This window comes from Blennius ocellaris, assembly GCF_963422515.1.
Source record: "Blennius ocellaris genome assembly, chromosome: 1".
Lineage (NCBI taxonomy): Eukaryota > Metazoa > Chordata > Actinopteri > Blenniiformes > Blenniidae > Blennius > Blennius ocellaris.
The window spans coordinates 28,238,462-28,526,819 of NC_137650.1; the positions used below are offsets into that span (position 1 = coordinate 28,238,462).

Below are 288,358 nucleotides of genomic sequence, written 5' to 3' on the forward strand. Positions count from 1 at the left end.
AAATCAATACTTTTTTCATTTAAAATGCACGTTTTTTGATGTAAGAATTAATGTGAAATAAGCCATAGTGGAAATTTAACAGATACAGTAGTCTCTTGGCTTTTCCAGGTTGAAACTAGACACCTCCTCAAGGTTCTCAAGACCTTAGCGTGAACCTAATATTTGCTACTGTGTGATCTTGGAGTGAGAGTTTGGCAACTTTGCTTTATTTGTGTTTCAAAACACAATTATTTGATGTGTTTTGTCCAGCCTGCTGATCACTGTGAGAAAAAGATTACATTTCACCCTCCTGATAGAAAAATTATTTAGCAGAAGAGGAGACTTGGCGAGAAGAGCGAGGGGGGTAGATCCCCCCCCATCCACTTGGTAAATCGCACCCTTTCTGTCGTACATATGGAGGTAGAAAATGGGCAATGAATCCAAATGACCCCAGAAATCTGACAGAAACCGAATAGTGAAGGCAAATAATAAAAAAAAGAGGGGGGGGGGGGGGGGGGGTTGAAGCCTTCAAGATGACATGTGACCTAGTTGGCTTCACCTGCCTTTGTTCAGGTTTGGTCTCCAAGCCAGCTGTGACACATCTGTCGCTGTCAACTGGAATCATGAAGAGCCAACGGATGAAGAGGAGGCTGTCTGCATGTATGCGTATGCAACTCCAGCCTGTCTGTGCAGGGTGAAGATGCCAACTCAAAGTGCCACATGTCTATGTGCAGCCCGGCCGCCTGGGAGCACGCTGACCATATGCACGATAATGGTGGCAGGCGAGCAGCGTTAACGGCGGGAGGAAAGGCCATTCAGCTCCCCCTCGCCGGACCTGGATTGGCTCCCGCAGACTAAACGGCACCTGGAGACAGTCAGCACGGCACACACATCATGTATGCAGGGAACTCTAATGAGAACGCATGGTCTTGCAGGAGCGCACCTTTCCTACACCGGGAAGTGTTCTCTTCAGGTGTCATTACGTTTAAGGTGACTTCTTGTGCAGTTTTGTTTTTTTTGTCTGTCTTCCAGATGGGGTGAAAATCATAGTACACATAACTCTCCCCATGGAGTGATTTCATATCAGACATGCAGGTCTATTTACAAGCTTGATGTGCTCAAAATAATAAATCCAAGAGCCCGAAAGTATATCCCCTCCCCAGCCCCTCCCGTTATTTAGTGTGAACTGAAACTACTGTATGACCAAGAGAATGGTGCCTTCGGGGACTTTCGGGACAAGGAAATACAATGCACGCTAAGAGCGTTACGTTCTTCGAATTCTCTTTAAATTGCTTTCGCACACTGAAAAATATTCATCAGTTCGGTGTCAGGAATTGTTTTTTGCTGCCCCGAGTCTACTTCCAATCACTGGCAGGATGTTGTACAGTAATACTATGTTTCTTATCTGTCATGACTCCTCAAGATACTGGTCGTGTAAATGAGCTTGGTCTCTTTCTCCAGTGAGACAAAAAAGCTTCTTGGTTTAATTGGAGCTCTATTTATGGGGAATAAAGCAACCGGCAGTCACTATGCCTTTATTCATCGCAGACAATGTATGTGGTTTTTTTTTTCCCCTTTTCGTCCACCAAGTGCTTAATTTCCCTTCCTCTGATCGTCAGTTCAAAATAATGTTTAAACTAAAACTGGGAGCCGACAAGCCGGCGGCAGAGCCAGATGACAGAATGGCTGACTTAAAATGTAATTTGAACACTGGCAGCGAGTAAAACTAGAGAGCACGTTTTCAGAAAACTGTGGAGCATTTCCTCCCATGTGTGGTTAAACTCATCAAAAATGTCACAAGTTTTTATTTATTGCAAAAGCACATTTGTTTCTTTTTTGTTCAGTAAAAATAAACAGTCAAAAGAAGAGTGGATTCTTCATGATTGGACCAAATTGGCTCAAATACTAACTATCTGCCATTTTTTTTCTGTGTGGGCATATGTTGAGAAATGACTTATCTTTGTTGCTCTAAACTTTTTGTTTGGAGTTTTTACATGTTCTCAATGAGGTTACCCTAAGTCGCTTGTAGATGTGACTGGGTGAACTATTTCTTCGTCTCCTGAACATCCCGTCAATTCAATACGTTCTGCCTTGAAGAGAAGCGACCACCTGAGAAAGATTGACTTGCAGCCAAAGACTACGTCTCCTTCAGTAACATGCATCTATACTGATGTTCCTTTTGCCATTTCAGTGGCTTCATTAGAACTAAATGCTCAAACTCTTCATGCCTTTTGAGACATTGTGTCACTATGCATCGCTGCATTCCCTTTATGTACTCGTTCTTTGTTCTTGGATGTTGTCAAAGTTGTTTTGTGCAGTAAAGCAGCCATATTATTGAAATCACAATTCAGCAGAGGTGACACCTTGTTCTCCTAAGGAGAAATCTGGAAGCTTGTAAAAACAGCGATAGAACAAACATTTTTCATTGAACATCACAATGCAGCAACTTTACGTTATCATGCTGTGTGACGTAAAGTGTGGAAGTATAAATACTGTTATTCAGTGCAAAGAAATTATTTCTGCCTTTTTTGAATTTCATGTTATTTACACATCAGTTGGACGCTCTCAGCAGCATGTCGTTAACCTCTCTGCACAACGATAAAGGTTCTGGTCGCATATCTTTGATACTGAATGTGAAACAATCAACAATCAACCCAGCATGCACTCTTTTATAATATGCAACATAATGTCGGTTTGTCAGAGCAAAATGTGCATGAGCCATAATGAAACACCCCACGGCCCTAAGTTGAATAAAGCGTTATCAAATATGAATATAATAATACTTTACAATGTGCACAGTGGGGCATCGTTAATGACAAACTATGTTAAAGAAGCACATTATCAAGAAATGTTTGATATGATTGATTCAGTCTATTGTGTATCTGGGTAAATCTGAATCCAACTACCATTATGACTTTGGAAAATTGCTCCAGAGAAGATTGTAGGCTTTGATGGTGAATCGATGAAACAAACTGCGGCAGCCAACTCCTGTATGCGAGCGCATTAAGATAGGGTCTCGGCTATCACTCTGCTGGAAAACGCCTATGGTAGTTTGATTCCTGAGATGTACTGTATGTTGCTGTGATTTCAAACGAGTGGGAGACCGGCTGTTCCCAGAGCTGAGCTTGAGCTGACTCAGGCACTCTCGCCCCTATGCCCCAAATCACACAGCAGTGTTATCTGCCAGAGGATACAATCAAGGAAACACATCAAAGTTGAGTCTCTGGAGCTGCTCTGCTCACATGCGTGCCCACAATATGGGCTCATGTATGAACACAAACGCATCCATGGGCTCAAGTCGCTAATTACACATGAATAGTCTGCATCATGACTCATAATGAAAGAGCAATTAGGGCTTTATCACTGGCTTTGAATCAAAAATAGCTCCGACTTTGATGCAGCAAAGCTGCGTTTCCAGCATCTGCAGGCCAGCCACGTGTTGGTTTGTCTGACCCTGCCGTCGGACCTCGGAGACGATGAGCCCACCTGGACATCAGTTTATTCTCCCTCTCCTCTTGGTCATCTATTTTAATTACTCATTTACACCATCAGCACCACGCTGATGGTGTAAATATGGTTCAATCATATGTGAGGCTTCTGTAATGCATTGGCAATATTCCAAACCAGTGTACGTTCTCCTGAAAGGTATGTGTAAATGGGTTTCTGCTACTTGTTTGATTCTGTTCTCTCCATCTATTTTTATTCCTTATTTCTTGCCAAATCTTCAGCAATGATGCTGTAGCGGGAATTGAGATGTGCATTTCAAATTTGCCTCGGCTCGTCTCTCCAAACTGGGAGTCCAGTTTGTCCCAGATCTTGTTGACATCAGGCTACAGGCGAGCTTGACATGTGCATACATATTGATGGAACCATTAAAGTCATTTATTCACCAGCTGATTTACATTGCAGAGCAGAGAGGTCCTAAATCAAAGAGATTTCAAAACATTTTACAAGATTTGCAAATTAGATGAGACAAGCTGTTTATTTCTCAAGCATGTCCTAGCTTTTTGCCCTAAACATCATTTTAATCTTAATTCTTTGATTAGGCAAGTACGATAGTGGCTGCCTATACACTAATGCAATTTGCGGAATGCCAGTGAGTAATGGTAAAAAAGAACAAATTTACTCAAAGAAAAAGCCAGTGACAATGTATGATTGCATGTGAGTGCATATATTAAGTGAACCCCAGGAACAAATCAGCATATTCATAAGCATGTAAACTCACTGACACACAAACAATATGCATCTCCCCCATATTAATCTCCTCCTTGGCTAGGACTCACTAAAACGTTATCTACTTGTCTCGTTGCTTTTGGCCTCGGGGGAGGAATGTGCATGTAGCACAGCCTGGCGGAGCACAGTAAGACAGAGTCAGGATTTGTATGCGACAAGAGGCACCTTTAGGAGGAGTGTGTCTGGTCTGTCTGACGCTCAGCGATTCTCAGCAGGTCGGGAGCAGAAGCTCGCTCAGTTGGCGGAAAAAACTTATGAGCTTTATTGATCACCAGCTCGTACGGAGGGAGGGTGGGTGTTTGCCGCTGAATAACGCGGGGCGTTTTAACGGCAACAGGTGAGGCAACTGAAGAATTTTTCAGGTTGGGAAAACAAATCGAAAACGGGAATCAGACAGAGCATCGTCATAAAAACCCCACGATGACAATAGCAGCAATGTCCTCCGGGCCATTGACGCCGTAGACGCAATCCTTGCAAATCCCTCAAAGACAGATTTTACCATCAGTAATGGTGGATGTTAGTGATCATTTCACTTCCACATCACTGGAAGAATGAAAAGAAAAAAAATCAGGCATGCTTCACTGCACACAGCATGTGAAGATCATACGATCTGCCGCTGGCTCACTGGGCATCAAAGGATTACTGCATGATTGTATTGTTCGGTCAATCTACCAATGACATTTCATAGAATCATGCCCTACTATATATATATATGTGTGTGTATGTATATGTATATATATATATATAGTAGGGCATGATTCTATGAAATATATTTTGCAAGTGCTATAAAATATATATAACAACTGTTCAAAATGTAGAATTATATCAGATTGTTAAAACTTGAATTATCAGTGTGTGAAACTGAAGGTGCAATAAGCTGTGGTGGAGGCTTTTACAAGGCGAGCTGTAGACTAAAAGCTGGGTGGAAAAAAAAGGGAAGGGAAAGAGAAAAAAACGGAGAAAAGGTCAAAAACTTTGGAGCCATTAGTTGAGAACTGCATTTCCCCCCCCCCCTCTCCTTATTTTTCTATCTTTTTTAGTAAAATGTCTGCAAACGCTATGACCTGGAAAACAGATGTATCTGATTGGGTGGACAGGGTTTGAAGTCATAGAGGTGACTGTGGCGGCTGTTCAGCCCGAGAAACTGTTCCAGAAAAGGCTCCGTCTTTTCTCTCCTCTCGCCAACAGTCTGTGTGAGTGTGCTCCAGGTGATTTGTACAGCCCGTGGCTGGCCGAGCTGCATGCTCATCAACTCTGTGACAAAGTTCAATAAGCCAGACTCCCCACACCATTTACCTGTCTACCAGAGCTTTACCAGGCAGCAATTACTGCTCAAGCTGTCCACTGCTGTTGGCGCTAAACTTACAGTTAAAAAAAATCCATTTAAAATGTGTCTTATCTCAGTACAGGTGCATGAGTGAGTACAGGAGTTAATTCTTGCTCTTTAATTTGAAGATACTCGGTTGTCTTATTTTATTCAGCCTGCTGCTGCAGGTTGGAGGAAGTAAACTGGAGCTAAATGGCTGTTTGAGTGGCCAGGCCACAGTTTCTGGCAGTTTACCACAGTGCTCATCCTGGCAGCAGTCAGTCCGACCCCTCAGTTATGCCCACATATTGAGAAGTGCCTGTTTTGCTAAGCTGTGGTGGAGTCATGTAAACACTGAAGTTTCTGGATGACAGGAGTGTTTTTCAGGAAATAAAATCCCTACGAGAAGTAGAAAATTTCAAACAAGCAATGCCTCCATTGAGGTATTGAGATAGTTTCAGGGCTATGGGGAAATAAAACTGTAAAGTAGGATGTCAAGCAACAAGGACAGGAAGATTTAAGAAAACAATGTCTATTTTTCAATGGCAGCATGTCTTTGTCAAGTGGATATTATACAGATATATTATATACTACAGTATATTGTATTTAAAACATGTCCTGGTCAGATGAAGTAAAAACTGTTTTTTTTTTCTGAAATCTTTTTTTTTTTTTTTTAATGATGGATGAGATTTGATTCTTCCCTTTTTGAAGTCCACATAAAATGCTCTATATTCCCTCACTGCCTTTTATCCACATAGTAGATGAATCATAATGTGAGATCAGGATTGTAAGTGATGGCCTGGTTGTCTGGTTGTGACCGTGTCATGTTGCCAGCTACCTGTACGCTCCTGACGGATGTGCTTGTGACAGCAGAGCTGGCCCCCCTCCCTGAAGCCGTCACTGTTCCTTGGCACTCTAATGAGACACTGTGCTGTTGGAGGATGAAGCTTCAGTGCTGTGGCGTCCCCCGAACCAGTGCCAAGATGACACGGGGGCTGCAGGCCAAACATCGGGCCGTGTCACCTCTTCCTACAGCCTCCGTGACCCCGAGGAAGGAAGGAAAGAAGGAAGGAAGGAAGGAAAGAAGGAAGGACGGACAGACAGATAGGATAGATGGATAGATGCTTTTTATAATTTTGAATTGATTAAATCTACACCCCCTCATTACATTACTGCCCTTTCTTCATTTTCTTCTGTTCCCGATCGCTTTGCAGCCAAACTTCGTGTCAATTTTATGTCAAGAATTTAGCTGCTTTGCATCAAAATCCACATATTTTGCATAACATCCAAGATACGCATCTTCAGCACGGTTTTTTCCTCATTTTCACCATTTTGTTCTGTTTGTAGATTTTATCTTCCTGAATGTAATTATTCTCAGCTGCGATTGTTGTGTTAGATGTATATAATTGAAACCCCTGTTGATGAATCGAAGCACATTTTAACACCTTTTGTTCTCTCCATTTCTCGTGTTAAAATATTTAACGCTGCGATAACACACCCATTAATCGTGCCTCTGTTAGTAAAGGCTGTAGCTTTACATCACAAGACATACATGTTTTCCTGCAAGTGTTTGAAACAGGTACAGTAGTTAGCCGGGTGCAACACCTTTTCTCTCATTAGGCTCACTAAACAGGATAATGATTCCCCTGAGGATCAGCCTCCAACCGCTCTGCATGCCCTGTCACTCCCCTGCACTGCCATCACCATGGTGATCAAAGCCAGATGTGCACACTGCTGTTGCCATCAACAAAAGCACATCTGTACAGAGTCTTTACAGTTGTCAGTCTGCTCGGTGCCGTGGCCCCGGGGGAATCAACGACATGCTGCAAGAACCCTGACGACTTGCCACAATTCTTCTCCTGGGCTGAAGGAATATAAAAGTCAAACTAATCTGTTGCAGTTTAATGTCTCTCTTTGGCTTCAGTGTGCATAGACGCAACATTTGGCCAGTTTTATTTCTGTCGATCACAGGTGAGACAGTCTTTTAGCAGTTGTCGGCTATGGGTGAAAACTAAAGTTTGATAAATAAATACAATCAATCGTTGTCACACCAACAGTCTCACGCCACGGTCATTTTGATCCGGTGAAAAAAGAGGTTTTTCTTACGCAGTATCTTTGAATCATTTATGCATCTCCTATACACGATCTATCCAACTGAAGAGCCAGATCTAATAAATTATTGATGCCCAACCTTTCTGATATTGTTTATTTTTGACCAACAACTCAGTAAGAAAAGATGTTTTACCTTTTTGACATATTGTAACAGCGTCTGCAGTCATCCTCAGAGCGTCATCTAACATGTGACGATGTGTCGGCCTTTATCAGACGACCCCCTTCCCCCGCCACGCGATGGTTTCTGCAGGATGGAATTCCAGGTGTACGAGAGGGTGTCTTCCCCCTCGTACAAGTTCATGGAGTTACTCCTAAATTGTTGGTTAAAAAGAAACAATATCAGAATGGTAAGAAGTAAAAACAACAAAATACACATAATTCAGCTCCAACCCTTTTCTCTCCGTCGTTACACACTGTCTCGAGGTCTTTGGTGGTCTGGTGCCGCTTCTGCTTACATGGTTTCATTCACCAGTCTTTAAACACAAAAGATGCATTCAGCTCTAAATCTATTCTATAAAGCCAGATTCCATGCAAGTCTCCCGGCACACTCTTTGTTTCTCTTTGAACGAGCATCTTTCTCTTTAAACTGACACACTGCCATTTTATCACCCACTGCTTACACTCTTCATGCAAACGCTTAAATTTAGTGGTTCCGTGACATAAATTCATGCGGCTCCTCACTCTCTCCATGCCGTCTCTCCCTGTTGTGGAGGTAATATCACTGCTGTTATAGTTCTTGTCAATGTAATGAACTTTCTGTCTTACTTTTCACTTCGGTCCAATGGCCTAAGCAATGAATCAATAACAAATCGACAACGTTTGGAACAGGAAGAGTATGCCAGACCTTTGCTTTTGGCACCACAAGGCACTCAGATTTATCTCACTGATGGTCTGAGCCACCTCACGTAACGTTGCATCGCGCACACACTCACCTACTAATCTGGTACACTCAGGTTTGCAAAAAAACAAAACAAAAAACAACACATACTGTAATGTTTTCTTAATATCTTCTATTTTCTTCCCACAACTTTGCCACAGATTGTTTTTACTTTATTTATTTTTAGCCACATTTCTCTCTCCCTCTAACACTCCATGTTTAATAACGTCCTCCACCAACAGGCCAACTCAAAGGTATTACATTTCATTCGGTGCTTGTGGGGTCTCAGCACTCCAGCCGAACTTGTTTCCTAACACCAACATGATTGTTTTCATCAGATCTTCCTCATATAAACCGCTTAATGCACACAAACTCAATTGGCGAATGATGACGTCATTCTTAGTTGATCACCCAGAAAAAGCATGCAAGCCAAAACCACAAGCCTTTACCATGACGCATTCAGATTTGTGTGTTTCATGTGTGATCTTAGTGCTTCAGGTTACAAGAAGCTTGAGGCAGTTGGTAAAAGTAAGAGTTCAATCAATACAAGACTCCCCAACGTACAAAGAGAGAGAGAGAGAGAGAGAGAGAGAGAGAGAGAGAAAATGCAAAACTCCACACAGAGTGAGTCTCAAGCCCAATTCACTAAGATCCCCAAAAAAGAGAAATAATATACATGCTCATGCAAAGTGGCTGCTCATCTGATATTCGCCCTGAAAATATTGGATGAGGAGCTGGAGTGCAAGCAATAAATAAAATCTGATAACACAGAGTTTGAATCGTTTGCTGATGACGTTATCGAACATATTGTAGAATTACAACGAAGCGCCTTCTGTATCTTGTTAAAGAAAAACATAATGGGGAAAAAAAAATGAACATCAGACGAAATTAAGAAAAGATGGAAAGATGTAATATAAAAAAACAATAGAGTCCTTTAATAAAACCCACTCTGCAGACAACAGTGTCTCTGTAAAAGGGTAATTACTGAACATTTTCAAGTATGTTAAATGTAAACATGATAATAAAGTAATTGCCAAAATGGAATCAATTGAATCCAATTACTTGAAGTAATTTTCTGTCTTTAAATTGAATTGTCCATGTTACATTAATGACATTTTGTTGTTTTGAACCGGTGGACATGCCCCCACACTGCAAATTCATTAAAGCAAACATGCTAATTGGATAGATAAATTCAATTAGAAAAATAAACAAACACCCCTGTGCAATACCAGGAACATATTTTGACACATCCACTCAAAGATGAAAAATATTGTGCAAGTCCCTGTTTTTTGCTGACAGATGAATCCCAACCAGTCAAAGTGTGGATTTCTGAAGGATTAGGCTCCAAGATGTCATCAGCAGATATTCATTATTGTTATACTAATCAATCAATCAATCAATCAATCAATCAATCTTTATTTCTATAGCACTTTTTATACATTAAGCAACACAAAGTGCTTCCACAAAAATTAAAAACAGTGCAAAGATAAAATAGATGAATAAAAAGCAGGTGAACACACGCACACATGCAGACACACACCATAAGTGAAGACATGCCTAGTGATATGGAGACATGGCAGGACACTGAGGACTAAGGTGAGGAAAGGGACATATTTGGGCCGTCCACACTGGGGGCGGCACAACTTCCGACCACAGGGGGCGCCACCCCACAGATCCCCCCCCAACCGGGCAGACAAGCCAATCCCACCGCATACGCGGGGGACCTGCCAGGTGCCCGGGCAGGGAAACCCATGGGACGGCTCCACCAGCGGCAAAACCGGCCACCACCAGTGTAGCGCCCCCTAGAGGAACCACTGGAGATAAAAAAGAAAATTAGATAATTATCTGAAATAAATAAATAAATAAATAAATAGAAGTAGATAAATACACTAAGGTGAATCCAGGCCTCTGAGATTGTTTGTCAAGGGGGAAAAGGCAAATATCAAACATCATGTCAATGAAAAGATGCACTTACATACGTAAGAATAGTGTATGTCAAATTGAACCCACATCAATGGTTGTTCTTCAGCTGATTTGAACCATTGCGCTGCCAGTGTCAGCTTGTTCAGTTTGCCTGGTGCATTCTCAGTCCATTGTCCTTTCCTGGAATAAAAAGCCACATGCACACCATGCAAAACGTAATTCCGGCAGCACTCTTTCATCACGCTGTGAAACATTTTGGTTTTCACGATTTTTCTTTTTTTTTTTACAAAGCAACAGCATCGAGGGCAGCATGTCGCCACACAGAAAGCAAACTAAACTCTGCGGTCTTATCAGAAGCAGCTTTACCTCGTTTCCCCCCCATAAGTTAAAGCTTCACTGTTGGATTTGACCACATCAACATGTGAGCTTCAGCCATCATGACACACTTGCACATTATTTTTTATATGAACATTCTTATATATTTATTTTCATGTACATTTATGTTCTTATGCCCTTTAATGTTGTGTCGTTAATGTCAATTAGCTCATTGTTTGGTGTAAAATCCTACTGAAATAATTATCTATTTCTTTTTGCTCATCTTTTAACAAATAAACCTAAATCTTCATTTGTTTCACCTACTGTCATGAAACTATCCAATCAGTTTGTGTATTTCTTTTTAAAGCTGTATACATGTAAAATTAAAAATTAAAAGTGACAACTTCAATTTGTTTTTCTTTTTTTTTTTATTATTATCATGCAGCAACATAATAACTCAAGGTATCAGGAGCAACTCTGTTGTATATTCCATTCCTGCCAGCTAAAATGTATAATTCAGACTATAGAGAAATCTACACGTAAAGATCAACAGCCGCCGACAAAAACAACAAAGTGAACCTTGCTAATTTGTTGAGACTACCGATGGATGAGCGTGCATATTGTTCAGACCGCAGGATACTATTCAACTGTTTGAAGAGGGAATAAATCAGCCCATTGGGACAAATAGCGAGGTATTCAATATCTGTTGTGATATTTTGCATGATTGCCAAAAAAGTGCCATTTGTTTGAAAAACAGCGAGGGATGAATTTTCTGTCTTTTATCGTTTTAACAACAAAAACATCAACAAACATCTCAGCGAGACAACACAACAAAGACAAAGAACTGAAAGAGGGCAAAAATTTACACCGGTGGAATGCAGTAGTGATCAAAGAAACGCAGACAGGAAACACAAAAACACCTGCAGTGACAGATGGTGGTAGCCCCGGTGAAGAAAAGAGAGGGCAACGTGGCGCTTCAAGAAATGCTGCGAGACGAGAATAAGTTGGGGAATAATAAGGAGAGTGAGAAGAATCCGTGGCTGATTTAAGTGCTCCGACGGCAAACACAGCTTTGTGCTGGTATGAATGTTTGGTGAAAGACAGTTGTGGTTTGATCAATAAACGGGAAGGAACAGTGAGAGCCCGACTTCTTCTCCCTGGGCGACAGTATTGGGGCGTTGGTGTACCACAATAACCGTCTCCTCCTGGATCAGAGCCCGACAACAAGGTGAGTGGGTTTGAGCTGTACAGTGATTAGTCAGGTTCTGCCACAAAGTGATGCTCTCTGGTGCAGCTTCACATTTCACAAGGAAAAAAAAAAAAAGAAAGAAAGAGAGAGGAGGAAAAAAAACCAAAACACACCAGCTCTTTGCTTGTGAGAGACTGAGAAAAGAAAGAGCGTGCTAAAGACACAATCTCAATCTACTTCAGTTTGTTAGAAGTGGCGAGCTCAAGGATTCTTGTATTAGTAAACAGAGCAATTATGGGACTTTTTTTTTTCCTTTCTTCTTCTTCTTCCCTTTACCCAAAGGTGCCGACAATGAAGCAGCTCTCAAAGAAAGAAAGAAAAGAATGAAGGTTATGAGCTGGGACCAGTTGGCAGACAAACAACAGAGGTCCCAGGGAAGGAAAAAAACAAAACAAAAAAACAACCAGCGTAGCACATAACAACTCTGAAATCATAAACTGTAGTTATTTTTGGATGCGTTCCCACTTGTCAAATTTGGTCCAGTGATGATGAACCTCGTTGTGAGAGCTCAGCCAGTGTGGTCCTTTTGTGGAGGTGTGAACACCGCTATTAAAACCCTGGTGTGCACCACAACAGGCAGCTACAGACTGTTTGAAAAGCAGACGTCCAAACAAAGAGTAGTGTGGCTCAATTAAATTATGAATGCTATGTGAACCAAAGACATCCAAACAAACCGAACAAAGGATGTGCCAGATGTCAGAACTGCCCATCTCCCGGCAGCAGGAGCTTTTCTGTCAGTGTGCGAAGGGCAGAAATTTCCACCGGTGTTTTAAATTCTTCATAAATTTTTAAGCCCGTTGGTGAGCTCTCTTCTAGTATAAACTATATTCTAGCATGCAACGCAGCGCAATGAATTCAGGACACGGGATTGTGGTGAAAGTAAGAACAACAATCCCACAAATAAACGCATCACATTATAATTATCCTGTCAATGATGTGTAGGTCTTCCTTCCATCCAGACCACGAGCCACGAGGCTGGGGATGGAAGCTTGGATCAAATTAATGACTGAACAAAAAAGTTACTGCATAGCTCTAACTTTAATCAGCATGCTTGCTTTTTATATTTTTACCTTGAAGTAAAGTCAGTAGTACGGTGATGTGAAGTAATTTCGATCGATATTTGCTTTTCATTCTATTCTATTCATTCATTTTGGGAAAATTGCTTCGAGGGTCATAACGTTTGTGACCTGCAAACAGTTACCTATGTATGCAGTATACTTCTTAAGGTAAGTCATGGTGACTGGGACTAAGAACGTAAATACTCTATGAATCAGAGGGATGTAACCAGCGGATCCCATAACATTAAGTACCAGCGCTTTAAAGGTTTTAGAGGTCGCCGTGTTTCAACATCCCTGAGTTAAACAAACACGTCGTCATCATGAGACCCGGCAACAAGCCAATCAACAGTGGAGGACTGAGAAGGAATGATTGGAGGTTGTCAAATTCACTGAAATCAACAGTATTTTTTCCTGTTTCCGACAACATCAACTTTGAGGACAAAAACTTTTCTTGATGTCAAAAATAAGACTGGAGCAGCTGTGCAGTGTCTCGTCTGTTAAACGTTATAATTATCACATCCCATGTTAAAGTGAGTGTTGATGGAGAGTGAACTGAGCGAGAAAGTTTTCTGATTTCTCAGAGATGGTCTGCACTTAGGGACTAACTCTACGAGCCTCTGTTACACGTCTCGTGTCTGAACGATCAGGCGCACTTTCATTACAGCGCTGTGGCTGAAGACTGCCAGTACAGACGCCGACAAGACACTGAAGCTGCTGTCAACAAGGTGCAAGATCATCGTTCTCCCCCCGTTGACAGCGACTGTAATCCGGGCACCAATTACTTTCCCTCCAAAAGGCAATTTGGCGAGGCAAATAAGAAGCACTAGGACATTTCCATAGCGGGTGAGGTGGATTGCTACATCGTCCTAAACCATCCAAGCCTCTTTCTGCAGCTGTGACTGACGCCATCAAGAGTAGATTACAAACTGATCCTGCCCTACAGCGTGAAAATAGAAAGCAGTCTTTGCAGAACGAAATTCCACAGTAGATGTATTCAGGCAGATATAAACACAGTTGAGTTCTGGCTTTTTTTGACTAATGGGGGAAAGAAAGAGTGACAACTCTGTCGACGTGACTTGTACCCACCCTACTCTACAAATCCACGACACATTTTCAACTTCATCTCTAAACAAAGAAGCCAAGATTGCAATCTGCTACACAATATGTTTTTCTCCACTTTATTGGGCCCACAGATAAATGCCATGGATGGAACACGGGCCTGTGAGTAATGAAAGCTCCCTTCAGCATAACAAGATCCTACCCTCCTTATGCTCGCCTTCTCCTCTTCATTTGTCGTGTCGAGCAGTTTAGCTGGTCATTTTCTTGATTTGCCATAAAACACGTGGGCTTGTACAGATGCCGGGATGAAATGTAATAATTTTCTGAAAAGTACTAATTAGGAATATTCAGTTCCTATTTGATACGCAAACAGTGGGCAATAGTTTAGACATGCCTGGACAGAGTTGGCATTTGGTGGACTTTAAATCTAAGATGTAAATAGGAAAAAGCAGACGATTCTAAAAGCTTCTACAGTGCGCCGTCCAACTTAACGTCACAGAGTACTGGCGTCAGTCCAGGCTGACTCGAGGTGAAGGTAGGGTACACGTCCACGCATATAGACGAGCCTCGACTTAAAACAAAGTCACCAAATGACCTTAACTGCATGTTAACATGGATTTAAGATAGAACCATACCCTACCAGCCTAACCCATAGCAGATTTTTTTTTTTGTTTGGATTAAAGTCTCATTTTACACTACTCTGCATTTATGCTGTGTTTGAGAACGGCTTAGATATTTAAGGTATATAAAGAAACACAATCCTAATAGCTTTGGTTTCTTGAGATCTTTTTCAAGTTTGATGAAGTTTCTATTTCAAGTGATTTATAAACACATTATATATTGTTCAATAACTATATTGAAAAACATTTAATGCCAGGCCAGTTCACCCCCCTTCTTTCCCCCCCTCCCGTGTTAATTACAACCGAGGACATCATAAACCATCACACAGACACACACAAATAAAACACACTTCTCCTCTATTTACTTACCAAGGTGATCAATATCGTTCCATCACATGTGATTGGCTGTACCAAAGAGTGTGTGTGTGGGGAGGCTCAGATAAAGGCTGCAGGAAGTTCCTGTTTAAACAACTGACAAAAGACATTAAAGATAAGAAAAACAAAGTGCGATGTGGACATGTAAGGAGGACTAAATGTGCCAAAATTTAATGAATAAATAAATATACCATTAAATAATTAATTACATGTTAAGTAAAATCAAATATATAAATGTCATTAAATGCATCATTAATCCATTAGAATAAAGCACTCCAACATATGTAATCATTTCACTATTTAATTATTTTAGGGTTCAGTGCTGCACTGCTTCATGAATTTATTCATCAGAAACCCTCCAATGTTGATTTAAAACAACTCTGCAAAGAAGAGTGGGCCAAAATATCTCTACAGAGATGTGGAAGACTCATTGGCAGTTATATATATATATATGCATTTGTGTATGATACTACATTGTACATTGAAGTAAAAAGCCCTTTATTCATACATAATTGACTAACTATGAATGTAATATGTATGTATTTAATAAAATTACACTGGCTATTACACTTTTAAAATTACAATTTGGGTTGTTGTTACATATCGGGCTCTAACAGGGCCCTATGGTTTCTTGATGATTATTTTCAATGTGGTCGGATGAATGTAACATCACAATGTTCCTTTCAGTCACACTGGAGGATTTTCTTTCCTTTTTACCTGACACACTCTGTAACTTGGAGGATTTTTTGACCATTCAGATCTTTTCTTGGCTGCCACAGTTTCCCTTTTTCTTTTACTGCCATTTCTCCTCGACTATCACAAAATGGACATTTCAAGCTGGAAGCACCTTGATATTCGCCTCACGTCTCCCTCTAGTTTGTAAGCATCAATTAACCAGTTTGGACTGTCAGTTACTGAGAGGAGTCCAGGGTTGTTAAGTGAACGTTTACGTGTATCGGCATTGGCCAACTTAACAAAGTCCTGAGTGTTGCACATTTGTATCCGGGTAAATATTTATCACTGTAATCATTTTGATAACTGCAACATTCATGCTTGTATTTCCTTGATTTCACTTCAAACATTAACAAAATGTGGAAAAGTCCAAACATATGTGTGAAACTGCATAAAACGACCCTGGCATCTTAAAAAAACAAAAAAAAACAAAAACAAACAAAAAAAAACTAATCCAGTGACATCCGCTTTTGGAGCAATAAGAACCTAAAACCCTTTGAAATCACAGTCATATTCACAGCACATTAAGTATTTTGTATCAACATCACAGCACATCCGGAGAATCACCACATTCAGCAACGGATAACACCCACACACATAATCTCCCACATCAAAATGAGAATTGTGAAACTGAAAAAAAGTAATTTGCAGCCGATAAGAGTGAGAGAAAAAAAACCCGGCAAATATCTCTTCTTTTAGAACATATGTTTAGGGGGGAAAAAAAAACAACAACAACACACAACAGCATTGAGGGGGTTGGTGACTGCTTTAACAGTCTACCCTAGGCCTATAAAGGACTTCAGTTTGATTTTCAACTGCTCTGTAAAAGTGCGCTGGAGTCAGCTAAAGCTAAATCAAGGCCACTGGGGGAGGTTGGTTAGCCACTGCTGATTGCATTGTCGGGAAGATGTTTCTCTTGTGCCGTTTCCCATTGCTGAACATATCCACCAGCACACCATCAGATATTGGGTCAGCAAAATTCTCCCTTCACCGCCTGAACACATCTCTGCACAGATTATCAGGGATTTGGTTTTCTAACATTTAATATCTTCCTGGAAAGCCAAATTTATGTTGGACACGTGTTCAACACAGCACCTTTCAACAGCTTGTTTATTCATAAAATTGGGTGACAAAAGCACACACATGCTCCTCATAAGCGCAGACTCAGGTGCGAGTTTTATTTGGAACCTTTAACAACCTGCATGCAAATTAAATATGGTGCCGTTTTATTAGCAGTACATGTGATTAGGTCGTCTTTTATGAACAAATGCATTCATGAATCATTTGAAAACTGAGCTTATTATGGAGGCAATTATGATCCGAGCAACTTCAATAAAAAAAAAGAATCTTCTTCAAGGACACTGCTCGCTGTAGTTATTCAGCGAAAGTACTGCCTTTTAAAAGGGGTCCAGAGTTAACTGTAGAAATACAAGAAATAAATTGTAGAACAGTGGAACATACTGTACAAAGGTCAGTCACAGGCTGAGAAGAACTACTGATGCACATCTAAGTGCAGACATGTTGTAACACTTAAAGTACTCTGCTGCAAATTATCCAGACCACAGTACCAAATACCAGCATGGTTATGGTAGTACAGTGGGTGACTGCAAAGTGCATTTATGCAGTGTGTATGCTGTCAAAATGTAGGCGTTGGTGCAGATTAATCCATCATCATGATTAATATTCAAACTTTCGACATGTTCCACCTATTTGCCGTTCAGAATTAATGTACATGTCCACAGGATCTGTCTATTTCCTGCTTCCCATTCATTGTCTATGTGAAACACACCGCAGTGCACGTTGGGTGCATCTTCAAGTTCATTTGCATACGTGTACTTTCGTAAAACGTCTAAACTCGCAGTGGAATTCTCGCCTGTTTTCAGAAACACTTTTTGCTGAAATGTTTTACTGATCAAAGAGAACATTTATGATCGAGCAGTTTGACCTCCTGCATCTCCTCTCGGACGATGTCAACACGCCGGGGCCACATTAATGTGAATAAACATTTGCTTTAATAAAGGTTTTTGTTTATTAACATTGACCTGGTGAAGGTGTTAAACATGGGAAACATGTATATATATGCGAAATTAATCTGAATTACAACATATAAAAAAAAGTGATGATATTCAATCGTGATTAATCGAAATTGATCCACAGGAACCCTGTGATTAATTTGACTTGGCACAATCTTCCCACCGACTTCAAGCGTGAACACAGGTTCAGTTGCGCTTCAAACATGTGGTCAAGCTGATTTAAAACCAAACAGTAGAAGGCTGCTTGAAACAACATTAATTGTCACTTTGAAGAATTGTTTGGGACAGCTCCATTTGTGTTCTTTTTTTTTTTAAAGCTTTTTTATTTTACTCTGCCACAGTGTTCTGGGACCTTTTGGAGCTGATTAGTCCTGCTTACCTGCATCATTCATGTTGTATACCTTCTTCTGCAAACCTTGTAATGAGGATGTGATCTGTTTCAGCAGAGTGAGTAATATTATCAACAATGAGAATAAAAACAAAATAAGGTGAACCCAGGCAGAAACAGAGACTCACTTCGTCTTTGTAATTTAAGACAGACAAAAATGAACTTTTTTTTGGCTTTATTTTATTGTAAATAGGACTATAAAACTGATGAGTACAAATAAAGAAATAACAAATGCATAATGTATGAGCGATTGCAGCAGGAATGCAGAAGAAAAACTGTATCAGCATGTTGTCAGTTTGTTTCTTTTCTCTTTTTTTCCCCTCTAAGACTTCATTTCTCAGAGAATCGTCGTTTTTGTGTAGATGTTCTCACTGGCTAATGACAGAGACAAAGAACAGATTGACACCACTGAAATCATATCAAATAGAATTACTGCTATGACATGTGTCATAATTACAGATATGTTCAGATATATAATTTTTATATGTGTTCTTTACAATCTTATAATTAGGCAAATTGAAGATATAAACCCACCCCCCTGCCCACCACAAATGAAAAAAAAGAGAAAACCATAAAAAAAATACAAAGAAATTACAAGTTGAAGAATTATGCATGAGGTTTATCTGACTCAAAACATGAATATGAATAGAATTAACTAAACACAGAAATACAGAGGACAATACAATAAAAAAAGATATACATTCAGCAGATTGAAAGGAAATGCTTAAACATTACATACCTTTTGAAAACTTGCACCAAATAAAGGTGCTGAACAACATTCTCGTTGCCGATTGGAAAATACATTGTGTTAGACATTATAAAAGATGGACAACCTTTTTGGCAGTGCACTTAACTGAATTTATGTTGATATTGTTGGTATTGTATCATTTAACACTAACGTGACACATCTGTATGTTTGAAGTATTGATTTTTAAAAATTTTTTTTATTTATACACTGTAAAATGACTGAATCGAACTCCTGCAGGACAGTTTGTTCAGCTTGTTTATTTCTCGCTGTACCATTGAGCATCACAGTCCAAACTGTGTTGGTATATTTTGTTATATTATATATTAAATATATTAGATTTGATTTAATAAAGCTTTAAATATGTATTTCTTATATATCTAAAATCATACATTGACTGTGTCTCCCAACAGTTGATGTTTGATCTTTTTAAAGAGAAATGTATGGGTTTTTTTTTAACCTCCTTTCAGCGTTGCCATGTTGGCATCTTCACTTCCACTGAAGATAGTTGGAAACTTGGATGTCTGCAGATTTCCTTCCATTATATTTCACACAAACTTTCTTGCATGTTGAATTCTTGGGTATGATCAAAGGCAAACACAAATTTTCCGTGCTAACGCTATCTAACCTGAATTTAATGAAAAAATGAGAAACTCTATACTTGGTGTTGTTGCTGTGCTTTTTGCTTTGCTGCTGGCTTGACTGACTTTGGCGACGCAAACGTTTGAAGCCGAAAAAGATCTGGTGACGGCAAATGAGAGCGATTGAGCCGCAAAGCCACAACGGATAAGTAAGTAAACAAAAGCTGCACCAAGGCTGTAAAGAACAGTTACCCTGTTTGGAGGTCCTGGTGGTGGAAAGTACTCCCTCTGTTCCAGGTGGGTAAAATGTGTAATTACCTTGGCTCAAACTGAAAAACAAAGCTTTGGAGAGTGACAAAGAGCTCTGTTCAGGGATGACTGTTGTATGGTTTTCACAAGTCACTGCCACAGAGGTGACGAAACAATGAAATCCTCTCTCTTAACATATTGAGTATATTTTTAGGTTACATTCAGAGGACATTAAAATCAATGTGTCAAAATATAGTGTGCGCTCAATAATAATGATAAAAGAATAATTTCAGAGATCAGAAAACAACCTCACAGAGCTCTTAACCTGGCGAGGAGAGCCTCGACGTCCGACTCTCCACTGGTGCCACAACTGCTGACCGCAGGAGTGGAGGAGGGGGGTCGAAGGGCCGGAGGCTCTTCAACCTCTATCTCTTTTTCAGTTGGTTTAAGTACCTCTCTGTCGACCAGCCTTTCTCTGTCCAGCCCATGGCCGTGACCTGGGATGTTCCTGTACCTGCGGCCCGCCTCTGAGCACGCGGGAGCCTTGGCCCTGGCTGTAGATGGATGGGCCTCATACTCGTTATGGGCCTCCTTGGCGGGGGGAGCTTTCACCGCCGCCGAGCTGGCGTTTATATTCTGCCGGGAGCGGGACCTTTGTAAAGGTGCCTTGTTGTTTTCTGCGAGTGGGAAAAAAAATGGGAGACAAAAACAGTGAGCATCGCCAAGACGAGGAGGGAGGACAGTGAGGAGGAGATGATTGACTGACTCACTAAATGAACGGCGGCACGGAGGTTAATCGGATTACATGTCAACTTACAAGCGGCACAAATAGGAGGACGAAAGAAAAGCAAGTTAGGGTAAAGAAAATGCAAAGCGCTCACAAGACAGGTGTCATCAAGCAATAATGTTTAAGATTTTAGTGTGCATATGCATGAAGTAATGTGGCTACTCCAACACCACGGCAGTGTACAGCATGCATACACACACTGATGAGGATACATTTCCTGCAGCCGTCTGCGGCATGGAGCCGGCTTGATATGATGAAATGGATATGGCTGATCAACCACAACAGAAACTCAATAAGATTGTATGTTGCCCTTTTCCAATCTCCAAGTCTCTTTTCTTACGTGCCCGCCCCCCCCCTGATCCCACTATCATCAGCAGCCGCTCTCCTTCCTCTGCTCTTCATCTCAGCGCTTTACCTCTACAGTGCTCCTCTTCATCTCTCCTATTCTTTAAAACACATTGCCAGACAGACAGAGGAACAGAGCGACGCCCAGATGCCAAGATCAGACCTACGTTCTGAATTATAATCCCTCTGAGTAGATCTTAGACTTCATCATCAGTATGTGGGTGCTGGAAGGAGAGGGTAAATCCATATTCATGTGACCTTGAGCGTGAGGCTGAGAGGAGTGGCGCCGGGAAAGACACCACTGCATTTAAAGTTTCCTGAGCCTGAAATGTCTGGCAAACAGGAGTCAAACACACCGGAGCAGAACAGAGCGACCCGCTCTGTCAGCCAATCGGTAATGAGTTTGGAGCGTGGCCAGTCAGTCATGACAGTGTGTTTTATGGGCTGAGCTGACGAATGACAAGGAACGTCCCTGAACACAACCTCTGACAAATAAATAAGGATAAAGGGGTGAAAGAGAGCAGACAAGAAGGAACTGACTGAAAAATTAAGCAAAGAAAGCCGACGATCACACACTTGCACGCACACGCGGGCACACAAAAGCTCGTTAGACAAACAAGAGGCAGTGGGAGGATTTTAAAGGGATGAAATGAGTGGAGTTTGCTGCCATAGCACAGCTGAAAATCCAAGTCTCCCCTCATTATCTAACCCTTTCTGTCTCCCTCTTCCTGTTGTAGCAGCCTCTGTTGTAACACATGACAATTATTTCCCACTGTCGATCCTTTCCCTCCACAATTTCCCTATCACATCCTGATTTCTCCGTCCTCCCCGTAAAAAACCCGCCATCTATCCCCATCAATTCTGCTGCTTTCTGCTCGGAGGTACCTCCTCGCAAACACACATTTACAAATGACAGTCGCAGATGTAGAGCTGATGTTGGAAAAATTATCCTTCCTCTTATCAACCATTTCCATTCTTGATGCCTTGTTTATATATCTGTGCAAATCTGAACTTCTGTCATCTTCAACAGGAGGGGGTCGTTGAATCTGGTATCGTCAGACATCAGATGTGACGAAAATCCAACATATGAATATCTGAATTCACATCTGCATCATAATTGACTGGAATTGATTAACATTTCAGTTATTTTCAGCCCTAATGCTCATTTATGGAAAAAACGTGTTAAAAATAAGTGCTATGCGCACATATAGATTTACACTTCAAAAAGAAATGGAAAAAACCCCACACTTGAATAACACCTCTTATCCAAAAGTAGGATTTTTTTCTCCCTAACAGGGCTCTCTGGCCTTTACTGGTGGACATGATCAAAGTGCTGGCAAGTTCAGTTTCTTCTCACTCGGCCCGCCTGTGACACAGAGCTGCCCCTTCCTTTGAAGCCTCGACGTTTCTCAACATTTGCCTTCAACTAAGTTCTAAAACACATTTGAGAGATGTAAAACATGCCTCATTTCACAGGTTGCACTCCTTTAACCAGTAGCTGACAAAGGTTGTACCAGAGAACGATTCAAGTAGGATTTAACTGCGGATGGTCGGCAATCTGAAGGCGAAGCTGCCGCCTTTAACTGAGCACATGCTGCGATGACCGGGGTGTGCGCTTATTCCTTCACTGACAATATGATCTAAGGTTTGTTTAAAAAAAAAAAAAAAAAAAAAATGTTTTTAAAGAAAATGTAATAAATAGATATCGAAGATTTATTCTGTACATTCCAGTTGAGCTTAAACTTGATATTTGGTTGCATTTCACCTTTTATTTCAATTACCCACTAAAACTGCCACATTATCAATAGTTGAATCACATCGATTTAGCAATGCACTCCTATAACACTGGAAGCTTTCAGGAAAAAAAAAAAAAATCAATGCACCCAGACATATCTTTTTCATTTCACACATTCTGGAAGCCGACTGTCCCTTTTCCTCACATTGCGACTCAGCGGCAGACAGCCCCGTCATAAATCCGGCCGCGTTATGGTCGTAAGCAGCCAAAAGAGTGACCAGCATCCAGCAGACACGACGAGCAGGACAAACGTCTCCACCTCAGAATCTCGAGCACTCAAATCAAGCTGACTCAAGAGACGCCAATTCTGGCAATTGGTCAGAGTTTACACGGCTCCCCGTGGAGCGACAAAAGAGGCTTCAGAAAACACTCGTCCACATATGGATGAGGGCTGTAAATGTACTCTGAAAAAAATTGGGGGACTTCCTTTTGAACAATCAGCCCTGGCCAGAAGGCCAATACTTGGGACGGTCTCCAAAACGGATGCATTTTTCTCTTAAATCTTGCCAACTGGGTATTGTTTACCTCGATTATAGGATCATTGCCATCCATCTAAATCGAGCTCTTTAAAACACTAAATGGGAGCATGTCCTTGTGAATAAAATAGCTTATTGCTGCAGTTATTGCCTTTCACAAAGAGCAGCTAGGAGAAAGTGGGGAGTTTTCTTGTTTTTCTAAAAAGTAAGTTGGTGATGATACATTTAACCGGCTTTAAAAGGTTTAGTAAGGACAATTCTTTCCACAATCGCTTTATCATCAGATAGTAGATTTTGAGAAAGCTTTTCTATTACTGGTAAGTATTTGCAAAATTTGTACCATATATACAATAGCATACAACCACCTTTTGATTTCAAACATACATTTCCTATTGGCACAGGGGGAACAAGTAATTAACAAAAAACAAAAAAATGCATGATGTAACATCATATACTGCAATATGGGGGGAAAAAATGGACTTGACATTTTGAATAGCTCTGTTCTAAAATTATGTGAGTGGTGGTTTTATAAATCAGGCATATCTGCAGTGAAAATACCCATGGGTGCATTGTGTATTGAACATCGGATAGCTTTTAATTTTAAAATATTACAGGAAGTCAGACACTATGTTGACCACTGTGATCATCTACCGTATTTTCTGCCCTATAAGGCGCACCGGGTTATAAGGCGCACCTACATTGATTGACATAATTTACAACTTCATTCATATATAAGGCGCACCGCCTTATGGAATAGACCAGTGGTCAGCAACATTTTTAGCTCAAAGCCATTAGGTTACATTTTCCACTGATTCTAACACCCAGAGAGGTGCACACGCTTTATTTTAATAGTCTACCTGAAGCCTATGCCAGGACGACACTACACACAAAACCTTCTTCACTACTGGTTGACAACTTACAACTACCGGTAATAATAATAATAATAATAAACTAAACTACATGAACTAAGCAACAAAAACACAACACAACACAATTATTACCGACACCACAAACCAAATATAACCCCCAATAATTGCATTTAAAACACCACAAACAGCTGCAATGAATTATGGGAGTTTCTATCGGCTGCACTGAGGAGCTCAGGTTGAATTTGTCGCTGCAAGGCATGATGTCCCATCATGCCTTGCAGCGACAAATTCATGTTTTGTGTTGTTGGAGGTTATTGTGGCTCGTTGTTGGGCTTGGTGTTGTGTTGATTGTGTTTATGCTGTGTTTTTGTTCCCCAGTTTAGGGAGTAATTATTTCATCTAGTTTATTTTGGTTTGTTAGAATGTTGGTGTGCAACCATGAGTGATTAAGGTGTTGTGCGGAGTGTCGTCCGCTCTGAAGTTAGAGTTGTCAAAATAAAAGCTTCTGGTTGTTCAGCTGTCAAATAGCAGTCTTGAGTAGAACAATCGTCCGTATATAAGGCGCAGCGGGCTATAAGGCGCACTGGCAGCTTTTGAGAAAATTTGAGGTATTTAGGTGCGCCTTATAGGGCGGAAAATACGGTAATTGATTTTTTATTCCGCACGGAATAGTCTTGTTAACCCAAACTTATACACTGTTTGAGCCTTTAAAATGTTTAAAATGGTGTAAACACAAAACTATTTTGAAACAAAAATGACATTTTTACTCTAAATGTGTCACATAAACAGGGCCCAATAGCTGATAAATCACATTTCTGTTCAAATACGCACTCGTGCAAAAGTGTTAAATAAAAGAAACTAATTTGAACAGAGTATTTTTTTCTATTTGTGTGTGAGCATGCACCATTTATTTTGATTAACATCACATGATCAATGATGTGAATTTCGAGCATGCACACAGAAAAATGCCAGTATTTAGGTGGAATATTGTGCAGCTCTTAAAACAGCTCATCTTCACACCTTGATGTGTTGGCAGCTCACCGTGAAACTTTCCAGGCTCAATATTAAAGAGTGCACAAGGCATTTCTTTATTCCATCTGCAAATACCCAGCAGAAAGGAGTTTAAATTATCTCGGGTAAGATCATTTGCCTCATTTATCTTTGCTGCTTCTCCTGCTCTCCTGGTGTTTGGAAAAAAGTTTAGCTGAAGCTTGCGAGTCTCTGCAGAGAGAGACGGAAGCTAAAGTCACGGATGCAGTCGTGCTTCCCTGTCTCTTTCTTTCTCTGACTGCAAAAAAAACAATACTGCCAAGACTTCGGAAACCATGAACTCATCTACATGGAGTGTTGTTAAGAGGTTGAAGGGAAACAGTCAACACAGGACAATGCCTGGAGACGGGCATTCTTATGTGTGTAAACCACTGAGCCCAGTGTGATTGTGGCAAACTAGTAGTCTATCACAGTCAACAGTCCGACGTGGTCCTTTACTCCGCTGGAAGCCAGACTGGAGAAGAGAAACAGTTGAAAAACAATCATAAGAGAGCTGGCAGACTGAGTTTGTTGTGCCTCTTCTTGCTCTTAGCTTTGCTGTAAAAAAAAAAAAAAAAAAGTTTCTTTAAACTGAGTCTCAAAGCTCACAGCCTTTTACCCAGCTACTGACACTGGCTGTGCTGCAGCGTGAGACAAGAAAAATCTCAAACAAAACAGACTAATCGCTGTTCTGAATGGTTTGGAAATATCATTGGGAATTTTCAAGATGGAACCGTGGTGGTTTATGTCTGATAGGATGGCATTTTCAGTAACGTCAAAAGCCCTGTCCAATAAAGAAATGCAGTATCCTCCCCGCAATATTTTTTTTTTTTTTCATCTGCAAATAGCTGCAGAGAGGAATTCACATTTTCCTCTTGTCAGATCATTTGGTCCATTTGCATTTGCCACTTCAAATACAGATGCAGATGAGCCTTTCCTCTCATCTCCCACTCCCTCCCCTTCTCTCCACTCTTATGAAGTTTGCTGCATTTGATCACTTTAAAAAGCGAGTCGTCAAGCAGACTCACAAAAATACAGACAGCGAAGTGACTTTTTCTCTCTCCAGAGTGACTGACACAACAAGTTGAAGTTAGCAAGATCAAACGCACGTTTCTACACCCGCCATAAATCAAAACACAGCTAGCTGGCTTGGCAGGGCACGGCATGTTCTGTCTAATGATGACTATTTCGCCCTGTTTTATCACATTTACAAGTGAAACATTTGGGGCCAGTTTCCAGATTGATGTTTGGGTCATATTCAAAAAACTCAATTGCATTCTTTGTGAAATACACTTGGTATAAAGACTTGGGTTTCAGTGGCTTCTGACCATAAGCTGTATAAAGAAGAACAGATGAAACAATTATATGTAATGCTTCATGGTTAGTTATTTTAGAGAATTGCACAAAGAAATGTTTGAACCATGTGTCACTGGTGTAAATTACAGAAGCATTATTTGTTTTTTGAAAACAGGTGCAGTTGTGTGGTGGTTAGCGTTGTAGCGGCCTGTCCAAGATGTGCCCTGCCCCCATGGTCCGCTGGGAAATCCGAGTTGAATAGAGTGAAATGGTTGGATGGAAAGAGATAGTGGGTGATGTGCTGTTAAAAGCTACGAATTCATACAAAAACAACAGGCTTGCGCAAAGGAAAGCCACAATCAGGAGCTGCATGGTGTCATAAATGTGTCATGACACCCCCCTACATGTCTTTTAAAAGGTAACAGCCAGCATACTGCTTGTTAGTGTGCCTGGGAGTATTAGACTGACTGTAATTAAAGATCATTACCTGGCAATACACCAGTCACCAAAGGTTTGTCCCTGGCTTGTTTGTAGTAAATAACTGTGTGTGTGCAGAGTGGTCCATCTCGCTTCTCTGTCACGTAGGGGAGACGGCAAAACAGCACGCAGGGTTTAAAAAAAGAAAAACGAAGAGAAGCAACGAGCAATACGCCGAGTTGAAAGAGCACAGCAGCAGAAGAAATGTAATGATGACTGAGAAGATGACAAGGTGCACAGAATAAATAGCCTCAAGATAGTGGCGTGATTTGGAACCAATGATTGTAATTTGGACCTGAAAACAGAGTTTTCAAGAGAAGAGAAAGAGAGAGAGAGGGGATGGACTGTTGGAAGAACACTATAACAAATCCTATGGGTAATGTGAAAAACAGCACCGGTATAGGAAACTGAGGCCTGTCCTTCTCTAATGCATATCAAAGTGTTTTCCTTTGTTGAGCTGTGATTTGCCTCCCTCCTTTTCTGTCTCTCCTCTCGCACATTTAACAACCCCTAATATCTTTGTTGAAATACAGACAGAGTACATCATAATCTTGGTGTAAAAGCAGCATCATTTGCAAGCTTTTTACAAGCATATGTCCCAGTCTGTTGATTATATGACTGAAAATGGCATTTGATTTTGTGTGTGTACGCGTAGCCAGCAGCTAGTTGAAAAGCTGCCGACTAGCACGGAAACAGTAAACGCAAAAATCCATTGTGACAACAAAAAGTTATTTATCAAGCAAAAAGGCGGCCGACGTTAACTATAGCTCCAGATTGTGAGAACGTGCCGTATCTCTCTGGTTTGTATGTTGGAAAGTTTCGGTTACAAAAATAAGAATTATTCAAACTGGGCTCCAGGAACTTGTGGTGGGATCTTTCACTATTTTATTTAATAATCATGTAATCTCTGGAATCTCAGAAAGTAATCTTCCGATTAGTTGAGAATAAAATAATAATTAGTTGCAGCCCGAGAGGCATGTATTACGTCCTACCAGTCCTGCCAAAAGCACACATTTTGATTAAGTTACAGTGATAATCAGTCCAAAAAGAGAAAGATGTTGGCCTTTCACAATCCTCAATTTGGTACAGTTCATTTGCAAAGACTCGAAGCAACTTTTGATATGTATTTCTACTCCAGTGATTTTTTTACTGGAAAACCAAATCCACAAGTTATAACAAATTTGAAACATGGGTGGAAAATAAAGGCTCCTCCTGGTATTTCAGGCTTGAAAATAACCTTACACTTTAATATGAACCAGAAGTAGTGATCAGTATGCGTGCTACATTTGTCGGTCACTCTCTATGACTACATGCTCATAAGTACACTTTAACTGGACATGGCAAGGACCTTCACACAAGCATAGGCCCACATGCATATTGACAAAAAATCATATAGACAACACCCCACCTACGATCTATAAGCACATATTAAAATGCAGTGGTACATGACAAAGTGAACTGGGAGTTGCTCCTAGTATTGGGGCATTTTGATGCCAGAAACCGATAAGAGGGATGTGAGGAATATGAAAAAGCTGAGCTGGATGTCCCTCAAGTCCTCTGCCCCTCAGTGAGAACCCCAGTCACTGTGAGGTTCAGCGGAGCATGACATTACGTTAACACGCCTTGGTGAGTCTAACAATGCCTCCAAAGTGAGCTTGGTTCCCTATCACTAGTACTGCTACTCTACACTCACTACTAGCTCGCAATGTATCGGATGGTCTAGTGAGAATACAGCGATAATCCAAAGCTTCTGCTTTAATGGACCCCACAAGCGATCTTTTCATTGTCAAACTTAAAGACACATGAGTAACATCGCCTCAAAAGCTTTTCCAAACAGTTTGACAGACTGCCGATTTAGATCAATATAAACAGTGTGCAGCAATTTGCTTATGGTATATCATGGCAAGACTATGATCTGAGGGAAAGTAAATTAATGCAATTGATTGTGTGAGTAATGCAGTCTTTATTACCTAGATCAAGCAACTTAAAGGTTTAAAATATAAAAACAAATCTTTACTGGAGGCCATGGTCAGCAATACAAAAAAGGCTTTGTTTTTTCCCCCACAATATAAAAGAATACATCTGCCTGCATTACAAAGAGGAGGTACACCTGGCAGATGGCTGCAGCAACCCGGGCCCTTCCTCCTGCTTTACGCTAATTATGTCTACATGCAGGGTAATGGACTGAGGATGTTTCCTCATACAGGGAAAGCATCATTTCCTGGGATCGTGTGTGTGTGTGTGTGTGTGTCTCTCCCACATATATCCCGAAAGCAAAGGAGATATCAGGCACAAGCAACCTGATGGACACATATCACTGCAGAGGGGTAAACACAAACACACAGACCCAATAAGCACAGGCTATTTCACTGATACAGGTGTGTAGATGGTGTACTTTACTGCATCAGCCATGAATTAAACATGTCTTGGTTTCAGGCTTTGCTACCTGTTGTTGTTTGTACGGTTACTGCTGGTAAATATCCCCCGCAGTCCTAGTCTAATGCATATGTATTTTCCCTCGGTGACTTCACACTAACTAAGGCTTTCTATCAGCCGCTTTCTCCAGCAGTGGACACCTGTCACACTGGGTGAGGAAAATATTGATCCTTCACACGCCTCCAGACATGAAGCTGAAACACACTTCCAAATGCATCCTCAGACACACCGACAGATAGGCGGAAGCACACAGCTCTGTTAGCTTGCAATCTGCAGGTGACATGGATTAATAACCTCAATAGCCAAGAGGAAGTTTATGTTGTAAAACGGATGCACAGCCAATGAACTAGTCCTTGTACGAAATGACTACAATGGATCATGAAAGCGAGTTGGGAATAAGTAAAGCACATGTACATTCACTACCAGCCATAGATTGTCTTTGACAGCTTCACTAGTACACCGCTTTAGATCAAAAAAATAAATAAAAAAACCCACAAACTTTTATCTGCTCTATTTATAGACTCATACGTTTCAGAAGATGTTCAGCTGCAACTCAAATTTCTTCAACGTCCAGGTAGGAGATAGCAAGCCAAGTAGCACCTCTGGTGTGTTGATCCTTTATTATTTTGGTTTTGGTGGCTGTGTGTTCCTCGGTTAAATGACACGGTTCACATTTTTACTCATTACACAAAAAAAAGCAGTTATTTTCGCAAAAGCGCCAGCACTCAGACGAAGATCAGTCACATTTTTATTGATAACCAATTCATTACCCACAAGGATATTTAGAGAGAGAGAGAGAGAGAGAGAGAGAGAGAGAGAGAGAGAGAAGAAACTTAATCCGCGTGACGTTATTGGTTCACGCAGAATACAGCATAGGACAGAATCACTTTCTGCCTTGACGTTAAATTACCAGTGATTAAATATTTCAGCCTCCAATAGAAGACTTCCATTCTCTGAGCCTTTTGTATTCCCACTGAGGTGTTTCTTTTTGCCATTGTTTCGGCTGCCAGCTGAAGGGTTATGTTTAACACTCAGGCCGATTCTGACAGCTCTCAATATGCAGGGCCAGTCCTGCAAAACAGACTTATGAATTCCAAACAGCCTGGAGTCATGCTCCATATTTCATTGAAGTTGAATATTTAAAAAGATCAACCCACTCAAAACCCTATAAAACCTATCGTTCTGGGGCCTTGTGTCCTAAAAATAAAATCGCATCTGCCATATCGCATTACAGAAAGCCACATCAGCCTCCATCTCTTAACCATTTCCCTCTCTGTTCCCCTCGCTCTCCCTCTGACAAAACCCATCTGGTAACCAGCCTGTCCCCATCAACACAGGTTTTCCTCTTTCAAACAACTGTACACTTCTTCCCGGCTCCTTTATCTCATTTACTTTTCTCTTCTCCCTTGTTGTCTGGAAATTGTCTGCAAAGTTTTTTTCTTTTTCTTTCTTGCTTGCTTGCTGCTGCAACTGTCACCTCTCAGCTGTCCTTCAACCTCATCCCTTTTGAGAAAAATCACAAAGACCACCAGCTGGAAAAATGGTTCTCAATTTTCTTCCTACTGAAGGATAAAGCTGGTTTTTTATTTCAAAAAGCGAGGACAATTTGTCAGAAATACAGCAAAATTAGTTAGGACAGACTACAATGTGTGTGACAGCACAGTCTCAGACATATCAAAGCAGTCTGGACTTATTTGAAAAAAAAAAAAAAAAAGGGAAACTCAAAATTGATTCATCAAAATGTGCAAAATGGCAAGCGCCGCTAAAGTGACAGTGTGAAAAGATGATTTATAGCAACTCTGTTTGGACTTTGTCTGCACAATGGTGAACCAAATAACCAAATTATCTATTCAATACTACAAATGTGCTCATTCAAATAAGAATAGCAGTCATTTACTCTTTTAAGCCAAATTTAAGTGGTAAAAAAGACTGACTTACCAAAACACCGATCCGTCTTCGGTGCCATACCAAAAGGTGCAAACAGCTGCGATGCAGACACTTGAAGACTCTAATGATATTCCCTATAACTGAGCTCATTTATTTATCTTTGTGGAGACGTCAGATTACTGAATTGATCATGTGACCAGTGATATTTTTGGTGTTGGAGGAATTGTTGTTACCTGATCGGAACAAAACAGACTAACACAGATATTCTTTTACAAAACCGATGTATTTGTTCACCGACACGAGTTTATCTTCTATATTGGCATCTGCACTTGCATAATAAACCAAAGAAGATGACAAAATACAGCAAACGTGATATACAACAGCAGACAATCTACACAAAGTCACTTCTGGAATGAAGAGACCTTTGGCATCAACAAACATTTTTGTGTTTTTAAATGACCAAAGTCTTTCCAATTAAATCACTCCCGTAGCTCACATAAATGCACAAGATCTGGTAATCACAATTACTTGATTACCCCCATTTTGTAGGATTTCATAGTCATTAGTTCAATTATTATTCTGAGGATTGTCCAAATAATGACTTCTGTATAAAAAGAGGTTAAATACAATATAACAATCTGCTGGACTCTGCCTAACAAAATAACATAAAAATGAAACTACGGAGAGCAAAATATTTTGTCAAAATTAAATACTGCATTTCCAAATGAAACCTAACAAATGTAATTAAAAAAACAACAACAAAAAACAAACAAACTTGAAAGATTGTGTGATACACTGATGTGGAATACAGATTATGATCATCGTCCCAACTCATTTAAATCCAGTGATATCATTGTATTGTTGGAATAGATAATGGCAGCATTTATAAGGAAACTAGCTTGTCCTAAAACAATACTAATGAACAAAAGCATAGTTAATTCACATTGAATTTTGCGATATGCAAATTCTTTGCTCCCACTTGATTTCAGAGATATTATTTGATGAATGCATATGACACGCACATACAAAAGCCTGAGGGCAGAAGTATGTGCGAACAGCCACCCACAAGTTGGCAGGGAAAAAATGTGATCAAATCAACTTCTATCACAATCAAAACGAAGGAGGAAGCAAAGGGTCATGACAACATGCTGCAAAGCGGAACGATGGTAATATTAAAAAGCAATATCATTAAAAGCTTTTTTATTTTCTTTTGCATTTAAAGCTGCTCTTTATTCAGCGGTTTGAGCCCAATATAAGACAAATAAATGGCGCTCATCTACAGTATGCATGATACATCAAAGGAAAATACCGTATAAGGTAACAATGCATCCATTAATCAAGTCCAAAATACAGAAATATGTGGCCAGTCCATCAAAAAACTGACACATGTTAACATTCGGGTCCTGTAATACATGCATAGGGAGAACATGCAAACTCCAAACATGAAGGCCAAGACAGATTCAATGAATGATAACAGTGCAAACCACTGTGGCACTTAACACAGAATAAAGATGTATAGATATGCAAATCAAACACTTTCTGCTGTTACGCCAAACTAAAAGGCTTCAATAGATATGCCTGAGCTCTTTGCTGAGAAATTCTAATGAATACATTGAAAGCAGAGGAATTATAATGCCCTGCCTTAACTGATGATTAAATATAGCAGCAGGCAGTGAGTTGACATTCCAACTTAAAATAAACCATCACAAACATATCAGACATGACATGGAGGCAATGTATTTAATCCCAATCTGGAGTACGGTAGAAAGGCTCTGCGTGCATACGGTACACCTGGGTGTGGCTTGGGCATCCTACTGAGAATTCATTTTGAAGAGCTACGTGTGCGCAAGCACGGGTCTGTCTATTTCTTTTCAGCTGCTTTATTCTGTGAGTCATCAGTGAAAAGAAAGCAAAATACACATGGCACCACCACAGCGCTTTGGAGTAATATTGCTATACTCTCCTGCAACCACTGGAGCTCACTGACATATCAATGCAATTAGAGTCATGGCTGTGTCCCAGTGAAGGTCAGCTAACACCACTCAGACTAACAGAGAGAAACAAAGAGACAGCAAGAGAGTGAGGGGCGCAGTCTGAGAGGAAACAAATTAAGTGACAGGACAGCATGGCTGAGTTTTGCTCAGCCTCTGTCCAGGGGCCTCTTCCTCAAACTCTCACACTGGCCGGGCAATTAAAAATACATGCATCAGTGGTCGACGCCACTTTCCGAAGAACATATAATCATACATTTGCACAAGCCACACACATGGAAATGGACAAATCCGCTCAGCACAGCGTGCAAAGAAATGCCTATTGTGTTTCATATTCCCTGCACATTTGGAACCGACGGCACAGCCAGGTTTGTTGCATTGTTGCATTCAATGAACCTCTAATCAATGAAGCAGACAAATGATGCAGTGAAAAAGGCGGCTATACATATCATGGCTCAGGGGAGCACGTTAACCCAATCACCTCAAAAGGAATGGATCTTCCCAAAGAAAGCTGTAGTTCATCACACACCCAAAGGCCCTCTGCAAGACAGACACCAGTAAGCACAAGGACAGTGGTGCTGATGAAATGGGACCATATTGATTTTAATCAATAGAGGGTCTGAAAGGAGATGCCTGCCCTCCCAAGACGACGGAACATGTTTTAATTGTGGAGCCGCATTTTGTAGTTGTTCGAAAATACTCAGGGGAATTGCTTTCAAACTGAGTGGGACCCATGGCACTGACCTCTATATATGTGTATGCCAGACAAGTGTCGGCAAGAAATGATTATTTTAGTTGACTTTCAAAGCATGTAAAAAAAAATAAAAAATCCAGTCACTGTTACAGCACATCTGCGTAATATCTGTGCATGTATTGATGGTTTAGCACAAAAGCATCCTTAGCAGATCTGGCCTGAGGGAAAAGTGTGGCGCTTTAGTGAAAGTGTGTCATCCATCTCATTCCTTCTGAAAGCTCCCAAGGGGACCATAGCAATCCATGTTCCCTTCAGACACATTCGATGTCTCACCAGTCCACAGGGGTTGCAGCAGTGTGGACAATACAATGGGTTAATATTGGAAATGGCCTGCAGAGGAACGCTGCCAAAAAGGTTGCAACTTGGTTGAAGCTTTGATTTTGAGAGAGAGAGAGAGAGACAGAGACAGAGACAGAGAGAGAGAGAGAGCGAGAGAGAGAGAGGGGCTTGAAAATTGAAAACTGGACAAATCCATACATTCAAGTGTCACAAAAGAAACTTGCTAGCTGACCTCGAGAAACATGTGAAGCAGATGTAGAGCAGGGTGTGTTAATCATGTGGGGTAATGTTCTGCTTCATACACGGTCATGCTTAAAATCAACATCTGGCATTTTCGTGGATAAATAAAAAAATCTTGAACGATATGAAAATTAACATGTGTGTGTGTCCTTGCGTATGCATACACAGACAAAGGAGGTGTCACGATTCACCAAGTGGAATCAATGCGCTGGGCTTAATGTCTAAGATACAGCTGCATCGATTCAAACTGGTTGAATCAGGGGCAAAGCTGGGAGGGAATCGCAGCCAAATCGATGCAGGTATTCCTGCATTAGAAAAGCCTGATGTGACGCCCCCCCCCCCCCCCGCGCTTTTTTTCAATGTAGATAATCGGGTTATGCTGTGTTTCCTCGTTCCGTATCTGCCAGTCTCATCATCTCAGTGAAAGTTCTGATCATTACTACCTCTTGCTCAAAGGCAAGAGGTTTAAAAAAACAAAGAAAAGAAACTCTGTGCTCCCTACATGTTAGTTATATTGACAGGGCATTTCATCGAGCACAGTCATAAAGAAAATGAACTTTAAACATTTATTCAACTCAACTCTGACACAATGCTTAACATTATATTAACTGTTTCAATAAAAAAAAAAAAAAACACTTGCAGCACTGGCATAATGATTCCCAGAACTGCTGTTGCTTTGCAATTGCAAAACAAAGCAAATACAAACAAATGGGTTTACTTTTCAATCAGGACTTTTTTTTGTTGTTGATGAAATTAACATGTATTATTAATAATGCATTGCTCAGGTTAACTGACAGGAAGAGTACAGTACATTAGTTCTTCTTGTTAATTGCAAATATCTTTAGATAAATAATCAGAATTTCAATTATATCTCAACTTTAAATGAATTTCAGAAGCCATTCTTATTGGATTTAACTTCCCAAAAAAGTATGACGCCATCAGTGCCTTTCTCTGTCCTGTCTGCCATGATATTTCTTCTGAGCCCACAGCTGCTGTCTGATCTGTGGATCCTGGCCTTATCAACCTGACCGGTGTTTGTGTGTTTGTTGTTCCTCTGTGCCGTGCTTTTCTTTTCTTTCCGTCCTCTCACCCCGGCCGGTCGAGGCAGACGGCGGCCCACCTCTGTGTCTGGTTCTTTCAGAGGTTTCTTCTTGTTTAAAGAGAGCTCTATTCTCCTCTGTATTGCTCATGTCATAGTTGGGTTTTCTTAATTTTTTAATTATAATCTCCTGAACTTATAGTATTTGTTTTGACTCCAATTGTGATTTTTTTTTTCCAAGATGTAAATCAAAGCAGTGCCAGAACATGAGATACACACCTGTTTTATAAAACTGCACAGTCGTGCTATTTATTCTGCACCGTTAGATATACAAAATAACACCTAGACGTGCGTTTGTTTTCTTTAATCAGCCAATGAAGAGAACAATGGCTCAGTGTGAAACATCAGAGCATACAGGAGCGCCTGCAGCACAATCCTAGTTGTAATTATCACAACACCAATCAGTAGATACAGGCGAGACAAACACAGGAACAAAGCAGAAAATCGAGGGGGAAACAAACAGTAAATAACTTCAGAAAGAAGACAAAGCTTCATGACAGCATGCAACACCCTCTGACTGGGAACAATCAGGGAAGCTTTGGTGCTGTTGTCAGTTGCGAGCATTGATCAGACAGAAGATATAAAACAGAGGGTGAGATCAGGGCTACCTAGGCCCGTGTGAGCGTGTCTCTTGACTGCTTTGGAAAGTTAGTTAAACAACAGTTATTTCCACCGAAAACTGGCTCATTACGATTTCATACTCAGGCCTGAGTATTCCCCACATAGTACACATCACACCCAAACAACACCTCCGCCGACAAACTCAAAACCACAACCTCCACATTTACTCAAAAACAAGGGCATATAGTCAAAATGAAAACGTACAAAAATGCACTTATTTTAGTCTGGTGAGAGGTGCACTTTACATAAGTAATGACACAAACAAAAACAACGCCTTCTGCAACGTAGGGGGCTACAGGACTGAGGCTGACGGCAGGTATTTATTGGTGAGACATCAGCCCAGGCTAAAAGCGAAGATTTTCTTGGTGAAAACGTTACATTACCAAGTGGAACAACAGACCGCAGCAGAAACAATTATGCAAAAATGCAATACTCCACTGAATACAATCCTGCTTTAAAATGGGGGGAGGGGGCATGTATTCCATAAATTCCACAACACGCAATAGGAGTCGGCAGAAAGAACATATAGTGGGTGAAAATGTGGCTCAATGCTTGATGCTCAACACCTTTCAAACAGAATTGTTACTTTTTATATATGCAGTTGATCGAAACTTACATCCACATTCACACATTTACATTCTGATCAGGGTATATACACGTGTATTTGTTGTGAACATTCGCTGCTAATCAACTACTTTAACTGCAATGTAGATAACTTGTTAATTGAGTTGAGAGGCTTTATCAAAGTCTTGATGAATGTCTGCTTCTATTTTTTCCCCAACCAGACGAGCCATTGATCGCAAACCTGCAAATATATACGGTATTTATTCTTTTTTGTCTGTAGGTTAATTGAAATGAACAAATCCATTCTCACCAGCAGACACCATTCATCACAGCGATCCAGAAAACTGATCTCCTGATGGCAAGATGTTTGCAATCAGTGCTGCCTCCCACACGATCAAATGCAGTAAACACAGGACAAGAGACCGAAATTCAAATGATACAGTTTTGGCATAAAGACGGTGACGGTACGGCAGGTAATGCGAAGTGGCACGATAAAGTATTGGCCGAGCTCGTCGTGACATGTGGCTTGCGACACATACATGACTGCAATTACAGTAGTGACTGCAGTAATGCTGGGCTGTGGCTCTGGGCATGCACAAATCAGATTTTGTTTGTACCGATTTCATATCTGCCAAAACATTTGGCGAGGAGGCCAAGCTTACATTGTTATTGGAATTGCTTGAGTCTGGACATAATCAGACATCTCTAAACCCAGAAGGAAGATAACGGGAGAAGAACCAGCTTACATATCCGGTAGAATCCTAGGGTGTTATCCTGTTGCAAAGCAAACCCACATTCTGGAGTGGTTTACAACAAAAAAGGCAAGTAATGGGATGATGACGATGGAACACAGTGGAGACTATTTGCTTTAGGCTAATGAATACCCCCAGTATAACCATAGATCTTTATCATGTTGGATTGCAAAAATATAGGTTTGATCTGCTATGATCAGTTCCAAATATAAAACAATTTGAACTTAAAATGAAAAAGATCCATTAACACAAAAAAGAAAAACTCAAAAGCACATGCAGTTTTGGAACTGACATACCATTTCATGTAAATCATATATTGATTTACATGGCAGCAACACATTTTAGTTGGAACATGATGTTCATCATCACTTAGCATCAACTATTCTTAATTGTCTGCAAGTAGCTGAGAAACTAGGAGACAAGTTATTGGAATTTTCTTAAGATAGGTCCATTCCTCCTTGCTTCATAACCGAAAAAGTTGAGACTGCAGTCTACAGTGCAAGCTCAGCAGCACAACTGTACACATTCACTGCATCAGTTCAGAGGCTTATAAACGGTGCATTGATAACAATTTGGATGTCCCTGCTCCTCTGTGATCCACGGGACACTGTGTCAATGGTTATTCAAAAATAATTTCCAGTGTTGACTCATTGGAGAAACAGAATAGTTTTCCATTTAGCCCTGACCATTTTAAACAATTTTTGGTCCGGAGTAGATGGCAGTGATTCTGGATTGCGTTCACATATGGCTTCTTCAAACAGCTCTAAATGGCATATGTGGATTACGTGATGAACTGTGTTGACAGACATTGATTTCTGGAAGTGTTCCCGAGCCCTTGCTTTGATATCCAGTAGAGAACAGCGCTATTGTTTTTAATTCAGCGCCGTCAGAGAGCCTTGAGATCATGAACGTTTTGAGATTATAAAAAAAAATGGACACTGTAGATATTGGGACCTTGAAAATATTGACTATTCTATATCGAGTAATATTTGTTTCAATTTGTCCACAATTTTTAGATGTAATTTTCCACAGATTTGTGACTGTAACTTACTTCAGAGATAGTGTCTCTATAAAATGATTTATTTCCTGAAACCCGCTGCCAATTATCTTAATCAGTTGTCAAAAGCTATGAAAGTTGTTGCTGAAAGTTTTTTTGTTCCACTCAAAATAAACGATTCTTTTTTCTCCACAAAATGGCAAAATATCTCTTGCTGTATCAACAAAGTGTTTCTTCTATGAAAAATAAAATAGTGTTATGGAGATTTGCTAAATACTCATTTCTGTTTATATTTGAATGTAACAGTGTTTGGGAAATGTCAATTTCAATAAAATTCTACTCTACAAATTCTCCACTACTCTGTACTCCTTTTATCCAAACAAGGGTCACGGGGGTTCTAGTCGACTCCAGCTGACAATGTGCAAAATGAAGGGTGGTTGATCCATCAGACTTAATGCTTGTTTGGGTCAATGCTTAACCAATGAGGGAATTGGGCTCACAATTGAACAGAGGGTATTCTCACTGTGAGGTGAGACAGAAAACCACAACATTGTTGTGCAAAAAAAACAAAAAACAAAATGCAATTTACTCACAAAAAAGCTTAGATGGCACAAGACATGGTCAACTGATGACATTTAAAAAAAAAAAAAATTGATTTGATGGCAGTAACACAAATATGACAAAGGGTGGTTAAGTAAGATAGTTTGGTTGATTATTCAGACCGATTTACATTGAACCATAGTATGTTTTAATTAAAGAGCAGTTATTTTGCCAAAAGAATAAAGTTCGCTGTGAAACAAAGCATGGCTATCCATTAGTCTGCACAAATCATTACTTGAATAACACACAGTACTTTAATCCCCCTGAGGTTCGGTGTACAAAAATGTGCACATATTTTTGCAGTCCTCTCTGCACACATACAGAGAGGAGAATTTCGAGCTCTGCTTTTTTAACATGGAGTCTTCACCAAGGACGGAATGTGAGCACGGGCTTAATCCCAAACCTAATTTCACAACTTGACCGAATGACAACAAAATGACGGGAGAATACAGTGATTTATAGAGCACCGATACCGTTACTAAACACTGAAATGTCTTTCCTCAATATTATTTTTGGAGGCTTTACAGGTATCATATCATCCATCTCTTACTCTGGGATTAACTGAAAGTATCTGCTTTTAAGTACTGGTTTGTAATGACCAAGGTTTGAGTGGAAGGCATGAGACTGGAACAGACCCAGTATAATCAGCACACACACCTTCCAGGGCTGGTCTGTGGCTACTTATTACATACTGCCAAGGGTGGGTGGAGGAGGGAAAAAAAAAGAGATAATCTTTGTGGAGCTCGTGTTTTTCACTCGGCACATACAGAGTCACTGCTGAGAGTAAAACACGTGGGATAAAGAGAAAGAAGAAAAGAAAGCCAAATAAAAAGGACATTTGGGGAAAATGTTAAATTATCTTAGTGGTAAGATAGGCGCAGCATAACTAATGCCATTTGATAGCAAAGTGCATGCAAATTCAGAGTTTTATTTTATACATCCGTGCAATACACTTCCTTCTGTATACATCAATTTGCTGCTCACCATAGCAACAGGAAAGAGACACCTGGCACCTAATATACAACTCTAGCTTATGAATCCTTTATATCGGACTACCTGGATCTCATTACGATCTGATTAGACGACTTGTTTCAAACAGCTGTACACGCGCCGTATTGCAATAGTAAAAGGGCCCCAAGACACAGACAAGCATACACAGACACGCATCATGCTAATGTCGAGTCCTCTGTGGCTCCTTTTTCAAAATGCTGCTGGCATTTTATACACGAGGACTGTGACGAATCCTGACAGCATCTCCCTTGTTACTGCTCCAACCCCCTCCTTCCTGCGCCCCTCTATCTGTCATGCAGGAGGTGTTTCAGGAGCACATGGGCAAAGTACCTTTAGAGCAGGGGCTTTAGTATTTGTATATACTGACAACAAGGAAGAGACAGATGACTTCATTGTGCTTCAACTGGACTTCAGACGAAAAGACATTAGGTGGCTGAATGGAGGCTAAAATTCTATTTATTTACTTACTCAATAATTCATTAGTTTTATTCTGAAGAAATGCAGAGGCGTTTTATGGACATTCATCATACACATAAAAGAGATGCATTATATGATATGGCAGAAAGAAGAGCAAAAAAGCACAATGTGGATGCAATGTCTTGTCCATTTTATTCACATTGTGCTTTCAGAAAGGAATTGGTTTCCATCATCCGTATGAATGTGGAAACCAGTGAGTGGGAGAGTCGAAGGAGAAGGGGGGGGGGATGTACACAGCCTGAAAAATCACCACAAGGAAAAAGAGAAAAGGGGAGTGGGATTTATTCTCACCTGTCAACAGCACTTAAGGTCATAAACACATACAAAGCTTCTGCTTCAGGGCCCTGGGACAATATTGGTCATGCTGTGTGTGTATGTGTGTGATGAATGATTCTTCACGTTTATGTAGTTTGTCATCAGGGTGTTGACCATGTCAGGACCTGGGTTGAGTCTAATCCTCCTTGAGAAATCACCAACATATGGCCACCACTTCTCTGCCTGTCACTGTAACACTGGTGCAAAGGAAACCGTTCCTGGTGACAGTACATGCCCCTCCCCTCGAACAGGAGTTAGAGGATGCCGACTAAAAACAACATCCTTGCATTTGGAAATCGGCATCAAAGCCCTCATTTAGAGCCGACAGCAGAGCAGCCTATAATCATATCATCTTTCAGGTAACATACAGCAAATTATACCACAATGAAGACATTGTGTGAACATTTCCTAATAAAGATCTCTTATTTCACCATTACAACATTTTGAATGGGGAGATGACACAAGCCTAACAGACTTAATGACTCAAAAGACAGAAAGGTAAAAATGAAGCCCCCTTTCAACTGTGGATCAAAGGAAACGGGGAAAATAACACGGCAAAATGACTTAATTTATCAGACCCATGAAAAGTTTCCGTGAAGGCTGAGTGTCCAAATTTAGCCTCTGTGAAATAAATGACAACACCAAAGTATGCTGAACAGTGTCAGTGTAAAAAAACGGCTCCAGACGGACGAAAAGTGATGACTTCACAAGACGTCTGTGCCTCATGGGGTCTCCTATTATTCCGAAGTAGTTTCAAGTGGACTCTACCCAAAAAGAGCCTCTAACATTTTACTACTGCAATGGTGCCTTCCTTTCACCATGTGGCCAATTAAGGGTAGCGGGGAAACATGAAATTTTCTGTCAAGGGAGTTATAACCGCGTGTGTGTGTGTGTGTGTGCGTGCGTGCGTGCATGTGTGTGTGAATTTTGACAATTACAAGCTTACCAGAGAAAATGAAACTGAAACCCCAGGTGTTTCATATCATTTGTCATCACAGTTGCAAGCAAAACATGCATTTGTGGTGTGTTTAATGAACAATATGCAAATAGTAAGCCAGTTTCCAGTTACTCTCCCTGATTGGAATGAAAGCTGCTGTTAAGCAGTAATAAATTGAGATTCTCAAAATTTACCTCAGAAGATAATCCCTTCTGCCCAGATGACTGGATTTAACACTAAAAAAGCTGCCTTTGAGACATAGAAAGATCAGTCAAAACACATAGTCACTGATGAAATATCTATTTATCTGCAATACCGCCATATCCAACTTGGGTTTGCCGGGAGCTGGAGTTGATCTGAGCAGATTATGGGTGAAGGCAAGATACATCCTGGACAAGTTGCCAGTCCGTCACAGAGTAAACACAGAGAGACAAACAAACACACACTCACATTCCCACCCACGGGCAATTTGAAGCCACCAATTACCATGAAAACCATGAAATATTCAATTCCAAGTATTTATTCACAAACATTATTGGTCAGTTTCTAAACCGAGACCTTCCCGTGTTGCTTCATAAAGACACATGAATATCAAGCTACAAATATTACTTCAGAAAAACAGTCAACATTTTTTTGACAATCGGTTGAACAATAAAAAAATAACAATAGGACCAAAAATATGAAAAGGCAAAAAAAAACAAAAACAAAGCTTGTAATGATTGATTTAATTAATTTGTTTGATTCTTGAATGTTTTCCCAAGACAAACACTGCTTTTCTTCCTCTTAAGAAAATAAAAAAACATTCAAGCTAATAGAACAAAGCAGTGTGAAAAATGTAGCACTGAAAAGGTTTTTTTTTTTTTTTTTTTTTAAAGTCATCAACCTGTCTCCTGATCACGTGATGATGGTTTTCCATGTCATGTACAATAATTGATAACTTTCATGTTCCACTGAACTGGCCTGTGTGCGGTTGCCTGTATGTCCAACTGATTAACTGAGTGAACAAACAGAAGGACGAAGACACTGCAAAGAAAAGAAGCGAGAGCAAGCGAGAGCAAGAGAGAGAGAGAGAGACAGAGAGAGAGAGAGAGAGAGAGAGAGAGAGAGAGAGAGAGAGAGAGAGAGAGAGAGCGATGCCTCAGATGTATATAGCCTGCCAGTTTGGCTCTGGCAGACAGTGACCTTGTTTGCATGATTAGTAGAACCACTGAGGCGTGATTGGCCCCGTTACATTATTCTCCCTCTCCTCTCTTCCTTCCTGTCATCTCTTATTTATCAATCTTACTCTCCTTCACTCCCCTTTCCCTCTTTTGGCCTTTGTTTGAAAGCTGTTTGACCAAGGGTTCCATTTATTTAACTACACACAAAAAGAGGTTTCTCATCTTTTAGAAAATGTGTTTCTATTACACCATAATCTGTTCAGGCGAGAAATCTTGATAGTATTTTGAACATCCGGGTCGTCATGACAGGAAAAGAAATGTTCCGACAGGCATAGCCATAGAACTTGTACAACTTGTCTTTCTCTGGGTGGTGAAATGAATAGTGTTTATGAAAACCATGAAAATGAACAAAGGTGACAGCAAGGTCGCAGAATAATAAAAAGGAAATCTGACACAAAGCTGGACAGTATGAAATTTTGTTAAAGTTACGGGGGGGACGACAACAAAATGGAAAAAGGAAGGTACAATGTTTCACATTTACATTTAAAAATAAATAAATAAATAAATAAAATTGAAGTCCTGGATATTGTAGGCCTGGATTTTAGAACATTTAGCAGGAACATTATTGGAAAATATTGGAAGAGTATACCATTTAGGAAGATGTATAATGTATCTATGCATCTACAAGAGGGATTTCGGGAGAAGAAGAAAAAAAAAATGCTTAATTTACTCAATCTTATCCTAAATCTTTATATACTTGTCTTCCCAACTTGAAAATAGTTATTCATGTTATATGAATTAATGATAATTAAATGTCCCTCTGGGACCTCAAAAACCTTAATTTTGACTACGTGAACTCGTCTGGAAATAAAAAAATGCTCAGTAAACGGTTGAAATGCAGCACAGCGTATTTTTCATTCATTCCCCGAAGCCTTCACCATCAAGTTAAGTGGAAGCGAGGTTATTGTTGTGATGAGCTGTGCGATCTTTCTTGAACCAAACGGGATCACAGCGTCTCCATGTAAATTTGATCAAATTGGCTAGCACCGGTAGCAGAAGTCATTTCAATCAGGTTCATTTTCAAATGAATGTGGCTGCGCGTTGGTCTCGATGAATGATTTATGGGGGATTGTTTCCTGGCACAGCATCTGCGCTACCTTTTTTTCTATTTCCAACTGGTACTGCCCAGTCATGCTGGTTTTGCAAAGAATTAGTCTACCCAGGCACTTGCAGGGAAGGGGAATATACTGTGGGCTGTAGCCCCAACTCGTGGCAGGTGGCTGCTTGCACATGAATGAAACATTGCCTGGCTGAACTAGTGAAAATGTTGCGTTCCAATGAGAAGCAAGGCCAATGCCTAATCATATATTTTCTTTTGTTTTGGAACAATATGCCACACTTACAAATTTCGTCTCTCTACAAATGCGTCATGTAATCACTTGCTTTAATAAAAAGCTGCAAACACTTTTCTTCTCAAGTTGAATGGAATTGGAAACATTATTGAAGTTTTTCAGCCAATGACCATAAGTGACTATTGTAGCGCTCAAGCGGAACCATTTCAGAGTAAAAGAACATGTATGCAATATAGCACAAGTACAAGCTGCCCAAGCAAGGGAACTTAGTGGAAAGTGTCTGCCTTAACTTCACTCAAATTCGCTAAATGGGAGTGTTAGTCCATACTGCATCGACACCTGAGGCATCAAGATAAAATTTTATGTGATTCTGTATGAAGACATCTTGTCTATGCACACTTTACCGCACGAAAATAGAAGTAGATCGAAAAAGGAAATTGTGAAAACCCAAAATTACTGTTGCATTTCCTCAAGGTAAGGGCTATTGGATATCGAGAAGGGGTGAACCTTTAGCAACTTCTTGTTACTGACTACCGATACGTGTACTCCTAACTATCCAGTAGCCCTTACTGTGAGGAAAAAATAATTAAAATTCAACAGTAAATGACCTAAAGCCGAATTAATTCTCTGTACTCAAATGATAAGTCCATGCATTGCCGCACACTACCTCCTCACAGTCTTTGCGCCAATGTGACGCACACCCCCAACAGAATGGCAGCCTACAGTTCGCATAAAGCCGAGCGTAGTGTCCATTTACACACTGCTCCATGCATACTGTAGACTGACCTTGCTGTGAGCTGCCACTCACCCAAGATCACTGTTAATGAGTGTATCCATCATACTGGAATCATATTTAGCATGTAGCATCACTGGTGTATGGCCCCTGAAACTCTTTAGCATGTTGCATCACTTGGAATTACGGGCTGAGTAGCTAAGCTAATGAGCAACATCAGACTAACTCTGGTGGGCTCAATGAAACTGGTGGTTCTCCCCTCTTGATATTTTGGCAGATCATAATTTACAGTCTGCCCTAGTAAGAGGCAGATTCTTTAATATTCATGAGAATGACAAAAGTAAGTCATACTTTTGTCACTCATTAATATTAAAGAATCTCCAAACTCCTGACAGGAGGCGATTTTACTGATGTGTGATTTCACATAATACTCACTGGGTTGTATTTTTCGGAGTACGAATACTCCATGCAGCATTGGACCCGAAACTGGTATCGGTGCATCCTGAGATAACATGGTTTTAGGTTTATTGTCGTTATGAAGGAAATATGGGTTTATAAAGGTGAAGGTGAACATTTCTACTGTTTAGCATCCACTACTCTATTATAGGCGGGAAAAAAATGTGCCTTGGCAATAGTTTCATCTTTTAATTATATTTGATTGATACTATTCTGAAAATGCAATAATATTGACAACAGTTTATTTTTTTAATTACTATGTTTGTTGTATCAGCAGACAGGTTGTCATTCTGATTATTATGACTTTGCTGTGATTGTGTTTTAGTCAAACTTTTATTTGTACATAGACTGGTGGCAAAGTTTTGCGACAAATGTATTTGATTGCTATTATTATTACTACTATCATTATACATATAGATCTTTGTTTTGTTTTTGTAAAGCGAAAATACGTCGTGAGATTGAAATGGAACAGCCGTGACCTTGAGTTCTAATGATTTGAGATGGGTTGACACCGACAGAGTCAGGTGAAGACGTTTGAATGACAGGGGCAAAATGGTGCTTGACGGCCCACCAGTTAGGGGGTGGTTTCAACTGTCATCACTGTCAACATGGGAACAGGAGTAGGATGGAGGGAAAACTGTGTGTGAGACAGAGTATGTGTAGGAAAGAAAGACGATATGGTGGAAGAGTCTTTTGACGGCAGCTGCAGGGAACAGGTTTCTGAACAGGTTCTGAGCCTATACTGTCACGTGTTAAATGTATTGTGCCATAACATCAGATGAGAGTGAAACAATTTAGGTGAACAATGCAGGATTGCAGATATATGGGTGTGAAGAAACAGCTATTTGTTCTATTGTGTATGTGTGTGCTTGTGAGTGTGTAGTGAACATTGCAGGGAGAGGCCCGTTTCCTATACTGCCTTGTTAGGCTTGGCTCAACTTGTTTCCTTTTGTCCTGATCCACAAGAGAGGTGGTTTGTACTTTATGTGGTGTCAAACAACTGAACAAAAACGAAACATACCAATTTTTTTTAAGATACTCAAAAGCTACAGTGAATAACCAGCCCAAAAATATGTCTTTATTCTTCTGTCGAGTAAAAAAACGTGACAAATTGTTCGGCACATTTTAGTTTAATTAATGTTTTCTATGGCTTCTTAATTGGATTAAAAAAAAACGAGATGATGTTCAACTTAAGAAAGATGAATAGATGAAATGGGTCAAAAGAACACTGCACACATTTATCTGAAGCAACCATATCCCTTTATGTTCTCTCAATCACATTGTTCTTAGCCACGGACTACATTCTACATTTTTTATTTCTTATTGTGTCATTGATTTCTGCAGTCCTTGACGACTTAGTCATCACAAAGTTTCTCTTCACAAGTGTCCAAACGTTAACCTGCGTAACACCTTTCAAATAGTACTTACTAATCACTGTGAATAGAGAAGAAGTCTTCATTTGACTATTTTTCTCCCCGCTGCCTTTGATGATTATCCATCACAGGATTTCATCAGGACGAGTATGATTAAACACAATTCAATTCTGCAGCATCAGACAGCATGCAGAGGCATAATGAGGCAATGTATGTTAAGTGATAATAGTGCAGTCCTCAAGTCCTTATCCTGATTTCTTGTGAGTCTCCACTGCAACTATACAAAAAGCCCCAAAACATAAAAAGACTAAAAAAAAAAAACAAAAACAAGTGCAATCAACAAAACTGACTCAAATATTATACATGTTACAATGCACTGTGCATTCATGTCAACACATTTGCACAATCACATAAGTCCTCCTCTGAAGAGCTGCAAGTGGCTGATGTCACAAAATGTATGGAGGGACAATGCAGAAGGAAATACGAGAAGTTACATACAACTGACGCCAACAGAGCTCGTATTCATATAAGGGCGGCTGTGGCTCGGTTGGTAGAGCAGTTATCTCCCAACTGGAATATTGCAGGTTTGACTCCATCTCCATTTAATACTTGCCTACGACATAACTACAAAGAACTGTACAGAATGTTCAACGGAGTCTGCTTTAGCTAAACCTAAACTTCGGAAACCAAGACAGACAAGAAATCTCTACTGTCATGTCTCTTTGGAGACCAGCTAGAGCACTTGGGTACTACCTGTTATCCCCCTTTCTTTTTTACTAGGTGAGGAAAGGATTGCTTCCACTGAGGCAAGATGTGCAAGTTGTCTGCACCCAACAGGCTGCTATTGCTCAGGGTATCTGCGGGCCTCCACACTTGTGGTGAGTATAATCTGATTTAGTCACGTATTGTCTCTCCTCTGTCCCTCTTCCCAGCATTGGTTGGTGGGTGCAAGGGGATGTGTGGATTCATATTTTTCGATATAACCTAAGAGTGTTGTGATTGTCATGTCTAGTGCACATCCGCACTTTATCCATCCCTGTCGTATGACCATATGTTGTTGCATTATCACATACATTGCTGTCACTGTGCAGCAATGCTGATCTCACTCTGGTGTCTTATTTTCAAGAAGATATGAAACTGTGGTCTCAGGAAGGGCAAAAAAAGGACCAGATACAGATGAATACACGTTGAGCAGAGCGAGCTGCGGGTCTGATAAATAAAATGTCATGATGAAACCATATCCCATGACGGAATCATTCATCACAGTCACTATTTCACTGATGTTCAATCAAAACCATATTTCCCCATATCGTCAAAAAAATGTTAGGTTATCCCAATTTCTGTCATAATATCATAATACTGTGTTGTCATGATGACTGAGAATTTACAACAATTTCTGAAAACAGTCTGATTTTATTTTAAAGACTAAAACTTTTGCACAGTACTGTATACAGTGTATAAACACACACACACACACACAACCCCACCTGCCATGGATAACTGTGTCCAGACAAGCAGGCATGTGCCAAATGTTTAATGAACATCGGCTGGCAGACGATCATGAGTAAACTCTGGCCCACAGCACTGTTTGATGATTAGCTACAACCCACAGGGATACGCACACACACACACACACCCACACCCACACACACGGTTTGAATCAATGGCTCTCTGAGAACAAGACCACGCATTCAGTGTAGACAGAGGTAATGACTGTGGTACCCAATCTCAATAGAAAATAAAATATATTTGTCCATTTATTTGTTTCTCTAATTTTCACTTAGTGACTAATCTTGTTTTGTCTTTTTCCCCCAAACTCATAACATTTGTTTATTTGTACCCTTTCATTACTGCTGTCTTTCATATCTCAGTGTTTCTCAGTGTTTCCATTTCTCCTGGCCATCACATTTTCTCATCTCTTTTCATATTTCTTTTCCTCCTACCTCTGAAGACTATTTCTGCCTTCCCACTCCATTGCCATTATTTTTTCTTGTGACAGACAGCTACTAGTCAACTGTGACAGCCAAACAAAGAGGCTTTATTTCCCAGCAAGGAAAAGTAATCTCTTTTGCAGTAAGAAATAAAAACAGGAAACGGGAACTTTCACATACAAATAGGGATGAGTTGCACACGTGTCCATTTTATAAGTCTTTCAAATGCCTCGATTTGTAATTTATATTCGCCCTAAGTCAACTTCACAGGCACTGTGAAATATCCCGATTCAGTATAACTAGAGTTTACACAGAAATAACAGCCCAACAATATAATAGCTGTTCTTTGAATGTCTATGTGCGAATGTTAGCCCTCAAACAGGCCAACAATGAATTACCAAGAACTTATCTCATTATTAACAATGTGATATTGTGATTGCAGGAGACAATCAAAACAAAAATCTACCTAATTGTTTTTTATACTGTTCTGAAGTTGTCGGGTGCTGTCACAAAGTCACAAAGCAAAAAAAACACCTAAAACCATGACTGACCTGGATAAACGTGAGGTAACATTCATAGCAATATTGTCAGGTTTTCTAAATGACCGTTTCTCCAACCTTTTCCCCTGGTGTCCAAGATCTAAAAAGGGCTCTCCAAACTCCATTCATTTTTGATACAAGTACATCCAATTCATGGTTGTAGAGGGCTGGAGTTAATCCCAGCTTACGAGGGACGAAGACGAATACCCTAGGCAGTGTATTACAGGGAAGATACAGAGAAATGTACATTGACACACTCAGATTTACATCAGTTGTTTTTGGCCTTGGCGAAGAAACTGGAGTACCCAGAGATAAGCTGCACATTGGGAAAACATGCAAACTCTTCACAGAAATCTCCCCATCTAAGCTGGCCTAAAACCAGGGACACTTTTTCTTTGAGGCAAGGTGCCAATGACAAAACCACAGTGTGGCCCTTTGCAATCCTTACAATTACCTATCAATGCGTAAATGCATTGGTGTGTTCTGTATGAGGTAGGATCATAACAGTCTCTGGTTAAAAGCGAATACTGTAAGTGGTAAGAGATTTGGCAGCCAATCCCCTTTCAGGCAGCCACCTTGTGCAGGCGAACGGCGTTCCAAGCGGCCTTGCCATGTTTTAGGGACGTCCCAATAAACAAATTCATGAAACACATCATCCAAGTGGAACTGGATGTTTTCCACTGCATGAAACCAAAAACCCTTCAGCTTGAGCCCCGTCTTGAGAAAGAAGAAATAGTCTAAGTGAGCCAACTCTGGTGTGTACAGGTTGATGGGAGCTTGTATTGTGTTGGTGTGCTGTCAGTGCTATATGAACAAGCACATTACACTCATCTGATATAAAACTAAGCCTTTTCATGCCATAAGCTCTGCTTGCAAAACTTTATCAAATAAAATACAGTTGCCAGGTCACTGTGGGGTCCAACTTCACAGGTAGAAACCCATAGTTTTCAAAGAACATGCCAAACATGCTCCTCGTCACAATGTTGATCTGTTTGACCTTTTTCTGCTAACGAAATGGTGGGTTTCACCACGACAAAGACTATTTTGATTATTGGGTCAGAGCCACTGACCCAACACCCCTCACTATTGTGGATACTTGACATACATGTGCCTGTTTACAGAGGCTCTTACAGTGAGCTCAAAATGTAAGAACATGAGTAACACAGGTCTCTCAATTGACTGCAAGGCAACACGACGGGTCTTTACATCAAAACATGATGGGTAATACAAGTTCGTGTATTTTAGGAAGGAGACGTTGAAGTAATCCTCTTAGGTTTTTTTATTTACACTTTGAAATGCTGACTAATCCCAACTCAGTACCAAATAAAAATTATCTAAAAGTACTGTAGATTGCTGGCTAATAGGCGATCCATAAACACTTGAGTGAATTCAATCTATCTCTCTCTCGCTGCTTGATCATGCGCTCGTCCATCCATCTTCTATACAAACTTTATCCAACTTAAGGTCGTTGGGAGCTGGAGCCAATCCTAGTTGACTGTGGGCCAAAGGCAGGGTACAATTGGGCGGGTCGCCAGTCCACCACAGGGATCCAAGAGAGACCAACAATTGTCGCACACAAAAAAAACCGATGCATGCAAATCAAGAACACACTAGCTTTACACAGAAGAGCGCCTAGCCTATAATCCACGACAGATCTCTGTGCAAGATTGATAACCACCACAAAAACCAGGAACAAAAATAAAACATAACAAAACAAATGCTTTCTTATCGACAGGATATACCTGTCTGGATTATACCAATGAAATCTGACCAAATCAAGTAAAATAAGTATTTCAAATAGATAAAAGTGGGGTCATTGTCTTTTCTTCATCTTATTCAACTGCATATAGCAACCACACAAAATCTATGAACCTTGCACACCAACACCAGCACTTTTTTTCCCTCCTAATTACAGACTGTGCTCTGAGGAGCACAGTCTGTAATCTGTCTTTTTTTCCTCCTCTCCTCACCTCTTGTTGTCCTTCTTACAATGACAATAAATTCAATTCAATTAAATAGTGTTTCAAAATCTCAAAAGGTCCTTAAAACATATAAATGCACTGGGGAACTTATTTATAATCACTCACAGTGGAAGAAATGTGCAAGCTGTTGTTGCATCAGCTTGTAAAGTATTAAAAATAAAAGCAAGATCTGTGTGAAAAACTAATGAATTGATAACCTGTGGAGTACCACAGTAATTCCCACAACTACAATTTTATTTCAATCTTTGCCTCCATGCATCAAAGTTAGTCATCTTTTGCAAAAAAAAAAACTCTGCTGTGTGAATGATTACATCCTTGTTTCAAGCATAAAATGCAACACCAAACGGCTCTGTGGCTGTGTTACATGTACAGATAGGTAAATGATGAAATTTGCTGCAAAATATCTTGAATACATGGTTGCTGCGTTTCTGTGGATTTATACTTGTGCTTGACTGTGACTTATTTATTTAAAACTGTGCAAAGCCTCTCTTTTACTTTAGCACAGAAATCGTGAACAGAAACTTGGTTTACAAATAGAGAAACAACGACTCAAAAGGGTTGCCAGCTGGGCAGAACAGAAAATGAAATAGCAAGATTTGGTGTGAATGAGCAGCAATTAGGGGTTAAGAGACTCTGCCTGTGTTAGGTAAGTAAACGGGAGCAGCAGGTTGCCCTGGGTTGTTCAACTTAAGCTCTTTATGCTTCTGATTAGAATCGTAATAGATTTATATTAAGCTGGGTTTTCATTACAAAAAAAATGAGGCAAGATTAAGATCAATGTATCACACTTCACAGAGCAGGAAAGGGTTCATTTGGTTTTGTTTAATGCTCCCATTACTGACCATAATTTTCTCCCCGCACTACATTTTCTTTCTCAACCTTAGCCTCAGCAGTAACTCCTCAGCATCACTTTTGTTTGAGCTAATCTCCCAACTCACACACTGAATGTGAAACATATCCACAAATACACGGGTGCAAATGTCAGCACAGTGTTTGTGCTTGAATGACAACTAAATGCTACAAAAAAAAAAAAAAAAAGGTACAGGTTCTGCACATCAGTCATCGTACTCCCTGAATATGAATCACTGATACAATATATCTATTGGGAAACTAGTCTGAGAACTAAGTGTCAAATCGTCACATATGTGAGAAAATTAAGTCTAATGAGTGATCCATCTTTGCGATAATTTCACTTTTCAGTGAAATTATCAAGTGTGACAAAGATGTCCCGTAAAAGTGAAAATAAAAGTACAGGTGCTGACAGCATACTTTATTTGTGATGCCAACTGTAATATATTATTAGCTATATTATACATTAGCTATTAATATATATTTAGGTATTAAGAAATATTCAAATAAAAACTGTGTTGCCATTGAACAATGACACAAGTTGGGACCGTAGCTACAGTCCTTAATGAGGAAAATCTTAAACATTCTTAAGTTGCTTGCCGCAATAATCACAATGCTCTTTAGTTCATTTGACCGTGATTAGTCTAATCACTGATTTGTAAATGAGCACAAAGATCTCTATGACAGTCAAAAAATGCTTTGACCTTGCAATATTTTTCTCTTAATAAAAATATGTGTTACATGTCTTTGCGACTTCACTGGGGATGAAGGTTGAAACCAGATGAGCATGTAATCCAAATATCTCACCACTATTTGTGTCTGTGGTATATCAAAAGGTTTTTTCTCCTTTCATTTATGATAGATGCCACCGAATTGGAATTTTGCTTTTTCTATGACACTTTCGTTCTTTGTTTTAATGAGTCCCCATGAGAGGTGACTGCCCACACGTGTCATTCAAAGCATACATATGTGAACGTAGAAGTATGCAGACAAAATGCAGAGTGATCATGCACGGCAACCACTCATAACATTAGACGTTATTGTTCAAGTTGATTGTATGGGTGCAGTCAGGTAGCAGTACACTATTTACAATCTTACAATATCAATTAGCTATTCAAACATCAATCCAATTATAAGACAGAACATAAGACAAGTAAAGCACATCTACTGATTGTTTAAATTAAAGTTGAAATAGGTGAGGCATGCTCTAAAAGTACAGCAGAATAAACCATTAACCTTTATAGGATTGGTAACTGATGACTGGTGATAAAAGTAACCAAGAAAACAACAACATCCCTTTCACTTAATCCGCTTCTGAAAAATAGCCTATAATGCGTGCCAAGGAGGAAGCATACAAAGCAGGTTGTTTACCATGTACCATTATTCTGATATTTCGAACATGTCATAAAATATTTAAGGAAATCAGCATCACCAAAACCTGTTTTTCAGGACCATTCAAGCAAATTATACTCTGTCTCATCCCTCTTCAAAGATGTTATTTTAAATACGTCTTGTGTAGGCAAACTAGTGCCATCTGTTGGCAAGGGAGGCGAAAGAGTATAGCTGACATGCTGCTCAGAATGACCAGCACACATGAACATTCATAGATAATGAGCAATTTAGCCACCAGATATATTTTTGTGATGGTGAAGGAAACACACTCCTCCGACTCAGAGACACAGGCATTAGAAGGACATGCAAACTCCACATACAAATGCCCCAATCCACATTCGAAGCTGGAAGTAGTTTTAGTTGTTGACGTACATCTCTAATACATTGTCAAAACCTTTCCGAAAAAACATTGTCACTACACTCAGACAATCACATATTTCCACCATTTATATATTGCCAAAGATAGCAGAGTTTGTTGACAATTTCAGTGTCACAAAAATGCCGGAAGATTCCCAAAGCAAGATCCTGTTTGTACACTCGGTCTTGTGAGATTTCGATTCGCACTGGAAAAAGATCAGTTTAACAACACTTAAGACTATTCTTGTGGCTTGAATAATCTCTCTTTCAGAAAGTTGCTTTTTTTTTTTTTTTTTTTCGCGATAAATGGGTCAAATGTTAATATTTTCGCTGGAGCTGCCACAACGTCATCTTCAATATGCCAGAAAGCCATTGAGCAGTTTTCAAAAGATGGTATGAGTTGGTGAAACAAAAACACAGTTTTTGATGGCTACAAATTCCAATTTGTTTTTATATACATCAACTTCGTTGTGATCTATTTTGGCAACTGCGGGTTGGGAATTCATGGAAATGAGCGGTAATGGTCTTGTTCTTGCGTATTGGCTTATTCTCTGTGGGAATTCTATTTTAAATGTTTAATTTATTCTGTTAGAGTAACTTTAAACTGTTCAATTTGAAAATATACTCAAACTATTTTAAGCCACTTGTATCAATATTGACAAATTATGAATCTGCTGTCTTTAACTATCAATTTTCTTTCAAACTCCATATGTCTGTAATCAAGTGAGAATAAAGTTATCTGGACATAAAGATTTGAAAAAGGTACAGGTCACAAAGTTTGACTATATCCATCTATCCAATAATCTCTTTCAATCCAATAATCCCCAGATGAGTGGCGGTATTGTACATCTTCAAAAAACTACAGTTGCTTTGAGATATGATTCTATATACAAGCTGTAGTTTCCCTTCAATCCGACGTACAGGAACACAAGATACCACAATCACTCACCCCACCCCCGTTTACCTGAAAATAGTATCTGTGAACTATAAGAAGAAAAGTTTCTTTTTCGTCTTCACAACACAACTGACAGCTATTCATGGTTCACATAATTTCATGGCTGAGGTCATTTGTTGCCGTTTTTCTTGCGCAAGCCTTGCTTTGATGGCAGAGACCAAATGACACCAGCCTCACCCTGCTGTCTTCCATCTGACAAAACAGTCTGACAAATTAGCTCTTGTCTTTTCAAATACATCCGTAACTAAGCAGCAAGAGTTCATTGTAAGCTAACTACAGGGTTTGAATTTTGAAAGGAGAAAAAAGTACTCTCTTTAAGAACTCTTTGTAAATTTGTAATTTTAGGTGTTTGTGTTGCTTTTTTTTTTTTAAAGTTGCTTGCAGCACCGAGATAATTTAATGAAAAGTGCATTAGGAATCAAATGGATAATTTATTATTCATTCTCAAAGAAGAACAACCCCAGGTTTCTCTTCCACCCTATTCCATAGCTGACAGCAGATAACAGCTCTGTTGAAGCTCATATCCCTTTTTTGAGCAGTAATGACTTTGAACACTTCTTTAACAAATTCTAACTAATAGGGATTAAAATTAAAAACAAACTCCTTGAAGCTATTACAGACCTATCAATCACATATTCAGACTTGTCTATAGAAAATCAAATCTCTGTTCTCCTGGAAGAGCTCTCAGTGTTGCCTTTGATACTGTTGATCATGCAATCTACTAGAGACAGGGACATATTGTCAAGGTTAAAGGTACAGCACGGCAGATTCTACTTCATTCATGTTGATGATGGCTCTTCAGCTCAGATTAAATTTAAGCATGAAGTTCCACTGGGTTCTGTCTTAGAACCTATACTTTTCACAGTATGAATGCTTCATGGTGGGAATATTATTAGGAAACTCTTTAGAATTAAAATTACTTCCCTCTCCTATGACATGGTTAGCGGTCGGGGGTCAAATGTCTGGGGGAATCACACAGAATTTTAAAAAATGCTTCAACATCTGTGTTAAACAGTGATTATATGAAGCAATTTAAATGGCCTTTACAAATGATGGAAGGAGTGGTGTGGTGGATTAAATGACCTTGTGATCCATTGGTTTCCATGGTGACCAATGTAGTTTTGGAGAAGGTATGTGCTCCACCCCAGTGCCTATTCTGTGACCTTGACCAGATCTTATTGATCAACTTGTCAAATTAGAAGCTTGTCCTGATGGCATAAAAGCTTGGATAAACCATAATTTTTTTTTAAATTTCTGAACGCAGATAAAATAAAAGTTATATTTGGCCCAAAACATGAGAGAAATTGGGGCAACTCTCACTCAGCTGGTAGAGTGGTAATTTCTTAATCGATGTTGAAGTGTCTTTATGCAAGACAGTGAACCCGAAACTGCTCTCAATGGACGGATGGATTGAGTGCCTCGAACGACAGCCGCCTCCATTGGTGTGTGAGTCCATATGTGAATAAGTGAATGTGATGAGCAGTGCTTTGGGGACTACTCGTTTGGAGGGAAAAACACTATATAAGCAAAATACATTGTAAACACTGGATGTAATACCATCTAGTATCACTGGATGGTGTTACTTTGACCTGCAGTACCACTGAAAGGAACCAGGGAGTTAATCTTGACCAGAGCTGTTCCTTCAATTCCCAAATTAAAGTCTGCAGGACTGTCTTTATTCACCTGTGTAGTATGTCTAAAATGCTGAAAAGCTAATCCATGCATTTGTTACTTCCAGAGTAGACTATTGTAAATCCCTATTACCAGGGTGTCCATATACATGCTTAAAAAGTCTTCAATTGATTCAAAATGCTGCAGTGTTCAACAGGGACTACCAGGCGAGATCAGATCACCCCACAATATTAGCTTCTCTTTATTGGCTTCCTGATAAATCTAGAATATGAGTTGACTTTTTTTTTTTTTTTTTTTAAACTTAAATAGCACTTAACCAGACTGTATCATATCTTAAAGAGCAGTTGGTGCCATATTACTCCAGCAGAACTATTAATTCTCAAGATGCTGGCTTACTGGAAGATACATTTACCAAAGGTAGAATGGCAGTACTTTCCGCTATCAGGCTCCTCTCATGTGGAAACAGCTCCAAGTTTCAGTTAGGGAGCCTAGCACAGTCTCAGCTTTTAAGGTTAGGCTTAAGACTACTTTAAAATGCTTACAGATAAGGCATCGCCTATGCTTGCTAATATTTGATGCAATACACAAAAGTGAATTGCATTGAAGTAAATCATGTGTAAACGCAAAGTCAAGGGGTTTGGGAATGATGAATAATTAAGGCTGGGACTTCCTACCAAATCCTCAAACAATGAACTCTGTTAAGTTACTTTGCATCACAGGCTGCACCTTCATGAGAGCAGAAGGGCGAGACTGACTTTATGTAATAGTCTGAGGTGTAGCTTAAGTCACCTGTGAAATCTGCTTATAAGTACATTGAAAACTCAAGGGTACTCAAGCAAACTCAGATGGTGTTGTACTTATGATAATTAATCATGCACAAATCCCTCTCAGTAAATGCAAGTTAGAAGTACTCGGTCGGAGTGTTTGGAAGAGGGAAGCTTGGCTTTGGTAAAAGAGCAAGGCAGACAGACGCCAAGAAGACAGAGTTGCCTCCTATAAATGTACATATGAAGCAAACGTATTACCGTTACACTCTGCTTGGTTCACCCACCACCACCATAGCTATATGGTATTCTCTCCGTCACAACCATGTTGGTCTTGGGTTTGGAGAGCTGGTGAACCAGTGAGCTTTGTACTGAGTGGTGGCGGAAGAGAGGAGAAAAGGCGTTGATTGATAAGCAAAGCTGCCTACCTGAGGCTCTACTCGACTCTGACAGGGACAAAACAGCAGTCTGCTGTGCCTGCCACTGACGTTTGTTATAAATCATTGGCAATTTCATCATTCAAGTGTGAGAGAGAGCAGGAAGAGTGACAAAAAATAGACACCTGTCTCTTAACATTGTTTATTTCATTTGTTTCTACCTTAAGCTCAGCATACTTGGTCCCTGTTCATTCTTCTTTTCACTTTCCATCTTGGCTCTGTATTCTTGCCCAAAAACACCTATCAGCGACGGAATACAGAACCACAAGGTCAGGACAGCTTTACTCAAAGGAATTGTGCTGTAACTCACCTTGAAGGGTCAGTTCACACAAATTACAAAAAGACATATTTTTTCCCTTTCTCCCTTGTGGCGTTGAGCCATGCACAGTTTCACTTCTATCTGATTCTGCTTGGATTTAGAGGTTTCTCTCTTAGTGTTGCTGCCGCTAGACTTATAACATGAATGAAATGTGAATATTGTTCGAATTGGAAGCACCGACATGTTGACACATGAGATGTAAGATTACAAAAAAGTGTATTTCTTCTGAATAAAACAAGGTAGAGGACTCATGTAATGTACTGATTTGTACTAATGCACTTGTATGCACTATATTGTTACACTCAACCAGAGGAGGAGGTTCACTGCTATGTTTTCATTGGCAACGTAAAATATGGAGTTTGATTAACATATTACAAACGCAGTACACCTTGCCTGATTGACTAGTGTCATGTGAAGAATTGCAGTTAAAATATGTAACGATGTCAGATTTTTAACAATAAGTTGACATAACTTTTGCTTTGTACATTGTGTAACAATTTCAATATAAATACATGAAGTCTGATTTAGGCCCTTGAAGCAATTCTTTATAAAGAAAAAGGGGGAAAAAAAGCGATAATTTATGAGATTAGTGTTGATAAGTTCAAATGCCTGTGACTAATAGGACAACATGTAATATATAGGTGGAGAATAAATGTCTTTACCAGAGCCGAGACAATCATCCAAAACAATTTGATTATATATTTGTGAGTACAAGCTTATTGCAGCACTCAATCCCGTGAAGACAATGGTGAATGGACGTTGATTACTGAGGGTATTTTTTTGCTTAAGAGGTCTGGACACGCTTTACATGAATGAACACACATGCGCACACGTTTTGATGACGACAATGCAAGATGCTTGAACACCATTGGGAACAATTTTGGGGTTCATTGTCTTGCACAAGGACACTCCAGCATATGGACAAGATGAGATGGGTGACTGAACTTCCAACACTTGGACTGGAACATGATCCGTTTGACAGAATGAGGTACTGTCACATGGTATGTTATATTGTGGGTTTCTCACACAAAACCTTCATGTTTTGCTTTTGTGTATCCGCTATATCAAGTTCTGCCCTGAGGACCATAGATGTGCTATAGTATGCAATGCTTATCATATTGGTATGAACAATATGCTCCAAGGATTAGATAGTGGGATAGTGTAGGTTTTAAACTATGCCTGAGGCTGGAGGGGAAAAAGAAGAGGAATTCGTCTGCAGGCAGATCACCTCGACTTTATTCCCTCTCCCGTCGCACTCCCCGGCTCCATACTCACACGCCTATCAACCACCTCTGAAATGCTGAAGAAAGCTGTAGCAGAGGTGAGTTGGTCTGTAGTCAGTGTTTGTTGATATTTATTTATCTCGATTTGGATCTTCAAAGCAAATAATTTAAGCAGACTAAAGTGGATGTCAACTTCTTTACCCCTTTCATCAAAGAACAAATTCTTCACGGTCTTGGGAACTGGGACAAAACAAAAGATAATGACTTACATCTGATAAAAAAAGATGACATAACTAAGATTTAAACCAGTCATCTACTGTGCCAGTGTGAACTGTCAATGTGTGAAGGTGAATTTGCACTTGAAACACTTAACGTTAAACCACAGGCTTTTCATTTTTGATTCCACTACACTGCCAAGAGAAGATCAGAGACTTTTCTCTTTCCCTGATCTATTTTGGTGCTCATCATTTCCCCCTCTCTAACACCTGAGACAGATAATTATCCATTAAAAAGAAGAAAAGTGCTACATTTTGTCATTCCTGTCCCAGGGAAATGCTTTTAAATATGCCACTGCAGAGTGACAAGCTGGAAGGCCAGTGATTATAGCAATTTAGAAAATGACATCAAGTCACCAAGGACTGTTTTAGCTCTTGCAGAGGCTTATATCTATGAAATAGAAAACAATCCTGTTTTAAGTTGAATTTCTTCAAAGTATTTCTACAAGCACTTAAACACATAGCTATATTTCACAAATGCTCCTGGACTACCCTTTGCATGTTTCATGAAACCAAGTGGGGGTCATCTTTTAGTCCTGCCTGTCTCACAACATACAGAGGCTTCACATAATCACTCACCTCCCTGATAAATCATGTCCTCTTCTGCCGTAGCCCAAACTCCTTCCATTGTCAGAGCTCAGGCTCAACTGGCTGCAAAGGCTGATGGATGATTTACAAGCAGTCAGTCTTCTCTTTCTATAACCTTCCAAGGTGGATAAGCCTTGTTCATTAACCCTCTCACATTTCTGGGCTCACGGAGGCGGCCCAGTGCGACACTTTGTCGGTGCAGTAATACAAGGACAATAAGGGCAGATGTTATCCGATAGCCACTTGAATTGTATTTCATTGTATATGTGTAGTACTGGCAAAGCAAATAAGGGTTTGAGTACCATCTTAAAGCCTCTCATTGTACTCATGTCAATATCAAAAAGCCAAAAACCAAAAGCTTACTCCATAAGACTTAATTCAAGAATTGAGCTGTCTTATTCACCATTCACAGACAAACAAATAAACAGATAAAAAATATCAAAGTCAAGTTATATTTGTGATATTTTTTAGAAAGATTAAACTGCAATGATGTAGCATTCCTGGTATTTTTATGATCAGTGTCGGATTAAAAATTTTTTATTCGTCTATAATTAAGAAAATGAATATTTCATTTTAAAATACATTTAGTTTTTTGTTCACAATATAACAATGTTTACAATCTTATATTAGAGCTTTGGTATATAGTTATACATATTCAATATGTGTTGCTTTGAATGTTTTGATAAAAAACCTCATTTCACACATCTTGTAATGTTTACCTTTTGTGTTCATTAAGATTTGATGCTTAGATGCTATATAAATAACACCCTTAAAAGGTATGTGAAAACAAAAAAGATGGCATTGTGGAACCAATTAATTATTGTTTTGGTGAATACATTTAATAACATATTTTAATATTCTTAATTATTCATTGCAACTCGGAGAACAAACAGTGTGTATAACTCACAGCAAAATCCAGTGTTATCTCACTAATTGTGATCTGATTAAGATCCAAAAGGGCTTTATATGGGCTGAAGAGCTGTGACTGCATCAAAATGGGAGCATAAACAAATCACTGAGGCACTACAATAAGTGTCGAGATAAAATAAAGCATCATGATTTTTGGAAAGAGAACTTTACACCTAAACCCTATTATTTACATACTCTGACTATGAGCTTCACAGAAGAAATCTGAATTATTCTGATTCAATTCAACAACCAATTTATAAATAATCTTAGATAAGTGCCAGCTTACTCTGGGCAAATAGCAGATAACTGAGCCAAAGAAAAATGTCTTTGGATTGTGGAAATATGTTTAAGAACTAAAGTAAACCCATGCAGGCATAGATACAACATGCAAAATCTACACAGAATGCTTTCCTTCACTAGTTTACATTTAAGACAAACCTCTTAAATGTAAACCGAGGGGTTTATAAAATATTTGCATATCGTTTATTCATTATGAATGTTTTGAAATTGCACATGACCATATTTGTCGTTTACTGCCCTCTCTCGCATTATTAGCCGGAGGAGCCCGTTCAGGGGATCCACAGGAGCTATTGCTAGTAATAAAAAGATTATTAACCACATATCACATGCTTACAAGTGTATTGCTGTGTCATACATTAATCATGCATCACATGTTTCAATATTGGGTATAAATTATAAACACGGAAGTAAATTTGACATTAAAAAGTGAGCAGAGAATATGATGCAACATTTAAGTAGGATACAGTCACGCATGCATGCTGACTGCATTTGTGTTTTTATTTTAGATTGCTGTAATGTTAAGACAAAAAATATAAACTGCAGAATTTCCAGAATTCTGAACGAGATATGCATGTGTGGGTTTGAGCGTATGGTAGTGGTATGTGGACGAGCAGAGAACTGTCTGAAATACATTTAGGCCGTTCCCATTCTCGTTGGTTGACGTTGCGATTACCATTCAAACAAGCCAGGCTAATTCCTTCTCTGTTTAGAAAAATAATCAGGTTTTCATCCTGAAAACTAATGTCTACTCGCCATGAATTTGAGGTTTTGTTTTCAATCAAAAACTTGCCTCACAACAAACCAATCAAGTGTCTAATCTATTATATTTAAGTACATTGTTCTATAAATACATTCATTATTCTTTATACTGTGCCATTAACATTTTCTGTTGGTACAGCTTTACAATTTGAATCAGTATTCCAACTTGGCCATACATTGATTGATTAGGGTGGTTAATAAGGCCTAGTTGTTTAAAACATTTTAGTACCACTGTGTGAAAAAATGCTTTTGTAATGCTTGGAGTCAGTCATTCCATTCAAACAGAACTAAAGAGTCAGGTGTTGTATGCTTAAAAAAACAAGAACAAAAAAACAAAAAAAACAGATTAAAAACAATGACCCTGCCAAGCAGTAAGTTGAGCGCAACAGAAAAAGAAAATCAATTCACCAACCAATTCAAACAATGAAATATGCAAGGCCAATCCACTCTGGGTTGCCGAACAATTGAATCCTTTTACTGCTATCAAAAATGTGATGTCAAACACCCTGCAGCAAATCTAAAAAAAAAAAAAGTCAGTTTCTTGCTGCAAAATATGTTATAATTGGTTTAAAGGAAATCCAAAGAGAAACAACTGGTTCTAACATGTTTGACTGACTGCTGAAGAAAAGTCCATACGTCGACCACTGAGGCAGATTCACAGTGAAGTAACTTGACATCTCAAAAAGAGAAATGCAGAAGATGGGGGGGAGCACAGCTATACAGCAACAAGAGAGCAGTGGTATGTCCTTTTTTAAAATAATCTTTTTGTCCATGCTCTTTGCCAGCCAGTCATTTCCTTTCCTTTACTCCTCTGCCCCATATCTGCTTTATTGTGATGCTAAACAGTTAGTTTTGACATTCAGAAGGGCCCTGCCAAAGGACAGGCCAGCGGATGCAGTACTGAAGAGAAGGCCTTAATGGGTTCAACTGGAATGGAAAGCATCTGCTAGTCTCCACATGCTGGAGGAGAGAGAAATGTCAAGTATGGTTATTATAGAAGAAGCAGCAGCTCGACGAATTTCACCTGAATGAAAAAAAAAAAAAAAAAAAAAAACTGTCTTGGACAATGCGTGTACAAGTTACATCTCCACACACTAATGCCTTTGCTGAGGTGGCGAAATTAACCCACTCAAAGGCAAAATAATGTTACACATCTCAACACGCTTTTATGGTACGTGTCAACCTGAAAGCTCCGTGGGCCAAATCTGGTTCAAAACATGTCTGTGCAAGAATATTGTTCGTTTTCACCGCCAAGAAACATCAAATTCCCCAACAACAAAAATGTTTAAAGAGATGAGAAATGTATTAAACATAATTCTTTAAATTATGTAGTAGTAATATATTTACCACATACATGCGCACAAGTGGAGAAAATTCTGTTTTGGTTCATAGTACACTTGAACATTTAGCAGCAAAGACCCCTGAGAATATTCACTATTCTAAAATGTTTTAAGATGCATAAATAAAGCATCACTCTGGAAAATAGCACCGACTTGCGATAACTGACCAACGTACTTCACGAGTCAGTGAGAATTGAAATGGAGTTTTATTGACAAGCTTAACACCAAGAAACACAAAATGTCTCTTCTTGGAATATAATTTTTAGTGGTTGTGCAACACATTTATGGTACTGTTTTGAGTTAAATTGAATCAGGAGAGCTTTTCTTCGAGCACAAATGATCAATGCAGGCACATTTCTAAAATCCCATTCTCAGTGTCCACGATGGATTAAACCCCTCTCAGCAGTTGACTATGAAAGCGGCCTTATACTTTTGAGCTCCTCTCTGCAATGCTCAAACATTCGAATGAGGAACCAGCATGGATTTCTTTTTTTTTTCTCTATTTTCCAAGGGGAGGGACTTTAAGGTAAAACTGTCATCTTCTGAACATAAGGGAAATCATATGCTTGTGGAGTACGCATATATCAGTAGAAAGTACCAGAGAGGGCATTTCTTCACAGGATCACTTGAGCTTGTTTGCTAATTTGGACCCCTGAGGATGCTAATCAAAGCTGGTGCCAGACTAATGAAGCACTTTAGCCCAGAGGCCAGAGACCAGAGACTCTTACATGGCCCTGTGCCTCAAGGCTGAGCATCTACCAGGGAGTGTGTGTGCGCGAGTGTGTGTGAACGTGCTTGCGCGAATGCATGTGGCTGTGTACAGTTAAATGTATGAATGTGTGAGTATGTGGACATAAAAGGGTGGTTAAGAGAGTAGATCAGCAAAGCCCAAATCCCACTCTCTGAGGGGAATTTGGCATCAAACAGATCTTGCTGCCTGCGGGCTGGCCTTCTCGCTCTGTCGGCATGGAAACTCTTGTCACTGCACTTTGAGCTTCTGGATCCGTGAAGAGACACATAGCAGGTAGAGTGGGAGCAGAAATGACTGCCAGACAGAACAACGGCGAAATGAGGCCGTTTGAAAGAATGTGATCATTTTATCACCACAGACTAAAGTGGTTCTGGGAATCATCTGCAACAGCAGGCGTGGTATCTCTTCCTTTTTCTGTGTATGATACACCAGAGGATATCTGGATATGGGACTGTTTACACATTGGCTATTGCGGGAAGGTGAGAAGAATTTTAGTATAATGTATCCTTTCTTATCACTCCTTCCAAAACTTTCCATCTTTCCCTCTTTGAGTTAAGACAGTTTAGTAGTGCACTTCCGCAGACGTGTGGCTGAATTTTCTCAGGCCCAAAGGGTGACCCATTATAAACAAATTGCAAAACTAGACATGTTGCATACTGAAAAAAAGAAATAAAGGAACTACACAAATGTTTGGCAAGATGGAGTTAAAATCCTGACCTCTGTTTGAAACTCTATTTTTACATCACTGCAGACATTGCTCAAACACCACTTTGTTTACAGGAAAGATATGAGGTGAAGATAGCACTAATTTCCCTCCCAAAACAACGTAAGTTCATACAATCATCTTCAAGCTCTTTCTCTCTGAGAGAAAACGTGATATGGCTGCTGGCATCGGTAAATGTGGGAGGACCAAGAGTGTGTGTGTGTGGCTCTAGCGATAAGGCTGCTGTAAAATTTAATTAGCACAAAGCCATGGTGAAAATGACTTAATTTCTAACTGTATTAATAACTAAAGCACTCTGTAAGAGCCCAGTCTCAATCCAAATAACGGGTTAGTGAGAGAAAACTGATTTCCAGAGGGAGAACACAACAAAGAAAGGCCAAAATGGATGAAAAGATTTGAAAAGGAAAAACCTACAGTCCTTCAAATCAATGTTTATTTAAAATAAATCTAATAGATCTCTGATACCTCATATCTCAAATGTCTGTGCCGAGATATTCTGTCTCTGTCCTTGTACGTCAGGTATATATCGAAACAGTCAGAAGGCAAGACAGCTCCTGCATGTGAAAAGAAAAGACGGAGGATCTCAAAAGCCGGGTGAATAGCAATCCTACATTAGCAGCTTCACCTGCTGTTTGGGGCCTGAGCTGGTGTGAATGGACTGATTAGGGTCCTTGGCTCGACATGCTGAACACCACTTTCTATTTCACGATTCACAGCCTTTATTACAGCCCGGCTTCCTCATAATCCAGCTAAACGTGGATATCTGAGGAGCCTGATCGGCTTAGGACTTGGCTAAAAATGTGGGATGTACAGCAGAGACATGAAGCAGAGTGCAGAGATGTTCTTTATCAACGGTTTTCTATATGGGAGAGAGTGGGAACAGCAAAGCTTGTGTGCATGCATGTGTGTCTACCCAGTTCTCATCCTTTACATTGACCTCTCTAGCCAGTCAAGAGGACATACAGCATAAAATTCCACTTTATCCTTTTCTCCTCTCAGTAGATCAGGCTTTGCAGAGCCTCAATGTGTAGATGTGAGTATACTGGAGGTGCTTCAAGTTTTTCTATTAACATACACTTACACAACTTTTATTACTTTCAACAGAAGTTGTGTGTGCATCACAATTCATCATGTTTTGTTGAGAAAATACCCCTTAATATTCAGGAGGCAACAGTCGTTTTCCTGAAGCCCAAGTGGGAGCTATTAAAGCCCCTTTTCATTACCGATGGCCTTGCCTTTAAGGCGACGCAAGAAGAAAACAGCAACATGATCACACAAAGTGTGATAGGCCACGAGGAAAACAAAACATAATGACGGTCTGTGTTATGCATGCAGGAAATTATGTCTTCGCAAATAAATGGCATTCGGGATGTCCCAAGATAGATCCCAGGTGCTACTCCTGTCATAAAAGGGATGAGGGATTGTGTCAAGTAGCTATGTGTATAATCACCAGACAGCTGAAAAAAATATGGCAAAACGAATCGTGAGGAGCAGATTGGAAGAAAAAAAAAAAAAAAAGAGTGTCCAACCAATCAGACTGTATTGTAATGGGAACTTTCCGTGTGCAGGAGCATGCAACATGGCATTCCTTGAAAGAGAGGATGCTTTGAAACTTGGAAAAAAAGGGGTGTAAAAACTCCCTTTTACCTCAATTACTATTCCACAAGTCTCACTGCACAGGCCATACCTAATTACACCAACCATTTTGTTAAGGTGCCCTCTTGCTCCATCTGTTCAATGCATTTGTGCTCAGCCTCCAACATGCACACACACACACACCAAGTGCAGCACTACAGACACAGACAAAGGCAGGTCAAGGTACATTCTCCGATCTGGATATACCTTCGTCTACAAGAATTGATAAACATCTAAACCACCAATCAAGTGAGGCAATAAGAAAGACCGTGACTCTAACTGGCCTGATGAACGAAGACACAGATACCAAAAGGTGTACACCTGTTCAAGCTATAGACAACTACTGCCCTGACCCCAAAATGGTCTTTAACCTTCTGTGTGTCTCATTAAAACAAGTCTTCAAGCTGACAATGTCATGTATGTATGCATGAGTATGCACCGTATGTGTGGGAGTAGAACAAGGAACAGTCTGTTCAGGAACAGAAGCTTCCTGGCTATAATCTGTCACTTTAATGAAAACCGCACAGGCCGTATGTGATGTGTGGATGATGTATGGTGACCAAATGCAGATAAATCAGCTACTTCTACAGTTACACTTTTGAAATAATGACGTGTTTCATCCATTGCAATAGATCTAAAGAAGACAAAGTCTATGCTCTTGTTTTTCTCTCGAGCTTTCTGAAATGATTTAATAAGCCTCTTTTTTTCTGCTTATGTCATGGCCGGGGAAAAGCAGTCAGGCAATGGAAGAGATAAAGTGGAGACAAAATAAAGTCAAAAAGTAAAGTGTAGACTTAGGAACTTTTGAGTGATGGGAAGCTTTCTCCCATAATTGACACTGATATGAGCAGACAGAAATGTGGAAGAGGAATGAAAAAGCACACATGCGATCTGCAGCATACAGTTAGCCTGCAGTGAAATCCTCATATCACAGTCTATAAGAGGACCAATCAAAAAGCAAGCATCTAACAGCAGATTCCACTGGAGTGCCCCAGCCTCAGGAAGCTACAGTGGCTCACTCTCTCAGCGAGTTGTTCATAAATGTCTCACATGTGAACAGTGGACACACAGATCACAATGTCGAATAAAAAAAAAAAAAACTTTTATGATTTTATTTTGTTAAAGTGTGTTCCACAGATTTAACAGATGCTTCAGGACTTCGGGTTGCATTTCAGATTAAGCCAATAAGTCATCTTTCACAAGCATCTGCTCCCATACCCAAAGTCACACGAAGTCTGCAAATAGAACTCCAGATTCAACATGTCTAAAGAAATATGCATTCATCAAACAAAAAAGTGTCATGATGATTACTTGACAAATGCATAGTGCAAACAATCCGCAGTAAATAGAGGCAGGTATTTAGGGGCAAAGACATTACAGCTTTCAAAGAAAAATAATGCAAATAACTCCTGTCTCCATTTGGTAAAAGGGGTTCACTGACTTTGTACCTTTACATCAATTTCAAGCTCCAGTAAAGAGCCATATCACACATGGCAATTGTTAGGTCGCGTGTCACTAAAAACATCTGAAATAATTGTTCCTAAAGACAAAGACATTTACTTTTTCATGGATCTCATTCCACACTATGCCTTCCACTGTCGATCAGTGCCAAACAAGGGCACTATTGCATGCGCATGCACTTGGTGCTTTCTCATTTCTGCCACAATGATAAAAGAGTGTTTTTTTTTTTTTGAAATCCTCTAAACATGTACTGCACATGCTGGCCTGGGAGTCTGCACAGTTGTGATGAGAGCTTGCAAAAAAAAAAAAAAAGTCTGAAATGACCAGGCGGTGCCTGGAGAGATGTTTTCAGAAGGACACAGTTAAAAAGCTGGAGCTGCTTTATAGATTCAATAAGTATCTTACACCTGTGTGGCTAACCACCATCGATCCATCATTCTGTGGAGCCCAATCCAATTTAGAGTGTTGAGGAGCCCCAGAGTCCCACAGCCTTATCCTAACCCAAGCCAGAGTCATCGCAAAGCCTGCTTACCTTCATCCCCCAAAGTCTGTGGGTGTGTCTGTGTTGCTGGGAGAGTGCAGACCAAGCTAAACACCATAGCTGCTGGCTCATGTTAAAGTGTGTTGAGCCAATTTAGGGGTAGGGTTTAGGGCAAGGGAAAAAAAAAGATGACAGACAAGTAAACCTGAGGGAAAAAAAGCAGGTTTACCAGGCCAGGAAGCAGCCCAGTATCAAAGTCAATCGGAAGAAACAAAACTGAAGAGAAGAATCTGGATGATTCCATTTGCAAGAAACACTGGAGGCACTTACTTACAATGCATCTTCAGCTCTGGTGTTGTATTCCATGGCAACTACTTTCATCATGTATACAAAATACATCAAACTACTACAACAGCCTTATCAACCTTGATAGGGAGTACTTCAGTGTCGGCATGCTGATTTGTTTGGCACAAACAACAGACGGGTTCACTTGAGACTCCCTTGTGACAAACACAAAATGACACCATGCATGTTCAGATTGACCATTCAAATCTCTTTCCTTCACTAATAATTACAGTATCTTCTGGCACAGATGTTACTGTTTAATTCTCTCCACTGCTCCACTGGAGTGCGCAACACCCCTGAGATCAATTATTAAAGGGTATTTAAAATGGTGGGAGAAAGAGGTGGTATGATGGTGTGAAAGTGAAAGCAGCTGTTTAAGTGCCCCTGCTGCCGACTAAACCTCATCACCTCCCAACTAAACAGAGAGCATCCTGTGGGTTTCACTCACTCCAGTGACTAAACCCAGGGCAATTAAGGCCCAGCTCTCTGTAGGAGTGAAGGAGGGATGGTGAAATGGGAAAGAAGGGGTGAGGCAAAAGCAATGGAGAGACTCCATACCAATAACAGCCAATTATGTATGGGAGGGCCATTGCATGGCCATGAGAGTATAGAGGAAGACAGCAGGGATATGGGATAGTAGGGAAATGAGGAGGAGTGTTATTTAGGAGGCAGATGGCAGAGAGGGGGAAATTAAGATGAATGGGCACTGAGAGGGCTGAGATGGTGCTGGGGCTGGGCAGAGAAAAGTAATTAGCTGTGTTTGCTCTGGGAGGCTGGCAGTGAGTATGATGCCTGCGGTGACAGGCTAAAGCCTTGAGCTTTATTAGTCAACACGCCATGTCTGAAGCTGCCAGCAGGGGGCAGCTGGGTCAGCAACCTCCCAGTATCTCCTTACCTGTACAACGCCCCATGGGGTGTTTTCACAACATGGACACTGAGCAGCAGCTCCTTTATAGTTTGTAATTTCCCCCCCCAACCCTAATCTCCAGTTAATACAACACAGCTCTGGCTTGTTCTGTCTTATAGTTACTGACTCAGTCTCACGCCCATTCTCTCTCACACACAGTCAAACCAGCATCTGAGTCCAATTTTTTTTTTTCTCCCCCACGTTATCCCTTAGTTTCACCCCTACCAACTGGCTCTATCTTTCTTCCTCACACCATTTCTCTCCATTTCTTATGTTACAGCCACATCTATCCGTCTCTTTCCTCCCACCCTATATATAACCCTCCCCCTCGTCCCTTTCCAATCTAATTTCAGATAAGCCACAGCAGAACAACAGAGCAAGGCCCTTTATCATTGCCATCAATGATGTGGGAGAATTGAGCGTGAATAATTTTATTCATGTGTGCTTGCACCCAGCCCACTAGGACTCCAATTACAAGTAATAAGAGGTAATAGGGTTACAGCATAATTTTTTAAGTGCTACCGTAATGACTGTAGAAAACCTGTGACAATGGGAACCTGTTGTTTATTTTAGCAACATCTAAAGGTGTTATATATGTTCACAACTAAAGATATTGCGTATATTTGTATAATTAGGATCTCATGTAATCAGTACACCCAGAGTCACATAGCTGGCCCCATTCACATTATAATATCCATATACTGTTCCTACACAATGCTGAAGAGCAGTGAACATCTGAAGTGCTCCAAGTGGTGTGTATCCAATTAGAGCCATAGCATCTATTCTGTATCATGTGTACGATCTTGGTGCATATACGTCACGGCTCTGTTAAATACATTCAATACAAAGGTCAGCTGTTAAAAATTCAAGAAAAAAAAAAAGGCAATTCTCTAGAAGATCCAAACAATGAGAAAGACCCCTCCTGAATGCAAACGCACAGGGTTGAGCTCAAAATTCTGCCGTTGTTGAGCAATTTAGGAGTCTTTTCAAACCGATTAACCAGAACAGCCCACACACTACTTTCCCTCATCCAGGCTTTTCTCAGAGTCCACAAAGAGCACTGCCTCAAAATGTTTCACTGGTGCTCCATCACACTTTGAGAAGTTCCACACATACAAGGTCACAAAAAGGTAAATTGGCAAGTGAAAAGGTCAAAAAAAAAAAAAAGAAAAGCAGGAAAACAAGGAAATTTGCAATACGAAACATGTAAAGAGATTTAAAGAATTCCAACAGCAGCTGAGAGACAAAGCTGAGCATGCTTGAGGTTTTAGCTGTAGGGGATGGTTCATATTTTTTGTTTTACCATAATTAACAGGCCTGAGGACCTGGCGGAAGGAGCTGGGGCTGATCTTCTGCTGCTGGGTATCTGTAGGGAGGGCAGTGAACAAATAATGCCGGCACATTGAGTACTTAAGAAGGATCAAAAAAGCTGAGGATAAGAAATCGACCACTGGAGAACAGCTGTGGAAGAAAGAGCATTACAAAGAAAGACTTTGTTAAAAGATCAGCTGCTAATTTCCCCCTAATATTGAATGAGGCAATCCTTTCAAATTAGGTACAAATCTCATGATAGAGTCGCCGCATATGCTTGTTTTCTCAATTTTTCAGTTTCTGGATTTAGACTCAAGACTGCCAGGAAAAAAAAAACAACAAATCCAAACATCAGACAGTTGTAGTAATGTTGTCAGGCTGAGGATTCTCTGGCATCGTGCTCCTAGCAAGCAAGTGTATAAACAACAACAAGCCAGTGTATTTTGCAAGTGACTGAGAAAGAGTGTAGAGAGCCAAAGCACTTCGTGATGCATCCAATTCACTGAACTTTTAAGAAACAAACTAAATACTTAAATTGTTTCACACCCTTCTTAAATATTTTTTTCCCCTTGTCTTATTTCTGCCCGTTTGGGCAGAAAATGTGACCACTATGTTCTGCCTTTTGTGTATAAAATAAAACCACAATGGAAGACTTACCTCTGGGTCTTGGCGCTCTCTTCCTCCGATCTCTGAAAGCAGCTCCTGACTGTAGGGCTTCCAGCAAACTATCCATCACACCCGTCTCATCATTCTCTGAAAAACCACAGGAAAGGAAGAAAAAAAAAAAGTAGATGTTACAAGGAAAAAGGGAAAGGTAAAGTATCCAAACCAAATGAATTCCCTTTTCTTTTGAAACTGGTGTGCCGTGGAAATTTGCAACATTTCGGAGGACATGCGAAACAACATTTCTCAATCGTGACATCCTGAGGAAATGTTGAAACTGGGATCCAAAAAAAAAAGAAAAAAAAAAAAAAAAAAAAAAAGAAAGAAACTGGGATCCATAAAATATAGTCATGCACATGCACAAGCCCAGAAGTATCTGAAGGTGCAGTCTGATGTTTGCAGTCCTATTTAGTTCTATAATGCTGTGTTCTATAATGCTGTGTTGGTAATGCTAATGTTTGGTGTTGATCTAGCTGGGATAACCTTGCTGTGCCACCTGAAGCAGAATGACAGACTTGACCAGAGACACCCAGTGAAAACAGCCGTGAAATAGCCAGCAGATACAATACGTAGGGATGTTCAGGGACAACGCATACCGTCAATAAAAAGTGTATACTCTACCCCTCATGTAAATGTGACTATGAGCGTAGGAGTTCCATTTTTCAACTTGCTTCTGAGTTGCCTTCAGTTTTTACGTTTTTGTCAGCTACCTTGAAAACGTTAACAGCTGTGTGCCACTTAACCCGGGTCATTTGGGACTTAAGCATTTCAATTTTGCAAATGCTGAAGGCAATTCACATGAAGCCTTATTCCACTGGCAGTAACATGTGATGCGATTGCTCATGTTGAAAAGCTACTTAAAAAAATAAAGTACAAAAGTTATCCACGAAGCATAAAAAACTTTCCATCCAAACTCTACCTTGTACATGCAACAAATGGTATGAAGGCAAAAGGCTTACGCAATTTAACAGTGTAGTGTATTTTAATATGTATAAGTTTGATATGTTTGAGCATAATATCCTAAAAAAATCTTGGTAAACTTGTTTGGCTTCAAATATGAGCCAAGATGCACACTCAGCCATGGCGTTACGGCTAATTCCCACCACTGATTTACTAAAGGTGAAGAGGACATTGCTCTGATTAAGGTTTTGTGCACCTTACACCTTTATTTTGTCTGAAAATTCCCTCTGGAGCAATAAGACGCCGAAAAACAAACAAAAAAAAAAAAACATTCACAAATGTCTATTACTCGCATTTGACCTGTGTGACACTACCCAGGACCTCTGCTTGACCAACCGTCTTCACTTCTTAAAACACACACAAGCTTTTTGTTGTGAAACATCACTTATTGGTTGCTGTCCAGCAAAGTCGGGGAATGGCTTGAGAGGAGGCACCGTTTTAAAGGACAGTGCACAGTGTATAGAACCAGAAGGTTGCCCTTGACGAGGGCAGACTGAGCCTGAGGAGCATCCCAAATGTAATTGTTTCTACAATCAAATGCACCAACTTTGAAGTTTATTGGCTAATCCAATCTAATAGAACAACTGTGCTATAAATCATTTCTAAATGGAGCATACAGTTTTTTATTGCAGTGTCAAATAAAGAGGTGTTGGCACAGCTCTCACTATGTGTGTGTGTTGGGGGCTATTGAGTATTTGTGAAAACAACAATTATAATAATGCTAATATCAGAGAAAAAGAAAGGAAAATCAGACTTTCCAGTGCTTACAGGTGCAAATTTTAGGCTAGGATTTTAACCTTTACAAACAATGACAAAGCATGGCATTCAAATGACAATACCGAGCTAATGGCATATCTTTTAAGCACAAATTCATCTTCTGAAAAGTGCAGCAGAGAAAAAGAAGTTTCCCTTATTGTTTAAACATTATAACAGTTTGGAAGATGTCAACAGTCACTAATATCTCAGATCAAACATTAAAAGAAAAAACCTAAAAAAAAAAAACAAACTACCTTTAAGACTTGGGGACTTGAATACTATGTCATTTTTGAAAGATTAATTATATATTTTACATTTTCATAGAGCAGGACATAATAGGTTATGCAGACAATCATGTTTAGTAAAACACTGTAGTCTTTTTTAATAACTATGTTTACATATTATTAATATAATTTATGCATTTAAATGTTCATTATTTTTTTCTTAATATGTGTTTAAAAAAAAAAAACTGACCGCACAACATTATTTTGGTCACATTTGAGCCTCGTATATTGACTCATTCTGACATCTTATGCTGACAGACTTAAAAGGTGTTTATTGAGCAGACTATTTTAGAACAAATACTTCATCTCAAAGTATATGAATTATGTGTGAATGTACAAAAAAACCCAAAACATGAATGCTTCTTATGACAGGTAACAAAATATTGATGAGGCTACATTTTATTAAGTAAACTTGCACAGTGGATTTTGATCCTATTCAACCTGTCCCCAAAAATACGGACACAATTGGCCCATGTCACGTGCCGGACTGGATGGCCAGAAAGTCTCTTATCAAACGTCAGAGATTTTGAGAAAAGAAATATTGTACAGAATCATCAGATGTACTCGGGGGCATTCGAACCAACATTTGATTCTCCTGTCATGCATTGACTACATTCCTGCTCTACATGCTTCTGATGTTACACACTCTCCATCGTAGCCGGTTATGCTAAAGTGACGCTCACACTAAAAACCTAGATATACCACACTCGCAGAGGAGGTATGCCGACTCACTTTCATGTCTGCCTGCTCCAACGTGTGCATGCGTTCATCTGCTTTTCATTTGCAACAGTTGCAATCCTCCTCCTGCCTGATACGTGCCTGGTTCTTCATCATCGCGCGAAGCAGACAGGCAGCAGAAAAACTCGGGAGCAAAACCAACGCTCCTCGACACCCAAATTTGTCTTCACTGCTATGGCAATTCATCACAGGCGCCAAGCTTCACACTCGCCACAACACACATAGGAGAGTAGCAAAAGCGCTCGGAAAAACAAGCAGAAAGGAGCAGATCAATCTATTGCAACCTGCAGTGTGTGGCTTCATGTGTAGTACTCCGTTTGACTCCAACCCACAAGAACATGAAACGTTTTGTGTGCCTCAGGAGAAGAGGGAAAAAAACGAAACCCAGTCAGATCTCCCGCCTCAGGAATATATGGGCGCAAAAACAGTCCAATTTTACACATCAATCAGAAGCAATTCAGAGAGACCCAGACAGAAAAATGCTTTATAGAATTTAGACAAGAGGTGCTTCCCAACACTGAAAAACTATAACACATTTATAAACTCACACCCACATGTTCGCAAACTTAGAGAGATCACAGACGTGTCACATAGACAGTAATGGCAGAGAAACACATGGCAGCAGAATATTAGTCAAGCTCGCAGCTGTGAAATGGGCTTGAAACAGTCATTCAGCGTGTGAAAGCTGGTGTTGAGGAGGATGTGGCAAGAGTATAAAGACTGGTGAGAAGGACGGGACAGCTGAGAGTGGTATCCAGGTCCAACCACGGCGCCACCGATTGCTGCTTTGATGTGCACAATGTGTGTGACGTTTTTGATTGTGCTGCATGTGGAATTTAGAGCCGTTATGACAGGTGTGCAATGTGCTCGCAGATATTTGCATTACCTCAGCAATGAGGACTTTCATGGAAGCCAGTCGAGACTTCACTTGATGTCTATTTAAAGAAGAGGGTCTACCTTGACCTTCACAACTTGTTTCGCGATGCAGATCCATTTCCCCACATTGACCGAGTGAAAGAATGCGTGTAGAAGCAAACAAGCTGTAATAAGATGCCATATTTAACAGCCTTCTCACTTTAGCTGGGAAGCCAAACAAGTATGAAAATGTATAGTTTGGAGTGCAAATGTAGATGTACTACAAGAGTAAAGGTCAGGTTAACGAGGAGACAAAAAAAAATGTGTTTACTCCACCACAAAACAAAAGAACAAACTCTTGGAGTAGAATCAAGGCTGCGATGAACCTCCACCTCTGGGGAAACACTATAGTTATCCTCCTGTCTGAAGTGAAACTTCAATCACCATCTCTTTAATCAGGGCCTGTTCACAGTGGCATTTCCCATTGTCTGGACAAGCAGCCTGTCTGTGTGGCGATGTCCACCCTCTATTCAGACCCAGACTAAATGTCTCCCACCACTTCACTCAACAGGATGTGGCACTTATCATCAGGACAATGACCCAGTAGTGGCAGTGTGTAGCAGAGGTGGACCAGAGCAAGGCAAGGAACCGGGTCAATTGGGTTGGGATGGAAAAGCTAAGGAGATTAAATGACATGCCTGAGTACAATGAATGCAGGCCCACCACTGTGTACCCATGAACTCTTAGAAGACAAATGGTGCAATAAAGTTGCTCAGCCCACTTTCTCTCCCTTGAATAGGTTCTGTTGGGCTTTACTGAGACTTTGAGCTGAAGAATTGAAGGCTTTCACTAAATGGTGATTAAGGATGTACAAAGTGTACCATATATCATAACCAGCTATACATTATTCTCGCAACTCACTGCTGAGCATCCTTTTAATGGTGTTACATGAGGAAAAGTAAGATTAAATAAAGCTTCCATGTGTTAACAGTGGTGTCTTGGCGACAGAAAAACACAATAAATAGACATAAAGAGAATGGTAGCTCATTAGGGTGGTTTCTCACCGGGGGGGCTCGGGACTCCCACTCGGGGTTCTGACTTGATCTAAGTAGGTTACAAAGTAAAAACAAGGGAAAAAAAAATATGTCTGATAATTGCTGTTAAAATTAAATTCAAGAGGGAAAAAGCACAAGCTTTGCCTGACTTTAATATTGAAAATCTCTCATTTGATTCAGACAAAAAAGCTCCACATGTGTATTTTTCTTTTTTAAAGCTTAAACAAAACTTTGGTTAGTGCAGAAATAATTTTACAAAACCTACTGTGAAGGTGATTTTAAGGATTTTAAGGATGGCTCTGTTCGGGGATTGTAGATAAATGGCACCAGTGCACTGCTTTGGTCATGTTCATGTGTGCCCTGTGTTTTGAGGTAGTTGAAAGAAGCAGCTGAGTTAATTGCAGTACGACTGCAGTGTTTTCGGAGAGTTTACTTCGACTGTGGGAGTTTACCAAAATGAAATTAGTACCATCATTCACACTTCTCATAAGTTTGTTCTTTGCAACTGACCATTTACAAATGAAACTAAATTAATGTGAATACATGCTCCATTTTTTCCACCAAATCAAATTTACCTGGAGCCACAAAAAATGTTGAATCTTTAAAATGAACAAAAAAAAACACAGATTCTAAAGTTTCATATATACAGTAGTTTTGAAACACACAGTACCCTGCATTTATGATGTTTTAACTACAATTTAACATGGTAAAAATTTCAATTACATTTTCAGCTGTTTCTGTACCTGATTTTAGAAGGTTCATCGTTATTTTCCTTCATTTTTGACATTTTATAATAGAACAGAATTACTTTATTAATTCTAAGGCAAAATTTATTTCAGCACAGCTCCTCACAAAATACATAGAAAGTTGAAAATCAAATAAGATGGGATCAAAATCAAATAAGTTATTTAAAAAATTTATATGTAAAGGGTGATGAATATAATTAACGGTGACTAATATAAGCACAGCATTGGCGAAAATAATTAAAACACAGCAAACACTAATTACAGGGAGGAGTTATAGACTCTTATGGCGACAGGACGGACAGACATGCTATTTAATTTAAAGATGTAACTTTTTTTCGACAGTTTTGTCAGGTTTTTTTCTTTTTTTTAATTCTCGTAATTTTAGCATTTTTTTCATATTTTGCCTTTTGTGAAAGCCTTTTTTTAATCCAACAGATAAAGTCATTTTAAGAATGACTCTGGTGTGTAAAGAAAATAAAAACAAGCTAAATTGTTTATTAAGTTATAATTTAGTGAAAGCTTCCGGGAGCAACTAGAAGGCGTCAAAGAGCCACATGCTGAGTCGCAGGTTGCAGACCTCCACACGAGACTGCAACCGCCAGCGACACATTTTGCGATATTTAGAGGAAATATGACCATTTGAGAAAGAAAACTTTAAGCCTGAATCACTTAAGGCAGTTTTTTTTAAATTTATGATCGAACAATGTTTGGAAGGATGGAAAGCAGTCAGCGTTGGCCCACAGCATGTCATAGTGGCGTGTAAAAATGACACGAAACTGACATATCAATGTATGATGTTATGCTGATGTCAGCAGCCATCTTTCAATTGCAGTCAGGTAAACAAGCATTCTGAATGTCCTTGGATAAACAAGTGGCAGGGGTCCATCTCTGCATGCTCCATGAATTTCAACTGACGATGACGTTAAGATAATCAGTGGCTCTCACGCACAGAACAACGTTTTCCTGCATAGAACTCTGGGTTCCTCGCAGGCAGTTCGCCAAAAACCGTGAAATAAATAAAAACAGTGTAGAATCAAATGCAAACCATGTGAGGAGTACTGTATAACTAATGCATGGTTCAGAACCTTGACCTTCACCTACGACATCAGTGCAAAAAATCTCATGAAAATGTACACATTTTCAGACAAACGCCTATTTCTCCACCAATTTTCTTTCACCACTCTTTTTTTCATGGTCCTCCGATGCATTTTGCATCTTTGCATGCGGGGTTGCATCTCTCGCCGTTCTTCTATTTGATGTCTTAATAGTTCATCGCTTGTAGCCATGTAGGGAATGTTAAATAAAACTCTGATGTGTAATTTGTCGCTTCACAAACATTCCTGCTCTCGGCCTACCCTGGGAGTTAATGCAACAGATTTGTCATACACAAGCCAGGCACAGCTCGAGGAGTAGGGGGAGAAGAAGAAAAAAAAACCCACACGTATTCAATCTGAATTTCAATGTCCATAGGGTTCTATGCAAATGCATGCAAGCTGATGCTTCTGTTCTCTGGAACTGCCAGAAACCACCAATGGCAAATCAGGGCTGCGTATGAGGGGGTGGGGGAGAGAGAAAATAGTGCAACCTCATGCTTTATGAACACTTTAAATGGCTGAAGCAAAAACCAAATACCTGCAGCAGGTAAAAAGCTCAAATTAATTTTGATCAATCTCTTCAGAACCACCCCACCCCTTTCCCCGTCTCATTGCTGTGCCCTTCAGCATAATGTGGATAAATCGTCTCTCTGGGGCTTTTTAGGGAATTGATGGATAATCAGATGATTACACAGAAAATCTCCATTGAGGACAATCCTCCCTGACAAACAAAGAGAAAGCTCTTTAGTTAATAAATAGGCTGAGAGACAGACGGAGGGAGAGAGAGCATGTGAGAGTGAGCGAGTAAATCCTGCCGTGAGTCGGGCGCACAAAATCTCTAACATATTCATTCCATTTGAACAATCTATATGTAGGGTGTGTGTGTGTGTGTGTGTGTGTGTGTGTGTGTGTGTGTGTGTGTGTGTGTGTGTGTGTGTGTGTGTGTGTGTGTGTGTGTGTGTGTGTGTGTGTGTGTGTGTGTGTGTGTGTGTGTGTGTGTGTGTGTGTGTGTGTGTGTGTGTTTTGCCAAAAACCTTACTTTTTAGAGATGTCACCAAGTTTGCCTTTGGCTTTATCTTAAATTGAGCATATCTAAATACATTTCCAGCTCCAGGCACATTTGTATAAGCCTTTCTGACAAAAATTTGGCCCAAGTTCATTCGCATGATTTTCTTATATTTGAACTACTTTTCAGAAAAGTTTGCAGAGAAACACTACCCAAACCACTGGGGGGGGGGGGGGGGGACCCAAGTTGTCAATCTGAATCATTTGCAAATTAAACAAGTTATTCAAATTCACATAAGGACACAAAGTGTTCTGTGCCAGTAAAGAATATTGAAGTCTGTTTTATTAGTTTACAATGCTGAAGCCAGTCAGATATGCTGCAATTATTCTCTCTGTCAGAAATGAACAGAAACGTAATCTAAATGAAGTGAAACAACTGACGTGAATTCGGTTCAAATAAAATTGTTAACCAACTATGGCCCCTCTTCAATGCAATAATCAGCAGCAGATACTAAACCTTTGTGATTACTTTAGTTCGTCATTGTTTTGGATGAAGGGGGTTTTCATCATTCTTTTACATTTTTTTTGGTCCCATTTAGTAAAAAACTAATTCTTTATTTGATTGTAGTCTGGATTTCTTCTGTCCAAGACACATAAGATACTTGACATCAAGCCTTTCTTGCTACAAGTTGAATTTATTTTCAGTATTTCTATTAATTGTTTTTGCAATGATTTAACCCAATACCCCCACAGGTTTTCCAAAAAGCAGCATTTGGATATAAAGATGCTGTAATTACTTAATTAAGGACCCCTTGACATGTGAACATATCGAACATTAAATCTTCCAACTGAGGGGAAATATGCTCTACCAACTGAAGCATAGCCAAATAATTAATTTATTGTTGTTGAGTTTCCTTGATGTAAACGCAATACAAACAATTCGCACCGGGCACAGCCTGCCCATGGAAGTTGCTGTTAATTTTAAAATGGAGACAACCCTTTGAGTGGGTGAGCCAGAACTGTCACATTTCAGGCAATTTATGGTAAATGGGGACAACTGAAAGCTATTCAAATCAGAGAAATATGAAAGGGGAGTGGTTTATAATGTGTTTTTGCCAAGAGTGGCCTTGGTTTGGCTAGATAACACCCCCAGAGTAGTACTTAGGTCTGGACAGACCATGCTGGTTGTGGTCTTGCACTCTAACATCTACAGAAGTGCCTGTGCGGCTGGCAAAGTCATGTTCGCTATAGATGCTGGTGCAATGCACGGACTGCCAAGCTTAATTGTTCTGCCAACCTTGGCTTTGGCATTGGAAGTGGGGCTGGAGGCAACACTGTTGGAAAAAAACAAAATAAAACAAAAACAAAAACAAAAAAAACAACTGGCTGTTGGAGGCAGATTCCCTGGCATAAGGTAGATTGTGCCTCCTTTAGAGCTGTGCAGTAAATAGAGATATTAACCAAGCTATGCCATCCTGGAGGAGGCAACATGTAGCAATATTTGGAAAAAGCAACACATTATATGTCAGTGTGGTGAAGGGGGTGGGGGCTTAAGGTCATGTTTCAGGTATTTGCAGTTTGAGCAATAGATCAATATAGTCAGGTGGATCTAAGATGCGTACATTTCTGCAAAATGTTTACATGAAAACACAAAGATGGAAAAACCTCTGACTTGTACATGGTCTGATGGTACTGACTGGTCTCAATCAAATGACACGGACACAAGTGTGGGTCTAAATGTGGCCTAAAACATCTCTTGATGAATTCAAATACCACATCATAGTCCCTGAAACTACATCAAATCTCAAGCAATAGCTATATATTGTGTACCTATTGAGACATATGCTCCAACCATGAAACTGCATCTTTAGCACCAACACTGCCACCAACAGCCATTTCCCTCACCTTGCTTGCATCTGGAACAGAAGCAGCTGTAGGCGTGTGAATTTTGACTGTCACCGACCGTCAACATGACAACGCTTGCCACCCCTCAATAATATTTAGTTCCACAATCTTTAGCAGCCACGGCAGCTTAAAAACATGCCTCCTATTCAACGAAAGGATTCTGGGACCTGTGTGCAGGAGCTTCTTTCATGCATTCAAGTTCATGAGTTCGCTGGGCCCTTTCTGCAAATGCAGACATCAACTCTCCCAAGGTTTTGAATTGAATTTTGGCCATGACACGTTGAATAGGTTAAAAAATAAGCCATTTGCTTTGAGTTGAGTGGTTTGAGTCAATGACCTACTGATAAGGTCAAGATCTTCACCTCAAACTAGATTGTTTGACACCGTGTAATGCATTTCTCTCCAATATACCTTGGAGAGTTAAAATGATTCACATTAACCTTAAATATGACAGTAGCTAGGGTAGACTATAAATATATTTTTTTCTCCAATAAATGAGTTGATTCAATAAAAAGTGTCCATTGAAGATGGTCGTAGAAGAAATCTATGAAGGTTTTTGCAAAACCTACTGCCTTTTATTTTGTGCCTGGGTTTCAGTCATGGTGTCCTCCTTGGCTTTTTTCCACAGAGCTGTACTTAGATTGGTGTGCAGTGAGTTAAACAGTCAGCAAGCGCCACTCGAGAACGTTCCACCGGACTTTGAAAGTCACTCAATGTGCTTTTCCTCCACAATTAACACCAATCTTTAGAGACCTCTTCATTTCTCAACTCCATGTCCAGAAACAGTGGCGTGCAGTGCCTTGCGAGCCCTGTCAAAAATGAGTTTTCTTTGTATTTAATAATTAAACAGTGATTCTGAAATCTGTGTCTGGAATTAATTAGTGACTCTCGCAACTATATCCAGAAGATGACTGGTTATATTTTGTGGAGGTCAAATCTCCTATGTCCTCTACAAACATCACAACTCCTTTCCTTTGCTGGGGCAAGCAGAGGAAAGCATTGCCAGCCTCTGATCGAAGCGGGACGCTGCTATTGGGTTAAAAATTTGAGTGACGGCATCATCAGCCAATCAAATTATTTTGATGGGTTATTGACAGAATGCCGAAGGGCAAGTAAAGCTTCTAGCACTAGCTTTGGTGTCATTGAAATGAGCTTGACTGATTGGCCCATGGGCAGGTGCGTGATGACGCACTGTTATTATTTGCTATTATGGAGTGATGGCGGCTAATTTAACAGCAAGATCGGATGATTCGACAGCAGACCTGCTTCAGGGGCTTTTTCAAGGCACCCGTTTGAAGAAGAAATGGAAATTGTGAGTAGAGCAGGACCGACACCAGAAATGGATGAGCTAACTCAGACCAACAAAGGCTTTGTGAGGCATTTTACAGCAGGAGAGATTTAATCTACAAGTGGTGGATGAGTGCTTGTTTTTGTTGTTTTTTTTTACTTTCTCTGGATTAGATTGGCGCTGCTGTTGGCATTTGGTGCCGTTTTTAGATTGTAAAGTGGTGTTTCCCATACAATCGTGCCCACAGACAGATAAGCGCGCATGCATGACAGTAGTGCGCTTGCTCACTTAAAAAGAAAGGAGGAATGGACAGCCTCTTTTTATTACTGTTTTCATTAGCTGGGTCAGTAAATGTTCGACAAACAATTCCTGCAAGGAGATCATTTAAAGCCTGGCAAAACTTACTTGAAAGAATCTGACTTAGTAAATTGAGCATCCATCCATTAAGTTCATCCATCCATCTATCTATCTTCCATATTGCGTAATCCCATTTGGGGTCGCAGGGTGCTGGAGAAAATTTCAGTTAACTATGGGCGAGGGTAGAATCATGTTTTATTTTTTTTACATTTTATTTTCAATATGATTTACTGTCTTAACATCCTGCTGTCTTCAACAATCAATTCAAATCAACACTGAAAGTTAAGCAGAGGTCTGAATTGATTTAGTTTATCCTGAAAAAACATTTAAAACATGTTTATGTTTTGTTATCCAAACAAAAATGACTTAAAACTTTAAGAAGTGCCGTATTGAGATTTTTCTTTTCTTTTTTTTTTTTAATTCACTGACTTAAATTCATTATATTTACAAATGTTTGTGTTTGCATGGCATGGTGGCATTTTGGATTAAGGTTTGACCTTTAATATGAAGACCTCGGTCAAACGTCTGGTGGCAGCAGGTCGAGCATCTCTTTGTAAAACTAGCCAAGTTCAAAACTGAGTCACATAGATGTTGACATGATAAACAGTTGAATGTCTGGGCTATACAAAAATCCCCATACAGCAATGTGACAAAATAACAATAACAAACACTACACCTCTTCCTTTGGTGTGTGGAAATATGATTAAAACTACAGAGCAAGGTCTTCCAATGAAGCTGCCAACAATAACTTTATGAAGTGTGGAAAAGTGTGACAGTTGAAAAAAATACTTTAAAAAGAACTTGCATAATATGCCCAGACCAAATACAACAGCAAAATGGGAATCTGGAAAGGTTCTCACATCACGGTGGCACAAAAGGAGAAAGACTTTGTGCACCATTGTGTAAATGTAAGAGACAACTTCTGTCATCCAACCGGAAGATCCACATTCAAAGTCAAGTATCTTAAGCTGACTTTGTGTCTTAAACCGAACACGTGAATTAATTTACTGAAATATGAAGATAAAACCTGCAGAGTTCCACACATCAATGATCTCACCTTGGTGGACTGTCCATAGAGTGAAGGAAAACAATGAATACTGTTACATACATACTGTATTAAAGTGTGGTACATGACTCATAATCTTTTCATATGTCAGGTACGTTTGACAGGTTAATGGAGAAGAAATAACACTAGCAAAGACCGTAATTTCGACCCAATTGCTTTAGCCTGAATGTGAATATTCACGGGAAATATAATGATTTACATTATGCTCCAGCAATGAACATGTGTATTTTATAGTTTCTTTCATAACTCCATCGATTAAAACAAGCACAAAAGGCTTTTCAGTGAAAGCGGGTTTATGTTATTTGAAAAACACGGTGAATTGCACATTTTGATAAACGAGTCATTGTCTTTGAATAATCTCTTATATGGTAAGACCAAACATTGATTAGTGCACACCTCTCTTTAAACAGTTTATCCATGCAAGTTAGCAAGCAAAGCAAATCTACCTGCATTGACTTCCAGCAACCTTCTTTTTTTCTGCTGTCTCTCCTGTTTTTCCCGCTCTGCCTTCTCCTTTGCTGCCCGTGCCTTCCTCTGTTTCTCCTCCAAGTCCCGCCGCCTGAAGTTCTCCTTCAATGCTTGCTGTGGGGGGAGAGAGAAAGAAAGAGAGGGGGAAAAAAAAAGTGACAAAAAGACAGAGAAAAAGAGAAGACATGACGGATTGCTAAGTGGGGTTAATTATAGTAGTGTGGAGCCTGTCAAAATCAAAGGCTGCTGTCAAACCCAACAGACATCATTATCAGGCACCATTAAACTCAGAAGATGTTTCTAAGGTGTGCGTTAAGGTCAGGAAGACAGCTTCAGCATCACCTGGTGGATAATGCGTGAACTTTGTCCTTTCATGGAATTGTCTGTGTAGTAGAGGGTGAGAGCTGTTCACATATAATGCTATGTGGGTGAAAAGATTGGCAGCTGAAATTATTAAATGCCAAATATTATTAAGAAGCTGGCCACATCTGGTACAAAAAAAAAAATCATGAATACATTTAAATGCTAAAAACAATATGGCATTTTTTTGGGAGGATAATAGAACTAGATTGATATATTACACTCGCAATCATATAACAAAGTGTTTAAAAACACTACGATTGCTGTACAATACTTACAGCCATGACTTGAACTTATGGCAATCTAAATCCACACAATAAATTCTGAAAAGCTCAGCTGTGGTGCGAAAGAAAGGATGTCTTATGTAATATTTATTTTTATATCATTCGGACATATAGTAACTGGCTTGAACATAAATGTTCACTTTTATGTTGTAAAAAGTAAACCATTCCCCATTTACTTTTATTGTTGATCTTTTAATCCCCCCCCATGCTTCTCCTAATTCTTTTATTTTCACCTGCTAAACAGTTGATATGAAGAAGAGCGACAGCAAAAACTGTAAACCAAGAATCAAACAACATAAAATAATATAATAATCGCATATCACTTCAGTAAATATTGATTTAAAAAAACCCTCAATAATAAAAGCCATTTCACAATACACTTCCATTAACAATAAAATAGACAAAGTAAAGGATGTTGAAAATGTGACATTTTACCAGAATAGCTCATTTAAAGGCAGGAGGTTTAACATTTGGCATGGGAGAAAGATTGCCATTGTACACCATCGAATCAATAATGACAATATCATCATTTTAAGAGGCCTGATAATTGATCGCCCCACACTGCAATAATGTAGGACTGCTAATGCAGCTTAGGTCTACTTTTCCAGGTTTAGCTTAAAAAATAAATGTTAGTGATGTTGGCTACCTGTGGAAAATGCTACTCAAGCTGCTTTTTTTTTATTGGCGTCACGTATAATTCCACCCTTTTGTATTAAACTGTCTCAATGTTTTGAGGAGTGTTGCTGATTTCAATGTCGGCTAAAATGGCAAAATACTTTACTTTAGTCGAGAAGTCTCCAGAGATAAGTCGTCAGGTGTGCTCCTGACGGGGCCAGCCAAAGATTATCGAGCTGGAGAGAAGAGGCTAGTGTGTGGGGACACGATGGCGCACCAGCCAGTGATACGACGCGGCAACCTGACGTCTATAAACTGCTTTAGAGCTGCATTCTATCATTCTACACCTCCATTCCTCCTGATGTTAAAGCATTTGATTCAGAAACATTCAGAAATAAAGTGAAAGGAGCAAAAATTCACTATGTAATGCCCAAATGTTGGAAAATAATCTCTAAGCTCATTCACACGTTTTGTTTTTTTTCCTCCCTTTCCACTCCGTGATCCCAGACTAAAACAAGACAGACTTGAAAAAACAACAATGGAGATACGAGGAGACGCAATGTTTTCTGTCTCTTTGGTCTGCATGCGAGGTTCAGGCTGGACTAGATGGAGCAACCTGGACCAAATAGATAAATACAGTCCGTCTTCTTGTTCTTGTATGAGCTCTGCCAGCACCAAATTTGTGAAATCAGTGACGTATCACGTTTTGGAGTGACGCAATGACGTGGCTCTCACTTGGCTCGGTTAACTGTGGAAAAAGAACCGATTCTTTGGCGGTACTCATTTAAGAATTGGCCCTGGCGCCGGCCCTGAACTATCTCTTGGTTCTACCTACCAAAGTCAGCCCAGGAACTGCCAAAGAGACTATACAACTCTACTTTTGTCAGGGACCAGCTTGGGGTTACTCCAGAAGAGGTGGAGGAAGTTGCAGGGTACAAGGATGTCTGGGCCTTTTCCCTCTCCATATTGTCAACCCCAATCTAATGTGGACCAAGTGGGAAATAAGATGGATGAAAAATATGGCCATTTTGGATATTGAGATGTAGTCCAACAGATGCAACGTTAATGTTGATCTGTATTTTCAAACAATCACTATGGGTGTGATAAAAAAAACCTAACAAACAAGGATGCAAAAGTAGTGGGTATTTATCAACATCAGTACTGGTTCTTAGGTCTTTGGCATGTCTATGTGTGAAGAATCTAATGTATTGAACTTTAAAAGTTGTCATGGCAATCATTTATTTTCGGTCTCTCGCTGATAGATCAGTCTTTAGGTGTAGTATCTATTGAACATCAGCCTGTAATGGATACAGGCACTACAATTCCTTTTGTGGAACTCCTATGATGATGTCAATAGCTGCAGCCAAGGGACAGGCTGCGTATGATTTAATAGAGTGCAAGCATGATTGTCATCCTGATCAATAGCCAGTCACTTAAAGTCAGCGTGTCTGGGCTTTCATCAAACACCCATCTCCTCCCCATCAACTCCTCTCCTCTTTCTTTATTCACACAGCCCAGCTTGAATGGCAGGTCAGTAGAAGAATGGAAAGGCCAAACCAACATGACACAATGTGGACAGAAACACACGGCGCAAGAACTGTCGGGTATGACGTACTACAGTGGCACACTAAAGAGGGGCGGTCACTTACTGAGGTCTAGTGGCAGCCTCTTATTATTCCAGTGTACAAGTGACCTTTCTTGAAAATGATATCGTCTACTACAAGTCTAAACAGTTCAGTGAGGTCCATTCAAAACCGGCAGGCACTTAAAACACAGAGCAATGGCAACTTGAATAAAGACTAGAAAATTGACAAACAGAGGTCTAACAATATACCGGACTCACATCGTGACAAGGGTTGATTGCTCTTTGTGCTCAAGTCCTATGTTTCTTAAAGCTAGCTGTGAACATGAGCTCTTAAATATAACTATGCAATCCCCTTGGCCTTTTTTTCCTGGGCTATTAATATATGTTCAACACATTATTTCCATTTGGTAATTCATAAATCAGATTTAGAAAAGTTTAGGCCCATGTGTTTCTCTTTTTAGAATGAATTAAAAAATAATCAACTTAATTGGTTATTCTAAATGGACAGTATTTACACAGGTTTACTGGCGGTCTGTCCTGGATGTACACTGCCTTTACACATAGTCAGCCATTATTGGCTCCAGCACTTTGCATCCCAAAATTGGGCAAAGCCATAAGCTGATGAGCAGATCCATGGGAGTTCCAGATCCATTAACAAGTCAACACTGTCAACTCAACTGCATTTCAAGAAGTATAGTAGTGGCAGCCTCATGTCAGAGTATCACTTTCCAGTAGAAAGGATGATTGATCAGGACTGAGAGAACGAGGAATTGTATACATCAAAATAAATAATGCTTTCCATCCACCTTTGGTACTCTTATCCTATTTAAGTACAGCAGGTAGGTTGGCCACCATTACGCACTATAGGCCTGTGATTGCAAGCAAACCAGTGATGTTCCAAATACTATGTGGCAGCAGGATGTCTTTCCTGTGCAATACAGTAGAATTGTTTTCTCACAGAGCGACGATCCTTCCAAGTGTTGTGCTTGGCCACATATGTCACAACACTGTGGAAATTTTTAGGAGTTAGAAGGAAGACAACACATTTGCTATTGGCAAAATGTGTTTGTGAAGATCCCTAGAGAAGGGAAACACGTGAAAGGTTTAACAAAACAAAGTGTGAGTGAAAGCCAAGGATTTAATCAGCCAATATCCTATTTGGAACTGCCACACTCTCGGCTACTTTGTAAGCATGTATTGTGGGGCTGCTAAATCAAATTAGTTTAACCACACAAACATGAAGGAAATGAAAAAATCAATAAATAAAAAAATAAAAGAAATGGCAGAATCACTATTTTTTTGTTCACAGTTATGAGTGAACAATTGATTGGTTTCCTTCGTGTTATAAGTGATCAGAAGTATGATTTACCATACTGGTTTGTCACGAGCTGGATTATTTGTAAATGATAACTATAAGTATTTACATTTAACAGACTAAATGTTTTAATGATTGTATTTTGATCATTGATCATTAAGTGCATTTAAATGATAGTGGACTGCAAAAGTGAATGAGTTTGAGGACAATAGCATCTAACATTGCTGATGAGTGTGGCTCAGTGGGCTTATGGGAATACCAGAGAAGAAAAGAGCATTGAAGAAAGCGAGAGGGTGAAGATGAATGCCAAACGACTGAGACTGAAGCTATTCAGAGAGTTCTTTTAAAAACTATTTTTAAATGAAACCAACTACTTCACAAAATTAACTTTAATTTGATGGAATGACTGTCGGTTGCTCATGGCAACCAATGATTCACAAACGGCTACGTTCTGAATGGCATCCAATCGAGTAAATTAGGGGAACAAACGAGGAGGAAGAGCAGAACAAGACTTCCCACACAAAATACATTTTCTGAAAGGAACAATTAAATGATTTCAGGTTGCACCATGATTGACGTTGAATATGGACTCCTTAAACTGGTACTCTTTCCTTTTTTTACGATCGAGCAGCTTTCCCATTAAAAAGTCAAATTTAATCAAAGTAAAAAGGACAACCTGCGATCACAGCGATCAAATGGTGTTCTTTCCACCCTAAACCCAGACCACTTTTAATAAACCCTAAGTCAAACTGACATTTCTTTAATGAAATATAACTTTGGATGCATGTATGAAAGGAAATTACCCTTAAACCTCGCAAATATGGGAAAGGATGGGATCAAGAAGATTTCAATTGAATTAATGTTTCAGTTGATGAGCAGCACAAAAAACAGAGTATAAAAACCAGTAGCAGTACAGTCAATCATTTTTAGGAACATGCAGGGGATTTTTATTGCCAACAATGATGGCAGGTGTGAAACAAAAAATTAAAACAGGGGGGCTATGACCACAGACTCAGAAATAGTGAGAAAATCTTGAAAGATGACACCTGTGTGATTACTTAGTCATTTGACAGCAAAACATTCAATTTTACAGAGAAAGAGAGACAGAGACAGAGACAGAGACAGAGACAGAGACAGAGAGAGACAGAGACAGAGACAGAGACAGAGACAGAGACAGAGACAGAGAGAGAGAGAGAGAGAGAGAGAGAGAGAGAGAGAGCGCTCTCTGAGGAAATTGCCCTCCACTCTCCTTCATCACTGCAGGTCTGCTTCGCCCTCCGCCTCTCCTGGATGTCCGCCATTAGACACGCTCAATTGGATTCCTGTCAGATGCGCGGCCTCGCCCTGGGTCTCCTTCCTACGGGTGACTGAACATGCTGTATGTGTGTGCACAAGTGTGTATGTTTGTCTGTGTGTACGTCTGGATGTGTGGGGGGAAAAAAAAAAAAAAAAATAGGAGCTTTTCCGATAACATAAAATCGCTGAGACCAGATGCCATGCACACACAAACAAACCTGCACACGCACACATATTATGCGAGTGAGCTACACACAGTTCAAGGCTCAGCTCGCCTTGGGCAGTGGTCTAGAGACAGTACACACCTATTAGCATGGGCCTTGGCACAGCAGGGTAAATGCTGACACAGATTTGACCGAGAGGTTACGATGCTGAGATTTACTGTATGCCTGCGTTCATTGACCTACCCTTGGCTTTTCCCAAGATATGTCTGCGTGATGTGACCATTTGAACGAATTGCTGAGAGTGTAAGCTGCTTACGCCTTGACCTATCACAGGGGAATAAATGGGGACCTTGGGAATTGGGACCATATAATGCAAGTCTTTATAACACTTGGCTTGTTCACCTTTCAGTGGCACAAGCATTAACTGTTATGTTTGGTTACAACATAGGAGGTATTACAAAACTTCAAACCTCAGCCATGAAGTTTCTATAAAAGCAACAGTTCATGTTATGTAAGGTGTCTTTTTTTTAATTTTTTTATACCCATAGCATGTTTCTTTCTTTGCATTGTATGGGATACATTAATGTATATACTCGAGTTTTGCAAGGTGCAATCGAGCTCTGCATCATGTCCAAACATACCAGTGTGAGTCGGGTTGTGGCTAGATCACAGTACAGAGAATGTTTGGGATCAATAACACAAAAACACCCAGACTAAAAACAATACACCTGGGAATTTTTTTTCTTCTTTCTCTCGGCTCTGTCTTTGAACCAGTAAACACTGCAAGTGTAGCTTCAGTGTCAGATGCCACATACAGTGGGCAGCAAATCAAGGTGTGTGGCAGCTCAGTTTTCAGATCAAAATTGTACTAAATAGAAAGGAGAAAAACACTCAATAAATAATGAACTGGTAATCCATTCAACTGTTTCACCCGGCTTAGAGCAAGGTATAATTATGTGGGCTTTTTTAGCCATTGAATCTCTCATGTGTTTTTATGCTTTAGAACTTCAACAATTGTAAAGGTCACAACCTGCATTCTCACAACCAGGAGTCAACAAGACGCACCTACTAATTGCAAACAATGTTTTTTTTATGTCTTGAAATCCAGTCCTCTTTTTGTTTGTTTTCTAAATAAATCTATGCATGCAATTGATATTTTTCAAATATGGCTTCCAGAAGGATCCTCCTTTTGCAATCACTTATAAGTCTGTGTGTGTGTGTGTGTGTGTGTGTGTGTGTGTGTGTGTGTGTGTGTGTGTGTGTGTGTGTGTGTGTGTGTGTGTGTGTGTGCGTGCGTGCGTGCGTGCGTGCGTGCGTGCGTGCGTGCGTGCGTGCGTGCGTGCGTGCGTGCGTGCGTGCGTGCGTGCGCGCACGCACACGTGTGTTTTACAGGGTCAGCAGGAAGATCACGACCATGATTAAGATCAGAAAAAATAAATAAAAAATGGTGACATTCCTTTCGTCAACAAATCACAAAAGCCACTTCAAAATCTCTCTTTAGTACTCAGTATTATAATCTCAAGACAGAATGAGAGGGGAAGCCCATCCTAATAAGAGTCTGACATTTAGGGACGGCCTTTTTTTTTTTCCATTGTTGAATTGTGTCACCATGTCACATTCTAAGGAACACTTTGCAGCATTGAGAAAAAAGCTTGTTGGTGTTCGTTCACCTGAAATCACAGAGAATTAGTTAGCCTACTACAAGAAAAAACTGGAATAAAAATATAAAATATACTTGGAGATCAAACTTTAGCTACACTAGAAAAAATATTGGACATTGATGCAATTTTGGAAATTTGTCTGGCAGTATGTTCAAAACAACCTATTTATCAAAATATACATGACCGGAAAAAATATATATGTAAAAAGGCCATCATAAATAGGTTTCGGCTTTAAGGTTTCATGAAAAAGTCATCACTTCAAAACACGAGAAATATAAGACGGCTACTCTTCACACAAAAAAAAGCACACAAATATAAAGACAGAGCTTTCCTGTAAAGAAGACCTAAAGCATAACTAATGACTATGAAGGGGGGGAACAAAGCAAAGAGGCATGAAATCCATTTGTGTGTGTGCGGTAAATGTTAAGTTGGGGGCAGGGCATGAACTTTAGTAGGCTAATTAGCTACTATTATCTGTTGCGCCCAGTGGCCTGTGCCACTAATCCTGCTGATTAAACACAGTGGGTCTCTGCAGCTCCGGAGCTCACAGTAGCAGCAGACTGATAAGGCCACGGAGCTCAGCGATGACATAAATATCTGGGTGAGACTGGACTACACAGACTTGGCTGTGCACTGCGATGCATTACGCCACTGGGCACCCAGAGAATAACTGTGGTTCTTCTCGAAGCCATCACAAAACACTACATTTTTTTTCTTCTTTCTAACATTTGTGACTAAATGCAGTCTTACTACAAATAAACTGTACAAATTAGTTGGACAAATTCAGTTTGGCATATCAATTCTTTGCTGCAACAAAGCTTATTGGCCATCAATCTTAATCCACTGGAAAATCGGAAAACCTGATGTGGCGATAGAGCACACCATCGCCGGGTTCTCCCACAGAGTCAGAAGTTCCCAAAACCATCATTCTTTTATTTAAATTAAAAAAAAAGAAAAAACCTCAAACTCTCCCATGCAGACTCTGCAGTCCTGAATATGTCTCTTCCGCCTGTCACACCAGTGTCAGGGTGGCTCCTCCTTTATGGGCAGAGAGGTGAGGCAGCACACCTGGGGCTTAATCACTTCCCTGCCACACCCGATCCTTTCCATTTTAAATGGTTTCTTGCAGGCAAGGAACATGCATTTGGGGGATGAGCAGTTGAGTATAGCATACAGACATTTGTAGTTTACTGTTGCAATCAATTCCGATTTGGAAATTAAGACACTTTGTTGCAAAGGATCAAAATGTCCTTACTTTGTGTCAGTTTTAGAAAATATGCAAACGGAACAAAATATTCCACTGAAGTATGAACTTGTGATGGATGAACATACACCAGAGATCAACTGAACGCATTCATCCGCCCGTACTTTATCAAAACGAGAGTACTGGGATGAACTAAGTGATCAAGTTCACATCTGCTATAACTATTCAGCTATCCCAGTTGTGCTTAAAGATGCAGTAAAAAAAAAAAAAAAACATCAAAACCGGGTTGTTTTTAGGAGATAAACTTCCTATAGCCTCATGAAACAACTGACTACTTAAGATACAACTATAAATGAGCATTTGTCAACATCACACTGCAAGTAATTGTAATCTAATCTGTCTTTGATTTAAAATTCCTATGAATTCAACAGAACAACTAAGAATGCTAATATGTAAACTAATATGCATTTACAGGAACACTTAATAATTTTTTGTGTGCGACTATAGAGGATTTTGTACTTACACTGAACATGGAACGGAAGTTGCTGAGGTCAGTGAACAGCTCATCCACTGAGGTCTTCTTGGGATCAACAGCGAAGTACTCCAGCAGGTTTTGATACGTCGTCTCCATATTGCTGTGCATGGTGACCAGTTTACCGCATTGCTCCCGGGAAACTTTACTGAAGCTGTGGAGGTTGTGGTCAAGGTGAACAAATCAAGAATTGCATTGATGAAATGCTGATGGAAGTACTTACTTCCCATTGAAGATGCGTATTCAACCCTTATGGGATAGGACCTGAAGGTGGAGGTCAGTCGGTGGCATTATGAGCTGCGACATTGTCATTGCTGGCAAAGTGTGCATGTGTCAGTCATGCCGAGTAAAGACAGAAAACATGAATAAAATAATTATCAAATTGAATATGTTATGCTCTGAAAACAAACCCTCTCATGCCGCAGGTAATGACATGTGCTCATCGGGAAATCCAGCAACCTGCTTATGTTGGGCTCCCGTAAACATGTATTTAGAATTCCCAGGCAATATTCCTTTGCGTCTCAAAAAGCTAAAGAAAATGATCAAGATGTGGCACTTGCTGCAGACTTTTATAGCTCACAATACAAAGAGCTAGAGGATACTGCAAAGTCTGCTTCAATCTGAATAACCTTGTAATGTTTTTTAGTTTGCCATAACAGTTTGTTTTGGTGCAAAGTACCACTCTGGTATAGCGGAGAGTCCTTCTGTGAGGACACAGGGACAAACGGGTAATAGGTGTGTCAACATGTACTGGAGAGGTGTGTGTTAGAATGAAGTGAAGGTTAAAGTGAAAGCACAACAACACGTCACCCCAACCACCAGGGCATACAGTACTGTGAAGACGTCTGCTGTCTGTCATCTCACACACACCCCCACCCCCACCCCCACCCCCACACACCAAAATACTGTAAGTTGTAAATATTAATTAACTTTGTTTTTGTAGTGCACGTCTACCCCATCTGCCCCTTCTGAACGTTGCACACTTTTTTGCTATTACAGCTCGCAATGCACAGTGGGACCAATTTCTTTTTCTTTTTTTTTTTTTATAATTTTAAAAGCAGTGCATAATTTCCCAGAAAATGATGCATCCTTCTAATCAGTCTCACTAATGACTGTTACACTGGTGGCAGATAAGAGGCAACAGTGTCTGCATGTGTGCAGCACCACACAAGTGTGTGGGCAGCCTCTCTTGGTTCCCATCATGCCCCTTCATTAGAGCTCAATTGATGGACCTATTTGAGGTTTGGCCTCAGTTGAATTTGGCTGTGGAGAAGACTACCTATTCACAGCTGGGTAAACGCTGTTCAATAGGCACTCCCCCCCCCCCCCCCCCCCCCCAAATTGATTTGTCAGTAATACTGTATCTTTCCAAGCCAGAAGCTCGTGTTGGAATACATGCAGAAAGTCTAAACAGGTGACGGAAATCAAGAGTAAAAGAAAAGAAAGACACCGCTGAGACCTGTGGTTGAGAAGCATCATGAAGTGTGAAATTTCCATCCTCATGTTGTTACCCCTCTGCTGGCTTTTCCTTTTCCAGGAAAAGGCAAGGGTTGCAATGCAGCTCATTCTCAAGTATCTCCCCCTTCCATATTTATATTTTATCCTCACCGTCTTCATTCTCGTCCCAGTCTTGTTTCACACTTAAGTGATGCAGGAAGCAGTATTTTTTTTCCCTCTCACTCTCTTTTATTTTTAAATGTCACCACTGTTGTATCTGAGGTTTAAGTTTGGTGTCCCTTTAGTAATGTTGCAAAATATACAAAAATATGTGTAAAGTACATCTTCTACAAATATGTTAAATAATTACTTCAAATGCAAACAAAGTTAACTGCAGTTATACCACTTAAAAATCAAAATTTTTTTTTGGGGGGGAAGAAATACATGTATTGTTTCTTATGAGCGTGCACTTTTTAAGCGACAATTGAGTAAGGAAAGATGGTTTTGACCGAAAAAACTCTGAAGACGACTGGTGACATATTTAAACTGTCTGCAATGTAAAAACCCTCTTTCCTTAACTTATCTGGTGCTTAAAAAGAAATATGACCATCATTCACTTGGGAGTTTGTCTATATTTTGAATCAACTCATGATTGTAATTGGGCACAAACTGAACTGCTATGGGGCAATTTTACAAAACAATAGAAAAGTGCATATTGTGTATTTGTCTCAGAGGACTGTTCCATGTGTTCTGCCGTAGATGACTGGGAGCATATTCATCATGCAGGATAATTCATGTACTTGAGTTCAAGCTAAATAATAAAATTATGCAAACACAGCTGACTAATACTGACAAGAAAACATGTATGGATATATTCAAAGTGGAATTAAGCTAAAGAATGAATATGGAAGTGGAGGGTAATATATATATATATATATATATATATATATATATATATATATATATATATTCTTGCTGTTTTAACAAAAAAGATATTAAATGCATGTGAGAAAACAATTTGACAGTAGACAGGAGGTAAGTACTACATTAAAATGAGCCGCATGAATGTTTACTTAACACCACATCTTAAAATGCCCAGAACTCATATCCAAGCTGTGTCCATCAATAGGATTCCAAATAAAAACTTCTATCTGCCATTTCAGCAAAAGTATCTCACAGAGCTGGAGGACCTTAAACTGTGGGATGAATGAAAGTACCAAAACCATAAACGCAGTATGGAGTGTGTACTTCACATATGGATTGCTTTGGGGTGGCTGCAACGGAGCACAAAAGCTGAGTGAAACATTTGTTATTGCAGAGTTGAAACCAGTGAGTGCGTGTATATCTGCCTGATATTTAGCTTTCTCTGGTACTCCACTCCGACAACCAGAACCTTTGTGTAGTCACCCATGGACGTAGTACTTCACCTCTTTTATCATTTTTACTTACAAAGAGCTTTAAACCTCATGTTTTTAATCAGCGCTTAGACATGCTGTGACTACAAGGAATTGGGGAAAAAAAAAAAAAAAAGCTGAACAACAAAAGACAGAGCTGTCAAATCCATTCTCGGTGAACCTCTATGTTGCACTCAAGTTCTCTGCTAACTACTCCTGCACAAGCCATCAGTGCCCCAGCCCCTGGGCTATTGATCAAAACTACATGAAGGAGGCAAGGTGCAGGGTGTATTATTGAACACACACTTACACACACACCTGGCCTGAGACATGCCTGTCAACCTGATCCTGTGGAACAACCTCACAAGACATTAAATAATTTACACGGCTGTCAAACAAATATAGACAGCTGTCGGCAACAAAGGGAGACGTCGCAAACCGGCGATCAGACAACATCAAGAAATTGGGTTTGTTTAGCTGCACCTTCGAGGTTTAGGTAATATAAAATGACAGTCTAATTAAACATAACAAATAACTTGTTTTTTGTCTTCAGGGATACACAACAATGACTGATACACTGACATTATAAGATAGTGACATGATGCCAGAGGTGTCTTTATTCTCGCCGATTTGGAAAACTTGTTCAGTTTTAAGTACACTTAAAAATAATTATTCCGCTCCAAAAATCAGCATTGGGCTCCACTCATCATTTATGAACAATAGAAACAATAGAAAGAAGCTCCGAGGTGACAAACAGGAGCTCCGCATATCCTTGATGTTTTGCTTTTTTTGGTGCATTTAGTTTCTTTATACGTGTGTAAAGGGTTAGCTCAGCCAAGGGAGGCAAAACTGGAATGAATAGCAAAGTGGCATTTACTTTTTGAATGTCAATAATTTTGTCACACATAGTAATAAGTAAAACGGAGGAGCTGATCCAATGATCAGAGCTTTAGAATTGAAACGAGAAAACGGTGTGCTTCAACTCTATTGTCAGCAAGAGATTTTGTATTCAAGCAAGACGTAGAACACTTGCTGCTCTCGGATGTTGATCAGCTTGAACGATAATCTCTGCTGTGCAGAGTTGAAATAATAAAAGCTAAAGAACCTCTCAGGTTATAGCACGTTTGATTTAATGATGAAAGATGTTTGGGTTTATTTGACCAAATTAAAATGAAAGGATTAGTCTTGTTCAGCGATGGATATTTAGTCTGTGTCGGGAGCGCCACAGTTATGAAAGTAAACATTTAACTTCTTTATGTAAACAGTTTTCTGTTTGACTCATTACAGTAAACCCACAGTAAAATGAACTGCGTCAGTGAGCAGAAGCATATATATGAAAAGGATATTGCCATTTTTTGGAGGAACATGTCGTTGGGGTCATCGGGGGAAGAGAAAGTCTCCAGGTCTCTCTCCAGCTGCAGCAGCTGCCTCTCCATCTGCCCGAGGCTCTTTTCCAGATTCTCTGCAGATACTGACAAACACACACGCATATATTCAGACAGGCACACGTTCATAAAAGTACACAGAAACACTTCCATGTGGCAAGGAAATGCGAAGAAAGCACGAGAGACAGGACAACTTGAGTACAGGGCCAATCAAATGCATTATTATTTTGAGGTTCTGTAAGGAGCTCAAAAAAAAAAAGACAGCATGCAAATAAATAAATAAATAAATAACGGGGGGAAATGGAAGAAAAGCAGTTCAATTGAAAAGCAGGCTTATTATGAGTTCACACTGTGCCAGAAACACCATAGGAATAAACAATGACTGAAAAAAAATACAAACAGCGACTGAAGAGCATGTTCAATAGATGGGCTTTTTATTATTCTGTTTACCCCGTGTCCATGTGTGCTGCAAACTATTAGATTCATATAAAAACGAAACACCCTTGCCGTCACATACATTGTGGTGAAAGCAAATGATTGCCGTTTGCTCACATGGCGTACATGGCTTCTCGGTGGTACAGACAGAGCATCAGAGACAAACAGTAAATGCAGCCTGGAGGTATGAAGATGGCTGCTGAAGTAAAAAAAAAAACAAGTCTTAATACGCCTCTCATCCATTGACTTTGGTCTTGTCAACAGGTGTACGGGTCATGCAGGTGAGAGAGCAGGGGAACGCGGAGCCTAACTTTCTGTTAAGTTGGTCATGGCTGACACTTTAAGCTAGTCTCTGAATACAGCAGATGGCTTAAATTACCCCGATTAGACCCTGCTTGACAAAAAGGCATAAGCTGCTTAATTTTAAGTAGTTTCAAATTTCCCTTGATCCTAATACACGCTTTAAGAAAAGAAAAAAAAATAAAGGGGGGGGAAAGAACTTCAATGCACTTAAGCTCCTCACTGAATTCCTATTCTAAACTTCACTTCCTGATGGCAACATACTGTTTTGTGCGTCTCATCTTTAACACACCGACATTCATGCAGGCATTTTAAAGATATGTTAAGAAGTTGATCAATTCTCCTTAATTTGAGAAGTTTAGAGGCATTTGCTCATTGAAGTCAAGGAGTTGAATGCACACACAAAATTCATCCGCTTGCAATGAGCTGGCTGAGAGGAAAAGGCAAGTGGTTCTTTTAATTCTGTTGTCAGTCATCATTCAGAAAGAAGGTTCGATATGCTTCTGCAACACCAAGACTTGACAAAAAAAAAAAACCCACTCAGGATACTACAAAACACGTCAAGTAATTATCATATGATCAGCTCTTTCTTTAAAGTCTGGATCATTTCATTCTGGATGTACTATTCCTACCTTCGTAGGCGATTTGTATATTTCATATTTCTCAATTTTCTTGTTGCTGTTCTCCTCCTCTGACTCTCCTCCTGATGCTAACGGCCAGTCTGGGGCACTAACAATGTCAATGCATGCCAGTCCCTTAAAAAACCCCATTACAGATTATGTTGTGACCAACGACGCTTCAATCAGAACAGTTTTCAAAAGGTGATCGCTTTGCACCGACTGGGAATAAGATAGATTTTTCTTTTAACTAAAAATAATTTTACTCGTGTGAAGAGTTTTTGGAGAAAAAAAAAAAAAAAGGATGCGAGATGTAGAAAAAGTAGTTTCTCAGAAGTTTTAGATTTTTTTTTTTCCAATGAAAGAAATTGGTAAGAAAAACATCGAAAGCATTTGGCTGCTGTGTTTAAAACTGAGGTCTCGCTGGGTTGATTTGGATCTGATGTTGATTTTGTGATTGAAAGAGTAAATTTGCATCGTCTGGCTTGACTTTGTGAGGCATCACAACAGGTTTGTATCAGACGATTGCCCTTTCCCATGTAAAAAGCCCAACTAAGGAAACTAAAAAAAACTGTGGAGCGAAACATGTAAGTGTAATGTAAAAAATACATATTGTCACAGAGACTAGTCTTTAGCTAAAATAGTTGTGCGAGTATGAGACAATTGAAAATGTATTAAGTACATTGACTCTACATGGTTGAGCTTTGGACTTTTTTTTGGTCAATGCTCATTAAATCGTTATAAAAATTTAAAGTGATAAGATATTGCAGAAAATTGTCTTGTTTTTTCAGCTTAAAAAAACAATCAGACCATTTAATACAAATGATTTCTGTAAAACTACCAGTTCACCTGTGGAACTTCAAAAGATAATTCTGGGAAAGAAAAAAAAAACAAAAAATGTATGTTGACCAAAGAGAGTAATTTATTCCCTCACTAAAAATCAGTACAAATATGCACCAACACTTAGATAAATCACTAAATTCTGCATCTATTGGATTTAATCAGCTTCTATTTCTTTAAAATTCCCTTGGTGAATTACCAAGCAACTGAAATCATCTGAATAAGGTGTGGGCAGCATTGAGACGAGGATGGAGGCCAGACTAGCAGTCTGTTAACAGAAACGATTAAAGCCAAGTAATGATGCACTGACTGAGAAAAGAGCAAAGGAGTGTAAGACAAAATCAAAAGAGAAAGAGACCTCCTCGTGTCTGAGTTTCACGAGCCAATCTGCAAGCTTTCTGTATTAAATGATAAGATGCACCTTCTTGTGGAGACTGAATAAAACTACAGCGGATGTAATATTCAATGAGCAAAGGTAATCTCCCCCTGCATATAAACACAGTGATCGCGAAATACGTCGGGCAGTCGGTCATTACCGATAAAAATGCCCTTGGTCCAGTTGCTATCCTCTTAAAACCAGTGTTATGTCCCAATTTTTAAGTAATTCAGAGTAATGAGTCTGGAAATCCATTCCACAGTTTGCAGCTCGCAAGGAGGATACGGATGTTTGCAAAGCCGTTGTACAGTGAGGCGCTCTGCCGCCAGACGTCACCGTTTTAAAAGGCCAGCTCACCGAGGAGAACGGTACTGACATCAAAACAATAAATAGCAGCTCCTCTGCGCTGTCGCAGGCGATTCACACCTCCGTGAAGCTGCATCCTACTCCACACTAAACACCCTGAAAATAGTCTCAATCATTTGTGCTGCGTTAGTGCTGGAAAAATTGGTGTTTGTGCTGCGTTGCTCCATCATTTCCCCAGGAATTAATGAAGTGATTCTGAGGTTTTAAAGATATAACAAGTTTATTATGAGATGATGATGTCGCACAGAAGCCCACATTGTCCAAATTGCACTAAAATAGTTTGTACGGTTTCCTTTTCTGACCTTACACTAACCTCAAGTTGCATTTTGAGAGAATACATGCATACATTCCTACAATTCATACTTTACTGTGGAGATGGGTTTATTACAGCCTCATATGAAAAAAAAAAATATTTTCATCAAACTTTACTTCTGTCAAATAAGAACTGCATGATTACTGGAGCAGTGTCCGGTAAAAAAAAAATTGTCATTTCGCGATCCCCGTAAACATAGACACAAAAACTTTAAAAAAAAAGTTGAATAATTGCTAAGTGCTACACTGGCAAGCAGAGTGGGCGATAAACATGACGGGGTGTTTCCAGATTTTCATTGTACTCTGTGGCCACACTGCTCTTGCTTCCTCACTGTTTGTGTGTTAAAGCACGAGTGATTTTTATGAGCAGTGGGGCCTGAACGCCTCTGTGGTCCAGAGGGGTTGCAGACAGATATAGGATGTTTTAGAAGAAGAATAATTGGAATATTTGTAGAGGTCAAATCCCCCATTGACACATGTTTTATTGCACTGCTAACCCGCTGTGCTATAAATGAGTTTGAATGGAACACACAGCCATGGGAACTCACAAGCAGCCCTGCAAACACACAGCTCCACAATAGATCATCCTTTGATGTATGGAAATTAAGAGACTGAAAGAGAATTCAGCTCTTCCTTCTGAGGTCAAAAGCGTGACAGACAAGTGTGACTAGACTGATGGTGTGAGAGACGGGGGATGGGGAGACCTTGATGAAATCCTGCTCTACATACTCAACATGCTGAGCACCTACAGCAGGAGATTCAATAAGAGCACGACAGCCGGTGAATCGCAGGCTGTAGTGTTCATTCTCTGTACTTTCAACCTGAGGTTCATCACTTGGAGCACGAGAAAACTACAAAACATAACTGAACCACATAGAATAACCTCAGTTGAGTAGTCATTAACTCATCGGGGCCGCACCACCTTGAAAGGACACTGATCATATCTTCCATTTTTGGAAAAATTACATTTGTATGTTACTGCCTTTACTATTTGAAGTTACAAAATGAACTGGCCAGACTGACAACAATAATCTGTCCCCATAACTGCTTGACAACAAGTACCACTCGCCAAGCCGGCCGGACTGCCTGAACCTAGTGTTGTCTATCAACACATATGTGTGATTACAGGAAGATAGAAACTAAATTGATGTAGAAATGTAAAGTGGCGGAAAGCAAAAGATCACACTGAAAGTCAGACAAGAAAGTCAAAACAGCAAGATAATGATAGCTAGGTGAGGAGATACAAGATGAATGGTGGAGAGGCAGCACAGAAAAAGTCCAAAATAGGATGCATGAATTTGAAACTGCAATAGGGTTTCTTTGAGAAACAGTGGGGGAAAGTGCACTGTGTTACACAGTCTAAAGATGGCAGCTATTACAGCAGCAGTGCAAATCATTACCGCTGCCTTTATCCTGTCTTGTTTTGCTCATTGAACCCTTTGGTTTGTACTTCTCAATGTCATGCAGTCTTCAAGTGTGTCTACGGGCTTTTTGAATGGCGGTCACCCTTAATGAACAAGCTACTTACTTGGTTTACAAAGAAAATACGACTTGTGTGGCTGGATGCCGAATACGTATACAGCACAGTAAATGTAGAGGTGTTGAAGTGATAGAAAAACAGGATGACTGAAAAGGTAACAAGCCATGTATTCTGAGTTATATTGGACTAATGCCTTCTCAGGAATACTTCAGTTTTTCTTGGTTTATAAAGGCGTCCAAACCTTTTAGTTGAGGTTTCAACTACTTTTAACGAGCACTGCATGACCTAAAATTTCAATCTTCGATATTATTCACCACGAATTCTGCCTCAAACAGCAATCAAAGACTCCTATCAACAATGACAGAGAAATATCAGTGGAATGCCAGTCTGGAGAACAAGGAGGTAATATAATTAATTCAATCTTGCTTCAATATTGCTTGCGTAGGAAACAGTGCAGTATTTGGACACATAGCGAAGAGCTTTGTCTCACATTAATATCTTGATTACGCGAAAAAAGGCAGACAATGTCTTCGACCATCGCTGGAACTAAATTTGAGATGAAAACTTGAGCCAACTCCGACAGATCCAATCTGTGGAGCATTGATTAGTCACACAAACTTTTATTTAAACTTTTGGATGCCCGAGTAAAAAAAAAAAAAAAGCTGATGTATGTAAATGAAGGATCGTAACATAGACCTTAACATTTGGCCCATCAATACTTAACCATCCACAAAACTTTTGACAGATTTGTCTATCAGTATTTATCCACTCACCAATTCCCCTGAAGGACACAATGTGCTTTTGATGATGTTTGATTGCATGTTTGTCATACCTTTACATGTCCCCTGCTTTAATCATCCTCCATCCTTTGACACTTTTTTTGTCCTTTCGCCCAGTTGGAACTTCCTTTTTTCCTCTCTCATACACAACCGCCACAAAAAGCCTGCCTTATAAATATGCACACCCGACTGCAAGTTATTACTCATTTTAAGCCACACTCTTTTTTCCCCCGTCACGTAATTAGATCACCTGAAGGTGATTGCACCAACTGAATACTTAAGTTGTTTTGGTTTTGAGTTCTTGAACATAATATTTGACCAAAATAGAGAGTTGGTTCATTATTACACACTATAGTTGCAAATATACTCAGCTTGAGGTCCTTGAAGTAAGCAGGTGGCCAAAGCTTTAAGAAAGATCCAAGGATTGTGCATTCAATTGATCCAACCCTTGTACTGTGTTTTGTCTAAGGGTTTGTGGACACGCAGTACAGTTGGACAAAATGAAACACTCAACAGGAGCATCGTTCTAGAGATTATGAAAGCACCATTTAAAAAAAAAAAGAAAAAGTGTCAGGAGTCGTCACAGCAACAAGAGCCCAAACAATAAAGTCACATATTTCATCTTCCCACGTTTTCTCCTCCTCACACTTTCTTTTATCCCCCCCCTGTTGAGAATGGCACAGTGGGTAAAATCATCTTCCGAGCAGGAGGAAACCTGACACGCACACAAAACACAACCAGCAAACATGGACAAAGACCGAGTTCTCTCACCACCCAGTCTGCCTCTGACCTTTACCATACTCCAGATGCACTGGACAAACTTCTCGCGCTGTAGGACCTTTTCCTGTGTGGCCTTTCTCGTGTTCATATCCGTAATACCCCCTGCCTAGAGTTTGTCTTGAACCAGCGCCTCGCTTGAAATGCATTCAAACACAGTGTTGCCCTTCATCTCCATTCCAGTCATGACCCAAAGAGTTTCCTTGAAAAGTAAATGTATAACTTGTAAATATGTTCCAGCATAAGATTAATGTTGGAATCAAACACCCGAGCAGATGAACTGAGCACAACATAGATCAAACGCTAAAAGGATAAAACACAATCGGTGGAACGGAATCAACAAGCATCCAAGCCCTGAATAATCCCCATGGAGTTATAGAAACAAAAAGGAATAAAGCCCAAGCTAAAACAAAGAAATCCAGTAAAAAGAACACTTGATTCTTTGTCAAGGTACATATGTTGTCAAGATAAGATGCTGCTTATGCATGGTGCTCTTCGTATTGCTCAAATACACTAAAAACAAGCAAATATGAAACACTAAATCAAACATCTATTCAGTTTCAAATAAATATAGCATATTTACTCAGTGGTGAATGAATCTTCTTTTCATGCTGGACCTGAGCACTGTGTCACCGCTGTGTTCAATATTACAACTTTCTCTCTTTCCTATTACTGGTTCAATTACTTTAGAGGAGCTGAGATAAAAGTATTGGTTTTTGTCTGGATGCTGTTAGATCTCAGTGGTTAAATATAACAGATTTTAAATTAGATAATGTTAAAATGTGATAAGGTTTTGCAATACCACGACTTTATGTGGTAGGACAACCCACGTATCAAATTATCTTTTCATTAGACTCTGCTTTAACCCCGTTTCAGACTGCTGTTGCCCATGGTGAGCTATTGTTTGTGTCAGGTGATGAAGCTTAATGGCCACCACTGAATACGAGACTGGAGCCTTCTTTCTACATTTCCAAATTATTATTCAGTTTTCAGATTTAATAATGTCCTCGGCTGCTGAAACAACACGTTGAACAGTGGATAACATAAAAGGCTTTGTCATATAATTCAAAGCTGTTTCACACGGTTTTTTACACAGATGCACAGAGGAAAGAAACAAAGTCACAGGGTTTGTTGTTTTCTGTGTTCTGTCGTTTGAAAAGAAACAGCTTTATTTGATTAGTAATTCTGTAGTTAAGACCAGTTGACAAAACCCTGCTGCTAAACATCATCGGGGTTGTTGATTCAATAGTGCGTGGATGAAACTGTGTGCATTGGGAGAGCTGAAGAATTCAAGTCAACACCAGCAGGAGACCAAAATAACAGCAATAATCTCACTGGGATGTGGAGTCAAAAAAAAAGTGGGAGGTGGGCAGTTAAAGAGTATCAAGTAGCTCCAGGAAACAATTCGAATTATTATCAACTGTCAGCGCAGAGGAAAACAGCAAAGAGTTTTGTTTTGCTTTAGGTTAAGATCAAGTATTTTTCACAAACTTTCACAAAGTTTTTGGCAACACAAATCAGCTTTTCACATTCAGCTAGTCTGAGACTCAGTTCACACATTCATTTGGTCTGGGTGGTGTTCACATTCACTTTTGAGTCCGGATCAAACCGCCTGGAAAACACATTTTGTTTTTCAAACTCCATTACAGTGCATTTCACACATCAACCGTATGAACAATTCTAAAATATAAACTGCCATAAATTGGCTGCGGTAACATAAAGAACCGTTATTAACCAGTGTAACAGTACAACAATTTTATGTGTAACCATTTTACCGTGGAACAGTATTCTTTGCAGTCAGTGTAATTTCAATCACCTTAAGTGTTCATTTGTTCAGTGTAACAGGATTATGTTTTTCATCTTTTGGTTTTTAGGAAATGCTTCATCTTCCGCTTTGCGTTTATGTGAGAGCCCAGTCAAAAAACCTGTCTATTATGCTTTTCTCCCCACCAATTTGGGGACCACTCCGTTAAGCGAACTGCAGTCCGGATCAAACAGTGGAACGTGAACACACCCTGAGTGCATTAGTGAGATTTGAACTAATGAGTCAAATAATACACGTTACCTCTGCTGGCTCGATCCACGTGCTCCAGCTCATCAACAAACTTGATCGCGTCTGGAAATTCTTCTTCACACACTTGTGCAAGGAAGTGAAGTAATGTTGTCTTCTGGTCTACAGATTTTGTGTCCTTTAGCTGGAACAAAACACAAACAAACCAATAAGGTTACACATGAAGACAACTAATAAATCATTATTAAGGCAATTATGTCAATTTACTTGAAGACAACAGGTAACATAACACTCTCCGAGCAACCAGAGTTCTCAATCACTCAGAAACTTGTGATGGACAGATGAGATGAAAAAACTAAATGAAAAGGCTAATCATATACTAAAAGCATAAACTAAGAGCCAGAGAAACAAACTCGCAGATGGGTTTATAAACAGCGAACTGCTGGCTGAGGTGTACCAACAGTACAGTTACACATAGGTAATTGAAAAATACGCCCCCCCATGATGCATTTTGTGATAGATCTGCTTTATAATCCCGAAAATTCCATAATAGGCCACTTTGCCGTTAATGGTCTTTTCAAGCACAGTACCAACAAGATCAATTCCAACAACAAAATAATTCACTGACTCATGATTTACTTACACAACAGAGATTTTAAATTGAGAAACTCTTGCCTGAAATGTTTGTCATTATCAACTCATATTTTCATATAAGTATTCATTTCTGAGCAACTGTCCAAAACGCACTTATATATAGACATGCTATTGGCCTTTCACAAGTTTTACACTGACTTTTTTCAATCATAGCTTTTAGTTTACAAGGATTCTGCTGTCCCTTTTGCCATGTTTTTAGGGCGTGTTGATTTCTCCAAGTTATTAATGAACCAATTGTTTTAGATTAAATGGTATTTTATGATCATTTCAATGTATGATGTTTTGTCTATACATCAAAACCTGTATGTTTTATTTACATTGTACAAATAGTTTTTGCCTACCTATAACATTTATACTACCAACTCACACTAAATAGAGCATTGAGCTGCTTGTATGTGCTCATAAACTCGGTACACCAATGTTTGAAATAATCAGGACGCAAGTTGTCAGATATCCTGATGCAAGTTCTCTGACTTGGATTGCAATGTTAATTCCATGCCGAGAGCTGCTGATTTCACCTGCAGCTGATATTAACATCACTCTGCAGTGCAGTGAAAGGTGTAAAAAGACAAGAAATACAGGTGTGGAGCCGTTAGACTTAGCCACTCTTGGGTCACATCCCAGTTTGACAAAATAGCATGAACAGTGTGGAGAAAATGCTTGTGCAAAGGTAGCACAGGATAAAATGTTGCTACCACAAATCCTAAAAGGCTGGTGGAGGCAACATTGTTGAATATCAAATTAAATTAAGTGTGGGTCAATCGCCATCCTAAATGTCTAATTAGTGAGTGCCCTTCTCCAGAAATCCGCTTCTCCTTTTCCTGATGGAATGATCTTGATTACATGGGTTAAAAAAAAATGACCTGATGTTTGTGTGTACAATAAGATGCTTGGAAACTACTTTTTTTTTTTTTTTTTTGCCAAGCAACCACCATCAATTGATTTGCTCCTGCCAAACCTCGTCTTTTGTCAGCAGCCAAAAGACTAGGTTTCAAAAGACTAGAAGTCAGTGCTTTTTTCCTTCAAAGAATAACCTGCACAGAAAGAGCTTGTATATTATTTCATATCCAATCATTCATCAGTATGGTCCATCATTGGGTCAGCACAGTGACACTGCTGTCTGCAGTGTAGAATTATACAATTGCTGTGCCTACAGTGGCTTTTTTTGCATTGTCTGGCCAACCTCCTACAATCCACATACTTGACTGGTAAATTAGAGCACATGCATTTCAGTAACTGTTTGATTTGCCACGATGGACTGACGCCCTGTCCAGCGAGTTCTGCGGAATTGGCCCAATGTTGGCTCCAATAACCATAAAACTTACATCGCTCCCTAAAGCATGCCGCAAACAGAGCAGATTGGGACAGATTTATTTTTTTTGTCTCAGACAAGAAATATGTCCTGATCTGTTCCGTTCATGATGTCAGCCAATAGGAATTGTTGGTCCTCATTTGGAGATTTCAGCATGTCAGGGTGATCCCAGACTAAAATGTATTGATGCTGTCCGTTTGCGATGATCCAGGACTACTCAGGGCAGATTCATAGTTCAATGACCAATGGGAGCAGCGCACAAAGTCAAATGACTGCTGGAGACTGACGAGAGCAAAATCACATTGGATACACACTGAAAAGAATCTGCAACAGTCCAAGATTCAGACTGTTTACCTTACTTATCAGAGAGGATGTAGGTATAGAAAACGTATAGGTCAATTACAGTTCTTGCAAAGGGATTTCAATTACATAGTCGTATAACTCGTAGTTTGGGCATGAAGTCTCTTACCTGAGGCACATAAGGATTCCACAACAGCACTGTAACAAGCCCTACGCTGACCCGCACAATTAACAGCAGACCAGTGTGTGATTTAATACGACGGTTTCCAGTAATAGCAACAGGAAGGCGATGTAACTCATGTGTGTATGCAAGTTCTCATCTATTCTTACAGACACAAATTCACCTTTCATGTTCTCTTTCTTCAGTCCCTCTGCCACCAGAACAGAGGGCAAACAACACTGGCCTCCAATTCAGCCTCTGTCATTTAAATAGACAGCGAGGGAAGAACAAAGTTGCACACTCCCATAACAAACATGAAGCATAAAAAGGGATTTGGACGCATTAATATGAGAAGCGGATCGAACCGTTCTCTGACCTATACCATCCAAGTCAGTGAGGACGCCCCAAGAATTGTCGGATGAAATAACAGAACCCCCCCCCCACACACACACACAATGCCAGAGGGAAACAACGAAATCCCACAGGTCAAGAATAGATTTCATGATTTCGCTGTGAAGAATAAGAGCCAAACCACCCATTTAATTGAACCTAACAGGAACTTGCAGGTGTGTTTACACGCCATTTAATGTGCTGCGGCTCAGAAGCAAATCTGTCATCTTACCTGCCAGCCTATGTTAGCGGTGCAATATCAGCTAATGAATGTTTATGTGCTCACTGCTTAATTGTGACTGTGTCCTCTGCCGGTGACAGAGCACAGACATTGCGGAGTTATGCAAGATTATTGGATGCATTGAAGTTGTGTCTCCATCTATGAAGACCTCTGACACAGATGGACACTGGAATGGTACAATATTAAATTACTGTCAAACAGTTAGAGGGATGCCACCATGAAGCCAAACATATGTATAAATTTAGTTTTCATTTTGCTTCTCTTAGAGAAGAGCTGAGAGGTATTGATTCATAGCAGATACGAATGCTGCAATAGACAAAGCGAAAATTACTTTTTTGGCCCTTTTGCTGACATCAGATTTTTCTCGACAACTTACATGTACGAGATGTTGTATAAACGAGTACCATTGTGATTCATGGAACTACTGTATTAATAGTAAGAATAATGCATAGGTTTTATATAGCGCTTTTCTGGACACTCAAAGGTGCTTTACATTGCATTATTCATTCACTCCATACTTGATGGTGGTAAACTACATATGTAGCCACAACTGCCCTGGGGTAGACTGATAGATGCGAGGCTGCCACATCGGCCCCTTCGACCACCACCAACCACTTACTCTCGCACTGCAGTCACCGAGGCCGTTTGGGTGACAGTGTTGACAATGCTACAGACGATTTCACGTCGCATACTCTCGTGGTGGATCATAATGCGCTGACCTCCTCCACTCGCTGCCTCTTGCTCACTCGCATATAACAATGTGACCATTTCTCTGATAAATTTCCATCATTTCTCTTTTACAGTCTAATTCCAAGATGTCTCTCAGTATCCCCGCCAAGCACCCCTCCTGCGGAGTCTGTTGCTGTGTATCTCTCTAGGTGATCTATTGGTAGACAGCAGTGTGCTCAGACCCGCTGGGTTTAATCATGTTTGTATTATCTCTCCTAATCAAACATTCTCATCTCTCTTTTCATATCTGTTTTCCCATTTCTTCGAAGACTTCAAGTGCTCACTCACAAAAGGCCCCTCTCTGAATTTAGATGGATGGTAATCAGAGCTGACAATGTAAACATTTTCCTTTTCCAGTTGGGCCAGGCGCAATTTTCCTGTGCCGTGGAGTGTGCCATGGAATTAAGTTGTCAAACTTGTGGGCAGACAGTAAGGTGATGTCTTCCTCTGAACATACATCCTGCCTGTGACATTGACTCGAACCTTTGTCAGACAGCTTATGAGAACTGGCACAAAGACAAAGACACATCGGAACGGTAGCATTGTCAGCTATGCTCGTGAGAAAGGGGGGGGGGGGAAACAGTGCTTTAATGGACTGTTAATTGATCATGTTATTTTAGGGCTGATACATCAAATCCATCATTTATGTCTCAATGCATGTTTCTCTCTCCACACACACACACACACACACACACACACACACACACACACACACACACACACACACACACACACACACACACACACACACACACACACACACACACACACACACACACACACACACACACACACACACACACACACACACACACACACACACACACACACACACACAGTTTATAGGCCCATAAGCATCCAAGTCTAACGGGGCAAAGAGGTGACATTGACAAATGGCTGCAGTGGCTGTTACTGTGGAAACTGCAGTGTTTGCCAACAGCTGTAATGTAACCAACTGAGGAGTATCCTCGTTTCACAATTACACTCGGTTTTTGCCATCACTATCACACGGGGAAACGTAGTGCTCCGTCTTCATGTCATCTAAAGTCTCCGGGCATGGTTATCTGTCTGTGCCCTTGAAGAGCAGGGAGTCCTGTAGGGTGGGTGAACTTTCACAAAGGATAGTGGTCAAAGCCTCACTTATCTATTCTGAGCAGGAGAATAAGCGTAACGTACTCCCAAGGTTTGGATGCTTTGATCAAAGTGAGCTGAGAAAGAAAAGCCTGGTCTTGCAGGGCTGAGAGTGTTCAATTAAATGAAAAATGTAAAAGAAGATGCGTCACTGCAGCAGTCACTTTGAATTAGTCTAGCAACAAAACTTGGCTGAGGCAACAAAAAAACAAAAAATATGCAGGTACGTACATCGGTATCAGAGAGCAATAATGCTGAAAGCACTATACACAGCAAAGTACATGCATCATTGCGCAAAACCATATAAATACAACTGTTGACATAGTTTTAAATAAGCTACAATGAAGGAAATATTCAAGTTGTGGAAATTATGTCATACTTGTTACACAGGTAACAGCTGAAAGTAACATTAGCATGCCTGAAAAGTGACATCACTGGGTATTGCTGATGAACCAAGATAATCCTCTATTGTGTTTTCACAGAATGAAACAAAACTTGGACGCAAACAGACTCCATCTAATGTCTTTGTTCTCATGCCCAGTAATTTAGCAAAAGCACAGCTTCGAAGAGCAGCAGGTCCCTGGCTGATTTCAGCAGTCTTAAGTTTATTATCTGCTACACTGTGAGACAGATTTCATGAACTTGGGTATGATGGCGAGTTTGACTGCACATGGTCTTTCTCTGGTGGTATTGACTCTTACGATGTACATGACCATGACCAAATATACCACCACTATTGCCCAGCATTGAACCAAGATGGCCTAAATCATACAGTATTAAGCTGCTATCAGTGCACCATATTGGTTTGACTGTCAACAGCTAAAGAAAAAGGGGGCTGTCTAATATTTTAGCTGCCGGTGTCATGTCAACTTCTGCAAAATATTACCAGGATTTTAGAAATGGGACAAACTGGTGTTGGATGGCGTTAGATGTTCCAAACACTTTGGATTGCAGGGAGGATGATGCACAATTGGAGGGGGAGGCATAGCAGGAGCACAAGAGCAACAGTGCAAAACCAATGAAGGAGATAAGTGATAAAAAAGCTGACCACACTGGAGATTGTATACAACACTATGTGACAAGAAAATATTTGAGTTCAGCAAAGTGCAATGTTGAGTACACACAGATGCCCTCATGTCTGTGTGAATCTGCCATTTGCAGTCGTTATTGCCATCGTTTTTTAATCTTTATTTTAGGAAGTACAATTCATGTCCCCACGACACGCCCGGAGTCATATCAGCTCAAGATTGAGGATTAAATATTAAAACAAGACAAACGGGTAAATCAAAAGCGGAACTGTATGATGAGCTCCAGTCGGGAGAAGAAATATTCTGTAACTTACCTTTGGCAATTGATATTATTGAACCTTTTACCATTTTCTTACTGGACTATGAACATTCCATTTGTCCATTATATTAAACCCCCAGAATGACAAATAAAAAAAATTATCCCGCTTATTATTATTTAGTGATATTGTGATGAAAAAGGTCCTCACAGAGAAATGTCACCAAATACAGCAGCATTGTTTTTGGGCCGTACTGTTCATCACTGACACACAGGGTAACATTTGACATGAGCAAGTTGTGACAATAGGCGTTTTGGGAACCAAGACTTCTCTTTTTGACACAGATCAGCCACCAAAGTGCATCAATAAGAGAGGCTTGACTGCAAAGTTGATGTCTCAGAAACAGAAGAAAAAAAAGTGTACGAAAAAATGCAGCTCTTGTGCAGTGTTTCTGGTCAGTCTATCAAAAATGGGCAGCTCAGGCTCACAAAACCAGGTGGTCCCATAAAAGCCCTACCTTCCCACTTACACACATATCTTCAGAAGCGTAGTGAGGTTCATTGTTTGAAGAGTAGGTGCTGTAGAAAAAGGGGAACCTACACAATACAGGCCAGGTGGTTTTAATGATATGGCTGAGTGGTGTTCGTTGTGGCAGCAGACAAAGCTGTGTAAAATCTATTGGAGAACTTCATCTCATGAGCTTTATTGAACCGTCATTACTCATGTTGAACCATTGGCACAGGAGAGATAAATGAATATACACACTTGATGTGAACAGTCAGTGCGGTCACTCAGCGCTTACCTTGCAAAGGGAACTGAGGTCGAAGCCATATGATTGGGCGTTTCGAGAGCCAGCATTCATGTAATTCCCCAGCAGCAGCACGAGCTCCAGCAAGCGGCCAAAGGCGCGGCTCTTCCTGACCTCATCGCACGCGGCGTTTACAGCCAGGATGTCTGGACGCAGGTTGTTTACCTGCTCATCAAACTGCAGCCGGAAGAGGATGTGGCTGAGGCGAGGACGCAGACGCTTCACACTGCTCATCTGTGTGAGACAGGAAACACGTTGGTATAGACTTGAAGAATAGGAAAATAGTAATTATTGAAAAGAGACAAAAGTAGCTGTGGAGGAAATCGAAGGAAATCATGTCAAAGGAAGAACACTCGGTCAGCAGAGAGAGTTGACACTTGAAATAACTAGTGTCGCACTTCTGCCACACTGTCAAATGCAAACAAACTAATTTAAAATATATTTATGCAACCAGCATGTTGGAAAGTGTTGCTAGGCAGTGATAATGGATGCTGGCAGTGATTCGATTTGGGGCCCAGGTCTGGTAAAGTTAATTGCGGAGTTAGTGTCCATATAGGGCAGGCAGCAGAGGGGGTGGAATATACAATAGGCTGCCTTGGATTACCACTCTCACACAATTAGAGAAAATTGGAAAATATTGCAATGGGCCCAGGACCTGGCTAACAACAGTGATTGTGTATGTGTGTGGGGTGGAGGGGGAGGGCAGGTTCCAATAGTCTTTCACACAACAGCTGGCTGTGCGGTTTGATGTCTTCCATCAAGGGTTTAATTATAGCTACTGTAATATTATCAAATGACTATTTCAGAATACGTGTTTGCATGTGTGCGTGTGTGTGCGTGTGCATGTGCACGTGTGTGTGTGTGTGTGTGTGTGTGTTGCAGAAAGCAAGAGAGAAAAGAACAGGAGAATTACATGGCAAAATTAAACAGTGAAGAGCACAATGTACTTGTGAAATCCGTGAATGTGATAATTTATGGGATCAAATACATAGAAGATAATGGGACAAAGAAGAATAAAAGCAAATTTATGAAACTGTAGAATAGACTGTACTGACCACATGAGGGATGAGTTCGGGCAGGAAAGGAAGTTAAGGGAAATGTGTGTTTTGCCAAGTCATAATTTGAAAAGGTGAACTGGGGTAAATTGACTTTACTTAGATAACTTATTTTACAGCTTGAGCAGTCTCCGCACACTTTACTTGTTTCTGACACACACCAAAGGAGACAGCTGCCATGCGAGGTGCTCGACTTCAAGTGGGAGCAATTTGGTGTTCAGTGTCTTGCCTGAGGACACTTCCGACATATGGACAAGATGAGATGTGGGAATCGTACCACCAACCTTGAGTTATAAAGACTATCCACTCTACCCACTGAGCTGCAGCTGCCCCACGGGTTGAGAGCGGACAAGTTCTGTTGATATATTGTAGGTTCCCCTCATGTTTTCAAAAAGGTCCGAGAATCAATACTGGATTTCAAAGTTTTAAAAGCCATCGTCTGGTGTAAAAACAAACTATTATGAGTAAATATTTTGACAGCTGGTAATAAATGTGTCCATGGAGTGTCAACAACAATTAGAATCCAAGCTGAAAAGCTTCAACTCAAAGATGCTCCACAGCTAAGGACTGTAAGTATATTTGAACCAGCAGGATGCACACACTGGTAATCAGTCGTAAGATTTCACAAATCCCCCCCCCCCCCCAAAAAAAAAATAAAAAATAAAAATATCCACTCCCACTGAGGTACAGCAGCTGTGACTGTGCAGCATGAATATATTAGGTTATTTTTGGAAGTAATAACATTAGAATATTTAGAAATTACAATCAATGCAACTTAATATAGAGGATGAAGAACTCTGAATTCCTTTTGACATATTCCCACATAGTATTTCATTTCGCTGCAGGAGAAACAAATAATAATCACAAGGGTATTTAATCCGAGGCACAGTAAAGATTCTTACAATGCATTCGCATCCATTTTCTAGAACAGGCATGACTTTTGCACACTGCAATCACATGAGGTGCAGATGAAGTAAACTGTGAGAATGTTGTGGATTGAAAATAGAAAGGATAAATTGCATGTGTTTGCACAATGGTAAATTAAAAATTCCCTTTGAACCCAAGCTTTTCTGGTAGGTGAAAGCACACAGGCCTCCTTGGGCCCACGCACGCACAGCAGTGAAACAATATTATATAAGCAGGCTGTTCTTTGCTCTATGTCTCCCTGATGAACGATATACAACAGCTGAACACGCTCTATTTTTTTTTTTTACCCCCTCCATCAACTACTTAGTCGGTTCATTTTCAGATGTCTTCATGAGTAAATACAAAACACCGGGCCAAAGAAGATTATTGTATATTGTCAGTAACATAGCTGCTCAGCAGAAACTCTGAATACATAAAAACAAAACTGCTGCACCCCTCATGCATAATTCTGTGCAACTCCGCCACCCCCCTTAAAAAGTCAAGTAAGAAATTGAAGCAGACACAATTAGGCAGCAGTGCTGCTCTTTAAAGTGCATAAATTAGCTCAGCAGTCCACAGGTGTCCCGTCTTTCGTCTTACGGCTTAAAAAGACTGAATTATAAAGAGCTGAGGATTATGGTAATCACATGAGAGTGCTCAATGTGTGTAATATGTGCTTGTCTTCTCGAGAAGAAAAAAAGGCCGGGATGGATTTCAAATAAATATAAGATCACTTTAAATTACAATAACAAACACTTTTATAAATCAACATATGAACATTTGTGTTTCTTTCAGGGTTTATAATTTTGGTCAAAAAGAGAACGATTACATTGTCCGGAATTTAACATCATTTCGAATTTTTTGGGTTTTTGTGATATGATGTGCAAAATGTGCAAACGTGTATTCTGAGAACAGCAGCCTGGTGGTGGAAAGCTGAGCGTTGTGCAGCCGTTTGTGATAATGTGTACTCACCACAACCCCAAACTGCTCTGGCTCCGATAAACTGGAGTACTCATTTTTGTACTTTGCCAGTGCATTCAGTTGCTCCTGCTCGGGGAGATGCTTTACAAGGTTCTAGTAGGAAAAAAAATAAAAAATAAGACAGGAGAGGGAGACCGTATACTAGACATGGTAACAAAGACATTTCATATCATTTACACTTGGTGATATGTGACATTCTTGTTGACGATTCTCTCTCTAGAATTCTACTCTATAGTGTTTGCTTTAGTTTATAAAGCAGTGTAAAGTTGTAGTCTCATGGTTACAAGCATAAAGAGGATTTTTGTGTGGTAGGATAACACAAATCTTGTTATATTACAAAATAAATGACTGTAAAGCTATTGAAGACTTATACATCCCATTGTGATCCAATATGAATGGTCTCTCAACAAATACAATAGCAAATCCCTCAAGACAGATACATTTATTTTATTTGAACATTAGTGTTATAGTGATCACTAAAGTACTACAAGGACATATGTTTGATTTATGATTTATTTTTTTCCATTGACTATTAAAATATTTCAAAATGTAGGTTTATGGCTTATGTTGGTTTTCATTTAAACAAATTAAATAAATAAAAAAAACGTAATAGTCATCAACGGTTAGTGCAATATCTTCTGACAATTTCAGCATTTAAATAGTTGTACACAGACTATTATAGTGAAGTTATCAGTAATGAATCCATCATGCAAGACACTACACACGTGTCCATCCACCAGCTAAATTCACAAACAACAGAAGCGATGGCAGCTCACAAGCCAAAAGGGACTCAGGCTCGTCCATTACAATACTCCAAGGAATGAACGGAATTAAAGGATGGACCGGTATGCAAAAAATAAATACATACAAGATGGAAAATATACTTTCAAGCAGCCACAGCACAATAGAAAAATCATGAAAAAAATCAAACAGCTGTACATCACCATGCTGCTATTTATTTATTGACAGAATTCTTCTGCTCACCAACTACTTCGACACCTTCTGTACTGAAGGCTTTACAGATGCCCGATGCTTCAGCCTCAGGCTAACGTGCCGTCTTAAAGCAGACGACTAATCAAGACAATAGACAAGAGTTGGGCCATGAACCGGACCAACTGAGTAGGAGAACGGCAGCAATAAAAATACACTTCCAGCCTCAAGGTGTAAAGTTGCACAAAGCAGTCAGCACTAGTTACCAATACTCTTTCCATGTTAAGTAGGCCTGGTGACAAGTAGAGTTTGTACTTAGCATGTTTATGAAATCAAGTAAAGCGAGATCTACCTGGATCATGGATTCAGTCAGTTGGTCCTCATCCACCTCCACTATCATGCGTCGAATTTCCTGATATGGCATCCGAAAGGAACCCAGAAAGATGGCTATATCAACGCAAAGAAAGGACACATCAGATGCTGTTGTAAATATAGGTATGATTCATTACTGGCCATTATTGTCATGGTTTCAGGCAATTGGTCATAAAAGTGAAAGGACACGGAAAAGAAACAAAAGATTAGATGAAGAATGATGTCAAACAAAAGCAAACAGCTTCAAGAACACTCAGAGGCCATGAAGTAAGAACTGAGGAGATATATTATCAAAGATGCGTCTGTGCAAAAGTCAGACATGAAACAGTTTTTTTATTTATTTTTTTGGGAGGGTGAGGGGAAGCGAATTTGAAAAATCATAGTGGCTAAGCAACCATGAAATCCTCATGCAAGTGATACAGCTAGGGACAAAATGGCAAATGCCTTGTCAAGATAAGTCATTAGTGTAGTCAGTGGAACCACACACACAAAAAAAAAAGTCAGTTAAAAGATATGTGACTGGGCTCAGGATTCGATGTTGCAGAACTTGAACGATTATTGGGAATATGTAAAGCTAAAAAAATTGGGGTGATACGAATGCATGCTCCGTATTTGAGAGCTTCAAATGTAAAGTCATTAAAGGACATCAAATCTACAGGATCCAAATTAAAACACAACATCGAAACATGAAAGGAAATATAATGTTCACTACTTCAAATTAAGAGAGAAACTACAAAATGAGTTGTTGGTAAGTCAGGTGTTCAATTATTTTAAGACACCAACAGTAAAGGTATGACTGACTAGCAGCAAGCACATTTTCTCGAGTGAAAACGCATTTGAAATGTGATATAAAGCTCCTTCATTGGCAAATGAGAACACTTAAGTACATTAAAACTCATTAGGTGGAATAAATTTGCACTGTCGCAGTGATGGCATCAATCAGGCAACAGAACTCTGGATACTCGCTCTTAACTTCAATCAAAGCTTTTAGACTCTTTACCTCCTATGGCAGAACATATAAACCGCCCACTCTCCTTTTACCTTTCCCTGGGCTAGGAGTTGTGCTGCATGATTTATCGCTGTTACAGGGCTGATTAGTCTCATTTCCTTTTAATACATGAAACAAAGGTCACAGCTTCCCTTGATATGAGCCAATGAGGTGCTAAGATCTGAGAGTGCTTAAGAGATCAGCTGGATCCTCATTAATGCTGGGTGCTTTTAAAATGGCCATTTAAAGACCAAGCATGCATGCATGAATGCAAGTGGGAGTGAAAAGGAGACGGACGGATCAGCGTTCTCCTTCCGTTTCTCTCTTTCCTTAACGGATCCTTAACATTATTAATTAACTCAGTGTGAAGACAGGAGTCATAGGTAGGAATGGCCAAATGCTGTCTTGCTTTAATTGCCACTGAAAGAAGCCACAGTGACGCCAATACGGTCTACTATGGTAAAAAGGCTGCCGACAGTGAATAAATAGCAAACATGAAGATATCAGGAAACATATGCTCATTACACTTGAGTAACACCGACATGAATATAGAGTTCATGGTCAGGGCATGTGCTGAAAATGAACAAATACTTACACAGATTCTGTGCAATCTTGGGATCGAGCACCTTGAGAGCCTTAATTTTCTTCTTTATGATTTTCTTATCCTCCAGATCCTCCTCTTCTTTTTTGGCTGATGAAGACAGAAATCCTCAATTATTGTCATCGCATAAACATCGCACAAATGCACGTGTCAGCAAGTCCCTGCTGACATTTGAACGTTGCACACGAATTCAGTCAGATTATGAGATTTAGATCGGTCTCCAGGTGACAGAGTAAGAAAGCAAAGTGTGAAAAGTGCTCGGAGATGTTGAGATTGTCCGGCTGCGTTGCATCCATGTATTAAACTGAGGCGCGACACAGGTTATACATATATTAGCAGTTTGAAAAGACTCCCAAATATTTCAGTTTTCCCTTTGGTTTGTAGTCTGTGTGTGTATTTACATATATTTCCCAAGTGAACAATGAGACAATGATGGGAGGCCATGCTATTGGAAAACCATTGGAAAAAAGATTAATGGGAAGCTCTGTGATCACAGCACTGAGTAAAATCATTGGAGAGCCATGACTCCACCATGAACACAAAGTTGCACATTTAGTAATTAGGTTACAGGTGATGGTAAATCTGATTTGGGTAACAGAGTCAGGTGGGTGGGATTTTGATAGAGCTATTGGTAGACGGCAGAGGCACCGAGAGCTCTGGATTAAAACATCAAAAGAATAAACCAATGGAAATACATAACACGCGCGCAGATACACGTGCCCTTTTGAGCCATGCTCACAAAGATGAGTTTCATGGTTGGTTTTAATTATTTAAGACACCAGATTAAGAGAACAAAATGTGCATCCCAGGAGTAAGCTGGGTAATTGTCTGGCGCTGTAATTATTGTGTATGTGGGGAGAGGAGAGGAGAGGAGAGGAGAGGAGAGGAGAGGAGAGGAGAGGAGAGGAGAGGAGAGGAGAGGAGAGGAGAGGAGAGGAGAGAGCACAGGGGTTAATCCACACGAAAGGTATTCTGCTGTTCCACATGGGCTTAGTCTTCTTTCAGGGATGCTGTATCTAATTAAAAAGTGAAGAGGTATGCTGGGAGCTCCCCGCATGAAAAGATAGGTAGCATGTTCACAAAACAAGCACACCTACAGCACAGCCCACCACACTGAAATACACTAACACGTGCACGCACACAGCTATCCGTGAACTTACGTGGCTCCTCTGTTGGTACACTCTCCTCACAGTCTTTCAACAAGTGAGGGAGGCAAAAATGTAAAGGACACATGTGGAGGACATTGGCAAGAGAGGAGAGAGAATACAAAGATCAAAATGCTTTTTCGTAGTACTGCACCCTGTCCACAATGGGGTGAAGCACATAGAGACAACATGTTATAGAAAAAAACTGGCACAGTATAAAACCTGACCAGACAATCCACCATCATTCTGGGGTACAACAGTTACATTAAAGGTTAGCAACCATGCCCCATAGTGAGGATGCCACTGGCTTCTCTGAGCTGACATTGTACAGTATATCTATACTTCAAGTGGATGCTTTTTTTTTTTTTTTTTTTATGTGATGGGGGGGGGGGGGGAGGGTTTCTGGCTACTATATTCCCCTGATATGATCCAGAGATACACACTGGATGTGAGTGGATGTGGTTCTCCATCTGTCTGCGTTTTCCCTGTGATAGACTTGTGATCTATCCAGAAAAAAAGGCAATCTATATATTCAAATTCTGCTTTAAGAAGAAATACATTTTAAAGGCTAAAGGTTTTAATTAATCTATATTGTTGAGAGCACAATCCAAACCAGTGACATGTGCAAGAGACATTTACTGCCATCGTAATAGCAAGTCCTCCGATATGCACGTTTAAAGCACAGTCTGTTATTATTCACAACTATGTTCAATGAATACCATAAAATAAAGTACATTTTAATAAAGCAATGTACATCACATTGCATGCATCATTGTGTTAAGTCAGTGACTTATTTTTCTGCCATTTTTATTTTATTTTTTAGATTCAAATAGGTTCTATTTGTCAAACCACACAATAGTTTTCCATGGCCTCAATACAACAATGCACTTGACAACACCTACTTTTACTATCTACATCTCCATGGGTGTAAGTACTAGACCCACTTCTGCTAATTAAACAACGTGGGTGCTGGACAAAAAAAAAAAAAAAAAGAAAGAAATTGACAACAACGCTTGTCTGAATTGCATTGTGCTGGGCGATACGCTGTGACATTTGTAAAATGGAGCCGTGAAAGTAATTGTCACAATGATAAGTGGCCGATTGTTTTGCATTTGTCATTGATGTTTTCTTTGTTTCACGTTTAAAGTTTCTGTAGATTTGTCCATGGATGACACTCGACAAATACATCAATATTCGATTTGATCATATGTAGTGATGAAAGAAACATTCATTTTGACCATCTTACAGATATTATGCTGTACATGATTTTAGCACTGCAAGGTTAAAGATCCATTTTTAAACTTAATTGCTTGAAACATGTGAATGATAAAGAAACACTATTCAAATAAGGGCAGAGAAAACATATTGATATAAATAAGCATAAAGTGCTATAAATGAGTATTATCCCCAAGAGCCATCGAAAGTATTCTAAATCCAGCTGTTTGTGTAAATACATTCAACACAGTATGATGCAACACATTCCGGTGAAGATAATCCTAAAGAATAAAGATTGTGTGCAGAAATGACTTTGCAAAAAAATAATAATAAAGGCATGTGAAGAAGTAGGGTATTTACACTTCAGGGAACATAAGCTTAAATGTGATGCTGTTGGGTATTTACATGCAATATAAGAAGGTAGGCTGAAAAAGCCTCCAGCTTACTGCATTAAGATGTTGTATTGATCTACCCATCATAACCTATAGCTCTTCAGAATCTCCTTTATTACAGCACACACTGACACTCCCTAAAATACAAGCTCATGCACAAAATAGCAAATGTAAATAAATAAAGTAGTACAGTATCCATCATGTTTCAGCATGGATATGAGCATACTTGGCTGAGTCCCGAATTCATGAATCATTCCGGCACAGGCCTGCGAGGACTAAGTCCATCACTCCAGTATAAGAGATAGTAGTCAGATAGAAATCACATTACACATACAGACACTAACATATACCCTCCCCCAGCTAAGTTGTGTTATCAGTTGAATCAGCTAATTAGATTGCCCTGTTCCAACATCGCCCCCTCATCCTCTGTGGTCAAAAGCATCTCTTCTTCAGGGAAGGCAGCTCATTATGCATCAGCCAATTAAAATTTCCCGCTAAGGGTCGGAGGTCAGTGGTTAATCAATCAGAGGGGGGTGGCGACAGTGGTCGTTATCAGATTGCGCCATCGTCTAGGAAGTGGAAAGATAAAGGTGCACTTGCTGGAGCAGCGCAGTAGGGGACTCCGTATCACATCACAAATCTAAGAAAAAGCAGGTTGGAAAAGGGTCAAAAGGGAAGGGGAAAAAAAAGTGGATGCAGTTCAGGTACAGTCCAACTGAAGCCGATATTCAAGGATCTAATGGCATAGTTTCCAACATTCATTTGTGTGAAAAGACGACGCACTGCTGGGATAAAAACTGTTTACAGATGGTACTGGGAGAGAAAGAAATCCGAGCGTGACATAAAAAGATGGAAGTTAAGAAATGAGCCACCGACTAAAAACCACGGTTAAGATCAGAAAACGCGAAAAAGGGGAACGCAGGACTGAATCACACAACAGGAGAGAGGAGCGCGTTACAGATAGACGCTGACAGTAGGAAAATGGTGCGAGTTGAAAGGTCCGCTCTGCTCTACAACAGCACACATGAGAGCAAAGAATCAACCCCCTAACGAAGCTAAAGCTTTTTTCATGGAGGTTGGTGATAAATGTCAACTTGATGTGGGGACTGTGGACAAAGTAGTAGGAAAGATAAGCAGATCAACGATAAAGGACAATCTCTGGATTGTTTTCTTTACTTCTCGTGTAACACTTTAGTGATGCTGTACTTCCATGACAGCAAAACGTACGCTTATTTGAGTGAAAACCCCACTGGTAACCCAAGAAGAAGAAAGTGGTCTTATATTCAGAGGATGAGCATATTAATATTAAGTTGCAGGGCCAGATGGGGATAGAAGCTTGGATTTTACAATATGGTTATCTACTCTTGTCATTCAAAATAATTTTAAAGACTGTATTTTGATCCGATATCTGCCACAGTTCAAAGGCACTTGACAAAAATATCACAGTGTGCAACAGCGGGCGCACACGCAGAGATCCCAAACACTAGCACTTCCCACAAGGCCGAATCAGTGAATTGTGCCGTCAAAGCACTAAAACGACTGGTGGATGAACTAAAACTACTGTGAAAGAGCATGACTGATGCCGGATATGACAGGCAGGACTAAGAGAAGAGCAAGTAACACCTCAAATCCCCTCCCACCCCTTCCACACCAACACAAAAATACCTTTCTCCTCCAAAGCGCACTCCACTCCCATTGCCACTTTATCTTATCAAGATGGACTCCCCATCAGAGAAAACCTTTTCTGGTTTACTACTTTGCCCACATAAAAAAGAAGAAGAAAAAGAAAAACGTTCAAAATGTTATACTAGAAAGAAGTAAACAGAAAAATGAACCGGAGACATACGTGTGCAATACTTTTACTCAATTTACAACTAATGTGTCTTACTTCCTCCGCTACTTGTCTCTGCTCTTGATGAGACTTAATTATTTAGAGCAAGATACAGTGACACCATCATCTACTCCACAAGGTAAACAAGCACACGGCGAAGAGAAAGTTGGGAGGGCCACAATCTCCACAGGCTAATTCAATTACTGTGCTGTTTCCAATAGCCAATCAAAGCAGCCATGCAGGTAACTTTTAAATCACTACAATCAAGGAGTGTCAGCGGCACGATAATTCACGGGGGCCTCGCCATGGAATAGGCAAACACTACACACCCATATATAATACACACTGTTGCCTGGAGCGAAATCCAGCGTGAGACATCTGATGCGCAGGAGGGGGGCTGTCTGTAGCAAGTGAACAAATCCACAATTCCGACACGTCTGTCAACTCCGCAGTCAACAGAGGGGAGAGGAACAGTCAAACCAGCTGCACAGTTTGACTGGTTGAATCACTGTATAGTTTGGATCCAGCTAAGTCCTGAACTTCAGTCAGACTGACAAAGCACAAGAGACATGAAAAAAGGTAACTTGCGCCATGCAAACCTGCTTTCACCTTTCGGTCTCTGCCTCACCAGCGCGCGCACACACACGCACACGCACACGCACGTGCACGACAGCTCGACTGGTGTGTTTGCACATGGACTGTCCTTTTTCCCCCTGTTAAAAGGTACCAGTGTGCGCGCACGTGGATGTGTGAGTACCACCGAGTGTGGGGCAGAGAGAGATCAGAGTAATGAAGTGAGGAGCCGTGTTGTGAGTGAGCTAATCAAAGTGAACCATGCACGGCCACCTCTCTCTGTGATCCAGACTAGATGACCCAAGGCCATAATTAGTCTGAGACTTTCATTCTGATAGCAGCAAATTAACAGACTTCATTAGGCTTTTTCTTGCTTCTCCACTTTTTTTTTTTCCCCTTCAACACCAAGATCACTAAAAGTGTTCCTGCACAAGTGTCAGGGTCGACAATGGCCGAGGCCATTTCTCCCCACAAAGCACGCAAATTGCACAGAGAACACATAAGGATAGACATTTAAAAATAAAGTAGCATATCTGGACTCAAGTGACTGATAATACATTAAAAAAAAAAAGTCCCTAATTGATTAGACGCTTCTGCTAATCAGCGTGTTGGCCTTTGGGGATCGAACCTATAGCTCCATTCTCTGTGGAGTAGTGCCCTCTAAAGGCCTCTCGAAGACCTACCGACAACCCGCATCTGCCTGTGTGTGTGTGTGTGTGTGTGTGTGTGTGTGTGTGTGTGTGTGTGTGTGTGTGTGTGTGTGTGTGTGTGTGTGTGTGTGTGTGTGTGTGTGTGTGTGTGTGTGTGTGTGTGTGTGTGTGTGTGTGTGTGTGTGTGTGTGTGTGTGTGTGTGTGTGTGTGTGTAAAACACATTTTTTTTTCTGTTGATTCCTTCATATCAGGTATGAAGCATTATTATCTCCATTTCATTTCACTGTGACAGCACCAATCTAATCTGAGCAGTTGTTAAGCCCACCCTAACATTTCCCAAGTCATTCAATGGATTGATGACAGCCTAAATCACTCACCTCTGAAGTCGTTTGTAGTTTTCCCTCTGCTGTTGCAAACATGTCTGCCCCCCCCCCCCCCCCCCCCCCCCCCCGAACCCCCACCACCATTCATACATAAACCTACATGTGCGGATGAAAAATTGCAGGGGAAAAAAAAAAAATGAAGTCGGGAAAGCAAATATGTTTTTAACGAGCGTGCCCATTACTTTGGCGATATGAGAACATAAAAACACAAATTGGGAGAAAATTGAAGAACTGATGCTTGAGAAGCTAATGCAGATACGGAGAGAGAAAAAAAACAAAAGAAAAAAAAACAATGGAGTGGGAAAGTTGAAAAAAATAGAAGTTAAACACAAAAAAGGAAAATGGAAGGTGAGCTCGTGAGGACAATGAGTCTGCATATGTGTGCGTTTGTGGAAGTCTCGTGACATTTTCAAGCTCCTCAGGACTTCGTCACTGTCTCAGGCAATTGGTGTCAATCCAGCATAAGTGCTGCACACAGGAACTAATGTTACTGGAACACATTTTGGACCCGAATATGTTTAAATTATAAGGGCTTGTGAAAATATATGTCAAAATTGCCTTTTTAGAATTAAAAAAGGCCATCATTCCACTGTGTGCACAATGTGATGAGATACCCCCCCTTTCAACAACAATGAAAGGAACCATTAATGATTATGTGTTTGATGAGATCTCATAATGGCACAAATTTTCTGCTGCCACACAAAAAGTCATTATAGAACTAATGGTCTTCTTGAAAATGTCAAAGCAAAGGCATACAGAGAGTGGGAGAAAAGGAGAGGAGAGGAGAATAAGCAAGTCGAAGGCACACAGCAGAGAAAAGTCCATTTGATGAGAACAGATATCAAGCAGTGGAGAGCAATACTAACTGCAAGGCAGCATGAGATGGACATCCTGCTGCTATCTTCAGATACTCTGAGTGGCTCAAAACAAACTATATTTAAAGCGTTTGAAGTCGGCTAATTCCATATCCTTCCATCATAAGACACGACTGGACTCCGCGCACCTCTGAAGGTAATGTTGTATTTTTCCTCAGCTGTGACTGTGATGAAGATGGCAATGAGTGAACTTAATTATCATGTGCGACACAACTGAAGCAAGAATAAGTTCAGAACATTGTAGGTCCTATGAATATGAAAAACTTTTTAAATCGTTTACTTTTCATTCCCCCCCCCCCCCCCTCTCAATTCTTTCTCCTGTACTTAGGGTTTTTCTTTTGTCCTCTCATCCCCACCTTCTCATGTCCTTGATCACTTCATAATTCCTCCGATGGTCTCCACCAACCTCCTCTGCTCCTTTAGTCTCATTGTAATTCAAAAGCCTATCAATGTCTCTGCACAGCAGACCACGAAAGCTATTCCTGTTCCAAGAAATCCACCCACCTTGCATTCAAGAGACCTATTAACCATCACTATGTGGATATGTTAAGTGGCTCCAATTTAGACGTAGTCTGAGTGGTGTTCTACAGAAGACTGACAGAGTAGAGGCATGGATTTGAACGATCATGACTGTTTAATGTGTCGCATCAGCCAATTTGACAAGTCCCGACCAGCCATCAGCTCTGACCGTGGTCTTTACCTCCATATGGGAGCCTTCCTTTTGACGTCGTGCTCTCCGAAACCACCCGTAGCAGCTTAACCCCTCCCACCCACACACCCACCATTTCAATCAAGTGCTACCCCAAATATTCTTGTGTGGACTGACACAACCCACATAAACACGCTGCCGTTCCAGGCCATTATATTCATATGGAAATGGGCTGTCTAATTATCTCTTACAGCACAGCAGCAGTGGGGAAAAGAGCTTGTCTTTCCTCAACTTTCTCTTTAACAGGCTCCATTGATCTGGAGAGCCTGACATCCGCAGAGAACACAGCCTTAATACCATGGCAAGTAACATAAAGGGGACACATGTGAAGCATCATGTCAAAGTGTTAAATGCTCTTGGTGTCACTTCAGACAAATCTATCATGAAACTTTTGGCGTTTATGAAGCTTTTTTTGCCAATATATATATACTACACCAAGCTACACGCTGTACTTCTGAAAGCTTTAATCATTGCTGTCTGAAACTTCTAGTGCTGATTAAACACAATCATTAAATTAAATCAAAAGGTATTAATAAACATAACTTTATTCAATTAATAATCTGTACAGTGTAACAAAACACCCACTGGGGAAATGAGAGGCATATCAACACTGATTAGTCCTCAGCTTAAGGCAAATTTGGGATTACATTGTTTGCATGGATCAACCTAATATAAGGTCGCCACATAAACACTACTTGGATTTATTTAACACCCGGTCTATTTATTGAAAGAGAACTATAGATGAGCCACTTCGCATAGCTTCTGTGCCATCCACCATGTGAACGCTGCACGTCATGATTGCTTGTATGTAAGACCGCAGCAGGTTTTCATCCAGGGAGCACACAGCCACAGCAGAGAGCTTATATAAGTGACATTTTTCTGTTTTTAGAAACACTATCGATGAGTCTGACTAATAACTAAATGGTCATACATTAATGATGCATGTCATCTTGTGACGCATGCTCAGTGAGTTACTCTATGAAGAAAGGTTTCGTTATTCTCTTCACATATTATTAATAATAGTATTTCCATAAAATACATGTGTAACAGTGTCTTTCTCTTTGGAGCAAAAATTCCATGAATAGAGTTATCATATCAAGGGTTCAGGAGTTTTCACTTGTTTCTGTGAAAATGTCCTCTTCCAAACATCACCTTCATCTTCACGTTTTCAAACATTGGTAAGAGTTGGTTAATGACGTTGAGCATTTAGACTTCAGGGAGATTTGGCGACTCCCCCCTCAAAAGACAAACTATAAACAAGGTACAAAAAGGTTGGGTTTTTTCCTTAGCTTTGAGAACGCAAATTAGAGGACAGCCTTTATATTTCATTATCTTTTGTCTCTGATCTCACCACGATGCAGCTTTGGAGGTAGATTATAGCACATACATATATACTGGGTAGAAATGGCAAACTGACTTTGTGATCTATGAGGATTTCATCTAATTGGATGTTATTTATTAACTGAAAAAAAATAAGTCCCGGGAAAGGGCAACACTCTTCGTGTTGTTGCTCATTTTCTGAGCACAATCGAAAAAAGAAAAGAAAAAAAAAATCGCTTGTTATGGCCTCACTTGATAAACAGACGAGTGAAAAAGGCTGGTGTGTTTCACATGTCAATTAGGATATCTCTACTAAAGCCATGAGTGCGGATGTGACAAAATATGTACATATGTTAGTATCTAAAGTGGAATGTGCAATCATCTCTACATGTAAAGGAAGTTATTTACATTATACGTAGGTAAAATCATTAAATTCATACATCAAACGCTTCAAAAGCAGATTTTAAAATGATGACATAAAGGAGATCAAGTAGACTACATACTGGACAAGCCTATTGACCAAGACAAATCACAGAACAAATAGAAAGGAATTACATTACTGCATCTTGTGTAAATTACGCAGACCGATTATTCACCCACAGTCCATTTGTCAGACATCTGCAATATTATTTCCTTATTGGACTGAAAATAAACTATAAACAAGAAAGGCTGAAGAAGAACAGCAGTATACACGTGGTTGGTAACTTCACTGGTGGCAGAGCTTGAGAAAAATTACAATAAAAACAGACAAGGCTCAAGTGGTATAGTCAAAAAAGGGACATGTCTTTTCTGCTATCCCCCCATTCCCACCTGCCAGTGTCTCTGAAATATTCTCTGATTTTCACCCTTTCTTCTCACCAACACCCACAGGAAAGCCCCGCCATACATGTTTTATCTCTATCTATTGACACTGATGGCCTCAAATCGCTTCTCCAGAGGCTATTTGTGAAATCACAGGAATTGCTGAAACTTCTGAGAGCTGTCAGCATTTTCTCTGGTCAGACACTCAGTACATTTGCTTGTTTGTTTCTCTCTTTTACTTCTTTCTCTTGCACTCGGGAGACGACTGGTTTAAGGGAGGGAGTGCCCGTTTTAGACTGGTGTGTCTTATCCATTATGCAAGTGATTACAAATTGACTAAAAAGAGGGGGGGAAGGATACAACAAACGTTCAATTTCATAATGCATATGTATTTCACTCATCCTGCTTTAGCAGTCTCAATGCACGTTCACACACTGGCGTAGCAGCAACCAGGGGAAACTAGCTTTCAGTTTTGCACAGGGAATCCTCCTATGTGCACTATATGACAGATACGGAATCACACTGCCAACATTTGAACTCAAAGACAACCTGCTCTACAAAGCTACAACCAGCTGCTGCAGTGCAGGACACAAGACTGAAAAGCTCTTTGTATGCGTACACACTGTGCTTCATTCTTTTATGCAATACATTAACTATAACTAACTGGTGGCTGCCTATTACTTTTACATTACAGGATCATGCAACCCAAAATGCAAACCAGTTACCCTATATGGTTCAAAGTTCAACAAAGATAAATGAAAGCCAAAGAGACTACTTCTAGAACACACGGAACAGTTTTGTCACAGATGAAGTTGGCCTTTTTTTAATGAATGAAAATCTGAATACTTTTGAATTGACCGACAAGATCATTAAAGACATTAAAGTGGAAATTCAATTATAAAATCAAAGGTAACATGCAATTGCTACGTAGAAAGGAGAGGGGGGGGGGAAAGACAACTAGCATTCCATTATAATGGAAAGCCTTTCATTTGTGGTAAATGTTCATGACAAACTTGTCTTCGGGATCATCCATAAGCAAAATGATTTACAGCACAAAGCGATAATATTTTACCACTACTACTTTCATTTGTCCAAGTACTGGAAATAAAAATTACATTTAGTATTAGTGGGTGAATGATCGTATTATGACTAACTTGAGTATTTGATATACAAATACATTTTGGGTTGTGAAAGAGGAAAATTGCTTTGTGTAAAATGTGTTTATACAAGAATCCACAAATGTAGGTTTCATAGAAAAAAGTGAAGGGGGGTAGTGTGTACTTATTCTATTTATTTTCAAACATTTGTTTTTTTGTCATGCCAATCTTTGAAATAAAGTCAACTATTCTTCAATTAAATTCTATTCAAATTGTGGCACTAATTGTCTATATATTTGAGAGAATCCTGCAGTGTTTTTTTTTTTTTTTGCATCTGTCAATAAAAGAGGTTGCATTTGGAAAAAATAAGGAAACGCAAGATGGATACATACTTTTGAAAGATATTTTTCCTTCTCAACTGTATGAACTAAAAACAAAATGAATTTTAGGAGAACCTCTGCTCATGGTGTCAGACATCAAATACATCTTCAGAAAAGGTTTGCTGTTACATGTTCCACTGAGTGCAATGATAGATCTACATTCGATCAAGATAAAGCCATGAATGTTCAGAAGTGACACTACTAAATATGTCAATTAATACAGTGGGAACTCAAAATGTTAAGAGAATGTATCAATTCATTACAGTTACAGACTGTGATATACCAGAAGCTTTGCATCAAAGGTCAAATTATATACTTGATATTAAGTGTTGGGCAATGACAACCCTCTTGAATGCTAAAATAAATCTCCAACTCTAAATCCTGGTTGATTTCCAAGCTCCTTTTATCATATCTGTGTGTGTTTGCGCGGTTTAGTGAGAAAACTGAAAACCGTAAAGTGTTGAAAGTCAAACGGGTTTAAATAAAAAGAAGACACACTGAATGAAAATATCATGGGGGTCAAACGTACTTAACAAAATCACTTGAGTGCAAATACCAAAGGGGGTTATGGGTCCTCAGCAGTTGAATAGGGAGGTAGTCATGCCTGTTTCATTTGCAGGAAGGAATTTCAGAGAATGTGACTGGGATCACCCCTGGATGAAGTTTGTGAACAGTAAGCTTTAGACAAGTACAGTCATTCAGTTACAACTCATAAAACAATAAATAAGAAAAAAGAAAAGACCAACCTTTTGTTTCTGATCCGGAGCAAGCAAAGTGTGCAGCCAAGCAGAATTTGAAAGAAAGGGACAAAGAGGAAGCAAGAGGAGATCATAAGAGAATGAGCAAACAAAAAAGCTGGTTAGATATGTTTGAAGTAAGCATTGTAATAGACATTGTATTGTTAGCTGAAAAATAAAACGATGCAGAAGCAGAAGAACTGATGCTATGAGTATATAGACCTTGTAAAGCAATAACTGAAAGCACACTGCTATGAATGCGGACCATTTGGAAAATATTTATAACATTACACTTGTCAAAAGATACAGAAGCATATCTCGTAATGACGGAGTCTTGCAGACTTCGTATAAATTAGTGCTACGAGTCACCGATGGCAGCCGCTTATAACTTCATAATGTCCGATATTATAGGTCAGAGTCTTGTTTTCCTATTTTAAAAGAAACATAATATTAGTGGCTGTTTGCTACCATTACAACCATTAACATGCAAATATTCTCCGCGACAGTTCATCACGACTGCGTTTCACCAACATTCACAAGAGTGAACGAATGTGAAAAGCTGGTATGTGCCGTGTTGTGTTTATGAACTTGAGACTTTAAACAAATAAAATCCTTCATCCCTTGAAAAGTATGCAAATAGTTTCGACAAAGTATTTAATCTTCTGTCCATGTTTCAGTCACACACAAAAAAAAAAAAACACTCCCATAAAACAAAGTGTGCACCGCGGCTCTGCGTGCAATCACAAAGGTTGACTGATTGCAGAGAAAACGCCATTTTTATCATCACGTTGCCGTTTATCACAACACGGGTCAGCAGTCAATTTGTTTCTATGAATGACAATCGCTGCACAGCTTATGCCATTTTCAGTTCTCTCGATTGAAGTTTCTCGATGAAGCCCTGAGAAAGTCTGCCTGCCCCGCCCACCCGCCCGCCCGCCGGCCCGCTCCCCCATGGCTCGCGCACTCAACAAATGAGAAACTAACCACAAAGGCAGCAATTACACCACTTAGATGTCAAGGGAGCAGATTAAAGCTGTGGGTTCAGAGACAGACACTATAGCATCATTAACTATGCTTAATACATAATCTGTGAATATTAATCGCAATGAGAGGAAACCTGACATATAAATCCACACTGCACTTTTGGTAGTTAACCTGAAAGCTATGCAAATGACTTGTGTAAAACGCAGCCATCCCTTTCATTTGGACACGGCATATCAATATGGCATAAAAAAAACGTGCAGAAACACGTGTGATTACAGTGTTTTCACTTCTCACCTTCACACACTAAAGAAGAAACCATGAAAATAAGGTTTTTGCTTTTCACACAACCTCAAACTGTGAATGGTTCACGTTTTAAAGACTTACACAGTTTGAATATGAATCCATTCACAAACGTAAGGGAATTTCTGGGAAGTAGATTACATCTTTGTTTTAAAGCCTGTGCGACATTAAAAGGAACCGGCATTTGTGGGATGAGCAGCAAAGAAGAATTTGGGGAATGAGCTCATGAAAATTGACGGCCACGGTAGTGTTTGAAATAACCACCCACAGCTACAACAGTCTGGTACCTCCACCCCCTGGTAGTCACCAGCATGCTCCCACCACTGCGGGATGTGACCACCTATTCTTAAACAGCAGGCTGATAAAAACCCGCTCCGTTCGAGCGAGTATTGTCATCTTGGAGCACAATTTGGTCCCAAACTATTGAAGTATTAGATTGTCACTGGTCGCTGCATTTCATCTCAATACCTCTCTGCTCTGAGATCGCTTACAATGATAACAAGCCTCATTTATCCATCAAGAGAGACGGTTCCCCACACCCTCACAAGACCTTGATCAAAAGATATTACTCTTCCAGTGCAGCAATCAGCAAGCTGTGGTGCGCATCTTCGCCACACTTTGACCCAACGATCAGCGTGCAGGAGCCAGAATTCGGGATTCGTCGTTGAATAAAACATCCTTCCACATGTTCGGGTGCCGATACGTGCGTTACCAACACCAGCGCGAACCAGCTTGGTGATGAAGTCATGGCACATTTCTGTTTGGTACTGCCAGAGAAGTTTTAGCAAATTTTCCATGAGCATGATAGCTCTCCTGTTCATCCCACCACTCCACGTCTCTCCTTTATATTTTGTGTTTAGTTTAAGAGTAGTGCGATTTTAGATTGTTAAAGAGACACATTCCTTCTGTTGCATTTCTGACTAATCAATTTGCAATGTTGACGTGTCCTAAAATGTCATATCTGCAATCTGACAGAACTGATGTCGAAACAAAAGGATAAATTCACAAAAGATAATTTGCAATTATAAAGGTGAGAAGGTTAAAGTGATCAAGATAAACAGACAGGAAAAACACCATAATGCCAAAGATAGAAATGAGGAGTTTCATAACTTGAATGATAATGAAATATTTGAAAAAATCTTTGGAAAAAGTAGTCAAAGAGTATATTGACAGTCAGCAATGACAGTTCACTACATGACGACAGGTTACATGGTCAAAACTTTGCTATTATAATTCTATCTGATCTCAGTTTTTGTGAAGAATGAGGGGGGAAAAAGCTCTTTACTACACAGTTACTTTCCCATTGAAACCTAGTAAATCTTTGGATGAGATTTAAACAGAATTCTGACTGTAACAAACTACAAATGTAGGAGTTCAGACTCAGGAGACCTGCACACTTTAAAGGTACTTTCTTGAAATGTCAAGGTTTTTGTTGGGGTGGGCTTGTGTTATTTTATAGGTCTACAGTTTTGTATCCTTGCAAAAGCCCTCTATGAAAACAGCGATAAGCTAATGGATCATACTCATGCACTACACTCTACCTGAAAAGAGGAAGGAGAAATGTAAAATAAAAATAAAAAGTCAGCCTTTGCACAGACATTCTATCAAGTCACACCAATTTCCGTTGGACAACCATATGCATATCTTTTGCAACTCGCTGGTGGATCACGGTGAAAACAAGTAACAGCAACCTATATTTAATAATATCAGGTACTGAAAAATATGTTAAACGCTCAATTAAATGAACAAGGGTTAATGGATCAATTGCTCATAAAAATGTTTATTACAAAAATATGCCAAATTTGCAAATATTTGCAAAATTATCAGACAATGCATTCAGTATCAGAGGACACCAACTTGGTTTAGATCCAATAGAAATGTTTTCGAGAACTTGTATGACATTATTTACATTTGTTTGATACCAACAGCAGACCCGGCCTCTAATACTAAATCCAACTGACGGTGTGCATGTCTTCAACACAATTAACCACTGAAATTGAGACCGAGATCCATAACATGCTTATTCTTTTATAAGAATTTGGATGAGAATTATGCAAATATGCAATCACACATTATCCTCAGAGTTACTGCATAGAGGCTTTGACAGTATTCTTCAAAGTGTGCTTTTTGAGTATCAGATTTTCCGGACTATTGAGTGCACCCGAATAGAAGCCACATCAGCAAAATAAAAAAATTAAAAAAAATAAAAAAAAATACATGTAAAGGCTGCGCTTGACTATAAGCCGCAGGTGTCCACATTGCAACAGGGCAGGAATTTCACTGAGGGACTACGGGGACTGCGCGTGTGCGTGTGCGTGTGCGTGTGCGTGTGCATGTGTGTGTGTGCATTGTCCACCTGCTGCGAAGACAGAGAGAGAAATACCCAATCACCAAGCATTTTATCCATGTTGATAAAAGTATTTTATCGGTTATTTGCCAATTGTGATTCTGAGGAGGAAGATTTCTCAGCCAGCAGAGCGGCTTAACGTGATGCACCTGAACGCATCACTCGCGGCTGTCAGCTGCTGGAGTTCCCTGCCACGGAAAGCAACACAATACAAGGTCCCGAAGAGCAGAAATATCACTTTTAGGGCAAATTTGAGAAAAGCAGAGACGCTCAAAACGGCATGCATCTAAATGCGAAAGTAGAATCTGGCAACATGAAGCCCGTTCGCCGGTACAAATCCATAAATTAGCCACGTCATTGAACAAGCAACGGCGTTCAAAGCGTGTGGAAAAAAAATAGCCGCTTATAGTCCGGAAATTACGTCAGTATGTTATCTTACACCTGCATGGAGCAGGTACAGATCATTTCTGTTTAGAGCTTAGCCAAAAAAACTCAATCTCGCCTCACGTCCGAAATGCAGCAGCACACACTCTTATGAAATCAATAAAAACTTGAAAAACATGTGCATCATCTTTGTTAAAATAAACTTGATAGTGATCCACAACTCTGTGTACATTTCTTACGTGTCTTGCCCAAAAAAAAATCATGCACCGCTCATCCATCATTTACTTTTAATGTCGGACTAAACCAGAGATACTGTGGTTGAGTCGTCCTGAAGCAAAAAACCCAAATTTTTAGTTGAATTGGAAATTAGAACTGAACAGAAAACTAAACAGATTCCAATAATGATATTAACTGATAAATAATTGACCTGATAGCTGGTGGTGCTAATAATTAGTCTATGCCTCCTAAAGACTGATCCTTCAGCAGTTATTACTTATTTAATGAGCCTTTAGAAGTCCATCTTTACTTGAATTCTAATGACCTCCAACCTGTAATTTTGAGATATTTTTAAAACAAACTTGCAAACAAAATGCTTAACATCCCAAAGAGATTTTTTTCTGATTTTGGGAGGCATGGGAGCTTTTGGAGACGCAAGTCTCCAAGGTATTACTAGTACATTTTAAATCCTTGTCCTACTGTAGAAGGCAGCTACATTTTTTTTTTTTTGTTTGTTTGGCGGCATGACATCTGCATTCACATTTTGCTGATAATTAGTAGAATCCATTCTTCCCCCTGTCCATGATTTTTTTTTTTCTTGCGCAACCAGCTGACACGTCGCCCCAGAGCAGAATGTCTCCACCCCCATGCTTTACGATTGGAAATGTGTCGGCTGCAGGGGGAGCATTTACTACTTCTCATTCCAAAAATCAACATGTATGCCGTTTGCTCAGGGCTATATAAACTTTAATAAACAACTTTAGAGTACTGGGCATCACTTTTCCAGTGTTTTCACAATGATAACAGATGGCGTAACATTGAGGAAGAAACTTTTTTTTGGAAAGCAGACTTTTTTTTTGAGTGCTCTTGTGCTCTTTTTACAAGCTGTTCATAAATCCCTTCATGCAAACTTCTACAAGTAGCGCGTCAGTATATTTAGTAATTCCCGTGTAGTATCATTCTCAAGATGGATGAGCTTTATTTTCATGAAAAGATAAGAGCAAATTAGAAAGACTAATGCAACAAATAGAGCATATTTCTAACAGGGATGCCTATAAGTAACGGCAAGTGACATGTATATTTGCTGCGAGTGAATCCGGGAACTGACCGACAAAGAGCAATATTTGGCTCATCCTGTGAAATTTTGCAAACTAAAACACCACATGCTAAATTAAAGTGTCCCTCCATTCATTTCTTGAAGCTCTGCAAGACAGACTTTATGACTATGTGCCAACATTTTTGTACTTAAAACTATGAGAATGGAATTTGAATATCACTTATGAATCATGCCCACTGTTTTCTCTCTTACGTTGAACATGTAGAAGTAAAAGTAGACCAGATTATTTCCAAAAAGAATATGTGACAAACTGTCACATGCTTTTTAATACTCATGTCTTGGCTGAGTGGTTGTTGTCATTATAGCTTTGCGCCAAAGCAAAAAATTTTAATATTTAACAGAAAAGTGTGACATGAAACAGCTGTTTATGTAAGACTTTACAACTCCCATTATCCATGTTTATGGGAAACTGGGCCCACAGAAGTAAGATTTAATCTTTGGGAAATAAACTAATATAACCTTTCCGCTCTACAATATGGGAAAACGATAAGAATCTCAGGAAGCCAGTAGAAAGAAATAGCAGTGCGTGCTTGGAGTTGTAATGGTGGAAGCTGACCAAGCCTTTGCTGATATAACAGAAAAGGAACCTTGGGGGAAAAAATGTGATGTTCGACAAGAAGTCAAAATAAGTGAGACACGTCTATGTGCGCATGTGGCCTTATGCTGAGATAGTTATTTAATGACAAGACCAAAAAATGTAATGGTAAAACACAGAAGATAGATTTTATGGAGACGCCAGCCACATGAAGCCTTGAATGCGAGACATTTTAATGTCAGCATCTGTTGCCTTGAGAAAGGGCTTTAAAAGGCTGTCTGAGCAGTCAGTGTGCCACTCTTCAACGAGCGAAAGTAGTGTGTTGATGGCTTGTGGAGAGACTCACTTTTATCCTCAGGAATCTGAAATTTCTGAGTAAGTCTTGAGAGAAAAATAATGTTTCAAACAGTTCCTTCCAATTTGCCTGAAATGGCTCATCTCAAAAGGTTACAATGGGGAAAAGTAATGGGTTGGGTGACATTCCATCCACCGAACACAGCTCCTCTTATTTCTCTTGCTTTGTCTCTGCTGCTTTCACAAAATAATAAAACTTCCCATCAACTTTTCAGACACTAGTCTATGGCTTTTTCATCTTACACAAGGCAAGCTGTCCACTTGTGTGCACCGACTCCTGCTGAACAGCAGCTGTGTTGTAAGAGAGCAGACAGCGGAGAAGACAAAGTAGAAAGAACAGCAGGGTTGGAGCTGGCTTCCCGTCTTTGCTTTCAATTCAAGAAACACTTAAAAGAAGCTCCACGAGGGATCTGGTTTAGGAAGTCGGTTTGAGTTTAAATGTGGCGTCTCAGTCTAATAAAGATCACTTAATATAAACTATAATTCTAAGAAATTCTTATGAGTAAGGGACTGAGATAGGAAAATGCATATGCTCAGATTAAATACTCACAAGTCAACAATGATTAGTTAAAGTCACCATTTAGACAACCAGGAGATGACAAATGATATTATTTATTTTCCTTTTGAATCGTATTGTTGACCATCTCTGTGCAAAATAATGAGGAATATATTGGATCAAATAATGGATTTGAAAAATAAAACTGACACCTGAATGAGATGTTTAAAAAAAAAAAAATTATACTGAAGTGAACCCCGATTCCACCCTATTTTATTTGGACTCAGAAAGCATATGCTTGAAATGACATCCTGTTTTAATCAGGGCTTCATGAAATTACCAGTATGGTTAGTGACAAAAACGAGGCAGATGCACACAGCGAGTGGCGGCAACAGACCTTCAGCACAAGTGACATTCACCTCTACACTAATTGGGCTGCTGTTGGCATGAATGACCATGCACAACACTCAACTACAGGGCCAGGCCCAGGCAGTTCTTAAATTATATTGTTTCAAACAAATGTGAGGCAGCTCAAATTGTCATATTTATCATAAAAACCAGGCAGATGTCCAGTGTGACTTTTAAAAGCCTGTTCTTGTTCAAAGTAATGAGCTTCAGATGAATAATGTTAATCGCTTTCATAGAGAACTTGTCAAAGCTCAAAGTTTCACAATGGCTCCTTTTTTTCCCTAAAGGTTTGTGGCAGTAGGAAACAACTTCGGATAAAGACCAACTTAGAACGACATGTTTAGTAGCACCATCTTTTTTTTTTTTTTTTTTTTTTTTTTTTATGTGATTGTTCCTTATAAAAGTGAAAAGCAATTTAAAATTGATCTGTGCTACCCTTTCCAGGCCCAGTTATTATAGGGTTATTTTTGCGGATTTAATAAAGGGAACTGATCTTGCAATGAGTTATTAAAATCTGAGAGATTTAGGAAGACCATCTCAATGAGGCAGGATTTGTACGGCCTGACAAATCATGAAAAAAAAAAAAATCACAATCTGTATGGATGCATTGTTGTGAATGCAGAAAACGTGGGTTGTGTTGGATTCCCACTAGGAACGCATGATGATGTCGCCACCACAATGGCATGAAACCTTGTCATGAAACACAGGTGATCGGAGTTCTTTTTTAGTTGTCTTGCTTCTGTGTGGCGATTTTTTTTTTTTTTTTTTTTTTTTAAGTTTTAGAGACTGAAAAATAGTCTGGATGCAGTGAATGCAATGAAAATAGACATTTTCATCACGTATTCTCTCGACCACACCAAAAAGTATAAAAGTTCCAATTTAAAGGTATCATTGCACTATTTTACCTGTCCAGCTTACTCAATATGGGAAATTGGGAACTAAAATATGTTCGACTCCCTGGTATCGATTGTGAAAAGGCAGAGATGCGTATTTTAGTACGGAAAAAATCTGCCCCTCATTATGGATTTGTAAGACTTTAAAGGAATTCTGCACTTTTGTTTGCTTGCAAATCGTCAACATGACTTATTGATTCGAGCTCAGAAAAGTTGTCTGAGCTTTGTTTTGAGTTCACATTTATAGCTTTAAGCATCGTATAACCGCAAGTTGTTTGCAAAACTGCTTTCATCAAGTTAATACAAGAATCCTTGAATCACTTATTCAGGTTTACTCATTTAGAAATGAAGACTATTTTATGTTCTGTAAAATGCACTTCCATTCTTCCTGAAACCAGAAATTGTCAATAATTACAGAACATTTCATGTCGTAAGTTAATGTCAAAACACTAAGAATATTAAAGAAAGAGTTTACCGTTCTGTCATTAGAAATGTCTCCCAAAAATAATTGTGGTTTACATGCAAGTTGCATGAGTTTTCTTATTTTGGTAATGGTGATTTAATGCCATTGTTAAGTACTGTATCAGCAGCGTAGATGAATTATATCGATAATAACAAATAGTAAATAGTAAATAGAAATATTTGCTTTAAATATTAAATGGCGCATCCCTAGTTAAAACCCAATTGAATGAGATCTTACGAACAATAAATCAACAGACATAATCAAGCACAATTTCTCCCGTTCATTATGCATTACTCTCAATCTTGTCCTCGCTCTAGTCGTGTATTTTTCAAGATAGTTCCAAAAGTTAGCAAAGATACAGCGAACCGTTCACAGCACACATCTAAACTCAGCAATATGTGCTCTTGTAGCAAGAATAAGAATTCTAAAAAAAAAAAAAAAAAACTACAGCAGGCGGTGCAAACATCACGAAAGAATAAGGAAGTTTCAAGAGATATAAATGAATATTTAATGAGAAAAAACTGAGTGAATACTGTTTCACAGTGTGTCCTGTTTAATGTTTAATGCTGATCCAGATGCTGCTGCTCTTAAGTGAGATGAAACATGATGCTACAAGGCTCTTGTAATAAGAAGACAAGTCCACTTCCACGTATGCACTGGAGTTAACTCTCCGACACTCCGACACAGCCCCAGCAGCATCTGGGTCCAACCGCACAACCTGCCAGTCGTGCTGCTCCAACAACATCCACTGAGACCGGAGGACAAGGGAGACAAGGCAGCTGAAGGATCGGATGCAAATCATGCGAAAGGTTTGATTGTAGTCAAACGTTTCATCCCATTGTCAGTGAATCTAAAATTAATTACCCATGAGCAGGAACAAACCAAGCAGCCAGTTCACTGCAGGGCAGCAGTGTTTGTGGGCCCAACCATTTGAACGGGAAAGTGTTTCATGATCGCTGTAAAATATAATTCGATGTGGAAATGTATGCAGGCTCTGGGTCATTGTGAGCGAAGTGGGCATCCTTCCTCTAACCTCCCTAGAGAACACCTGATTGGCTGTCAGTCCCCCCCCGTTTGCCATTTAGATCTGCCTCCATTATTCAACACCCTGACAATGGGCAACCAAGGTGCACTGGTGTATGTGGAGGTCCGGGGTGCCTTGAGAGGAGTTAGCATAGAGTTGTGACAGGTAGATAACACCTGAATGAATAATTCAATTTGGCATGAGCTAGCTGAGGTAGTGACAAGACAAGAAAGAAAACACGAGACATGTGAATAAATCATCAGCGAAGGGACTAATAGACCGCACACAGGGGATGACAAAAGTGATAACATCTCTTGCTGCCTACTGCTCAAGCTTTAATCACTCCAACAACCTTGTACATGCATATCCTGGATCTTACCAGCCATACTAATGTACGAGCATGCAACGGTAAGGTGTTTTATCAAGGAGAATTACCAGTCCACCACAAGTCCAATACAGCTGATGACAGATTGTACTAAAACCATTTAAGGCTAGAAAGACATGACACATACACATAGCCTAGTCTTATTTAAATTGGCCTAATTTAAATAAATGTGTTCATCAATTCTATAAATCTGTATAAATTAAGAGAATATGTGCTGGCTTTTGACGGTGCCAGAAGAATTTAGACAGTGGTTTTATTGTCTTGGCAGAGCTGAGCAACGCTGCCTTTGTGACCAAAATGGCTCAGTTATGAGCAGAGCTGAGGAAAATCTCAAAGTATCAAAGTATCAGTGCATTGACCGAGTGTTGAAACTCGAAAGAGGTAAAGGCATGTCAAAACACACAGGCAACAGATGACCATTATATGAACAGACAACATGTTATTATTATTATTATTATTAATAATGTCTGACCTGTTTTTTGTGATCCAAATGTTAGAGCAACTCTGTTGAGCAAATCTGGCTTTGCGTACTGGTCCTCATCAACCAGCACCCAGAAACAGCCCTCTGACATTTCCTGGGGACGAATCTGAAAACACATAATCAAAGGGTCCCACTGTTAAAATCATAAACCTTTTGTGAGCCGTTAATAATGAAGAGCACATGTGACACTTTTAAAAACGCAGTATTGTAACCAGGCACACACACAAAAAAAGCTTGGAAAATGAAGTCAAATTTAATCAAACAGAAAACATAGATAATGGGTTCATTTATATTCACATCTATTGAGATTTTTAGTCGGACCACACTCTGGCTGATCTGCTTTATCTTATAACTAAGGCCCCATTTATACAACAACAAATATGAATATACCCACAAAACTGCGTGAAATTGTTGAAAAACTTTATGATATGGGACCTTTAACACACACACACACACACACACACACACACACACACACACACACACACACACACACACACACACACACACACACACACACACACACACACACACACACACACACACACACACACACACACACACACACACACACACACACACACACACACACACACACACACACACACCTCAGAAATCCGAATATCATGCAAGATACAAATAGTTACTGTCCAATATTTCTGAAAATAAAGTGCGTGTAGTTAACGCTTATCAAATGTAGGTATTCTACAGAAGAACCAGAACGATGCCAAACCAACAGCAGACATGCAAAAGGCTGCTATCAAAGCAACCTTAGTAAAAAGCAAAAAGCAACCTTAGACTTGGTAACCTCTCAGCTGAGCAAACAGGCTGAACGTCTGCCAGCTGTGCTGCATTGAGGCAGTCATTTAGCATTTCATGTGATAAGAGGCCTCGCAATTGTAGAGTGGATAAATCAAGACACCTTCACGACCCACATCCATATTACATATAAGTATTTAGTATTGCAACGATAGTTTTTCCAAATTACTTTAAAACTTTTCATTCCAATTAAAACTTGTTTATGAATTGAATGACACTCATCATTGAAAAACTAAATTAACTCTTATTACTCAAAATTAGGACTCACTTTGCACTTCACAGAATTTCGTTTGCGTTGTTGAAAAGAAAAAAAAAAGCACTCGCTTTATCAAACCAGATACTGAACACGGGTATGGGTGCATCATTTCCTTAACATTCGTGAATATAAATCTTGCTGGAGAAAAAAATCTACAGTTGTAACTTGGAAACTGACAAAGGAAAAGAGTATCTCGCCATGATTTCTGCTTTTGTGGACAACTGTTTGAAGTTTGAGATCTTATTGCACAAGAACTTTCTCAACAGCTTTGTCCCAAACATAAGCATATGTGGGGGGTCTCCTGCAGCTGTCTGTCGTCCTCCTGTCCTACTAAAGAGTTCACTTGAAATTTCAAGCATCTGGTTTAGTTTGTCGAACACCTGCACTGATGAAAACCTGAAATTTAATTATTAATCGAACCACAAACTAACACCACTTGTGGTGTGAAGGTATATGGCTCTGCAGAGAAAAACATCTGCAGTTGCTGCTCTTCCGTTAGCATACCATCATCTGTTATTTTCAATTATTACTGTCTTGGCACAAAAGTAGAAAGTTGTTGTTTAATTCTCAGAGAAACAGCTGTACTGTGCAGGTGTTGCTAATGAACATCAGGAAGAAATTAGAAAGGAGAGAAACGTCAGAAACCTCCGGCCTAAATATAGAGTTTTCCGTTGCAAAGTTTCAGCGGAACTCAAAAGCATCTACAATATGTTAGTTGACGGTACTTAATATGACACTGAGCAGAAATCTACAACACTTAAACAACACTTAAATAACTTCTTAAAATTATTTCACATGACAAATCACATACTTGTCATTATTTCACCCTCATGTTACAAAACTGTGTCCTACCTTGGACCAGTTGAGGCGCTTAATGGAGGTTTCAGGCTTGAACTCCTTCTTCGGCCGGAGGCCATAAGGCAGTGTGTGCGGGGTGGGGGAACCAAGACCACCGAAAAACCCAGGAGGGGGCGGAGGGGGAGCACCGAATGGAGGAGGCAGCCCAGGTGGAGGAGGTGCAGCAGGGCAGCCAGGTAAGGGTGGTGGTGGAGGAGGAGGAGGAGGGGGAGGTGGAGGAGGAGCCGGCATTCCGGGTCCTGGACCAGGGCGCGAAGGTCCCGAAGGCATCGTGGAGCAAGATAATGCCGGTCCAGCCTGGTTGGCAGTCACACAACCAGAAACGGCTCCAAACTGAACACAAAGACAATAAAAACAAATGTACAAACTAAGCTCACCTCCAATGTCACATATTTAAAGAGGAAGCTAGATCAATAGAATATCTGTTGATCCATGCACCTAACTTCATTTTCAACATCTGCAACTACTACAAACCAAATTGAATTCCTTTCAATTCAATTCAACTTTATTTATATTGCAGCAAATACAATAGTTTTGATCACGTTAAACACTTCTTAAAGACGTCTTAAATCGTCCTCAACTTGTGGGAACCATCTTTCTTAATATATACATGGGCTTTAGCAGTCAAATTGTCAACTTCACTTGTCATTTATATGAACAAATAGCTCTTATGAGATTAATCTTTTAAAATGTTCCTCGTGTAATTTAAACATTCTTGTTTGTTTCATAAATAGACTGCACATGCTCGACTCCAGTCAATATGACTTTCTCCTTTCAGTAGCCCCCACACCAAGTGTGTAGCACACACAACATCACTTTACTAAGTACAACAAAGACACGTTTTTTCATTCATTCAGAAAAGGGCAAAAGCTTACAGACTGTCATGATTCTGTTCAGAATCTAAGAACAATGATTTGTTTGTTTTCTTCCCAAGCAAAAAAAATACAAACAAAAAAAACACAACTGGACCTACAAGCTTTGTAAATTGTATCATACAGCGTAAATGACTTATTGATCCATGCAGCAGTTTTAGATTAAAGACGCACACTAAAGGTCAGCCCTTGGCCCAACGGTGCCACCGCATCTACAGGGAACAAGGCCTTGGCTGAATTAAGAAGTGCGTGTGCAAGCATGCTCATGAGAGCGAGACTGACACAGGGCTGAATGGACAGAGAGACAAAGAGTGAGTACGTGTGTGCGTGCGCGCACTGGTTAAATGCACTACTGCGATTTCAACCAAGGTACTATTTGAGTATGCATTCTGTGTTTGCTCACTCAAATTGAAAAATTATCAGGAAAATAAAAAGGAAGTTCACTTCCCCCCGTCTGAGTGTGTAGTTATCTTGCAAGTGCCAGGGTGTGCGAGCAACTCCCTGATGTGTTGGAGGTGGGGGATTGAAGAAAGCCCCAGTAGTGAGGCTGAAGGGGTTGTCAGAATAAATTGCTTTTAGAACAATTTCCTCTTATGGGATAGAGATCTGAGAATTAGAAATGGCCAACATGGAGGACCGGTCAGTGTTCTCATTAGACTTAGTGTCAGCTAGCCAACAGAGCAGCCTCCATGTCAAACCAAACTGCAGGCTCCAGTGCATAAAACAGCCAGTTCCATCCCCGTCCAGCAGCCCCAAATAACAAGAACATCTCACAATGTGTTAAACCGCTGTTTTTTTTTTGTTGTTTTTTTTTTTACTAGATTCAAACGGTTGTTGAGTAATCAAACCAAGTGCTTCGCTTTATCCATCATGTCTTTAAAACATACAAAACTTGACATTGACAGCTGAAACATACCTGGGACCTGAAGGCCTGGAGCTCTGCTTGGAGTTCTGCTATCGTTTCATCGCATTTCACCAGTTGAGCTTGTGCCTCTTGTCTGCTCAGGAACTCCTCATCAAACTTAAAAACAGAAAACACCAATACGTTACTGTGATGTTGTGAAGGTGATGCCAGTCACGTTCGCTCACCAAACAAACATTTCACGACCACAGTCGTAACCGTGTTCGATTTATAAATTAAGACATCGTCAGACAATGCATCTGGCTGAACAGCCTCATAAAGCAGTTGGTAAATATTTAAATTTATAGGCAGTGATCCTATGGGTGCTCGGGAGCTGGAGCACCCACTGAAAAGGTCAGGCATCAATTGGGGGATAGCCCATCAAAATTTAAAAAATTAAATAAAATAAACAATCAATTAAAAAAAAACATATTTGAATCAATACTTTCGCCTCACACAGGAATCAAACCCAGGCCTCTCGGAGTGTCTGCCGACAATCCCACCACTATACTAAATGAGTTGCATACACGGTTTTTGATACAACACATTTTCTTTCTATTCAAGTCCAAGTCATCAGTGCCTATGAATCAAATATTGTGTTTTCAGTGTCCCTGTGGGTGGCTTTCTACTTGCCTATTTTTTCTAGTGTCTTCTAAACCAAATCTTCAGTCCTTCTCCCTTTTCAACTCAATTTTCCCCCGCACATCTCATTTGAAAAAGTTGGAGGCGCACAAAGCTGAGATTTCCTGCTTGAGAGGGGCAGCATAAGGGGGCGTCGTTGCGAAAATGACGTAATACGCGGACGTGTCACTCATAAAACAGTCATAACTGTTTGGTCCCCGACAGTTAATAAAACCTTTCACTAGTCAATGGATCCAGAGTTCCTAGCAGAATCTACAGCAGTTCAACTTATTGTTAATTATGTCTATTAATCATTTTAATAAAATGTCCTTGTCTATCAATAAATTGTCTTACCAACAGCAATTTGTGTTTTTCATTTGCAAGCTATGCGGCTATAAACTCTGCTGCGACACAGACTTTAGTTAAAGACAGAAAAGAAAACATGGGCATGCTTGATATCAAATGACGTTTCTGTCACAATGCAAGTGACTTGCAGCAGGTTACTAATTTCTCATCAGAGAAAAAAAACAACATTTAAACATGTTGTTAAATACAGAACCTCAAAATAAAAGAGACTTCTGAGCATTTTATTGCAATGAAAATGTCACGTGCAAACGGCAAAGCGTGAGGAATAGCTTCTGCTCAACACGCAGAAAAATTAAGGACATGAAAAAATATAGGTTACCTTGCATTCTCACCGTGTTCTGCTTGCTTGATTGTATTAAGGGACCTAAATATTTTAAGGTCAGTCTGATTGTTATTCCAAAGGAAATGTCACCTTATGTAATGCCGACGGTAAGAAGGTAGTTTTTCAGGTTATTTTCTATAAATTTACAGAATGTTTGTCATGTTTATGATCTTCTGTTATTTTAACATAACCCCAAGGAATTATCTGTGGACTGTTTATTTCACGATGCTCATATTTTATTAAAAAAAATGCTACTTTATCCAAAAACAATTGTATAAAGGCCAGCAAGCTACGGTTCTGTTTTGTCCCGATGGTATAGTGGATAAACACAATGAAGATCTTGGATTTTCTTTTTCTTTTTTTCTTTTTTTTAACTTGGGTAAATACTTACCTTCTGTGCCAGCTCTGAAGCCCTTTGTTCATATTCATCTGTTCGAGCTTTTTCCACACATATTTCTACAAAAACAAAGGGAGTCACTTTAATGACAGCCGACAGTGTAAATAACATATGGAAAAGGGTGACCCTTACCCAAGAGGTGGCTGAAGTCAATGTCGAGGCGCTTGCGGTAACTGAAGTCTGGGTCAGTGCCACTGCGGTGAAGCACAACTTGTGCAACACACTCCTCGATGATCTTAAAGTACTGAGGCCTGTGGGTCAAAATGAGTGGTGTATAAGAGTCAGGAGACAAGTAAAGAGAGACATGAGACAATATGTTGGCGCCAGCTCATCCTATAAGCAGTGCTTCAACACTTGGTAAACACAAACGAGATTTGCTTCACCCTGTTATGGTACAATTTACTTACAAGGAAAGAGCAAACTATGCACATTTCATTAAGATATTATCGGGGGAAATGAGAGCACTCTTAACAATACGACACTTTATTTAACAAATTATTTAAAATCAATGATTTACAATATTTAAATTGTTCTTTATTTAGTTTCAACATTTTTTTTTTTTTGCAAGTTTGATCTTCTTGTCCTATAAGGTGCATGCAAGGGTACAGATTCAATCTCAAATGTGACATGGTCTGAACTGTGTTGACTGTTAACTTAAGACAGTACCATTTACAAAATTAGAATCATATTAATGTTACACACGTTAAGGCTCTTCAGTTTCCAAAGAACTGCTAAATCTAAAAACAGCCATTTAACACCACTTACACCTTAATATAAGCACCGTTTTGATGATACTGAAGAGCGGGGAATAGACACCAACCAATTAGCAGCTGTTAAGTAACCGCAGTTAAATTGTTTCACATTGCTCCTTTGAATGCAGTAATCTCAAAATAACCGAGGGCAAGCCTCAATAAGCAAAAGGAAATATTAGAGTGCAACAATGGCTGACACGCAAGGCTGGGAGCCACAGTGCTATTGCAAGTTAAAGAGAAAGCGTCTGTTTGATCTGCTCATTATCTCACAACAATGCCACTGAGAGTCCTAATCCCTTCTAGACCAAATCATTAACGAATACTCTGATATGTACAAACAGTGATTAATCTGGGAAACCGGTTCCCACCTCTCCCTGAAATGATGCAGAGACTTGATCTGATATTGTGACTGTGATTTAAAAGATGGGCTGATAGAATTGGCAATAGTCACAATGAAGAAAAAAAAAAAAAGGGGGGGGGGGGCATTATCAGTCAATCTTATCATGCTCCTTTTGTTATTCCTCGACTTTCGCAACCAAGAAAGAAAAAGAGGCTAAATATCTTTGAGATCAAGAATTCAAAGACTCTGCCAACAACAGATCATTACAACAATCAGCTGCAAGAAGTGCAGCGCAATCAAAGAAAGACATTTTAGATATGATGCCACATGTGAAGTGATAAACGACTCTGCAATCATCAGATTTTGAATGCCTCTCACTGGGTTGCTGCAATTTACAACCAATTGGGGACAAAGAAATGTGGAAAAATAAAAGTTGCAGATTAGCTACGATTTCTACTCGTAATCCCAGTGTAATCTTACGTTATGCTTGTTGTGTCCAGCAAAATCTGAGCAGAAATGTTGCATGTATATTGAAAAACACTGCCTTAAAACTCACAAATCCTTCACGTTAACATTATTTTTGCACTATATATTACATACTACACTGCTCAAAAAAATATAGGGAACACTTATATAATCAAACTGTCCACTTAGGAAGGCACACTGATTGACAATCAGTTTCACATGCTGTTGTGCAAATGGTATAGACAATAGGTGGACAGTATAGGCAATTAGCAAGACACCCCCAATAAAGGAGTGGTTCTGCATGTGGTGACCACAGACCACTTCTCAGTTCCTATGCTTTCTGGCTGATGTTTTGGTCACTTTTGAATGCTGGAGGTGCTTTCACTCTCGTGGTACCATGAGACGGAGTCTACAACCCACACAAGAGGCTCAGGTAGTGCAGCTCGTCCAGGATGGCACATCAATGCGAGCCGTGGCAAGAAGGTTTGCTGTGTCTGTCAGTGTGGTGTCCAGAGCATGGAGGCGCTACCAGGAGACAGGCCAGTACACATCAGGAGATGTGGAGGAGGCCGCAGGAGGGCAACAACCCAGCAGCAGGACCGCTACCGCCACCTTTGTGCAAGGAGGAGCACTGCCAGAGCACTGCAAAATGACCTCTAGCAGGCCACAAATGTGCATGTGTCTGCTCAAACAGTCAGAAACAGACTCCATGAGGGGGGGTACGAGGGCCTGACGTCCACAGGTGGGGGTTGTGCTTACAGCCCAACACCGTGCAGGACGTTTGGCATTTGCCAGAGAACACCAAGATTGGCAAATTTGCCACTGGTGCTCTTCATAGATGCAAGCAGGTTCACACTGAACACATGTGACAGACGTGACAGAGTCTGGAGACACCGCGATGAACGTTCTGCTGCCTGCAACATCCTCCAGCATGACCGGTTTGGCAGTGGGTCAGTAATGATGTCGGGTGGCATTTCTCTGGGGGGGGGGGCCGCACAGCCCTCCATGTGCTTGCCAGCAGTTATTTTAGTGTACCCTTTATTTTTTTTGAGCAGTGTATATTTTTTTCCCATTGACTATACAAATCGACTACAGCAATCACTGAGTCAGTGAGAGGGCTGCTGTGGTTCAGCTCTTCGAGAGGATCATCTAATATTAAGGTCGGTGGTGTGACTGAACTTGTATATGTCATCGAGACTGCCCAACAGATAAAATGTACTGTATATGTAAAGTTTATTCAACATTAATCCATGTCTTTATAGAAGCTTTAGCCACACAGGCAAAGGCATTTCAAATGTCTTGAGATGCTGTACAAATCACGTCAAATACAGTAAATGTGATGAAGAAAAATATATTAAAAACAACATCCCTCATTATTTATTATGGCAGATCCCACGGCACAGCTGTGCTCATTAATCCAGCATTGATATTTTTTAATAAATATATTAAATTTAAATATATTTAAAAAATATACATTTAAAAAAGCAAAAGAAAAGTTTGGTTCGCTCAAACAGATTTTCTCCCTTCCTCTAACTTTGCAACTTTAGGCTTGCACGTCAATCAACATCCACACAAAACACGACTTCTGCTATGTATGTGTTAAGACAAAAACCAAGTGTCAATATGCACAGACATTTAGCTTCCCGTGTGGACTTCAAGCATTAGCGAGAAACAGATGCAAGGTGGTGCAGTGGAAGTACATCCAGCTTGCAAAGACAGCAGGCCAGGGAAAAGAGGGGATTACTTGCAGTGTGTGGATGTTGAAAATAAAAACGGATGCTTTTGGCAGACTGCACGGTGCAAAACAGGAGGACAAATAGGTCACTTTGGATAATGAGTGAAGTTGCTCATCTGAATGGCTGCCAATTCTCAAAGAAAAAACAGTGACCGTCTCCCAACATAAATAGCTGATCGAATTGCCAGCAAGTACAAACGTCACTCATAAGTCATCCATGAATACTCCTTATACATAAGTGATGGAAAAACGATGAAAAATGCATGCTTTGACAGATATTTTAAAATATCCCAATCAATATGTGGCAAGTTATCCCGTGGTTCACTTTGCTCAGCTTCTGCCCAAATGTGAAAATATGCCTGGCCAACCATAAAGTATTCAACGGGACAACTTTTTTCCTCCTCTCAATTTTATTTTATTATTGGAGTAGAAATTAGGTTGAAAACCTTCAAACAAAAACAGAAATGTACAACCATTACTTGTAAACAAACAACACGTCTCAAATGTTTTATCCTTTAAAATATTTCATCACCATGTACCTCTAATTTATCAATCATCAAATATTATTTCTCAGTTATCGTTTACATTGAAACATGTAACAACAAAGTGGCAAATGAAACCAAGCAGGCTGCTTCACTGCTGCTCAAAATTAATAGGCCTGCTGTCTATTTTACTCATCCAAGAAGCCAAACTATACATTTTCTGCTTCGAGCAACAAGACAAACATTTCTTATCAATATATTTCCGGTTCCTCCATACCAGTAGCTCATTCATGGTTTGACCCAAGCTGAACAGTAGTCTCTCCTCTGCTGTCTGAAGCCACAATGGAGAACAGAGTGACCCTGCTAAGAGACTGCAGGCAGGTGCTCTCAATCAGCTGGTGTTCCTTTGGGGTGAGGTCCTGTCCTCAACAGGAAGGCAACACACTGCTCTACTTGTCCTCCAGGTGTCATGGTTCCTTTGACATCAACTGATTTGACCTTTTACTCAACAATATAGTATATGTAAAGTACCGGCCCACATCTGTGAGTGACCATTTCTTACAGTAAAGCTATGTCAGAAACATGAAACTTATTTTGTAACTGAAACAAGGTTAAAATGTCATTAAAATCACTTTGTTAATCAACAGTTTCCGGAAACAATGGGGATGGCCAAAAGCCACAGTTTGCCTATCCCTGTTTTGACGTTATCCTCTTAAACCCGACAAGTGCAAAAGCATTCTACTGCCTATTCACTTCAATTTCTTTGAATTTGTGAAAACTGAACTCACATTGAAGTTATGACATTTAAAAAAAAAAAGGCTCCAGACATAATGTCAGTCAAACTGTTTGGCCATTACCTCGGCGAAATTAGGTTCACTATGAATTATTTTTATTTTACTTTATTTATTTCAAGAAAAAAAGTATCATTCAATAATTTATTTATAATAAATAGATGATCATCAGATTAATAATTTCAGCAATAGATGGCATTGTTAAAAAAACTATCCTCGTGACAAAGCAAACTGTGGCTTATCAGGTTTTGCTGTCAAAACATTAAAATAAAAGAGAGAAAAAATAATACCGAAGTGAACACAGACGATTGCAACATACAATGTGTGTGTCCAATGAATAATCTTATAGCATCACTAGTGTTTCCCAAGTTGATGGTAAAAATGATGGCGGGTTTAATAATACTAATAGTGGAGGCATTTAGTACTCGACGCATAAGCATTTCTAATACAGAAAATTAATCAGACCCAGTTCGAGGAGAGTGTCTGACAGGTGTTTTTTTGGGTGGGAGAGAAAACTGCAGGTGATGCATTTGGTATTCTTCAGATAAAAGCTCCATCTTTTGATCAAACTATGGTTTAAGTCAGAGCCAGCTGTGAGAGAACCAACATAAAATAAGCCTTTGAAAAGTACCATTAATAGCTGATGAGAAATGCTCTGGAGCTATAGTTGCTGGAGATAGCTGTGAGATGAAAGAGAACGCATTCTCTTTGTTAGCCGGTGTCGTTGAGAGGGTTTAAGGCAGAAGAAGTTACACCCCAGCGGAACATGAGCACCCCACCAGCGCTCACAGGTGGCCAACCTTTGCACCTTTGTACTTACTTACTGTTCGTGATTATTTCTCACACAAACTGTAAGTAACAGAAATATACAGTAAAACTCCCAACTAAACCAAAGTGTTAAGGTGCTAATCAATTATTAACTAAAATCGTATTATGTCAATATAGAAGGTTCAAATCATATACACACACACAAACATTAACTGCACATGTTGGAAGTAAATTTAAAAAAAAAATGGAAAATTAAAAATCTAATTAAATAGCAAACTGATCATTACAAGTGCAGCTTGCTTCATTACGGCCTCAATTACCAATGCTCCGTGTGCACGTGTTGACCTTACCTGATCAGGTAGTCATTGCGTATCAGCATGAGGTGCTGCAATATAGAGAGGAAATAGGGCTCGGCGCTGCTGTCCTTCACTGTGCTCTGCACAATACGGAACACATCCCCCGCATCGGTGCAGGAAGTCAAGGAGGGATCCATTAAAAGAAACATGCTCCCCCCCCCCCCCACAGAAAAGGAGAAAAAAAATGTACATGAAAGAACCATTTAGGATTTTCTTTAAATTTCCCATTGCAGAGCATCTCGTCAACAACAGTTGACCTTGAATTCACGCGCTCAACATTTCCAAACAATGTCAAACTCCAATACAAGAAAAACGTACACTGAATCAGACCTGACTTGCATATAACTTGGCAAAAGTGAAAAGGATATTCCAGCTCACACTTGATGTCTTCCAACCTATGAGAGAACTCCATCATATCTTCTTCTTTGTGCTCCTCGAACACCTTGAGCTGGATGTCGAGGGCCTCGTTTCTGACAGCCATCAGGTTCTACAGGCGAATCAAGGAAGAGACATAGAACTGCAGGCTGAATAGATGCATTGAGAGCCAAAACAAAGCAACATGAATTACGATGAGGGGCTTGAGAACCTTAACGATATGAGAAATTCTTTGACAGCTCCATACACAATATAACAGATAGCTTAAGTAAAGTTAAATAAGTAATATCAAGTTAACTGCACATATAAACAAAAGGCTCGAAACCAAGATTACTCATCGTTGTTTACAGGTGTCAGCATCAACTTGCACTTTTACTTATTCATTATCTTGGCAGTAAAAGCAACATTGTTTACAACACATAAACATGTTAGGCAGATCTATTAAAGCTAGTAGGAAGATTATTAGCCCAGACACTGGAAACTTTATTAGTTTCTGGCTGCCACACAGACAGAGGGCGTACAAACTCCACTTTGTTTCATAAATTATTTGCTGGAGCAAATCGAAAATATTTCACTGGAGTGGACAAGTCATTAAAATATTTACAACGCGAGTGTGAGTTTATATTGTGAATTTGTGAACGTGTGTGTGTGTGTGTGTGTGTGTGTGTGTGTGTGTGTGTGTGTGTGTGTGTGTGTGTGTGTGTGTGTGTGTGTGTCTGTGGTTGTGTTTTGCTTACCGGCAGTATCTCTTTCAGGCCGCAGCGCATAAATTCATTTCTAATGTGAAGCCTGAAGTCCAACTCATCAGGAGATGTAACCAGTGCGTTGATGAGCTGCATGCATGCCACCTGCGACATGAGAAGAACAGAGAATAAAGTCGGAGACAAGAGGGAGCAAGAGAACCAAAGAAGAAGATGACTGACTTCTTCCCAGAAGTTGATGAAACGCATGCTGGCATGCATTCCAAATGAGTTATGTCCCTTGGAAGCAGAGGACCATAACTAATGCATGTCTATTTTCTCCAGTCACCAGCTGGGGGGGGGGGGGGGGGGGGGGGGGCATTTTAATATTAATGCAACAACTGCAGACCCATACACACAAAACTAACTAACAGTCAATTTGAGGGCAAACTGGCGCATTTGGAAGCTGTTTTCACTCCCGCCTGAGTTTGGTTTACTACACAGGGACTGCTGGACCCTGTGACTCTTCGACTAGCTGGGCAAACACAAACAGAAAAATCAATTATTGATCAGAGGAGCACTCCATTCATGTGTGAAAAGAAGGCATGGGCTAAATATTCAGATGCCTTGAGAGTCATTGTGAAATCCAGCATATTCCTATTTTTACCACTTTCGCTCAGATTTTTTTAAAATGATAAATCTTCTCGTTTTAGAATTGAAATACAGGCAAGTGATGCGACAGTAAATCACATTGTCATAATTTGTTTCGGGGAAGTTGAAACCATTACTGCAAAGACCTCGACAGTTATTTAGGAGATTGCCTTACTGCAATGAGTAAAGAGAAAATAGCATACCTCTTACTAATGTAAACAAATAGTCCATATGGTCATGATTTTCTCAAACAATTAAGATCTGTTATAGGAATACTGTGCATCTACATTGTCAACTAAATAATGTACACGTATGTAATCTCATCATCTGCTATTGCTCCCGCTTTTTTTGCACCCCCCTTTTAAAAAAGAAAAAAAAATCAATTAGATAAACAAGTCTGACATCTTTTTGCTCATCCAAATTCCTTTTTACACTATTATCTAAATCTCCACCTGACTAAACTATTCAGTCTTCCTTCTCAGACATTGGCTTTGTAAAGAAGGATAGAGTGCCTGGAGCAACAAATTGCTACATTTAGGATAACGGTATTTACACTTTAAATATGCATGGGCTTAAAAAGGATTTGTGTTGTCTATTAGACACTGGGAAGTAATACTAAAGCATTCATAAAACTCAGCTAAGTAGAAAGAGACGCATTTGCACAGCCACAGATGACTTTGGTCTTTTTGAGACTCAGTAGTATGAAATTCAACCACCAAAATCGTCATCTCTTTTTTTTTGTTTTGTTTATGTGCAATTTTTTCCATGCAAGAATTTCGTCCCATCTCATTGATGATTGATTCCTTAGCTCTCACTTTCTCGAAGTGATTATATAGTTTTTCGTCCATTGAATGTATGTGAAACTGAGTGCTAATAATAATAATACTACAAGAGGGGAGCAACGATTGCATCTTTTAATTAGGTTGAGTGATGGTCACTGCATGACAATGACGCACAACAACAGAAACAAATGATTGTCCTGGTGAAAATGTCTGATTGTTGGTGCATGCGTGCGTGTAGGAGTGGAGAATTATCAATGTCCATCCCTGAGCTAGCAATTAAACACGCAGACAGCATATTTTAATAATGAAGAACATTATTGACGCAAACCAATGCTGGCCATGTTTAGAAAAGCTCATATACACCATCGCAATTGTCTGTATATAAGCAGGGAGCTGATCAATAAAACGATGAGAGGAATGACGTGTTAATGAAAGGCACTAACTCCAGTAAAAGTCAATGTGTTTGGGCAGCTGAACAATTTTTAATGTATAGAAGTTAAGATGATGAAGATTGGTGAGACATTGAGTTTGTTTTGAGAAGAATGTGATAAAATGCTGGTTATGATCGCTCAGTCGTTCCCAATCCGAGATCCAGGACCCCTTTGAGGGTGCTGTAATTATTTGGCTCCTTGCGGGTTGTCAAAATTGGATTTAACAAATGAAAGAAAAATATAATAAGACACTTTCCAGAATCAAGAGCATTTTCACACTTGTTAGTGTGGAGGCGCATTTTCTGCAAACCAGAAAGTAATGACAGACTGTACTGAGCTTGATCCACATTCACATCGACCTTTTCCACTCTGGTCTAAATGCCACACCAACTGGCAGAGCATTAAGTTCACGTGACGACAACCAGAACTTTTTTTAGTTACTACTAATATGTCTTTGATGCACTCTTGCTTCCTGCTTCCTGAATGAATTTATCAGACAAAATACCTATCACAAAATAGAGTCGTGGCTCCAGTTTGATGCTTAGTGGATGGTTGAACACTGCATCCACACAGCACCAGAGATAAGTGCATTTTTGTTCATTTGGGGGGGGGGGGGGGTTTGTATTTATTTATTTTTTTGCTACTTAGTTTAAGATTGAATGTAAAATTCAAAGTATTTGTGCACATACTACTTGCCGTGTTGTCTGGTCTGATGTACTGCCAGGTAAAGGTTTTTACACACAACATTAAATAATGGAAGTGAGTAACTACCACACTCACAGTGGTCATGGTCATTACCTGTATTTTCAAATAAGTCACGTTTGCACCATTTTGTAACCTATGTGTGTTCATTTTTGGTGAATTGGTGTATGTTGTGGTTTCATACTGTAATTTAGATTTGTACACGACTTGATTTCAAACTGAGTTGAACTGTATGGAAACTGGCCACATTAGTGATCAAGAGAGCAAGAATAAGAAATAAAACCCAGAGGTACAGCCATCTCACAAACTGTGGCATGAATACCTGCTGTATTTCTAGACCCACTGCAGGTTTTTTGGGAATGGTTAGGCATTTCTGGATATCTTAGACAATCTGGAGATCATATCTACAAGATGAATTGACTAAAAGAAAACTGGAGACTGATCTGAGCTCTTTGTGTGCCTGGTGATGAGCTTGTATTTCTGGCTTTGAGATATGAAGCTGAATGCGAGTGCACAGTGTGGGAATTCTACTTCATTCAGTCTCTCCCAGCTGTCTGCACATATCAGGCTGATGTCAACAGAAACAGTGCAGATGAATTAGGTGGCAGACTTTCACTTTCTGTCCTGTCTGTGCTCTAAGTGATCATTAAAGTAGATGTCTGTGCTTAATTGAAGCATCTGGTACTGACAGTCCATGTGTAGCTGATAGGATAGTGGCTTTTTTTTAATATATGCATAATTATGTTTCCCTTGAAAGTACTGATATTTCTATATTACTGCTAATCACGTAGCTGAAAGAAATAGATGTGTCATGTTATATTTGCTCGATAACAACACAATGCCTTTGCTATTTAGGGTATACTCTGTTCAGTTGTGTAGTAAAATCAACCCGGACATTACTCAAACTGAGTTCAAAACAAAGTGAAGTCCAAAGTTTTTGTCGAAATTGTTTCTGAAAAGATTATACGAAACATCAGTGATGATTTCCTTTTTAATGAAATATCAAACTTAAACACAAAAGACACATTCAAATCGTGGTTTTCTGTTCAATTCCTGTATGCTTGTCTGTGTAGTTTGCCATTGTTGAATACCACAAAAATAGCAATCCATAGCCCATTATCTGAAATACAATTCAATACAATAAATTGAAGGTTTCAAGATGGCTTTGATACGCAGGCATTCTCACATTTCCAGCCATTCTGTTCATATTTTTTTTGTAAAATCTGGGGGAAATAAGGTGTCATGACTGCAAGTGTAGTTAGCACTCACTTGTAACTGAACCGAGCGGTCTCGAAGTCCTTGCACAATAGGGCTGAACCTCTCAATGGCTCGCCATTCCCCTGCTGTGGTGATGGCTTCAAGGACCTTCTCTAGACTGAACGAGAACATGAAATGCGTGAGTGAAGGTAAAAAAAAACAAAAAAAACCTAAAGTAATACATTCATTTAAAAGGATTTTGACCATCAGGTATTTCCTTCCATATTTTACCCAAGGCTAAAGAAATGATAAAGGTATATGGCTGAAGAAATGCATCCGAGGCATATTTTTCCTTCATCCACTTCAATTTTAGCTGTCTGAGCACATTTCACAAAGCACAACACTGACATTTGAATGAAATAAACAAAACGGTTATCAACTGCTGGATAAAATGGACAACATACGTGTTTTCTTCGCCGACAATGCAGATGGCTGAGAGGAGCTTCACCACGTCAGTCATCATGGCAGACTGACAGGGATCAATGGCTCTTGCCAGTAAAGCAAGACTTTTTTCCTCGCCCAGGATCCGATCCAATCCATACTGCAGGTAGCAACAAAAGGTTATTTAGATAATCCCATTCTGGTCCATTTTCCAGAAGCATATCAAGTCACATTAAAAAAATAAATAAAAACATGACATTGGTTTCCTTGCAAATGAAACATTTGACATTCTATTGAAGTTAAAAAGGGGTCTCTTGTTCTTTTTGCAGAAAATAAAATGCTACTCAGATGTCTGGCATAGCATAATATGTAACAGAACTCCTTTACCAGTAAACTAGATAGAAATGTGACTTCTAAGAATGTAATTCATCACTTACTGGATGTAATCATCTACTTATCTCACATTGGATACTAAAAGTAGAAAAGTAATAATGTATAACGTAGTGTATTTATATCGATTGACATGAATGTCTGGACTTGAAACAGCATTAGATTACAATATAGGATTCTGTAGAGATCACTGTCAACATTTAAAGTCATTGCTGAAGAATTAGTGTTCATTTGTACTGAAAGAATTGAATCAAAAAAATCTAGTTTGTACGTTTTTCTTCAAGAATGGGGTTGGAGTTTATAAGATTTTTTTTTCTTCATCCAACTCCTGTTCTTCTTTTCATGGAATGTATTGTTTGTTTGTTTTTTGTTGGATTGTTGCTTTATTTTAGGTTGCATTACCTTGAAAAAAGAATAAATAAAATGAAATGAAAAAATGAAAAAAATGAAAAAAAAGTCATTGTTCGCTTTTGTTGGGGAAAAAAATTGTCAAGGCAATGATGGACTGTTTTTATTTTGAGAAAGAACTAGTGGTAGTTTTAATTTACATTTTGTGGTGCAGCAGTTTTGGAAATGTTGCAATTCGACCATCTATTCGCCAAAATTTAGCCCATTTCAAACACAGTCCTTGAAATTATCCTATCCAATGATAACCAATTGTTCCTAACTAATCAACTTTCACTTACTTTCACGTGATACATTACCCCTATAAAACAGGTGCCGAGATTTGGAGATTATTCGGGTAATTCACTTAATTATGTTACAGTATGTTCAGAACAAAGCTAAAAGTTAGTGATTCATGATTTCCAAGAAATTACAAAATATTAACTGTATCTCTTCTCTGGTAATTCAAAGAGTTAAAGACAATCTTTGGCTGATTTGTCTGTATGAAACCTATCAAACCACAAATGAAGTATTGCGTATGCATTTTGTTTTACTGGGTGAAGAAAAAGCAACATGCTCATTTTACTGGGGACGGTTTTTTTGATGCAGCTGAGTGGTTCAAGGAATAATTTCACAGTGTGGTAATTCTTAGTATTACATTATTATGCCGTTGGCGACAGACAATACAAAATATGCAAGTGTGTGACTTGACACAGGGAGGCAGAAGAAGAAAAGGCTGCAGTGACAGCTGGCAGAGAACACCTGTCTTCTTGGCATTGTGGGTACCTTCCGTCCCAAGATGCCTTTCTAGCCAGGGAAAGGTCTGGACTGACAGAGGAGCCTACGGGTAAATGCTGGCGTCTGGCGCCTGTTGAGACGCAGGATTACAAGAGACCTTACAGCACACTTTGTGCCAGAGGGGCTGTATATCCATCTCCGCAGGGTTTTAGCTCCATGTGGCGAGATCCCCCCCCCCCCCCCCTCCTTGCCTGTGTCTACTTGTGGACTAACAGGACATGAGGAGGAAAAGCTGAAGCATTATGAAACGAAGCTACTTCAACAGAACACATTTACAAGTGCTTAGGCCTGGGCGCAGAGTCAATATCATCGTCTACTCTGTTTTAATGGCATCATTTCATCACGGGACTCGATTCCTTTTTAAGTTATGTTAGGCCCTGTCCACAAGAGCCAAAACAATCTTTTTCTCCCTGGCATTCTCAAAAAAAACAACAAAAAAAAAAAAAAAACATTTTGTCCACATGTCATGAACATGAATCATGAATCGTTTTCCGCAATTATTATACTTTGTTGCATGTCCACAGCATTTCCGGGCGCCTGAAACGCCCCAGCATGTGGATTATCAGCCAAAAACGATGCGGTTAAGTGAAATGGCATTTTTATGTGAAAAGGCCCTTAGTCAAGAGAAAACAATGGGCAAAGTTCAACTAATGACTGCTCTTACGTTTGATGCTGGGCAACAGACAACGCAATGCCTCGATTAGTTTAAGACCAACACAGTTTCCATCTTCTTGTCGTCTTTGTGCCACATACATTTGTATGCAAATGTGCACCAATCAAATCAAGTTATTTGAAAAGCACTCTTAGTACAGTAATTTGCAGCACAAAGTGTTTAAAGGCTAAAAACAAAAAGAAAAATAATAAACAGTGAAACCCAACTTCCGTGGGATTGTTTGCCCTGAATTGAAGAATTTTCAGCTGCATCAGAAAAACAAATTTTGCATCGGATCAGCTTGAAGTGTCAAATCAATAGCTTTGCTCTGCCTTGTTATCTTTTGCTGCAGTGTACCAAACACACAACAATAACTGTTTTTTACAAAACTACATTGCATAAAAAACAACAACTGGTTTTTAAAGTAGACCACTGTTTGAGATGCTATTCCCACACACATTATTGTCTGATTTATGGTTAATAATCTGTGCTTGTAGTTCATCAGCACATAAAGAACAGCTAATGAAGCTGTATTTTTTGTAGTCTTTCTTCACTACAGCGCTTTTTATTTCCAGAGCCACCAGAAAATACTAATTACAGAGATGACACGTCTTGCGGGTCAGGAGTATTCAGGTTCTAGAAAAGTGTCATACGGTGTCAAACAACACTAGTAAAACTCAGATCAATTGGCTTTATAAAGTGAAAATAATATGATTCTGCTTCATTGCTCATATTAATAAAATCCCTGGGGCCTAATTAGATTGAAAAAATGAAGGGAAAAAACCACCACTTTGAAGGGTGCAAAGTACAAAACAAAGATAAAGCCTAAAGTCAATCAAGCTTTTTAAAAAAGAAACATTTTTAACACGAAATTTAATCAACATTTTGATTACCAATATGTCCACAGATAGATGACACAAGACTGCAGGACAAAGGTATTTCAGCCGAGGCACAGCTATGATGGTGTGGATTAAATTGAAAAAAGGTTTTCTATCTGCTCAAAATAGATAGACTTTATACTTAATTCCACATCAAATATCATCACGTTTTGTTTTTGTTTGTTGGTTTGTTTTTATGCCAAAGAGGGACCCCGACTGTCATCGTTGCAACAAGAAACAAACGCAGATGGGAGGCCATACAGGTCGCAGGGATGTCCAAACCACTCACAAGAAAATCTTTTGTGGTCATTCAAAAATTTTGAAGCAAAATACAAGGGTTTACTCACAAAAAGAAACACTTACCTTATTGTTCATGGAGGCCTTGAGACATTGAACAACTTTATGTTGATTCTTTTTATCAATCCTGTCTTGCCTGGGAACACAGGATAGTGAAATGATCCATTGCTCTCTACTATAAACCATTAAATCGATTCTATACTTAGTGTATGCGAGGAGTTTGAAAATACTCGCTTATAAATACATATTCAGATAAACGGCTCAGGGAGCAAATATTCATTTCGTTTTTAAAAGGCACAGAAACAACAGTTGACTGCACCGCCAATTATGAGTGCATTTCTATTGGCTATAATTAGAAAGAGTGTCGATTTGCCATCAGTTCATTGTAGAGAGCTGGGCATTCGTTTAGACTAGAATACACTCGAGTGTGTGTAAATAAACTTACTGTTTCTTGAGGAGCAGTCTCTCCAAAATGTCCAGCAGCAGTCCAAGACCCTCATGCCCAAAGCTCTGCACCCAACTGAAATAACAAACAGGAAATCAATAACACAACAGTGTTAGACTGACAACTGACAGCAATAATTTCACACTAATCAACCGCCATGGAAAGTTTGAAGACAGAAAAAACATGTAGAATTCAGGACTCTGTGCCGAAAAGAAACTCGGCAGCAGCAAACATTGGCTACCTGTAGGCATGCTTCATGCAACCAAAAGAAAAAGATGCTATTACAAGTAATCTTGGACTTTCGTCCATTAGTAATACTTAAAAAAAATGTATCAGAGATTAAATATTTGAATGATTTAACATTGTTATCATGTTGTACTTGCACAATTTTCAACAATAACTTGAGCGATAATGCTACATGTTATGAATCCACATCATAAAAAAGCATCCTTGATGCAATGACACAAGAAACTTCAGAAGAAAATCAAAGGAAATAATGGAGGAGAAATAAGTGTATTGCCCGAGGACAAATTTAATTCTCAGTCATGCTTGAAGCAAGTGACATTTTAGCTGAATCTCTCCAAAGGACGTTAGGAAAGTTCACACCTCACTGTCATGAAAAAAAAAAAGCTGCGGGTAGATCAAATTTTGCTGCTGCTCTCTATGTGAAAGTTGATTTTAGACATCGTATGGAGAAGGTGCCTTTGGTGGATCACAGGGAATGTGGCCTGTGATTAAAGAGTTATTACGAAAGCCCGGGACCAACGTGTAATATAGATTTATTTTCCTTTGAAAGGGCACAGTTCTTTCCATCGAGTCCTTTGAAACTGTGACGCCGAGTGGATCGAGAAAAAAAAAAAAATCAATTCCCTAAGCCACATCACACTCTTCAAAAGTGATTTATTTAAGGGAAAGTTGTTGTTACTACACTGGTCTACTTTGGCGCCAATTTGGTTAAGATTTTTTTTTTTCTTTGGACAAAAAGAATGTTAACTATGTTAAAACAGATCCAATTATAGTTTCACCTAAATAAGCTTCTGGAGGATAAAAACTTAATTCATGAAAATGTATGGTTGAAGAAGCACTTGCACACATTCATTCAAGAAGAGAGAAAGAAAACGATCGTTCACCAATATTTGAACAAATTCTAAATTAAATCATACGATTCAGTTTTTCTCTACATTGTAAAACTAAAACACTCAAGCCTTCTGATACAATTCTTATTTTACAATTCTTATCTACAACAGCTACAGTACAAAAGCTACTACTACAATCTTAACAAATTGCACATACTGATGCAAAATATTGTTAAATGTCAAACATAATAACAATAACAATAATAAGTGCTGCATGATGCATATAATTACCACCTCAACCTGACTGCATGGCTTAGATCTTAATGCTCACTATGATTTAAGCGTCTCAGCGCTGTGTTGAGTCCATTACTCTTAAGAAATCTGTTTAGAAAAAAAAATCCTTGTTTACTTTAAAATGTGTGTAATTTGGCGGGTCAGATTGGAGCCTCTTGTATGCTGGTTTTCGCCCACAGGCCTTATATTTGACACCCCTACAGTAAGTAAAAAATGTAAAGCAAGTGAAGAGAAATTGTGGCACTCTCACTCAAACTTTCATCTGACATATGGAAAAGAGAATGTGACTAACATACAGTCCAATCCTGGTAAAGGCTTTACTTAATGCATTGAAATTGTAAAGAGGATGTAATAAGTAAAGTTAATGAGTTAAGTTTTCTTAAGATTAAAGCCCTGTGTGGAGATATGTGCAGAAAATGGGGTATTTATCAAAATATACCAAAACTGTATGCAACAATAGTGAGTCAAACAACAGGAATAGTAACAAAAAAAAAGCAACAGTAAGACTTCTTGAAAAGTAGAATCAGAACAGAAAATCACTGAAGCAGTGATCCTTATTACAGAGAACCCACAAGCTCCAGATCCAAGGTTTCACTTACAACTTAACGACAGAAAGGAACCATTAAGCGGACACGCATTTCAGCAAGAATGTTTTGTTATTCAGATAAGAGTGGCAAATAACAAGCGTTACCTTGTGAGCTTGACTGAAAAGCCTTTAAGTCTGCAGACAACAGGCTGAGTGAGACTGTGAGTGACTGTACCTCTTCCTGACTGAGCCCGAATACTGCCTCCCAACATCCGCATTCGCTCTGCCACTCTAATCAACAAACTGCATGCCTTCCAGCATCAAATGTACAGAAACTCTCAAGGTGACAAGATAGAATGAGAAGCTGTTATCTGTATTTGAAAAGCAGTATAAATAGCGTTTGCCAGGTGTTTATCCGTTATATTTTTGTTGGTAGTAAAGCATAACAATAAAGTCCATTATTTATATCAAGAAAGAAACACTTAGAAACGCTAACAGATAATAGTCTTTATCTCATGTAGTTTGAATCACCGTTTGCTCACAAGAAAATTACTATTTTTGTCAAAATGAATGACTTGAAACATTTAGAGGAGTTTGTCTGCGAGCTCGAGACGAAGCTTAAACTACGCATTAAAATTAGGGGGGGAATAAGTTGATTAAATTACACTGATGGTGTCCAACAACGTGGAGTCGGTATTTCAGAGACAGCCGATCAACCAGGATTTTCACATGAAACCAAGTCGAGTCTTTCCAAAGACAACATTTTGCAGCGGTTTTTTGATGCAACATTAGACAGGGTTTCGTGGTTAGTTGAAAATGGCAAAGAGCCCCAGGAGCTAAAGTTTCCCCTCATTACTAAAAATGTATACCAATGACCAACATGCCAAGGGTCACTGGGCACTGGTCGAGTAAATTACCCACGTTACCGTAGTGCCAGTACATAGTGCAGCAAGGGCCTGTGAACCAATTACTCTTGTAGTGATATTATAATTTCTGAATTCAGCTGTTGTCTCTTACTGGCTTTCAGTTTTTGTAAAGATTTTTTTTTTTCCCTCCACTGTGCCTGTGATGCATTTGTTGCACTGTGTAAACACTCATTTATCGTCATAAGATCAATCTGCTGCTCTATGCATGTTGGTAGTTTATCTCAGCTGTTTTTTGCGCAGCTTCTCATCATTGTCATTTTTCTATCAATTTGGGGGGGGGGTTTTCCCCCCAAAAGTAGATGTTTCTGCTGAGTTCTGCAGCACTATTGCAAACTCCACTCAACCCGCCATGCATTTGAAAATCCTGGACATTAATAATGACTGATTGACAAACTGAGAAAATTAACCTGCACACACGTCCAACCACTGCAACCTCAGCTGAACTTATGAAGCGAAACAGTCACTGCCCTGAACCCAAAGGATTGACAGCGTCCGCTTTAACACTACAAATGCAACAACAACAAAAAAGACTGTGCATCATTAAGTTGAAATATGCAACTTAAACCTTTCTAATCATACAAACCAGTAATGAATGATGAATCTTCAATGCCTTTAAATCAGTTTTACAATTGACGAGACTGGCCTCCTCAAACATGCAAAACTGTGAGGAAGCGGTGGAGTTTTCCACACTTTCAGGATAAACGACTATGTCTGCGAGACAGGGTCAGGAAAATGAGGGACGCTGACAAAAACTGTAACAGGTTTGCTGATGAAGACAGGGAAGGCTGCTTCCAAGGTAGCCAAGAAATGAAGCCCACATATTTGAGAAAAGAAATCAATTTAGTCTGCACTCCTGACTGAGGCCATGGCCCAGGCCATTCTGGTTATAGAGTGGGAAGGTTGACGATCTTGACAAAAGCTTCATTGAAATGCATTGTTCAGTGGCAACAACATGCTAGTTTTTCATCATCAATAGGTGAAGCAGGGAGCAGAGAAAATAATCAGCCGATATATGCTACACTCGCAATTATAGCAGAGGAAACCAAACACGCCTACACCGTCAGGTTCTGTTTGGCAACCTTTCAAAGATGTTCGCCATGAAACATATGAGAGAAAAGTGGGAATAGTGGTGGCACGAGTCATGTTTCAAAGGCTTTTTGAAGATTTTAGCTTTTACGCATTGCGAAGATCTCAGAGGCCAGAAAGTGACAAAGCAATAGCTCTCTACAACGTCTGAAGAAAAGGCTTATCTTCAAGAGCAAGAACAATCAGGCTCACGCAATAATTCATCAAAGGTGTGCTCTGTTACATTCTTTTGAAGGTCAGAAGGGAGCTGGGGTAGGGCAAATAAAGCAAGGCATTCTTCATGCAATTCTATGTAATGTGTCAGTTGTGTTCAGAAGGACCACTTATTTTAAACGGCTCTTCTGCAGAACTAGAATTGGCATGTATAATGCACACAATGTAGAGAACAAAATCCTAACTGCAGTGTTGGTGCCAATACTGAATACTAGAATGACTGTTCTGGAAGACCTGGTTCAGAGGCATTCCAATAAAGTTTACTTGAACCACATATCAAACAGCCTATGTAGCCATCAAGGTTTGTCTGTATCAACTGTGCATAGTTCAGATGATTACAGAAGTGTGAATGACTTTTAGCCACCGGGAAAATTCTGAAAAATTTGAAATTCAGAAAGAGGTTAAGGCCAAAAGTTTAATCTTATCCTGTCAACAACACAATATTAATGTACTCTTCTACTCACTCTCGCTGCCACAGAAACCATTTACTTGACTGGAAACAAAAGCCCAGTGCTACTTTACCTCTTGCCAAATGACAATGCTGTATGACACCGCATGAGAGCGGGAAGGACAGAAAGTCTTGTCATGTTACTCACACAAAAACAAAATACTGATTTAAAACCTGGACAAAAGACAAAAGACGGAAGTTGAGCATTTTCCTGTAGGATTAATGAAGCTATTCAAGAGCCATCTTCTTTTGTGGTCTGGTTTTTGACGTGCCCGTGTTCTTGTTGTCACGTTTTCTTCTGTATTCTCTAAATCAGAGTGAGAAATTGTTACGGTGACAAAAATCTGAAAGATTCTAATTGAAGGACGCCGTTTGAATTTTGCCCAGAATCCTGCCGTCCTTGTCAAGGACGACGCATGTAGAGATAAAATATCTCCCAATTTCTGTAGTAGTTTTATACTTCTGCAGTTAAGTGGTTCCTATTTGACATGCTGTCTGTCTACACTCTAAAATGATTAAAGTATTTGATATTCTGTTTGCTAATCTAGCATGCTCTGGCAGCCCTTGGGTTTCATTAGTTCCTAACATCTGGCACCCCTCCCACATCCCAAATGAGAAAACTTCAATCACATTCTCTGCCTGAATGTCCTCAGTGATGAGAGCGGTGTTGTGCAAAAAATATCAGAAAGTTTTACCATTTTTGTCATTGCACAGGAACCGCAGCCCTGAGCTCAGTCTGAGGATTGGAGGTTAACATTGCTGGCGTCGTTTGGCATTCAGCCACATAAACATGTGACGCACAATAAACCTGGACAGATTCAAACCAATTCTGAGTTGCCATCAGTTTTCACAAAGGTCACAGATCCAAGCTGCACAGTTTCAAGACATTTTGCAGAATGTATCATTATTAACTATAGCCAAAAAAGGTTTGATTGGCTACACGGGATATTATTCTACCCTCACAATGACACCACAGACAAAATAATGGATAGAAATGCAGCTGTGGACTTAACCTTTATAGTGCATTTGTACCGCTTTGGAGGTCTCAACAAGCTTTACGTGGTGACTCATTCGCTTCTCGCACTCGTCGGTCATGCAAAGTGCAACTTGGGATTCAGCGTGTGGCTCAAGGACACTTCAACACTTCGACATACAGAAGGGGGTTCAATCTATTCTCCAACCCAGACCAGAGCCATCCTGAGTCACAGCAAATCCGCATAAGTCCGTCAGCGGCTGTCCACTTATCAATTTAGCCATGTTCCTCAAAAAAAAAAGAACCTCTGTCCTGCACAAACATGTCCTGTTGGAATCAGATAAACTAAAACTAATGTTCGCACGTACTGCAAAAAGAGGTCACCATGGACACACGCAAAAGAAGCAATACTGGAATGAAAGCTATAATTACCAAAAGACACCAAGAACAGTAAGGATGGGAGGGTTCAAAAATAAATAAATAAAAATATCCTTGAGAAACAAAAACAGTCATAAATCAAAGAGAAAAATGAGGAGTCTTCTCTGGCTAACTTCACAGCTAAGGTAGCTTGACTTCTAGTCTCAGGAGAACGACTCCAAGGTTCCCAGACAGCACGGCGTCGCACTCCGCCAAATCGACTATGAACCAGAAATAAAAAATTTGATCGTAATACGTTGCATTGGGCATAACAAGTTATCTGACTACAGGAAGGCTCTCATATCGAAACTGAAGTCATCAGTAATGACTTTAGTTTGACAAAAACTAAATAAGACCACAGCAAATCTTTCTCTCCAACCTTTTGAAATTGTAGTGCCAGTACAATCCTCAACATTAAACACCTGACACAGACTGAACCTTTTGAATCATTTTAACAGCATTTAACTTCAAATTTAAATGCTGTTAAAATCATTCTTGGTTGCTCAGTTTTAAATACCCACACTTTTGAGTGTCCTAATGGTCTTATACAATATACATACAACACCTTAGTGCTTAATAGTTTATCAGTTTTAAGAATGTTACAGCGCTTCTCACTTTATATTCTAATATTTGTCATATTTTTCATCATACACCTCGCTTTAATTCATAAATATCATTGACTTCACAACCCAGCTACGAGCTAAGACATGAGTTCAAATTTGACAAAAAAAAAACATTGTCAGTGAGTTGCTGCGTCTTCATCTCCGTTTAAAACGTCTCGAAAGTGCTTGAAGATGTTCCACTGAAATGTGTTAGGAATTCTTCCCACTTCCCTGTTGCGGTGGACAAAGAATAAATAAAAGCCAACATATTACAATTAGATGCATCCACACCGAAAAGTACAACCTGTTAATCAACACATTAATTTCATACAACAGTGTTTACAGTCAAAAGTAAAGTTATTATCTTGGTATGGGACTTTTAAAGCTGTATGTGGTGCTCATTGGTTGAAGGTGTATGAGAGAAAAGAAGAGAATCTACTTTTTTATTTCTATTTTTTTTTTACATGTTGGTATCAAGAAGAAGGATGTTCAACTTTGCATGGTTGTGTGGCTAAAATGATAAATGAATAAATATATTTTGAGCTTTAAAGCTGAAGGTCAGCTTTAATATAACATCAAAAAACAATTTCCACTTGTTTGTCAGATCCATTTATCAAATCCATTTAATACAATTACAAGTGGTAGCCTTGCTGCTCCTGTGGGGTAACAATGTGGCCTTTCTTGACAAAAAGAAGAAGAAAAAAAAATGAAGCGAGATCTATAGCAGCAGAGGTGCAAAGGCTTCAGGAGTAAGAAGCATGCATTATACGGTGAAGGTTCAGGGCTGCAAGAGGAACCCAACTTTGCAGCAAGTTTGCCAGTCATCTAAAAGCCAACAGCAAAAGAGTGGCAAAGATCAACATCCAAAAAAACAGTGGGAGACCAGACGCCGTACTATGGTGTCGTACTATTAAAAAGCATATGGTTACTGCCGAGGAAGATTCATGGACAGTGATCGCGAAATAGGTCCGATAAAAAAATGCCCTTGGTCCGGTAGATATCCCCTTAAAACTGGTCTAACGTCCAAATTTTTGCTCAGCTAACCCAGTCTCCAGTGTCAGAGGTGGAGAAACGGGGGTCTTGGACTCACAAATTTTTCATTTATCACTGAAAAAGCAAGGAATCACCCCCCAGGAATCACCCCCGCCGCCATTTTGAATGGTGACGTAACATCACATGGCTCAGCGATGATTTCAGATAAGTTGTTGACTGCTGAAGTATTTCGTGTTTCTTGTGAATTTTTTGTTCCACTTTCACATTATGTTCACGTTATATTTCACATCTGTTTTGGCAGTGTGTGACGTTAATAAACTTTATATTACCATAAACCTGTCTTATTCACCAAAGTTTTGCAAATAAACAATAACTTGGGGAGTAGTTAAATATTTTCATCAAACTTTACTTTGGTCCTGTAAAATGTGCTTTGGTCCAGTAAAAATTGCATGATTACCGAACCAGTGTCCAGTAAAAAAAAAAATTTTCCTGTCTTAATATTTGGAGAATAAAGAGAAATAACTACTAAAGAGAGTTGCCTACTGGGGAAACAACATCAATATTATATGTACCACAATTGGTGAAAACACAATTAAACATACTTATATTCTATATGACACAAGAAATAGTGAAACAAGTGAGATTGCAAATTTTGGAACATATTTAGAGTACCGGCCCTAATGCTAGACCAACAATTATATTCAGCCCCATCATCTTCATGGTAAACAATGAACGTTTTCATCTGTGACAAGCTATGAATGTCAACTTAAAAAGAAAAAAACTAAAACTAAAAAAATATGATGGTGCTATCATTTATGCAGTGCGTCATATTTAAGAAAACATAAGGAAACAACTGAATCTAATTCAACTGAATTGAGGAGAGCAAGTTCACGTCCACTGTCGTAATCTTATACTATACCTGACAGGATTGCTGGTGAGAGACACTCGCAGTGAGTCGAGGCAGGCAAACAGGCGTTCATCCATCACCCCTGACTTCAGCTCACTCAGGAATTCGAGGGGAGATATCTGATGGCTGCTCCTCAAGCTACCCTGGGAAGAAAGAAAGAAGAAATCTCAGAAATCTGCCAGACGCAAGTCAGTAGCATCGGCTTGTTGCTTATCCAGGAGAAATCTGTGGAAAGATCAGCTCGGGGGTGAATATAAGCAACGGCAGAGGTGGAGGTTTGGGAACCTGAAGACATTGTTTAATGCTGATGAAATGTGTTCAGGCTGGTGACATTTTATTTTGAAAAAGATAATTAACGCATTCAATGATACAGAAAATGTCTCAGATTACAAAATGGTTTCAATAAATCTGACCACATTCAAAAAATAGAAGATTTTTTTTAAATGTGCTTTTTTTCCCCCAAGTCTCACTGTTGATTTTTGAATTTATGAAATAGGGGAATCCTGGCAAAAAGAAATTAATCCATCCATGGTCAAGAGTGCCAATATATGACGCATCACCGGAACGAGAAGAAACTAGCTTTAGCTCTGGTAAATTTGGATACAAGTCACAAGCCTTTTGCAGTGAAACGTATACAGAGGTATATGCAATGTGTTCTCAAACACAATGCTAATCAATCAATAGCAGCTCAAGTGTATTGCAGTAGTGCTGGTATATCAATAATACATGACAGCATCTCTGTGTCAACAATTCGCTACAGTGGTACGAGTCTGTATGGCGTTACAGAAACGAGAAGGATGTAGAACATCCACCACAAAAGTGAAAAAATTAATATAGAGTGAGTGTGGCACTATTTTTAAGTATGTGATTAATGAAGAAGAGAAGAGTAATCCTATGCAACCTGGAAATATGGGCATTTACAGTTTTATAAAAGGCAAAGCTTCACTTTTTTTTTTTTTTTTTTTTAATAAATCATGCCCGTTTCTGTTAAACCTTTCCAAATTCCCATGACAAGGTGATAACATCAAACTCCATGAATAGGAGCAACCTTCAGAGGTATTTTTTTTGAAGATTCAAGCAATTGAATGGTTTTCGAAAACTCTGCGTTGTGCCCTCTTCAGTTTCCAAACCTCGGAATATTTCTCACCCAAGCCCCACCACACAAGCAAGTTAATAACATCTTCAGAAAAACACGACCTTCCCAAAAAAAAAAAAAAAAACATTCAAAATGACTTTACGTTTGGTCAGCCATACTGAATTTGAAATGAAGTCCATAGTGGATAAATTGGCCTTAATGACTAAATAAACAATCCATCTTCAGTTCAATTCAGAAGCTTCTACTAAACGAGTACCTCGTGTATATCCGTACATTTTTGTGGTTTCACAAAGCAGCAGCAAAAGACTTACAGTCAAGTAGTGTCGAACTTCTGAGAACAGCAGAGTACACCGAATGCAAGACGTATTCTTGATTTATCAAAGGTTTCGGAGCTTGTCCTGCATCGCTATCAAAAGGATCCAATACTCCCTCAAGGCTTGTACACTGTGGTCCGTCTCTCTTTTCTTTAACATATGTGAGACTCTGGAGTCCAGAGATATTTGTGTTTCTATAATCATATTCAGCTGTCATCCCAGATATAGAGATGATTTACCCATATAGGAGTCAAAGAGAAATATGTATGACAATGATAATCTGCAAATCTATAAAGTAGTTGATGTGGTGAGACAGTAATTACTGAAGATCTGACTTGTAATTTGATCATTCTCTTTGGAGTGAACTCCACCCTCTGACTTGGTTCCGGCTCGGCAAGACAAGTCATATCAAAGCAGCCTCTCCTTTCAGGGATGTAGGTCATCTCACAGCATCCGTTGCAGCACATTACCATGCCTGTTTCTCCGTATTTACACATTGGCCGTTGATTACAATCATTTCCTTTGATATTTCTCTTGCTCGTCACAGAGTGTGTGGAACAATGTAGGCGATTGCATGAATACTGGGTGGACAACGAACCATCAAGGGTACAGTAAGCATCGGCCTTCCTCCATTTTTGTCCTGTGGCTCAATCAGCGCCTGCACCCAAAAGCAATTTTGGTGAGAAGTGATGATGACTAGGGTCTGTTTACTCCTCAGGATCTCTTTAGCCTTCCACCACGGCATCGAAACAGTTTGCTGTTCATGGCCAGTCTGTGAACTTTCTCATCAAATAACTTTTAGTATCCGTTTATTCTCAGCAAGCACTGAAGGAGCCATGGACCCGTCAGTAACCTCTTTCAATTCAATTTGCGCCACATCACATGACATTGGACAGAATTTAAACAACAGCTCTGGCGAAGATCCAAATTCTGGATGTAACAGAAGACTTGTGTGACTCTCCGACATACTACTCTTTCATGCTTAAACTCACCGTCTTAATCAACTGAATGCTTAATTATTGTATTCAGTGCTTCTTTTGAAACAAAAAATAAGTCATCTTGAACATAGACATGATTCAGAGCGCACTACTAAAAGTGTAGACTAACCACAATTTCCCACACTGTGGTAACTTTATCAACAAATCAACACCAGGGTAAGAATTGTTATTTCAAGACAACTACCGCTACAAAACACAAAGGCCAGCCATTATTTTGTGTGACAACATGCAACAAAATTGTTTTCTTACAGGGCAATCTACCAAATTCACAAGGTAGAAACACAGTCGACAATGTCAGCAAAGGGACAGGCATCAATTTAGAATCCAGTATTAAAGGTTAATTGGGAAAGCAGAAATGCGGTTGAAAAGGATGGGCCAAGAAAATGCCATTTTAAATGGATTGTGTTATTCCTGACACGTTTTCTCCTTTTTTTGGTGAAGGAATGAAACAAGATTAAATAAAAGCAAAGACAACAAAATACTGAACAAGTTCAATCATTATAATAGCAAGTGAACATTGTATACACACAGACAATCAAACTTGAATATTACACATCTATTGACCATTATCTATTCTGTAATGCTGGACAAGTAAAAACAAATAATGTAACATGTTCTCACAACTTCCCAATGCATGAAGATGTATCTCACCAGTTAAAGAAAAATATATGTTCTTTATTAAAATGTCCACGATGTCCACAATGCAGGTAAACAAATGCATCACTATGGTAACTAGAGGCAGGTTGCATAAAGGGAACTTGGAGACATGTCTAGTTTCACAATATAATAAATACACAGTGCCTACGCCGTTTTTTTTCTTCTCCAAAGGATCCATGAAAAAAATATTAATTGATTCTGTTGTTCAGAAAACACAAATGTTTTCTTAAAATGCTCATTTGTATCCAATACTTGAATCTTAAATTTTTAGATATTGCTCCTAAAAGCCTTCTGTCCATGAACGACACTCCAAGCTGTACCGTATGGCCAAATCTGAAGGGGAAAATCATGAGATTTACATTTTGTTGATGAATTCATTAAATAGCTGTTGGTAAGTTGGTCATATGGCTGAATGATTCAATAAAAGCACTCAAATATTTAACGTGGAAATATCAGAAAAGTTTTGCAACATTTGGAAAATGAGCACCCAACACCCAACAAAACCAGTTTTCACTGGGAAAACGTTTGAGGTAAAAAGGAGCTTCAGATACTGTGGTAAAAACAGACTAGAATTTATATATTGCAATGAATCACCAAGGCGACCTTAGTACAACTGCAGCTCAACTTATTACTTCGCAGACCCAATCTCCGAGCGAGAACCGATAGAGATCGAGTTGAAAATTGCTCCTTGAAATTAATTGCGGATTAATTTTTTAAAGTGATGCAGTGAAGCGCTTCCTCCAGTTCATGTAGAAATGAATTTCCAAGTTTTGTGTGGAGAGCTCCGCTGGTCATATAGAAATGTATTATTTCTATGTTGGATGTATAGAGCGAGTCCATTGTTTGTGAAGCTCTCTGGAATAGTATGATGTGTGGGTTTCTCTGACAAGACGTAATATTTGTTGGCGATTTGGGACGCCAAAAAACCAGTATAGGAAAAAATAAACTATTGTTGATCCAATGAAAAGGATGCGTGTGTGAGAGAATGCAAGAGGTTTTAAAGTATTTCATACTAAGAATAACATTCATAATTGCTTGCTTTAATGGATTTCATTTATTTCTATATGAAGCCCTGTGAACTGCCTTGTGTCTGAACACATTTCTATAATTACATTCGCCATACCTTGTCTTCTTATAAAAAGAAGCTATCAAACTTTCTTTGTTTTTGTGCTAGTTTCAGATGGGCTGGTGCTCAAAAAAACAAAACAGAAGGAAAGTGATGTAACAAACCCGAAATTGTAGTGGTGGTGGTGTACTGTTTTTTTTTTTTAAAGGCTGAAAAGCCACCATAAGCGAGTTGTCACCAATATATGCAGAGTTCAATGTAAACTGCAAAAAATCATTACAGTTGACCTTCAAAAATGATATGCGAGCCAATTGTGAATGCAACAAACTTCTGTTTATATACTTGGCACTTGGGAATATAAATTGATGTACTGGCCCGACAAATACGACAAAAAACGTATTGCAGCAACAGAAGCTGGAACCAGTATGGCTGCATCAGGTCACATTAGTAAAACACAAACACAGAGTGGAGTTGTGGCTTATTGACTTCACTAAACATGTGAGCCAAAGCTCCAAGAGCTGACTATGACCAGAAGGCATTTTACATACGTTCACCTGAGATCTTGGATGTCAGTGTTAGACATCGCTGAAGTTCCAACATCACCATTGTAAAGAAACGCCAGAAGAAGGAAAAAAAAAATAAAAAAATAATAATAATAATAAATCACAAATGTCATTGTAGAAAAAATAAGAAAAACAGACTTGAACAGGGTCTGTGATAAGAATTTGATATCATTGAGGCTAAAACCTCAGAAAGAAGCCATATGAACAGACAAAAAATTGTATTCTCAAGATTCTGTCAGGGTGAAATAAACAAAAAACAACCACCTTAGAGGCACCCCCAAGAGCAGGGTTTCTCAGGTCTCTGTTGATGTAAAATAAACAGAAACAAAACACCTCAAGTCGACTGCTTTCGTTATTATTCAAACAAAGAGTCACAGGCTGAACTCATATTAATTATGAACATGCTGTAGGTTAAATATTTAATGGGAGTATCACCTGCAAATTGCAGCCCTCACTTCAACCTTCTTTGGGGGGGTAATAGAAACCAAAGTTTCCATTTCTTTGAAGATTTAATTGTTTTCCTTCAAACGCTGACAGTTTTATAACCCTCTATCCATCTGTCTGCTTTGGGTAGGAGGAAAAGAAAAGCTTCGGGCTCATTGCTGAACTTTGACGAAGGACCAATCAACCATGATAGCAAACTCTCAATCTAAGCAACCACCTTCCAGCATTAAAAAAAAAATTATATTACCGATCAATACCAATGTTACCCTTCTGTGTTCTGATCTACTATTATTCTAAGGCTGTGACACATTACTAGCTAGAAGCAAACGGTATAGCTGAAGATCTTTTTTTAAGCCACAAATCTTTAAAGAGTGAGCAAATCTAAAAGAAACAGGAGGAGACGAGACTCTGAACACAGCAGGTGTGGAGAGATCTTAACTGCCATGTATTGAAAATTGTTGAAACTTTTGTCATTAACGGACTACTCTATTCAATCTTTCCATCCTATGCATTTTTTTTACATGTCCCAGGTGCCCTGCAAGATCACCAGAAGGACCCAGACAGCAGAACTGAAAGTGTGAGTTTACATTTCAAACCTGTATGGAACCTTGAGTGTCTCTTTCTGAATACTGTGCAATCAAATCTCCTGTTTCATACAGGCAAGAACCCACATGATTCAATATGGATACGTAGGAGGAAAAGACCGCAAAACGTTGAGGCAAACATGTACACAGTTGAAAACTCACAGATTTTGAGGCAGTAAAAATATACTGGAGGACCATTTCTCTCTTTGTGTTCAGGTCCTTGTCCCTCAAAGGGGTCTTTTTGTCCTCGTTCAAGTTCATGTCCTCCTGAAAAGAAAATGAAAGAAATGGAATGAATATGCAATTTTTATTTCACCCTACAAAACAGACACCTCGGCAATGGCAATTGCTTTGCAGTTTCCCTTTCTTCTTTTGCACATTCATCAAGTTGTAGCAAAGTTAGTTTTGTTTGAAAGTTCAGTACCAATAGAGTTTGGAGTCGTGGTTTTTTTTTTTTTTTTCATACATGGTCATCTAAAAGATAAACATGATGACCTACTAAACATGGTCACAGCATTTTAGATCAACATTGGAGACGCAACAAGTAAACTGATTAAACAGAAAAGAAATAAAAACTCTGAGAAGATGCTGAGAAAAGAGTCAAAAGAATGAACTTCTGCTGTGAAAAATAAATTGCATATTGTGAAAAGTTATTACAGTTTAGCTTAAATCTGGTCATTACCATAAGGGTACTGGTTTGTATTGCTAATAGTAGGGATTTGAAGCTCGTCTTGTAGGTCACAATAACAACACTTGTATTAGAGAAAAAAAACACTTGCAGAAGAATTTTCATATTTTGTTCCTATTCAGCTTCTCCCTTTTACAGGTTTCAACACAGAAAGTAACTTGCTAGTTTTCTTCCTGCCATAATATTGAGGCAAACAAGTTGTGGGTGCGATTGTAAGCTGTGGAAGTTTGTCGACACCGTTGTTCCCGTCTGGCACAACATGATGATGTTCTAAATATGGGAAGTCGCAGTCAGTGGTGTTCCTGCAATCAGTACCAAAACATTGGCTGATTTTTTTTTTTTTTTTTTTTTTTTAAGAATTCCAAGAAGCCGCGACCTAAAATGCTCTGTAATAGCCCGACCCTCCACCTCATCTCAACACTGAAAAAGCTGAGAATTTTCACATCATGATCAGTTCATTAGAACTTAGTCAGACAAGGTTTTATCAAAAAAAAAAAAAAAAATCCTGTCCGGCCAATTGCCAGCAAGCTGTCAAAAGCAGAAAAAAATAATATGGAGGCCAATTATTTAGAATGAGGCAATTTATGTGCATTTTTATCTTAAAAGAATTAACTTTTCACTCAAGTACACTCGTATTAACATTGGTAAAGATGGTTATATCAATCATGTTTCAATCAGTCTCAGAACCCACTGCATATTAAGATGCTTATCTTTTTTTTATTCATTTGATGCATTTTTATTTTAAATATTCATTCAGACATGAAAAGATGTTCAGATTTTGGCAGATGCCTTTGTTAGATTGATTTCTTCTCATCCACATCATTACTACACAGCCACTCACGAGTTACCCTTCCATTAGATGTATGGCTTCACAAGTCACCCCTATTTACTTATGTAGAGTTTGATTCAACAGTAACAACAGAGGAACATACCATCATCTTTTCAAACAGAGCCAAGATCTCTTTTTCCTCAAAGTGATGAGTGGTAGAGAAGGATGAAGTGGACCAATCACTTGTGTTGTTTTTCGCTTGCGTTAAAGGCGGCCGCTCTTTTTTACTGCCTGGAATCCGGATACTGGCAAATCTGTCCAGCTGTGGAAGAAACAAAGAAAACAGCATGAATACAGGGGGAGACAACGTTGGACGCTGTCGAGCTGAGGTGAGATGAACAAAAGCAGTGTTAGACTCTAAGTATGGTTAAATGGTTACTAGTTGGGTAAACAACCAATGAGCCATTTACAGAGTTAGAAAACAATGGTTAGTGTACAAAGCTCAAACACAGAACATCAGGGGCCTGTACTACAAAGTGAGATTAACATATATATTTCTCAGTTACCTGGGCTGACAAACCCAGACATTTAAAATCCTGAGAAGCGGCACTACGAAGGTGGTTATCAACTCGGTAATGAAACCCAGGTTTTTCATCTTGATCAGTGAGCGCTCACATAAAAGGCGTGGCGTTTGCAGCATCTGACCAATGGCAAACATAGAAAAAAACTGGCAGAGCAACCAACTTAACCATGGAGGAGCAACAGTTCGAAAATATGAAGAAATCAAACATTTTGTCCAGGCCAAAAGCAACACTTGCTGCAGCAAAATCCAGGAAATTGCCAACTGTTATTGTGTAACTTAATATGATTTTTTTTTTTTTTTTTACAATATTAATTCATTGCACAATATAAACGGAAAGCACTCAGATACATCCATAGTAAAGATGAACCGAATTAAAGCTCAAGTGACAAGGCTTCATTTCTTCACACTGTCTCTGTTGTTCAGATGAAATCAACGGAATTTATTCTATTCCAAATTGTTTATCGTTTTTAACCCATGCAATGAAAATCTGTACTTTTTGTACAAGATGTCATTGGGTACATCAAAAGGAGTAAAAACTCTTTCTCTCCAAATAGTCCCTCTCTGCTTTTATACACGATCTATTATCCAGAACGTAACCTGCACCGGAGCAGGTTAGCCATTCAGCAAAAAGTCACTGTGGTGATTGATCCCAGGGAGAAGTAGACCTGCGTTGTAGAACAGAAAACCCTGGATTAACCCTGAAGTACCTCGAAAAGAGAAAATCCAGCTTTGTCGTACAGCCCTCTGGTTGACACGTGTTAAACAAAGTACAACCTCCAACTCGATTCAGAGTCAAAGATGTTTGTGAGTAAAGCAGTTTGTTCCCTGAGATAATGAATCACAATGAGACGATAATGGAGACACATTTAAACACCACTTCAAAAAGGAGATGTGATAGCTTCATGCAAAGTGACGGTAGACATTAGTCAGGCATTAAAAATAAGGCAGTTGTCCGATCTTACCACATCGTCTGTGATGTTTCGAAAAGGTAAATGCTATAAAAAAATAAAAAAATAAGTGAGGAACAGGAACACTCAAATCAGGACACATAAAAATACTGCAGCAAATACTCAAATATGTTTGACATATGTATGTTAACCACATTAAATATTTCCATTTTTCATTAAAGAACCCCTTCATTTCACTTTTTGGGAGTTATCAAGTCAATATATTGCCATGTGGAGCATGTCTAAGAAGCCTTTGTTATCACTTGTTTACATTATTCATAAAATACAAAAAGAGATGTTAAGGCTGTCTGAATTCAAACTGGATGAAAACTGGAGTGGACAGTCAAACACAGGAAAAATATAATGGATACCGAACCAAGAACACGCCAAAGTCTTGATACTTCCTGCCTGAAAAGCATTAGTGTGTTGTATAACAATAACAGAAACAGCCCAACAGACATTTCTGTTCATTTATCGGAAAGGATAAAAGGATTGTAGTAGCCAGGTTAGTGTTCACATTTCCATAAATACTTGAACTTTCCATTATGTAAAGGTACACTCAGTGCTTTGATCCAGGAGTAGTAATGGACCCAGTGTGTGCCAGCTGAATGATGTTAAAATGACTGCACATTTCCCCCAAGAGCATGTCCAACTACCAGTAAGTACAATGGGTAGGTGCCAAACTTCCCCTCTGAAAAAGCGCAATTCTATTGAGACACCCAGCAGTCCAGTTTACCTGGTTAATAAAGCCGCATGATTCACTCGCCGCCTGAAGGGGAGTTTTAGAAAAGCCATATCTACAAATTATATGTCACTGTTAATGTCCAGTAATTTGCACATACAAAAATATTTTAAATTCTAATTTATTTGATTTGAAGTTGGTTTAATGCAGTGCTTCTCAAGTGGTGGGGCGAGCCCCCCTGGGGGGGCGTGGTGGGGAGTCAGGGGGGGCGTGAGGCAGGCGCGACTTTCAGTATTAGTGTCTTTATTCATGCTTGAACGATAAAAAAAAAGGGCCTCCAGCTCATTTTATTAATTTATTTTGAGAATCAGGCGATTGTATGCAGAATGCTGGTGCCAACAACTCATACAGTGGTTTATACAGATAAATAAATAAATATTATCAGGTTCTCAATGGTAGTACAATTCAGGGGGGGGGGGGGGCTGAAAATGTTTTTGTCCTCTAGGGGGGGCATGACAGAAAATAATTGAGAACTGGTTTAATGTGATGATATTTTGGAAAGTGACATTTGTGAAACCCATAAATAAGCAAGGTTAGCTTTTCGTCAAGCATGAAAATACACTATGGGCAATTCTATTTGTCCGAAATGAATCCATCTCAAACGTGTCAATGAGCCACAAATCTGCTTCCTGAGAAACAAAATACATGTTGGCTCAAATTCAGACAGAATTTGGTGCAACCCAATTGTAATAAAATGACAAACTGTATGTAGCCATTCTGAGAAATGTCTTGCAACCACTGAGCTGCTTCCAACAAATGGCCCATCTGCCAGTGTTGCCCCATCGGACGACCTTGTGAAGTCTAAACATTTCAAAGGGAACATTATGGGACATTTTCAGCAAATGTCGCTGCTGTTCTTGATTTGTCCACTGGTGAACACACTGTTGGAGTTGTAACACAACACTGGAGGCTGAACAGAACAGGAGTGATGCAGCAGTGAAAGATAACCACTTCAATGTTTGAAAAACAGCATTAGCATCAAACACTCGCCCAGAACGTGAGATTGTAAACACACGCATGCATAAATCAAACAAAGACTGACATTTCATACAAAACTGAAGACACCCTAACACTTATTACAATTCAAAACTGAATTAATGCAAGAAGTCAACCTGGAGCTCTTCATTGTCAGGCGAGAATGCAAAACTCAAGGTGAAGAAAAATGAAACATTTTTTGAAAGATTTTCTAATTTGCTGACAGATATTATGAATAAAGTTATCAGTAAAGGACAAATCCAGACACGTCTTAAAATATTATGCAACAAAACCCTCAACCATCAACTTTCCAGGGCTGTGCTGAATATTTTTTGAATCCTGCTGTAATGACGGATGTATTTGTGAATCAGACCTGACAGTCTGACTTTCTCCATGCTTTCACAAACTTTGCATCATTATTCAATTCTTATACAATGATAATTTAATTTAGCAAAGTTCCACAGCACTTTTTTTTATTATTCATAGGCACATTTCTTTCTCTCAGTCAAATCAGCCAAACTCTTATAACTACCTTTACCCCAGACACAACGCATTGTAAAAAGTTCATCTCTTCAGTCAACACATTTTAACTTTGTGTTTGGGTAGAAATGTGTTCAACACTGATCGCAAATAATCAGTTGAACAGGATTACAACTCTTTTCATGTGAATAAATAGAATTTCTTTGTAGCTGGAAAAGGGAAAGAAGTAGATTTATTATCACAGGGAAATTGAATATGAACGATCCAGTCTTTTCATATTGTAGTACTACCTGTAGACGTAACAATGCATGTATTTATTTTGTGCTGTTCAGAACAAGATGTTCAGAGTGAAACTTAATTTCAATGGGATGCAACCAAATAATTACTAGTAGAATTGTACTTTTGTATTGACAAGAGGTACGACAGCGACTGGAATATAATTTCCACCAAAATACATTTTAAGAGTGCACTTTTTTTGGGGGGGGAGGATTTAATTCAGAAGTAGGGTAAGACATTAAAACGCTGCACATATTGTGTAATTTTTGATTAACCTTTATTATATTTTAACTCATACTTAAGAATGCCAGAACATGGCCCTTCTCTACTCAAACTATACGTGTCAAGAAAGTGACTAATACGTGGAGTTCATCCCAGGAAAATATTGGAATAACCTCAGAGACAAAACCTACAATGAAACCGAGAAGTTTAATTATATTGTTCTCCAATTTTCTCAAGACTCTTGCAATTCTCTTTATGCTGCTAATTATTCTCTGTGTCCCTGCTACAGACTGAGAGCTGGGGGCTGGTGTCACTTCATACATGACTGGTATAATTACTCTGAAGCGTCGCATTCATACCAATAAATCCAACAGAGCTCTGACATTCTGCTTCGTTTCAGCTGGGAAGTGCACGCTCCCCCGAGTCAATAATTCTGGCGGGACGCACGCAGAGATGAACCCTTTCTGCGTTCAGAAGAAATAATAACAAATACCCATCACAAATTACCAGAGTCTGGGGTGATGACACCTTTTTTTGCTATACACAAAGACAATGCACTGTGTTTAATGTGTGCATTGGCACTCCTACTCTGGCATTTACTGTTTAGTGTTTTAATCAGATATAATTGGCATAAGACAATTATCCAAGTAACTTATACCCATACTACAAGGGATGTAAATGTAGTAGTACTTGGAACAACAATGGACTAATCAAAATATGACTGTGCAATGAGTAGTTCACTGCCATAAACAAGTTCTCTTTCTGTGAGAGAAATGTATTGTTCACAATAACCTTACAAACAAGACAATGTCTTGAATAAACTGAAGAAAAAAAAATTAATGATGGGTCCGTTTTTAACTACTGACATCTTCCAACCAACTCCTAAAGAATGGAGTAAGCCAGCTTCTCAATGACACGGTGGTGGTTGGTTTGTAGTAGATGGAAACACATGGATTAGTGTTTGCTAAACCCTGGGCTAATTATAACCATTTGATTTCCTACATGCAAACCAATGTCAACAAACACTCAAGGTCATGGGTCAAAAAGAGCTTTGATTTTTCCCCCAAGATGACACATAAGATGAGTTGCATGCAGCTCTCGGCCTCTAAATTGCATTGCCCGTTTTATAGTCATGGAAAACACTTAAAAATGATCAAACTCAGCTCAAGGGTACCTGCATATATCTTATACGGAAGAATCTATTCTGCATTAAATAAAATAGTCGTGAGACAGTGTTTGACAAACAGCATGGGGTTCTGATTTTTGTTTTTTTCTGTGTGAGGCTCTGAATACATCATTTGGGAAATAAACAAACTTCTTGTGTGATTGTTTGAAGCCGTCGCCTGCTTTTGTACCATACAGACAAGTTTCTCAATCCACAGCCATACTCACAAATTTTGGTTTGCGGTCTCCTTCATCGTACACCGACGTGCTGTGCTGGAATGAGCCCTTCTTCTTTTGAGACTTACTATCACGTCCTGCAGTTGATTCAAACCGCTGATTATAACTATCCATGTTGACGTAAGGACTCCACACGACCTGACGAGACCTGGGACGTAAATGTGTGTGACGATGGCACACGCGCGCAGACACACACACCGTAGAACGACAAAGATCTAAACACGCTGTAAGGTCACCACCTGTGCATCTGAAATTAAAGCTAAAAACAAACAAATCCAGGCGACTGCCACTGTTCAACTGGTCCGTTCAACTCGCTAGCAAGGTGCTACACTATCATTCACTGGTGGCTTTACTTAGCCGCTAATCCAATTTATGGACTGTCACGTAACGCCCAGGGTTCCGCTCGCGGAAAAAAAAAAAAAAAGAAAGAAAACGGTTTAAAACTTGCCGATTTTCGCTGCTAACAAATTTTACCCGCTCGTTAAATAAAAGCTGTGGATCAGCAAAAGAGTTAGCCGCAGAAACTTCAGCTGGAGAAAAGTTTTTTCGAGAGACCCGCGCAATGACGACGTCATCTCCTCGTGTTCAATCCAGCCAATAGTATGCTTGGAACAACAGGCGTCTCTCCTCGTTGGCTGAATTGTTTCCATTCACCCTATGATTGGTCTAACTGAGCTGTCACTCAATTGTCCATCATTTTCGAATTGAAGCATGTTTATCCTCCTGAGTAAACAGTTTACATTGAGTGGAGTCTGGTGCGCAACTGTTCTGAAAAATCATATTGTAATTATTGAATCTTGCAAAAGAGTTTAGGATTAAATAGGTTTTACTACCTCCTACCCGTTTCAATCATGTTAAACTAGATATATGTGTTATATGTGTATTCCATGTATTTCTATGAGTATGTCTTAGTATGTCTATGAGTATGTATGTCGAGATAAATGTGTGTACATCGATAGATAGATAGATAGATAGATAGATAGAATTGTTTTGACATGTCTGGAATGGATTGATAATGAAGAAGAATTAAATTGGGATAAACTAAATGAACCAGGCACGGCCATAATCATGTTGCTTAATTGATTGTCAATCACAACCAAAAGTAGTTTGTTTAAAAATATAATGCTTTGTTACTTTTTAAATATGTTGAATTGTATTATCAATAACAGGTTATAAAATATATTTCCTGTATAAAATATCTGCTTTCATATCACATTTCTTTGAGAAAGTATAAGTCATAATGGTGGTGGTGGGGGGTGAGTCATTGTATGGACATACAGTATATAGGTTATATAATTAATTTATAGATATAGATGGGTTTAAAATTGTGAAAGTTTTAATGCAATAGTTCATGTAATATCCCATAAAAGTTGTAAACATACTCTAATGTGGGTTTCCCAGAGCATTTGAGTCAACCAAATTACCCACCATACTCACCATTACCAAAGATTACCCCTATAAAAAAAAATGTCTTATAAATAGTTTAACAATAAAATAGACTGCACTCACTTATATTGCAAATTTTCACAGCATTTAGCACTCTCTGAGATTTTTATACTCTGTCATATTCATATATTCAAACACAAATTGAGACAACTGCCAGGCGTGCTGCTCACGGACCACTGGGAGAAACTTTATGTTAAGTGTCTTAGTGTTTTCCCCAAGGACACCTGGACAAATAGTCAGACAGAGCCGGAGATTGAACCATTAACCCCAAGATGACAAGACAATCAGCTCCAGTGCCTGAGCGGCACTCACTACTCTAAAAGGCAAAAGTTAAACAATTAGTTTGGAATTATACACCCACTGTTTATCATGTGAAAGGGGAGAATATATGTTTTAAATAAAAAACAGCAGCCACTTGTATTACTTACTTTTTAGGTAAGTCATATGCCTTATATTTTTCTTTTCAATATCCTATCTTATCCGGATGAAACATCCGTTTGTTTGTTGAAGTCCAAAAATCCAAAAGGTTATCCAGAATGTAACACCTGTGTTAAAGCAAATGTTTATTCATTTAAAAGTAAGCTGAAGCTACTGTAAAATCCCAGGTACCTTGTCTGATGCAAACAGTGCAAAGTAATATGATGCAACTAAGAGAAACTTCCCTCATGTGCTCCACTCAAAACGTGATCTTTCACAACATGCAATATCACAAAGAGCTTCGATGAAAGTCAAACCACTATGAAACAATAGTGCTCCTGCTGAGAATAGAGTAAAAAAAAAAAATGTCTGTATGGATTATTGATGGTGGACCACACACCACTATAGCTTGTTATGGATGGATTTTCTTTATGTTTTCCATGGTGGCATTTGAGCAAACTTAACCTTGACTTTTGGAGACATGCATTAAGGGCATCTGGCTTGAAAACTAAAGTGTAGGTTGTTACGACTAGCTGTGGCCAATACTGTAAGTGAGCATAGCTGGATTTTATTGAAGATTGGATTTTCCTTTTAAACTGTGGCAAGATAAGGATTATTATTAAGATGTTATGTTCATTCTAATTTTATTTTACTTATGTTGAATGTAACAAGGTGAAAAGCCTGATCTTCTTCCTAAATTAGTCCACATAACAGTTGTCAAACCAGTATGGCGAGCAAGGAAGCATAGCCATCTCTGTCCCAAATCCACTCCCAGACCAACCAAGAGATATAATCTCTGATGCATGTGAGGTTGAGCAGGAAGCACCCTGAATCAGATGTCAACTGTCTATGTCTCAATATTCTGGAAATGACAACAAGCTCATGAGCACAGGTGAGGGTGTGGATGGGGGAGTGCGGCTTTGCATCTCTGCTCCGACTTAACATAACAGTCCAGCGCAATAACTGCAATACTGCTGCTGCCTGTCCAAACCTGTGACTGATCCCATGGTACTGCTTCGCATCACACATCATAACCACAAGCAGTTGTCAGGTTTTTTGTAACAGCCTTTGTGCCTCTTGACAACTGTGAGAACTGTACTAATCCACTGTGAATCCTTAGCACTGGAGTCACATGACAAGAAGACACGTGTGACCTACTAGACTTTTCAACTTTGAGAAACATTTCTAATTCAGCCTTTTATGACAGGTACACTTGAGGCAAAAAATCAAATCAAATCAAATCAAATGAAATGCACAAAGTATTTGGCAAACACACAAAAGGTGAGATGAGTCATCGAGCTTGTAAATTTGCTCAACTGTTATATATTTGGGCATCAACCTTTGACAGGTGGGATGATCCAGTCTTTCATTATTACTGTGTCAGCTTAAAAAAAGAACTCTTCCACCCAATTTTGATTTGTAGAGGCATATTTTGTATATTACTTGCCCCATACCAATATTAAATGCTTATTTTACAATTTCATACTTTTTTTTTTTATACCTTGAGTCAAATGTCACTTTTGCATGAAGCTTTGAGCTATGAAATTTAATTTGACTTTTGTTAAAATCCAACCTCTTGAAACGTTGTTATCTTGAAAGATCTTTTACTCTTCGATTCCCTGGAAGGCTATCTGCATGCCTGCCAGCAGTGTATTAACACTCTTCGTCTAGCCAAACACAAGCCTTGTGGCATTGTGCCTTGCTGATCCTCTGCGACAATGAAAGATTGAGCCTTCCAAATCGGTCAAAGGACTGCCGCAAGGATGTACAGTAAAAAAACAAACAAAGCACAAAACAATTCAAAGCCAAATAAATGATTACAGATTATGACATTGACCTCATCATACTACTGTAGAAGGTTCAAGAATGAATTGAATACTGTGTCATATCAGCATGAATATCTTGGAAATGTGTCAACAAATAAAAATACATTTCATAACAACGAAAGTGCTTCTTTGTGAATGACTTTTTTCCTAGATATGTTTAAACTATATGTCCATCAAAAAAGTGTTTTTTTTTGCTCAGGAGTTTGAATATATGCTTTTATTATCAGCTGTATACAAACAAAACACGGCATGTCAGTCCAGATTTTGGCAACACAACCCATTTCAACCTTAGATCAAAACTTTATGTATGGATTCATGTAGCAATATTTTCATTGGTATAGAACAGCTGTTCATATTCATATCAACCAATTTTTATCGCTTTATACATCTTTGGGTTGTACAGGGATAGGGCCAACTCTTGCTGACTTCAGGAAAGGTATGCTACACACGCACAAACGCGCACACACACACATATATATATATATATATATATATATGTGGAGAACATGCAAAACCTATAGAGAAATGCCCAAAGCCTGGAATGGATCAAGGAATATTTGGGTATTTACTTTCTGAGGTGAGAGGGCCATTGTTCAGTTCAATTCAATTCAATTCAATTCAATTCAATTCAATTCGATTCGATTCGATTCAATTCAATTCAATTCAATTCAATTCGATGGATTCGATTCAATTCGATTTGATTCAATTCAATTCAATTCAACACTTTTACAGAGAACACCCCAATTCCACATGAGCAAGTAAAGGTGATAGTGTAAAAGGAAACAAATCTCATTTCAATACAAGGAAACCTTTTGTTGATCTATTGAGAATGGAAAAGGTTTTTCATGTCAGCTGCCATAAGATAAGATAGAGTAAAACATACGTAGAAGAAATATCACAATATCTGTGGAGTACCATTTATTGAGAGGGCCGTTTCAATTTGATTTTTGACTGAAAACAAATATAAATCCTGATAAACCTATCAGGGGAGCAGGCTCAGTTGTGCTCTTTTTATGTGCGTAGACTGCCATCTTGTGGTTGTAGTAAAACACCATCACTTATTATTTGATACTGTTCAGGAACCCATTACATGTGTTAACTCTTTAAAAATACGATGTCGTTTTAATGAACCAATATTGAATCCATATTCCTACCAGACAAAGATGAATAAACATCCCAGTTGACACAGACGTCTCTGCAGCAGGAGCTCATGCATCATCAGTCATTAACAAACAGTCACTGAGCCCTCTGAGAACTTATCAATATCCCCAGGGAAAGCTGTTCACAGTGAGATCCATTAATTGTCTTTAAGAATAGAACAGTGTTGCCCATTATCACTTCACTGTAGCTGTGTGTTCAAGTATAAACATTTACTGTACAGTCTTTAATCAAATCTTTGACAGGAGTAGCAAGAAAAGAAAAAAAAGGAACTGCTCAATACACACTCGGTGTGTAACGCCAAAAAGCCATCGAGGACAAGGAGAATAGTCATTAATTACCCAAATACTTCAACAGTCTATCCAACTAAAAGGCTGCAAAGTGCAGAAATGAAAGCTTGTTAAGGTGTTGTTTTGTCACTTGGTCATCTCAAAGACAATCTGCAAGACAACACTTGACAGCACAAGAGATTATTTATTCTTTTTTTTTCTTGAAGCCATCATAGATTCCCTCTAAGAAAAGTTGTGGACTCTCTCTCATTTCTGATTTGCAAAAAAGAAAAAACAAACAAACAATAAAGAAACGAACCATGACGATGAAGGAAAATCCTGGGAAAACCCACCCACTCCAATGGTCATATGCTATTGAGCAGAAGCTTTCAAAAATAAAAATAAATTGGAAACGTCCTAGTTCTGCCGTGAATAATACACATCATTTTGTGATGGTTTTCTTTGATATTTACAAATCTGATTTTGACAAGCACAGAGAGACAAAGTTGCATCGTTAAATATGGGCCTAGAAACCTGGATTAGAAACTGCAGATTGACTTCTTTCAGCATCTCTGACTGATTTGTGACCTCAACCAAAGGCCAGAATTTGAACACAGTGAATTTGGCTGGACATACTTCTCAAACACACTTCTCAAATGTAGGTACATGCTGGATTTAAATTCCATTCACGCTGGACTTCTTCAACACGAAAATTGTATCATGACCAATATGGCACAAGAATGAAAATTGAACAACAATTTTTCTGAGCAGCTTCGTAGACACATCCTATGTGAGCTTAAACATAATGCATGATTAAAGCTAAGGGAAGGTCTTTGCAAGCAAGACGAAGGAAATGTTTAAAACTAATATTTGCTATGATTTCACATAATAGCAATGATTTCACACAATAGCAATGATTTCACACAATAGCAATCTTTCATCCTATGAATCCTATTTCATTTCATTTTATTTTATTGAGAGCCCCATTAGCTTCTGACTTATTGCAGGAGCTATTCTGCCTGGGGTCTCCTTCAATTTCATTACAAATTAATACATAAAAAGCAACATAAACACACATACACACACACACACACACACACAACAAACCAAACAGTGGAAGTTCAATGTGAAACAAAAAACATATCACATAATGATAGCAACATTATCATTTTGCTATCACCTACTGACAAGTTAAAATTAACAATCAGAGTTCATTATTGTGTAAACAGAAACACTTTCAACTTCTTTTGAAAACATATTTTGTTGTTCTCTGACAACAAAAATCCAGGTAAAGCATTCCAGGCAACCATGGCTCTGTAACAAACAGCTCGCTGCATTTGGTTAGTTTTACAACCGGGTAAAGCACACCTTGTGTCAATGGCCTGACGTGTTTCATAATTATGGTTATCTGAGAAAAATGACAATTTATTATATATGATTTGGGGTGTTTTTGTAATTACATTCCTCGTAAATGTTGTTAGGAAGTACTTTAATCTACATTTAACTGTTAACCACGCCAAACTTTCATGCATTGTCCTCACATTGGTTCTATATGGACAACCTAAAATAATTCTTGCCGCTTTATTTTGAGCTATATAACTATAACTCATTAAAGTTTAGCTGTACTTTCGCAAGAAGAATAACTTGTTGGATTTGAGGGTTTTAGCCATTTCGGCTCATTACAAAAGAAAACAAGAGAAGAAATATGCAAAAGGTTTATAGTATATCTCCTAGAAAGTCAGTTTCATATTAGACTCAACTTTACAGGTTTTTTTTGTAATTTATTAATTTTTTTATTTATCAATTTTATATATAAAATTATAATACACACACACACACACACACACACACACACACACACACACACACACACACACACACACACACTAGCTATACACTGACTAGTTGTTGTATATTCTGATTGAAAATAACAGCGATTCCTCTATTCTATTTTATTCCATTGTATTCTAGTGTTTTCTTGTCTGTTCTATTCCATCTTATTCTATTCTATTCGCAATACTCAATAATAGCTGTTTTGGCCCTCGCGACTTTCCGTACCGCACAACGCGTTTCGGCGGTGACGTGAAGTCAGAGGATCGTTCAGCACTTGCGTTAGCGAGCTTTGTTAGCGGAACAAACATGTGTCACAGACCCAGATAGTCGTCATTCAGGTGTCCCCCGTTCCAATGCATTAGTGTACTCATTTACACGTCTGCATTTTGGAGGAAAATGAGTGATCTGATAGATTCCCTGGTCAAAGAGGGCTGGTGAGTAGCACGGTGGCTAATGTCAGAGAGCTAGCTTTCACGCTGAGATGCTACATTGGTGCGAGCTAACGACACTAATCCACATTTTACATTCGATCGCACAATTGATCCCAAACGCCTTGTGGTAACATTGTTGTGCCCGCTAAAGCGAAACTGAAGCAACTGAACGGAGCAACTGCAGGCTGGACGACGCCAGCTTGCGAATACACATTTAGCATGCCATTATCATTACGCTGACGCTTGACAATCAACAGTCTAAACGAAACCTACAGGGTGACTATCTTACTTCAGACCTTCATCAATACAAACTCGGCAAAAAGAGATTATCAATGTGCAAGTTACAATACAATATTTGTGAAAGAACTCTGTAGCCTAACATACACATTGAGTGGACGAGATGATCCCACTTGGAGTCTTGACAGTCTCATTGTGAATAAGTTATGGCTATTTCAATAGTCAATCAGTACCTCATGAGCTTGATTGCAGAGCTCACAGGTGAAAACAATCTAGTTAACGATTGCCTGATGCTTAACGTGGCAAGAGTCATGTGACTTGTCATGATTTTAGGTTTTTGTCTGTTTAAATAGTCTGTATCTTTGTAAACACTTTTCTCGTAAGATTTTGTCCAATGTCTTGATTGAGTTTTTTTATTGAGGTTTTCTCATAAGAATCCAGAGGATTGTAAAGCCCCTCCAAACTCATTTTTAAGTTGTGCAGCAAAGCTGTTGAATCTATATCAAATCTAAAGACCACACTGTGGACTGGCCAGCAGCCCATCTCAGAGCAGAGACGCACACACACACACACACACACACACACACACACACACAGTTGGGGTAACTTAGGGTCACCAGTTCACCTCACCTGCAGAAGAACATGCAAATCACCAGTATTTGAACTCCGACTAGAACGCGAACCACTGCACGGCCTCGAAGTGCAAGCTGTTGAGACTATATATGTTTACCTGAGAGAGCTTAGTTTTTCCCCAACTTTCTTATCTTCTTTGCTTTTTTTCTTTCTTTCACCCTACAGGTACCTCAGCGATGAAGGTATAGCAGAACTCAAAGGATCAGTTGAGAACGTTGCACACAGTGACATTATTCGCATTGCACTTGACGTGAGTATCACATTTGCAGAGTTTCCATGGTGGTTGCTTTATAGATAATCGTCGGGATGGTTTACCGCACTGCATATTCTTGAATAGGCTTCATTTGCATCTGCTATCATGAGAAATGTATATTTAATGCACTCTTTGAGTTTTAGACGTGCGCGACCATGGCATTCTGATGAAACATAAAAATAGGCGCATGATTTTGATTCATGTTAGAGTTGTGTTGGTGCAATATCTTGAAAACCAGTGTGCTTTTTTGGCATTACGTGACAACATAACACAGACCGTGCAGTTGGCTTAAGGTAATGATAATCAAATGCTTTTGAAAATGGAGAGTGTAGAACTCTTTGGTAGGGGATTCTTCGAACTATTCCACAAAACAGGCATTGTTCTTAGCTGCCCGTACCTGACCAACACCAGAAGAGTCAGCAAAATGCACTAGTTGTTTAGAGCTTTTCATGTTTGACCTGGAGTACTGCTCAAAAGTCTTGTACCTTATGTGGACTTACCCAGGTTTGTTTGGTGTGGAGTCCTACAGTCATAATTTAGTCAACTTTGAGGATAGAACGGCCTTGTTTAAAGCCAAAAGAAGTTCTCGGCCCATGCGATTAGAGAGGAATGAAACTTGGTAATGCCCATTGTAATAGAGCTATGATTACAGCAATTTTATAAAACATTGAAATTACATTACGATAACATTAAAAATAACATCATATGAATCTATTTACTATCTTGAAATAAGACACCATCAATGTAAACTTCATTATCCCCGAGGGGCAATTTGTAGTACAGTCGACAGTGAGACTTGCGTAAATGAAAGCATATTTCACTACAATACAAGCACTGATGCTCCTATATCCAGCTCATGAGGAGACCAGTGGCAGCTGTTGTATTTGTATGGTGGTAAAAACTGAACTGATGATCTGATGGTAACAAGATAAACTCTGAAGACAGAGGCTGACTGGGGACAGTCAAGCTTGATCATGCTGTGTGTAAATATATATACAATCACACTTTTTTTCTTTCTTTTTTTTTTTTTTTTACCACATTATTAAGCGTTATGTTTTGGTGGAATAAATAATGGAGTTGTCCAATATTGTTACTTCCTGGCATGTTCAATACAGGTAAAGGGTTACTCATGGATGCTTTTTTCAAACGGTCTGTTTGATCCTATTTGTAGCCCAGGGTCAGTTAGTAGAGCGAGGTCGTCTTGAAATTGTAATGCTGCAGGTTTGAGCCCACATTTTCCCCAGTCCATATGTGGAAGTGTACTTGATCAACACACTGACTCTAAATTGTCCCCTATGGAAGGATTGAGTGCTTTACATGACAGCCGTCACCACTGTGTGTATGAGAAAGTGATGAACAATTTAAAGTTCTTTGGGGACTTCTGACAAAGTGGAAATGTGTTCTATAACTGAAATCCATTTGTTTTTGTGTGGTTTGTTTTATAAATGGACCAGTCTTCCTATTCTTAATGATTCTTTTATCAGTATTCTCTTTTCTTCTAATCAGGCAAGTTGGCTTTTATCAACATGCTTTTTTGTCATCTTTGACGGTCTTCTTTCGTCTTCCTCAAATGTCATCCAATGGTGGTGGATGACACCTCTTTTTATCAGCTGGTGACATTTCTGATGAAGACAAGCGAACACATTGAACTAAAGGCATAATGAACCGAGTTGAACATATTGATTTTTTTTTTTTTTCTCCCCAGAGTGATCTGAGGCCTCTTGGGAGAAAGTTTCTCCCATCTGATATCAATAGTGGAAGAACTGAAAAGGTGAGTCCTCCATAAGTTTTTTTTTTTTTTTTTTTTTTTTAATACCATTGCTTTATACTCAAGTTTAAAATCTGTGATAATGGTTATGGTTATGTATCTGGTACAAATACGTTTAAAATGCAATTCACAAGGGAACCACTAGATGGCCCTAACACGCTACCAAATATAGATGAAACTATCCCTTCTCAGAACCAGAGTAAACAAAATCTTCAACTATATTAAAGCATGTGATTTTATGTGCGTTTGCCTCCCATTGAGGCATACATATTTTTTCAGGAATATACGTTGCATTTATGCTTTATTTAGTGGACTTAAAGGACTTTACTGAGTATCCAGAATGACAGGTTGCAGTCACATGGTGTTCATACATCTTTTCAGAAACAAGAAGCAACTTTTCTTTGAGTGAACCGAAAACAAATACTGTTGCAATTAAGACGGATCAAAAAATTTGCGCTGACCTAATTTCAACAGAAAGTGTTTGTTACTGTGTATAAAAATATAATGTGCAGATTTAGTTTATACCGACTTTTACAGTACTCCCCCGCATGTTGCCGATTTGCCTTTCAAACAGTGTTTTTGCCTCCTTTGCCAGTTGGAGGGTCCATGTGTTCTCCAGGTGCAGAAGGTGAGAAACATCTCGGCTCCTAAAGATCATGAAGAGTCCCAGGGTGCGCCGCGAATGCTGCGCCTCCAAATGACAGATGGGCACACCACCTGTGTTGGATTGGAGTTTAAACATCTGTCTAAGATCAGGTACAAAACCAGTTTTCTTCAAGGAAAAGAAAAAGATGCAGTATTTTTCTTGGAAGTCAATTTGTCTTCTGAACAGCTGTCGTTTTGTTATTGTGATTTAATAAATAAAAAAAGGGGGCTTTTTGCAACATACTGTATATTTCAAACTTGCTATATTTAACCCGCTTCATAATTTATTCAAGGCTAAGATTGTATACGCATCCTTCACCTCCTTGTCAACACTCTCACCCCACCACATGCTTGGATTTTCCCTTTATCTGCAATTTCCAGTCGGTGGCAGCTGATCTAACAATTCCCGGCCTTAATTACATCTCCATCCAAGCAACCGTGGCCTTGGCGACTGCTGCCATGGTGACTAGCCAGTCTGTACAGGTGGAGTGGCCCGAATGTGGGCCTCGACTTCCTGATGGGAAGAGAGGAAAGAACAGAACAAATCCCCTCTTTATGAGCGGGGTGCGCACACACACACGCAGGCCTGCCCACAGCGGTGGTTAGTGTCTCCTCAGAAAGTGTGCGCTTGCCCATAAGTGAGTGCTAAAGAAGGATGAGATGGATTACAGGACCCTTTAGAGTGCGTGACAGTGATATAGTAGAGAGACATGACAATTTAGCACTAAGTAGCAGTGCTGGCGATGAATTCTAACGCCAAATGTGTGTTTGCTCGCATGTGATTGAATGGAGGACGGTGAGTGCCTCATTTCTGCGTTTTCTGTTATCATGAGAACACCATCCATCCCAGTGGTGTGAAGTGAAATCCCTAATTGTTGCTTTGGCATCCGGCATCAGTAGCTGGAAATCCCTCTAAGTCCCTGTGCTTTCCTAATGAGAGAGGCAGAGGCCTTATCAGGCCTGATGAGATAGAGGGGCTTTTAATTTACCATGAGGATGGGTGAGCAGCTGGGATTATTAATAGTCTCTCCTATCCTTGCCACCCATCCGCTGGCACTGCTCCATGTCATTTATAAAGTGGGTATGGGTAAGGCGGTTGGATCTGGGGCTTTCTATATGTTGTGCCACGCTCAAACCTGAACAGTTTTAACCTTTTGAAATTGATTACAAATGTTTTTTTTATGCATGTGCATTAATGTCTGTTTTGTTTTTTTGTTTTTTCAAGCCTCAATACCCCCCCTGGAACAAAGGTGAAGCTTCTTGGTACAGTCCAGGTTAAAAATGGTCTTTTGTTGCTTGATGACTCAAAAATCTCCGTCCTTGGAGGCGAGGTGGATCACATGGTGGAGAAATGGGAACTACAAAGGGTGAGAGTCCAAGTTTTAATGATGGCTGTGCGACTTTGAATAAAGAATTCATATTTTAGTGATCATCCCAAACCTCTAATAACGGCCTCCAGTACGTATTCCAGCCATCAATGTTGCTTGGATTTTCTCTGATTGCAAGGTCTTTATTCTTTAACCTCCAGAGTTTGGCCAAACACAGCAGGAGTAACATTGGAGCAGAAGGCGGACCGCCTCCCTTTGTGCAGTTTGGTCAGGTGAGGCAAAATATTAATTATAGTGGCACTTTCACTTTTCCAATCAAAACTTGCTTTGGTAAAAGCCCGTCAAGCAAACAGCAACCTGGAAACAGTGATTTGAAAAGAAGTAACAAAAATAATGCAGTCGGGGGGGGGAAACGTATGTTTATGAAATGAGATTTCAGCTGCGATTTAATGGAAGTCGGATTCTACTGAATAATAATCACCTCAGAAATACACACAAGGGCAAAACACAAGTCTCTGCCGCCAAGGGTAGTGTCTCTGATCTTTTCTGCAACAACTGCATGAGTCTTTAAAAATGCATAATTGATTTCTTAATTCTGCTTTACAGTCCTCTTGTGCATTTTTTTTTCCCGTCAGCAACATGTGGTGTCAATGTTGCTTTTATATAAAGCTGCTGTGTACAAAAACTGAGAAAAAATAAATTTGTTCTTTGTACATCCGGTTGAACATGGGAACAAAATAGCCTTCACCATCGAGTGCATCATATTAAATCACCTCACGTTTTTTCAGCATTTTACAGTTTTGCACATGACGATTATTTTCAGGAAATAAAAACTGCATTTAAATTCCTGGCAAGAATGAAAGTACGGAATTGTCAGAATTTACATTTAAAAGCTTCTGTTTCTAAGTCAATACTCCCTTGGCAAGCTTGGCAGCTTCGGAGTGGGATGCGTCCGTATCAGCTTGACACTTGGATTGTGGGATTTTCACCCACTCTTCATTCCAGATTTGCTCAAGCTTTGTAAAGTTGGACGGGGAACATTTTTGGAATCGTCATTCAACATTCTGCAGATTTACCCATGCAGCTGTATTTCTAATGCCCGGGTCAGTCCAGGACTTAGTGCGAAATAAGTCCACTTTAAGGTGTTAGACATTCCTGTATCTCAGAGTAATTGGCACCTTGAAGCAAATCTGTGCCTGCATTGTCCTTGGCTTTACATTCTGTCAGTTAGTCGATTGTACCTCTCTGAGTTCCTGCTACTCGGAGACTTTCTCACAGCGTGGTGCCCCACTTCACATCAGGAGCGACATTTCTTAGTCGGTGAGCTTTTATCTGACAATTTGTTAAAAGTGGTTAGTTTGCGTCATAGCTGGGCTTTTTTCAGGCTGAGGTGAAATATGAGTATTTAAAAATGTGTGAAATATGAGATGCTGTGCACCGGCCCTGTGAATCTTTTAATCTGTTGAAAAGTAAATTTTCCAAATATGTGACAGGCATGTGATATCTTGTCTGTGATTGTGACAATCATATGGAGGAAAATCATGACGTCACTTTAAAAATATACACTACTCTGTATATCTCATACGTGTGTGTGTGTGTGTGTATATATATATATATATATATATATATATATATATATTTTATATTGCAGGATCACAATGTCTCATATAAATCATGTGACTGATTTGGCGTGTGAAGTGTGGCTAGCAGAAGCCACATTTCACATGCAAGTTTCCATGCAAGTTATTTAAAGTTTTTTTTTTATGTTCTAGTTAAAATTAATGGCAAAACAGTGCTGGATTTGGGAAAGGAAATCCCTTAAAATTTCCCCAATGCTGTTTTTAAAAATGCACTTTTGATGAAAAGGCAACTTACTGTCTTGACAGCTCTGCAGCACGTACTAGTGGCGATACGGTGATGGATAGTCAAGCTGCTGTGTATATTTGTGTTTCGTATTTCTGGTGCCGTTCACAAAGGGGCAAATATTTGATTTTGAATTTGACTAATTGAGCACATTCCGAATTAGATGTGCAAAATTGTGTCTGCGATGGCAGGATCTGAGTAGAAAAAGGATTATTGTGCAAGTTAGGTTTAGGTTTTTCTGCAGAAATACTGTGTTTGTGGCCAGTTTAGCTAGAGATCATAGACATTTGTCTTCAGGAAAAACCTCTTCGGCTTAATATATACCATATTTACTGATTACGATGATGTATGGGAATAATGCAGAGTACCATTGTTGTAAAGACTCCCTTAAGTGATTTTTCAGAGCTTTCTGTAATCATGCGTCATATTGTAATGTCTACTGGATATCTAATGGCCTGGTCATTACAAATGGAAAGTGCCAGCTTGGCATCATTGAGAGTACTGTTTTACTGTTTACTGTTGATTTAATTTGTGTGGCTACTTTCCAGTAGTCACATACCTGCTGTCATTGCTCCCCATATATCCTTTATCCCTCCCGACACATCACTTTTACCTTTGCAGCAATAAAAGAGACTGGACCTGCTCAGAAGCAAAGGTCATTGCTGCATTTGGTAGCTTGCTCTCGCTCTAACTGACTCATCACTTCCTTCAGTCACTGAGCAGCTGCAGGAAATCTTGACTCTTCATCTCATTCCTACCACATCATTGATGTTTTTTTAAAATTCAGTGCAGTTCACATTGCAAGAGATGCGTTTTGATTTTTTTCTTACTGTTGCAGTCCGACTCTCAACAAGACCACAGCTCCAGATGAACCGATTGTGCCGCGTAAACTTGGAAAATGCAGTGATCCTCTCCTTAAGAAACCATACCTGACTGGCTCTGTTGTTTTTCTTGCTGTAGAAGTGTGCAAGGAAAGATGAAGTTGACAGCCAAGAGCTGGACCAGAGGAAGACTTTGCAGACTCTCAGCATCGTCAAAAGTCCCGATGAGAACGACGAGTTTGAAAAGCAGCGGACAGCGGCTATTGCAGAGGTGGCCAAGACCAAAGAGGTAAGAGGAAGTTCAAGGCAACCCCCCCCCAATGTTGTGAAGTAAGTAGCTTGAACATTTAGTTATACAACATGATGTCTGCATGCAATTTCAAAAAGGTTACTACAGAATCTATATTTGTTTCAATTTCACCATCGACCATTTGATTTCTCCAAGGACTGTGTTTGCTAGGCTAACACTTTTTTGCTTCTTTGCTCATCGATGTTCAAATTACCCAAAAGCCACATAATTTGGCCTCCATTTAAAATATACATTATTGACATCCACTTTACCCTTAACCTCTTCTGAATTACATTGTCAACTTCAAGCATATTGTTTCTTTTGTGGTGTTTTCTTTCTTTCTCTCTCTTTTTTTTTTTTTTTTGCTTTATTATTCTGCCCTGCAGCCGTATTGATCCCAAAGTGTTTTTGTCTTCTGCTTATTTTTTCTTGTCAGGGCCCCCGCACGTTTGGTGGTGGAGGAAATGCAGGCAGTAATTTATCCAACGCAGCCTCCTCTTCCCGGAGTCGAGACTCATACCAGCAGAGGAGACGAGAAGACAGGGTCGAAAGAACAGAGAGCAGACAAGATGGAAACTACAGGGAGCTGGTGAGAGGACAAATGTGGTCTGAACCTGTAAAAAAGAAGAAGAAAGAAAGCAGACTCTGTTATAATTATAGGTTTACCTCACTTTACTGAAGCCTCCATTTGCCGTAAAAAAGTAATTTAAAGGCTGGAGCTTGTTCAGGGTTCTTGTGATCTGGATTGAGGTGTTTTATTACACTTCACAGATGAAGAGGTGAAGCATTCATTTTGATACTTTACTAATGTAAATGAATTGGAGGCCTGGTCAGGTTTTCCAATCAGGAGGGAATCCATTTGCCTTTTTTTTTTTTATGTTATTACCTGCCAATTTCTCGGCTTAAAGTCGACCAGCTTTGGTACGAAGACGTAAATGGGATGGAACAGGTTATTACAGTTTTCGGCTCTGAACTGTTTTATTACTAGTCCCAAACTTAATTTCAAAGTAATCCAAGGCAGCACATAGTTTTAAAGGTGAAGTAACACTAGATTTTTTTTTCCATCTCTCCAGTCCAATTTTCCCGGTTAGAATAAACCTCCCTTCTGTGTCGAAAGTTGCCTTATTTTACCTCATTGTTAGAGCCATTTTCTGTACATGTCATTTTCTCACCTCCCTGCACTTTTTACGCCTTTTTCGCTCAACATATACTCTTCAGTTTCTGTTCTTTCATCCTGTCCGCTGGGTAGGTGGATGAACGTGCTCTGAGAGACATCATGGAGATGGGCTTTAACAGGGAGGCTGCTCGACAGGCTCTGATGGATAATAATAACAACCTTGAAGTGGCACTAAACAGCCTACTGACTGGATCCTCGAGTAACAGGCCTAGCCCGATGGTAGCTGAAGCTAACAAGCAGCAACCCAGAGGTACACACACACACACACACGTGCACGCACACACACACACGCACACAAGCCGTCTGCCTCCATAACCTCATAACACTTGGCGCCTATAGAGGTAACAGTGTGGCAGACATGTGGAGGTCCTTTAAATGCATTGGAAACCACCAACAATGTAGTTAAAGGTCCACAGTGGCAGTTACGGCATGTTTTTGTTTGTTTATCAGAAATTTAATGCGCTCTTTACTGCTGACTCTGTTCCAAAGCGCACCTTAAGGTATCAGATGGATTTTCCACTTTACCTGCAGTCATTGTTCGGTATTTGTTTCAGTGATGAAAATCAGCGTGCAGTAAGTCCAATCACAATGAACTGTTCACTGCGTTATTTTCTACAACTGCGAGCAGGGAGTGGGTCAACAGCTCATTTAGTTACTGCATTCATACATTCTGTATATTGACTTGGAGTACTACAAAGTACCTGCTACAAGCACCCATATAGAAAAGTAAGTTTATTTACGTCCTCAGTAGTAGAGATTGGGTTTTTGCTCGTTCAAGCGCCTATTTTTTAAGTATTCCTAACTTGGTCTGATTTTTGTGCTTCCCTCAGGCAGAGGAAAGGGAAGAGGCAGGTCCAGAAATGAAGATGAGGATGAAGGAGCAGGAGGAAGGCCATCTGGACCCAGCACTCTGTTTGATTTTCTGGAATCCAAGATGGGAGTTTTCTCTATTGATGGTGAGTGAACTGGTCCGTGTTTCTTTTTGAAACTGCTCCGTTGCCTTGTTTATTGTCCAGAACAACCCATCAAGTCTATATTTCATGGAGAAAGGCATCTTTAGATGTTGTTGGCGTCATAGTGTTTGTTTAAAGAGGATTTTTCTCAGTGATGCTTGCCTCTCTTTAAATCCCTGAAGACGAATGCCTTTTAACTCTTGAGTTGTATTCATGGAATAATTGTATTGATGTCGTTTGTGATTACGCTGTTTTTTTATCAATGACTTTTTTTGTTTGTTCCCAGAGCCAAAAAACCAGGCACCACAGAGGCAATATGAGAATAGAGGAAATTTCTCCAACCCAGATTATTACACCAAAGACACCTCTCACACCAAGTTCTCACACAATGACCACAGACAGCAAAGGAATGACAGGCCACCACGCTTCAACAGGGACACTGATTTTCCCAAACCTGGCCAGGAGCCTCTTTCCAACTCTCCAACCTCCCAAACATCAGCTCAAGGCCAGCAGTGGAGGGGCCAGGACAGATGGTCCCGGGGCCCGTCGGACAGACCACAAAATGAACGGAGAGAGATGCGAGATCCTCCAGCCTACATGAATGCTTTCACTCATTCAAAAGATCCTCAGCAGCAGCAGCAGCAGCAGCAGCAGATGGAGTTCAGTGGATCTTCCCAACAACGATATAGAAACGGAGATGGCAGTGGGAATATGTCTGGGCAGCCTCATAGGAGAGGGGGGAGAGAAAATGTCCCAGCTCCTAAACTGCATAATTCTGCAGGAAGTGAAATGGATGGAAGAGGAAATATTAAACGCACAGACAGAATTGATGATGCCAACAATGGTGGTCGGAAGGGGAAGTTTGACCGACCAAATTCGGATTACTTTGACCAACAAAGGGATGGTGGGCCTCCAAACTTTCATATGAGAGGAGGAGGAGGAGGTGGTGGAGGAGTTGGGAGGGGCAGCTCAGGGCCTGTTCATAACCTGGGGTTATCACAGGGTCCTCGAGTAATGGCGGGAGATCCTACTCATTTTCAAAATGGAATTATGGAACACAAAAGAACTGGACCGATCAAGCCCATGAACTCCCCTTGTCCACCCAACAAAGAGCCGCTCAGCAAGAAAAACACCTCCAATAACCCTGGATCTAAGAGAAGAGGAGGTCAAGGCAAAGGTCAGGGTCCTCGAGGATCCGAGAGAAGTCACGCCATGGAACATGTGTGGAAACCAGGTGACCAGTGTCTGGCATTGTACTGGGAAGACAGCAAGGTATGCCATTACTCCATGAGTGTCGTATGCAGGAAATTCATTTTCATCTCAGTTATTGTTGGGATATAATTAATTGGGATGTTGGTATGTTTGCATATGGGACGTGTTTGTATTAAAACTTTCTCTCTCTCCCTCTCTCTCTGTAAAGTTTTACCATGCCAGAATAGATGCTGTGCATCCATCAGGCTCCACAGCTGTGGTTGTATTTAGTGACTATGGAAACTGTGAAGAAGTCCTCCTGCACAACATCAAGCCCATTCCCACTGACGCCATGGTAAGGATCTGAAGACCTCATCAACATCCTAATGTGCTGCAGAAATACGAAATGGAAGCTGTTAATTAAACTGTATTCATGTGAAGTGAAGACAGTTGATGAAATCGGAATGACATGTAGTTTAATCACTCGCAGTAACACATCCCAACCATATCAAATGTGCGATGGCAGGAGGAAGATGATGATTACTATGATGGTTCACTTGAGTTTCGACGTGGGGGAGACGGACAGCCGAGGCGCACAAGACCCACACAACAATATTACCAGCCACCAAGGGCACGAGATTAATGTGTCTGAGTTTACACTGGCAGGTAAATCAATGTAAGTGTCTAACTTTTTTGCATTCAAATGCTAAATATTTCTGTATTTTGGATGGAATTTTGTGTTGTCAAATCTTGCTCATATGTAGTTGGAAGATTTTCTTCTTCGCGTAATGTAGCTGTGACTTCTGATCCTGTCAAAGGATCCATAAAAATGTATAGATGAGTTATTTCCGGAGTGTTCTTACTTTTGTTTTTCTCTATCCATCAGCGTGCTTGTCCCACATCCTTCCACTTTCTGCAAGAATCCAGAGTGCTTCCTGAATTTTTAAGCGTCCACATCGTTAGGACATGAGAACTTTTCAAAGGGCTCACATGGAATTAAAAGAAAGACTTGACACAAGCTCCCTCTGTTTATTTTGTGCAGAACGTATTGACTGTATATGTTGTGATGCTTTGAAAAATGGATGCGTTAAAATAAATGATTCTGATTAGTATGTAGCAGACTTGTGTTGTGTTTCATTCTTGAGGATTCACATGATAAACTAATGCAGAGCAGAGAAGCCAATGGTCCTTGGTTTCATTATCAGATCAAATTATTTAATCAGAAATAATTTTTTTACTGGCATTAAACATAGTTATTTTTCCCATGATTGTTGTCTTACAGTTTAGCTGTGACATTTCTCTTCACATGAATAGGCAATGGCACGATCAGCTCGAGCTCATTTGTCTTGTTCTTTGAAGCAAATCCAGAGGGTAAGACAATCTCTTCCCCCTGTAATAGAGATGGCTACACTGCAGAGATATCATTTTGCACATTACAAAAGGGACTGTGCCCAGCTCTTCAAGCACTGCACACAACCTACTGTTGGAGCTGTTTATGGACTGTTGCAGCACGGGGGGGCAAGATTTACAAATGAAGAAATAATCTCCACTGTGGCTCCAATTTCGCTCATACCAGCGGTGGGAGACAAATGGACAAAGCACCAGGGTTCAACAGAGAGGTCACCGTGTTATTCTGTATCACCAGTCCAAAGGGTTTGCTTTATTTTCCAACTCGGGCTCCAAGTGAGTCAAAATGAATAATTAAAGGCCGGTAATATGGAAACCCATCCACTCGGGAGGAACTGAAAGTGAAGCTCTTGAAAGTGGTCTAGAGGGCTGACCATGACACACTGGCCACATAATATTATAGGATTGATTATCAATTGGCTAAATAGTGATATTTTAGTAGTGGTATTACGTCAATTTGATACTGACTTGACCCTGCAGGCAAAACATTATTCGGAAGTCCCCCTGGTTTAACCTGCTGGGAGTAAAAAAGAAGGTTTTACTGTATTACTTTGGATAAAAGTGCCTGTTTTAAACTGGAATTACTTCTAAGTAGAAATGAAAAGAAAATCATCTTCAATAGAAGAAAAAAAAAAAAAATCAAACATGATTAGTAATGATTACCTTTGTTGAATTATTTCAGTGGTTATCATGCGGTTTTGTCCCTTAACAGTTTTAAGGCACAAGTGTATATGGACAAACAAGTAGCCCTAAATCACTAATCCTTTGCAGTAATGGGTGTGTGTGTGTGTGTGTGCGTGTGCATGTGTGTGAAAGGCTGTTTTGTACTTTGCAAAGTTGCACCAAAGAAGCGGGAATGAAATCTGTGAGGACAGAAGAGTGGATTACAACTTGTTTTTTCATGTTTATATAACTACACAGTTGGTGCAGTGATCAGTGTAAATCTAAAGCTTTAACCACTGCGCTTGGTTGTATGTGACAGACAGTCTGTGGTTAGCTGTGATCTCAATTATCCAGTGTACTACCAAACACTCTGAGGATATGATTGGATTTTACAGTGAGAGAAAAACACTTTTAGTGTTTGATAAGATGGAACAGGAAAGCCTTCGTTGCAATAAGTTTGCCCTTTCATGACTTAATTTTCTGCACGCAGCGAAGTTATGACACACTCTCGCATGTCTCTGTTTATTGGATTATGAGATGGTGGCAGACGATCTCAGTGGTTAACTGTCACTTCACAGCAAAACAGCCTTGTGATGAAGTCTTAATAGTCTGATGGGAACTGTTCTCAGTGAAATTGCTTTTGGGTGCGAATGTGAGCATGTGTCCCAATTGCATGTGTGTGTGATGAACTCCCAAGGACACTTACCATGGCATTTCCATAGTGCTAATGTTTTTAACCGTGCTGGCAAGACACGCTGCGAGTCATGTGGCCAGTGAGGTGAAAAGGCCTCGTTTTTGAAGCATTGAAACAAACCTGGTCATTTTCTGTGTTCCTTTTCCAGGCCCTGCTCAACCTGCAACCTGATAACCTTCTGCAACAGGAGGAATTCTTTTCACCCCTCGAGAGGGAACAACCTTCTTTCCCACATTAACATCCCCCCTTCGTTTCCCACCTGCCTCGTCTCGCCTCATATCCCCATTCACAGCTGTTGGCCATTATCTTTCAGTTTACCTGAGCCCTCTCTCTCCATCTCCCCACTGTGGTACTTTTGTGTCGGTGACATCTGAACCCTGCCATTCTGTAAAAATGCCTTCTTTCTTACATAATTTTAACATCAGCTTCAACAAACTAATCCTTTCTCTTGGTCTTTTCGATGTGATGGGGGGGGCCAGAAAGAAGGTAACATGAAAGTGACCAAAGAACAAAGTTTCCCTTCAGGCCTATCTGGTACCAGCTGTGACACATGGACACATGGTGCAACAGAAATTACACCTTAGATGCATTATTAGGTGTTTTCCACCCAATAAAAGGAATTTTATTTGGTTCACTGTCACACTAATCATGAGACCCAATGGAATGAGTGGTTTTGACTCCTTGGAGCTCCTTTACTTTATTCTATTCTATTATAGTGAAGAAAAAGCCTTTCCAGGTATATGCTGTGCTTCAGGATGTGGGAACCCCCCCCCACACCCGCTTACTTTTTCCAGTTCATCAAAAAGTGAAACTCAATAACTTTCAAATCAAAACATGTAAAACATATGTATTTTGACTGTAATTAGACATATAAATAGTCCTTTTAATTAAACTGGCTTTCATATTTTCCACTGGGCTCATTTGCAGTAAAGACATTTTTTTGTGGCCCTCACTGACATGGGACTTTGGGATGGCTCTGGCTCAGCAGGTATTGAACCTACATCCTGTTGTATGGATATAAGTGTGTTTAAGCGAGACAGTGAACGCTTTGTTGCTCCCTAAAGTGTACAAGCACCTTGCACAGTAGCTGAATGTGTGTGTAAATGAGTACGGATAATGTAAAATATTGTTGAGACTGCTGAATCAGTAAAATGCACGATATTACTTATAAATGGAAGAACAGTTGAACTGTTTCAATGAGCCTTGAAAATTCTCTCTACATCAGAATATTTTTGTCACTTAATAATGCAACAACATTTCTTGTTTAAAACTCATATTTTAAATAAAATGGTCATAATTTGGATAACATAGTAAGAAAAACAGGACATCTTTAGCTACTTATTCAAAAGGTTAAAATACCAAGAAGAATTGTCAATGCAAGATGCTTGTAGAAGTTAAAGCTTCTAGAAATATTTATTTGTATGACTGTGGGTTCTTCTGTTTTTCCTACTCAGGAAAGGCTTTGAGTTATAATTTGCATGTGAGTGAAAGTGTATAGAGTCAAACCACCATCTGGTAGATGGCAACACCACTAACATGCAAAACAAATGCCTTCATGTGTATGCTTTGTCGGAATCTCGAGGCATATCTGATTTGTGTTGCAAAGCTTTGCACTCATGCGAGTGAAATACTAACTTTGGTGGTGATGGAGAGGACACAGCACCAGCGTGATTGTCCAACATTTGCATATTATATCACCTTGGCCCTGAACACAGACTTAGATGTCAGATATTGAATCAGTTTTTGGCATAAATATATACACAAGGGCTGGTAAGTTTATTTCAAGAAGGAAAAAAATGGATTCCACTGGCTATTCAAAACTGTATCCACATACGTTCTGAACAAGCTGAAATTTGTCATATTTGACGCTCATATTTTTATAATTGCGCTCAGAGTTGGAAGATATTCAGAATCTCCAACAAGAAATACCAATCAGCCATAACATAATGACCTATTGGTGTGTGTGTGTGTGTGTGTGTGTGTGTGTGTGTGTGTGTGTGTGTGTGTGTGTGTGTGTGTGTGTGTGTGTGTGTGTGTGTGTGTGTGTGTGTGTGTGCGCGCGCCAATTCCAGTTTACACTATTGGTAAACTGGGATTGGCTCCTGCATGTTGGGACCCTCAGTTGGATTAAGCAGCACAGAGACTGCATGAATGAATTGAGTGACTTTAATACACATAAAGTATAAACAGGTACACACAGTAGTACAGAATACAGAAAGTACAAAAATATTACCCAATTATAACTATAAAAACAACAATAACCTCGCATGTAAATTAGACTTAAGTGCATGGGAAATTACATCTTTCACCTGCATAAAAAATGAGGTGTCAGTGTCTCTGTAGTTCAGATGAAAACTTAAGAGAGTCAAATCCTTGTTGGCTAAAATCAAAATAATCATGACACCCTGCAATTGAAGCACAAACATGTTATCAACTGCCATCTCTGCGTATTAATTTCTCACTCAATCTAAGTCGTAATGTTGAGCTCTTAAAATCTTGTGGATGTGAGGAGTCATGGCACGTGTTTAACTAACGTAACTGACACATGTATGCAAGAACACTCACTAAAGAACAGCACAAGAAAGAAAAGAAGAACTTTTGGCTGCATCTCAGGCTTCGGTGCCATTACTTGAGCTGAAGTTCAGAGGCTGAACGCTTAATGAGCAAGATAGGTGCTGCTTGTCAGCGTTAATGGTTGTTTTTTAGAGTGCAGCAGACCGTGGCCTATATGGGTCATTCTTCAAACATCCTGCCAAACATTTGTTGCCAAGCAGCCGTTGTGCTTCTCATAACACATGACACTGTAATGGTCAAATGGGGCCAGTTAGCTTGTCCAAAGACAGTACGGACTAAGGGTGAATGATGAATCAGCAGCCTGGTATTGATCCTTACCATTACCACATATGGGCTTACTCAACAAAGAAAACATGGAGCAAAGCACCTTTCAGTCACTTTTATGTACTCTGTCCAGTTACATCTAATGGCTACATGCCACATGAAGGAGATATATTGAGTCTGGCTAATGTAGCTTTGTTATTTTTATATCTCCATTACAAACCAGCTCGGGTACAAACAGATTCATTAAGTGACCTGTACGTTGCTGAGTCTAAAAAGGCTCTCTTGAACAAAACTACTCATATCATCATGGGGGTTTCATCGTGTTCTTTTTCTGCCAGGTTGGCAGTGCTCTATCAGGCCAGGTATAACAAACAAAATCGTTATCGACAGGAATAAGCAGCATGGAAGTGTTTTTGGCGTTCATCCATCCACACGCAGACTTCCTGTATAAGTTCACAGTTTGGTCAAGTTGCAGATGACATAAAGTGTGGCTCATGGAGGTGGTGAGTGTTGCTCAGTTCTCACACAAATGCTCCAAAAATGGTCATACAAAAAAACTTTTTAAGGAGTCGAGCTGCAGACATGACATACTGGTCAGTGACTGAAGTTCCTGATCAAAGGCATCAAAGAAGCAAGAGTAACATTCCCTGGTAGTTTCTCAGTTTGGTGTTAGGGGTCGAATGAGAATATTTTCTTCATCATGGCGCAACGAGGCATTGTGGGTGTTAGCTATCTAGGAATGTGTCTTCCAATAACTGTGTTTGTATTTGCTGCGATGAATAAAGGGCTGATTTTCAATGCTATTTGTTGCTTCCTTGTGGCAAAATCAAAGTGAACCACTTAATTTCAAGGACATAAGATTCGTGAAGTGCTTTGTCAAACAAACCAAGATGATTTTACTGAATTAAATAACCTGTTAATTGTGAAATTAGTATTTAGAAAATACAGCAAAATCTCCTAATACACAGAAAGACATAGTTCTATTTTGAGTTTGTAATAACAACCGGCTACATATAGCTTTTTAGATATCTTTTCTTTTTTTTTTTTACTCAAAAAGTTTCAGTTCTGTTTCATCATATCAAACATTCAGAAATTACAAGTACTTTCAGCCAAATCCTGCCTGCAAATAGCAAACTTGAGTACGTTTGCTGCACGACTACTCTTATGATCCAAAGGATCAAAAAACAAAATGAAAAAAAAAACATGTTAATGCAAAAGTCAAATGCGGTTTACACTGCTGTTGCAATATAGAAGAAAAGGTACTTCTTTGAAATGTCACTGCTTTACAAGAAATCCTTATCAAAAAAGCTGATTGTGTTAATAAGCTCGGCATTGATCGTTGTTGCAATTTTGGTTGTCTTTTATGTTAAAATCTAAAGAACCTAAATATGCTAAAATGAGATAGTTTTGAAGAAGAAAAAAAGATGCTTGGCCCACCGGGCTGGTGAGCTACAAAAAGCCACTTGGCCTTGTGCTATGCTTCCAGCTTCTGGTTCCATGACTTTCCTAATTAGGTGATTACTGTATGTTGTGGAGGTAGTGAACTGTGAAGCATAAGATCTCCTTTTGACCTCGAGGGAGAAGTGGACTGTTTTGGGTCCTGTTTCAGAAAAACTGGGAGAGCGACCCCTGGGGTAATGCTACATTCGGCTTTGAGGCTTTTAGAAATGAGAAAGTGTGAGAGGACTGGGTCAGCATGCTGAAAACGGTGGCTAGGACTGTGATGGAAAATGAGCTAGAAACTTTTGGGCTCCACATTAAGGCTGAAAACCATTCAAGCAGAAGTAAAGGGGTTTAAGAACACCATTGCATTGGAACTGGTTCTGTTAAGTGGCACCATTGGAGCCATGGAGCTCACTCCGTTCTGTTCTCTGGCCATATTTATACTGTTATAGACTCAAAATAGCTTTAAAAGTGCAGGACGGAGCGCTACCGCAAGTCCTTCATCCCCACTGCTGTCAGACTGTACAACAGGACTGTGTAGTAACAGTGACAGTATGTGCAACAACCCTGCACCTAGGACACTTTATCTAAGTCACTTTAATTTGAAAAAAATTGTATATAAGATACCTCTATTCCACTAACTGTGTGCACTTTCCTTGCCCTTTCTACTAACAGTTTGCATTCCTCTCCTTTCCTCATGTGTCCTCAAGAGCTGTATGGAACAAGTAAATTTCTCCACTGTGAGATTAATAAAGGCGATCTTATCTTATCTTATCTTATCTTATCTTATCTTATCTTAAAAGAACACCGGCTATATGGATTTGTTGGCCTTAACTATTCATACTTCTAGAAAAGTGCATTGTTATGTATTGTAAATATTTTTCTTTTCCATCTTTCGAAGTAAATATATTTGTCCACTCCGGGTCGTGCAATCATAGCAAACTCTCTCGGGTCAAAGATATTACTTTGCTATTTTACTTAGTAGAAATTCTGGCATGCATTTTTAGTCCAGAGGCATAAAGGATGAGATGGGTAGTTTTAATCATTGTGAGGGCCATTTTTTTTTCATTGATATAAATTCAGTATTCCAGTAATTTGGAGTATTTCTACTTACCCCTGTTTCAAATGACCTGGTTCCCTCCCATTTCCTGTGAAACCAAAGGTTTATACATTTTGGGGGAATTGGTTCTCAAAGTATCAAGGTTGGGGCTGCTTAGTTGTCTGTGTCTGAGTGATTTCAGTCATCACAACTCTCTTCAGGAACAGAACAGACGGGACAAATTCCGCTTGTCATTGCCAACAAAAGAGAACGTAAGAGGCTGCCATGGTATAGAGCAATGGTCTGCAACCTTCAGAACTATCCACCAAGTGAAACTCCTCTGGAGCTACGAAGTATATTTAACCTTTAAAATGGAAATAATGTGTGCATACAGGCTAGTTTGTTGCATTCACCAAAAATATGGTTTATGTTGTTATCTATGGCCTTTAGGAACCACTTATAAGATGAAACACTGATATTTCTTAATTACTCTGAGGCACGGCAAAAGTTGAGATGGGGGAATCAAACCAGCTTTTCTGGAATCGGGAATGAAAACCATCTGTTTTACTCTAATGTTGTGGTTAATTTAGTGATAGTTCAACCTTGAAAGTTAACACACAGGTGACATGTTAGCATGTGATGCATATTTCAGTTGACAAACTGTCCAACCATCGTGTAGGTTTGTCACTTTAAATTGCATGATAAATCTTTCTGAAAGATTTATTGATTGCTCTAAATCTTACTGCTGGTCAACAAAGCGCTGAATGGTCTTGGACCAAAATATATGCACGATTTATTAGTTTCTATGAAGCACCCAGATCCTTCAGTTCATTGTCTGGGACAGGTCTACTGCGTGTTGAAGTGAAGCAACATTTACTTTATGTGCTCCTCCCTTGTGGAACAAACTTCCCGAACACATGAGATCGGCTCGAACTGTCAGCTTATTTAAATCAGGGCTGAAAACAGTATTGTTTACTGCAGCGTTCACTTGCATGCCTCTTTTAAATATGCTTTGATTTTCTTAATAACTTTTATTATTTCTATGTTTTTAATGCAATTTGATGTATGCCTTGGGAAGCACTTTGAATTGCCTTGTGTATGAACGGTGCTATACAAATAATCTTTCCTTGTCTTCCCTTAGCTATGACTTTTTTCTGAAAATAATAACAACAAATGTTCATTGACGTGCAATTTCGTGAGAGAGGAAAGCTACTGCAGGAGGGCTGAGGAGCCACGTGTGGCTGTATGAAGTGTAGCTTTCAGACCCGAGGGATAGCAGACTAAATTGTGCCAAAAGAGAAGTGGCAGTAACCGTTCCATCGGAAGCCATTGGCATATGTAAAAAAAAAAAAGAAATAAAAACAAAATAAAACATCAGTTACATCATTTCAAATTACAAACTTAGTTGTATGTTTGTTTTTCCAGCTGCTGACGGAGTAAGCTAGAAGAGTTGATGGAAGTCTCTCCTCACCGCAGTCCAGAGGATGTAACAAGTTAAGTGCTTGTTGAAGAATCAAACCTCACCGCATTAGCTCACCGCTAATACTTTGTCTGCAGTTCAAGATCCAAAGCTGAGGCTCATGAGCAGCTTTTGTTTGCTGCGACTCTCTTCATTTCATCAGCCTCTTCTAACCCTTCCACTGATGGGGAAATCAGTGATGCCGGTTAATTAGTAACGCGTTTGGCGAAACCAGTGGTCATTTTTATGTTCAGACGATGGGGGGGGGTGTTGTCGGCAGCTGTTGAAAGTAACTAAAAAAGTAACTTTAGTTAGTTCCTTTTAAAAACAAGTAATCAGTGAAGTAGCTAAGTTACTTTTAAAGGAGTATCTAGTAATCAGTAATCAGATTAGTTTTTTAGTAGTAAGTAACTGTGGCAACACTGTTCCACTTGTACACCGTTCACCAAATGTGCACATCTTGGGAGCAAAGTTCTGGTGTTACCACACTCTTCTGAGGGCATCAGTGAATACTTCAATTCCGAGCTTTGTTGCTTTCTGACTGAAGATGGTACCTAAAAGTTGTCTACTGTAACTTGATGTAACCTCTTTTTTTTATTTTGGTAACTTTAAAATAAAGTAACCGTAACAAATAATATGCGCACTGTAAATTTAGTTGAACTGTCTCAAGTAATTAGCTCCAATTCAGTGGAAGTGTTGCCATTTGGACTTAAGAATACACATGATTAAAAAAAAAGAGACATTTTCTGTTATTGTAGAATGTCAAGGCTAAAATCAATCAGATATGAACAAAAATGTTTTCACCTCTGAAACTGTTCACACTGCTGTCTAGCCAATTTTCAATTATTTTGAATCTTGATGGGCCCCAAAACGCACGACCCTTTGTCCCTTTAAATTTTAGCTTATACTCTGGTAAGATACTGCATAGAATTTTGCGAACATGTAACTTAGCTCCAGTTTCATTGTAAATATCTGTGAGGTTGGATCAACAGCATATAAAATTTGATCCTGTCAGAAAAATGAGTCACGTCAATGTGTAAGGGTTGAATCCTTCTATATGTCTGAAGAAAATATAGACAGCACCGTGGTCCAATGTGCCTTTTTTGCTCATCGCAGCTAAATTTGGCTGATGAAGTGCCTAAAATCCATTAAATCCCTGGATTAACCTGTGGACAATAGAGATTTGCATTGCGGCTGCAAACCATGATGAACAAGATGATGAATACTATAAGGCGTCGCTCTCTCTCTCTCTCTCTCTCTCTCTTTCCCTAAGAGGCTTATATATCATAGGAGGTTATTTATTCCATCATGTGTGTGGTTATATCTATTTTATTGCACAACTGTGACATGTGGCAAAGAACAAAAGTTTCTTTTAGAGAATAAAAACACTGCAAATGACACAGTATTATATGCTATAAAATGCACCGTGCAGTATTGTAATGTATAGTATTTGAAGAGTCCTGTGCAAAGCAATACAAATCCTTCTACAAAATTTTTTGAATTTCTGTGAGGCCAAAACATGCATGCAATTAATGATACCAGATATATATATATATATTTTTTTCATCCACATTCTGATGACTGCGTGAGGCTAAATCCATGGAAACATCAATGCATTTTAAAAGGCATAACAGTAAATACTCCGATGCCTTTGAAAGCCCCCGACATACATTTCTTTATCTTTCTTCTGAGCTCTTCCTGAGCATGGGAGGGTAGCTTTCATCTTGTGGTATCTCATCCAACTTGGCAGAGCACGTAATTGTGAAAACAACAGCAAATCTTAAAACCGCTTCTTGTCCTCTAGACCTCTCGCATGCGTGTTTGTATTCCTGCCTGCTCAAGAGCAACTTGGCACACTTTGCTGATCAGAGATTTGTTACATTGGCAACACGGAGATACAAGGTGAAAAAATGTGTGCAATGCTGTTGTCAAGGCGAGGCTTCACGGAGAATGAGCGTTTAGCACTGTTTACTGACGTTACATTCAAGGATGAGCTGCAATCACCAATTCATGAAGAGAATTTAAAGTTTTGTTTATTGATGTTTATAACACCTTTTCTTTTTCTTTCTTTCTTTCTTTTTTTTTTTGCTCTAACAACTCATGATTACAGTGAAGTTGACTTAACTTCAGTAAAATATTTGATATTGTCAAAACATAAGGTCTGGTGTATAATTGTCACTTCGGAGCAAAAGACATGGAAATGTAGAAGGCCTATATATCTGCGTATGTGTGTGGTTGTGACTGGCTGAATTAAATATTTTGATATGTGGCCCTAGCCTGCATCTGATGGCTTATCTATGTTTTTTTTTGCAATTAAAACTGTAATTAAGTAAAACATACAGTAGAATACACAATGTGCAGTCAGCGTCTAAGCACAAGAGGAGCAAAACTGCAATAGTAGTAAATACAATTTCCACACATGATATATTTTCAGCTTTACATTTCATTTATATATATATTTTTTTCTATTTTAAGATAATCACTTTGACCACTTAAATGTTTTTTTTTTTTTTTCTATTTTTATCTTCTCTGGTGGATATCCCTCTTTCTATTGCCCAAATCATTTTGAACAATAAACTCTTGGGTCACTTGGAGACACGTTCAACACAACAGTAAATAGGTTACAAGTCTACTGCATCACATCAACTAATCCAGAGGGGAAAAAAACCCAACACTATTCATGAATGTTTTAAATATTATTGGCTTCAAAGCCTATTGAATTGTAGCTGAATTGTCTTACTTTAATAACTATTCTTTTTTATACTGAGGTCAACATTACGCTGTCAACAATGCAGTAGTACCAAATGACAAAATGAACATCTGATCAACTGTATTCGTCCACAGCCATCAGATGTATATTTATAACATCGCTGTAGCTGTAATTCTGCATGCTTGATCCTACTTAGCTGTTTGCAGCAAATCATGTCAGCCCGACCGTGCCGTGTGCAATGTTTGTATGTTGTGAAAATGACCCAAATGCATCCGACTGACCTCCTTTAATCCTCCATATCCTGGCAGTCCTAATAGGCACTTGTGCACTGTGGCAATTACCAGAAATGCATCACACAAGTGGGATTCTGAATACTCTCTAATTACTAATGTGTGGTTTTCAAGAAGGACTTCCCTTCTACATACATTGCATGCACTGCATGCACTGTTGTACCTCATACGTTTTAAATATTTTCTGTTATTCAACAATGCTGTGTGACCTTATTTGCTTTGTGAGACTTTTTTTTTAACAGGAGTGTGACTGCACTGAAGCCCTGGCTCATGCTAAACGGGACTTGGCTCGATACTGGTCCAGGTGATGAGTCACTTTTACCCTCTCTGCAAAATATGAATTTTTTATTTTCACCTAAATTTGTCAAGCTTGAAATGATGCTAAAGTATCTTTACCACCAGCCAAAGATAACATTGAGGGTAAATGGCACAATGATGGAGTGGTTCGCACTCCTGGTCCACAGTGTAAAGCTCCCCAATCTGAATTCAGGCTCAGTGGCACTTCTGTGTGGTGTTTGTAAATTGAATAATATTAGTTTGAAATAATTGCATTTACAACAGCAACACATCTAAAGAAGACAAACGGGGTATTGGTAGCACTTTGAAACAACTGACAAACGCCTCTCATGTTGTCAGTGAAGATGACCGTTTTCTTTCGGCCAAACATGTCATTTAAAAAGAGATTTACCCGTAGGCCATTTTGCAGATTTAAAAAAAAATACTCCAGCTTATAACTAACCAGTTTCACTTGATTATAGTTGGCAACTCAGTATCAACTCTCAGTTATTGCCAAAATGTTGTGCATACATGCACACGAGCTGCTGACTCACTGTATGTGACTGCAAACACAGAGATTACAAAATGAAACCTTCCATGACGACAAAAGATGAAAACATGAAACACTGGGTCTGATTTAATCCTTACGTGTGCTCAAAACATGTCCAACTTTTATGATCCACGAGTAAACATGGAATTGGTTGAACTTCTGTTTTGTGGTGTAAGAGTACTGGGTCCTTTTTTTTATTAATAGCAAAACTTTGGATCAAAGACTACATGTCATAAGCACTTGCTTCTTTGCCCAGCTGTTCATGTCTGTTTCTCTCTGTTCTTTCTCTGTACTTCCTGGCTTTTCTGCCCATTTTTGTCTGTATTTTGGTTGTTTTTCTTCATTTTTTTTTCTCTTTCGCTTCTGGCTGTCAGGTTACAAACCACCAGCAGAGTGCAGAGAGATTAATGGGTTCGCTCTACTTTTTTTTTTTCCTATTACCCTATCATTGCCATTCAGTCCGCAGTGTGCATTTGCCCTCTCGACTCAGGTGAATTTTCTATTTCACCACCAGCTCTTATCATTTGTACCTACTACAATACTGAAAAATTAGCATGATATTTTTAAATATGTCAAATTACCTCTCCTGCATAGGATATAGCGTTTGATAGAGGCATGCTCACGTAGAATGGATATACTGTACATAGTTCTTCCTCTGCATGAGCCATTCAGATACATATTATAACTGAAAATGTTGCAAATCATTTATCAACATCAGTCAAGAAAGTTATGTGAAGAAAATGTCTTTTCTCTAAAAAAAAACAAAAAAAACTGTGTCGAACATTTTATTCACCAAATTAGGTGAGCGGACTTAGTTCCCCTTGGCAGAAGAAACGGCTTCCTGAAATGCATGAGTGGCTGATATTAACAAGGACCGCTCATCTGGCACTCCATTAACTCAGCCTGATGCTAGAGCTCGGTCAGACAGCGAGACAATCAGGCCTTACAGGGCGTCTCGCATTAGAGTCTTTTTTACTTCTCTTTGAGGAGTGGAGGAGGAACACTTTAGTTGTGCAGGACTACATGTGTTCAAAATTAATTTGCTTTCACCTCAAATGAACTCGATTGCAGTCAAAATTAAAACCTGTTTTGTAATCTTGTGTTTGTACATTTCTAGTGGTAAACAGAGGGACATAAAAGGGAGCGTTCGCTGGCTTGCCTTCTTAATTGATGTTATTTTGTTAGTTAAAAAAAAAAAACTATTTTAATTGTGTGGCATATTTTTAGATCTGCTGAATTCTCAAAATTCCAACAAATGAAAATCCTGAAAAAACTGTAAAAACCATTGTAAAATAAGTAAAAGCTTCCTACTGCCCCACAAGAATAATAATTGTACTTGTCTGTAGATTTTAAAAGATAAAACACTTAATTTAAGAAAGTATTTCAATGAAATCCAGCATTCAACTAAGGGTAAGTGTCAAACAAAAGAAATGAAATAAGAATCCACTTATTCATATTTATTGTGTCACTGTCTTTGTTAATATTCTTATTGGCAGTATGCTGTACCTGCTTGAATTGTGCTAATGCTATGTGGCACAATAAACAATAGGCACAATCTGGTAGTGGCCACAATCAAACTGCAAAACTGAAAACTGCCAATCACTCATAAGAATGACTTCAGATACACTTATTGTTACATTATCAGTGGTTTCTGGGTTTTTTTTGGACTTTCATCTTTATCTTCGGGGATTAAGAAACCTCATGACCCCTGTACATAGAACCTATGTTTAAAATTTAAAAAACCTGCATCTTCCAGAATGGCGTATTATAGAAATAAATGCCAGTATGACACAAATAAGGTGTCCCTTATAGTTTGACATTTTGTATAATTCTCATGCACAAGATAGTTCTTTCACACTCTGACTTTACAGAGTGAAATCTTATTAGTGACTGCACTTTGATGCGTTTCCTCTCTTAGAAGAGAATCCTACATCTTCACATTTGTACAGCCGACCTCATGCATGGGTGAAACACCCCTGCTGGTTTAGCGCAGCATTAATAACAGGCTTACTTGTAATATTTGAAAATGCTGTCTGACAGAGCCTCTAACTATGAATAACAAATCATGTTAATTATTAACACCCAATGACTTGAGAGTGCCGGATGCAGCAGGGGGTACAGGGGTCAATTGAGGTTGGTGTGGTCCCTAAATGCTCACCCACAGAGCTGGATATTTTCACCAAGCAGAAGCCTCTCTTTTCATCGCAGTGCATCAAGGTCTTCAAAGCTACTCGCAAGCCCACAAACAAAACAAAAGCATGTCATAAGTTCATCTGTGGTTTGAACAAAAGGTAATAGAGAGGGCAAAATGGTTTGTTGGCCAAACCCAAAGAGGTGAAAGACATTAAGTTTGCTTTCTCTGCTCATCTCAACGTACAAATAACAAAAGAAACCACACACATACCAAGCAGTCACGTTAATTCCCAGCTTTCGTCACCTAATACCTTATCCCTTCAACATACAAAGCTTTCAGCGTGACAAATGTGTAAATGGCACATGACTAAGTAAATAGAAAAACTACAAGAATGGCAGATTGACCAGGATAAGAGTCATGCTGATAGTTACACCCATAATCTCACACAAGAAACTGTACACAATGAAAGTGACAGTCAGCTTCTCCACAACTAAGATGCATCAGTGAAAGAGTTCTAATTTAAAATTCAAGACTTGCTGTGTAGGTCAGTTGTGCTTGTTGATAAGGGTCATCCGGAGATCTTTGGCTGTGTATTTTCAAATCAAAGACAGGAGTTCAGTGAAACCTTGACTTTTATTACTCCACTAAATTGGAAATCACTCAGTATGCAATGCACATAAACACCTATCTGAAGTAAAGAAAAGAATAGTTTCTGCTAAGACAGGGATTTACAACACTATAGACAGCTCCCTTTAGGAGTATTCTTCTTTATTTGCAGAACATTTGGTCACAGTACAGACGAGCACTGCATCAGGTCCAGAGAAGCTAAGCTGACGCAGGTGTGTGCAACTGATTAAATAGTTTCTTCTGTGAGTATGAACTCAACCCAGAAAATTAAGACTATGTACATTTAATGTGGGCCAGATTAAGTTACATGTAGGATGATCAAATAATATTATTAAAAATATATACATATTACAAATATTAAACTGTAAATACAAGGAATGATCATGTGTGGTGGCTGCTATCCTCTCCTCTCTATATATAGTATACTGTAGTTTTGGATGGGTGGATGGATTGGTAGACAAGTCAGTAATGTAAAATACATGTACTAAAGATAGTTGGGTAACAATAATGATAAATTAACTTTACTTATATAGCCCTTTTCAACAGCATGGGAAATCCTAAAGCGGTTTGACATCATTAATGAGACTCATCTATTCACACACCAATTGAGGCTGCTGCCATGCAAGATGCTGCCACTCCATTGAGAGCAGAGGTTCTTACCATTTGGAAAAACTAAAATACACAAGCAAATGGGCAAACTGGGCGTGTTTTTTATCCATCTGTGAAGTTCCAAGGCGGACACCCCGACTCGGGATGTGGTCAGCGGGTGTTGGGAGAGAGGATGAGAGGGTTGACGGTGTTTTCAAAAATGAACTTAGATTTATTTAAAATTTTCCCTTCACAAACGTTCGCAAACATTTTTACTTGCAGCCTCACAACAGGCCAGCAGACAAAGACTCGTTTCCTCTCAGTCTCTCAGTCATCCAGACACTGACAGCGGGCCTCTTTAAATAGGCCCAGCCCCACCCTGAATTGAGCCCAATCAAGACGTGCTGGGCTGAAACAAACGTGTAAGGGGTGTTTAACTTACCCTAAATTAACCTAACTGAAAAATATATGAATAAAATACACCTCCATCAGACAAGAATAATTACATATAAATTATATACATTATATCACAGTGATACATCACCAATTCCCCACTATACATATTTACACCCAAAAATACAAACAGTGCACCCCTACACCCAGTGGACTGTTCCCCCTGCAGTCTGTCCACTGAAATACAGCTCCGTCAGCGGCGAGCGCTCCGCCGAGGAATAGGCTGACGGGCAGGAGCAGGAAGTGCATGAAGTGAGCTGTGTGGGGAGTTTTTGCCTTTACAAAATATTTGGTGCCACTGATACAGGGTGTAGTGGGTAACGCACTACCGACCGGAGCTATTGTTGTCCAGTGTCCACATTTATGGCACCGCGCACTCTGTCCCAGCCACGTCAGTGTGGCTGACCCGACGCCACCACTCCTCCCCAACACAATCTCCAAATGTTCACAAGCACCCCCTCCATCGTCAACACTGTGTGCCGGTGTCCTTCAGTTTTTGTGTTAACGTGAGAAAGTGATATCACTTTCTCACACCATCTATATACTGTTTCATCCAACTTAGTCAAAGAAGTTGCTGGAACTCGTATCTAGATTACTGTGTGAAGGTTAGGTAGTCTCTGAACAGACAGACAATCAACCACTACTCACTTTCATTGTATAGTTGATATTAGAGTCACCAATTAACCTCAAACACAAGTCTTTGGACTCTGGAAGGAAACCCAAGCATAAACGGGAAGAAAAAAATCGATCAAGCCCTGACACAGACTGGAAGTACTCTCTCTGTGAGGTTAACCATTTTATCATCACTTTTAACACTTTTCCTCAGTCAAGGACACTGACGAGGTGCAGTAATCTGCAAACACATTGGGTTCAATCAAAGCCTCAGTGTGATCAGAGAAATAAAATAAACAGACACAAGTGCAGCTTGTAAAACATAGATTATATTAGTAGATTGAAATAACACAAAACAACCTATAAATGGAATTATTTGACTTGGCTCTCCTTTACCAGTTCGGCTGATGTTTATTTGGCGGTTCCTGTAGTTCTGTTCCAGATCAGTCTGTAGAGAAATGAGAGAGAAGCAGAAGTGGTGATGTGAAAGAAGAGCAACTGGAGCCTGCATATCCAACAACTCTTTGAAAACTATATAGTGATGATCCAGCTGGCCTTGTTGTCAACTAACCAGAGAATACAGTTTCATTAAAAATTCTTTCACTTGCTGTCTTTATTCTCTTACAGGAATGTGTTTGCTGCTGCTACTAAACACACGCATTCACCAGGAAGCATGAAAGCTTCATCTTGGAAAGAAATTGTGTGAATTACGCTTGATTAAGCCTTTTATAATCTTCTAATATAATCAACTTATTTTCTTAAACAAACCAAAGATTGCACTGGGAGAGTCTTCTTTGCAGCCTGGGCTTTTACAGCAGAGATAAATGTTGGATGAAGTTTCAAAGGCAGGAAGAGTTTTGTTTGTATGTTGATGGTGAGGATGTGGATATGCCCAAGAGTGAAGTGGTTAGAATTACTGCTAATTCATGCACAGTGAGCATGCACTGCGTTCATAGGCACAATTTCCAGATTGCTGTGGGCTAATTTTTACACTGAAGTTTCACCAGTTATTTTTCACCCATTAATTTATCCTTCCATTCATCTTCTATGTTCACCTTCTGAGAACTGACATCCTTGAAACTGTTTTTGGCGAGCAGGATATGTGAATCATCAGCCCTAAGTGAAATTTAGAACTGAGCATCAACTATGTAAAAATGAAAAGAACCTATTGTGGTGCTGGATAATGTTGCCACAGAGAGAAAATATATAGGAAAGAAAAACAGAGTTTAAAAATAAACCTTGCAGTGTGCCACGGGGTGGCCTTGTAGAAAATTACCAGTAATACTTATAAAGGTTTTCTGAAGAAGGTTGGAATTTAAAAAACAAAAAAACCCTCAAAAACAACACAGTGTCCTCAACGCCAACCCATGTCTCTTGGTGTTCAATTAACACTGGATTGTTCACAGTGACTAATGCTGCACCTAAATCTGAAAGAATAAAAATTGCATTCCCTCCTTTGTCAGCTACTAAACATAGTTCCACTGTTACTTTGAGGAATACAATAAAATTGGAGGTTGAATGGAAGCCAAATCTTTGTCAAAGCTTGATGTTTAAAAATTCTTCTTAGATTTAAAAAAAAAAAAAAGTAAAAAGAGGAATAGAAGTAGCTTAATTTATGGTTGAAGAGAGAAGAATGGGGACGATACGATTTGTGAAAGAAAGGTTAAGAGTTGATTAAACAACAAAAACAGCTCAAATGAGTTTTTATGTGGCAGCAGAGGTTGGTCTCTGTCTGTTTTCCCTCTCACTTTGTATTTCTCAGAAAGAGTAGCTCAGCTGGCTTCTAGGCTCCTGATTACACTCACCTGAAGTTGGTCGGCACATGTATTTAAAGTCCTGACGGACACCCACTCACTCATCACCAATTTGTTGTTTCAGTACTGTGAACTCAGGAATCAATCTGTCATGCTGTTTCTGCCATCTACCCATTTACCCACTGCAGACCAACATCAGACTACTCATTCTCCCTCAAACATCTCAACATAAAAAGAAATTTTGGAGACAAAATGTCTGCATGTGGTTGTTGATTTCACTTTCCTTACCTTACCTTTTCTTCCCACAATTTGCGAACCCAGCTGCAAGTGGAGCGAGCAGCACACTTTCCGATGGGGGACTGTGTTGTCTGTAAGACATTTAAAAACTCACACACAGCTCTAAAACCTGAAAAACATTAACAGACTCAGAATAATTTGATAAAATTGTACATGTCTGTAATTCATTTAAATGGGGGGGGGGGGGGGGGGGGGGGGGGATTGGTTTGTATATATGTATATGTATTAGCAGTGTGGGAGCAATGATTTGAATCTTGCTTTTCAATTTGGTTTTTCTATGTTTTGAATTGTGGTAGAAACTAATAGTGTCACAAATTAATTTCTCTCTTACGAAAAATTCAACAAGAAGAGGTTTATGAAGAACCAGTTTTTCCACTGTAAAACCCTGCTCACAGGTTAAGCGATTTGGGGGTGGGCGCTCATAAGCTTCTTGCTTCAGCCCACTCCTTTTGAGCAGAATGTATACTGCTCAAATAAACAAAAAAAGATAAAAGTGAAGATAAAAATTACCATTCTTATTGCTAAAAATGATAATTAAGTCAATGGCCTCTCACTGTAAATGATGCAGAGGGAAGCGCACCATGTTATATTACCATAGTACTTCATATCTGCCACAAGGTGATTAGTGCTTTTGCCTCACAGTGAGAAGGTCATGGGTTCAAATACCACCTGGGCCTTTCTTTGTGGAGTTTGCATGTTCTCTCCTGTGTGCATGGGTTTCTTCCTACAGTCCAGAAATATGCATGTGAAGTCAATTAGTGATCCTGAATTGCCCTTAGGTATGAATGTGAGTGTGTGTTGTCTGTCTTTCTGTATTTGCCCTGTGATGGTGTGGTAACCTCTTCAGGCTGCACCAGATGCTTGCCCATAGTTAGCTGGGATCGGCCCCAAGTGCTCTTGAACAGGATAAAGTTGTATAGAAGATGGATGAAAATATTCAGAAAATGGAAGCCTTGACTTGTATGTGATAGTGATTCAGACAGTTTTAAATCAATAAACCAATGCAAAGGAAAATGTGTATGGCATTTACACTGCATTCAACACACAGCAGTTTACTTATCTTATATAATGGGTTGAATCTCAAAATGAAGTCATAAACCTGACAATGCTATGACTCATAACCTTTCTTTTAAATACATTATATCTTTCTTCGCCGAACACATAAAGCTTCCAGTATGAAGGCAGCATGCACATTACAAACACTGAAAAGCAGCATGCCACCAGTCCACTAAAGATACATGGACAAAACAATCCTTTAAACCTTTGAACATTAATTTTTTCACACTGGGTCATTCTTACTGTAATAGTCAGAACAGACTTTGCAATTACTTTTAATGATGGAATTTGTGAAAAGAGGCTCATTCAAAGTGGTTAAAAATGTCAAAAACATTATCTTTGAGCTGAATAATTGGTTTGATTTTATTTAATTTTTTTTAAACCACAGAAAATGAAACAACACTGTCTAAATGAACTGCTTCAGAGTCAATGGGAATAAATACAGTGGTAGGGCAGGGTGGTATTAAATTTGTTAGCATTTGTGGGAAAAAATAAGTTACTTAGGAATAAACGGCTACAGTTAATTCCCTGGAAGCCCCTCTGTGTTTTAGTCGGCTGAAAGTAGATAAAACTGGGAGAAAAAATAGGGATGGAGGTATAAAGGAAATTAGTAACATAATCCACAGCAGGATCAAAAGAGTGCGATTGGATTATATTTTCTTGCATCACAGCAAATGAAAGATTTTTTCAGATCAAAGGCAGTGATTTCACTGGCAGAATATGGAAGATGCATTATTGAAGATTGAGCAAAGAGTGTATGTGTGTTTGCGTGCACGTTTGTGTGTGTGTATTTGGAGGGTCATATTTGATGTCATAACTTGGGAAATGTAGCCTCTCCTATTCAGCCGACCTGTGTAACCTTACCCGGACCTCTCATTGTGTCTTTATTTGTTTGATTTCAAGGCTGGGACATTACAATAAAGCCAATCTGGAAATGGGATCGCGCTGTGACTGATGGTAATTACTTGCTGTCTACACCATTAAGAATTTAATGTAATTTCAGATAGGCTTTCCTGGAAGGGGGAGGGAGAGAGAGAGAGAGTGAGAGAGAGAGAGAGAGAGAGAGAGAGAGAGAGAGAGAGAGAGAGAGAGAGAGAGAGAACAATGAGTGGTGGACATAGTTAGCCTTCAGCTAGGGCCGTCTGTCTTTTCCTTCGGTGTGTTACTGAAGAAACACATCTAGCTGCACAATATGCACATATTGAGGAAGAGGAATCTTCAAACGCCTAAAGTATCTGTCTTTTGAATACCTGGTGTACAGTGTAATAATGTAAAAATACAGAAAACTAACCCCTGGAGTGAGAACGACTAGAAAAACCTGATTGAAGTCAGCCACCCCTCCAAAGTCCACTCTGCCCACGTCTGAAGATGTTGAACTAGCTGTCAGCAGGTTTACTGCTGGAGGCGATCAGTCGTGTAGAAAAGCTGTGGAGTGTCTCAGCTGCTTCTGGCCATGACAAAAAACCCAAAGAAGGATTTATCTACTAAGATAGAGCCATGTCAATGACCTCTTGAAGGTTAAAAACAATTGTAGCTGAGGTTAAAAGTTCTTTGGAGGATGGCATTGGGCAGGGGAATGTATAGATCAAATTGCTATTTGAAACTGCAGAGTAGGATACTGGCTTATGCACAACAAAATGAAATGCCATGGTTGCTCTTGCAAGCTGCATACTGTTAGATAAATCCAGGTTTTACAGCAGAATACTGTGCGACATCTGTACTTGGTTCACATTATCATGTCAACATCTTCTTGACTTGGACAGAGGCTATTATGAATTTCACATTTTCCTCTAACAATAACTTTGGCTATTTATGTGATGTCCCTATGAAGTTGATGATTGCAGTTTATGGGCAAAAAAAATGAATCTTGATAACTACTAAAAAGCCTGACATTAAACGTGGTACAAACCAAGCTGTGTTCTCCTCAGGACAAGCTGTGATATGCTTAGTAATCCGCTGATTAAGCTGATGTTGCCTCAGTGTGTATTTTATTAAACACAGCTGTGACACATAGACATTCTGAGCATAGAGTCGCATGGTCCTGTAGTTGTTAGTGCTCCACACTTCACAGCGGGAATGTCCCCGGTTTGAGTCTGGCTCAGAGCCATGCTCTCTCCGGGTGTATCGAGAAATCTCTCACAGTCTTCAAAAAAGGGTTTAAAATTATTTAGTCACTAAATCACTGTGCATGTGCCTGTTTCTCTATGTACTCTGCATTCATCCACAGCTAACAGAGTGGTTCCATCCATCCATCCATCCATCCATCTATCCAACTAACTAACCCAGGCTAAATGCATTTCTTACACTGTCACATATCTGCCAAAAAAAGGTATAAACACAACAGAATATAACAGTAAATCTTCAAGATTGCAGCAAAACTTACCATTAATTACATCAATAACAAATATAATGCGTATCACATGTCATACATTTGTTTCCAGTAAAACAAAGAATGGCTTGAATGACTAATGAAATAATTGCAATATTTCAGGAAATGTGTTTCCATGCTCAAGCCATATCACCTAATAACATGCGCCACTGTTTGTTATTCCACCCAGGAGCACACTCTATCATCATAACAGCTGGGCTTAAGCCACAACAGGCCAAAAGGGATTATACGACTGTTTCCTGTCTAAACATGTGGAGGAAAAATGACTAATTGAAAGAGTCGGAGTGGGTGAGAGAGAAATGAGGTACAGTGAAATTAGACCGCCATTGTTATTCCTGCAGTAAATCATGTGCTGTAACCGTTTGCTCTGAATGAAAAGAAAAAGAAAAAAATTGTAATACTGTGCAGAAACCATCTTAAATTCTGTGTCACTTGGCTGCAAACAACCAGTGGCCAGGCTGCTGACTTATTTACCAAAGGAAGATATGGGATGCATGAGCAAGATATTGACTGGGTATTGATTCAGCTTGACAAATGAGGGCAGTTGATTATGACGGAGCACCTGGTCCCCCAAGAGTATGCGGCATTTGAAACTGTTCCCATATATTATAAGAAGTTTTCTGTAAAATGTCCTGCAAAGTGAAAGCAGTGAAGGACATCCAAATATGAAAGTAGTTTTAAAAATAGAAGTTGACGAAGTACCTTTTCTGACTGAATTTTGCTGCTCTCTATTATTATTGTTATTATTTTTGCTCTGCATAGGCTCACATGAAAACAGCTACAATAGTTAGCCACATTTCTTCAGTGGTTCTAGCACAGCAACAATAAACTGGTTACACTTGTTCTTTTACATAAGGTGAAATGCATTTGTTCAATGTCATGAACTCTTAAGGTATTCCTTTATTATTACAGCACCTGTCTTCGATGTCATTACTTTTTGTACATTCAGTACAAGCATGTATATCATCTTTCAGTATATTTGTGCAATGCACTGTTTGGCCAGAGGTGATTAGTGAGGATTACACTGAGCTGTTTCAAGCTCCTGATGTGCTCTGTGCTTACAGGAAGTGTTTCTCTAATAAAACTGGTGATAATTTGAGGAGGCACATGTGTGAATACTTTCACAGGATGGTTAGCATGTTTGCTGCTTTGTGAGAGCCAAACCCGAACAGGTTTCAAACTCATGTAATCCGACAGAGTGCCTGACTTGGGAGTGTGCACAGTTAACTGGAAAAACAAAGAGCCTCACAGCAAAACAGATAAACCAGCATAGGGCAGAGAAACAGTAGCACTGTAAAGCAAAAGAAAAAGAAGAAAAAAAAGAAGACTTTATGAGTTCATCTGTTAGAAGCAAAAGTGTCACAACCTCTTTCACAATTTCCTGGATGATATTGTTTTGGTACTATGAGGACAGTGATTGCCAATACCACTCAGGGAAGGTGAGAGATGATGATTTGATCCCCAAATGTTCCTGACAAGGGCGACTGGGTGCAGTGTTGTTCCTTCAAAGTGTGACTCTGGGTGTTACCTCACCAGCTCTGACCTATGCAAGTGATAACAACAATACAGGATATCTGGCTTTTGATCTTTAACCGTTTCATGTTTCCAGTGTCTTTGGAATTATAATGCAGCAGGTAATTTGAATGCCAGATTAAATCTTATCTGAAGAGGATGCTGTCTTAATTTGATTCCTTTTGACTAATGAGCTTAATTATTCAACACAGAGAAGATTTTTTTTTAGTTTCAAACATTACATTTGCTTAAACAACAGGAGAGTTTGTCTCACATATGGTATATCTACATTGTGTGTGTTTTTCATCTTATTTCAGTTGGTGGGTGAGTGATACCTTGATGCACACGACTTTTTACCCTTACTAAATGTGGCAGAAGTGACAAACCTGTTTGAGGACACACAATCTTATTGCAATATTTACATAGAATAAAACCCATTGTAGTACAAAAATAAACATCTTTAATAATTACTCAGATTTTCTTCCACAGACACTTGCATGTTTTCACAGAAACATTGAGAATTGCATGACTTGATGAAGGACAGTGATGTACTTAAAGCAGTTTGACAAACAAGTTTGGACATAATTCCACTTGTTCAGAGTGAAAGTTAAAATATGTGAATCTTTGCTGAGATGGCATTTGAAGTGATTTACATATATGGTCAATACCCTCAGTAAGCCTTCACATCTGGAGGACTCCGAGTGGCTCAGAAACAACCTACAGAATCTGACATGTATAAAACAAAGCAGACAAACAAACAAACAAAAAATTCAGATTCACTTTCAGAAGCTGTAAACCTTTTCTCACAGCATATTACTCAACTATTGTTGTACATATATCACAGAATTATATCAGTTCATAATGATTGAGCTAAAGCAATAAAAAAGAGACACACAACTGAAAGCTCTGGAAAATAGTGATCCTTCTGCTTTTTGGTCTATTTTCACTTTCAGGTCATGCTTATCTTACAAAATGCATCATAATTGAACTGGTGTGTAGTATTTTAGCATGACAAGCAAAGTCTGATTAGACTTTTTTTCCTTTGAGAGTTTAGACATTAGTAGTTACTTCATGAATATGTTGGAATGATACAATAAAAAAATAAATATAACAATATCTTTGTAATAACAACAGGTGACGTAAAGCGACTGAATTGTTTGCGGACACTATTAATGAAACAAGCATTTTCTGTGCTTCCACACATCCTTTGTATCTTTCATGCCAATGCAAAACTGTATAAAGTTGCAAAACATTTGTACAATATTTACATAGGGCCCTTTATTCTGACAGTTGCTCCTTGTGGTTTTGCAATAATGGTGACAACATGTAGTGGCTAATAGTGTTTCTGGGGGAGACAATGCCTGAATAAAGTCTCTTGTTCAGTTATGGTTAATAAAAGTAAACCAGAAAAATGGGACAAAAGCAAAAGGAGCAACTTAATTGAAGAGCTGCCCTTCTTTCAGGGAGTTTTGTAAACATTCACGTAAACAGTGGTGGATTTTGGATGTGTGGACGACAGAACATCAAATCTTAGATAACTGCCTGAGCTTTCTGTTTACAACATGCATCGAGTCATTTTTCATTTTCAAAGGTATTTCTGCCTCTGATCTTTTCTTCTTGCTCTTTTTAAACCTTTTACAGCATATGTAAGATGTCAATGTGAGTACTAAGAAGAACAGCCCCATACATGTCACTGATAGAGCTATAATGATGGGCTTACAGGGAAACAGCTCATACCTCTCAGGACCGTCTCTCATTTGACCAATGTACCAGGGCTTCTCCTCCACCTCTATGTCGGTCTCTCTGGTCAGCAAACTTTGGATGTAACTCTCATTACTCACAGTTTCATTAACAAAAAAGTTAACCATGACAGTGGAATAAAGTGGTTCAGGTTGACCATGGTCACTGACCTTGACCAGAAGGCTGTAGAGGCCCCGGTTGCTGAGCTCCCTCTTTAATGTGATATTTCCTGTGTCAGGGTCAATGGCAAATGACCCCGGCTCACCACCTTTCCTTTTAATAATACTGTAAGCGATCACAGCGTTCATGCCAGTGTCCTTATCCACCGCGTATACCTCCGTGATTGATGTTCCTGGTACAGTGTTGGGCAGCACTAGCATGTAGGACTGATTGGACTGGGGAAACAAGACAATTGGTGGGTTGTCATTAACATCCAACAACAGCACGGTTACCATGGTAACAGAGGAGAGCGCAGGCTCCCCACCATCAACAGCCTCGATCCATAGCTGATATGTCCCCTGTTGCTCGCGGTCCAGTGATGTCTTGGCCCTGAGTGCCCCTCGACCAGTGTCGATCATGAAGATGTCGCTGCCATTGAGAATGGAAAGGGCCACCCAGCCATTTTCCCCAGCATCGGCATCAGTTACCGAGAGTACACCAATCTCGCCGTAACCGGGAAAGTTTTCAGGTACAAAGAAAGTGAAGTCCTTATTGATGAATCGTGGACTGTTGTCATTACGATCTTGAACAGTCACAACCACTGTCGCGATCGACTCCCGCCTGGGTGAGCCCTGATCCACTGCTCGTACGATAAATCTGTATTTCTCCTTCTCCTCACGATCCAGCGAGGTGGCCACAGTCAGGACGCCTGTGTCTCGTTCCACAACGAAAATCCTGGGCGCATCACCTCCAAGAAGATAGACGACTTCACCTCTGCTTTCGCTGTCCTGGTCTGAAGCCTGGAGCTGTACTAAAAAGGTGTTTGGTGGGTTGTTTTCCTCAATTGATATCTCCACCATAGACTGCTGAAACACAGGTGCATTATCATTCTCGTCCAAAACCTGCACCTTAAGGAAGGTCTTCATAACAAGTCCTTGAGCATTCCTCGCAACCAAGATTAGCTCATACTCCTGTGTCCTCTCATAGTCAAGGGGTTCTGTAGTCTCCAGTAGAAATTCATTCTTAAACTGCTGATAGGGGCCAAGTCTGAAGGGACCAATTCCTTCCAAATCCAAGTCCACCCTTTGGTTTGTGTCAACATTTTTAACAGTGAAAAATGCAATGGGAGAAAAAGCTGGCTCTGACTCCTTTATTGTTACCACCCCATCCTTTTCCGGTGCAATATATCGGGGTACGATAGTAGGTGGTCCTGTGACAACTTTGATGATATTGAGAGTCACAGTGGCGACAGTGGGTATACAACCAGGTCCATTGGCCAGTACAGTGAGTTTGAAAAATGTGGCTGTGGCTGTGTCTATATTCCCTGCTAGCTTGATCACCCCTGTAATTTTATCCAAATGGAACAAGCTCCTGGTGTCCCTTGGCACACGTTCACTGTAAGCATAGCTGATCTGAGCATTAGCACCAAGGTCAGGGTCAAAAGCATGCAGACGTGCCAAATGTGCCCCTTTAGTGGTATTCCCATTAACAGTAACATTCATTTGTGACTCTGTGAATTGGGGGCAGTTATCATTGACGTCCGTGATGACAATTTTTAAAGTGGCCGCGCCAAGTAGAGGAGGGACCCCTCCATCCTCTGCGATAATATCTGTGTTGTATTCAGCTTGTGTCTCTCTGTCCAAAGCTTCTGTAACAATGAGGAAGGGCGTCAGTTCACCTCCCTCATTCTCCTCAACATCCAGCGTGAACATGCCAAAGTCATTAACCAGCCAGTAGGTCTTCACTGCATGCTGACCCAGGTCAGGGTCAACTGCAGACTGCTCCACTGCATACCGAGCATTGATTGGTGCATTTTCTGGGATTGACATTACAATCTCATCTGTGGGGAACTTTGGCCTGTTGTCGTTCACATCCTCAATTAAAATCTTCACTTTAACAAGCTGAAAGTGTTGCTGAGGGAGCACAAATATATCCAGAGAGAGGACACATCCCTGTCCCTCAGAGTTATCAGGACAGAAGGTCTCCCTGTCAATCTCTGTAGCAGATGTGTACAGCTCCCCGGTCGTATTATTTAGATTCACATACTGTTCACTGACCTTCTTTTGTGGCAGATTGAATATAAAGGGGGGATCCACAGTGAAATCCAAATTTAAGTCCACTCCGATGGCTCCTATGAAGGTCCCCCTGGGTAATCCCTCTTTTATCTTATAGATGAGCTCTTTTGCTTGACCAAAATGTGCCAAACAGGAAAATGGGGTGGCGTAGAGCAAGAGGATACACAATTCCTGAAATGCAAGACAATCAAAGGAGAACAGTTTAATAAAAGAAAAGCACAATAAAACGAGAAAGTCAAAGTGAGACTTTTTTATGGTGATGTGAAAAAGTTAATATTGTGCTGTATTATTTATTGCATGCGCCTCTGATTTGAACTACAGCCATGCAACCTAATACATGAATGTTATTATTTCAGAAAGTGTATAAAATAAGATTTGTTTTGAGATAAAGGCTTGCATGCACTTGCTTTAAAAACACTTGGGGGGGGGGGGGGGGGGGGGGGGGGGGACTGTGTGGGAGATGAGGCCTGCTTGTGCCTCTGCCTTTGTAACATAAAATAGTATTCACAGCATTAAAAAAGCACTTGTAGCTGAGTCACATCACAGTGAAGACTATCTGTAAAGTAAATCATGACAAAACTTACCCAGATTCTTCCTGCTTTGCTAAGGCTGGTGTGTCTGCTGTTGAACATGTTTATGTCCTATTCCAGCACTTTCCACTTACAGCAGGAAGAGTGGCAGCTTAAGTAACCCAGGCATTTTCAGCGTTGAGCTGTGCAGTCCTCTGCTAAGTGCTATGCCTTATTTCTGTCTGACTTGAACAAGTCATTCATCCCACTGCTGGCTCAGGACACTCCCACCGTATGCAAATCAGTCCCTGGTGTTAACCAATGAAAGGGAATGGCCAACGGGCTATCTGCTTGACTTCACAGATTCCTGTTTCATGCATACTATGAAAACACACCCACACACACACACACCTGCACTTTTTAAACACACTTGTGTTGTCACAAGCACCTGCACGCTGTGTATTCCTGTGACAGAGTAAAAACATATAATTACCAGCTGAGCTGGACCTGACAACATTTGAAATCTCCACAGTATGGAGATTATTTTAATCCAGCAGTGATCAAAAAACAAAACAACAGATAAAAACAAGTTTTTGCAGAAAGAATCAAAGCAAATGTCAAATTATATACTTTGATTCGTCATATTTCTTTGTTCAAACACTTCAGAATATAAACAGATAAATAAGAACACATATTAAATAACTGACACATAGCATCCTGGTGTAGGTGGTAACGAATATTATTATTTCTTATGTGCTTTATGTGCATTTAATCAATGCGGATGATGTAAAAACATCATGAAAATACCCTGCAGAGAGGTGATCTTGGCATCATAAGTGGTGCTATGGTCTGACTCTGGATTGAGCCCTTAACTAAATCAACCCCCTAATCCTCATGTGTTCTAAATGCCAGGCCAGCTGTTTGCTGGGATTGGAAGCATACTGCTCAGAGATATTGAGAGATTGAAGTTCTTTGGAAAAGGGCAGATTGAGACAGTCACACACAATCATTTTGTCTCGTACAGTCTCGGGTGTTTGCCGTCATTTCTCATCATGAGCGAGTGTCGGATGGATGGACAGCAATGAACTTAATGATAAATGTTATTTGGAGAGATTGTGGAAACAGACCCAGTTTCTATTTTTATGACACACTTTGCATAATATCATCAGCTCGGTGACAGAGAAAGCAGTATATTAATATGGATCATCTAAAAATCTATCTTGCTTCCTGCATTCAGAGTTTTTTTTTCCGGTCTCTGCTCCGGGCCTGGAAATATTTCTGTAAACACAGACCGTAGACATGGTCGACTGAGAGGCATTAGAGCGTGGGAAAACAGAAGATGAGGAAAATGAGAGTCATTTGAAAGCTGCATTCAGGTACTAAAGGTCTAGAGTGTGCTTACCTCAAATCACACAACAGTAGTATTTTTAGTATTCAGATGTGAATCAATTTATCAGTTGAATTTATATATTTCATGAAAAGAAGATGTACCTTTTGCATTTCAGTGTAAGTAAAAGATTAAAATTGGAGGTGATCAGTTGTGTAATGAATTTTTTAAACAAACATGAAAGGTTGTATGTTACAGGCTGGTTTTACATTATTTATGAAGAAGCAGTGACAAGACAAGGAGCTGAACCAGTGATGCTATATGTGCGTACACCTGATACTCTGACCTCTGTTTCTCTGAGTTCTCTGAGGTCATCCACTTCATCAAGATCAACTGTGAACTCTTTGAAACTCTGTGAATAACAAGCAAACATAGAAAACAGAAACTATCATAATGCTCTCCAGCCCAAAATCAAATGGAATGTAAGACAAATATAAAGACTGTTGACTGACCAAAAATCAAAATGGAAAATGATTGCTAATACAAAATAACTGCAGCAGATTCTCTTACGAGTTCTGTTCCAAGCATTCACAACTACTTTTTGTATGTTTTCTTGTTTTTGGTGAGCTCTCTAATCTAAGAGTGGGCAGAAAACAACTACTACAAAAGGTTGAATGAGGCTAGAAGCCAGGGCCAAGAGGCAGTATTACTTTGGTCTTAATTACATCATTTGCTGCTGTGAGTCTGTGTGAGATGAGGCCGGGGTAATCTTTGCCCAGATTCCCTAACAGATGTCCTGTTAACCTTGGTCTTTTCATTTAATCAAAGGGCTGCTAAGCTATCTTGATAGCTACGAGACGGCTTCACAGCTGTTAAGTAAGATGGATACGACCACACAAAAGTATTGTGCCAAGAGATATACGAGTTTCAAAAGTAAAGTTTAAAATTGTGCAAAGTCATAAAAGTGAGGCAGATCTAAACATGAGACAACAGGATATCTCAAGCCTTTTTGTTTATATAATATTAAAATTTACCTTATTTCACTAAAAATAAAAGATAGTATCTTAAATTGTTAAAATATTTCATAAGATCAGATCATTTTCCAATTTTGAAATGGAGACCATAATTTGAAATTGTAAAAAGTCCTTGAATGTTTTTACCTTATATGTTTAAATAATGGTCAAAACAAGAACCGATATCTTTTACAACAATTTCACTGAAGTTAAGCATAGATCATTTTAAAAATTACATACGTCCCTTTGGATTAAGTTGTAATTACAGAGATTCCGATTGCAATTAATAATGTATTTTACATAGGAATCCTGCCTTGGTGAGTAAATTAAAGTCTCCAGTGTGGACCACCTAAAGTGCAGTAGTTTGGACATTACTGGGCAAATTACATTCATAGTGTTGATTTTTGAAGTGAAGAGAAGTAAACGCAACGACTCAGGCAAGCAAACATGGGAAAAAAAATGATTTTTTTTCTGATGTACGGTTACTTCAAAGCAAGAGGAAGCTATAAAGAAGTATCAAAGCACTCCAAGCTTTGACTGTCAGAAACTCTCTGAAGAAATGGCAGTTGAGAGGAACTCTGAACGTCTAGACAAGATCAAGAAAACTTTCGGATAAAACATCATATCGGCTCGGCAGAAAAGCAAAGCAAAACCATCCATGTCAAATCAGCCTCAAGTCAACAGCATCAGTGCACAAACAGGGTCCACCGTATGAAACAGTCATCACAAGGAAACCTCTCTTGTGACCTCATCACAAACATCAGTGTAGCAACATTTAAATGAGCCGGAGCCATTGTTGACAGATGAAGTTCAAATTGAGCTCTTTGGCCACAATCACCAAAGACATGTTTGAAGGGGAGGAAAAAAAGGAACATTTGAAAGGAACATCTTGCCAACTGTTGAAGAGAAATAATCTGTTTTGGGTCTTTGAAGAAGCCGGCGGCACAGAAAATCTTGCAGATGGGGGAGTAAATGAATTCTGGTGAATACCTGTAAATTCGGGATGCAAATTTTACCAGTCAATCATGAAGCAGAAATTGAAAAGAAGCATGCTTCTACAATGGGACAATGACCCACAACAGATCTCAAAATCCACCGTGAACTGCTTGATGAAATGTAAGCATTTCGACTGGCCTTTATGCTCCCTCAAATTAGACACCATTGAAAGCCTGTGAGTACACATTCAAAACATGCTGTGACTGAATGACCGCCTTTAAATTCATGTTATATGCACGAATTGAAGCAGGGCTGAAAATATGTCACATTGCTTCCTCATTTACCAGCAAACGAAAGTAACGGTTCACTATAAACTTTTTTTTTTTTTTTTTTTTTTAATAATCAGTCACTTTTAATTGAATTGTCAATATAAGGCAAAGGACCCAGTTTACTGTATGGAGTGTATATGGGAATTACATTATGGTCACCTCATGGGTTTAAATCTAAATCGTGCATGGATATCATCCTCGGAGGTAAACTACAAGTGCCCATAAATACTACTTAATTACAAGAATGTGTATCTTTTTGATTTGTTACTTCACATTGATTTTGTTTTCCCTACAAGCCATTGATTATATTAAATGTTTCTCAAGGTGCTCAAACAGGTCACTAACCCAGCTTTGCCCTACAATGGTCTGCCTCTCTGCAAGCAGATGTGTGTAATAGTGCTCTCCTTCAGAACAATGTGGAGCTGCACTATTCCCTAAATTAAAATGTCCAACGTGTAATATATTGTTTCATACAGTACAAATTAAGCAAATGCCCCAAAACACTCTTCACAGACTAATTACTATGATTGTGGGAATGCCAAAAGCCCAAAGACACTAAACTTTGTTACTGCGCCAGCTGGAATCATCACTTCTATAGTAATATACAGTTCCAGAAATATGCATCACAGCTGTGTTATTATGGAATGTTTGGAGAATTGGCTCTTGGCAACTCAACACACTGTGGCTACAGATACTTGTTTTGTAACATTGAATTAATCAAACCTGCATTTCCTGTGTTTATCACAAAACGATAATTGCTGCAGATTAAACACAGATTTCAGTTTAATGGACGAGCACCAAATGCACTGTTCATTAAGTCTATTCAATGAGGCAGAAATCCATTCAGTGCACATATATTATGTCAATCAGGATTAGGAGTGGGCCACAGGAGACAGTCTCCACAATTCTGCTTTGCTTTGCAGTACCTGGATGCATGATGGACACTATTAGCATATACTTATTATTTCTCTCCTGGTATTGACCAGTCCCACCATAATGGAGGCTATGAGACAATAGATAACCCGTGCCCATTCTTTATTTCTATCTGGGAACAACATTTTCCAGCGAGGTGCTCTCCGGTGTGCATCAGACAGAGCAGCTGCATCCCTCCGTCTCAAGGGGAGACTTCAGTATTCCTCACTATAAGAGTAGTCATCACCAAGCTGGAGCAGGGAAGAGCACATTTTGATTAGTTCTGGCTGCTGCTAGATGGGATGGAGGGTAAATAGCAAGGAAAAGTATTTTCTTTATCACTGTGGAGATATCATGAACTTCTCTTCCTGTGGAATACTGTATGTGCCCCCCCCCCCCTTTTTTTTTTTTTACTGTAAGATAAAATGTGTTTGTTCTTGCTCTGTCACTGCCATCTACTGGTTGAATTAACATAAAATAAGTACGTTTCATTCACACAACACTGGACCTGACAGAAATCTTTTGCAGGTTGTTTAGTTAGGAACAAAATCAATTCATGACTAAAGCCGGGATTTAGTTTTCACTGGTGTTTTTGTTCTGTCAGAGAATTAAACTGCTACAAATGTAACAGTTCAGTCAAAGGATAAATACTTCTAAGAGTACTTATTCCTGATAAGTACCCCCACCCCCTCTGAGAAGTTCCAATTTTCTCAACAAGGGAGAGCCACAAAGGAACAATGCTTGAATGTTTTCTCCATGGCTTGCCATCATAGATCCAATTCTGGTGTAAAATAGAGCTGTCCTACCTTAATATCATACTACACAATTTCTGAACCCCAGCAGTCTGTTTCTATTAACAGAAAGAAAAAAAATATTCAGCTGCTTCCTCCCTTTACTTTCCCCCCACTGCCTTCCTCACCCCTGCCCCGCTGCTCTTCTCCACCACTATTTTTTCTCCCATCAGTTTTCTCCTTTTCTGCTCGTGTCAGCTACTAAAGATGCATCCTGGCACAAATGTGAAAAAGCTCATCTGGAGCCGAGAGAGAGCGAGAGAAACAAGGAGAGAGCATAAAATAACATGGAAACCTTGTGCGCTCGTATTTGATAGGTAGACAGGCAGACGGAGAAAAAAGATGGTAAGATAGTTTGGGAGTGTTAAACCACTGAGTGGTGTGAGTGTGCCTTTGTGCTTCTGCAGGTGCAGCCTGGATATATCATTGGGAACAGGTGCTGTGGTTGAATGTATGCCTCTCGCAGCTGCAGCCAAGGAGATTACTAGCCCGGCTTCCTGGTAATGAAGTTTCTATCGATTGGCCCACCACAAGTTCTTGTTTCTGCCTGCTAGCAGTGTGACTATTTCAGAACCTCAGTTTGAGGTTTTTGAGTACATCAATTAGGGTATGAAATTGAGTTTCCAGGAGGGTTCAATTTGTTGATGGAAAAATAATCGCTTAGTGACTACCTATACAAATATATCTCAGAACCTAAGTTGATTTTTTTTCTCATTGGGGTTTTGAAGAAAAAACCCCAAAACTAAATAGATTTTTTTTCTGGAATCGCTCTCCAGAAATATTTTACAATTGTTTTTCTGTGTTTCCTTGTGAAAAGCTGAAAACATATAATTGGTGTGAATGGAACACTTTGACGAGAAAGCTAAACCTGTTTTTTATTATCATTTTTTTTTTTATTTCACTACTTATAGTGGATGAAGTTTGTTGTGATTTGCTGGAAAGAAGAAATGCATTAATAGAAGGAAAATGTATGGATATGTAGTCACATTTTACCCATCAATTATTTAATTCCTAGTTTAATTGAGAGTTAGGGTCCTGTTGAAAAAAATTGTACAATATTGAGAGAGTTTTTAAATCAATAAAAGCAGAAGAAAGTGGGGAGTTATATTTAGCAAGCCCCATCAGGGCGTACATTTAATGGTAAATAGCCACTTGAGAGTGTTAAATGACAGAAAGGGAACTCAAAAGATGAACTAGACACTGGAGGGTTTTTATTTTTTGGACATTTCCATCCTTGTAAAGCCAACAAAGGTCCCCTCAAATATATGAATTGAGAACACCATACACTAAACAAAAGTGCCTGTAATATCTAAAAAAAAAAAAAAAAAAGTGTGCATCTGTAAAGTGCCAATACGATGTGGATGAACCCCCCTTATTGATCAACTTTGGATAGGAATTTTTGCCTTTGTCTTTGTACACACCTACCATATTGGAGCATCCTCAGAGCAAACACCAGAAGCAGAAAGAAATGTCATCTCAGTGACATCGACCATACAATTATTGGTCGTGCCAGACGGTCGAGATTGAGTTTTTCCAGAAACCGCTAATCTGCTGAGATTTCCTCCACCACGGTCTGTCGAGTATACACAGACTCTTGCCAAAGACAACAACCAAAGTGCTGTCGTTCTGTGGGTTGGAAAATGCCAATGAGAGAGGTCAGAGGCGAATGACCAGACTGGACAGAACTAACAGGAGGATGACAGCAACTCATAGAGCCATGTGTTACAATGGTGCCTTGGAGAGGAGGAACCCTGAATGCACAACCTGTGGGGCCTTGAAGTCAGATGATAACGTGAGAAGACAACATGGAGGCTTTAAAGACTTAAGAAGATACAGTAAGAGATTATATGTTCATGATGTGAAACTTTAAAGAAACAAAATTGTTTTTGATCAACTAAATACATAAACTGCATTTCAACAATCTGCCCTTTGCAGTCAAACAGCTGTTGTACTTTTCTCCTCTGACTGGGACCAACCCCAGGTGTCCTTCATCAGACCTTAATTTATTCCATGTAGCAGCTCAGATAGAGAGAGGGGCAGTGACAAGTAAACTGTTACCCAATGAAATCATTGTTTTTCTATAGTTTCTGCAAACAACTATCACAGCTCAAGAACAAACATGCAAACTATTACAATGTGCTGTTAAAACATCTTCGTTCAATGAATTACTTCTATTTGATTATCGATTATCCACGTTGATATTTGTTTCATGCAGAAAAATCACTGGGCATGGTCTTTAGTTGGAACATAAAGAACATTGTGCAAGTTTTTGCTTTGTAAGTGAAACATTAAAGTATCACTTACACGATTTGGGCTTTCAGGAACATTTTGACTCAACAGATTAAGGAAGGTTTGCTGAAGAAGATTGATTGGGTCCCAGCCAGAGGAGAGGAAGTCAAACATACCAATAGAGAAAGAAATTGCATGCAAGCCACTCATGAAATTATTTCAAATGTATAAACAGTTAACTAGAGTAGCTGAATACTGACTAGGAGTACCTGCTAATTATAAATAAAAAGTTGCAATGTAGCTTTAGTCACAAAATAAAGACAGAACATTTCATATAAACAATTCATTGCACCAGTGACCAGCATAGCAGAGTTTTATGACTATGACATTGGGCACAATAAACATAACGAATGAAAACCTAGTAACACAAACTTATTTGGTTAGGCGACACATCAAGTGTTTGGTTTTGGTTAAAATAACTATGTAATGCAACTTGAAAACAATACAGAGAATAATGTTCTTTGTGCTTTTAACAATGATAAAAATCTATTGCGTGCTAATATTCAGGCAATCCCCATTGTTGATTTTGTCACTCAGTGTTTCCAAGTATGGCCACTCGAGTTAATTTTCCGATCAATCAGTTCACCCGTTGTCCCTCTTTTTTGTATGTCCATATTATTCAGACTATGGTTGCTGGAGTCTACAAATTGATGTAGACTCCAAAATGATTCAGTCAACAAAATGAAGAAAAGCATGATTCACACAAGAATATTCACCATTAGAGCCAGAAATAAACACAACATGCATGTCTTTGGAATGTGGAAGGAAGCTACATTTCCTGGATAAACCAGTGGAACAGGTAGAACAAGGAAACTTTATACAGAAAGGTTCTGTCAAGTAAGGTATTTGAAACTGACACTATCTTGCTATAATGCTACAATGCTCCCCTGCTACACTACTGCACAATCACATAAAAATAGCATTAAAAAATGCATAAATCATTTTGTTGAAAATTAAAAGATTACAAGAATATATGAAATAAAATGAATGTCTAAATATCAAAGTCCATGAAGTGTGAATTTGTCTACCCGCTTGCTATATTTTAGCCGCTAGCATAAAATAAATCTATGAACCAGATAAAAGCAGAGCCATTGAGAATATAACAGCATAATATTCTCAAGCAGAAGAAATAGGCTTGGATTCAAAGGGTTAAAAATTCAAAGCAGGTGTTGCTAAAGCAACTTACAAGGCTCACGATTTGGCACTGCAATTAATATTTCACCTTTTCATACAGCAAATGCCAAGATAACAGAGTTCCCTGTGACTTCTTGGTGCTGTAATGGACAAGGATTGCATTAACAGCTTGTAGCATGCCACAATTACACAGATGGAACTGGGAAAACTCACGCTCATAGACCAGTAATTCAAAGCTAATTCTCTTTTCCAAAGAAACACCTGTAAAAAAAAAACCTGTAAAGAACCTGCTCTCCAACCAACGTAGACCTTCAAAATCAACTCTTTGGATCATCCTAATTTGAACTGTTAGGTCATTGCCACCTGTATTCAGCCTCTGCTCACACAAATGTGCAGCCAACCTGAACTGAGACACCAAAGTAGCAAAAGGGCACAGATGAGTGCGATGTGCCACTTAACTGGAGCTGGTACCGTGCAACACTACGGGCTGTGACAAAAACGCTCACATGGAGGTGAGATAATTCCTAGAGGCACAGCACTAAATTTCACACTTAAAAGTAACACAGTGAACCAGGCACATTTGTGTGGAAAATGTCACTGCGACAGCTCCACGAAACGCATGACCAGGATATCAGATTCATTTGAGCAAGACACAAGTGGGACATGCCTGCACAATATTTTCCTATTCAAATCGATTATCAATAGTCTATGAACTGTGATTTATCATATTATACTGTTGTGCATTTAGCTTAGGATGGTCTGAGGGCAGTTGTTTTTTTTTTCCTTTCTTTGTTTGTTAAAAGGTTTTTATGAGCACTGTTGTTAATGAGCTGGACAAGACAGGCTAAATCATAAAAATGTCACTGGGACGACATTTAAAGCCACGGCACTGTACAGATCGAATGACTGGAAATGACAAACCTACCCCAGCTGTTTGCTAATGCAACTGATGCATGGCCATACATCATTGGAATGCTGTTGTTGTGTTGTTTTTATTGAGAACGCTGAAGTGGCCTGATGTGACAGCGTGAGTGAAGATCCTAGGAGACAATGGACTCGCTCAAGGTCATATCTGACTAGATATTGTGGGCCAGGCCTATTTGCCTGTCTGAGGAGGGGTCGGAAGGATGCACAGAGGGGAATAAATACAGTATGTTCTGCCCATCCACCACCGTGCAGCCTTTCTTACTGATTTTATGTGGTGAGCATGTTGAACAGGGGGGGGTCTAAGACACATTTTGCTGTATGCTTTAGATTACTTAATGGTTCCCACTTAATGGATAATATTAGCTGATTTTGCACAGTGTGGGTCTCATTCTTTTTTTCCTGTGCACATGAGTGTTATGCATTTGGATCACCATGGGAACAGCCTGCACTAAACAACATAATTCTATGCCAGGGAGCTCTTCAGGTGATGTATGTCCTTCTGCCCTCTGGAGAGTTACGAGTGGGAGGGAGTGAAGGCAGAATGTGGATCCTCTGGTGTCCTTTTGATGGCATCTTTATTACCTATTTGTGACATTAGATCCAGAGCCCAAGGAAACTGCCAGGTAGGAGAGGGCTGTGTGACTGCTTCTGTATCTTTATGTGCGTATGTATATTGGCACAGAGAGTGGGGAAAAGAACAAAAAGGGCAAAACAGCTGGTGATATTGAGGAAGGTGACGAGGGAAGTATAGGTTAACTTAAGGTGAATTCGACAAGATCAGAAGACGGGAAAGCAAGTGGAGAGGTGGCTGCAAAGGAATGGGGCATTTGGGAGGGGGGCATCTGATGAAAAGGGTATTTTCTCTCCCAGGGGTCAGGCTGTCAGAGTGACTTGGTTGCATTTGTTGTCCCACCTTTCCTCTGTGACCTTACATTAAGCCAAGGGGAAACAAGAGACGAGCACACTGGCTTGTCATCAATATCACATCTGACACCATCTCTCTCCCACTCTGCCCCTCTTTCTGCCTCTCGTTCCAGACACATGCCAACCCATCAGTCCATGATGTGTGCTTGCAAAGCCAGACTGCATCTTGCAAGCTCAGTTTTCACTGCAAGATTTAAGCCTACTAAAGTTTAAATGATGACCTGTCTCTTCATATCCTCCAGCCTTCTGAACAACTTTTGTAAGGCCAAAAACCAAAGCTCAAGCTTTTAGGTGCATGGCATGTTTCTCAAAATGTATCCAGAACCTATTTTCGTGAGCTAATCTATGACAGATTTGACAAAAGGATTTAAAAAAAATATTGTTAAAGCCCAGTGATTGCCTAGTAATGATGGATTCTGCCTGTCAGATGCAGGAGAGATTAATATTGATGTCTGACTGATGAAAATCACTGTCAATCATATATTGTCCAACTTGCCTGGAATAATAATCTCCATTAACAAATATATTTCTGTTTATTAGCTAAATGTAGAAACTGTATCAGTTCTTGTCAAAGAGTAATGAGACGGGCTCCACCTCCATCTGCTTTTCAAACATGCACACATGCGTGCCCGCACGCACGCACATGCACAAACACATTCCCATTTCAATTCCCACATTGTCCAGCCTTTATCACCCTTTGTTCATGTGAAACACACAAAAAACCCTCCAAGTGATGAATTCCCCCACCAGCCTGTCTCAACTGTCCTCCCTCTGTGTGATTGTCAGCATCGTTTACCCCTGCCATATTTTCTCACTTTGCTAATTTACCCACAAGGTGAGAGGGTGCTGGGAAGCTCCTAAAAGTCCTCTGGCTCCAGATGCCTGGACCAGATGTCCCATTATTCCTGGAGTGGTCCCGTGATTTAATTTTTGTCTTTTTCCAGCTCTTTGCACCTATATTAACCCCTGATGCCCACCACACACAGAATACACACTCACCTCATTGGACCGTTGCCCTCATGCAAATTAAGTCATTGGTTAAAATGTCTTTTTTGAGATTGGCCCCATATTGAGGACTCATCTAATGTAAAAAAAAAAAAAAAAAGAAGTTTGCAGTTAGTGTTTAACACGTTATTATCTTCCTATACGTGCTTCACAACATGCCACTGGTGTTATTCTTACTGCATCTGAATGAGCTCATCAGTAACACCATGAACACCCTATCAGACAGATGACAGCCTGACACCCTATTCATAGCATGAATTTGTAGTTACCATGTAACGCACCCTAAGTCATCTGAGACCACAGGTTGGTACACAGCCAGAAACAGTTTGAATTGGCCAGAGTTAGTAATAGTTACGATTAGAATGAGCATTGATTGCTTAATTGAGTGTATATTTTTTGTTTACTTACTTTTCCCCCACATGCAACACTGTGATTTACCCAACTATTGGGTGACTCAACCACAGTGACATTAATGTTTGCCTTGCCTCAACTTCATGACTGTTAAGAATAAAGATATCTTCTTAGATTAAGGATATACTTTCCCCACATAAATCAACCGGGCTTATTTACTGCAACATTGCTACCATCATTGCTTTTATTTTTTATTTTTTCACCCTTGTATTGACTTAAAAAAGAAAATCATATTAGGGTGTCAATGTCTCTCTTGTATGATACATTGCAGAGTCAGACAGTGAGGTGCACAGGACTCTGTTAATTATTTTTTTTTAGCAATATGAATACCGAGGCTGAAATCAAGAGCATAACAGAGGAGTCAGCCCAATAAATAGAGGATTTTCCCTGACATTTAATAGTTTGACCCAAACTGGAAAATTAAAGATTCAGAACACTTGTTCTCCCTGTGTGTGTTTTCCCCAGGTATGCTGAAATTGCTTATATGTCAGCTTGTTTGTCTGGATGAATGGATAGATGGATAGATGGATAGATGGGTGGCTCTTTTGAGGCTTCAGAAAACCCTACACTTTCTAACACTAAAAATGTGCATAATTCTAAAGCTTGACACGGATAGTTTTACAGCACACAAATAAGCCCAGGATTTATTCAACTCAGGATCATCTGTGATGGTCCCTGTAAGCAGTGGGTGAAGATATCAAGGAGCAAACAGAGAGAGGCAGATGCCTTCAGGTGATTTAGAGTCACCAGTGTACCTTAAATGCATTTATTTTGTTGTTGTTGGTATTAACCAGAAGATAAACATGCATACACAAAGAGAACATGCAAAGCCCCCAGGCTCCATACCACTGTAAAGCCATAGACAGTGTTCAGTGAAAATATATTTGTACTGAATGATAAATCCGGAGAATCAAGGAAATTTGTCAGACCACAGTCAATGATGTATTTTGTCTGTTGTTATTAGTATGAATGAGTATGCTAGTAATTCAGCAGTTATCTTGCTTATTTTATATTGAGTTCAGTTCATCATAGTTATTTACAAATATATCTCATGACTGCTTATCACCTCAACCCCACATTTGTTCAGAGCCTTAACTTTTGTTCAGAAACTCTCTGTCATCGTGCATCAAACTGTCTTCATTGTAGTGATCTGCATTGCATCGAGCTGCTTAAGACACCATCGTTTGAGTCATTTAGGAGTCATTTAGCCAGAACGGGATGTTTTGGCTCAGTTTATTAGGCACGGTAAACACAAACCCTCACCACACACAAATGCATTACAACCCCTGCAGAGCGCAGGTGCTCGACATAATTCAGGGCCTTAAGGTTTTTATTACACTCATCTGTAAAAAACACTTCCTCAGATGAGCTTTTTGATCCTGCTGCTGCAACGTAACTGCCTGTGACTAATGATCAGCGTGATTTGATGGAGGCCCTGCTGAAACACCTGCCACTAGATGGCAGTGAAGCACTGTGTCAAGCACGTGCCCCTCTGCGCTGTGTTTGCTGTTGTCACTGTTGGTTGGTCCTATCTTATCTTCTCTCAGATCCTTCTTTCCTATTGTACAACGGGGAAGATAAAACCTGCCAGTGCAGACCGGTATCATATGGGGATCTGTTGCCGCTGACAGCACACGGATAGTTAGAGCAGCCATAGAGAAAGTGGGGGAGAAGGAGAGAAAAGGAGAGGACAGTGAGAGGGAAAGCAGAGGAGCGATAGAAGAGAGGGTTAGCAGCAGTGTAATTGGTCTGAGACGTGCCGCTAATGCGGGCCCCCTCTTTGTTGTATTCTCTCTTTCGAGCACCGCTTCTCCTCTCCCCATCTCTCCTGTCTGTTAACCCCACATGCCATTTGCAGCCACACTCCTCCCGCTCCTTTCCTCTAAACTTCCCTCTCTTCTTCTCCTTGACTCTCTCCTTTGTAGCACTCTTTCAAAGCACTTTCTGTCCTCTCTCACCTTCTCAAGTTCCCCCTCCCTTGTTTCCCCACACCTCCTTTCCTTGTCTTTGCATACAACACCTCTTGGTTTGTGTTCATCTGACACCTCTGGGGAATGAGCATCAGGCACGAGCACCTAAGAGGTTGAAGGGCAAGAGAGCTCCCACAGGGACCGCTGCTTGGTTTCTGACCTCTTTGTTCTACCAAGCTGTGTGTTGGCCAGACAAGGAAGCTTTGTAAAGACCCAACACAGTCAGAAAGAATGTCCTTTATCATTTAACAAGAAGCAACTTTAATCATATTTGTACATGCTTTTTAGTTAATACTACTTGTATTTGTTTTCTGTAATTACTTTGGGTTTAATACTATTAATATTATTGTTATTGTTTTTCTCCTGTTAATTACAATGAGTTTTTGAAGGCCGAAACATACATCACTTTTATGCGATACTTTGCACATTCATCAGGCCAAGTGAAAACAGCCCGTAAAATTTGAAAAAGATAGCCCCAGAAGTACGGTCTACATAACTTGTCGATGGTCCAACTGACCCCAAATTTCACATGCTTCATTCGATGACATACATATAACCCATAACACAAAGAACTAGTAGGAAGATTTAAAAAAAAATTATAATAATAAAACAGCCACAACCTTCTTTCAGTGGTCATTCTGCTCTGCATAAAACAGGTTTAAAGGGGCTTGAACCAACAGAGCAACCTCGGGTGTCACCCTCAGAACCGTTTTCACGTGACAACACCTAATTTGTGAAAAAAAAAAAGGAGTGTTTGCATTGCAGCAGCGGACACACTGACAACGATGTAGTTAGTATGCCGAGCCACGGGAGGGTGCTGTTGCTTGCTTTATTAAAGAAACCACAGAGACATTTGTGCAGAGAACAACACACTATAATTGTGAAGAAAATGGAGAAAACCCAACATCCGTATGGACTGATGACAAATTGGATGCTATCAGGGGTGAGTCTTAACTATAAAACTACTGATATGGGCAATAAAACTGGAATACGGACGGCAAGAAATACCACTATGGGTCTGCCATGTTTGTTTACATGCACATGACTAGAAGGAACTATTTTCAAGTCTAAAAAGATGAAAATGGTCAAACTCAACAGGATCTTAGTACAACTCATCAACAAAACTGCAACCCCGGACGACTCGTCCACAGACAGCACCCTCAGCAGACAACTCGTCCACAAATGAGATTTCAGAATTTTGGGGAGAAAATATATTCTGTACAATGCACTTTTACATATTATTTCTAATTTATATTTTATATATGTTTCATATATCTAGTATTTGTCCATATAGATTTTGTATAGTATCAGATGGCTGTGTTTCTCATAAAGAATGATCTTCTTTGCGCACATGATGCCCCCCACCCGAAACTTCAGCACTGCCGTCGTTCCACCTCGCTAATGACTGTATCAGTCATATTTTAATCATGTTTATCATGCAACTTGACTACTGTTTGTAGCTCGTTAACATGTCGATGGACGCACTTATGTGATGCACCTGAACATATCACTAAAAGCTGTCAGCGATGAAAATCAGTCCGCTGTCCACGTTCGGCAGGTTGTCTGCTCATTAAGGTGTGTTAACAGTTAAATACCTCTCAGTGCATAGTGACTTTACTTTGAAATCCAATCCTTCAAATCAATAATGCTGAAAAAAAAACTCATGGACGAGTTGTCCAGGGTTGCAGTTTTGTGGTTGAGTTGTCCATGGATGAGTTGTCCGTGCAAAAGTTGACCGTTCACCACTCAACGGTAGACGCCATAAGTGCAGTGGTGTCCTGTGATGCAAGAAGGACAATAAAAGCTCTGCATATGATGTGCTTGATGGCATTCATCTACAGCACACAGAGTCTCATTCTGGATTCTTCATCTACCTCTTTACAAAGCTGCATGACAAGTACATGTAAAAAAAAAAGATGACCGAAGCTTTGTGAGGTAAGACTGTACTGTGCTTTCTTTTATGGTAGCAATAATCCACTGCCTTGACCTCCACCAACACTCTCCGCTGTTGTTGTGCAGTGTTACTGTGGAGTGCGGTGGTTCTGTAATGTAGGTGTGTGTGATTTAAAGTGTGTTTTACACATAATGCGACTCAATTTTGCTGTAATAGTTTTCAAAACACTTTGTGACAAGAGTTGTTTGCACCCCGCCCCCACCCCACTTCTCGCCAATACACACAAACAAACACACACACTCCCTCACACACATAATTGGGCCCTACACTCTGCTCACAAGGGGGTACCCATCTGGAGGGGTTGTTTATGTGTGTGTGTGGGTTTCTATGTGTGTTATAAGGTACATTTCTCTTGCAGTCCACCCTTAGGCCCTGGGCTCCATTTGCTCCCATCCATCAGCCAGATGAGCTGCGTCCTTTTAACATTGCTGAAATCATGGGGAAAATAAACTCAAACAATATATTTATTTGTAGATTACGACCCAAATCAATAAGCCCTTCAGAGAAAAAAGGGGCGGCGTTGCTGATGGAAACAGATGGCTTTGAAATTACCTTTTAATAAAGACAACTTTGGATTTCCTCAACAAGGAAAAAGGTCCGCTTTACTCAAACTCCACTGTTATCATCACTGTCATTATGTATCTAAACGGTTGCATTTCAGTTGCAGGTGGAGAAACACATTGTACAACACTGTTTGAAAACGTGAATAACAGCAAGCCTGTTTGCCATGGATGTACACATCTCTCTACTTGATGTCTGGTCATGAGTGTCTTTTGAGCTGTCACCTTCCACACTCTATTATCTCATACGGTTCTTGCTGTTTGTGCTCAGCCCTCATTGAAGAAGATTTTCTTATTTACACGATGTGTTTGTGCATGCAAATATGTTTGTAATATTGTTTATGTGGAGGCCAAGCAGTGTTAATCAGATGTTTACAAGCACTGCATAGTAAATGTCTTCTCCGGTTAAGGCTGAGGATTACTATGCAAGCTTTGGAGAACACCATGCCAAATCGTTGAATGAAACTACACCATTCCCATGTGTGTGTTTTCAGTGAAATATGCAATACAGCTGTTTGACAAACAAGACCAGACACAAGAGGATGTTTTTTTTTTTATACAGAAGACTGCATATTGTATAACTGAAGGTTAAAGCAGCATTTAAAATAAAAATACCACAGCTCTCTGGTGACACAATTGATTAAATCCATTGTTAACCAGCAGGTAGAGCATTTGGTTTCTGGGATGCGTCTCAAGATATCTTGCTAAGTTTCAATATACAATATGCCAGCAAGGAAACATGTTCTGCTTTGAAGCCCATCCTACTACACTACCCACAGCACGCAAGTTTTAGATAAACATACAGAAAAGCAAATCTCCATAGTCATAAAAATGCCTCTTATTTCCCACTTTTAAAAAAAAGCAATTGCCCACCCACCATGCTGGGCCATCCGCACATTTCCACCCCAGTGGTGCACACCAAACAACCCTGCAGGCAACAGTTGCTGATGTGCCTCTATTTCCATCCCGATTCCCATTTGCTTTCAAGTGCCACCACTTCCCATGTCTACCAGTCTGTCCATCTCCCGGGGCGGGGGAGGGGGGGGGGGGGGGGGGGGGGGGGGGCATCTCTCGAGTCTCCCTCGATTCCCCTCCGTCTGTTGTTTCATGGGACACTTTCTTAAAGGTCAGGCACCCATGGGGCTGCCAGGATGCAGGGATGCGAGATAGGATTGAAGATGGTACTTCTGACTTGTGAACTGCGTAATCACAACTTGGAAGACAATTGATCCAGTGCACAAGTCAAATTGGGTTGGGGATATCATCAGATGGTCATGCATATTTGGTATCACTTGATGTCACATTCTTTTTTAATTCTTCATTCCAGTGACATACGCGCAATGAATGATGAGGAAATATCCAACTCTTCCACACAATTGAAAGGAAGAAAATGCATTAGCCCTGCAGTACATATATACCTTATGTAAAATAATCAGCCTCCCCGCATAAAGCCCCTCTATTTGCTTGTGCGCTGACTCGCTTCAAAGCAATGATTCGAGCTGTAACACAGACACTGGATTTATTAAGCCGGCATTGAATTGTAACATTCAGCCGATACATCTATTTCCAATGTCTTACCAGGGGTGTAGTGAGATGAAACTTGTCACGTGTATGTAAATATGAACTCCTCTAACAGGTCACACCATACATCCCTACCCACTGAGAGCATTTCATCTTGAGTCTCCGTACTGTTATCGCATCTTTTAGCATCCCTCTCTAACCTGCTATCGTTTGTTTTTATCCCTTCAGCCCTCACGCTTTATGCCATAGTTATCCTCTTTATCATTCCATCCATCCTTTTCCTCCCATTGCATCTTCACATCAGCAGCTCTGTTCTATTTACTATCACAGTCTAGTTTCTGTCTTCTCTCTCTCTCTCTCTCTCTGTCTCTCTCTCTTTCTCTCTCATCCATTCACACCCTCCAGCCAATTTCCCCACAGTCCCCTTTCCAACATCTAGTTTTCTCTCTATATCACCGGTGATCTACCTTTCATGCTGGGCTCGTACACGGTCTGATGCCCTCCCCCTGTGTTTATGCTGTATGTGTGTTATTTGTATCCCCTACCTGCCATAGTGAAACTCATTGCTTTGTGTAAGGCCTCACTGGCCCCACCCAAACCACTCACTGTGCTGGCTGTCACAGGGGCCAGGCCACTGAAGATTACACTTCACTGAGCAAGTGGTCTCACTGCAGGCATATTCCCAACAGATGTGGCTAATGCAGCCTATTATCACTGTGCCCCCATTGCTTTCTCTTCAGGTCTCCTGTTCCACGCCATTTTATTCTTTTATTTAAAGTTACAATCAGTAATGTGAAGACAGGCAAAGGAAAAGTGCTTGTGTTTTTTTTTCCATCACTCTTTTGTCATAGTGGCTGGTTCACCATATGTCACGCGATGATAATGGACTGTCATTTTGCCTTCACACAACCAGCCCCAAACATTTTGCTTTTTGTACGTTTGCAGCAAGTCTTTGTTGTACTTGCATTAAAAGTAAATTTGAACAGAACACGTGAAGTCATACAAAACATGGTTGTGTGCAGCATTCGGATTCCAGGTAAATGAGACACCAGTGAATAGGACCACACAGAAAGCAAACTGCATTCAACTATTCCGAGAATTGTATTGTGTTTTATTTTCCTTTCTGAGCATTATCAAGGACTTGATAACAAGTTTGGTCAACATCCTCTATGACAAGTGACACTTCAGATTGTTATTTGCGACATTTCCCATATAGCTTTAAACTTTTTCCCAGTCAAAGGTGAAATGATTGTTTGTTAAAGCCGTCAGGTGTTTGTTTCGATAAAGAAGCTTAGTCAAATGAGAAAACTGTTATCTCTAGTAATTTTAAAGAAGTGTGAAACAAAAACTTCATGATGCATATGACATAGTCTGGAATGTAAATGTCATGTGAGACAAATGAGAAAAGGAGAATTACAGGATGTTTGACTATTTCTGATCACAGGACACAGAGATACATGGACATATACTGCTACTGCTGTGTGTAGGGGAATGAACCACTGTGGTAACCTTAAACATTGTTTCTGTATTCATCACTGAAATGATAATCTTCCTTCGATAATTTATCTCGTGAGACAATTGTTGCTGTTCTTTGAGTTTGGTTTCAGCATCTTTCCCGGGTATGCTCCCACTGTCATAAAGCAAAGTTAAAAACTTACAATTTTCAGAAATTATAACCTAATTTTTAGACTACATCTTTTTATAAATGTTCCAATTTGTCTGAGTGGTTCATGACACTCATTTTTCTTGTAATACAAACATGTGAGATGCTTTAAAGACAGAAAATATATTTAAATTATGAGGTAAACTCCCTTTAGATAGAACTCTTTGTTGTTTACAGAAACAAATAAATGTCCTTTGATCTATCTTAATTAGTATTTATTTGGGTTGCAAGTTAGTTGATAAGGGCTGCTGTCTTCATTCAACCATCAGTAATGCATGTCAGAGAATATATGTGAGGTGTTGAGTGAGTTTATATGTAATTAATGAGAATTTTTCAATTTCTGAAGGACCAGTTTGAGGTCTTGACCTTTGTCTTCCTATACTTTTTTCTGTATACAACCTGGTTTCTCCTCTTGTTAATTTGTTGTAATTATCATTGACGTTATAATTGTATTTTTTTCCCCTTCTTCTACATTCCTCTCAAAATGGTTGTTTATTTCAGGGGCCACATGGTTAAAGGTCACACGGAGAAGGTCTGTGGCCTCTACAAGCTGGCATTCAAGCCAGTTGGTCAGGGCACCAGGGTTCAGCTGCCTCACATTACCCTCCTAACCCGTCCTTTTCACTTAGAGCTGAAGATTAGAACACTTTAGAGGACACCTCCCCACCCCTCACAGATGGCTCGTACTTCTCCTCCTATTGAACATCCTCTGACTGAACCCATGTATCTGATGTAATAAATGCTCTACTAAGAGATATTAAGTAAAATCGCAGAATCAGCGAGTCTCTATGTGAAGTTTTGCACTCAAATGAACAAAATAGAGTTGATTTTGACTTCCACTATGATTTTCAACATTGCCTGATTCAATATAATCCTCCATGTGCTGCATATTGACTATTTTATTGACCATTAAATTATTACATCTGCCATCATTTCCACTCTTAGTTGTTAACATTAAATTGTTTTTCTTATGTCATCTCAGAATAAGGATGTATTAAGACATTCATTGCAGTGGTTGCATATAAATATGGCTTTCTTTCTTTTTTCTTTTTTTAAATCGTGGCTGAGTAAATTTGTATTTCGAACCACCTGAACGTCCACTTGACCCCCACAGACTTAACTTCGAAGACTTGTTTTGACTTGCCTTAATCCTACCTTTACCCTAACTTGTCCCCAAAGCCTAAAAGGTGAGGATCTGTGGTACTTCCTTTTCACACATCACTTGAAGGAGGATGAGTTCAAACCTGCCACCGCCACTGTTGCTATGGCATAATAACATGTTTGTTTTCCACATAGAGGTTCAGATGCTATAGCACACGGCGAGACGGCCAGACTCCCTCATCTGCTTCTTTGCCCTTGTGTCACACTGTTCCTAAAAATGTTGCATCAAAGCAGCTGTGGCTATGCATGACCGACTTTGCATATTCAGTAAATGGATTAGTACAGGGCACAATTTTGTCACCACTTGCTCTTGTTTGAAAAGATTATCCCTGATGACTAATCCACCACCAAGCTGAGGTAGCCCAAGTGAGCCAAACTGCAGCCTTCTCCCTCTCCCTCTCTCTCTCTCTCTCTCTCTCTCTCTCTCTTTTTTATGTTTTTGGGTCTCTCCTGGTGGCAGTATTCCAGGCGCTGACCATGTCTGCTCCAAATGCTGTGAATCCAAGCCTTCACCAGACATTTGGAATCATTCCCCATTCCATTTTTTTTTTCCGGGGTGCTCTCCTGTTAAAATTGGAAGCATGACTGATGATTCTTTCACCCCCACAGGGACATGGCAAGGACCTCGCTATCCTCCATTTCCCAGTCAGACGTGGGAATCAAGTGAAATGGCACACTGGATGAACGCTTTACGAGCATCCAAGGCAAAGATGCTCACGGTTGGTCCCTGAGATTTTTTATGTCATTTCTTTTCTCTCTCTCTCTCTCTCTCTCTCTCTCTCTCTCTCTCTCTCTCTTTTGTGTCAGTAGCATACATATACAACAGGTTACAAAGTGCAGGAGTCTCTGAGCAGCACCATTTTTGGATGTGATCAAGCTTTGCACGAGTGCACACTAACGGCTTCCATCAACAGACAGGGAACTTGTGGGTGTGCATGCGTATGAGGAGAAATGTGACCTCCTTGGACTACACGTGTGTGAAGGGTTTTCTGGCCAGCACAGAGCCTTGAACCAAGAGGATCTGGTTAACAGACGGTCCCTCTGTTCACATGGCGACAAGCCACACAGTTCAGAGCATTCACTGCACGACAAGAAGGATAAGTGGCAAGACACTTCATGCCATAAGCTATATAACTGCATTGTACTATATTACTTTGGAGAAAAACAAACATTGCAATTCAGTGTTATGTGTTTGGATATAATACATTAATGTAGCAGCACTACTCCACAATACACCTGATGTATACCCACTCTGAATAAATGGCGTATAGTAACTTAATGTCAACTGTCTGCTGCCATCCTCATGTTTAGTTTCCCATAGTTTCGAAGCAGTTTTGTTGCTGCTTGTTCTTTTTGTTATTAGCTAATAGGTTTATTCCAATCAGGTTTTATATATTAAACATAAAATATAAGAGAACCCCAGGTTTGAGTCTGAATTGGACTTAGGGACCTCAGGCGTTTGCATGTTATCTGTGTATGTGTATATCTGTGTTCTCTGGTGTATCTGGGCACAACCATCCCATAGTTCCAAAACATGAATCCGAAGGTAATTATTGACTGTAAATTGCAAATGAATTACTAAAAGTTGGTGAACTATATTTCCAAGAGTAGGGTTTGTGTGTGTGTGTGCACTTTAAGTGTAATAGTACAAATATTTCCACTGTATCCTGCTGATTCACTTTAAAATGTTTTCAACGCGCTTAATGAATGGGTTTTACGACAAATCTAATTTTCACGAGACCTCATGACAAAGTTAATAAAAATTAATTCTTTGAAATTACTACTGACTAATTGAATATCTGTGAGTGCATGCTGGGTAACATTTTGAGATTCTGCTTGGCGAGTGCTAAAAATGTAACAGTCTTCAAAAAGATACCTGTGGTACTGGTTGACTGGTTAGGAATGACATGCTGGCAGACAGCAGATGGTTTTAAAAGTGTCTTTTTTTTAATATTTCCCCCGGCCCCTCCCTCTCGCTTTCAGTGTGTAGTCTTTCTTTGTATTTCTGTGTATGTGTCTCGCTGTCTGTCTGCTGGCTTCATCACGTCCACTGTCACCACACCTTCAAGCTCCGTGCTCAAATCAGTTCCTCCAACTCGTGTCCTCTCCTGGGCTCCTCTCATTTTGTTCCGGCTCATTCCCGCCACCCCACCTGTCAAACGTTCAGCAACTTCATGAATAAATCTTTTGTGTGGCACAGTCTGTCATACATTGTCATCCAGTATTAGTCATGCAAAAAAATGGATCCATCATGCAACTGCTTACAGTTTGCATCAACGATGCCCACTTGCTCTTTTGTTCATGTATTTGCTTAAACACACGCACGGTGTTCACTCTCAGTCCTTTATTATGTTGTCATATGATCTGGGCAAAAGGTACAACAATTCAATTCAATTCAATTCAATTCAATTCAATTCAATTCAATTCAATTCAGCTCAACTCAACTCAACTCAAATGAACTCAACTCAACTCAATTCAATTCAACTTTATTTATATAGCACCAAATATGGCACAGTCATTTCCAGCTGATGGTTTTACTAAGAGAAACCCAACAAAGCAGCTCTCTTTGTGCACCTCTGGTCACCATTTTGTATTATTTTGAAGAGATTGACTTTCCCCCTTTTATGGATTCTTTTTTTTTTTTATTTGACCTTTACCAAGGTCATCCCACTAGAACCAGAGTGCAGGGCAAATATTTGACCCCCCCTCCCCCCCCCCCCTCCCCCCAATGTTGTTAGTGTTAAGAAATGATCAATAAAGTAAAAATCAAAACCAATGAATTCTCAAGTTATTTTCCTTTTTTTTTTTTTTGCCAGTTCTCTCAGCAAAAGATTTCCAGTTCTGTGAGATTCTTGAGCTGTCTTGTAGGCGCTGCTCTTTTGAGGTCAATCCACAGACTTTCTGTGATGTTTAGGTTGAGCGCTGTGAGAGGCAAGGCGAAACCTTCAGCTCCTGCCTCTTCAGGATTTCGAGGTCTGTGTTGTAGAGTCATTATCCTGTTGTAGAAGTCATCCTCTAAACCTGCTCTATCCAGTGTAGAGTCACAGAGGTCTGAAGACAATCCCAGGTGGCACTGTGCACAAATGGATGGTACAGCCTCATCTCTGTAACTATTTTTTAAAATTATTACAGATCTTGACATGCTTACTGGCAGGATTTCACATTTTGACTGAATTAATTTTTGTTTGTTAACTAGTAAAATGTTCATCATGGTTTTGAATACACCAAAAGCCCAAATCATGATCATTTTCACCCAACAAATTATCATTCTTTAACCAAACATACTTTTGCTCATCTCAACTTTTCAGATGAGGACACAGGGAAGGATTTCTTCTGATGATGCCTCCATGAAGGTCATATTTGTACAGGTGCAGCACAGCTGAACAGCACGGCACCACTCCAGAGTGCGCTTAATCTCCCTGAAGGTCTTTTACAGTCTGACCAGGGTTTGATTTTTCTTTTCCTATAAATAGTGCATACAAAAAAGTTTTCTTTTTCAAAGATGTCAGTTCAGTGCCCATCATTAAGTAAAAAAAAGAAAATACAAAAATCATATCGCCTTGACCTCATTTGCTGGTGTCATTTAGTTTTCAGTCCCGCCTGAAGGAGCTGATAGCTCCTGTTAGTAAGAAAAATGTTTCAAGCAGTCTTACACACGCTCACTTAGAGTTTCTAATTAACCTCAAATCAGTGTATTTGGACTGTGGGAGGAAATGAAACTATCACCACGCAGATGGACAACATGCAAACACACAGAGAGGATATATATTCCATATAGATTTGTGAATGACAGATGATTGATGCTCTTCTGTGAAGGCGCTGATTGTGTGAAACGCTCCTGCTGTGCTTCTCCTACTCTCAGTCGAGAAGTAGGTCAACAACTTGTTGTCTGGTGGGTTTGATCACAGACAGAAACAGTTTTACAATCATGCAAGCATCAGTTTTAATCACCATTAATTCTCCTCATTTTTTGTGGAGTCAACCACAGCTTCCTATTGATCAGTATAATTTTAACTTCCATCACTGTGTTTGCCTACTCACCAAAGTCTTCTTTATTGACCATAGATCTATACGAAAACATTTTTTCTTCAAGCGCAAAGGTTCATTAATTGTTTTTGTACCCTGCATTCTTATTGCCAACACATACTTAGAGATGACATAGCACCATATGAATGGAACAACTTAAGCAGCATGTTGTCACTTCTTAAGGATTTAGAAATCAAGCATGTCATTATTGCTGTTGACAAAGTGTTTGCCACTGTAGTTTGCTGGCTCACTGTTTACATGGGATTTCAAAACCACTGCCTTCTCGTGCTCAGTCACCTCCTGTGGTTGAACTGTTACTAAAATCTGTGTCACTGCAGTTTACTCTCCTCAAGAGAGAGCGATGAAAAGATTACCTAACCCAGGGTTCCTCCAAACACAGGGCTGCAGACTGAAACTACTTCATATTAACTCTGTAGTGGACAGTTGTTCTGAAACTGGAAAATGTCTTCAGTCCTAAATAACTCATACTGCTGGAGCTTCTACTTTTGTGGGACAACAAGAGATTACTTGATGCTACTACTTCATAACAAACTACTGAAAATGTACAAATTTCATCTGAAACTTTCTGGTTTACTGAAACAGATACCAGGCAATGTTCTGATTGACCCTCATCGCATTTCTTTTTTTGATTTATGGTATTGTTTTGAGACCAACCAGCTAGGACAATTTGTCGTTCGCTATTCTTCAATACAAATATCACAGTTAAGGAACTATACACTGTGACAGTGAGAGGAAACTCTTTGATGGTGGTTTAAAATGTTGGTTGTGTGTTGTACAGTGAGAGGAATTTGTGGATTACACCAGCTCCTTTTATAACATTCTCAAAAACTCCACGACCCCATTGGTACTGCTACAACCAAGAAAATAGAAGCATAAAATGGCATGATTCCCAAAGCAACACGAACAGTACAGTATTCTAAAACAGTAATTTTCAGCATAAAGTTGGATTACAGCCACTCAAAGAAAGGAAAATGTTTAGAATAACTTCGTTATTTTTCACATGTTGTCAAGTTTAAATGCTGTTGTGAAATCCACTGTGTACAGTAATATATTTGTAAGACTCCTCAAATTTCTTCTTCTGTTAAAGCTTTTAGTGGAGACATGAGGCATGATTTTGAAAAAAAAAAGTTAGATAATATATGTATACATTGCATAAGATTGTTTATGACTACTGATTATGTCACCATTTTGGATATATTCTCATATCTGCAGGTGAAATGTGCTTCCTGGGAGTTAAAGCTGCTTTGCCAAAGCAAAGATGTAAAACATGACAATGCTCTGTTGTCATGACAAGTCTAATCTTTTCAAAAAATGTGTAGAACAGAATGATAAAAAAAATCTATTCTTTCAGAAACAATGACCATTTGCTCAAGAAACCATATATCCCTTCACCTGGCAGGAATATGTTTCCTTTACTGTTCTACCCTCCCCATGTTAGATAAAAAAATTATGGAGATCACATGATGGATCTCTATAAATTTTTCTGGATTTAATGTTCAGAATATTATATGGAATGTGCAATAAATTCATTTGTTTTGAAAAAGTCAATCGCTTTCTGTCTTGCATATTATCTGGAAGTCTGCCAAATTTGAACAAAATCAAAAGTTTTAACTTATTCTGTCTGACAAATAAACCAACAACCAAACATACTGAAAGCAAATAACACATCTTCCCCCTGGCAAATGTAAATGAATAAATAGTGCAAATAAGTATCACATGATTGGGGATTATGGCACATCAAGAATCTGCTTGGGGGTAGAAGTGTATCTTTCCAGAGAAAACCAGGGAGGTAACATGCAGGATGAATGGGCACCTTTAAAATGCAGCTGGGCTTTGGCTGCAGTGGGAATGTCTCTGGGGAGGCTTACTGGTCTGTTGACTATGCACTTTGCCACCCTCCCCACTTGATGCAGGTCTCCTTTGTTCTCTACTGTAATGGTGCATGAAATCACTATTTATGTAGGTGTAAACAAATGCAGTTACTGGCCTGATGAAGGGGTTAACAGGATTTTTTTTTTTTTGCTAAACATGACAAATGAAAGACACATATTCATCCCTGGGGGTCCATCTCGAATGTGCGAGTGCGTAACAATATCCTGAAAAACCAAAATGTGGAAATGTCAGGAGGTCAGCAGACTCTTTATAAAAATCAGCTTCAATAGAAGATTGGATGGATGTATGTGGAAAAAGGAAACTGCTCCTCTCTTGGTTTAGCTCATTTGAGCATGATTGACAGTGTGGCATCACACAACATCCCCTGCCCATCCACTCACATCAGTCACATCATTATGTGCTGAAACAGTGCGGAGTGGGTGGTGAGTGTTGTCAGTCATCTCCAGCTGGGAAAAGATAAATAAAAAATGGAGAAGGACATGCTCAGACAGACAACAATTGTTACCACCAGAGCACTGTGGCTTCCATGGTGTAGTGAAGTGCAGTTTTGAGAATTCAGGGGCAGGAACTATGAGTGGCTGTTTTCTCCCCTCTTTTCATCTTTTGACTGCCCTCTCTTGTGTGAATGACTGTCTGACAACAAACATTGCCGCAAATGCAGGCAGGAAAGCATCTACAGATTGTGCTAAATGCCAGCTTGCTGCAGAGCTGCCAGCAGTGAAGAAAAAAAAAAGTCAACCCAAAGAATGAGGAAAACCTGTGTAGGATCACACCTTATTTATTACTGCTGTTCATTCTTGAAGCTCAAATTAAATTGATAATGAAAGTCAGTGACAAAAACACTCAGGAATAACACATTTAGGAGATGGCTAACAATCATATGTGAAATCCTCAAAGTTCTGCCAATTCTAATCTTTATGAAGTCACAGAGCAACACAAGTAGTATTCGCAGTTTGTCTTTTCCTCCACAGTTAACCTGTCTGTGCGCCGAAGGGAAAACAGTTCACAAATCTGTACTCTGTTGTCATTAATAATTCCTTCTAACTTTAAAATCATAATGGAAATACTGGTATATGCTTAATGTATTAACCTGCAACATTTTGATCCTGTCCATATTTTTAATAAAGCAAATTACTTAAAAGCATATGTAGCATGGGTAATGCCAGCCAAGTATAATATGCACAGGCACAAGACTCGGCACATCTATAAACATCTTATCATCCAACAACAAGCCAGTGGCCGTTTGCAATTTGACCTGATGGGACAAGATGGAGTGTACGTTCAAACCAAGCCTCACAATGGGGATAAAAGTTGATATGAGAAATGTGGTGGAATAGCTGGATGACAAAAAAAAAATGGTCTGAAAGAGAGCAAATATCAAGCAAATGATCCAATAGCATTAACCCTGTACTGCATGATTTTTTTTTTTACTCGATTCATCCTGATTTTCTTGGAGAAAAATACCCCACAACATTTCAAACTTGAAAGAGAAAGAGTCAGGACCAGAAATGTGGTTTGTTCCAGGAGGGCAATAGTTTGCCGTAGATGGCTACAAAGAATACGCTGATGCAAATGAGCTGCATAGACCAGTGTGATACCAGGTAATAGATTTTTGTTGTTAGACCTGAATGGTTTGAGTCGAAACTATGTTCATCACTCTATACATCAGTGTTTTCTTCTTCTGATACCTACTTCCAGTAGGATGAAGTGTCATGCCTCAGGGCTCCAATCATCTCAAAGTAGTTTCTGGAACATAGCGCGAAATCACTGGATTCTAATAGCCTTTACAGGCACCACATGTCAGAAGATGAGGGCACTTTCGGAATGTTGTGGCAACAGAGACGTACATCTTCACCGTACAGGCAACATGTTGACAAGTTGTACTACATCAGTGGTGTCAAACCCATTTCTTCTCAAGAGCCACATACAGCCTAATTTCATGTCAATTGGGAAGGAGTAAATTGATATATCATATTAGTCATGACTTCAAGACTGTATCTTGGTTTAACTGCAAAAAAAGAGGAGCACACATTGAAAATGATCAAAATTGACAATTCTTTTTGCTGTTAATTTCATTGTAATTATTGTTCTTTTGTTACTGTTACACTCTTCAAGGTTGTACTAGAGGTCTGATTTGACATGTGGGCTACATGGTTGACCACCCACATATTACATAGTGTTGTAGTCAAATACTCAATTATTAGGTGATTGTTGAATAAGCAATAGACAACTATAGACAGTTAAAACTTTTCTTGCAGATTTTCACCTTATTCATGTATTCATGGGCAATCAATCAAACTCAATTGCTCTCCATGAAGGAAATAAATCATATGATGTGTGATGTCTTCTGCTTTATGACACTCACAGTCTTTCATGTGATTTCAACATTTGTTCCACAATTTCGTTGAGATTGGATTCATTCTGCCAAGTAAATCTACTTGTTGGGTGCTGTTGCATCCTTTAGATGTTTAAGTTTTGTTTTTTTTCAATAATTTTTAAACTGGTTAAATAAATGAAACTGGACTTAATTTTCTAAAGCAATTGCTTGTTAAAAGTAAATTACAAATCGGCAAATGTATATTGAGATCAGATTACCCTAAAGAAAGAAGTGAGACGAGAGCAAACACACAAATCGAATCCTCAACCACAAAGAAAAACATCTCAGGCACTCCTAAGGGTTAACACAGTCTGAAAAAAGGCAATTTATCAACCACAGTGCACAACATAAACTTTGCAGGGACCCCACACACATCTACGCCTTCGACTGGTCCTGTTTTGGGTTTTCCATCTTGCTTCTTTATGTCAGCTCACCACATCCTGTCTGACTGATTGTGCACCCCTGTCCTCAGTCAACCTCATGCGAGAGACGGAAAAAGAGGCCACACAAAAGCATATTCAGCGGAGTCTGTATCTGCATCTGACTTTTGGACCTAATCTGTGCAGCAGTGTGTTGCAGCATTACATCTATTCATTTCTACTAGAATGGCTTTGCATGTCACGGAAAATAAAAGTACTACTTTAAGTTGTTGGTAACTTTTAAACAACACCTAAATATACAAATGTTGTTCACTAGCAAAATGTGCACTGGGATATTTTTGGTTCAGTTCATCAAAAGCGAGCTAATTAGATGGGCAGAAGACTCATATCACATTTTGGGGAGCTGTTTCCATAGGGCACACTAAAACATGTCATCAAAACTGTACTGTTTACTATGTTTACTTTAAATAGTATCTACATTGTATATGCGCATGAAGAAAACTATAGAACATTTCAAACCATCATCGAGTTCGTTTGTCAAGAAATGGTTCAGCTTCAGTCTCTTTTAGATCATTTGACATGGGGTGAATCATTTTATTTTTCATTTATTTTAACTTAGCTATGAGAAAAGCATTGTGTTCATGAAATTCATGATAAATTAAAAAAAAATGTAACATGCTTATTTTTAAGTTATGACTTACCAGAAACCAATTGCAACATCCACTTTATCATACATTTGACAAGTGGACCCTCAAGTACAGTCACAGGGCAACAAACTCTCGAATGAAAGGCAGCCAATTTTTGTCAGTAGATACTTATACGTTTTTTGGGGTTTTTTTTTTCATTAGATGTCAAAATGTCTGCCTTGAAAAAGAAAAAACTTCTAATCTTTAGTTATGACTACAAGCATATGCTGGTTGTCCATGACCAGACTTGTGAAGGCTATACTCCAGGGGCCAAGTCAGATTTTTTTTCTTTCCACTCACGCTAGAGGCACTTTTAGATAAAAGCCTTCACAGCTGAACGGGATGATGTTCAAGTAACGTCTACACCCTACCCCGAGGACCTAAATGCTTCAGGCCGATTTTGTGGAATAATGATTCTCTGTTATACAGCCTGGATTTAAATCTTTAATAAACTTATTGCTCTCGCTTGAATGAACAGAATGTCCTCCCAAGTCTAAATGTCACCCAAGTGAAATATAGTAATTAATAAATACATTAGTGAAAGTGTTTTAAAATGAGAAAAGAGTCACTTCAAGAGCATTTTGAAATGTCCTTCTTTAGCAGCCCTGTTGATTGATTTATGCATTTAAAGATCAACACACAGGAGCCCCCCCCCCCCCCATCACCTGGGACAGCAGTAGGCAGCAGAAAGGTTCTGTCTGTAAATTAATCTGTAAGTGTAGATATTAGAAATGTGTATTATCAAAGATGTTTTCTAATTTAACCTTTGTCTTTTGAAAATAGCTGGAATTAGAGTACTTGATATTGCACTCGGTAATCGCATCACAGCTAATAAGTTACTCATGGTCCATTGCTTAATTCACCATTTGACATTTGAAACTGTGCAAAAAAAATTATCCCAATTATTAGAAACTAGTTTCCCTTGTTCTCTAAAACTTCTTACAGACCACTGGCATGAACAGCTTTTCTTTTTTGACATTCAATGCAACCTTTAATAGCAGCTGTAATTATGACACCAGTAGGTCAGATGGCAATTCATAAAGAGCCAGAGGCAATCATAGAGTATACTGTGTGCTTTATCCATTCCATAGAATCTTTTGAAGCAAAAACATGTTTTTAACTTAGAGTAGGTTTGGTCAAGCTCAGCTGGCAGTAGTTAACAGTTAACAGTTAACCTTGCTTCTCTAATTAAACAAAAGTCAAAAATGTTTGTTCATAATTTCATAGAAAAACATCCAAGGTTGTGTTTATTTGATGTTTGATGGTGTCTTGATCTTTGAAAACTTTATTCTCTTGGTGTTGATGTACAGTCACCAGCCACTTTATTAAATATATGTTGCTATTTCTGCATTTGACCCCTTTAAAACTGCCTTAAACTGTTGATGGCATGAATTCAACAAGGTGTTAGAAAGAGATTTTGCTCTATCTGGGCACGATGGCATCATACAGTCAATGCATTGTTTTTACCGATTTTTATCGATGTGAATGTAACGTTGTAGTCTCAGCTTCCTGTTCCTAACTGACAGGTGCGGCACCCCTTGTGGCCCCTTATGGCCCCTTGTGGTTTGAGTTTTTAGTTGTTTCATTTTGTTGTTTTTTTATATTACTTCCTGATTTGTTATTATGTTTATATCCCACATAATGTTTTGGGGTGTTTTGCCAGTGTAAAGCAAAGCATCTATTTCTATTGGTTAGTTAGATGATGTAGGTCGCAGTAGCAGTTACACTGTAAGATGATCACCCCTAATTTCTGACACGGTCAGAATGGGCCGCACTTAAACATGTTTACGTAGGACCACCGATTTAGAGCTAAGACCAAAGATATCACCACGATTCCCTCACGATCTTTTGTTTGGGACGGCTGCAAATGGCAGTGTGTGTCGGCCTTAATGGAGGAAAGTGATAGATACGCCCGCCTCCATCCACAGTATAACAAGAAAAATGGCCAGTATTGGGACCCTCTTATGACACCATGTTTTCAGTATTGGACCCTTGGCCTGTACATTTGTTGCTGGGTTCTAACTCATTTTAGACACGTATTGCTAAGTGTTTTATAAGTGGCTCATTTTACTAATTGCTTTGAGGACTTTTTTTTTTTTTTTTTTAATTTATATACAAAAGTAATACAAACTGTGAGGATCCACACCTCGCCCCAGCACCGGATCCGCCCTTACAGACACTTCTGCAGGTAATCAACTAATTGATTGCTCCCACATCTTAAGCCCTGCAGTGAGGCGGGTCCGGTGCCAGAAGATTGTGTCTCTTGTACGAGTAACCTCTGCGAATGCACTCCACGGCTTCCCTCCTTCCTTGCCGTGCAGCTCTCCCTGCTGCATAACCCAAATCACAAAACTCGCATCTATATTCCAAAATACATTGGGTTGCTGTGTTTTGATTTGCTGCTTAGCTACTTGAATTAATAGTTTAACGGATGTACTTAGTAAAGTGGCTTGTGAGTGTGTACACAGTATATGGTTGATAAAATGTATTATCCCATGTTCTGGAAATTTGTTGAGAAAGTTCAAGAAGGACCATTTTGAAAGCGCATATCTGACAAATCACTTCTCCAAATGTCTCCTGTTCATTGTGTGTCTGTGTGTTGTGGGCGTGGTCTCAACTACCTACGTTCTGGCAGAGCTGCACACCTGAGATTGATCACCCCCAGTATAAAGGCTCTGGCTCGTCCTCCACTCACAGATTGTGTATTTACCTCATGTGGTATTCTGCACCTCAGGCGCTTGGATTTATAGTTGTTTTCCTGGTTCCAGTGACACGTCGTACTTGTCAGTTGTTTCCCTGTGCCCAGGCTCGGTCCATACTGTGGTTCCATCTCTAGTTTAGATCTCTCGCCACACAGCCTCCAGTATGCTCCCAGTGTGGAAAAAGAACCCAGGCTTTGCTCCTCTGGCAGTCCACTGGATCCCAGCCCCTTTGAGTCAGGCTGCTTCACCATCTGCTCTCTACCCTCCATCCTCAATTAAAAACCTTTTACTCACCTACTTTATCTCTGTATCAGGTTTTGGGACCGAATTGAAAAGACAGTGTTCAGTGTGCTTCAATCTATAAAAGTTATCTCCTTGGACCTTGGTCTTATGATGACACGGACTTGTCGATTTTTGAATTTCTTCTCTGCAGAGTGTCTGGATCGCAGGTAGAATAAAGGAAATGTTGGGAGTTTTTTTTTTTTTTTCTCGACCATTGGAACTTTGTGATGGTTGAACGGTCATCTACACTTAAAACCAATCCGGGGTGATTATGCACCACAATTGTCAGCAGGCATCAACAGGTAAAATATATTAGTTGTCAGTGTGCTATGTATTAAAAATGATACTGAAGATTTTTATTAAGAAGTCATAACATTTGGACCTTTTTTAATCTATAGTATTTTTCTTTGAACAGTGCCTGCAGGTTTAGCATGTAGATTCTATAGTGTGCTAGTTTGAATAAAGCCTTGAACAGCATGGCAGATTCAGGAATAGCTCCACTGATCAAACTTTTTTCATCCAGGAGAATTCTTCTCTTTTGCCATTATCTACATCAAGAGTGTCTAATCTCGGTCGTGAAAGGCCAGATTCCTGCACATTTTTCACATCTCTCTTCTCGCACTCCTGAGTTTGATAAAAGGTTCATTATCACACTTTCTGTCACACTTCATGATGACATATTTATTGAATTCAGGTGATTTGATACAGAAAAGCATTGAAAACACGCAGGACTCTGGTCTATGCAATCCATCCAGCTCCCAATAAGCACATAAGTTATATTCCTTACATCAGCGGCCCCCAACCCCCAGGCCGCGGACCGGTACCGGTCCATGGGCCATCTGGTACCAGGCCTCACACAAAGTATAAGCCGGTTGGCCTGTGATTGGCTGAGAGTAGAGATGGGGGCAGGTCAGATGACTGCATGCATTGTGTGTGTGTGTGTGTGTCCACGGAGTAAGGAGGAGAGGAAGGTTCTGTTTAATAATAAAGCGGCTTTACAGACAAGAAACTCGTCTTGTTGGGCGCTACAATAGTAACGCACAGTGAATTGGATAAACAACTTTAATCTGGTTACTGGTTTGGAAATAGTAATGCGATAGATTACTCGTTCCTGAAAGAAGTGGTCATACGAGAGTAACGTGTTACCAGCATCACTACAAATGTCACACGTTTATTTTCTTTTACTTAACCTCCCACAAATATTTGACAAAGTAGATAAAATGCTTTGTGAATATCCACTACATTTGTTACAGAAAAAAATAAACAAAAAAAAACATCCCAAAACAATTTTTGGTGATGGTAATGTTTGACAGGGTATTTTGGCCTTATAGAAGTAAAATCAGCCATTTTTTATTTCAGAGCCAGTGCAAATAGGCCAATCTGTTTTCTCTACATGAACATGTAGCATCACAGAAAATGCAATAGTCCTGCGCTTGGACAAAATAAAAAATAAAAAAGAATGATTTTCTTCTCAAGATACAGGATTGCTGATTTCCTCAGGTTGATCATGATGCTGATGCTGGTAAAACGGTGGGCAAAAAAAAAAAAGGAAAAAAGTTTTGGGAGGAAACTGGAATATTTGTAACTGAACCGCTTTTGGACATGTTCCACAGTGTCAGTGTTCTGCGTGGTATCGTGGCACTGCCAGGAATTGAAATTCAACAGCAACAGCTAATGACAGTGACCTATGACACATCTGCACAGGTTGGTTTTTTTTTTTGTTTGTTTTTCTTCCTTCCCACATCCTTTATTTCTACCTTGCTTGGAATTGGGGACATTGCACTCTGCTTAGACTACAGCAAGTGGAGCTAATCCTTGTTGTTTGTAAGGATTTCTTCATGCGAGCTGCTGGATATTTTACATTTCCAAATGTTAAAGGTGCAAAGAGGGAGCGGACAGCACAAACAGCTGATACAGACAGGGGAAAACAGATGCTCTGTGTTTTAATGACTGAACCTGACCAAGAAAGATTTATATTATTTACTTTAGTCTGCAGTCCCAAATCTGATTGAGTAATGAACATGTATAGTACAGCTGCAACTACACAAAAAGAGTCAGCACTGCTGCTTTTCTTGGTGAGACAGGATCACATGCGTCTGGAAATTTTTTGGAGATAATTGGATTAATTTCGCTGAAGGCTAAAAATTTAAGTTCATACATCCACCCACCTGCTATACTCACTTTATTTACCTCAGCATTGCGCGGAGCTCAACATGATCTCTGAGGAAAGAAAGGCAGGTCACACACTGAACCATTTGGCAGTACATCACAGAGTAGAAGCAATCACGTATATCCACATCGAAGTGCAATTTACAATTAGCAAATAATATTTGGCATTGTTAAAGGAAAAGCAAGTAGCACTCAGGAAGATCATGCAAACTCCATGCTTGAAGTTAAGAATAGAATGGGTCTTATCACAATGTTTTCTTTATTTTTCATTCCTTTTTAGACCTATAATTAATTATACTGAACACACTTGTACATTTTGACAGCTTTTTTGTCACTTTTTAAAAATGAAAAATACATCTTCGCATGCACATTTAGACACATTTAGACATAATGGATGGCTGCTATGCAAAGTGCTCACACATTACTGAAATTAAGTGTCCCAAGGACACTTTGGCAAATCTGATGATGAGATTGGTGGAACAACCCGGTCTAACCACCTCAGCCACAACTGTTCCAAAATAACACAAAAACACAAAATTATTGGTCCAAAGAAAATGTTGTGTTTTGATTGTTAAAATCAAAAACAATGCCGCTTAAATAACTGATATAGGCATACAAATCATAGAATTCATGCGTCACAATCACAATGTAATATTCTTTTTTTTAGCCAGCCCAGTAATTTTTCAGGCATAATAACTGATTTTTATTCATGACTTTTAATTGAACTTAAAACTTTTTTTTTTTGTTCAAGGCATTTTAGTGGGTTTTTTGTATTATATTATACTTTAAAATTTTGTTGTACTTGTTATAATAACAATAAAGCCTATTCTATTCTATTCTATTCTAAACTTGCCACAACCACTTTAATTCTCCAGTTGTCATCTGGGTGTTTACCCACAATTGAAGGCCAGCCAGATCACTGTAAATAACTATGCATATGTCAAATATGTTAAATTACAAAATTTTAAGCACATGCACTGAGGTGCTTGCTGCTTCGGCTTCACATGTACGAGCTGCTTTCAAGAAATGCATTTTTACACAGGAAACCAAGAGCTGCCAAATAGGGACTGTCAAAAGGCAACAAAATCTTAGCCGATTTATTTTAGCGTGTGATATTAAAATCTTGATAAGAAGAATGTTATTAACAAAATCATTGTGTGTGAAATGGAGTAAAGTTAGCATGTTTGTTTGGTCTCTGTTGTTCTGTCATATTTCTTCTTTCTGTCTGATGCTGGATGGCGGCATGTTCTGGCTGCAGGCAGCACCACCACTGTGCTGGCCCCCCGTGTGCAGGATATGCTTTGGGCTTTGTCCTTGAGTCGCCAGATATTTACCTCGAGTGCTTTTGCATTTGATTTTTATGGAGATCAACATTAGATTTACCCATGACTGATTGGTTTTATTTATTCTTTTTTCCTCCCCACTTAAGCCCAATTGGTAGGAAACTGGAAAAATTTGCAACACAGACTGTAGAGGGGTTGGATTTGCTTGGTGAGTATATATGTGTGTGTATGTGTGTGTATGTGTGAGCAACAAACAGAGAGAGAGCGAGACTGTGTGCATGTATGCATGTGTGTGCATTTGCGTGGCTGGCTAGCTGGGGGGCATGAAGCTGAGAGTAGGGCATTATTAAAAACCATCTGGTTTTCTGCAGAGTCAGAAGGCCGTCTGGACACAGTCTCTTAACAGACCTTGTTTTTCCAGATGCCTCGAGGCAATGCAACAAATTTGTTTGCCCCAACATAAAAAAAAAAAAAAAAAAAAAAAAAAGATTATGAGGGGACTCAAACTAGATTGTGTTGCTAATAAAAAATCGATGCATTTGTCTTCAAAAAAAACTTTGAAAACAAACACAACCAACAGCCCACGTGTACTACAGTAAACTTGCAAAATTACACTTTTTGAAAGTTCAGGTGTAATTCTTGATATATAACACAACTTGACTGAACATTGCGGGAACCGGCAAAAAAGATCATGTATTTTGTTCAGCAAAACCACATTAAGTAGAGAAGTCGAGCTTTAGAACCACTTGTGAACATTATATTGCCTCCCCAGGACTATGGGACCAATCACACTCCAGTGTGTCACACATTTGCTGAATCCACTGAAAACAATCTTTCTAAAAAAAAAATCTACATTTTTATGTTGAGGTTATTGCTTACCTTTTACCACATTAAAACATAGTGAATTATTTGTGTATTCAACTGCTACTACAACAAATTAGAAATCCAGTTATTTGTAACTCACAAGGATGTTTATTTTCTATCTTGGTATCTGTGGTACGACACGAGTCCACTACATGTTGTACCAGTGCATACATGGAGGAAAGCTGCTGGACAACAAAGCCATTTTCTGCAATTAGTTGCACTTGTAACTTTACTTCTTGCAAAAAACAAGTTCTTGATTTGATCAGAATTCACTTTTGAACGGGCACACAAGAAGAAATGACCCTATTTGAAGCTAAAAGGCCATACCATGAGAATGAATCATCCGAGAGCACCAGCACGAAGCACACATTCAGAGTCGACATCTTTTAGAAACGCATTGAAAAAGCACAAAGTTGGTGCTGAAATGACTACTGCTGATTAGGTTGAGATAATAGCCACCGGAGCGCAGGCTTCCTTTGTTTGCATCACAGCACAATTTCCTCTCTGTTGTGTTCAATGACCCTGTTTTTTTTCCCCCTCCTCTTCTTTCCTCTGTTGGCATAAACAGACAGTAATGGCGTCTGCATTTTCCTTTCCCCCTCACTGGTCCTTCACACACATGGCTCAGCAGCTTAGTTTGACAGCTCCTCTGCGTGTGGGTTCAATTGGTGGAGTTGAAAGCCTTTTGCAGCATTGGGGTTTGGCCTGATAGAATCCTCCATTTACCTTTTGCCCTCAGGCAATAAGAGAAAAGGAATAAGGTTAAAGCCATGCTGGTGGAAGAGACTAAATGAAACATGATCCCAAAAAACACATAAAAAAAACACAAGGCTCAAGTAGGAGGACTGAGCGGAGACATACTGAGCGGCTGAAGGGGGCTTTGTGTTGGTCTCTTTGTCACACACAGTTTTGCTTTCAAGGGATAATTCTGTCAAAGCTTTTCATCAGTCACTCCGGTTGTTAGAAGTACGTTCGCTGACAGATTGTGAGCACCAACGTACCCTGTAAATTCCTTTAAAAACTGTGTGTTAATTCTACATAAAGAGCAACTCGCATATCACATTGCCAATACTTTCTCCACAGGGAAGCAACCACGTGGTGTGTGCAATTAATACACCAACCTCAGAGAAATAAGACTCACTTTCCAAAGATGAGGAGAGAATTTAATTCACTCGTGTAATTTTAGCTCCTTTGTCCCATATTCCCCATTCCATCCACTGATGCACTGGCCACACTCACCGGCTACTCGTGTGGCTTCTGATATGAAACCCAGCCCGGAGGGAGCTGCAGAGTCTAGACAAAGAGCTGCGAGGTGAGTTGAGTCCGGTGGGAGACCAAACTGACTGATGTTGAGTACTAATATATAGGTGTGAAACGTATTTGTGGCGGCAAATGTTTGATGAATGACAGCTGGTTGTCAGGAATTACGGTGGAATTGCTGACAGGCGGCAGGGGTCACAGCAGCATTGTTAGCGATGATGGAGCGATCTTGCAGAGGGCAGAAACAGCCTTGAAAGAGGAGCTGTTCACTCTTGTCAAGGCCTGGCTTGAGGTGGTGGGCAGGCATCCATACAGAGATGTCAACGTGGCATCTGCAAATGAATGCTTCACACCGTGTACTGCCAGAGGGAAAGAAAAGGTGAAGTTGAGTGTCATCAGGAAAACAATGGTAAGTAATAATATTGGATGGAGAAAAAAAAGGATATTTCTAGTGTGGAAATGGAAGGAATTTGCAATAGTCTCCAGAGGCATTCAACATGAGAGGAGTTTCAGTGGTGACAGCCACCAAAAGCTGCTTTGATGAACAGGGAGATGAATCTTTAGACGAACAAACGTGACGCGAGTGCCATCTGAGTGTTTCTCGGAGTGAATATAATGAACCGTAATAAGACGATGAGGAAGGAGGACAGAGGGGCAGTTTCCTCAATGACAAAGACCACAGTGACAGCTGGAAACGCATGAACTTTGAACATGGATTTGGTTGATTTGTATCCACGTCACACTTTTTCTTCATCGGTGACACAGGGCTTCATCCACACGGAAACCTTAAAACAAGGACCGATAATAGTATCAAGACTTTGACTTCTGTCCAGGAAAATAGGGCAGCTGAGGATTCTGCTGTAAGAAAACCTGCAGAACCCGGAAAAGATTTGTAGATTTAATATATGCATTTTAATGTTTAATGAGGTTAGATGAGATAATATAACCTGGTGGGTAAGAGGCATATAAGATAAAAGGGAGAGTAAATGAATGACTTCAAAACAATGTTGATGAACAACTTTAATCTTCTCGTAGACAAGGCCGTTTCAACTCAGATCACAGCTCTCTTTAGTCAGCTGGTTCATATAGAGAGGGTTTGACTCTATTCAACACATGCTCATCCTGCCAATGAATTCACTCCTCCGAGGACCTGATCTGAGTTTGACATACAAACAATACAAAATAGTCTTTACCTTTCACCTGTTCTTAAAATCTGCATATTTACAAAAAATGTTAAATCTATCTTTTCTTATTAAAAAAAAACCCCAAACAAACACTTATTGTTTACATACTCTAACTAAATGTTTGTGGACCTTCCTTAACTACATTTTCATCATTTATTATATTTGTTCCCTTTGGTCAGCCAAATTGACTTGTTTTTCTTTGTATTACAGACTGCATTTTAAAGAACTCCCAAAGTATTGATATTCAGTTTTTATGGATTCTTTAATATATCGCATACAGTTGTTGAATAAACTTGATTAAGTATTAAAAAAAATCCAATCTTCTCATGAATATACGTAAAACATATATTAAAAAGAAAATATATTATTGACCCTGATATACATGATATATACGTGTGGTATAAACCAGTTTTACTCACAATAAAAATCAACTTTGTTCATACACATTATAATGAAATTACACTGGTGCTTCCAATAATAAAGGAGGTGTAGAAGTAACTCTTTTTGAATAACTAAGGATTAGTTATAAAATAAACAAGATCACAATTTGAATGAACTGACCACAACAACAACAACAAAAAGTGTACTTGGAGAAAACAGACACACACAGACACACAGTAAATATGCATACTCTTAATGCAAAGCTTCACAGTGAAGAACACCTAGAATCATGGCCTGAAATTAAAGCAACCTGTAACAACGAGCCCACTGAGGATCCAGCAGAAACATTTTTCTTCTATTTCACAGTCTCGGTTTGAATCGCTATTCAACTGCAAAATTCCAATGTGTGTACACGAATGAATTCACATGAGACAATGCTTATAAGCATGAGGTTGTTTAGATGACAAATCCAAGAAGAGATGGTGACTCACCAGTGTTGGTATTTCACACAATGCCTTTTCGAAGAATGGGAATAGAACACCGATGTGCTTGTACTTGTAATCGTTGTAATTATGCTTTAATATGTTGCATGTATTTTAGGCACTATACTGTAAAATAAACAGGCAGTAACCTAGCAACAGCCCCACTTGTTGAAAACACCCACTAACCATGAAGAATTTTAATTAGACTAGACAACTCTAAACTTCAATTTGTTAATTAGTGAAACATCTACTGCCACCAAATGACTGTGGGCTTTCACCCATGAATATCTCATCAATGATACGCCCACAGTTAAAACTGAGGCAGGTTTAGAAAAGGCGTGTGCTACATCCATTCAAACATACATACGCTACATGTTTTGGTCTACACTGGAAGGGTTATGTTTAGTAGAAATTCCGGTATTGTGATGTTCTCCACTTCTAAATTTACCAAACGGAATAAATGGAGGCTAGCATGGAGGTTAGCTGATAGTAAAGTAGGCTCTTCTATTAATAATATATTAATATAATATTATATACATATATATTATAAAAACACAAGGCTCATTAATATATATATTAATATATTAATTAATAATATTGTTAAACACAAATGAAGATGAATTAGACTGTTGATATGTGTAAATTTGTTAAACTGCGAATGATAGTCATCCCAAATCTGAGGAATGTAAAGTTTTGACTTGGAATGGTTTTTACTAAAGAATGGATAATGTTGTACTTACCTTTTCTTTTTTGGCAAAACACCAATTTCTTGAATATTAATTTGATGACACGATTGACAAGTGACTATATCTTCTGTGACATAAAGTATTGTTTTGTACAATGTGGGGTTATTGTCGTTATATTGATACCAGCAGGAAACTCCCCTACCAGCTTGAAAAATGTATAAAGACAACATCAGTAGTAGGAATTCCTCTGTTGCTCACATCAGTTGAGATTTGCTGCGGGGAAACAGCAATTCTGACATCGGTCACATCCTGCGTTTGGCCCGTGTAGAGTCCTTTAGTTCGTGCTGTGTTTAGACTTCAGTCAAACAGCATCAGAGTGAATCTGGAAGCAAACCAAGACCTGTTTTTCAAACAATCACCTCCGGCTTTGTTTGGTGCACACCAGGGTTCAAATGGCAGTGACCACACTTCCACAAATGGACTGCACTAATGCAGCAATCGCACCACAAGGGTTAGTGGTAATCTGTCCAAACCTGGCAAGTGTGAACACACGCTAGCAGTAACTGAAGGTCCAAAGGCAGTAGTATTATAGCCTCCCCTGCCCCACAAGTCCATTCAACAGTTGTTGAAATAGTTGACTCCATGAAAATATTTTTGGCCACAACAAAGCAGGAAGGAGCAGGTGGTAAGATGGCAGAAAAAAAGTGACTACATTGGAAAAATATACTAAAGTCACCTTAAATTCAAAGAGGAAAGTCACTACTGTGACATTTTCAACTCAATTTTAATTAAACGCTAATAAAGTATTTTTTTTTCTAAAGACAGTTCAAATAAACACAGTTTTATCATTTGTAAACAATCATTCTTTCAAATGTTCTTACTTCTGAAAAGAAGTGCTCTCTTGTTTCTGCACCCGACTAACCTATGAGGAATACTGTACATATTATACAGCCCAGTTTTCATCTTGAGTGGACCAGATTGGTAAAATAGTACCATAATAACCTTTAAATTAAAATTTTAAAGTTTTTCTTTGTTGTAGTGCAGAGTATACATCAAAGAAATGTCAATTTTTTTTTGCAAAAATCAAGCAATTACTACCAAAAATGACTATGATCACAACATAAAGCCAATTTTAATGATACGTCCTGGTGTGAAATATAGTGAAATGTCAAAAAACGTGTCCTGTCGCTGATGCATTATGCATGCTTTTACAAACTTTCACATTTTCACAATAAGGTAGCTAGCTTTCATCGCAGCATCACTGATATCAGCTCAGGTCTCAGTGTTGTGTCTACTAGCTTTAAGAAATTTGTTTTCGAAGAAAATCTACGTTCTCTTTGAAATTTTTACCGTTTGTTTGGTTGATTGGCTGGCCAAATTGGGGCCTCTTGAATGTGCGGATGTAGGCTGATAGCATTTGTGATAACTGTGACACTGAAGGGCTGAATATTTTCATTAATTTGGTCAGCGTTTTGTAATCCCAAGCAAACAGCATCTACCTCAATGTCTGTGATGTTTTGATGGAAGAAACTTTGTGCAAGCTGCCACATTACAGGACCTAAACAGTTCCCACTGTTTTAAAGAAAAAAACTCAGAACAATTTACAGGACACGGCCAACCTGGGCACTCAGTGTTTGAACAGCCACCACCAGGCAGGCAGTACAAACCGATCAAATTGAGAAGAAACACACTCAAAAACATTTTATCCCAGATAAACAACCAATCTCAATGCAGTTACCAGTGAGGAACAATGTAAATCATGTGTATGGGAGGAAGTTGTGTTTTCTTTTGTTATGTATTAAGTTTTTAGCTGTTTTTCTTTTTAAAAATGTTTTTCATTAAAGGTATTTTTCTATATTTAATGTCTGGATTATGCCATGACTAGATACAATCAGAACAAACAAATCTAATATCATATCTTTAAAAGTGTTACAGTGATAATATTATTTTAAAGTTTTTGCCTGATGGTGAGGGTTGGAAATTGTGTCTCACTCCAAAGTTATAGTAATGAACAGTTTTTACACATTGTGCATCTTGAAACCTCAAGATTGGTGGCACAATCCCCTGTCTAGTCATGACCATATGTCAAAGTGTCCTTGAACAAGACACTGAACCTCAAATTGCTCCCAGTGGAGGTCGAGCACCCTGCGTGTCAGCCGGATGAATGTGACTAATTGTTTTTGGATGCATGCTGGACAATTTTATGCAGCTTTTCAGTAGGCATCAGTGCTCGTGTTTGTGTGAATTTTATTCTCAATCCGTGTTGTATTTATTGAGCTTGAAAATGACTGCTACTTTACCACACTGAAAACATCGGGGGCCCAAATCCCTGTATGATAGGGGGATTCAGTGAGGCGCTGTTTCAAAACAATCACAAAACACAAGCCTCCTGAATAGTGATGCAACTGCTGAAAGCAACATCAAAGTAAAGCTCTAGGCTTCTGGGGTCAAGGAACCCAATTAGGGCCAGGCATAGATACTTTAAAAAATAACAAACAGTACCCAACAATCCCAATTACTCGATATTTTATGGGATCTTTCCACCACAACATTCCTGGTTCGATTCATAAATATTGAAGCTTTTTTATCCAGGTCAGGAACAGGATCCTCGCTTGGCTTTTTCTTCATGTAGATCTTTGGCTAACTGGGAGATGGGAAGCCCCCCTGTGAGTCAAAGATCTCTACACTGGTACTGCTTTCTGTTGACCATGCCTAGAACGCCAAGCAAAGTGCCTGCGGGTCTTCTCTAAAAGGTTCCTAAATTGCCTAAATTGGTCCCTTTCACTGTGAAGGCAAGGCAACAAACTGACGCAAGGGTCTCCCCACTTCATTGAATCTCACAGACTGAGGAGAGCCGTGTATCGGAAAGATCCGCTGACCTTAAACTGCTTTAGTGGAGCTGCTTACGCAACTGTATGTTAAAGCAGAAATGCAACAAATGCTGAGAGTGTAAAGAGAGGCAGAAAAAGATTGTGGAAGAAATTAAGACACCATATGCACTGTGAAACATCTGTTGCCCTGGGGGGGCAAGCAAAGACCAGTGGAGCTGTATTGCTCCAGTGGATAATACATTATGATGATTGAATAAATAAATAAACCATTAAGTAACTTAAAATGATCCTGAGCTCTGAAAGGGTTCACAGAATTCATTGTTCATCTGGCTCATTATGATGTTGTTAACGGGAAAAAAAAAATCTATTTTGTGAGATATAACAAAAATTACAGGAAATGATAAAAACTCAGTGTTCATTTTGCATAGTTTTTCTTATTAAATAGATAAACTGTGCCAATGAAAATATGTGGATATTGTTTTTTCCAGTAATAATTGTTAGAGCCCAATTTGCAAAGTGACAAAAATAACAGATGAAAGAAACTTTACCTTCTGGGCTTATTATACACACTGAATACTTCTAATGTTTTTTAAGACAATATAATAAACATGCCTCTGCCTGGAGGCAAAACAGCTGCATTGCACATTATCACAGTTATTTCAGTTATGGCAAGGAGGCCTTATGTGCTGAGAGTCTTTCTCCAATGGTTAGCAGCATACAAGTTCTTTGCTCAAATGCAAAGCATGGCTGCATCCAACCAGAAATCACTTTCAAACAGAAATAATTGCTTCCCAGGCTACATTTAGATCCAACTTGATGGCTGGCTGCATGCGGCCCTGTCCACACAAGCCAAAACAATGTTTTTTCTCTCCGTTGTACTTCAAAAAAAATATCTGTCCGCATGTCCCTCTGAAGATGAATCAACACAATGTAGTACATGTGTCGTGACTTTAGGGGGTGCTGTGACTCATCAAATGCACCAAAAATGTAGAAGAAGACACAGAGAAAAGCAGAAGGCACGGAGAATACTCCTGCTCCTCCTTGTACTGAAGAGATACAAAATATCACCTACAAGTATCACAACACCCCCTCTAAAAAAAGAAAAGAAAACAACAACAACCACAACAACACCAACAAAATGCATTTTAGGGCTCCTAAAATGCAGCGCTGTGTGGAAACAGTGCAGTTACAGGAAACAGTGTTCTTGTATGGACAAGCCCTTAGATTCAGGGTAACCTTTATTTTTGAATGAAGTGTGAAAACCACCTCAGTATGCTTCAGGGGAAAATCTGGTGTAAAAGGTAAACAACTCTCACTTGCCTGTGTGCTTCAAGTAACGAAAAGGTTTTCAGTATTTTACCAAGACATAAACATCCACCAGTCTTTGTTAAGTGTCATACAGGGGGCTATAAAAACCATTACTGTAATAATGGTTAATATAATACCTGCCATTAATATGATCATTTTGCCCTTATTCAATGTAATAAAGTGATAACTTGCCTATAGGGCAATAAGCTTATTATTGTAATAACATTTTTCTATAATAGACATCTCTCAATCATTGATGATTTTTTTAAAACTATTTTAATACATCATTGACAAGTTGCTATGTTATTGGCCATTATTACATTGTTAGTTGTTACAGAAGTAAATGTAACATTATTATATAGGGAGTAAACAGGCTTTTTCACTTGCATGAAAATAAGTCATTTAATGGAGTCGCTGTAGAGGTGTACATTAGCCTTAAATAAAGATAGATGCTTAAATGTTCTTGTAGGGGACAAAAAATAGACAAATTCTGTTCCAGGTTCTTTTTTTTCGGGGGGGAAAGGTTTAATACAGATACCGGTAGTAGAAATGTTTTTGTCAGAATCAGGGATACAACTCACTTAAAGCAAGGTGCAGCATGTGGTTTCCAATGCACCAGAGTTTGCTGCTCAGGGTATTCTCTGTATTGGTGCCATGAGCTCTGAAACAAAGCCTGGGGGGGAAAACACCCGGAGATTGTTGGAATTCCAAGGACTGTGTGAAAATAGCAAATCATCAATCTATTTGTCCACTATCCTGTCTCACAATTAAATATACAGTCTGCCAGTCCTCACAGGGTTTCATCCACTGTGGCCAATATTTGCTTATTAGACCGTCTGTGCGTAGGTGCCAGCGCTCCAGTTGGAGACACACAGAAAGTGCTATTGGGCAGACTTCACCAGATTTGTCCACAAAAATCATTGAAACACTAAAAGTCGCAGCTGAAGGCTTTGTCGGCTCGACTGTAGCCAAAAGGTTTTTTTTGGATGCAGTGTAGATAAAAAAAATTAATTTAAAAAAATGTTTGTTGGGTTTACATTTCAAAATATTTCACAGTTTTAACCTGATTCATGCAGAATGGTCTATGTGTGCTGTTTAATAACATTATATATAGTTATCCAGCAATAAAGAAAAAAGTGATTTTTAACATGGGGCCTCCAGTTTAAAGATAATTAAAAACATTAAATTATTCTGCTTTATTTAATTAAAGAGCAGTTCAGTAACTTGAGACCACATTGATGCTTTTCTCATTTTAGTTTAAGGGTTTTGGTTTGAAAGTGGGTTTCTTTGATGTAAAAATATGGTGTGATATCTTTCAATGACCAGTGCTGTGAACTGAACATTGTTGGATTTTTCTTCTTTGAGCTACAAGGAACAAGATGCACACTTACAAATACAACATATGGGGCAATGGTTCAAAATATATTTACCCTGGAGCCCTGAGAATCACTTATGAAGCAAATCTGCAGATCCCCGGGCACTCACTCTCTGTACTGCCCCTCAAGGAGATACTTCACCATGCACCGATTTAGAGTATAATGTAGATTTTTCAAGAATACAATTGGTTATATCATTACATAATTGCATACAAAATTTGTCAGTTTCTTTCATGAGTATTCAATTATCTCCATTTTTATAGTTTACTGTTCGTATTTAAGCCGGGCAATTTAGGATTAAAGCTACAGTTATATTTAAAAAGAGCTTTCGTACACAAGTCGATAATTGATGAGTTAGTTAATGATTAATGAGTCTGACCACTTTAAATGTTGCTCCTAAGATTTTAATTACATCAATCTAGGTTTTGCTACGTTTATTTTACTATATTTCTTTGAAGACCTTTGTTATGTTGCAGCTCATCGTTCTGTCTACTTGTTTTGATTGGAGCATATTGAGCCCCTGCTGCTGTTTTTGAAGGCTTTCTTCATGAAATTAGTGTTGATGTGTCTTTTTGTATGCAGCACATATAGTAGGCAGCAGGTCAAGACAAGGTGTAGTCTCTACAGCCTCTGAGGGAACATTATCAAAGACAACATGTTGCTATCCTTTTCTCACTTGATGTACTACAGTGCACTAATGTGTAGTGACTCTCAACTGTTTCAGAATGTGCAATGCACAAGCAGCACTATTTAAAATTCCACAGAGCGTAATCCAAACCCCACAAAGCAGTGCATGAGACCATACTGCAAATACGGATGCACCCAAATGTCCTTAAAAGCTGTATTTCTCCCAGCCAATAACTACATTATAATAAATTACAGAAGCCCTAATTGTGTGTTTGTGTGATCAAATGAACAGACTTGCTATTAGCATTATCACTTTGTAATCTTAAGTTCCCAGAGGAATCTTCATTTGATGAAGCATCAAAATAGCTTTCATTTCTCCCAACCCCAATGACTTCCACATTCATCAATGGAGGAAATGAAATTAAAGTCCTGACAAATACATAATAAGGATTTGGTCTGTGAATAAAAAACATTTTGGTTCTGTAATGAGCTCTCATTATTTATAAAGCACAAATGTAGAGGAAGGTGCACAAAGAAACAAATAACCTCACTGTCATTTCAGAGCAACAGACCTGTTAAAACTATTTTTGGGGTTTTTCTCATACATGAAGTTCTCCTTGGGTCCAATATATGACAGCATGCAAAAACGTGCAAAAAAACCCCCCATTGTTGCTTGTTTTGGTTTTGTTTTTTCTGCAAAGTTCCTGAAGATTTTTACGTGCTATTTTACTTCCAAGATCTCCAACAGTTTTTAGCTTCATCTTGTTGGAGCCACCCCATGCATATGTATGGTTGGAAGTTGTTTGGCTTTCCCAATATGTTTATTTTAAAATCTTTTTTTAGCTTTACTCATAAATTTCTGTTATTCCAAAGTAGATTGTCTTGATGTTAGAAATTATAATGAGATTTATGTTTCTGGGACACCATCGGAAATGAGGCTTTAGTCTCAGTAGGATATCTCAAGCACTCATCTGCTGTTTTTTTTTTTTTTTTTATAAATCGAATAACAAAGCAGAAGATGATAGACAGCAAGAAAAGATACAAAGGAGATTGGAAGCTTCAGTTGGAGTGCCGAACAACTAAACATGGAACGGAACAGGAGCACAGCCTTGAAAGGAACGTAACCTTTAACGAAGGGATAAAATGTGAATGGCGCAATCTTTATGTTTCTTTGCACCTGATGGAAAACGAATCATATGAAATAATGTATTGCTCCCCGACAAAGATAAAAGAAGACAATGCTTCTTTCTTCTTTTTTTTATTAAATAAGGTTTTTCTCATCTCACCATAGCATTGTGTCTTTATGTGTTTAATTTGCCAGATCATTCTGCAACACGTGGCCCTTTTACAACCAATTTCATGTATGCCTAGCAGTTCAATCAATGCATAAATTGTGGAATGGGAGTGAATTCAATTCATGTATATAAATCAAGACAGCTCATCATCCTAAAACCTTACAATTGTTACAATAAAGATAACTGAGAATGCGTTTCATCTCAGGAGTCCAATTTATCACTTTTATTCAGTGTTGCATGGGTCACTGTAAGTGAATAATTAGCTACAGCCACTTGATACAACCTTTCAAAAATAGATGGGAAGCAGATAGTTTGTTGAGAAAATAACTTTGCCCTTACTTTTGCATTGCAGCAACAGTTATCCTATTTATGTAGTCAAACTTGTATTATTTAAGAGATGCTGCTGTCAGTCATTGTAGGATGCAACTTTGATGAATGATTCACTCATCGGGATCATGACAGATTCAAGGGTCGGCTAAGAACAGGAATCTGATGCCACAGTTTGCAGTAGGACAAGAAAAGATTTGAAAATTCCTGCCTGGTCTGATGGTTAAATGAATCTCGATTTCTAGTGTAACATATACATCTTAGGGTCAAAATTTGGGTTAAAGTACAAAAGAGCATGGATCCATCTTACCTTAAATAAACAGTCCAGGCTGATGCAGGTGGCGTGACTGTTCTGGGACACTTCCTTTGTACACTCTGGGCCACCTAATGTTAAATTCACATCGTTCAGACACCACAGCCTCCACAGCTTCCACATTCACAAGAACTCATGCATCGTGAGTGTGCACTGTACAATGCTGTGCCATCCCATACAGTTTATATGAAAATAATCCCAGAGGAATGTTTGCACACTGTTAAATCTATGCCACCAGTGATTAATGCACTTCTGAAGGTAAAAGGGTCCAACCTAGTATGAGCAAGGTGTACTGAAGAAAATGGCCATTGAATGTATATTGTAAACCTTTTTTTTTTCAAATCAACAACTGTTGGCTTCAACCGAAACGCACTACTTATCATGAGAGAAAAGACGTGTGATGCTATGTTAAAGTTGATCACAAAGTTTTCACTTTCTATGGCTGAGAGATGGTAGTTCTGCTTTATTTGAATTTTAAGTCAAGTAAATAGGAGTTCTGCTGGTGGGAAAGTGTTTTTTCACTGGGGTGTGTTGGTTTATTGACACCAGAGGAAGGGAAGATGTCTCACATGAATAGCACCCCGCATGGATAATAAACCAACATCACAAATTAAGAGTGTAACATGCATTTGTTGCTGCAATTCAACAGCTCTTGACAAGGCATTTGAGAAAAGAATGACAATGAGGAAAAGCGACGAAGAAAGAGAGTGACTACACAAGAAAAAAATTTATATTAGCAGTTGTTCCCACAACGCAAGCAAATGTCAAACCTTAACTGAACTCTTTTGTTGCGTACACTTCACATTTATGTCAGATGGAATGAATTAGCTCTTGTATTAATGACACCACTGTTTTAGTATTACCAGTGTTGCTGTTCAGCAAATAAAGAGCAAATCATTTTAATCTAACTCTAACTGACATACAGCAAGAGCGCTTCTACAGCTGCAACTCTTTCCACAAAAGACAAAACCAATAAGTAAGGAGCTCATCACAAACTTTAGCAGTTGAGCTAATGTTAATACGTTTTTTTAGAAGTAATGAGCTATGTTATTCATTGTCAAAAGAAGTGAAGTTGAGGTAATATGTCACAAACTCGTAAAGCCGCTCCCAATACAGGCTGTGACAGCTAGCTGTCAATCATCATGTGTGTGTTTTCAAATGCTGACAGATACGATCAATAAAGCAAGCCAATGATTGATCATAAACTGTTTTTGCTTTTATCTGATTTAAACATGTTTTTTTTAATGAACATATTTACAAACATTTCAATGACAATGCACTGCAACTAACCCGCACAAGTGCTGTAGATGCAATGTTCATACTTGCTTGCAGTCAACAATCTTTCATGCATTTATCCAAAGGCATGAGTCAGATACAGGATTAATGGCAGTGCTTGTTTGCCAGTAAACACGAGTTTGGTGAACTGCTTCTCGTCAGGAGAGAAATGGATGTGTTAATGTTCGGTGAGCAGAAGGCACAGGGAGACAGTGCCCATGTCCATGCAAGACAAAAGTAATGAGTAACAAGACAAATCTAAATGTAAGTAATTGGTTCTGACTTATTTATGGAACTTTTTTTTTCTACAGCTTTCGTGGTCTCAATGCACTTTACACTACAAGTCACCTTACTCCATTCAGACACACAAACTTGTCTGGCTCAAATTACTATTTTAAAAAAGGAAACCAGGAAAGAAGGATGCAAAAATCAGGGCTTAAAGAAAAGAGAATCACCAATGTACAAAAGGTTTACAAAATAAACTAGCTGGAATAACAACGTTACTGAAAAAGACATCAGTATCCAGAAAAAAACTAAACAAACTCAGAATAACAACCAATGATGCATGGGAGGTGACAGACTTCTGCCAGGAGGCTAGAAGAGAATAGCAAGTTGCCTCTTGTTGCCTAATAAGTTTTCTTCTTCAACTAACACTGCAGGCGACACCTACAACCAACGTAGGAGCCCTGGAACTGGTTTTGAAGCCAATTGTAACACAAAGTCAAATGACAAAGCAGCTGCCATCACTGGACAAATTTGGGTTCAGTCTTTGCTGAAGTAGCAGTCTTTTATTTTTTATTCAGACTGTGTAGATGTGGTTTAAATCTTAATTTATAGATGAATTGTCTCCTGGATGAATGGATGGGATTTTTTTGTTCTTATTTTGTATTGAGATTTAGAGATTCACAAAATATATATATATATAATATTTTGTATACATGTCCCCATGTTAAGGTTTTTAAAATTCCAACTTTTGTTTGATGATGTCATGTTTGTGTCCCAGTGAAATGCACACCTCCATTTTTTAAAAGGAGATGAACTGTTCAAGCCATTTGGTTAAGGGACGACATGTCTTCCAAGACATATGACCATATCCAGTTGACCTGATCAATGGCTTTGAGACGTCTCCTATCTGGACAAATGAGAAGCCAGGCATTGACACAAAGGCAGACTGCAAATTCAGTGAACATTTTGACACATTTCAGCATCAACACATGTGCAACTTCCCATACAAATAGGTATACTGGGGATACGGCTTGTTTGTCCTCAGGTCTACGTATACCCGTTTCTAGAAAATATTTACAAAAAATCTATCTCTCTGTCATGGCAGTTAAAGCTACCTCACCTTAAAATTTCTTTATTAATCTATTTCAAACACTGATGTCATAGCTTACGCATCAAAGCCCTGCAACAATGGGACCTGCTGTACTTAAATATTTTGTACAAGTGCATTTATTGAAATCTTAATTTCTTTACTACATTTACATCATATTCCGCTCTAAAATTTGGATTTTAATAACATGTGTATGTTTCTCTTATTATTATTTCTTAAGTACCAAAGAGCGTGCTGAAGAATGCATTGATTTCAGCACAATTTCTTGGAATTGTCACATGAACTTAAATCCACATGTATTCCAACAATATTTTCTGCTAACATTTACTTGAATCAAATTATATTCCATGAAAGCTTGACAGAGTGCTGTGGATTTTTTGAATTACACAGGAATCTTTAGCCTGTCGAGTCCAAAACCGAATTCTTATGTTGGTTGGCAATAACAATAACATCCGTAAGATGAACACAAGAATTCAGGAGTGGCTGTGTTACTCTAGGGAGTTCTAAATGTGAGTGCCTCCAGCAAGGAAAGTGGACAAAATATTTTGAAGCACAAGTGAACTGAGCAGTTGACCTGCTCTAAGCAGGCGAGCAGCTGACTGTGTAAAATAGATTCATTCTTGGCAACAAAATTGCAGTGTGCCACCAAACTGGCATCACCACACCCTCAGCCATGCCTCTTCTCCCACTGACGAGCCACCAAGATACTGAACACACAAGCAGCTGAGCAAAGAAAACCTCCCGTTGTTTCATCCCGTGCAGACATGAAAAGGAGCCTCGCGGACGTTCGACTCCTGCATTCCCCAGAAAAGCTGACTGTGTCTGGTATGTCTCCGCTGAACTCCTTGAAAATCTTGAGCCTAATGGAGGTGACTGTGATGTTTTCAAATAATAACAATAATAATGAAATACAGGCTTTGATGCTGAAGGACATGCGCACGGATTCTTTGATAGAGACACTCAATCACAGGAAAGACAAGGTTACACTTTTTTTTTCTCTTGGTAAAAAGTGATTTCTCTCATGGCGCACTTATAGTCATAGTTTGCGTTGGGGAGTGATTTTGTGCACATCTGCTCAAATATCTCATTCTCTTTTTAATCAGCATTGGGCCCACACATCAAAGAAGCCATGTCTTTTTGAAGTTGAGTACACTTGACTAGTTGCTGAGTTGAATGACAGCCAGGTATTCGCATCGAAACAACAAGAATGCCAACAACAGAATATTGACCAAAGTTAAGCTGCTTTTTAATGTCGTTGGAGCAGGATCATGGTGTATTTCATGGACTGGATTTTGTAAACCTTAAATTTGTGAGTGGGAGAATACCTGCAGTGCTCTGTTAATACTGCAGTGGCTCAGCATCCTTAAAAAGAATTCCCCTTGAACCTGGCATATGCTGAGGAATTAATATTCATGCGGAAAAATGTGAACTCTTATCATAGCTTGCTACTTACCACTCACTCATTCACAACTGTACCTTTTCGTTACTCTGTAAAAGTATTAGTGCGAGTCGCTTTTCTCACGTACTTTAAAATGTGCATCTATTCCGACATATCTTTATTGAAACCATGTATTTGCAAAGTCATTTAAATTACAAATAAAATTGCATCCTTGGTGTACATTGGCACGTCTTTATAAAGCCTCTATCTTGCTTGGCATTACGACATTGCTAATTGATTTACAGTTCCAAATAACCTGGAAACATTTCATGATTTTCACAGTCATGTTGCTTGATTGTTCAAAAAAAGGGCAGTCTGTTGCAAAACACAAGTGAAGAAGCAGGTGGCAAGCACCCAATATGTGTCATTTTATCAATCTCAAGTGGCTATGTTTAATTTTCCACGGGACATGCATGTCAACTCCAGGCACATTTTGAAATACGTAAACAACCAATTAAATGCGATTGAACAAGGAAATTGACACTGGTTAGTGTATTTTTTGTGTTGCTGTCGACCATTAAGATTAGAGATTGAAAGAACCGTAGATTCTAATACCAAACTACAGAAGGATTAGAAACCCTATTCAATGTTAACTATATTTACACTCAGTTAGTTGTCTGTAGCCTAAATGGAAGATTTAAAATCAATAAAAAAAACAGCTCAGTAAAATTACATTTTGACTTCCATCGTTGGTGATGTCGGTTTATTGTTCCACAATAATTAATCAATGATAGAAATAACATAAGTGTTATTTTACACATCTTAGAGCTGCGAAAGTGCCATGGGATTTAATTAGGAAAACAAAGGTGAAGTGTATTGTTTTAAGTATTGAGCACATACAAGGAACAATGCGCATCCAATTACCCATGGGTGTTCAGGATTGTTAATCTTGACGTGTCATTATAAGATGATTTATCAAATGCAACAATGCAAAATTCTGAAGTGTTCAGCAAAAATAAAACACTGTTGCCCAAATGACAAGATGATCATCATCTCTTCAAGATGTTTGGCCATGTGTGTGAGTGGAGACGCCTCAGGGAACGAATCTTGAGGCAGAGAATACGTGTACCTTATAGCAGATGTTAATGAAACATACTGTTCATCCAGCAGCTCTGAATTATTAAAAGGTGAAAACTAAGACCGTCTTAAGTTACTATGCTGAGTGACTGTCACTTAGCATTTGCCCCAAACCAATTCATTTTCTCAGAAAGAGGTTTAAAGTGCTTACTATGCCTGTATACTTTAAATAAATAAATAAATAAATAAAAAAATCCCTGGTTTGATATGAGCTTTCTGTGAGGATTTGCTTGAAACTATAATTCACAGATGTGCCTTTTTTCTTTCTGTTTGGCTCAAGCATACAAAAAAAAGGCATCTTTCCACAGCAAGGCTCAAGCTACAGCAGAGCGGAGAAGAGCCATCTGTAGCGAACTACGCCTTGAGTCAAACATCTTGAGAAGCAAATGGGGAAGGTGCTACTCTTGTGGAGCATGTGGAGAGTCAGCAGCAGGTTCTGCACCCCCTTCCCGTCTCTGACAATAACTCTGTCCATTTACCTCTTTGAGTAATCACGGCATTAATGAGCTGAGTGTTGTCAGGGACAAAAAGTGGACGTACGTGTACCCTTTTGCCGTGCAAATCATTCACTGTGCTTCTACTATTGGGAGATCAACCAGCAGCTTCATATTTTTACATTCACAGTTGAAAATGTAAAGTAATTATAGTAATTCAAAGCCTTTTGTTACTGTGGGCAAACAGCGATGTTTGTATAATGAAGCACAGGATTAAGAAATCCTTTTGCTCATATTGTAATTAGGACAAATATTCTTCCTATTGTACAGAACTGCTTATTGCTTGAGATACATTTCCAGGCTCCTTGCCTCCTCTGTTCAATGTCTTCACTTTTTTTTCCCCCTCCATATTTATGAGAGCCGTGACTTTAAAAAGGATGTATGGTAAGAAGTGTGGTTCTTACTGCCTCTAATTGTAATGCCGGTCAATGAAAAGTATCCAGTGATGCTTTCGAATGCACAGAGCGAGATAAAGTTGCCAATAAAAAAACAAGCTTTGATTCAAAAGTTCCTGAAGAAGCCCATTCAGTCGATCCACTGCCCCTAAAAGCAAATGTTACTGCTCTGCCTGAAGAATTATTAATCGCTCCTCGCTCAAATATTTTCTCACTCACTCTCCTGCATGGGCCAGTGTTTCATTTCTATGGCAAGCACGAGCTGCCATTTGCGGGCTATGAGAGCAAATGTTAATTTGCCCCATGCGCATTTCTGTGCCAGAGGAGCCATAGGGCTGGGAGCTAACACAGTGGTAAAGAGAGGATGGGCTGACTTGGGTATTTACATAAGGTAATGTGATTGAGTTGTTCCCATAGATTTATCCTTTCCCTCAAAAACCCTAAGGTGCGGTGAGGAATAAGAGATGTGCGAGTGTGTATCCCTTTCTGTGTGTGCTTGTTAGACACACACAATGCAACTGTTTCCTCACATCTTTCTGCCCCAACTGAGAAATGTGACACATTCTATGGCTATCATCTACTCCAGATTATCTGATAGTCTGTGAGGGCCACCATTTTCTCGTTGACAGATGGTACATGACCATCAATAGAGAGCTTTGATGATTTCCGAGGCAGGTGTTGAAATATTGTTTAGTCATTTAATTTCTCAGTCCTCTGAGGCAAGCCACTGATCCAGGTCTTCCGAAAGGAACCATTATGTTAATTTTAGACTTGACTGTTTTCCTCAAGAGAGGACAGTCATCACATTCAAATATCTAAAGTCTACTGAGCACAAACGGTCTACTCTGCATGTCGTTTCAAGATGTAATCTGATTTTTCTTTTGTAGTTTTGCGAGAGCATAATCAGACATATTTTAAGGCACTGTTCAATTTGTCAACAAATTAAATTCACAAATGTAGAATTTTTTTCTCACTTGGTAAATCCAACAAACACTGAGCGAATCAATAAAAAGTAGCAAAAATAAAAGAAGGTGATGTCTTTGTTGATGGTAAGCCAGCACAAAGTGACGGCTGGAAGTTGATCACGTGGAGATATAAAACGATGGTCCAACTCCCGTTCAGTCCAAAACTCGAGAGAAAGCCACATCCATTTTAGAAGTTGATTGACTTGATTGCTAATGAACCACGGTGAACGGACAACTCGTCCATAAAACTGCAACCCCGGACAACTTGACCACGTGATTCTGGACAACTCGTCCACGACTATTTTTTTCAGCATTATTGATTTGAAGGATTGGATTTCAAAATGTATTTAACACATTTAGAAGGATTATTAAGTATATTTGACATCAAAACATAAGCAGTGGCTGATTTTGCTTTGAGTCAAGACGGCAGCTGCCCAAGAGTGCAAACTCAAAAGGTACGCACCATGCACCGGCAAAAGTCTTCAGAAATCTGGTTTTCAGAAACAAATTTCTCAAAACAAATAAGCTGTGCAGTTGAAAAGTGTTGCTTTGTAGCTTACAGCTTTGAGTGATGCGTTGAGGTGCAGCACGTAAACCTACCTTCCGAAACATTAGCGAGCTGCAAGTCTCATAGAGTAGCGACGTTATACGATAAGCATGATTACAATATGAATGATACAGTCATTAGCAAGCTGGAACGTGGAGCACATGGCAGTGCCGAAGTTTAGGGTAGGTGGGGGTTGCACCATCATGTGTACAAAGAGGACCATTCTTCGTGAGAAACAAAGCCATATGGAACTATACTAAATATATATGGACATATACTGGATACATGAAAAGATATAAAATATCAATTAGAAATAATATGTAAAAGGACATTGTACAGGATTTATTTTCTCACAAAAATTCTGAAAACTCATCCGTGGACGAGCTGTCCGGAGTGGCAGTTTTATGGATGACTTGTCTGTGGACAAGTTGTCCTGCAATCAATAACCACACATACGCAATGAGAACATGCTATATCCACAGAGAAAGGTCCATAAGTTCTAAGTTGCTCTGAGGCAACAGGGCTAACAAAGACACAGCTGTGCAGCCTTGAAGGTGAAGTCAATCAAATCATCTTTGAAGCCTGTGTGTGCGTGTGTGCGTGTGTGTGTGTGTGTGTGTGTGTGTGTGTGTGTGTGTGTGTGTGTGTGTGTGTGTGTGTGTGTGTGTGTGTGTGTGTGTGTGTGTGTGTGTGTGTGCGCGTGTCAGATTTAATTGACATTTTTACAGCCTCTGGACCTTTAAAAAGCGTTTACTTTCCC

General features: G+C 39.4%; 3 protein-coding genes across 4 annotated transcripts; 1 reads left to right on the top strand and 2 right to left on the bottom strand.

Moving 5' to 3' along the window:
• Positions 1 to 20,143: 20,143 nt before the first annotated feature.
• On the bottom strand, positions 20,144 to 182,796 carry LOC308134260 (protein diaphanous homolog 3-like; the record flags this gene model as incomplete). Its single annotated transcript, XM_080501923.1, has 29 exons — positions 20,144 to 20,511; positions 71,101 to 71,163; positions 71,766 to 71,861; positions 84,327 to 84,462; positions 93,356 to 93,518; positions 97,540 to 97,666; positions 105,928 to 106,057; positions 112,878 to 113,117; positions 115,817 to 115,918; positions 117,108 to 117,202; positions 118,711 to 118,806; positions 119,877 to 119,918; positions 141,204 to 141,318; positions 143,140 to 143,478; positions 144,934 to 145,038; positions 146,619 to 146,683; positions 146,757 to 146,875; positions 152,308 to 152,434; positions 152,692 to 152,800; positions 153,426 to 153,536; positions 157,204 to 157,309; positions 157,596 to 157,732; positions 161,038 to 161,107; positions 161,417 to 161,491; positions 169,890 to 170,020; positions 175,762 to 175,866; positions 177,220 to 177,378; positions 178,602 to 178,634; positions 182,674 to 182,796. 29 exons carry the CDS (start codon positions 182,794 to 182,796, stop codon positions 20,144 to 20,146), a joined length of 3,687 nt encoding a protein of 1,228 aa, XP_080358049.1.
• Positions 182,797 to 189,887: 7,091 nt separating this feature from the next.
• tdrd3 (tudor domain containing 3) lies at positions 189,888 to 202,302 on the top strand. Of its 2 annotated transcripts, none has more exons than XM_080497370.1 (14): positions 189,888 to 190,065; positions 191,098 to 191,182; positions 192,891 to 192,956; positions 193,549 to 193,709; positions 194,824 to 194,965; positions 195,127 to 195,198; positions 197,750 to 197,899; positions 198,336 to 198,488; positions 199,149 to 199,326; positions 199,907 to 200,032; positions 200,316 to 201,301; positions 201,450 to 201,575; positions 201,747 to 201,896; positions 202,107 to 202,302. In XM_080497370.1, the coding sequence occupies exons 1-13, from the start codon at positions 190,028 to 190,030 to the stop codon at positions 201,861 to 201,863; spliced, it is 2,400 nt and encodes a 799-aa protein (XP_080353496.1). In that variant the 5' UTR covers positions 189,888 to 190,027; the 3' UTR covers positions 201,864 to 201,896; positions 202,107 to 202,302. The 2 variants fall into 2 exon arrangements, with proteins under 2 accessions (XP_080353496.1, XP_080353497.1); XM_080497371.1 differs by having other exon boundaries at positions 201,747 to 201,886.
• A 25,232-nt stretch (positions 202,303 to 227,534) lies between these two features.
• pcdh20 (protocadherin 20) lies at positions 227,535 to 230,617 on the bottom strand (the record flags this gene model as incomplete). The annotated part of the gene is made up of 2 exons (XM_080500532.1): positions 227,535 to 230,156; positions 230,570 to 230,617. The coding sequence occupies 2 exons, from the start codon at positions 230,615 to 230,617 to the stop codon at positions 227,535 to 227,537; spliced, it is 2,670 nt and encodes an 889-aa protein (XP_080356658.1).
• Positions 230,618 to 288,358: the final 57,741 nt, after the last annotated feature.

What these genes read in the sequence shown, in the direction of transcription:
- tdrd3 (XM_080497370.1), top strand. Translation starts at nt 190,028, where the DNA reads ATGAGTGATCTGATAGATTCCCTGGTCAAAGAGGGCTG. An exon ending in AGGTGGCCAAGACCAAAGAG is followed by an intron (nt 197,900 to 198,335) that starts GTAAGAGGAAGT and finishes TTTTCTTGTCAG; the next exon opens with GGCCCCCGCACGTTTGGTGG. An exon ending in TAACAAGCAGCAACCCAGAG is followed by an intron (nt 199,327 to 199,906) that starts GTACACACACAC and finishes TGCTTCCCTCAG; the next exon opens with GCAGAGGAAAGGGAAGAGGC.